The 288,358-nt window shown below is 39.1% G+C and overlaps 1 protein-coding gene and 2 non-coding genes across 7 annotated transcripts; all 3 read right to left on the bottom strand.

Annotated features, from left to right (window-relative positions):
• Positions 1-23,666: 23,666 nt before the first annotated feature.
• LOC138999962 (U6 spliceosomal RNA) lies at positions 23,667-23,768 on the bottom strand. Its single transcript, XR_011469486.1, has one exon. It is a non-coding gene; the product is annotated as a U6 spliceosomal RNA (small nuclear RNA).
• A 96,560-nt stretch (positions 23,769-120,328) lies between these two features.
• LOC139001497 (U2 spliceosomal RNA) lies at positions 120,329-120,510 on the bottom strand. Its single transcript, XR_011470061.1, has one exon. It is a non-coding gene; the product is annotated as a U2 spliceosomal RNA (small nuclear RNA).
• Positions 120,511-140,977: 20,467 nt separating this feature from the next.
• On the bottom strand, positions 140,978-252,230 carry SNCA (synuclein alpha). 5 transcript variants are annotated; one of them, XM_070392729.1, is made up of 6 exons: positions 252,137-252,230; positions 250,314-250,459; positions 240,322-240,363; positions 235,891-236,033; positions 150,378-150,458; positions 140,978-141,268 (listed from the first exon to the last, which is right to left on the bottom strand). In XM_070392729.1, the coding sequence occupies exons 2-6, from the start codon at positions 250,432-250,434 to the stop codon at positions 141,236-141,238; spliced, it is 420 nt and encodes a 139-aa protein (XP_070248830.1). In that variant the 5' UTR covers positions 250,435-250,459; positions 252,137-252,230; the 3' UTR covers positions 140,978-141,235. The 5 variants fall into 5 exon arrangements, with proteins under 5 accessions (XP_070248830.1, XP_070248819.1, XP_070248839.1 ...); XM_070392718.1 differs by lacking the exon at positions 252,137-252,230 and adding an exon at positions 251,868-251,959; XM_070392738.1 differs by lacking the exon at positions 252,137-252,230 and adding an exon at positions 251,868-251,959 and having other exon boundaries at positions 235,900-236,033.
• Positions 252,231-288,358: the final 36,128 nt, after the last annotated feature.

Raw genomic sequence — 288,358 nt, 5'->3', positions numbered from 1 at the left:
CCTGGTCGGGCTCAGAGCAGGGCCGATTGGGGAGTTGGGGCGCCGCCCCCTGTCATGCACAGAGCAGGGCGGATGGGGAGGTTGCGATGCCACCCCTAGTCACGCTCAGGGTAGGGCCGATTGGGGGGTTGGGGCACCGCCCCGTCACACTCAAGGCAGGGTCGATGGGGAGGTTGCGGCGCCATCCCCTGTCACGCACAGAGCAGGGCCGATCAGGGGGTTGGGGAGCTCCCCCCTGTCACTCACAGAGCAGGGCCCATCAGGGGTTTGGGGAGCTCCCCCCTGTCATGCACAGAGCAGGGCCCATCAGGGGGTTGAGGAGCTCCCCCCTGTCATGCACAGAGCAGGGCCGATCAGGGGGTTGAGGAGCTCCCCCCTGTCACGCACAGAGCAGGGCCCATCAGGGGGTTGAGGAGCTCCCCCCTGTCACGCACAGAGCAGGGCCAATAGGGGAGTTGGGGCACCGCCCCCTGTCACACACAGAGCAGGGCCGATCAGGGGGTTGGGGCTCCGCCACTGTCACACTCAGGGCAGGGCCGATGGGGAGGTATGGCTCTACCCCGTCTCACATAGAGCAGGGCCCGTGAGGGGGGGTTGGGGCGCCGCCCCTGTCACACACAGAGCCGCAGGGCAATCAGGGGGTTTGGGCGCTGCCCCCTGTCACGCTGATCCCGGTGCCGGGAGGCCCCGAGGCTCCTCTGATCCCACCCGGCCGGGTCACAGATCCGGGTCCCAGACCGCAGACAGCCTTGCCTGCTGCCGCCTGCCTTCAGTATGCAAATTAGCCGCCATCTTGTTGCTTCAGGGTGGGGGTCCCCACTGGGGTGCCTGGCCAGTCTGGATGAGGGGCTGAGGGCCGTTTTCAGGCTGGCGGGCGACTGGAGCTCCAAACCTCTCCTTTTTTTCTTTTTTTTATTCTGGCATTTATTTACCTTCTATGGCTGTCACTGGAGCTGAGAGCCGGCTTTCTCTCTGAGGCTCGGCTGAAAGCAGGTTTCTGGCCTTTGTTTTCTGTATTCGAAACAATGTTGCGACTCCAGCTCTGAGATCCCGGCTGACTGACAGGAGGTTTCTGGAGTTTTGTTTATCTTTTATAAATGTTACTATGTTTCCAACTGAAGCTCAGAGGCAGGCGGGGAACGTTGGAGTTCTCTGTCACTGAAGGAAGCAAGCCTCCCTGTTCGCATCAGCTGCCTGGCTGCCGGCCGCCATCTTGGCTGACAGTTACTTTGTATATATTCACTGATCAGCCAATGGGAAGGGTAGCGGTCGTACGCCAATTACCATGTTTCTCTTTTATTAGTGTAGATACTAGTACTAACCATTGATTTGGTGTTGAGTAATACAGCTGAGTATGATACTATTATAAGTATTTTAAATGTCTTATCTTAATCCAATCCACATGGTAGGTGTGTTGTTATCACTTCTCCAGGGGAGGAGAGTGTGACATAGAGTGATAACCACCTTGCCCCCCCCCCCGCCCCCCCCAACCTGGTAAGTGTCAGAGGCTGGCTCCCAAGGGGCACCTTGACCACTGTGTGCTAATACTGCTTCCCAGTATCTCCCAGGCACTATTCTAAGCAAATGCCAACTATATTTTAAGACCCTTGGTTTAATTATGACATGACTTATTGATTTTATTAAGGTACACCTTTAGTCATTTTGGGTCTCATATTTAGAAACATTGCTTATTTTTATCATTAAATAATGGAGATTTCAAGCATGATTGTGAAGGAATAAAAGTTACTTCTGACGTGATGTCTGAACTTATCAGCATAACTCAGTAAATAACGAAGTGTAGATTTACACTGCTCTTGATGCAAATTTTCCATTTCTGTTCCTTGGTGATATCTTGGGAGAAATCCCAAAGCTTTCTTGTCACTCTCAGTCTGGGTCGGCCTCTATCCAATTAATGAGGCTTTTGGCTCACAGGGGCTGGAGTTGGGAAGTGAAAAGGTCTGATTCAGAGACCCTTTCCCACCCTCCCCTTTCTGAAGCTCCCTTTCTTCTGGGGTACTGAGGGCAGAGACGTGAGGTGGGAGAAGAGGGTCATTCAAATGACTTTTGTTTAATTGGGGTTGGTCTTTTCCTCTCTGACCGTGACAGTTTCCTTGGTGATGACCTCTGAGTGAAGGACAGCTAAATACTGATTCTTTGTTTATTTATTTATTATTTTTTTTATTAAATCTTTATTGTTCAGATTATTACATCGGTTCCTCTTTTTTCCCACCATAACTCCCCTCCACCCAGTTCCCACCCCACCTTCCGCCCTGACTCCCCACCCACTGTCCTCATCCATAGGTGCATGATTATTGTCCAATCTCTTCCCGCACCCCCCCCCTCCCCCCCCCAAGAATAGTCCATTCCCTTTCTATGTCCCTGTAAATACTGATTCTTTCTTGGGGTGCATTCTCTAGGAGACCCTGCAGGGAGCTCCCTGTTATACTGTTTTCTGCCATAGGAGATCTTCCCTGCCTGTACACTTCTATGCAGTGGATCCTAATTTCAACAATAGGGCAGTTGAACAAGGTGTTTTAGGTTGGAGTTTGGGAGATGTTTTACCACTTGGATAGCAGTGTCTAATCTATGCATGCATTTCTGGATCCATGACTGCTTAAGAGAATTATATGTGTGCTGTCTTTGTCTTCACTATTTCAAAGAATGTGGTGGCAGAGGCAGGCATAGCATTTGAAAAGTGAAAGAATTAACATGGCTGTAACAAAGATAGGAAAACTGACAATATTTGGAAGGCAAAATCTTAGGGACTAAATCCCCTTAGCATTTCTGATTGCATCTGCTTTGACAGTGTGAATACTCCTTGTAGAGAAGGAAGATTTTCCTCTTGGGGTCATAGGGATGTCATCAGATTTGTGCTACCAAGAAGATGGCACTCACATTTGACCCCTGGGTTGCCAGAAATGCCCTGGCCTTTTTACATTCCAGTCATGTAACTGTGCAAGGTTATGGCGGACCCTCACAGAAAATCATGACCGCCCCTAAAATTGTGGGCCAATACTGCTTTTCAGAAAGCTGCTAGAGAATGTATAATTATGCCACAATCTAGAGCTCAAAGCCTTCCACTTGCTTGTTTGATTCCTAAGAAGGAATTAAAGTTCAGGTTTCTTTTGTAGAGTAGGAATTCATATTTAATTTTATTTTTTAAAAAGAGCCAATACACCTTATCCAGAAAAAGAGCTACATCCATGCTGGCAAGGGCAAGACCAAGACCAAATAGTCTTCCTCTCATTAGCTACTACTAAAAACAATTTTTGTATACTTAACTGTCTGCGACACTATCATGACATGCAAACACTCTAAGCCATTTTTATAATCTTCAATATGAACAACTTCTTGGACAATAATTTGTCAAGTGTAGTTAGAAGTTGAGATCTCCCTCTGGGTCAGTAAAACTGTTAAATTTAGGGTCAGCCAGCTCTTCACCTACTAATCACATTTTCACTTGGAGGATGAAACTCATGTTGTACAACAGTCTTGCTTCATTCATGCCAGGAAGCTTTCCCTTCCTTTCTCTTTCTGCTTCCTGTTTCAACTGGCAAAGTTCCCTATGTTCCTACTTCAGTGGAATACCCTTTGCCCTCCGTATTATTTATTTCCATCAGTCATTCACTTCCAGTTTCTTTCCTGAGATTCATGAAATATTTTTCCAGCTGTTTTTAATAACAGCCTTCAAACTGGATGTAAGATGCTATCCATGTGCACCTGCTCCTGGCTAGGGAGTGATCCAGGGCTCATTGTGCAAACTGCGCCCGGCAGCCTCCTTCCCGTTGCACAAACATGCCATTCGCTCCCAAGTGCTCTGTGCTTCTTTCTGTCTCTTTCATCCACATTTGGTGAGTATTAGATATTTATTTAGTAAAGCCATACACTCAAAATCTGATTTTCCACTTTTTGCCTGCATTTTAAAAATGTAAAAATAGGGCTGTATACAAACCACAAAGCCTATAAAAGGTGGAAAAACATTATTTTAGCTAAAGTTTCAAAACAAAAAGTGATTCTATATAAGCTCTGAAATCAGCGTACATACTCCAAATAATAAAGACAAATATCCGGTTGGTTTTTTCTTTTTTGAAATTATCTGGAAGCTTACACTGATTCCGAAAGGGGTCATTATTTAAATCTTAATACGTGCTTTTCAAAGTACTTAACAGTTCTGATCAGGAAACGATTCTTTAGGAATATTATATAATTTTTAAATATAAGAATGTAGAACACAATTTTTCTAAATTAAATAATCTGGCATCTTAAAAAGTGAAAGCAGTCTTTATCAAATTTATTAGAGGTATATTGAACATACGTTTTAGCTGGAAGTTGAGTAGTCAGATATTAAAATCAGCAGTTGGCCAAGATGGATATCATAATATAGAAAGACCATGGCAAATGCACAAATAAATCTGAAATGTTATTACATATTTTAATTATTGGATTTTTGTTGTAATTTTAGTAATTGCATCTCATCTTGTGTAACTAAAACTTATGTACACCTGGTCAGCAACTGCCCATTTCTCCCTCCTCCCAGCCCCTGGCAATTATTCTACTTTCTGCTTTGATGAGTTTGACTGCTTAAATACCTCCTATAGGTGGAATAATGCAGTATTTGTCCTTCTGTCACTGCTTATGTCACCTCGGATCACATCCATATTGTAGTAGGACAGAATTGCCTTATTTTTATTGCTGAATAATATGGCATTATATATATATACCACATATTGTTTACCCATTCATTTACAGATGTACATTGAGGTTGCTTCCACATCTTGACTATTGTGAACAATGCTGCATGGACCTGGAATGCAGTTGTAAATTCTTTTCTCTTTCTTCTATTCTTCTGGGTAAATACCCAGAAATGAGATTGCTGGGTCAAAGACTAATACTATTTTTTTTTTTTTTTTTTTGGAAGAGCCTCCAGACTGTTTTAAATGGCAGCTGTACCATTTTATATTCCTACTAACAGGGCACAAAGTTCCAATTTCTCCACAAGGGATGATTTCTTACAACAATTTTGTTGTGTTGACTTTAAAGTGGCTCAGTGAACCCAGATATCGATTGGGTAGCATTATTGCTAGGAGCCCGGACATCTATCCTAATGTGTGGATGCACTAAAAATCTCCAAGTAAAAGAGCATAATGGCTTTTTTGTTTGTTTGTTTGTTTGTACCAGAGTATTTTGGAGACCCTTGGAGCTGTAATCTATAGTCCAGGAATCACTGATATATAGTTCAGAAATGTTGTTGTGATTTGTTTATAGAATTTGTTCTGTATTATGGAACAGAAAAAAGAGGAAGTATGACTTTAGATGTGATATCTTAAAGTGAAAAGACTTATTTGTCAGACAACTCTGTCAATATTGTTACTAATAGCAGAAAAAGGACATATTTTTCCTGATGAGGCTGTCAAGTGGGGCTTCCATCAAAATTAAGAAGATGTCTTGAGCACAAAAGCAGCCCTACGGCATCACTGAAATCACTCTGGAGTGGTGTGACAAGAAGCCAGTGGATTCTGAAAGAGCATTCACATGTTATTTCCTCCCTTTGTGAGTGAGTCACCTCCTAACAGAACAGTCCAATTAAATGAGCTCATGTTCTGGGTGTTACTTACAACTGGGAATCACATTTGGGAAATAAGAACAGGGTCATTGCTAATGAACATCACCTACTGTACCTTATGCCATGTAAGATCTTTCTATCAGTGGTATTGACATTTCATACCCGGGATATCACAGGGCTGGTGACAATTTGGAAACAGGATGCTAAAACTCAAGAGACTAAGTCAGCTGACGCGCACTGATAATTGCCACCTTAAATGTAGTCCTGGCCTGTGGATAAAAAAGATCACCCGAGGCAAAGTGGAATTACCTTGGACCTTCTGCCATCCTTGGAAGGAAGACATGAATACCTGGGTATAGCATCTCTTTCATTGTGCAGGTTATTCTCAGCCTGAAATTGGCAACAAGGAAGAGCTACTTGAAATGAAGTTAATTATGAAGCATGAGGGTGAGAATGTCTATCCGTGGCCATAATATGGGACTGTAGACAAGGATGATAAGAAGGAACAAGCAGGAGCTGAGGGCGGCTGCTTAGATTGAAGGCTCAGAATGAAGCCAGTTTTCAGTGGGGGTAAACCCGAAGGACCAAGAATGACCAAGAAATGTCAGATGAAGGGAAAATGAAAGGAAAATCACATCAGGAAATGTTTTTTAAAGCCTTAGCACAGTCTGTTAAAAGCACAGTTACCCATTACACATCTGAACAGTGATTATAGACTTCAAGTTTAAGATAACTCAGAGATGAGGGAGAAAGTATAGAAATTCTGTAATGAGACCTGCTGATGTTGCTCATCTCAGTGCTGGCCTGATAAATGCTGGGTTCATGTATAGAGTCATTTTTCTTGTACTGTTGGGAAAATATAATTAAAAATAAGGTCTCCCAACCCAGAAAGCCTCTCCACAAAGAGTAGCATTGGGTAGCATTATTGCTAGGGGCCCGGACATCCACCCTAACATGTGTCTGTGCTAAAATCTCCAGGTAAAAGAACACAATGGCTTTTTTGTTTGTTTGCACCAGAGTATTTTGGAGACCCATGGAGCTGTAATTGCTCCTCCAAAAATCACTAATATAAAGGTAGTAAAGAAAACAATTTTACTATTGAATAGCATAAGAATATAGAGCACATCACAGGTCATTTGCTAAGAGATCGAAAAGATAGAAAGAAATCTTACCCTTATATAGAGTTAAACAGATAGAGCTTCTTACATATATGTTCTGAAGAAAACAATAGCCAATCCTCAAGTAAAAGGACTTGATGGCACCATTTATCACACATAGGTCCTCCCAGATTTACCTAGTAATTGGGGTGACCATCTGCTGTTAACTAAAAGGCTTTATCCAAGAAAAATAATTTCCTCCTATCTTTATGACAGGAGGTAGTTTTACAACTTGGATCAAGGCCACCCTCCCACAGGAACTGGGAGGTAGGGGTGCTATCTCCTTTGTTTATATTATTTAGTTTCCATCCTTAAGCTCTTTATTTTGTACTAGAGGCCTGGTGCACGAAATTTGTTCATGGGGGAGGGGGGTTCCCTCAGCCCAGCCTGCACCCTCTCCAATCCGGGACCCCTTGGGGGATGTCCTACTGCCGGTTTAGGCCCGATCAGATGTCCGACTCACAATCCAGGACTGCTGGCTCCTAACTGCTCACCTGCCTGCCAGCCTGATCACCCCTAACTGCCGCCCCAGCCAGCCTGATCATCCCTAACCGCCTCAGCCTGCCAGCCTGGTCGCCCCCAATGCCCCCCCCCCCCCCCACCGGCCTGGTTGCCCCCAACTGCCCCTCTGCCAGCCTGGTCACCCCCAACTGTACCCCCTACTGGCCTGGTTGCCCTTGCCAGCCTGGTTGCCCCCCCCCCAACCCCCCCCCCGCTGGCCTGATCGCCCCACGCAGCCTGCTGTTCAGTCGTTTGGTTGTCCTTCACTAGCCCCCCTGCCAGCCTGGTTGCCCCATGCAGCCTGCTGTTTGGTTGTTACTGTTACTGTGATGGTGTCCTAGATAATTTGCATATTCCTCTATTAGTATAGATTCTTCCTCTTCTTCTTATTATTATTAATCCTCACCAGAGGATATGTTGTTATTGATTTTTAGAGAGCCAAGCTTGACCTCTCTTTTCTCATATTCTATATCCGATACACCAGCAATCTTGTCTGCTAAACTTTTACAATGTATTCTACACCCTCCACTTCACACCACCTCCATCACAATCACACAAGTCCCAGGCAGCACCACCTCTCATGTGGGCTATCCCAACGGGCCTCCTGAGACTTCTTTTTGTTTCCACTCTTGTCCTTTATTGTCTGTTCTCTGCACAGTAGCCATTTAAGAAGTGTTAAGCCATATAATTTCCCTAGCCTCAACTCTTCATTCCCATAAGTTTTCAAATAAAATCTGAAGTTTCAGTAATTGTCTTGCTCTTACATGATCTGGCTCATCTCAGTCTGTGGCCTCAGCTCCTACCACTCTAGGCCTTGCTCTCTGGCCTCTAGTTACTCTTACATCCTTGATACTCCTCAAAGATGCCAAGCAAGTTTCTTCCCAGGCTTTGCATTTGCAGTTTCTTCTGCTTGGGGTGATTCATTCATCACTCTCTTTCATACTTCAATTTACATCTCAAGGAGACTTTCCAGAACCGCACCTTCTTTAAAGTAGGCTTGTATCATACTATATGCTCTTATCCTATTTATTTTTCTTTATAGAATTTATTACCTGTATAGATACATATAAAACTTGTGTATGTGCCTGTGTATGTGTGTGTATGTCTTTTTGCTTGTTGATTGTTTCATTCACTAGAATACTTGCTACATAACATTTACCATGTACTTACTGTTCTATTCCCAGTGTCCTTGGCATATCAGGATTCAATAAATGTTGTTGAATAAATTAATTAAACCAGATCAAATGGTACTTGGGTTATCAGACAGTAGATGTTCCTTTAATTCTGTGCTACTCAGAAGCTATTATTAGTGGAAAAAGAACATAACAACAGGATTTCTGTAATATTTGACAGTGTCAGCTAACTTCTATCAAACCATAGCCATAGTAAAATTTATTTTCTGTTCACTTCATAGTCTAATGAGGGTCTTCAGGGAAAACAGTAATTTAGCTGCCAAATTTGATGATGAATACCCTATGTTCTTCAAAGTCTTGAAGTCATCTCTCCAGCAGGCGGGAAGGTTGTGGATATTTTAGGAGGCTCCACTGTAAGTGGCATACATTATTTCCACCAACATCCCATTGCCCAGAATTTAACCCTATGGCCCTACCTCACTGTAGGGGAGGCTGGAAAATAGAGTTTATCTGTGTTTCCAGGAGGAAATATAACTCTATAACTCTGTCACAATAGACATATGGATGATCTTCTTTAATCCTTAAAAATCCCTGAGAGATAAGTACTTTATCCCCATTTTGAGATTTAAAAAATCTGACCCTCAGATAGGTTGAGCTACCCAACCAAGATCATAGAGCTAATGATTATGTTGCAAGGTCAGGGCTTCCCTCCAGATGTCCTATGAGTTTTCCATATCATTTTGGGGACTGGGAATTCCAGACAGAGCACCCGTCATTTTCATGAGGCTGATTTGGATCATGATTTTACCTGTGCTTACACAATTAAGAGTGCATATAGGTCTTGGACTTGAATACTTTTTAATACATTTGTTAACATACTGTGATTTTTTAAAAACAATTTAGTCCTACTCTAAGTGTCTTCTTTGATCTTACCAATCACAGTATTTTAGTACTTTTAAATAATAAAAATAATATATAACAGGACATTTTAATCTACTTTTCTATCAACTTGAATAAGATATGTAGAGTCTTAGCTGATGGCCTGGAATACATAGCCTTATTGATTAATGTTTCTGATTTGTTTCATTTTTGGATCACTCCCACTTTAATAGAGATATGAATTGTATTTGATTGTCTCCAGTTGCCAAACATTGAGTCTTTGGGAAGAATTACATACCTATGAATTGAGGATAATTAAAGTATCAATAAAATAATAGATTCAACTTAAATCAGTGAAAGTGTAAGATGTAGTTCAAAGCCACGCAAGAGAATTCATAGAAAACACCAGTAGGGTGGCCTTCTTTATAGGGAATCTTGATCACAATATAGTTATGGGTCCTCATATTGTAGGTCCAGAAACTCTATGTATAGGCCTCTCAAAATCTCACGCACTAAATAACTTAATGAGACATTGATTATTTAAAACATCCTAATTCTTTATCATAAAATATGTGTAATGTTCAGTGATGAGGGCACTTATTTCCCTTATCTAGGGCATACCTTCCTGCCTTTTAGGCATTGAAGTAATACAATTATACCTAATGATTTTATGGCAAATAAAAAATTTTCAAATGTTATTAGGTAGTTTCAAAGGAATATTTTGTCCAGGAACTGTTAAGACCTGGCAATATACTTCTACATCACAAAATTAAAACCGCCCTAACTGGTTTGGCTCAGTGGATAGAGCATTGGCCCATGGATTTAAGGGTCCTGGGTTTGATTTTGGTCAAGGGCATGTACCTTGGTTGTGGGCTTGATTCTCAGTAGGGGCGTGCAGGAGGCAGCTGATTGATGGTGCTACCATTCCTCAATAGGAAACACAGAAAGAAAGGTAGATTTCAGAAGGAAGGTAATGATTTTTTCTTTAGACACTAGAGGCCTGGTGCATGAAATTTGTGCATGGGGGTGGGGGGCTTTCCCCAGTCTGCCTGCACCCTCTCCAATTCAGGACCCCTCGGGGGTTTAGGCCTGAAACCGGCAGTCAGAATCCCTCTCGCAATCTGGGACCATTGGCTCCTAACCACTCACCTGCCTGCCTGATCCTAACCACCTCTGCCTGCTGGCCTGATGCCTCTAACTGCTAACCTTCTGGTCTGATTGCCTCTAATTGCCTCTGCCTGCTGACCTAATCGCCCCTAACCTCCTCTGTGTGCCAGCCTGATCGCTCCCTAACTGCTCCCCTGCTGCCTGATTGCTCCCTAACTGCTCTCCTGCTGGCCCGATCACCCCCTAACTGCCCTCACTTGCTGGCCTGATCGCCTCCTAACTGCTCCCCACTGCCGGCCTGATCGCCCCTAACTGCCTCTGCCTCGGCCCCTTCCACTGTGGCTTTGTCTGGAAGATGTCCAGTCTAATTAGCATATTACCCTTTTATTAGTATAGATATTGAATTTGAAGTGCTTCTGGTACATGCAAGTGGAAAAGCAGTGGGAATTATATGTGTAAGTATATTCACTATTTGTCGATATGCACATGCACACACATAAACTTCTAGAGTTTCTGAGAGGGCACCAGGTAAGAGAGAGAAAGTCAGAATGAAGATTAGTTATAGCCCTTGGTGTGTATATGGATGCTTAGGGTAATTTCATGTGCTAGAAGGAAAGAGAGTGAAAGTTAGAGGTCTGGAGAATACTGACATTTTAAGGTTGAGCAGAGAAAGAGAAATGAAGAAAGATGGACTGATTGAGGGAAATTGGAGAAGAATCAATATTCACTTGTTTGTGTATTCAATGAATATATATTGCACTGTTTGCTCACCTGGGTTGACCCCAATTCAGAGTCTGAGGTGAAAGTATGCATTCAGTAATCCATTTAGAAGTGACGTAGGAGCAGAAATGAGGAATTAGTGGAGTAAAATAAGTGCATTATCAAGGTGACCATCCTTGTCGGTAACTGATGCTTAATCCCGTAGGACTATTTGAGGAACCTTATGAATATTCCTGGAGAATTGAGTACTCCAGGTATGAAAGAGATGTTCACCTATGGAACTCCACCTTCTATTGACCAAGGATAACCCACAGGTGTTAAACAGCTCACACTTTGCAGTAGATTCACCAGAGAAACAATTCATACTGGAGCATTAGTAAGCTCTAGGACAGGAATTGAGAAATGTGTAGCACTAGCCAAGGTGACTACTGGCAAATTAAACCTGCATGGATTTGGTTTATTGAATGAATCGGTGGAATGAGAAATAGAACTTCAAAGAAGTGGTACACAAAGGTGTTGGATTATAGTCCATTCCTTGCAGCACTCAAATCCTACCACTTGGGAGGGTTCGTCAAATTCATCCAAGAGTTTTCTTCATGTGGGGATCCAGCTGCATCTTGGTGCTTTAGTCCTGGGTCAGGAAAGTGTGTGGTACTGGCAAACATGAGGCATTGATAGATTATATATGGGGGAAGCTGGCCAAATCCCCTACCTGGAATGAAGGACATGAAATGATACAGAGTTTTCTGATAAAAGCACCTACTATCTATGCTTAGTTCCATGGAATTCATGATAAGATCGCCTATACACTTGCCCCACCTGGTGTGGCTCAGTGGTTGAGCATTGACTTATGAACCAGGAGGTCACGGTTTGATTCCTGGTCAGGGCACATGCCTGGGTTGCGGGCTGGATTCCCAGTGTGGGGTGTGTAGGAGGCAGCCGATCAATGATTCTCTCTCATCATTGATGTTTCTATGTCTCCCTCTCCTATCCTCTCTGAAATCAATAAAAATATATTTTAAAAAAGAATGCCTATACACTCATGAGTGAGAGAGACAAAAAATAAAATAAAAATAAAACAAATGCAGTAAGTGCTGCAATAAATGCATTTAAAATGTATTGAAATTGTTTTGAGGAAAGGAGGAAGCTAGCCAAATGAAGAAAGATAGAAAAGCATTTCATATTGAACAAGCAATGTGACTATTCAGTCTTGGAATAGAGAACTATTTTTTTTACATGGCACCTCCTTCCCCTTCTTTGTGCTTTCCTCTCCGACACTTCTGGCAGCAGGCGAGCTTTTGTCACTCCCTTTGAATCAGCATTCCTATCATGAGTCTGGCAGAGGGCTCTCAAAAAGATTTGCTTGGAACTGGAAGCTGTAAAGCTGTTAAATAGTGTGAATAGCTGAGAACAGTTTGGCTTTCCTCCAAAATACTCTTCTACTAACAGAGAAGAAAGAAAAACAAAGCAAGTAAGAAAACAAAAGGAAGTGTTCATCTTCATGATCACTGACATTTTCCTTTCATTCATATTCCCAATGCTGCAGTGTGTTAGAACTTATACACGTAACAAAAATATATTGATATTAAATATAAATATAAAGGACATTATACATTATGTACATTATAACATATGTAATATAAGTCTATATAAATTATACATATATACAAAATTTTGCACTGCTCTTTTTTTAAGAAGGTTTAAAAATCAGCATGTTACACACTTAGCTATGTTTATCCCACCTTATGTATTTAGGATTCTGGGCTAGAAAATCACTATAGACAATATTTTAGCTAAAGTTGTTACATTACAATTTTGTTTTTAATCATTTAAAGGACAGCAGTAACAGAAAGAATCTGGATTTGTCTCACTTAGTGACCTTCACTAGCAAGCACATTTAATTATAACCCTCTGATTGTGATTATAGTGCTGTGCTAATTTGAAGTTCCACCTTGTGAATTAATGTAGCTTGTGGGATCTGTAGAAAATTATAAACCCGTAGTTACAATTTTAATTATAGCATCCATTTTATAGATGTCAGCCATCTATCTCCAAGGACATTCTCTTCTGTGAAAAGTATCATGAAATTGGTCTTTTCCCTTTGACTTAATATTGCCTTCTTGAAATATAATGAATACCTATTGGTGACAGCATCCCTTTCCCAGTCTGCATTGGTGAGAATCATGAATTGTACTAAGAGGTATTTTGCTAAACACAGGCACTGGAGCAAATGTGCCATTTATAAAATGTCATGACATGTGTCATTTTTTGAAACATTGAAAGACCTTAGTGTCCAACAAGCTACAGGCATAGGGGCTTTAAAAAAATATTAGACGAAAAGTGGATAAAAAAGTACAATATGCATAAATATATGCAGGTATTTCCAAGATTGTCACAAGTTTAAAATTTGAAGGGATATTACCACTGCCTATGGACCATCAACCCAAAATAATGACAGAGATTGCAGAAAGGATAAGAGTAAGGAGATCTAAGATTCTTCAGATTGGTGTTCCCATGGTTTTATGGTATTATGATTTGATAAGAAATAATATAACTTATAGAATCTTTTTTGAATTTTGATCTTAGAGAATGAGGAAGCAGGGGGAGAGAAATAGAGAGAAATATCAATGTGAGAGAGATACATAGATTGTCTGCCTCCTGGCTGGTGATTGAACCAGCAACCCAGGTATGTGCACTGACCGGGAATTGAACCCGGGCCCTTCTGGTACAATGGATGGCATTCCAATCAACTGAGCCACTCTGGCCAGGGCTAACTTACAGTGTTTTATAAATAAAAGCATGTGAATTATTTATTTCCAAATTTTATTTCCTACTTATTTCTAAAAGATCCCTAATATGTCTCAGTTCTGACTATTTACAAAAATGTAACATATTCAGTCTATAAAAGCATAATATGCTAATTAGACAAGACAGCCGAATAACCTTCCAGACGTCCTTCTGGATGTCCTTCCCAGGTGACATTCTGGACAAAGCCGGGGCTGCAAGGGCCAGGGCAGCCACTGTGGCTGCGGGGCCAGAGCCCCTTGCACAAATTTTGAGCATCGGGCCTCTAGTATTCTCATAAGAAAGAAGTCTTCATTTCAGGGATTACAGAGGTATGAGGCAATTAATTTATAAACTTATGACAAAAGATTGAAAGCTAGTATCTCCGTGGTCAAGCTAGGAGATAAAAATGTTGTCCATTGTAACAGATCCTGTATGACCCCATCACTACAGATTTGTTTACCAATTAAAGTGCTCTGTCATAATGTTCTCAAGGTCATATCCATCTTTCATTTGATGGCACAAAGTAACACATTAGCCAAGAGTTTCATAATGACATATTTAACATTTCAGGCCCTAAAGCCAGACTATTTCTCTTTAAATCCCAGCTCTGCCACATATTAGCTATATGACCTTGGCAATTTATCCAATTTCTTTGTGTCTCAGCTTTCTCATCCCTAAAAATAAGTGTAATAATGATACCTACCTCAAAGGTTTGCAGTGAATATTTAAAAAGAACACATACTAAGCACTTAGAATGGTGTAAGTTCTCAAATATTATCTATTATCAATATTACTAGAGCCCAGTGCACAACATTCATGCACTGGGGTGAAGGGGATTCCAAAGCCTGGCCTGCGCCCTTTAGCTGTCTGGGAGCCCTCAAGGAATGTCCAACTGATGGCCTTAGGCCCGCTCCCCTGTGGGAGTGCACTGACCACCAGGGGGCAGCTCCTGCATTGAGCATCTGCCCCCTGGTGGTCAGTGCATGTCATAGTGACCGGTCATTCTGCTGTTCGGCCAATTTGCATATTACCCTTTCATTATATAGGATTTTATTGTTATTATCACTAGGGTATTACTTGCAACAACTAGGTCTTTATCATAAGTACTTTAACTGATTTCTATTCTGCATCAGTGTTAGTATATACTGTTTGCACCACAGAGAAAAAAAATGGGTAAGAAGGGAAAACGTGGCTGAGAACTGTCAGCATGATTAAATGCTTATGCTGCACACAGCAGTCATCCACTGAGTGTGTTTTCCTATGTCTCTATGTTAATTCAACTATTGACTGATGTGTCATCTATGTATTGATTTCATTATGTGAGTAATGAAATCAGCCTTATCAATGAGGCAGAAAACTGAGATTCCTTGGACATGTTCACCACTGTGTTCACTGAGCCTAGACAAGCACATCAGTGGCTCTTAATAAGCCCTTACACATGACTGGGGAGGTATTTTTTTTAAAAAGCCCACATCCTTTCCCCCGAAATCTCCCTCTTCCTCAGCCTGCTTGAAATCATAAATACGGCATAATTATTCTCACACCTCACTTAACTCTCCCATTGCTCCACCTTAACGAGTAGGAGTTTAAGGCCTCAAGGAAGAAAAAGAATATATTACCTAGTAAGGAAGCTGGAATTGGCACAGAAAACAAAATAATCAAAACTATAAATCACAAAAGGATATGCTTAGCACTGTAATGCCTAAAACTTATTTATTTAGTCAGCAGAAGCAGCAGGTTTTTATGGATGAATCATGAACTTATTTTGGAAATGTTGATTTATGGGATCTGGGGGACTTAAAGTTCCCCTACCTTCTTATGCACTTGACATACACACACACCCTGAAAAATACCATGCCTATTTCTTCTACCTGATATTCTTGTGTTTGTCTAGGAAGTTTCTAGATCACTCCTCAGAACAGTGCTAAGACTGGATCTCCTCTTGAATTCTCTTATCAGTCTTGGCAAATTGAGTTTCCTTTACTCTGTGCTCTCTCTACACTGATTGTTGAGGTAATACAGTGTTTATTTCATTGTTCTGTAGTTTTCTTCCCCAGAAACTGTGTTTTGACAGTAGGGGCTGTTTTTGATCATCTCTGTATCCCCAGTGCCTGGCAACAGAACATAGACACGCAATAAGTGTTTGAGGAATGAATCTATAGATGTAGAGAATTTTATTTATTATCCTATATAATAAAAGGGTAATATGCAAATTGATCCTAACAGCAGAATGACTGGTCACTATAACATGCACTGACCACTACGGGGCAGACGCCTAATGCAGGAGCTGCCCCTTGGTGGTCAGTGTGCTCCCACAGGGGGAGCTCTGCTAGGCCACAAGCTGGGCTGACGGCTGTGAGCACAGTGGTGGTGGCAGGAGCCTCTCCCGCCAACTTAGCAGTGCTAAGGATGTCTGACACAGCCTAGTTTACTCATAATAATTAAGGAGTTGGCAATTAATGTCTTATCAACCAGACCCCCAAACTTAGAGTTATCTTTATTTCTTCTTTATCCCTTATATCTAATAAATCAATACTTAAGATATTTTTCAATTTCCTTTCTAGTACCAGAGCTTTGTTCAGATACCAATTGTCACATTTGCAGTATATAAACAATCACTTAACTGGTGTTGTAAACTCTGGTCTTTCCCTATCTACTCAATCTATGCATTTCTGACAGTTTAATTTTTCTAAAATACCTATGACTCTATTGATAGAAGCCTGTAATTTCAAATCTATTTTTTCATAGGTGATACATAAGTGCTAAGTAAATTCAAATTCTAACATAAATCTCTCAGACCCCATCCTTCCTTTCATAGGAATCCACAGTTATCTGTTTCTTTGGTATCTTTTCGGAAACTCTCTGTATACATCTGTATGCTTATGTGACTACAGATGTGTGTAGGAAGCCCCCATAATTTTTCCTTAAAAATGTAGACTAGTCTATATACACAATTTTTGCTTTTAAAACTTAATATGTCTGGGAGATTATTCCTTGTCAGTATTTCTTAATCTGAATCATTTTTTTATGAAGAGTCTTTGCCCCCTTTTCAATTTTTTACTAAGTGTGTATGTATATATGTAATAAATTTATCATTTTAACCAATTTTAAATGTACAATTCAGTGGCAGTAAGTACATTCACAATGCTGACTATCACTACTGTCCATTTCCAGAACTTTTTCATTATCACGAACATGAACTCTGACCCATTAAAAATAACTCCCAGTTTCCTCCTCCCTCAGTCCCTGATAACATCTGTTCTACTTTCTGTCTCTATGAATTTGCCTATTCTAGGACTCATGCAATATTTGTCCTTTTTCTGGCTTATTTCACCTAGCATGTTTTCAAGGTTAATTGCTATATGTTATAGCATATATCAGAACTTCGTTCCTTTCTATGACTGAATAATATTTCATTGTATGTATATACCACATTTTTTTTATTCATTCATCTGTTGATGCTCACTTGGGTTGTTTCTACCTTTGGCTATTGTAAATAATGCTGCTGTGAGCATTAGTATACACATATTTTTATATACCTAAATGGGAATTGCTGGATTATATGGTAATTATATGTTTGACTTTTTGAGGAACTGAAAAATTATTTTCCATACTGGCCACAAAATTTTACATTTCTTCCTTCAATGCACAAAAGTTCTAATTTCTCCACATCATCACCAACACTCATTTTCTTCCATTCTTTTCACTTTTTTTGTTACCCATTCAAATGCATGTGAATTAGAATTCTATTGTGGTTTTGGTTTGCATTTCCTTAATGATTAATAACATTGAACATCTTTTCATGTGCTTATTGGTTATTTGTATATACTTTATTACTTCAAAATTATAAAATATTTTATGTATTTAAAAGTTTGTTTTTGATGAGTAAAGCTTACTAATAGAACAAATCCCAGAGAGCCCAACACCCAACCTAAGAAATAGAGCATTCACCATATGGTTCCAGGTCCCTGTCTTTATTTCCTATATCACAACTCCTGTGAACTCCCAGCCCCAGAAGAAGCTTCTTATCTTAAATTTGTTTCTTATTTTTCTTTTTTTTCTAGTTTTGCTGCCTATATGTATCTCTTAAAACAATATAATGCTTTATTTTTCTTGTTTATGAAATTTACTATACTATATGTATTTTTCTGATATTTCTTATTCACTCAACATGTTTCTGAGATTCATACATTTGGATGGCTGTCATGAGTTATTTATTTTATTTCTATACAGTATCTCATTAAGTAACTGTATATATAAAAGCCTAAGTGACTGTTCAACTGGTAGCTATGATGCTTACTGACCACCAGGGGGCAGATGCTCAACACACAGGCATGGAAACATGGAGCAGACTGATGAATCTCAGAGTGACGGGGGAAGAGGGGAGGGTGGGAAGAGATTAACCAAAGATCTTATATGCATACTAGAGACCCAGTGCACAGACTTGTGCACTGGTGGGGTCCCTCAGCCTGGCCTGCAAGGATCGGGCCAAAACTGGCAGTCTGACATCCCCTGAGGGGTCCCAGATTGTGAGAGGGTGCAGGCCATGCCAAGGGACCCTAGTACTACATAATCTGTCTACTCTTTTGTCAGTTGACATTTGGGTAATTTCTAGTTTTCTTGATATTACAAATCATGCAACCATGAATATTTCTATGTGAGTCTTCTGGCACACAATCTATCAAATATAAAATATATCTAGGAGTGGAATTGTTGGGTCAAGAAGCATGTTTATCTTCAAAATTAGCAGATAATGCCAAATTATTTTCAAAGTATTTATACAAGATTATACTTCCAGCACTATCTCATAAGAGTTATGTAATATATAAGACACAAATTATAAGAAATGTCACTTATTTTATATTAGCTATATTATTTGAAAAAATTTTAAGCCTTTTCTGTTGTTGTTGTTTTCATATCTGTTTGGTTTCTGTACATGCTCCAAAAATAAGTTTGGAGATAATGTGGGACTCCATAATTGTTGTGTAGAGGGTTCCATATATGTCCATACACACAAAGAGTGAGGGAATCTACAGTGTACCAATATGACAACAGTTGGTTGATTTTTAAATGTTTGAAGCTAGATTATTAAGTGCATGATGATTTTAAATGGTTATTTTTGTCTGACAAACTGAAATTTCTATTACAATGACTCTCAAGCTCTGGCATCACTTTCAATCTTAAAGTCTATTTTCTCTTTGTCAGTTTTTAAATAATAATTTTGATGGTGAGTTTTATGTGTCAACTTGACTGGGCTAAGGGAGTCCAGATCACTGGTAAAGCATTATTTTTGGCTGTGTCTGTGAGTGTGTTTCTGGAAGAGATTAACATTTGATTCAGTAGACTGCCTGACAAGATCCACCCTCATCAAGGGAGGTGGGCATCATCTGATCCACTGGGGGCTAAAGGGAACAAAAGGTCAGAGGCAGGGCCAATTCTTGCTCTTTCTTCTTGAGCCAGGATGTCCATCTCCTGTTCCTCAGAGCTCCTGAATTACATCACTATTTTTCCTGGTTCTCCAGCTCACAGATGGCAGGTTGTGGATTTCATGGCCTTCTATCCTACATCTTTTATATCTATCTTTCCATATATTGTTAGTTTTGCTTCTATGAAGAACTCTGACTAATCCTATATAATAAAAGCCCAGCAACTGAACGGTGGAACGACCAGAATGACTTGTCGACCAGTCGCTATGATGTGCACTGACCACCAGGGGGCAGATGCTCAATGCAGGAGCTGCCCCTTGGTGGTCAGTGCGCTACCACAGTGGGAGCGCTGTTCGGCTGATCAGGATGAGCGGCTGCTCCCACTGTGAACCCTGGGCCTACGGGCAGGAACTCTGGCTGCAGATCATAGCCTCCTCACCCCAGGCTCGTCCTCCTTCTCCTCGCTCCCTGCTGCCTCCTCCGGATGCCCACAGGCCTGCAGTGCTGCCACAGAGCTCTCAGAACTGACCCTGGAGGCTGGGAGGCAGGTTTGTGGCTGCCACCTGCCTGAGGCCTACTCCGCCGCTTCTCAGTGCTATTGTCCCTGAGCCCAGCCCCAACCGGGTCCCCTGGAGAGGCGAGTGCTCTGGCTCCATGGAAGATGCCGGACCAGGGAGCAGCCACTCAGAGGGTGAGTCCACAGCCACAGGATGAGCGGCTCTCCCACAGCAGGTGATCCCTGCATGCCATGCCCCACCACCAGTGCACGAATCCCATTCACTGGGCCTCTAGTATAGTAATATAGTTATATCAACTTTATTGGGTTGATATATCTGTATAAAAAAATCCTTGTGTTCTTATGTTGTAGGTGTTTCTCATAAATAAGACAGAGCTGCATTGATTTATTTGTGTTTGCTTACTTTTTTAATTTATATCCGGTCTTGAGTCACTGCACTTATGTTTATTATAACTACTGGTACATGGATTTATTTTCTGCTGCTGTTGGAGAATCAGTTTTAACCTAATTGCTATTTCCCAGTAGCTAATGTAATTTTTGTTCTCTGAATTGTTTTAAGATTTTATCTTTACTTTTGGCATTTTGCGTGGTTTTAATGTATCTAGATATAAGTTTTTAAAAAATTTATCCTGCTTAGGATTTTATGCTTCCTCAATCTGATGATTTTTGTTTTATAACAATTCTGGAGATTTTTAAGCATTATTTCTTCCAGCAATGCTGCTTTTACATTGTGTCAAATATTTTCTTCTGAAACTCCAGTTAGAAGTTGATTGGACCTTCTACTACAATTCCTGTTTCGTAATTTCTCATTATTTTCCAACTCTGTTTCTCTGTGATTTTATTAGCTGCTATTCTTAGTTCTGAGCCTTTTGTGTTTTCTACAGTATAGGTAGAAATATTTCTAAGCTTTCTACAAATAATGTCAAAACACCTAGGTTAAGATGTATCAAATTATATTTCTTCCAATGGTTTCAGCTTTCTTCTTTATTTCTTCTCACATAGTTAACACACTTAATTGTATTCACGATCAACACAGCAATATCAGATATCCTTGTGGTTTTAGGTTAGTAGTATGTGTTTGTTTCTGACTCATAAACATGGTGGCTTATTTCCTTATGTGTTCTGTGATTTTCTTTTTAAAATTGTGACCTCCTATTTGTTGCAACCCTATCTGTGTGGATTTTCTGGCATTGAGGAAGGGTTCTAAAGAGCAGTGGTTTCCCTTTCTACCAGTTGCCTAAGAGCTCTATCAAATAGGGTCTAATCCAATTGTGTCCTCACCTGTCAAAATTGATGGAATTATTGGAACATCATTTTAAATCAGTGGTTCTCAACCTTCCTAATGCCGCAACCCTTTAATACAGTTCCTCATGTTGTGGTGACCCCCAACCATAAACTTATTTTCGTTGCTACTTCATAACTGTAATTTTGCTACTGTTATGAATCCTAATGTAAATATCTGATATGCAGGGTGTATTTTCATTGTTACAAATTGAACATAATTAAAGCATAGTGATTAATCACAAAAACAATATGTAATTATATACGTGTTTTCCGATGGTCTTAGGCGACCCCTGTGAAAGGGTCGTTCGACCCCCAAAGGGGTCACAACCCACAGGTTGAGAACCGCTGCTTTAAATAAAATTCAGCCAAATACTTAATTGTTTTTTTCTACATGATAAAAATTCTCTTTTAGCTAAATTACTGCAATGCTTTGGCAGGATAGATATGATTTAAGTTTTACATAGCTAGTCTTAGATGAGATATGGTATCTTCTGAAAAATTTTAAAGAATGTTTTCATAAGTGCCGATACACGAGTACTATTTTTTACCATTCTTTATTTTTAGAAAAAATGTAATAAGTTTTTCCCCTCATAAATTTTTTTGTGATAAAACAACATAATTTTTAGATACCTTGAAGGCTACCCCTTAATTACTTTGCTATATATCTGCTTACCCAGTAATTTGTGATGTGCAAACTCAAAGTTTGGATATCTTTCTGGTACAGGTACCAGTCCTTCATATAAGAAGACTTATTTTATTATTTTGTTGGCTTGAAGAAAGCTGCAGTCTAGTAGGTTGTAAAATGACTTCAGGTTATTAAGAAGAAAGACTTCAAGGGAAACTCTAGGGGACCTCCCTGCTAGCACAAAAGAAACAAATGAAAGGGCACACGTGATAGCATCTCATAAAGAAAATGGGTTATCATGTCTCTAGTTTCTCTTATATAATGGGTGTGAGTAGTTAGGGGTAGATGAACTAGTAAATTGTTCATCACCGAACCATAGTTACATGGAGGATTTGTCCATGGGTTTCAAAATCCAGGAACGTGACCACAGGTAAGCCTCAGGGGAAAAGCTTAAAGCATGGATGAGACCTGATCAGTGACTGCCGCTAAGAGAAGTGACCCAAGAAGAGACACAGCTTCTTTAGCCGCCGTGCAGTGAGAGCTATCCACAGATTGGGTTTTCTGCAACAATGTTAATTGGCGCCCCTCTGCACCCAGCTTGATTATTCATCTTATCTCTGCTAGGACCTTCGGCTGGTGGGAGGTACTGCTGGGTGATTGGAGGCAGGGAGGAAGCAACCAGACTATTTTTTTTTCCTTCCTCTCTGCTTTGAAGAGCTTCTCTGTCTGTAGCTGTGTCACCTCATTGTTTCTAGCTCCCGCTGGGCAGGCCTGCCCTGATTCCCACTACTGTCATTTGACCTTAACTTTTGAGATCCTAGAATACCACTTTTTTCTTTGTTTCTCCAATCTAGGAAAGGTTGTGGCTTTCTAATGCTAATTTCTATTTTTTTTTCAAAAGTCTGAATTTCCTTTGTTAACCAGCTAAAATTATGCTGATCTTTTTCTCTGGGAATAGTGCCCATACATGCTAAGTATCATTTTCTTGTAGCAAAGCGTTTGAATTCACAGCCCCTCCACCCATTACTCTGTTCTTCGAAAAATATATGGAGATTGGTTTGATTTTTTTAATGCACAGGGGATTCAGCACAGGAAAATACCTCATAGAGTCCTAAAAGAAGAATACCATCCCATTCAGGCATACCAAAGGAATCAGTAGGAGTAGCTAGATAGCAACTACTGGTTGCTCTGACAAGAATCAGCAGTGAGTGTTAGGATACTATGGAGCCAGGAGCTGATTCTATGAAAAAATTATTTAAGTTAATGAGTTAGTAATCAAATATAAGGGAATATCTTGAATGATTGCTTACAATAGATTTTTGTTTATTGTGGCCTATTTTCACTGTAAGCTGATATATTGGTAAGAGCCCAGCTTAAATACCTCTTCACTCTTCTGTTGAGAACCTAGCCTGGTTCCCACGGGATACTAGAGATGGTGAGTTTTAGGGCAGGTCTTGGGTGTAGAATGCCACAGGGACACATCTGAATCCCAGGTTAGTTGGAGATTATAATCCCGATTTGAGCATCTGCATCCCAGAAACTGCTCTGTATTATGAACAGAACACAAATTTTTGGTGCATAGCCAGTGTCTTTACCATGTACTGTCTGTCATGTAAACTAAGGTAGCACTGCTAAAGAATCAAACAAGGATCATTTCTTTTGGAAAATTAAGTGGTTTTATGTGTGTGTGTGTGTGTTAATAAACAAACAGTGTGAGGATGCCTACTGGGACATTGCACAAAATATGGAACACGCCAGGACAGTTCAGTGGTTAAGCACTGACCCATGAACCAAGAGGTCACCAGTTCAATTCCTGGTCAGAGCACATGCCCAGGTTTTGGGCTTGATCCCCAGTAGGAGTCGTGCAGGAGGCAGCCCATTGATGTAGCTCTCTCATTGATGTTTCTATCTCTATCTCTTTCCCTTCCTCTTTCTCTAAAATCAATTAAAAATATATTAAAAGCAAAGAAAATATGGAACGTGTCACAAATTTGCATGTCATCCTTGCACAGGGGCCATGCTAATCTTCTCTGTACTGTTTCCATTTTAGTATGTGCTACCGAAGTGACCATGAAAATAAAGCTTTAATGACAAATAATTACAATACTTGTATCCTTGTGAACCGTGCAACCCAGTCTCAAGATGGTATTGAGATAAAAAGAAAGTTAATAGTCTCATTTTCTTCTCTACTGGTCATAGCAGGAATTCTGACTACTACATAACCAAATTCTTAAAGGTTATTATGTGTGGTACAAGTGCAAGGAAGCATGTCTTAGGTGCAGGATGAAGTTTTCTAATGTATTGATATGACAGAGATAACAATCAAGTCCCAGTGGTGGAGACCAGAAGTCACAACAGAAAGTCACAATAGAAGTACAATTGTGGGCTGTGAAGAGAGCTTAGTGGGTTTAACAGAAAGACTGTGGTTTAGTAAAAATGAGGCACACTACAAACCCTGGGTAGTTTAAAGTGGCTTAAGGATAACAAAAATTAACCAAGATCCCACTCACCAATGGAACTAAGTCTTCTAAGTATGGCCCATCTATTGGCTGAAGAACATAGAGCAGCACCTGGGAAATTAAGGTGTGAGAAAGGGGGTAATTAAGACTCTAGAAATTGCCTAATATAATGCCAAGTAACTTTATTATAATTGAGATCTTTAGCTTTCATGATTTTATATACTACTAGTTTATAATTATGCAAATAAACAAAATAAAAAGTGTCAAATTCCAACAACTGCTTGAGTGCAACGGAAGCTTCCTGTTTGAATTGTTGACTACTTCAACAATTCCTAAAATAGCTGGATGTGGATAGACAAAGCCTGAGAGAGTTATGCTAATTTCCCCATAAAACTGTGTTGTTTTTCCCCCATAATTGTGATCTTTGATTCTATGGAGAAAAGATTAGCTCACTTTTGAATTATTTTCTTCCCCTTCCCAAATGAATAAGCTAATTAATCATATGTAAGCATTATTGGAAAAGCCCCTCATAAGTATAAGTAAACCCATTTATTATCATCTGAATGTATGGACTGGTAATTGATAATTGCATTTATCTTTATATCATGTCTAAGTTATTACTACAATTGAGTAAGTCACATTCTATTTGATATACTATATACATGTCTTCTATTGTTTCTTACTTTTATTCTGCATGATCTTTGCTTAGTTTCTTGCTAACCACAAACTAAAATGAATGTCTCTTCCATCATTTTATATTCCTATTCATATTATCTTTTGCTATTTGATAAAATATATGTGGATGTATCACCAAATAACACAAATGTTTTCATCAAATTACTGAGAAATTAGAAATTCTAAATGTAAAAGTTTGAGTAAGATACATTTTTATGTCTTCAAGTTGTTCAATGATCAGTGATTTTGAGTATTAAAAATGTTTATGCTTAATTTATTCATTTGTCCACTTACCCTGTCCCCCAAAAGTTAAAGTGACCACATAGCTATATAAATGACTTAGTGCAGGGGTCCTCAAACTACGGCCCGCGGGCCACATGCAAATACAAATATTCTATTTGTTCCCGTTTTGTTTTTTTACTTCAAAATAAGATATGTGCAGTGTGCATAGGAATTTGTTCATAGTTTTTTTAAAACTATAGTCCGGCCCCCCAATGGTCTGAGGGACAGTGAACTGGCCCCCTGTTTAAAAAGTTTGAGGACCCCTGACAGTGCTTTATGCCTTTTTGAGAGGTTTATCTGCATATTTCAAACATTCAGCATTTGGGTGGGGGGGGGATGCTGGATTTTGGCCAGATGAAATTATTGATTCCTTACTCATTGTGGATTTGTTAATACTCTATGTGGTTAACATTCAAGCTACCAGTTTATAAGTGGTGCACAGATGTGTGTACAGGTGTATGTTAATAAGACAGACCTAACTCCTGTTACAAAGGGGGGAGGGCAACAATTCAAACATGAAGATTTGGGTGTGTTTTTTTCATTTATAATGAAAAGAAGTGAATTATTATGCCACAACTTTATGTATGAGTTTAGAGCATACATTTTAAAATGTCCTGTATCTTTATCATTAGTTAGTGAAGATAATGAGATACATAAAACCACTTAAAAATAAATGCATACATGAATTAAGTATGTTAACCTAGAGTAAAATGTTACCCAGAGTGACAGAGGTTTGAGTTTACTGTATGTGGCAAGACTGCAGTAAATTGGAAACCTCTGTTCAATGTATTTTTAGGAATTTCTAGTCATTCATAAGTATCTCTAAAGAATTTTGATGGAAAATATTAATTATTGTTGTCACTAATGTTTATGACAATATCTTTAAAATCTGTGTTTTAAGCTTAATTGTCTGTCATAGACATATTTTCATTTTGAGAAAAAGGATCTAAATGATAGTTATTTTTTTAAATTAACTTTTTAATTTTACAGTTTACAAAACTTGTAAAGTTTAGATGTACAAAAATTTGCAAACATAGTATAGAGTTCCCATATCCCCATTCTCATTTTCCTCTATTAATGACATCTTACATTAGTCTGGGTCAATTGTCATAACTAAATTACTATTATTGATACATTATTTTAAACTAAAGTCCATACTTTATTTTGATTTTTTTTAGCTTTTACCTAGTGCCTTTTTTGTCTATTCCAGTATCCCAGCTAAGATACTATAGTGCATTTCATTATCATGTCTTCTTAGGCTCCTCCAGGCTATGATTGTTCCAGTGATTTCCTTGTTTTTGATGACCTTGACAGCTGTCAGGAGTGCTGAGGGTCTGCTATTTTGTAAAATGTTCTTCTGTTGGAATTGGTCCATTTTTCTTACTATTAGACTGTAATTAAGACTTTTTGAGCAGGAAACAACAGAGATTAAGTGGAAGTCTCATCATATCTTATTATGGTGCCCATATCCACATGAATTGTCACAATTAATGTTGACTTGGTCACCTGACTGAGGTAGTGTGTATTAGATTTCTCCACTGTAAAGTTACTTCTTTTTCCCTCTTTTCAGACTGCAGTCTTTGGAAGGAAGACACAATGAGTCACACATGCAAGGAGTAGAGAATTAATACTCCCCCTTCTCAAGAATGAAGTATCAGGTAAAGTACCTATATAAATTATTTTTAATTTTCTGCAAGGGTGATTTGTCAATCTTTCTTATTTATATATTCAATTACTTGTTTATATCTATATGAATTTATGGATATTTATTTTATACTTTGGGTTATAATCCAACACAGTCTTACTTTGTTGCTCAAAGGCTCATTTTGTGTATTTCCTGCCCCAGTCCTAGAATTAGTCATTTCTCTAAGGAACCCTACTTTTTTTATTGGAGAATGGTTCTAAGAACCAAGATCTGGGTACTAGGTATACTTGTTGCTTCTGGGGTGTCATTTCCTTTAGGTCCTCTCAGCTGACAGAGCAAAATATATGTGTGTATGCTAACCTGTGTAAATACACATATCCATAAATATTGTTTTATGTAACCATTTGTCATAAGCTAAACATGAATTTATACTGTTGTCTAGACCTCTAAGTCATTACCACATGAATTATTGCTTGTCTGTAACTACCCACTCCAACCATGAGAAACCTGGTTCCTACCATTGCCATTTATGTACTTGATTGTTCAGTTCCACTATCCATTAATTGTGGCTTCAGAATTATTAACGTGTACCCCCATGGGCAACCCCCCCTCAATTTAAGTACAGTGCTTATGTACAATTCCTTTGTCTTTAGTCTTGTGAGTGATGGATATTTAGCAGAGGAGATTTGTAAGCAAAGTGTTGAATGTGTGGCCTGATTTCTCTTCACTGCTTATAGTAAAATGGGAAAGGAGAGAGATACACTGAAAGAATTGTTTAGCAAAAAAGGAACCATAAGTTGAAGATTTGGGAAATTCTCAGCCTACTCATTCTGACAAAAAACCCTCCCACAAAACATGTTCTGGAGAAAATACCAAGGGGGTATCTGAACAATCACTCCATAAAGAAATTACCCATGATTCTATTCTATCAACAATCTCAGCAGAATCCCAGAATAGAGATGGGTTTAGGGACACTGCTAGTTTGAACTGAAGGAAACAGAAATAGCATGAAATAAAAAAAGGCTTTAAGGCTTCTAGGATTCTACAGATGGGACAACTGAGTTATCCAGCAGGGAGTAGGACATATCATATAAGAAAGGGGAAGAATGACCATAAAGGCAATTCAAAGATTATCAGGGCTACCACTAGCACCCCAGGCCCAGAGTAAGGCTGTTTCCTCCTTAGTTTCAGAGGGTCAGCCCACTTTCTTGTTTTTTGTTTTTGCAAAGGGCTGAAAGGGTTATGGCCACAGCCTCAGGATATTGGGAGTGAGGCTACTGCCCCAGTGGGCCTGAGAGCAAATTATTGAGCCTCGAAGATTGTTCTCTAACCTTAGGGTCTATTGGAATTTGCTCTAGCTTTGGGACTCCTTGGGACCCATCCCCGCATGCCCTCCACTTTCTTCTTTCCTATTTCTCCCATTTGAAGTGGGAGTGCCTAGCGGCCCTAGCCTATGTCTGTCCCACCATTGTATTTTTGGAAGTGCATGACTCATCTACTTTCGCAAATTTACAGCTGGAGAGGAATTGTGTCTCAGGATGAATTATGTCTAAAGTCTCTCCCATGTCTGATTTACATGATATTTTGGACTTCAAATTAATGCTGGAATGTTTATATTAAAATGTTTTGGGGATGTTGTTTTGAGATGAATGATTTTTTTCATGTGAGAAGGACATGAATTTGGGGGGGGGGTAGCAAGAGGGAAGAATGTTATTGTATGAATTGTGTCCTTCTACAATTTATATGCTAAAGCACTAACTTCCTATCTGACTGTGTCTGGAAATAGGGCCTTTAGGAAGGTAGTTATTGTGAAATGAGGTCATAGGGTTGGGGCCCCAATCTGATAGGACTGATGTCTTCATAAGAGAAGAGGAGACACCTGAGGGCACTTTTTTCTTTCCACATGGACACAGAAGCAGGATCCTGTGAGAACACTACAAGAAGGGGACTGTTTTCAAGCCAGAAAGAGAACCCTACTCAGAAACTGAATTCTGATACATATTTTTTGTGACTTCTGTCTTTTTGTTTAACTCTGTCCATGTATTATTTTCCTGACTTCAGTGAGTTGCGTATGTTCTCTGGAAGCTCACTAAATTTCTTTAAAGAGATCATTTTAAATTTTTTGTCAGACAATTCATAGATCTGCATTTTAGGGGGTTGGTTACTAAAAATGTATTGTGTTCCTTCCATGGTATCATATATTCCTGATATTTTTCTGTGTCTTGTAACCTTGCATTGGCGCCTCTCATTAGAAGAAATAATCATGTTCTCCAGACTCTACACACTGGCTTCAGTAGGGTAAGACTTTCACCTGTGGGTAGATGTGAGGGTGCTGAATGGTTGGTATATGTGATGGTACTGAGCCCAGGGCACACAGGTTCTGTGGGTGCTGGATTCAGGAGAATGTAAGAATACAAGTTCTGGGGGAAGCATACTAGTAGCAGTATCTGGTCCAGGGGCACATGTGGGCACCAGGTCAGGTGCACATGGTGGTTTCAGGTCTGGTGAATGTGTGGTGGCACTGGGTCCTAAGGATGCACAGAGATATTGCCTGGGATTAGTGCACAGTGGGGTGATTGGATATGGAGTACAATAGCTCTGACTCCAGGAAGATGTGACAATTTGGGCTCCTGGGGGGCTCCAGAAGCAGGGGTTCTCATTGGTGAAAACTGTGGGAATCTCGAGCTCTCTAGGAACTATTTCTTCCTAGAAATTAAGTCATTGTATTGGTGGAGGGGATCAAGGATCTCCTAGTTGCCCATCTTGCTGATGTTATTCTATCTGTTGTTTCTATAGCAGGAAATCCTCTGACAAGACACATTGCTGTACTTCCTTCACCATAAAATTATTCCCTTAGAGGTTATGTTATGTGAGAGACTTTAATAATGAACAAGGAATTCCATAAATTTAGTGTAGCCAAACATTTGAGCAAGAAAAATGAATAGATGTACATATCTATTTCTACCAGAGAAATGGCTGCTCCCTCCCTGATTGAAAGATTTCCTTCTCAGCCTTTGGCCACTCTGGGGATGGTTCTACATCAGGGGTTCAAATTTAACCTTTGCTTGGCAGTTGGGTCCCTCTCTCTGGTTCATGGCTACTTTGTATACCATTGAGCAGGAACCAGGGACCAAGGACCAGGGTCTTTGAGCTCTGAAGGAATTGGAATCTCATGCAGTTCCTGTAAGTGGTGAGTGATTGTGAGGGGAGGCTGAGAATTGGCCTCCCTCATGACGATTAATTGACAGAGAATTATTTAAAGTTGGTAAGTCTTTTGTAGAACATTAGGAAAATACCAGAGAGCATACGGAGGGAGAAAAAATTAAGAGTGGTTTGATAAGAGCAAAGCATTTATTGTTGGGTAGGCTTTTAAAAATCATGAAAAGAAACCCTAGATTTTGAAAATAATTATTTCTCAATGCTACTATTTTAACCTATATTTTACATCTATGGCCTTGACTGCTAAAGAGATAGTTCACATAATTATATCTATAAATGTAGGCCTGGGCATCTGCTGAGCATGACTTAGAAATTGATAATTAGCACTATATCAAAGGATTTGGACAGCCTACTGTTAACATCATCATTAAAATGAACAGAAAGATCACATTGATCAAATAAGGTAAGAATACTTAAAACATTGAATCTATGGGCTTTCTTGCAAGTTATTACCTCAGAAGGCGATGGAATCATCTCTGCTTTTCAACTAATTGCCAGCCCTCAAATATTTTATTGGGCTTAAAGGTTAAAATAGCAGCTTGTTTAAAAAGAACTATGCTTTTTCTCTATTCAGTTTTTCTCATTTTGATCTTAGACTTTAAGACTTTGAAGTATCTTAGAGCTCCTTAGACACATACTCCTCAGAAAGAACTTTGACAACACAGCTTTGGAAACAGTGTATTTCAAATGGCCTTTCATACTGGCCTTTAAAACCCAAGTGTCTCGTCTTTCCATCATCGTTGTTATTTAACATTGTTCTTTTAGGTCTGGCCAAGGCAATAAGCTATAAAGTAGAAATAAAACATAATTAATAGAAGAAAGAGATAAAAGGTCACTCTTTCACTATAATATTATGATTTCACAAGTTGGGAAATTGAGCACAAAGGGATCAGTTGGTTAGGATAAGATGTAATAGATCATCAGTGAAAAAGCTGGGGTAGTAGGGCTAAGGTTCAAAAAAATGGTAGGGATAGGTTTTTTGTGTGTGTGTGGTTTATAATACGTAGGGGTGATGTATAGAAGAAATCATGTTAAGGTTTAATCTTCAGCACTTGTTCATTTCTTTTTTCATTCAGTAGATTTTCTTTTGGGTGCCTACTCTGTAGGAAGACACTGTGCCGGACTCTAGGGAGGGGGCGAGGGCCCAGGCAGGTGCTCTCCATCCCGCTCTTAATTTGCCTACATTCTAGCAGGGTTGCAGATGTGTCAGGTGTTTAACTATAATTAATTGCTATTATGATAAATACGACTCAGCAGTAAGACAGAGTGCTTGCTAAAAGCATACAAGAGAGAGGGACCTGACTTTCTTTGGTGAATCAGAGTAAAAAAACAAAGCACAATCTCATAAGCATTTGGGAACCCAGGTTTTGGGTTTTGCTTTTTTTGTTACCATAGTCTTTAAAAGAGAGGAAATGGCACAATGTTACATTTAGGAAAATTGGTAGTAATGGAGAAAAGTTGTACAATAAGTTTTTAACTATCATTGGAAAAAAGCGTGATATAAGAAAAGTGTAATTACAAGTAGATTCCAGCCATAACCAGTTTGGCTCAGTGGATAGAGCACCGGCCTGAAGACTGAAGGGTCCCAGGTTTGATTCCGATCAAGGGCATATACCTTGGTTGTGGGCACATCCCCAGTAGGGGGTGTGCAGGAGGCAGCTGATCGATGTTTCTCTCTCATTGATGTTTCTAACTCTCTATCCCTCTCCCTTCCTCTCCGTAAAAAAAATAAATAAAAATTTTTTTTTAAAAAAGTAGACTCCAGACTTATGAGGTTTGGGAGAAAAAAAAAATTAAAAAAATTTGCTTTTCTCATTATTAGCTGTGTCAGATTCAATGTCCAAAGCCACATGTCTTACATGGCATGCAGGCTGCAGGCCTCATGTCATATACTGAATCCTGGCATTTCTGTATAAACCATCATTGACAGTACATTGACCTCAGAGAGTACGTCACAGGACACAACACACCCTCCCATTCCATTTCCATTGACAATGGTCTGAGAAATCGTGTAAGATTGGTGGCAGTTTGTTCTGGTTCTAACTGCTTGATCCCTGTCACTGAGGGTCAAGTATTTGGATACTTGAGCAAAGATATACTGGCAATGTTAAATCCAGAATAATTCCATCTTTGAGGGCACCAAAGCATCCCTTCATCTCCTGATGCAGAAAAAGAAATGCTGCTAATGTAGATATCAAGATTTAGGTCTCTGCTGGGAATAGTTAAAATACTTTGCAAAATTAATAAGGAATGCTATAATCCTGCAAGGCAGCTACGCAACAAGGTACTAGTGGCATGTTCTTTTTTAAAAGAACTTTCAATAGCACCTTTCTGATTAAAAAGCTTTATGTAAATGGGAGGCAAATGTAACTTTCAGAGAATTGAATATTTATGCTGTGGATTTATTTAAACATCTGAACAGCTGTTTTATGGAGTTAGCCGACTGGTTTATGTAAGTCACTAGATGGCAGTACCAACTGGTTAGTATTTCAGTTTGAATTAAGGTACTTTTTAAATATCATCATCATCATCATCATCATCATAATAATAATAATAAAAAGGAAGGTAGGAGACTAGATTTATTTGGTGGTGACTCTGGGTGAGTATATATCTCAGCATGCGGAGACAGGCTTCCAAAGGTAGTACTGAAATAATGGTATGCTGGTCAATATTGAAAGATCTCAGAGTTGTAGAAGTGCTAGAAATTTCCAAATTTCTAAGTCTCAGCAGATAGAATAATAATTTTTATTTGTTTGATATATTATAGCTTTCAAAGGATTTTTAGGAACATTTTAATCATTTACTTCTCATATCAGCCATGGGATGCAGTTAAAGTTGGTATTATTATCCTCAGTGGGCCAGAAGGCTACAGAGACTCTTTAGGCCAATAGTTCCAAAACACTAAGTTCCTGATAACATAGAGTTTAGGTACACTGTCTCTGTACCGTTTCATCTCTTCCTTTCTTATTAAATCTTGTTATGTGATTTGAATTCCCCTGTAGAAGAAATAGTTTGAATATTTTTGTGACCTAGAAAAAGAATTTATTGCTAGCTTTCTAAAATGCAGCCCCTTTTAATTGAGGGCTATCTAGCAAAAGAAGCTGGCTGCATTTATTTTCTTCTGAGCCTGCTCAAGTGAACTCAACCGTTATTGAGTGCCTGCTAGAAGCCAGGTAGCATTTTAGGTACTGGTGGTGATAAGGAGAATGGGAGGCCTTTGAGCAGCTCATTATCCTGCCAAGAGAAGAGGCAGGAAAAGTCTGACAGTAACACAATGTGATAAATGCAATATTAACAGTTTGAGCAAAATGCCTGAACAATTAATTCTGCCTAGGGGGGAAGTTTCACAGAACTCCCAACATAACAGAGATGGGGGAAAAAATTAGTGCTCTGATTTTAAACTTTTTATTCTGCCTTCGAGAAATATATAGGGGAACACAATGTTCAGAAAATAAATACTCTAAGATTAAAAAAAAAAAGACATATTATGATTTATGAGTGAGAATTACCTAGTTTTGGAAGTTGCCCCAAGGTAATTAAATATACATTGAAAACTATATGAACTATAAATGGAAACTTGTGGACTTGAAATTCTTAGTGGTATCTCCAGGAGTCATTATATTGGACTGAAACATAATGCTACCTGCACACCTGAGTGCAGATCCACAAACCTAGATTAATGGTATGCTGGTCAATATTGAATAATTGGCCCCCATAAAAACAAAATCTTTGATTTTTAGTATTTGCCGACTTTTGTGGTGACTCATCATGGTCAATTTAAAATGACCAATATGATGTCACCAAATGCAGAGGTGGGAAGTGTTGTGCACAGTTGGCTCTCATGAACCCGAACAAGCCTGTGTGAGTAGGTGGGAGGTCTGGAACCAAGTGCCTAGACTTATACACATGGTGTGACTGAAGCACTCAGTCAGCAATTCTAACTCTGGTGTTGTCACTGGAAAAGTAAAGGGACCAAATCGTAATTCAAACCTTTGGTATGTAAATAAAATCTCTCCAGGACCTAGATAGTCCCTTGTGTCTCTGCTTTTCCAAACTAAGGATGTCTCCAAGTTCCTGGGCCTCATTCCTCCTTTACTTAGGGAGATAGTCTTCAGTCATCCTGGCACCCTGGAGCTTAATTTAGGGACTTCCTCTAGGCTGTGTCAGAACAATTACCCAGACAGAGGGCTACAGATCTCATTCTCATGGCCTATTAAGTTCTCAGGAAGTTAGTTTTCCTTTCAGGAATACTGAGAAATTGAGGAGTTTTATCTCACTGCAGAGCTGCTGTTGAATACTGGTTTCCGATGGCTCTCTCAAAGGTTGTTACTATGCTTCCTTAATGATAACTACACATTCAAATCTTCCTCAGTGTATCTAAGAAAGGGTGAATAATTGTTTCCTGGTCATGTTAAAATTACTGTTCAGAATTTTATAGCATAAACATAGAACACTGTCTTCTCTAGAACTCTGAACAGTAATCACAGTACAAATACTCCCAGAATGTGATCTGTTGATTGCAATCCTGCCTTCCATATTCTACTATCAGTGGAGAGCATAAGCAAAGTGCTTGTGGACTGAGCAAGAAGAATTGACCTATTCACTCACGACAAGTTTGCTGGTTGTTTGTTTTCTTTCTGGTATAGCTTAAAGCTTACTGGGGAGAGCACAATGTCACCACATCAACTGTCGGCAAGAGAGAACATCCATCATATTGGTTGGCATTATGAAACAGTGATCTGGAAAGCCTTCAGAGGAGATGGGTGCGTCCACACCCAGAGGACTGCCTGACATGTGGCTTGAAGCCAGAACAGAGGATGGGTAACTGCCCTCTGTGACAGGAGCAGGGGGTCGAGGGTTAAGGACACTTGCTGCTGCTACCATCGTCCTTGGGTGCTATAAAACCAGAGAGGAAATCTGTAGTCAGTAACAGTTGAAAAATGGAAGAGTGAGAGCAAACCTTTGGTTGGGCCTATACATATGGCTCAAGCCCAAAGGTCACAATGGACTTTTTTTTAGTAGCTCAGAACCCTGAACTTGTCCAATGTGTGCTATGAGTGAGAATCACTTAATATGGGCACATTAGCACCATTCTGACAGCCCAATATTGTGGGGTACCATGAAAACAATCCCATGCTGGCTAGTGAGAGTGGTCTTCTCACCAGGATGACTGCATAGTTAGCTTCTTGCATTGTGGTGGTGGTAGAGTTGGACAACATCCTGATGGGGAGAAATGGGGACCAGTGACCAACAAGGGTCCTGATCAGAATCAGGAACCCCACTCTGATGGTACTACTGGTCCTGGCTCACCCAGGCAATGGAGAGGGACTTTATCATGTTGAGGAAGTTTCCTTTAATTTCTAGTCTGTTGATTGTTTTTATCATGTTGGGTTATTGAATTTTGTCATATGCTTTTTCTGTGCCTATTGAGATGACTATATGAATTTTGTCCTTTATTCTATTGGCATGGTACATTACATCAGTTGATTATTGGATATTAAACCAAACTTGGGTAAATCCCACTGCCTTATGACACATAACCCTTTTTATATGTTGCTGGATTTAGTTTGCTTGTATTTTATGTCTATATTCATAAGAGGTATTGGTCTGTAATATTCTTTTCTTGTGATACTCTTAGTACTGGTAGTGGTATTGTATCCAGGCAATACTGATATCATAGAATGAGTTGGAAAATATTCCCTCTTCTATCATTTGGGAAAATTTGCAAAATAATTCTTTAAATATTTTGTAGACTTTATCAGTGAGGTCATCTGAGTCTGAGCTTCTTTTTGTAAATAGTTTTATTATTAATTCACTCTTTTTACTCATTATAAATCTTATTATAATTTTAAATATTCCTTTTGAGTCATTTTAGGTAGTTGGGGCCATTCTATAAATTTAGATTAAAGGTAGTATTTTTCTTTTTTTTTGTTTTGTTTTTTTTTAGGTTACCTTTTGATGCTTTAAATTTGATGCACTATTTTTAGTGAAGTCTCTCTCTCTCAACATTCAACCTCTCATATCACTCCTTGGAATATGGAATTTTGAAGATGCTCACAATAACCATGGGCTCTTTCTGTCTCTTTCCCCAATATCTCTGATAAGCTGTTTGTCTCTGTTGATATCACACCCAGCTGTTAGCCTCCACTAATTTCAAGCTACTTGCTCTACTGTTTTTGTCAATACACTAGGCATAAATTACTTCACACTCTGATCCAATTAATCTCAGTTCCCCTTGCAGGGGTAGTCTTTGAGGCCATCTTTGTGGTTTGTTCCATCTCTGGGGAAGCAGGGAGCACTCTCCTTAGCTGTCTCTTTTTCTGGTCATCTCTGGGTAAACTCTTATTGGTGTACAGTTCATCTTATTGCTCTCATGGAACTACCAGGCTCATCTTAATTGCTAATCACCAAAATCTTCATCATTGTTCATGATGCACTTAGGCTTGATCTTCCTCACGCTCTGTTCCAAATAAAGTCAATTCCCCTGGGGAGAGCTTCATTACTCTCTGTATCTACAGCTTGGCTCTGCCCAAAGACCTATATATCACTGTTCTGAAGCTGGATGCAGGGTCAGTAACCATACCTCTCAGAGTGGCATGCCTGCTTTATGAGCAGGGTACATACACAGTGGGGTTCTTCTTGAAGTGAAACCTCCACCCTACATGTTTGCTAGGGCAAGGACAATTGGGGCCCGGGTATTCTCAACCTGCTGCATCTGGGATAGAGCCTCTGGCCTACAGGAGGAAACTGTGTAGCAGAAAGGGTTCCTTGATCTCTTGTCTGTACTCACCTGGATTTAGCTTCTGAAACACAGAGCTGAAGGGGATAAGAAATGCTGTCAGCCTGACACTCTCTAGGAGACACTGTAGCCCTGGACTAGGATTTGGGGGAGAGGAATCCCCATTATCCTTGCCATGGCCATGCAAAGTAGAGCTTCTAGTCCATGTTGGTTGGGGGAGGGGGAATGGAGTCATGGCTCAAATGTCACATACTGTAGCTGTACTTACCAAGATTTAATAGATTTTATTAAATGAATGTTTATTCATTTGCTATATGCCCTTAGGAAATTTTAGAGGGACTTGAAATAATATTTTATAAATAATTTCCACCAGTTATGGTTGTTTTTGCAGTAAAGAAGGGTATGTAGAGCTCCTCACATCACTATTCTGATGTTGATTTTGCACATGATATTTAATCAGTAATAGAGTAGAGGTCAAAATTTATTGAATAGTTAGTAAGTATTGTCAGAAAGCAGTCTAGGAATTTTATGTTTTAACTCATTGGATTTTCACTTCAATTTTATGAAAGTTACTATTATTTCTCCATTTTATAGATAAATAAATAAGGGACACAGAGTTTAAGTAACTTACACAAGCTGATAAGACCATGATTTGAATCCAAGCAGCCTGGTTCCTAAGCTCAAGCTTATCATTATGCTATTTATTACCATTGCTCAAATAATTAAAAGCCTCAAATTGGCTGACTCTCTACACATAATTAGACCAGACCCCCTCATATTATAATCAATTTCTCCCACAGAATGAAATTCCTTCAAATGACTTTTACTGCTCCTGATCTACTCAGAAATTAGAGTTTTTAAATATGTACAAATAGTCTTGCTTCCTTTATTTCATCTTATCCTTCTCAGACCACGCAAAGGTGAGGTTTGGTTCCTTCCTTAGCACCTATAGCTGGTCCACCTTCTAGTTGAGTTGGTAGAGCTTCTTCTAATGGTGGATAAGTTCGATTCTCAATCTTCCATGTATCTTATATCTAACATTCTGTATGGCCAGAACCAGATGTTTCTCAGTAGCTTACTTGATAATTACCATTCCTTTAGAATACAGCTTTTTAAAGTTGAAGCAATGTTCTCAAAGTCTAAGAACATTTTAATAAAAACTCATATTAAATGCTATGAGTTGAATTGTGATACCCTCTGCCCCCATTCACATGTGGAGCCATATCCCCCATTGTGATTCTATTTGGAAATAGGGCCTTTAGGGAATCAATTAAAGTTAAGTGAGTCTGTAAGAGTGGGACCATAATCCAGTAAAACTTGATGTCCTCATAAGAAAAGAGACACCAGAGGTTTCTGTCTCCCTCAATGCACAAGCAGATAAGAAATTATGTGAGGGTCCAGTAAGAAGGTTGCTATCTACAAGTTAGGAATGGAGGCCTCACCAGAAACTAACTCTGACAGAAACTGATCTTGGACTTATAGCCTCCAGAACTGTGAGAAAATAAATTTTTATTCTTTAAGCCCCCAAGTCTGTGGTATTTGTTATGACAGTCCTAGTAGACAAATCCATTAAACCTGCCCATATTTATTTGAAGAAAACTGGTAAACAGAAGAGAACTAGAAAAAAAGAGAGAAAACTCTTTTGTTTTAGTTTTATTAGATTATTATTCAAATCTTTCCATTTGTTTGCAGACTGCACCTATGAACTTAAACCTTATTTTGACAAACCTCTCATTAAGTGATATACCTATGTAGGGGAGGGTTTTGAAAGCCCACTCTCGTACAGATAGCCTCCTCTGTAAAGCAGCATCCAAACACCAATACCTTATTGGAAAATTTAGGTGTCTATGGTGGTATTTACTGCAATCTCTGTTTTCCTGAAGTTAAATTCTCTCTTTAGGGCGTGCTTGTAAAGGCTTTACTTAGGGCACAGCCTGTACACTGGTGGGAACAAGTGAAAAAGCCAAGAGTTTGACCTTTCTCTTACCTTGAAATTTCCAATTTCCTGTTCTTCTTCTGTTATTTATCTAACTCCAGATGAATCTCAGGGCTTTTAATCTTTGTGTGTGTTGACCTTTCCCAAGCCTGAACCTTCAGATGTCATAGGAAGTACAATGACTTATGCCATTGGCTCTTCCTCAAACCTTGCTTTTCCCAGTTTTGTAGTCTCCCAGGTCCTAATACTTTCTCTTATCATCACATCAGCTCACACCTCCTTGTGACTTCCTATTTTCTGCCATGACATGGTCAAAGTGATCCTCTGAATTTAACTCTCAGTTTTGGATAAAAATAAAATACGAAGGGAAAGCACCTGGATGTGCATCAAGTAAACTCTTCCACCCTCCAACGACTATCAATATCACCAGCTTGAAACTGCCTATGACCTTAGTGAGAACTCCCTTTCCGCATCCAAACTAGATCCAGCTCACTCCATGGAGTTTGCAGCCCATCAAGACCATGGACACACTAGTGTTTTGCAGTGCAAAACTCTGACTGTCCAATTCTATCTCTGCCAAGACTAGTGAGAGATGATAATTTTTGACATAGTCATTTACACTTTTCTTTCTATATTTCCTTATTCCCATTTTTTGCCTTCAAATATCTGGCAGACCCTATGTTCCCTTGGCTGAGCAGAGGCTTGTGGTATAGTTGAAAGGAGAATTTACTTGCAAGAATGCAGGACGGATCATATCTCAGCTCTTATTTTGTTTGCATCTGAGCCTTCAGAGGAGATTGTGGTAGGTCTTCTGAAGGCCGAGGAGAGAGGGACAACTTGGGAAACTTGATGGAAGGAGAATCTCCTTCAGGAAAAGAGTGATTCTTGAGAACAGGAGATGGTAAAATGTCTGGGCTTCTTGAATGGCAGCCATGCATGTCTTCTCCTTTGCAGCACCCCCAACATAGGCGGTAAAACCTGACAGAGAAGTGGCTGTAGGGTTTCCCAAAGACTCATTTGCTTTACCAGGGATGAGAGCAGCAGACCTGCAGAAGTTGAAAGACAATGGTACAATGAGAGTTTCCATGGTAATTAGCAGGAATGCTTTACGATTGCAACAGATTTGAAATCAGGTTGACTTATTGAAAATAAGCATCATACCCTTTGTCATTGAAATTATAAGCTGAGATTTCTGTGCACTCTATGGAACTTGACCCATACATGCTTCCGCCCCTACAGTTTGACATTCCTTAATGATCCAGGTTGAGACTTAGAAAGGAATCTCACTCAGACCTCATCAATAGGAGACCCTGACTTCACAAGAAACTGTCAAGATCCCTTCCAGTTGCAAGTGTCATCACTAGAGGCTGCTCCAGAGAAGAAGTTTCACCCTTGGGAGGACGTTTCTCCTAAGACCCTGATCACTGCACATATACTCGCTTTGGCCACATGTGGTAGAATAGTGGTGTTGATTGATATTTGTGAAGAGTAAAAGAGAAAGTAAAAATGGAGAGGGAGGGTGTGAGGGAATGTGAATAAGAACCTACTAGTACATGTAAACTTTGACTTTTAAACCCAGCACATCACAGACTGTTCTAACCCCATGGCATGCAGGCCCTTAGTGTATTTGCTTTTATTATGGGTGCATCTTTGGTAAGAGTTAGAGGAATTCTGAACTCCCTCCCTGGTAGTAAAGACAAAAGGATTTCATTCTGTTCTTTAGTAGTCAATAAGCAAATACAACGTAAAGTCAGGCATGGTGTTTTATTCATATTCACAGTAACTAACATATTTCTAGACATGTAGCAAACACCAAAAATATTTGTTGAGTGAATGAGTGAGTCATATCTTCAAGCTCCAGGTAGTCACAATGATGGGACAAGACTAAGAAGATGAGTAATTTAAATAGGTAGGAAGAAATAACTTACTATAGGTTTTAAGACCCCAGGGAAACTACTTCAATTATCTGCTTTTTTTTTTTTTTTTTTTTTACTTTTTCTCTCACTTTGATTGAGAGTGTGGATCTCCTGGGTTCAAGCCTTTGTTTTGACACAAGTTTTGTTATTCTGTGCTCTTTAGACCTGATATTCTTCTGAGATAAACTACTACTAATGTAAAAAACAGGTAAAATAGTGCCTGTGGAAATACATTGTAAACTAAAAAGAAGTTATATAGTGCTTAGGTGACATTATCACAAATGCTTCCTTCTCTACTGTTGAAAGACCTGATAAAACAAATTTCTTTTTTGAAGGTCTAAATAGCTATTTGTACTGTACTTACACATCACATATTCACAGCTCTAAAAACATTAAATTTCTTTCTATATGGGTCACAAGATCTGGTGATTAATAGTTAAATAAAATTAACAAGCCTTCCATATTTATTAGTCACATACTCATCCATTGAAAACAAAAGCTTTTTCTAAAAGATCTCTGTTTTCTAATTCTAAAATTCAAAGTTCCCTGGATAACCTGGCTTTGAACTGTGCTCCCTTGTAAATAAAGGGGAAGTATTTAGCTTACTCTAAAGGAGTTGACCTTTCCCTATGCATCTCATTGCAAATTCCCTTCTGTCTCTGCTGTGCTTGTTGTAAGTCAGAAGACTGTCTACTTTGATTTTTCCTTCTTTCTTTGTATATTATACCGTGTGTGTGTGTGTGTGTGTGTGTGTGTGTGTGTGTGTGTGTGACAGGCTTGTTTCCGTAGTGTATGCTAATGACTTCCTTAGCCATGGGCATTGTAGTAGGGTCATGTTCAACTTGAGAAATAATTTATACTCCATTATGCCCTGGCAAAATCTATTGTGACTAATATGGAAATAGTGTAGAACTGAACATTTTCTTGTGACATATTACTTAATAAATCATAAACATTATTCTGTCAGATCTAACAATGGTACATAAATGACAACATAAATGACCATTTGCAATATCAGATGGTTTATGGTTCAGCATGACTATTTATCGTAATTTAACATGAATGTTTAATATCCAGTATAAAAGGTTGTATATGTTATTACCAGTAAAATTAAAGGTGCTTTGGTGATTTTAACATTTAAAAGTCATAGAGTTTAATAGCCTTACTAGGATCTTCATATTCTAAGTGATTGATTTTAAAGCACCAGAGATTTCAAGACTCATTTCGATATTATTAAACTACAAAGAAAATTAATTTTTAGACACCATCTGGTTAGTTATCAAACCAGATAAATAAGAACATTTTCATGATTACTGTTTCACATGAAATGAATGCAAAGTAAAAATTCTTTCTCTGAATACAGTAAATTGAAATATATGCTGATTATTTTTCTTAGTGTTAAAATTCTTTCTTCTCCATTTAACCACGTTATTTTATAATTATTAGCATTTAATAAACTATCTTAAAATTCTCTTTTACCCCATATTCCAGATGAGGAAAGACTGGCCTGAGAGAAAAAAAGCAACTTATCCATTGTTAGGTGAAATTGAGCTTTCTGGGTTTTTTTCATATGCCAAACTGCACTTTTATTGTATTGAAAGAAAAATTTAATTGGGCAATGTTAGAAGTCTCTTAAATCTGGGAATCTGACCAATTTTTAAAAAGAATTTTTCACATTCAACATATTCTTAAATTCTTATAGCCATATTCTCATTTTTCCTGGTAAGGAAATTTAAGCTCAGAGCAGTTTTATAAATTTCAGTCAGGTAGAAAGTAAATCAGTGCTGTGACTCAATGATAGGACCACTGGTTACACAGATCTTACTCTTTCTACAGCACCATTCTTTCCTTGTAATCCAGAGCCATTAAGTTTAGTGTTTATAATGACCTTGGCGACTAAAGGTTTCTGGTAGTTACATTGAAAAGAGTCCCTGTGTACGTGTAAAACCAATGGGGAAGTTATCTGGGCCTCTTGTGTTATGTTCTGGATTCTTCAGTCAGACCAGCTGATCAGGAGTTGTAGGGAGTGACAGTGTTACGGATGTATGAGAGTTTATCCTGGGCTGGGGAGAGTGCGTACCTTCACTTAAAATTGCGGAAAAGGGCTGAAGAGATTGTGAGGAGGTGATGTTCTGTGAGGATCCAAATTTGCTTCCTTAAACTGTAAAGACTTTGAATACAGTAGTTAAAAGAGTTGTATCAACTACAAGTCACAACTGGACCTTTTAGCAATAACACTCTTAGGCAGAGACAGGCTCAGAGAGAGAGGGTGAGTGTTAAGATTTCTCTCTCGTGGCAGGGATGGAGGTGGAAAAGCAAATGCTCAGAACTTTGAAGTGAAAACAATGTCTGCATCTACATTATTGTCTCCTGAAGTTTGAATGGCCCAAATTTTGAGTTGAGTCATGAGCCAAAGAGGAGAGATGGCTTGAATAGGGTATTTGTCATCTATTGCTAATTATCACAACATTTAGAAACTTAAAATACCATTTATTATTTCACAGTTTCTGTGCATCAGGAATTATGGTGAAGCTTCGCTGTGTGGTTCTGCCTCAGGGTCTCTGGTGAGGTTGGAGTCAAAATGTTCGCTGGGGCTGCGATCATCTCATGCTTGACTGGGGAAGGAGGAGTTTCAAGATGGCGCACTCAGAGCTGTTGGGTGGAGGCCTCAGTTCCTTGTCATAGGGGCCTCTCCACAGAGCTGCTCGAGTGTTTTCATAACATGTGAGTTGGCTTCCCCCAGAATGAGTGATCTGAGAGAGAAGGCCAGGCGAAAGCTGCAATGCCTTTTCCCTAATCTGGGAGGTCAACACTGTCACCCCCACCACATTCTATTTGTCAGAGGTCAGTCACTAAGTCTGGTCCATACTCATGGGGAGGGGAAATAGGTTCTGGATTTTGAGAGAGAGGAGGACTAGAAAAGGATTTGTGTAGATATTTGAAAATCATTCCAGTTAGGTTAGACAGTGTGTGTGTGTGTGTGTGTGTGTGTGTGTGTGATTTAATGTTTAGAATTAAATTAGAAAGGCCTTGAAATAGCATCATCTTCCAAACCTTCATTTGACATAAAATAAAATTTATATTGAGTTTCAAAGATTTCACCAAAACTCATAACTGTTAGTAAAAGAAATGTGACAAGAGTCCTATTTGTCTGGATCCCAGACCCCTGCTTTTTCCATTTCAAACTACATGAGTTTTAAAAAAATACATTTTATTGCCCTGGCTGGTGTGGCTCAGTTGGGAGGAGTGTCATCCCATGTACCAGAAGGTCACAGGTTCAATTTCCGGTCAGGGCACGTATGGGAGGTAACCTATCAATGTATCTTTCTCACACTAATGTTTCTCTCTCTTTTCCTTCCTCCCTCTCTACAGTCAATCACACACACACACACACACACACACACACACACACAACCATTTGGAATAGAGTGAAAGTTTGCTAAATTAGTTTCAAGAAGGCCTAGAAAAATTTATGGCAAGTCTCCATGGTCAGACAGCAAGGCAAATGCACCCAGAAAGAGGAGCCAGAGGCATCCAGCAAGGCAGATCACACAAGGTCCTAAGATAAAAACAAAATATCTCCTCTGTCGAAGCATTTCTTAACTTCACTGCCCCAACAAATACCATTGGTGGCTCTTCCTCTGTGTTCTCACTGTACATCCTTCTTTTTCAGGACCTTTAGCATGTCATATCCTCTCTTTTGACATGTCTGCTTCCTCCACCTTCCAGTACCTGACTGTCTTGCTCATTATATGTTCTCAGTACTTAGCACAGTGTCTAGTTCAGGATAGGCACGATTGACACAACATGTAATGACAATGATAACATTGTTTTATTTAATTACTGAGTGCATTTGTCCTTTCCAAAAAGAAAAATAGTTGACATTAATCTAGCACTTAAAAAGGAGGAAAGTTGTTTTTTTTTAATTTTTATTATTATACGACTATCTGCTGTGTGATTACAGGTTCCACAAACTTCCCAGTCAGACTGTATTTTGTAAATTTATTGATTGACTGTTAAAATGGAGACGTACTTGACGTCTAACACTGTGTAAGTTTAAGGTGTACAGTCTATTGATTTGATACATTTATGTTGCAATATGATTGCCATTTTAGTGTTATCTAACACTCTGTCTTAGCATATGATTAACATTTTTTTCTAGTGGTGGGAACCGTTAAGATGTAGTCTCTTACTAAGTTTCTGTTAATAATACAGTTTTGTTCTCTTTGGGACAAATTCTCACATAAAAATCAAACAATCATTTTTATTTTTAATTGTTATTTGGCTTCTTTGTCTGTGGCACTTCTTGCCCAGTTGAAAGAGACATAAATAACAGTAAACTTGACAATCTCTAAGTGAAAAAGATGGTACTTCTCTTGATCACCACCAGGTGTCCTCTGTCAGTTATTCTAATCTATTTCAAAAAATGTTTGCTTGACTTCTATCCTCTGGTTGATTTCTGTAAGACTTCACAAGCAGATATATTTTAATTACTTTTATAATCACTTTTAGAACAGGTTGATAAAGGCAGAATTCAAAATTGTGAGCTAGTCTGAATTAACTGAAAAGGTATATGGAGGCCATAAAACATGGTCGAACTTTGAAAAGAAGTTTTTTGAATTATTAAACTTTTTTAGTGATATAGTTTTCCCAGAATAATTAATAATTGCTTTTTGTTTCTCCCCCTTATAACTAGTATCTTTACCCCACGTATTTATATATTTCTTCATCTATAGATTCTATAGAGAAGGAAGGGGGAAAAAAAAGATCATATAAACTAAATTGTGTCTATTTCATGTTTCTGGCTTTGAAAATTGTCTTTCATGCTATGTGCTCTTCCAGAAATAGAAATAATTGGATACTTTTGTAAGTTAAATAAAAGTATGTCTGAGTATTTCAGAAGAGCAAAGGATAAATTGTAGTAATAATTCGCTGTGCATGGGCAAGAAGTGCTCAGTAAGTACCTCAAAGTTACAAGTTTTTCACATTTTGCTGAAGCCAATTTTAATTTAGGGATTTAGGATAGGATAGGAGACTTTTTAAAAGAGTTTCACCTAGGCACATTTAGTTAAACCTTGTAACTCATGGACTATTTTTGGCATAAATTATTTTATAATTCCCTTTCTTTATTCAAATTTCAGCCCTAGAATCTAATATAAAAATTAATGTTTATTAAATTCAGAACTCCCTCAACTTTTCTTTTTCTGTTTCTTCACACTTTATAACTTTAGGATATAGTCTCCTAGAATATGATTTTTCCACCTGATGAGAAACCTTTGTATCAAGTTCTCTTCTTACTTCTAATTTTCTAGTTTTCTTAAATCTGAAATATATTATATTAAATCACAAACAGCTTATAGAGAAAGGTAAAGCATAACATTGTATTTCTCATTACCCTTAAATGTTAATGAATTTAATGGGACATTTTAAATAATACGTGGATTATATAGAAATCAGGGAATTAAAAGCATGAATATGCTGGGATACATAAGTTGATACAGAATGGCTCTAAGCATGTGTTTCATGTATATAACTGGTCAAATAGAGCCACCATCGTGAAAATGTTCTGTATTGAATTCTGCTATTCTTTATACCTTATATCTGTCCTAACTGTTCTCTTATCTCCCATTTCCACTTAAGTCTTTTTATCCATATATAATCCCCTTCTTAGGTTTTCTCTCCCCTAGACTAAGCACTCTCAAATCTTGCATCTGTTGCCTGTAGAGTTTCATTCATAGACTCTTCCCCATTTATGGATGCTTCAGGTTCACTTAGTTAAATACAATGTCCATGTCAAGATAATGTGTGTATTTTTTTTTTTAATGAGACTGCTGCTGAGTTGATAGACAGCATTAAAGAGTGAAATGATGTTATTTATTATGACAAAAATTGGTCAAGAAGTTTAAAGTGACAATTAGACTGTAAATGATCATGTGAAATCACAGCAAGTGTAGGTAGCAAGCCACATTATAGATTAAAAAAAGCCAGAGTTAAGAAGTTGGCAGTTCAATCTGACAGATCCGCAGCTAGAACCAGGGATTCAAGAACACCAGAGAGGGCTAGGGAAATAAACAAGGACTGTTGTCCAGGCAACCAGAGTGAGGAGAGTGGGTGAAGCAGGACAAAGTGCACAGGTCACCAGTAAACTGCTTTATAGTCATCATTTTTTTAATGGTGTGGGAGCATTCGATTTATACAGAATAGATATGGAAAAATTATTCTAATAATCCCTGACATTTCTTATTCACAAGGTAAATGTTTCATAGTATATAAATTATAGATACTCATTTAGAAAGCTCAAAATTCAGAAAACTATATAAAATAGGAAAAATTGCCCTGACTGGTTTGGCTCAGTGGATAGAGCGACGGCCTGCGGACTGAAAGGTCCCAGGTTTGATTCTGGTCAAGGGCATGTACCTTGGTTGCGGGCACATCCCAGTAGGAGGTGTGCAGGAGGCAGCTGATTGATGTTTCTCTCTCATCGATGTTTCTAACTCTCTATCCCTCTCCCTTCCTCTCTGTAAAAAATCAATAAAATATATTTTTTAAAAAATAGGAAAAATTACCTGAACACCACACTTACCATTTGGTATTTTCTTCAGTGGATCTCCCTTATGCATAAACACAGAAACATGTTTATGTTATACATTTGGGTCAAAACAAATATACTATTTTTTAATGAACACTTTAACTTTTCATACTGTTTTTCTAAACTCTCTTTCTTTCCTCTTCATTCCTGTCCTTTGCTCCACCTCTAGGTGATCCTTGTTGTAAGCCTCAGGGGTACCTTTCCATATATATATATGAAGTTTTAATTTAGTCATTGCATGTTCTGCGAAAGTAGGATTATATTATATACATGTTTCTACAAGTTGATGTTGTCCTTGAAACTCCTCCAGTTCATTTGATGGGCTCTAGTGCATTCTTTCTTATGGCTGTATGATATCCTGTGGTAGGAATGTATCACAATCTTTTAAACTGTTCTTGTGCTGAGTACTTTTCTCTTTGTTTCAGCCTTTTGTCATGATAAATGTGGAATAATCATCCTGACATAATAGCCTCGCTCACTGATGTTTTATTTCTATGGGGTAATTTCCCAGGAGTGGGGTGGCTGGGCTTACAGATATGTACATTTTAAATATTTAATAGATACTGCCAGATGGTTTTCCAAAAAGCCTGCAACAATTCACATTTTCACCTTTTTTCTACATGCCTGCCAATAGTGGGTGTTATTGCTGTTTTATTTCTAGCAGTCTGATGGTGAGCTGTGATAACTGTTTTGCTATAATCTGCATTTTTAACTACTAGGAACTGCCTACTCATATCTGTGGTTCTTTCTTTTTAATATATGTGGAAGTATTAGGATTAAAAAAATAATTTAATATATATTTTCTTGCATCATCAGGAATAAATGTAATATGCGAAGGAAGATAAAACTGTTAAATATACTCTTTGTAATAATAAACATTCCATCAACCTCTTTGATATTACTTAACCCTGAGGCAATTAGTGAGTATATTACAAAGCCAGTCTACCAACATCCCGGGAGCACAGATGGGCAGCCTTAGGGGAATTCATTCACGGAGGGAAACCTGAAGCTCAAAAAACATCTGTTCTATGGGATATACATAATTTTAAAAATAATAAATGGTTGGGGTAGATGGCTTAAAGATAGAAGGAAGCAATTACATGGGTGGTAGGTGAATGTAGTTACACTCAATACAAAATGCCAAATCCTGAGAGGGAGATCCATTGAACATTTGAGACCTCGTTGGCATGAAAGTCCATAACACAGAAGCTAAGGTGAGAATATGAACATTCTGATTTAGAGAGTGCATATTTGTGCAGAGGCTCCTTTTGAAGGCCTTATTCCCAGTCTTCTCTAATTCTGCTCCAGAGCCAACATTTCTCAGTATGGTTCCTGTTAGCATGAGACCTGGGATGGCCATTTGATTTCTTATCTTTAAGGTCAGTAGTTTCTTCTATTACCTTGAAGATGGCTTTTTGCAAAATAATTAAAATTTGTTTTAGGCCAAATGTTAGATGGAATTATTATTTATTCTGAATCCCTTATCAGTTCAAATGTCCACATTAAAGTCTCAAAGGTTAACACACTCATGTTTTTTGAGTCAATCCAAAGTTAATTTTTCAAAATCAGTTTGGCCATCTGGATTCCTCAACAGTGATAACATGCCTTTCACACTGCTGATGAGAGCGCCAAGGGTTCCTTCAGCTATGGTAATTCAAATACGTCTAAAGTATTGCTTTCATACTCAGCATGATAGAATTTTAAGTAGGGAGATAAACTGAATAGAAATTGAATGGATTATTTTTTTTTAAAAAAACTAGCTCCCCTTAAATTATAGGTTTTGAGTGAAGATTGAAAGCAAACCTTCACACATGGATCCCCGTACCAAAGGGTAGAAAACACAGGAGCAAGGCATTTCAGGAAATTTTCTGATTACTAGTTGACCACTAAGTTACACTGCTACAAGCTTAAAAATAAAAACACTATATATCAGACATGCCAAGAAATTATAAAATGGATTCTCCCAGCATTAGCTGATTCAAGAGTGAAAATGGACCAGTTGAGAGAGAAAATGATTTCAACATGAATAAGGAAAGGGAGTGGAAAGATATTTTTCTTTATCTTAAGCCAAGTAAGGACTCTTCCCAAAAGGCTGCCTGGAGGAAGAAAGTAATACAGCACCTCCGGGCCCGAAAAAGAGTCAGAATCAGTGAGCCAGAGGATGCAATCACACAACCTGCTGAGAGTCCCAATGCCGGATGGTAATGTGTAAAGCATACTCTAGTCCTATCTTCCTCTGGGACAACTACTGAGTTGGAAATGGCAGCTAAAAAAGTGATGCCAGAGCTGGCAGGATACAGAAAGAAGCTCTTTTTTCTAGGACCAGGCCCTATCTTCTACTTCCAGCTTTGAGTCCTGAAGGAATGCTAAGTTGGGGGAACAGATAATGGAATAAAAGTTTGGTATCACTAGCAGTGAAGCCAAACTGGAGGTTAAGGTTAAGGACACAGTTCTCTGGATGGCCAAGTCTATTCAAGACTTCTGACAGCAACTGTAAAGAGTGTACTGAACTGCAGCGTCAGAAGGAATAGTCCCCACAAGACTGCCTTCACTTTAGATGCCAGCTGCAAGTTCTTCAGAGTCACCCTCACTTCTGACTAGCTGCCCCGAGATTATCAAACTGCCAGGTTCAATAATTCATTAGAACAACTCATAAAATTCAGGAAAAGACCATACATAAGACTACAGGGATTTGTTGTTGTTTGTTTGTTTTTAATCCTTACTTGAGGATATTTTTTTCATTGATTTTTAGAGAGAGTGAGAAGGAGGGAGGGAAGGAGGGAGGAGGAAGAGAGAGAAAGAGAAAAAAAGAGAAAGAGAAACATGGCCCAGAGAGAGATACATTAATTGGTTGCCTCTCATACACAGGGGCAGGGATCAAACCTGCAGCCAAGATATGTTCCCTTGACCAGGAATTGAACCCATGACCCTGGTATCCAAAGGCTGACACTCTAACCACTGAGAAAAACTGGCCAGGGCAAGACTACAGTTTTATTATAACAAAGGGAGACACATTAGAACCAGCTGAAGGAAGAGACATAAGGGGGACTCTGGAACTGGGAGTTCCAAACTCAAGACTCCCATGTCCTTAGGGACATGGTTACTCTCTTGACATTGGTAGTGTGTGACAATAAGCACATAAATTATCGCCAACCCAGAGAGCTTGCCTGACTTTGATGTCCGAAGAGTTTATTGAAGCTTCATTATGTAGGCAGCACTAATTGAATTATGGCCCAAGTAGTTGAACTGGGTCTCCAGCCCCTCCCAGTTGGAGGTCAGCCTGATATATCACCTGGCTCAAAGTTCCAACCTTCTAATTAATGACATGGTTGTCTTTCTTTTTCTTTTTTAAGTATATTTTATTGATTTTTTACAGAGAGGAAGGGAGAGGGATAGAGAGTTAGAAACATCGATGGGAGAGAAACATCAATCAGCTGCCTCCTGCACACCCCCTACTGGGGATGTGCCTGCAACCAAGGTACATGCACTTGACCAGAATCGAACCTGGGACCCCTCAGTCCACAGGCCGACGCTCTATCCACTGAGCCAAACTGGTTTCGGCATGGTTGTCTTTCTGACATGGCCAGTCCCCATCCTAAGACTATAGAGGTGGCCCTGCGCACCCTAAGCCATAACATTAGCATAAACTATTAGGTGTGGTTCAGGGGCTCATCATGAATAACAAAGACACTTATTACCTGCATATTTCTGTTCAGGAGTTGAGACTTTCAGGACACTTCCTTTCTATGCTCATCTATACTAATAAAAGAGTAATATGCTAATTAGATCAGGAGACCTTCCGGAGACCTTCCAGATGTCCTTCCAGACAAAGCTGGGGGTTTGGCCGGCCTGCAAACCACCCCCAAATGGCCCTCAGCCCCTCTCCCAGGCTGGCCACACCCTCAGTGGGGACCCTCACCCCATGGGGGTGTGGCCAGCCTGCAAACGGCCTTCACCCCTCGCTCAGGCTGGCACCACCCCCAGTGGGGACCCCCACACTGATGAGGGTGTGGCCAGCCTGCAAACGGCCTTCAGCCCCTCGCCCAGGCTGGCCCCACCACCAAGAAGACTCCCACCCTGATCTGGGACCACCTTCAGGGCAGATCAGCTGGCCCTCAACTGTGCACCAGGCCTCTATCTATACTAATAAAAGGGTAATATGCTAATTAGACCAGACATCCTTCCAGACAAAGCCATGGTGGCAGGGCTAAGGCAGAGGCAGTTAGGGGTGATCAGGACAGAAGGGGAGAGCAGTTAGGGGGTTCAGGCTGGCGGGGTAGAGTAGTTAGGGGGATCAGATCGATAGGGGAGAATAGTTAGGAGGTCAGGCAGGCAGAGGAGAGCAGTTAGGGAGATTAGACCAACAGGGGAGAGCAGTTAGGGAGATCAGGCTGGCAGGGGAGGGTAGTTAAGGGGATCAGGCTGGCAGACAGGTGAGCAGTTACGAGCCAGCAGTCCCAGATTGTGAGAGGGATGTCCCGTATTAGATAGGGTGCAGGCTGGGCTGAGGGACACCCCCCACTCCCGTGCACAAATTTTATGCACCGGGCCTCTAGTTTCTACATAAGCTAGTTGCCTCTTCTCAGAGCATAGGCTCATCTGAATTAAAATATTTATTCATTCCAGGTGAAATTTTAAGAAGGACTTATTCTATGAAAATGATGGATCTAATCTAAATGCTGGATGCTTCAGGTGCAGAAGCAGAATTCTTAGAACAGAATCACTTTCCCTAGTTGGAACCAACTTGATTTCCTATCCTTCAGTAGCTTTATGAGACAGATGATGCAGAGTTTAAAAGGTCGGATACTGCCTGGGTTTATAGCTCCATCACTTACTAGCTATGTGATCTAATGAAAGTTAGTTAAGCTGGTTATGCTTAATAAAGTTATCTACCTCATAGATTTGTGGTAAGGATGAAATGAGATAATGTATGTAAAGTGTTCCTCCTGGTGTCTCCCATATGCTAAATGCTCACAAAATGTTAGCTATTATTATTCCTGTTTCTGTATCATTCTGAAGCACTTGGGAATACTAATGAATAGAATTCATTTTTACTTTCAAAGTTCAAGAAATATATTGGGTTCAATATATAGCAAAGGTTAAATAATTACTAGATTGGTGCCACCTAAAGAAGCATGTGTTTTCTGGGTATCCAGGGGTTTGGCTGCAGGTGTTTTAATTTAATTTTTTATTTTTATTAGATGCTGCAAATAGTGCTCTACATAATAGGATGGGGCTGACTAGTGATTTGGATACTTGGTGCATGCTTGCTAATGGAAGGGAGTAATACTGTTTTGTACACGATAAAATAAAAAATTAGTTTTTGTATTGGTGTTTGCATTATTAAGAACATTATTATGGCCCAAGTAGTTGTACTAGGCCATAATAATGTTCCCCTGCCTCTTATCCCTGGTGCATGTTAAATGGGTGGTTAAATAACTGTGTTTTTATTCCCAGTGCAATTTTTGATGTCTACTCTTTGCCCAGTTCAAATTGATGTTAGAATCACATATTTACCTTAAAATGTAAATCATGATTAATTATTTGAAGGGAAATGTATGTACTGTGATGACATAAGTACAAGATGTGATGACATAAGTACAATAAGTGAAAATATCATGAATTATTTTCATGTTGGATATTCACTCTATTCCTGATCCCATGGAGGTGAAATGGCTAAGTCCCAGCCTTATTGCTTCCCTTTGTAGAGTCAATACATAGTATTCCTGGAAATGCACAAAGTAAATGTTTTCCCATTTAATTTTCCTGCCAATTTAATAATGGCTGCCTTTAAAAAGTGCTTTAGAAATGTATACAGGAAGAGAAAGCCTTTCAGAAAATTTCATGCAAGAACTTTATTATTAAAACTAGAGGCCCGGTGCACAAAAATTTGTGCACTCGGGGAGGGGAGGGGGGGATCCCTCAGCCCGGCCTGTGCCCTCTCGCAGTCTGGGACCCCTCGGGAGATAACGACCTGCTGGCTTAGGCCTGCTCCCAGGTGGCAGAAGGCACGCCCAATCCCTAGGTGCAGCCCCTGGTTGGGCTCAGAGCACGGCGGATTGGGAGGTTGCGATGCCACCCTCAGTCACGCTCAGGGCAGGGCCGATTGGGGGGTTGGGGCACCACCCCCTGTCACACTCAAGGCAGGGTCGATGGGGAGGTTGCTGCGCCACCCCCTGTCATGCACAGAGCAGGGCCAATTAGGGGGTTGGGGCGCTGCCCCCTGTCACTCACGGAGCAGGGCCCATCAGGGGGGTTGGGGCTCTGTACCCTGTCACGCACAGAGCAGGGTCAATCAGGGGGTTGGGGAGCTCCCCCCTGTCACTCACAGAGTAGGACCAATAAGGGAGTTGGGGCACCGCCCCCTGTCACACACAGAGCAGGGCGGATCAGGGGGTTGGGGCGCTGCACCCTGTCACACTCAGGTAGGGCCGATGGGGAGGTTATGGCTCTACCCTGTCACACACAGAGCAGGGCCCGGGGGGGGGGGGGATTGGGGTGCCACACCCTGTCACACACAGAGCCGCAGGGTGATCGGGGTTGGGGAGCTCCCCCCTATCAGGCACAGAGCAGGGCTAATCAGGGGGTTGGGGCGCCTTCCCCTGTCACCAACAGAGCAGGGCGGATAGGGAGGTTGTGGCCCCACCCCCTGTCACACACAGAGCTGCAGGGCGATCAGGGGGTTTGGGCGCTGCCCCCTGTCACACTGATCCCAGTGCCGGGAGGCCTCCCTGCTCCACTGATACCAGTGCTGGGAGGCATATTACCCTTTTACTATATAGGATAGAGGCCTGGTGCATGGGTGGGGGGCGCCTGGTTTGCCCTGAAGGGTGTCCTGGATCAGGGTGGGGGTCCCCACTGGAGTGCCTGGCCAGCCTGGATGAGGAGATGATGGCTGTTTGCAGCTGGTCACACTCCCTTCAGGGTGGGGGTCCCCACTGGGGTGCCTGGCCAGTCTGGGTGAGGGGCTGAGGGCTGTTTTCAGGCTGGCAGGTAACTGAAGCTCCCAACCGCTCCTTTTTTTCTTTTTTCTTTTTTATTCTGGGCCAGCTTTAGCTCTGAGCCTTGGCTCCAGCTCTGAGGCCTCGGCTGCTGAAAGCAGGTATCTGGTTTGTTTGGGTTCTATAATCAAAACACTGTTTCAACTCCAGCTCTGAGATCCTGGCTGGCTGAAAGCAGGTTTCTGGGGTTTTGTTTAGCTTCTATATTTGTAACAATGTTTCAAACTGCAAGCTCAGAGGCCGGCAGCAGCAGGCGGGGAACGTTGGAGTCCTCCGTCACTGAAGCAAGCCAACCTCATGTTCGCTTCAAGCTGCTTGGCTGCCGGCCGCCATCTTGGCTGGCAGTTAATTTGCATATCACCCCGATTAGCCAATGGGAAGGATAGTGGAGTGACACCAATTTGCATGTTTCTCTTTTATTAGTGTAGATGAGTAGAAATGAGGAATTTTGCAGCTAAGTATTAGATTCTTGAGCCATTTTGTAGCCCTGTTACCTAACATGGTGAAACAGGAAATTTGGTCTGGAAACCTGCAGTGTTCCCCTGGGCAGGATGGTTTCCGGGCTCTTGTCTGGTGGAGTCGAAGAATGAAACCACAAATGAAAGGTGGTGTAGCAAAGGTGGAAATTTATTGAGAAACAAGCACAGACTCCGATGTGGGGAGGGGAAAGAGTCCCACTGAGTCCCTTTTCCCTATGGTTTATAAAGGCTGCAGATCTTTGTGCCTTGATATCCTCTCTGATTGGTCACTATCCCCTTCTGATTTGGTCACTGTAGCAACTCCTGAGCTTAAAGGTCAAACCTCATGTGAGGTATGTGAGGCTCCCTCCTTCTTTTCCCTTATTGTTTCCCTATTCTCTCTGAGCTTTTCTTCCTCTTTCTTTGAATGAGGGGTTTCCTTCCCATTATTCTTTAAATGTGTACCTTTTGCTACTCTCAGTTCCCTTGTCTTATGGAAATGTAACTTCTGCTGCTCCCAGATCCCTTGTCAGCTCTGTAGCTCTGTGCTTTTTCCATGGACCCCTTAATTTCTAAAATTTTCCTAAACCTGCCTATTTCACCCCTAAAAACTCCTATTTTACCCCTAAAACTCCTTTCAGTGGTATCCTGTTCATAGTGAGCTCAGTAAAAATATCTGTTAATTATGATGTGTTACCATTTAAAAGCTATTTTCAGGTTGGTTGACTGATATTGCTCTGACACTAATGAAATTCCTTAGCAATGGAGCCTAGGCATGCTTTGACTTTCTCTTAGAAGCTGTGGTTAGAACAGCAGCTCTCTTCAGATCAGTTGCTAAATATTTCATCTACTTTTTTTAGGAAATCAGACTAAAACCCACTTCACTGCTCTTCAAGTTGTGGCTCTTGCCAGGCCTTCAGGGATGTCAGACTGTGACTACTACCGAGACCACAGCATTCTAAAGGGATATTTAAATGTCATATATTAGCTTATTATATGGCAGGGGTGGGGATACTTCTCTTATTTCTACCTTAAATAAGAAGAATATAAACAGAGGAGAAAATGTAAATTCATAAAAGTAAAACTTTCTGATAGACTATTGCTAATAATATTCAGAAATGCCCCATGTATAATGAAACCTCTCAGATACAGACAACAGGTGGTTACCAAAGGGAAAGGGAGTAGGGGGAGGATAGAGTAAAAGGGGGTCAAAGGTATGGTGTTGAGGGAAGGAGACTAGACTTCCAAGTGATGAGCATCCAATGTATACAAGATGTCATATTATAAAGTTGTACCCCTGAAACTTATATAACGCTATTAACCAATGTTATCCCAATATATTTATTTAAAAATTTAAAAAAAGAATTAGGAAGTAAAATGAAGGTATCTGGCTTCCTTTTCAGGAATAGAAAGGATTAAAATAGCACTATTGATTTTTGTTTGAAGAACTATGCAGGTTAATTTTGGTTGTAAGAAGAAATAGGCAAAGATACAACAAAACTGAAGATACAACAAAATTACCTCTATACATCTGTCTATATTTTGATTTTAGTAGGAATTTCTTTAAATTGTCCTTACCAAGTTCAGTCCTGCAGAGCATTTCTACTGCCTACCTAATTTTCCATTTATTCTAATGCAGGGGTGGGTCAAAAGTAGGTTTACAGTTGTGAGTACACAAAACACAGTTTGTTCTTATATTATTTATTAGTTATTGTATTTTCATATGAACAACTGTAAATCTAGAGTTCTTATATTTTTGCTGAATCAAAACAGTTCTTTCAGGCTGAGCAATTTTTTATAAATACATTATTCAATACCATTTTCTTCTAACTTAGTTATGTAATATTTCTTATGAACAAAAGTGCTACCCTGAAAAGGTAACAATTATATGAGGATCCTCAAGCTGGAGCAAGACTTCTCCCCACAGGTACTCTCTTTTGCTCTCTTCAGAGACTTCTGCCTGGGCTCTTGCTAAACGATTGGCTTTTGTTACTTAAAGGGTCAGAGTCACTTCTCATCACATCCAGGAAAGCTTCTATTCTGTGCTTGCAGCTTTCATTTCTTTGAAGCCTCTGTGCACTGTTTCCACTTGACCAACACCACAGGGAGTTCAATTATCAAGCAATCACTCCCTTCGGAGAATTCTTAAAGAAAAACACTCCCATTCTGAGATCAGATAGCAGATGCAATAAGTTTCCCATTTGCTCTGTAGGATACTAAACAATGTCAACTTGAATTCTCCTTAGTGCATGGTTGAAAGTGCGTTACAGAATGGGCAGGGTACATCCAGATAATGTCAATGGAGGCGAATTTGCTAATCTCTCCTTGTGTTATTTCTAGTTGTTTCTGGGCTTATTTCTCTCTCTGCCCAGGGCAATCCTGAGCCATTCCTTGTGACTCAACATCAGTGTACTCCAATGCTTCCTGTCAACAGGGCTAATGTCTTATTAAAACACACACACACACACACACTTAACTGTGGGGTGGGGACATCTTGTGATGTACCATGCTACATTTATTGACATCAACATTTATTGAAACAAATGTGCTATGAAATGGTGATTACTAATATTGAGATTTATATTCCAACAGATTTTTGAAAACAAAGGGGAAGAGACACTATTATTTGTTCAGGGTCCATTATACGTCAAGTGTTCGTTTTGTTGTCACATTTAATCATCACCACACGTCCTGTAAGATACATGTTTGTGATTCACACTTTACAGAGGAGAAAAGGGCTCCAGTGCACTGAAACCTTGCCTGATGTCACACACAGGAGTCAGTGCATGAACCTCATTCTGTGCTCATTTTAGTGCCTCTTCATGTAACAACATCATTTTAAGTGGTAGAAAGATAAGTCTATCTCATAATAGTTAGAGATTATAAAATCAGATTTTTGGTTATTGTCTGAAAATCTGAAAATATAGAACATAAAATTCATAGATAAGAGTACTATGTTCATTCTTATGTGAAGAATAGAATTAAAATTGAGGATACCGACCAAAAAGTAGAGTTGCTTTTGTTTCCAGGCTATTTCAATGGAAACAGAGCTAAATATTGAATGAGAATCAGCTCTTTAGTATTTTCTTAGGAAATAGATCATATGATTAATGTTCTAATGTAGTGAGTAGAGTGAAAGTGTATACTCATGCACACACACACACACACACACACTTTAGAGGTACACATCACATAAGTGTCGAATTCCAAACACCCACTCACATAGAGTTGTAATGATGAATGTGAAATCTAAAATTCGACTATCCGGATCATGCCCTGGTACCACCATTTAATAGATGAACAACTTTGGAAAAATCATGTAGGCATTTAGCATGGATTTTCCTCTTATATAAAGTGGAGATAATAAAATCTGATATATGTGTATCAGATAAGATGCATATATTTTAAAGCAACAGAAATGCCAACTCAAAAAAAAGGAAATTTTATCTGCATGGAATTGAATACTCCTAAAGCAGTTCTGGCTTGACATGTGACTTCATCCAGGACTCAAACACAGTCATCAGAACCCATCTCTAGGATCTGGTTCCCTTTTATGTTGCCTTCAAACTCAGACATAGAGTGGGTTTCTGCTAAATATCGACTATACGAATTTCAGGCCCCAAATCCTTATGCCCAGTGGAGAACATGCAAATTTATGCACTAAAAGTCTCAGAACAGGTGCTAAGGCTCATCTTATTGAACTAGCTTACCTTACATGTTTATCCCTATATCAATTACTGTGGCCAGTTGATAATATACTCTGAGTGGCTTCAGGCATTAAATTCTTAAGAGAAGACTGGACTAAAGATAGGCATTTTGTACCTATCAGTATATGGAGGGTATTCAACTCATGGGATTAGGTACAGTCATCGAGGGAATGTAGATAGAGAACAGGGGTTGGAGCATTATACACTTGAAGATATTGAGAGAGGAAGAACCAAAAAAGGATGCATGAAGGAAAAGTCAAATGAGGTAGGATAAAAATCTAGAGATTTCTGAAAGCCAAGTTAATATTTTTTTCTAGAAGTAGAGAATGGTAATTGAGTCAGATATCACTGATAGATTATACAAGAGCAAGACCAATACAGAGCAAACAGGAGGTCATTGATAACAATTTTAGTTGCATGGTCTGAGCAAAAAACTGATTGGAGTGGGTTTAGAAAAAGGAGGAGAGAAATTGGAAAAAGAAAGATTAGACAACTTTTTCAAGGGGACAAAAGGATCAGAGTAGTGGTTGGCAAAGAAAGTGGAGACATAAACAGATTTTTCTAAGATGGGAGAAATAACACTATATTAAAATGAGAATAATGATGATCGATTAAGAATTTAAAAAGTTAATGATAGAGAGGTAGGAGACTTGCTGATGTAATGTTTTAAAGGAGGTGAGAAGATGCAAGATCTAGTAGAAGCTGCTGTGGGGTAGGAGCATGAAAAATTCACCTGTAGTGAGTGGATGGAAGAAAGGGTGGTGGTAGGTTCTGAGACTGCTAGGTGGTTAGAGTGGTAGAAATCTGTGAACTTCTCCCTCTGACTTTTTCAGTTTCTTGGTGAAGCAAGACAAAAGATCATAAGCTGAAAATGAGAACAAGGGAGGAGGTATTGAGAGTTTGAAGAGAAGGGAAAAAAGTAAAATTGCATGCTTTTTTAGGACAGCTGGAGGATAAATGGACATCGAGGATAAAGAATAGGATGCCTGCTCGGCCAATGTGGCTTAGTGGTTGGGTGTCAACCTATGAACCAGGAGGTCAAGGTTCAATTTCCAGCCAGGGCACATGCCTAAGTTGCAAGCTCAATCCCTAGTTAAGGGCATGCAGAAGGCAGCCAATCAATGATTCTCTCTCATCATTCATGGTTTCTATCTCTCTCTCACTCCCCCTTCCTCTCTGTAATCAATATATAGATAAAAGATGCCTGAACAGCATTTTAAGGGCTCGGTGGCAGCTATTTCATTTAAAAGATACCAGTAAGCTTAGTTGTATGCTTATCCTCAGTTACATTTAACTTCTTAGGTATAGGCACAGAGTTGACAAAGAGTTACATTTAGCCGGGACTGTGGTATTAGCACTATGGATTAGTGGAAAAGAGGCAAGGGAATCAAGGGATTGAGGGATTTGATGCTACTTTCTTGGCTTGAACAACTATTTTCTGTTACTAAAATTGTTGAAACATTCTCCTAAATGACACCCTTGCCTTCATTTTGCTTCTCTCAACTTCTTCTCCCCACTATTAGGCAGAGTGGTTTTTCTGAAGAAAAAATTTGATATCATTCGCATTTAAAAGTCTTTAATGGATATCCATTGTCCTAAGAATAAAGTCCAACGTTAAAGTCAACCAGAATTAATGGGTTTCAATTCTATGCTCTTTCTAACCTCTGGAACAATCACTCTCATTTTCAGCTCACACTCTTCCCTGGGTTATTCCCCTTCATTCTTCAGGACTCAGCTAAAACATTGATTATCCAGCTGGTCTTTTCTACAGTCCTAAAGTTGTTTGTGCCCATAAGATGTTTTTGCTCAGAAGATTCCTTTTGAAGAGTGTTTCTGACCTATTTAAAAATTTTTTAAATGTCTTAGAGTACTAATTTAGATTTTAGGTTAATCCCAATTTTTATAAAATAAGAGTGCATAGTTCTTTCTATACCCACATCTCTGACATGCAGGACCTCAATACGTGCCCTCAAATAACTTTTAATCTCAGGGGACACAGATACCAACAGATAATTATTAAATCATGGGGGAGGTGCAATATATATATATATATATAGTGTTTCCAGATTATAATTCTAGTTTATTGCCTATTGTTTTCATGTACATTGATTTTATTAGTCAAACTGAAATGTAAACTCTGCACACAAAGTACTTATTTCCTTGGTGTCGTCCCTCATTTCTGCTTACAGGGTCTGTCTACCAAGACTTTAATAAAACCTACTGATAGGGTGGGGCTAATCTACTGATTTCTATTTCCTGTAAAACAATGAATGTATGGCTATTCCAAGCAAGAAATGTAAAGCACTTCTGAATAGAATACTTTTAACCCTATTAGAAATTATAAAAACTAATTTGAAAGGAAATCTTAGACTTGAAGTGAGATGATATTAATAATACCTAACACTGATCCATGTGCCCCTAAAGTACTTAATTTATACTATCTAATTTAATGGTCACAGCAATCCATTTCTGTTATTATTTTTACAATGCTAAAGTACAGAGACTTTACAGAACCTTTCAATATTCCACATCCAAAAAATGATGGAGTTGGGATATGAACCCAGGTAGTCTAACTTAGATGCATGTTTAAACAAATTACTATAATCTTCCTACTGATCTCCTTCAGGTCCAAGTCAGTAGACAAAAACAACTTTTAAGGCTCTGCTTTTTATTTGTCTTATATTTTTCAAAAATTTATTTTAGGCAAGAGAATTGTTTCTGGATAGGAACAGAGATATTTCCTTATATTTTACTAGAGGCCTGGTGCACGAAATTTGTGCACTCAGGGAAGGGTTTGGGGGAAGGTCCCTTAATCCAGCCTGTGCCCTCTAGCAGTCTGGGAGCCCTCGGAGGATGTCCGACTGATGGCTTAGGCCCACTTCCCATGGCAGTCGGATATCCTTAGCGCTGCTGCGGAGGTGGGAGAGGCTCCCACCACCACCACTGCGCTTGCCAGCAGTGAGCCCAGCTTCTGGCTGAGCGGCGCTCCCCCTGTGAGAGTGCACTGACCACCGGGGGGCAGCTCCTGCGTTGGGTGGGATCAGGCTAAAACTGGCTCTCTAACATCCCCGAGGGGTTCCAGATTGTGAGAGCATGAGGGCCAGGCAAGAGATCCCATCGGTGCATGATCAGGGCTGGGGAGGGACACGGGAGGTTGGCCAGCCAGGGAGGGACCACGGGAGGGCTCCAGGGCATGTCTGGCCCATCTCACTCAGTCCCCAACAGCCAGACCCCAGCAGCAAGCTAACCTACCAGTTGGAGTGTCTACCCCCTGGTGGTCAGTGCACGTCATAGCAAGCAGTTGAGTGGCCTTAGTATATCATTAGCATATTATGTTTTAATTGGTTGAATGGACAACTGGATGACCGGACACTTAGCATATTAGGCTTTTATTATATAGGATACTAGTGCCCTGGTGCACAGATTCATGCACATTGAAAGGAAATTAATTAGAAGGTGGCTGGCGGGGCAGGGCTGGGTGATACGGGCTGGACACACCCTGGAGTGAAACTCCTGCGGTCCCTCCCTGGCCGGCTGCACCTGGGGCAATGCCACAGCTTGAAAGGCATCTGTGGAGTAAGCGGGGTCCCTCTGGCAGGTGGGGTCCCTTGGCCTGACCTGCAGGGATTGGGCCAAAACCGGCTCTCTGATATCCCCTGAGGGGTCCCATTTTGCGAGAGGGCGGTTCTTAGGTGATGCTTCAGGCTCCCTTTTCTCTGGTTCTGGGGTGCGTCATCTGAGAACCACCTCTGCCAAGTCACCACAGCTCAGCAGCTCCTGTGTTGAGCGTCTGCCCCCTGGTGGTCATTGTGCATCATAGCCTTTTATATAGATAGATAGCACTCATATTTTTACCATCTTCTGACATTAAAATAATGGTAATGTACATGATCATTCACATTATCTCAAACTTCTAAGAAAATTAGAAGATCCAAATACCAGATTTTTCAGAAAAAATTGAAAAGAATAATTTAATTGGAAAATAAAAAACTTAATCTGGATGAAATTTAATTTTGCATTTCTCTTAATGTAAAATTATTTTCTGCATCATAAGGTCAATCTGTTATGCAGTGATTAATGTCTAGGGCAATTTGTTTTCCATTACACAGAAGCTAATATTAGGTAACCTCTCCTCCTAAGCAGACATGCTACGTTAAGCTTCTCTTTCAGAACTGGGCCAGGTCTCCAGAGAACCCAGTCTTCCTTATTTGGAGATGGATCTATAAATTGACTGATACTCACACATACCAAAAAGGCTTTTGGGAAAGTCTTTGAGAAGGTCAGTCTTCCCACCTGCCACTCACTAAAAGATAAATGAAAGAAAACAGCTTTTACAAAATATTTACTTTTATTGGGTGACAGTGTAAGTTCATAATCGCATATAAGATTTTGCTATAATTTTAGTATACATTACTCATGAATTTAGACTTAGGATTCATGGTTTTGATATTAGGAAAGCCCTACACTATATATTTTCCTTGTAATATTTATACTACCTTACAAATGTTTCAGAATATAGTTTCACACATATTCAAGGAGACAGCCAGCTTGGCCTTTCAGTCAGCTAAAGGGCAAATGGAAAGCACTATTGCTTGTGAAAAGGACGAAGACTAAGAATGTGAGGATGATAAAGATTTTTAAAGAACAAATGGCAACTTAACGAGACAAGCAATGGTCAGTTGCAAAAGAATATCAGTAAAAAGCTATTGCCTTTGGAAACATCGGAGAAGTTTCTGTCTTAATCTTGTTAAGATAAGAATTCATCAATGAGCTCAGCGGTAAAATTGGATTATACTTTGACCCACGGTTGGATGAGTTGCAGGATGTCTTTCAGGACAAGAAATTAAATAAGAATAAATTAAGTTCTTCCTTGATGCAGGACATAAATATTCCCAGCTGCCATCTTCCCCTCGCCCCCCCCCCCCCCGCGCCCCCACCCCTCCCCCGCCTCCTACCAAAAAAAATGATGAAATGCTATGTAAGGAGCTCTAGTGAATGAGTAAAGTTACTATCCAGGAATTCTTTTCTTACCTCTAATTAATTATTACTTTAAATCTTGCCATTACTGCTGGTGTTTTCTTTTCTCAAGTATAGTCCCTTGCATTTTCATAATTTTCTAGATTTCTCAGTCACTTTCACAGACATTGGTGATTGCTACTTAAGAGCTACTAATGGAACTCCCCTTCCCCCGACAGTTGTCAGTGTCTCTGCTTGAGGGAATGCCCAGGGCAGAAATCTTGATAAGCCAATTGTATGTAGTGAATAATTATGGATTGATTAAGCCCATTTTGATAATTTCATTGCCTATTGACAATGATTGATTATGGAGTACCATGTAACCTATTTCAGGTCAATGAGGATATGTGAGGAGAAAATGGCTGGGGATTCTGAAAAAGGTTTTCTAGATCTTAAAGGGCACATAATAATTTGTGGTTATTTTTCCCTTTTTGTTTTGCTACTGGACATTGCTACTTAGACAGGTACCGTGGGCACTGCTACACCCATCCTGAGGCTACACGAGGAGCTGGCTGGCAAAATGAGAAGAGCAAAATGGAAAGTAGGCCTTTCAGTACTGATTTGTTTTTCAATCACAATACTTTATAACAATTATTTGAAATGAAAGTATGGAGAAATAAAACCAACATCTATTGACACACAAAAAAAGGAATTCCAAGTTATTTTAAGAATGAAAAGAAAACCCTTTCCTTCTCACCAGCAACATGGTAGAGAAGTTGTAACAGAAATATAGCTACAGTTCTGAGCAAAGAGAAGAACGCCATTTTGCAGGTTAACCGGGAAACTATTGATACAGCAAGCGATTTGCAGAGCAGATGAGTTAGGAGAAAGTAAGAAAGAGAAGCAAAGTCTCTGTAGAAATCATTTGGTTGAGTCTTAATTCTTGAAACAAGCTGAACAATGGTATTAGCAGGGACTCAACAAGCCTTCTAACATGGTAAAATGACACTCCATCACAGACAGCATGCATTTGGACCTAGGCATATGCTAGGAGTCAGAACCCAGAGGATAAGGATCCTCACAATTTTCCTATGATGATTTCATTCTCATAAAATTCTTGCTTTGGTCACAAAATCCTGTCAAGTATTTTGAGCTATAAGTACTTTCACTGAGTAACTTGTTCCTACTGTTTTTAATAAGTGCTCTACATTAGCAAAATAAAGCAAGTAGAACTTCTTATTGGTCAGGAAACAAAAAACATACTGAAATTGGATTTATTTGAGGAGTGTTTAATAAGGGACCACTTACAAAAGTATCAACAAGTTGGTAACAGGATGTTGTTACTATCCCTCGGTTTAAAGGAACAAAAGAAACAGAGGAGTCATTGGGTGGCCACTCAGCGGCCCTGCAGGAAAAAAGCTGAGGAAATACAAACCTTGACCTCGCTCTCTTCCTTCATTCTGATTATTTTGCTGGTGCTTCCCATTGACTAGATCCAACCAGAAGCCAGAAGGCAAAGAAGTTTGTTGACCCAGTTTAGGGAGGTTAAGCTTCTGGGATACAGAGCAAGATGGAGTAGCGGGTGGAGTATAGATACCCACCACAACCGCTTTTGGATGCCTCCTTTGCAAGCCTTAATGATTTCGTAAGTTTGTGTGCACTTGTAGTACATTTGAATATAGTGTGTATTCTGCCTGTAATGTCCCTTTAATCTTCATTCTTTTAAGTCACAGACTCAAATCAAGTACTACCTCCCCAGGTAATACTGTCTATTTCTGATAATCAGCTGAATCAGAATTAGAATCTGTTGACTAAAGCAGAAAACTCAATAAAAGAGTCGCTTAAACACAATAGAAGTTTCTTACTCATGTAAATTGAATCTATTTAGGAAAACCCACACATTTCTAGAAACTGTTTTGTAGAAAAATGAATGAACTTCCTCTGGGTACTAGGAGCCTGAGTCCAAACAGAGGTGGACCACAAGGCTTATAACTGTCAGCTCACAATTTTAAGAAAGAGAGACACTAGTTTCTACAATCTTATAGTAATGTCCAAATAATCATTAGAAAACACTGAACCACAGTTCACCATTTTATATTCTAAAAAGAATAGGAACAACAATGGGAGAAAAAGACTTCAGACACACTTCAAACATATTTTCTTGCAAGAAATGTAGTAAAGGAGGAATCTAGTCATGTGAGCTCTTTGAAAATAGCTCTCCCAAATGATTCCCCTCCAGTAAAAGTAACCCTTGCCCAATTACAGTCACGCTTGGCCTAAAATGACACAGAAACATTCTGAGAAATGCGCCCTTAGGTGGTTTCACTGTTGTGTGAACATTACAGAGTGCACTTACACAAGCTAGCTGATAAAGCCTACTACACACCAAGGCTCTATGGTATATAGCCTATTGCTCCTAGGCTATAAGCCTGTATAGCATGTTGTTGTACAAAACAACCTGAGATTAAATCAAGCACAAGAGAAAATGATGCAATGAAGAGACATGGTAAACACAAGTATGAGGCTGCTGTTCCCATAACAACATATTCTTTTACAGTGAGCTTTAAAAAAAAATTAGAAAGAGTACACAGCAAAATAACAATAAAAGGTGTATTATACTAAACACATAAGCCAGGAACATAGTCATTTATTTTCATTATCAAATATTATGCACTGTATATAACTGTACATGCTATGGTTTTATACAAATATCAGCACACTAGGCCTGTTTATGCCAACATCACCACAAACACATGAGTAATGCACTGCATACAACTTTACTATGGCTATGATGTCACTAAGCAATGGAAAAATTTCAGCTTCATTATTATCTTATGGGATGATATATTGTATATGCAGTTTGTCGTTGACTAAAACATTGTTATGCAGGGTATGACTGTATATGGTTCTCCGACTGCAAGTACTTTGGAGCTTTGGAGGAACTGACACACTGAATTTTAAAGTTCTGCAAATGATGATCAGTGTTTTCAAATTACATAAAACCTGGGGTAATATGTAAGTGGAGACCTCTTTACTTAGTTCCCCTGGGTAATTGTCCTAACTGCCAAGTACATAAGTACATGGGGAAGCTGTATATATCTCATACAGTGCAAGCAGAAAACTCAGATCTTATTCTTTGTTCCAGTAACATCAAACTTTATGATATATATATATATATATATATATATATGACATTCAGAGGGACATTCCTGCCATCTACTGTCACTGCCCTGGATTTTATCTGATTTATATTGGTTACTGAATTCCAGCATTAATTTCAAGAAAGTAATATTCAAAAGATTGAGAAAAGAGAGAGGGATAGAGTTATATAACATGATTTTTCCTCTCAATTCTTGAAAAGATGATTTTGGGGCAAAGTAAAACTTTTTAAAAATTCAGATTATAGAAAAGTATTTTAGAGAGACCAGCTTTTCTCATTAATTTTTTTTGCACTGACTGTCAAGGTGATGGGGGCCACATTGTGATTATGCTCTGGGATTTGGTTGGGATTTTGTCAGTGATCTGTCTCATTGGACCTTTCAGGGTCTCTCTCAGTTTCTCTCTCAATCAACTTTTGTTTTTGCTCCTATTTTCTTTCTCTTTATCCCTATTTCTCCCATCCCACACATGTCTCTTAAACCTCTCATTAAGCATTTTTTGATAACTTTGTTTTATGGAAAAGCAATCTAAATATAGCTTCTGAAAGAATAATTCAAACTATAGGAAGAGAAAAGGGGATTAACTATTTAGAGATGTTCACACTCGAACACTAACTTTACTAGCTCATAAGAATCCAAAAGCAAAAGAAGGAAGGGAAGAAGGAAGGAAGGAAGGAAGGAAAGAAGGAAGGAAGGAAGGAAGGAAGGAAGGAAGGAAGGAAGGAAGGAAGGAAAGGTGGGAAGGGGGAGGGAGGAGGAAGAGAAGGAAGAAGAGAATAAGGGAGAAGGGGGTGGAGAGGGAAGGAAGGAAGAATAGCCTTTCAAATCACAGATGTATTTGTGAAAGACTAACTGACTCAACTGATTCTTATGAGTTCAAGTGGCATTTTAGATTCTATGACACAAAACATTATAAAAATTGGTAAAGCAATAATTTAAAGAGAAAATTAACATTGCCTCACTACACATAGACATTTATGTGGTAAAATTCTGAGAAATTTTATTCGATTGGCAGAGACTCAGCACATTAAACTATCCATTAAGTCTCAGGAGAAGAGAGAAGAATAAAATTCTAACTGCATTTTTTTACTGCTTTTGGTGCCATGATAGAAAAATACATCTCTCTACTCTGATTCATGGACTGTTTTCTGGCTTTACAGAACCGAATTTAAATTAGGCTTCACTCTGCAGCACTTTGCTACAGGTGTTCTGGAAAAGAAGTATCTCTCTGGTTTAAATGTTAACTCCTAAGTACAAAAGCCCCAGGTTTGCTTTCATATGTCATGGTAAAAATCAGCTAGAAACAGTTCTATTTGTCCTTAAAAAATGTTTTAAAATTGGCTGTAAAGTTTTATCTTCCAGATGGGCAGCCTTAAGTGGTCCCTGCTGAGATGGCATATTAAAGGCCTAAATATGCCTTCAGTCTACACATGAATTCCCCAGGTTGACAGTAAATATTTAAAGAGTTGCTGGTGTGTCACAAAAACAAAACTGCACCTTGTGTTTATGTAGGATGGTTTATAAATAAATCTGTTTGCCGAATTTCTTTGTCTAGTCATTTTTATTTAAAGGAGCTGAACCAGCTGCATTTTCAAGGGCTCACCAGTATGGCTGAGGCTACAAATAGTTGCCACTTGGAACTATGCATATGTTCTATGGATGCTACCAATACACACATTCATGTGTCCAGTCGGAAACATGGTGTCCCTCAGAGACCTAGAGGACACCACTTGAGTAGCAGGAAGACTATAATTACATACATTCATTCACATGCAGGTATCGCTCTAGAATTGCTAAGTACCGGGACTACAAAAGTGATAATAGCAATCATGATAATAATATTTATATCAACAACTAGGCAGCTACTGTCATTCACTGAACAACCACAATGTGGCAGGCATAACATTTTGCATCATTTAATCCTCTTCAAAATTCTTCGAAGTGGATATAATCCCATTTATATATATATATTTAAAGTCTTAAGCCCAAAGGCAATGTTTATATTATCATAGCTAAACCACAGAACTAAGATACAGTCTCCAAACTGGGGTTTGATGTATTTTTCTATTCACTTTAAACAAGTTGCTTAGGTTGACTAGAAAGAAGGCCACCTGCATCTAAGATGAATTGATACCATATTGGATGGCGACAAACTGACCCAAAGAGGTCCTGTCTTATAGGGGAATGACAATTGCTAGATGTAAGAAATAGGAGGAGGCAGAGGAGAGAGAGCAAGGGTGCTGCAGCTCTAAGTATGTAATGAAAGGTACAGAGTAATATGGTCCCAGTTCTCCACTGGACATTGTGTGAGTTCCAGAATTACCAAAGACTTCCTTTTCCAAAGATGTTTAGCACAACAATGAGATTTGCTGAGCTTTATTGAGTGCATACTTGAGTTGATTCAGTCTGTTGCTTGAGGTGAATAGAACTGCTCCTCTGGTTCACTGAGGTGTGGTGAGGTATAGTGGCTTCCTGAAGGTCACATGGTTCATAAATTAAAAACCAGGATTTGAATCCAGTCAATGATCTTCACCACTACTCCCACTGCCTCTAAGCTACATATGTAATACAGGAAAAGAGGTAATTGGCATGAAAATGTATTCTACCATTTTAGGTATAATTTATATATATTAGTTTCAGTGGTATAGCATGATGATTTGATGTTTGTATATATTACAAAATGATCACCACAATAAGTCTAGTTGACATCTGTCCCCGTATGTTACAAATATTTTTTCTTGAGATGAGAACTTTTAAGATTTACTCTCTTAGCAACTTTCATATATGCTTTTTTTACATTCCACATATAAGTGATTTTATAGAGTGTGTGTCTTTGACTTATTCCACTTAGCATAGTGCTCAAGATCTATCCATATTGCTCAAATGTCAATATTTCCTCCTTTAGGGCTGAATAAAATTTCTCACATTTTCCTTACTGTACATTCATCAGTGGGCACTTAGGTTGCTTCCATACCTTGGCTATTGTAAAAAATGCTGCAATGACATTGGGGGTTCATAAATTTTTGAGTTAGTGTTTTAGTTTTCTTTAGATAAGTACCCAGAGATGGAACTGCTACATCATATGGTAGTTCTATTTTTAAATTTTTGAGGAAACTTCATGCTGTTTTTCGTAGTTTCTACATTTACATTCCCATGAACAATGCACCTGCATTCACTCTTCTCCATATCCTTGCCAACATTTGTCTTTTATTCTCTTTTTTATAATAGCCATTCTAACAGATGTGGGCATTACTGAACGAAAGTCTATGTGCCTGGTGCTTTGAAAGGCCAAAACTCAAAATGTCGAGTCTGGAGTCAGGAAAGGTTTATTGATAGAGAATGTGCCAACAGAGAGATGGGAGACCTAATGGTGCTTCCAGTCCATATTATTTGCAGTACTAGGTTAAGGGATTTTCAGGGGCTAGAGGGAACATGTATGTGGAAGTGTGGTGGGACAAGTTTTAACTGTAGGACCTTGGATCCTGGCCATTTATAGTAAAGGGGCACCAACTCTGGATCTTCCTGGACAATGGATCTTCCTTGGCTTCTGAAAGGGTTCCAGTGTTCAAGTTCCAGTCATGTCCTGATCCTTTGGTGTGTGTGTGTGTGTGTGTGTGTGTGTGTATGTGTGTGTGTTTGGGGGATGGTGGTGAGACTTTGGTTTTGGGTGCAGCTGGTGGTCAAAATTCTCTTCTCTGCACATGGTTCGGCTGCATGACTTGCAGTTTTGGTCTTGTTGTCTCTGAAAAGCAACTCAGTATCTTGTTAAACAGGATAGGGCCATTTTGAGCTGGTCCTGCAGTGGTATCTCATGTAGTTTATGATTTACATTTTCTTGATAATTAGTGATGTGATGTTGAGCACATTTTCATGTACTTGTGGGCATATGTATGCCTTCTTTGGAAAATGTCTATTCAGACCCTCTGCCCCTTTTTAAAATTAGACATTTATTATTTTGCTGTTGGTTTATATGAGGTCTTTTTGTTTTTAATTTTGATATTTTAATGTTTAATATTTTTCACTGGTTTGCCAATAGTCAAAATCCTTATGTTTTGCCCTAGAAGGCCTTTACGATCTATAGCACTCCTTGCCTTTCTCTACCATTTGTCCTCCTGCTCACTGTCACCCTGGCGGGCCTCCTTGCTGCTCTTGAATACACCACCACGTGCTTTCCTGTGAGACTTTGTACTTGCTCTTTTATCTACTGAACTAGAACATCCATCCTCCAGTATCAACATGGCTAGCTCTTTATTTCTCTCAGATTTCTGCTCCAAGTTTTACCTTATCAGAGAGACCTTTCCTGACCACACCCCACATTGTTACTCTCTCTATCTCTTACCTTACCTTATCTTAGTGAACTTATTACTTATTCACACAATTCCTACTTGTTGGCCCTACTAGAATGTAGGCTCCATGAACAAGAGCAGGGACTGGAATATTTAGTTCGCTGCTACAACCCTAGTGCTGAGAACAACTCCTGGCCTGTAGTAGGTGCTCCTTGAGTTTTGCTGAATGGATGAATAAATGAATTAAAATAGTAATAGTAGCAATAATAATAAACTTGCTTTTTAATTAAACAGTAGTTCATAAGATTAGTTCAATATCAATAAATATAAAACTACATAATCAGGATTTTTTTTGGCTTTGTGCAGAGTATTCTGTTGTACCATAGAACATTTAACCCAACCCAATTTTTGGATCTTTGTTTTCTTTCCCCCAATTTTTCAGATTATAGATAATATTGTAGTAAAACTATTGTACATAAATATTGTCACACACATGTATTTAGCATATCTTCCTAGAAGTGAAATTATTAATTCAATGAGTATGCTAATTCAGAATAATACATACTATCAAAATGTTGACTGGAAAGATGGTACCAATTTACATTTCTTCCAACAGAATATGAACATATTAGTTTTCTTACATCCTTGCTAAGACCTAATATTCCCAGGCTTTTAAAACTTCTCTAAACTGAGAACTAAAATACAGTGTTTTGCTTTAAAATTTTCACTTCTTTAATTACTTTAACTATATAACATTTTCATGAATTTTAACCTATATATTTTATGAATTAGCATTTTGTATATTTGCTTACTGTTATCTTTTATTAAGTTATTTGTCATATGTATTACAAAACATACTTCAAATTGTCATTTACATTTATATTTTATTAGAGGCCCTGTGTGCAAAATTCATGCACTGGGGAGTGAGGGGGTCCCTCAGCCCAACCTGTGCCCTCTCTCAATCCAGGACACTGCATGCACCAGTGACCATACTTTTCATACAGGTGAAAGGCATCGGCTGTTGTATGGGCAGCTACATTTTTTTTTGCCCTGATTATAAAAAGGAGTACCTAACATGATCCTTCTGAGGTAGTAGTGCCATTTTCCCCATCTTATGGGTGAAAAAACTGAAGCAGAGAGAAGTTAAGTAATTGGCTTTGTCACACAGGTATAAGTGTCAGAATCAGGGCTGACCACAAAATCTGCAAGTCAGAGTCCATGCATGTCATCGCTGCATCATCCTGTTTTTTCAGTGTTAGAGTAGCTTTGCCAGGTTTTAATTTTTAAATCTAAGAAACTGTTCCAAATATATAGGGTAGAGTCCCTAGGCCTGGCTGGCGATCAGGGCTGATCTGTGGGGTGACCGGCAGGTGGGGCAATCGGTGCGTCCCCACTGGCACCTGCCTTGGCTGGCAGTCTGGTGCTGCCCGCTGGGACCAGCCCCACCTCCCACTGCTGCCACTGGCCGCCTCCCTCTGGGGGCGGTGGGGGGAGGGTAGGCAGACACTCAATGCAGGAGCTAGCATCTGCATCCTGGTGGTCAGTGTGCATCATAGAGGTCATTCTGCCATTCGGTTGATTTATATATTAGGGTTTTATTATATAAGATGGTAATTTTATTTCTATTTAAATGATTTTAATTTGTGTAATAAAATTTATATTTCTAATCAATAAAAAGTTCATCTTAAACTGCTTAAACTTAAACTCATAAGTGGGATCACATGTGATCTAATTTGCTTGGGACTCAAGTTCAAGACTCTTCAAAACATTTTCTCTTAGTAGATTTTTCTGCTATAACCACCTAAAGCATTAAAAGATCTTTGCTAGCATTTCTTAATACTTTCCATTCTTAGTCATTAAGAATAGCAAAACAGCCAAACCGGTTTGGCTCAGTGGATAGAGCGTTGGCCTGCGGATTGAAGGGTCCCAGATTCGATTCCGGTCAAGGGCATGTACCTTGGTTGCAGGCGCATCCCCAGTGGGGGGCATGCAGAAGGCAGCTGATAGATCTTTCTCTCTCATCAATGTTTCTGGCTCTCTATCCCTCTCCCTTTCTCTCTGTAAAAAAAACCAATAAAATATATATATAAATGAATAGCAAAACAATTTAAAATGTCAAGTTGAAACTTAAGGGGTAAATAAAATAAGATTGAGCTAGTTATAACTAAACCATCATATAATATTAACTGTGTGCTTACTTGACTAGAGGCCTGGTTAGTCAGCCCACTCCTTTATACTTCTAATCTTTAGATTTCCCTTTTGCTAGTTAGAATCATATTATCACTTTTAAAGACTTTAGCAATCACTTATATCCTTTTCTCAAATGATGTTAACAACTTACGTAAATTGAGTGTCTTAAGACCAAAAAATAGGCCTTTAATTTTTATCCTACGTTATGCTTCTCCTCTCTGGATCATCATAGAGATATTTGCTGATTTTAACTTAACTCAATTCTTTGATTTCTGAAAAAAAACAACAACAAAACAAAACAAAACAAAACAGGAGTAAAATTGTATATGTGATTGAGACATTCCAGTATAATTCTAAAAGGAACCTGTTCTTTTCTTTACCAGAATCCAGAATAGGATGTTTTATCTTCATCCCCGGAATCCTGATTTAATTAACTGCATGGGAGAGAAGTAGAAATGGAATTCTCATTTTCAGGAAATTCTTCATAAAACTTAGGAATATTATAAGATAATCCAAATTTCTAAAACCCTGTGAAAAGCACTAGGACTCAGTATTATAATCCAGGTGATTCAAGATTTTCCAGAGAAAGGGGACCAAAATGTAGCTGATAAGGGTGAAAGAAAGTATGAATCCATTGCAAAAGAAGGGGTTAGGGGGCAGATCATACTTGTTAGAAATTGGCAATGGAGTCAAAGACCAGAAAGTCAAGCTAGATGGGAATTTCATCAGAAAGCACTTTGATCATTGGACTGGGCCCTGGCCCTCACTATGTTTGCCTCAACAAGGTCAGAGGCTGAGTGCCTTGGGAGATGTTTGGTTCCTGGCAGCCCACTTGTTTCACTTGGGATCAACATTATTCTCAGTCTAGTTACTCAGGTACCAATGAGCTGATTCTGCCCTCATTTCATGGCTATTACATGAGCTTGGAGGTAAAAAAACAACTCTCAGAGTCAAACCTCATGCTCACCGTTATTAACTTATTAACTATAGGTAATTTGGTTAAATCCTTTGAACCTATATCTACACTAATAAAAGAGAAACATGGTAATTAGCGTATGACCGCTACCCTTTTCATTGGCTAATCAGTGAGTATATGCAAATTAACTGTCAGCCAAGATGGCGGCTGGTAGCCAGGCAGCAGGAAACGAACATGAGGCTTGCTTGCTGCAGTGAAGGAGGACTCCAACGTTCCCGCCTCACTTGCCGGCCTCTGAGGTGCAACTCTAAGCAACTATATACTATGTTGCAAATAAGAAGCTAAACAAAACCCCAGAAACCAGCTGTCATTCAGCCAGGTTCAGCCAGCCTGACTGCAACATTGTATCGATGTTTTCAGCAGCGAGGCCTCAGAGCTAAAGCTGGCCCAGAATAAAAAAAAAGAAAGAAAAAAAGGAGCGGTTGGGAGCTTCAGTCACCCGCTTCCGGAAAACAGCCCTCAGCCCCTCACCCACACTGGCCAGGCACCCCAGTGGGGACCCCCACCCTGATCCAGGACACCCTTCAGGGCAAACCAGCCGGCCTCCTACCCATGCACCAGGCCTCTATCCTATATAGTAAAAGGGTAATATGCCTCCCGGCACCGGGATCAGCGAAGCAGCAAGGCTCCCGGCACCGGGATCAGCGTGACAGGGGGCAGCACCCAAACCCCCTGATCAGCCCTGCTCTGTGCCTGATAGGGGGGAGCTCCCCAATCCCCTGATTGCCCTGCGGCTCTGTGTTTGACAGGGTGCGGCCCATCTGTGTGTGACAGGGTAGAGCCATAACTTCCCCATTGGCCCTGCCCTGAGTGTGACAGGGTGCAGCGCCCCAACCCCCTGATCCGCCCTGCTCTGTGTGTGACAGGGGGCGGTGCCCCAGTTCCCCTATCGGCCCTACTCTGTGAGTGACAGGGGGGAGCTCCTCAACACCCTGATCGGCCCTGCTCTGTGCGTGACAGGGTACAGAGCCCCAACCCCCCTGATGAGCCCTGCTCTGTGAGTGACAGGGGCAGCGCCCCAACCCCCTGATTGGCCCTTTTCTGTGCATGATGGGGTGGTGCTGCAACCTCCCCATTGACCCTGCCTTGAGTGTGACAGGGGGCGGTGCCCCAACCCCCCAATCGGCCCTACCCTGAGCATGACTAGGGGTGGCATCGCAACCTCCCGATCCGCTCTGCTCTGTGCATGACAGGGGGCAGTGCCCCAACTCCCCAATCGGCCCTGCTCTGAGCCCGACCAGGGGCTGCACCTAGGGATTGGGCCTGCCCTCTGCCACCCGGGAGCAGGCCTAAGCCAGCAGGTCATTATCTCCTGAGGGGTCCCAGACTGCGAGAGGGCTCAGGCCAGGCTGAGTTCACAAATTTTTGTGCACCAGGCTTCTAGTACATATATAAAATCTAGTATATATGGCTTAGCTTCATAAATGGCACATAGTGCCCCAAAAGGGATATATAGGGAGACTATGACTATTTCTATCTTAACTCTAATTTTCTGAACTTTTGGGTTGTTTAAAATCTGTTAGTTCATACTCAGTGGCTAATTTTACTTATAAGATGTAAGTTTTAAAAAAGTGACATAATGGTAATGAGAAGATAAATTCAGTTTTTGCCTTAAAGTGTCTTTCTCAGTGTTTACTTTGGTGCATCGAATGAAAACAAATAAGACACTAGTTCTAATTAGAACGTGAAGCTGTAATCTGGAAAAAAAACACCAGCTCATGATTTTCTAACAAATTAGAAGTCTCAAGTGAAAGAAATAAATGACAATGCTGTACTACAGTCATGCTCGTAACCCTCTTTTTATTTCTGGTTATAATTTCTCTAATTTGTACAGATGACCAGCACTTCCCTGGGGTTTGAAACATACAGGAGACTAATGACAAGATATTTGCATTCTTGTATTTTGTAATAAATTTCCATTGCAAATACACATAGTTGTCTGTGCCTATGAGTTCTTTTTTTTTTTTTTCTTAATCCCTCCACTTCTGGGAATATATCTGAAGAAATCCCAAATACTAATTCAAAATAATATATGCATTCCTGTGTTCACTGAAGCATCCTATCTAATAAAAGACAAAAAAAGTAATTAACTGTACCTCTGCTACACTTCCCATTGGCTAATCAGGGCAATATGCAAATTAACTGCCAACAAAGATGGCGGCCGGCAGCCACGCAGCTGAAGCGAGCAGGAGGCTTGCTTGCTCCAGTGATGGAGGAAGCCAAGGTTCCCCACCTGCCGCGGCTGGCTCTGAGCCCAAAAGCAACAATGTTTCAATTTTAGAAGCTAAACAAACCCCAGATACCTGCTTTCAGCCAGCCGTGGCCTCAGAGCTGGGAGCGCCAGTGATGGCAACAAAGTTTCAATTATAGAAGGTAAATAAATCCCAGAATAAAAAAAAAGAAAAAAAGGAGAGGCTGGGAGCTTCAGTCACTGACCAGCCTGAAAACGGCCCTCAGCCCCTCACCCAGACTGGCCAGGCACCCCAGTCAGGACCCCCACCCTGAAGGGTGTGTGACCAGCTGCAAACAGCCATCAGCCCCTCACCCAGGCTGGCCAGGCACCCCAGCAGGACCCCCACCCTGATCCGGGACACCCTTCAGGGCAAACCAGCTGGCCCCCACCCATGCACCAGGCCTCTATCCTATATAGTAAAAGGGCAATATCCAAACTGACCCTAACAGCAGAAAGACTGGGAATGACTGGTCACTATGACACACACTGACCACCAGGGGGCAGATGCTCAATACAGGAGCTGCCCTCTGGTGGTCAGTGTGCTCCCACATGGGGGAGCTCTGCTCAGCCACAAGCCAGGCTGATGGTTGCCAATACAGCGCTGGTGGTGGGAGCCTCTCCTGCCTCTGTAGCGCTAAGGATGTCTGACTGCAGCTTAGGCCTGCTCCCTGCTGGCAAGTGGACATCTCCCAAGGGCTCCCGAGCTGCCAGAGGGATGTCTGATTGCCAGCTTAGGCCCAATCCCCCGGGAAGCGGGCCTAAACCAGCAGGTGGTCATCCTCCGAGGGGTCCCAGACTGCGAGAGGGCACAGGCTGGCCTGAGGGATCCCCCACCCCCGAGTGCACAAATTTTTGTGCACCGAGCCTCTAGTTATTTATAATAGCCAAGATTTGGAAGCAGCCCAAGTGTCCATCAGTACATGAGTAGATAAAAAGAGTCGTGGTACAATTACACAATGGAATACTACTCATTTGCAAAAAAGAAGGAAATGTTACCCTTTGTAACTGCATGGATGGATCTGGAGAGTATTATGCTAAGTGAAATATGCCAGTCAGAGAAAGACAAGTACCATATTATTTCCCTTATATGTGGAATCTAATGAGCAAAATAAACTAACAAACAAAATAGAAAAGACTCATACATACAGAAACAGGCTGATAGCTGTCAGAGGAGGGAGGTGTTGGAGGGCTGAAGTGTATATTCTTGTTCCTTGTTTATATCACTGATTTTATTTGCTTATATATGCTGTTAACCTGTTCAATCACATTGATTACATACATGTTGATTATACCAGAAATAATGTTGCAGTAGGCATTTGGACTTTCATTAGGTAAGTCCAAATATGAATCCCAATATTAGGTTTTGGCCAAATGCAGAAGCCAAAACCAAACTATGGCACATCCCTAAATTACATCCATCTTTTGACAACAGTCCCTCAAATCACCATGGGAACTGAAGGATACTGCTCCAAGACAGAATTAACTGAAATTACTTAGACCAGTACATTCCTTGACACAGCACTAGGGGCTTAAACAATATTTACCTGATTGACTTGAAATATATATCCTGAGGCCAGTGTATATTACTTGAATGTTTTATCTATTTTAGTTTACTTACTATGTATTATTCTTTTGCATTCATTTTAAAATTTTTAAAAGTTTTAAAGTAGCCCTAGCCGGCTTGGCTCAGTGGATAGAGCGTCAACCTGTGGACTGAAGGGTCCCGGGGTTCGATTCTGGCCAAAGGCACATGCCTGGGTTGCAGGCTCGATCCCCAGTGGGGGGTGTGCAGGAGGCAGCCGATCAGTGATTCTCTCTCAACATTGATGTTTCTGTCTCTCTCTCCTTCTCCCTTCCTCTCTGAAATCAATAAAGAAATATATTTTTAAAAAAAGTTTTAAAGTAAACTATAAAGCTATAGAATTAACTTTATTAAAGAGTTTCTATGATGAGAGATTGTAACTTTATTTTAAGGGGACAACTTGGGATGGTGAACACACAGTACAATATACAGATGATGGATTATAGAATTGTACACCTGAAACCTATATAATTGCATTAACCAATGTCACCCCGATAAATTAAATAAAAAATTAAAGACTTAATGTACAACTATTAAAAAGAAGGAACTTTATCATATTAACCTATGCAACATCAATTTACACTGAGTGGTCAGTTTATTATGACCACCTGATGTTTGTAGGCAAATTAGCTATAATTTCGTGCTGAAGTTGCTAGAGGGCCAGACCATTATAAATAGGGCAGCAGGTTGTTTACCATGATAGTAGAAGTGATTTTTTTTCTGAAGATATGGGTAAACAACACGATTTAACAGCCTTTGAACTTGTATATATTATATACATAATACATAATAATAATAATATATATATTATTATTACCCTGAAAAGGTACAAATAATTCTTATTAGTTCTGAAGTAATACTGATAAAAGCATTACTGTTGCCCTAACCAGTTTGGCTCAGCGGACAAAGCGTCAGCCTGCGGACTGAAGGGTCCCAGGTTCGATTCCGGTCAAGGGCATGTACCTGGGTTGCGGGCACATCCCCAGTAGGAGGTGTGCAGGAGGCCGCTGATGGATGTTTCTCTCTCATCAATGTTTCTAACTCTCTATCCCTCTCCCTTCCTCTCTGTAAAAAAATCAATAAAATATATTTTCAAGAAAAGCTTTACTGTCACTTCTCTTCGAACCACTACTTGGAAAATTTATAAAATTCACTGACAGCCATTTCTAAAGCACAGTTCTAAGCGATTACTAATTGACACTTGCTTTTTGTAGTCGCTTGACCAGGGAATATTTTTAAAAGGTTACATTCACCCTGATCATTGACCTGAATTGGTTTAAATGCTAGCTTGACAAGGCTCAGTATTGTAGCAATGTTTGGAAGTCATTGCCCCAAGGGCATAATAGACTACTTTTAGAAGGCTCAATACAGAGTGGGAATGGAATCACCCCATTCTGTTGCATGTGGCTTTCCGTACATCTAGTGCAAACTCATTATAACTGCATTCATGCTCCAGATCTTGCCATGTGACCTTTTTTAACTCTGGGAATGTGGCTTCTGCTGTAATAGGATGAGAACGTATTTAAAAAATTTTTTTAAAGTTTTAATATTAGTTTACTTTCAGTATTATTTTTCATTGGTTTCAGATATACAGCATAGTTATTAGACAATCATATACTTTTAAAAGTATTTCCCCTGATATTTCCATACATAGGATCATACATAGTTATTGCAATATTATTGACTATATTCCCTATGCTGTACTTTTTTTTCGATAAACATTTTTAATAAACATTAAGTTCTGAGATAAAAATACTTGAATAAATAATCTAAATATAATTTAGTTTTAGCTTATACTTTGGGTTTATGTTTATTAGGTCAAGGCTAGGCTTTTTTCCGTTGTTCATAGAACTTACAGCTTCTCTTGAGGTATTGCTTAGGTGCTGCAATAAAGTGCAAGGAGTTAGTATGCCTTTCATTAGTTTGCAAGGAAGAAAAGCAATTGATACCTTTCAGGTCCTTGCCTATCCCAACACAACCATAAAGACATTCAGAAGGAACAGGAATAATAAGACAATAGGGGAAAGATCTAAAAGTAAATGAAAAAAACAAACATAAAAACAAAAAAAATAAGGAATATCCAGAAAATAATTGTTACATTGTATTAGAGAGACATTCATTATGACCAAATTATTTTAGAACCAAACCTTCTGCACACTCCACAAATAAAATAAAATAAAATAAAATAAAATAAAATAAAATACAACAGCTTATATAGTTCAGGTATTGTTGATAGCTTTGAACTTATGATCAATATTTCAACATAAATATCTAAATGTTTAACTATTTTACATAAAATTATATTTTACAACTCATGAAATTTTCTCTAAACAAAACTTAAACTACAAAAGCCAGATATTATAGAACATTTTTCTCTTAAACTTAATCATTACTTATTTTTAGAAGAGAAGAAACTATTTATTTTTTTCTTTTTCCCCTAATCACAATCTATCAATAAAATGAAAATTTTTGGTTGCAGAATTATTGTTTTTTTTTTATATTCTTCTGTAGTGATGAAATTTTTAAAATCATCTATTTTTAGAAAAAAATCAAATCAATTTAGAGAAATTGATAATTTAGCAGCATTAAAAAGATCAAAAAAATGAATATTAGGAAGAAATTCTGTAATTTGTAATAAAATGTTGATTATTTTTAAGACATATTATTATATATTTAAGGGAACACTTGGTCCTCTTTTTTTCTTTGGATGGCAGTTTTGACACAAGAATATTTCAAAATACAATGATATTCAACTAAGAAGTTAAATATTCTTACAGAAATATAACTAGTTGATATTTGGACTTTCCATTTATTTTGTTTTAAAAAAACACACCAAACAGTTGGATGGTTTTCTGGTAAGATTGTGGTCATGTAGGATAATAAAGCTAATAAGAATTCAACTTCAGCACTGGAACCCATTAATGCTACCTTCTAACTAAATGGGCTAACAGATAAGCTCAGGGAAAGCACACAAATTTGGAAACTGGGCAATTGACTTATTTTTTGGAGCACTGGGCAAACTGTGCTCCTGAGGCATAATGGTATAGTGAACAGGCCACAGGATCTACAAAGAGCTATAAATGTGTAGATTTTAGCTCTTCCAAGCACTAAGTGTATAACCTTGAACAATTTATTTTTCTTAACTTATATTTAAAATAGACATGACAATTCAGAAGTTGAGGACAATATATCATGTATCAGAAACATAGAGTAATCCATAGTAGATGATTTACAAAAAATAATTCCCATATTATTACATTTCTAAAACCTGAGGAGGGGACTCCAGAGCTAATATGACCACTATTGAAGTTCATTGCACTATATGTTAGTAATAATGATAATAGCAATAACAATAAAATGAAAAAGAAGCAGGAAGGGGGGACAGGAGGAGGAGTAAGAGAACAAGTAGAAGTAGCCAGATTAAGTGTTAGTCACTTTTTGAATAATGTTGAATTTCTCCAAATGGTTTTTATTTAATACTTTACCTTTTATGTTATTTATGCATAATTACAATAACATGGGATTTTTTGGGGGGCGGGGGTATTTTTTTTATGGCAGTCTGATCATAGTGCCATAACAAAATACCACAGATGATTTAAACATTTATTTTCTTATGATTTTGAAAATTGGAAGCCCAAGATTGAGATGTCTGCGGGTTTGATTTCTGGTGAGAACTCTCACTTTGGCTTGTAGATCATGGCTTTCTCACATGGCCTGTGCTCTGGCACATGTAGAGAAAGAGGTCGAGCTCTGGTGTCTCTTCTTAAAAGGAAACGAGTTTTATAGAATTGGGAACGTATGACATGACCTTCTTTAACCTTAATTACGTTCTTAACAACCCAATATTCAAATATAGTCACATTGGAGTTAGTGGTTAAATATATAAACTTGGGGGGCATGCACTCAGTTAATAGCAAGGGTGAAGAGCAAAAAGTCGTGGTTGGTGGGTGGCTCATAGTAAGAACTTAGTTGCTGCGAAATCAAGGCAACTATTTAGAAACCAAATAAATATAATTCTCTAACTCACAGCCTCAATTGCCAACATCCCGATCCCCCAAAGAAATATTATTTAAAGGCTTATCACATATTATTTTGTTTCATTTGCATCATTTTAAAATAATAGACCCTTAACCACTTTATTTTTAATTTCACTTGATGAAGAAAAATTATACTGTCATCAAATAAGGATTTCTCATTGGCTTTCCATGGCTGAGACAAACATTTATACATATTACTTGAGAAAAGCCCTTTTTCTCTCCCCTCTTACCATTATAATTTCCATTAGTGTTTATGATGATTACATTTATCTCTGGAAGCTGTAGTGCTACCTCGCACTGTCAGCCAAAGCTCTCCTCACCATATAGAAAATGATTTTACTGGAAAACCTGGACAGTCATTATGCTGATTGCTTAGCTTGAGTAGTGACAGCACCAGCTTTCATACCACTCGAGTTAATGCTGTTCTGGACCAACTTTTAATTTCAAGTTGCCTGTGGGGGCTCTTTAGCCTGGGTAGCAAATACCTGATTGTGAATTTTGCAGCTCAGCCAAATGAGTCCCACTGTGACACTAGGCAGTGTTGACTGCTCAGCCTCAATCTCTGCTACTCACATGTTCTCCCCTGGATGGAAAAATCGAGTCTGATTGTTCTGACCCTCATTTGCTAACCCATCAGGCATTTAATACATTTTTTCCCTTAGCATTTGATGGAAATGTAGTTATTACATTTGTTCTTTAAATATTTCTCTTCTTATGTATTAATATTTACCTCATATTTTAGTCCACTTTAACAATACAGCAAGCTAAGCTTTATCATCATCATCTTCATAAGACCAGAATAATGAGACGATATTTTTCTTCAAATATCAATCTATGTCATTAGTGATTAAGTGATCAGAATTATCAAGGTTTAACTACAAAAGCAGCTGATTTTAATATCTTATTTACCATGCACATTTATGACTTTTAACCCTGATGATCATGAACTAAGGGAAAATATTTTTAAATTTTTCTCTTAAATTCATGCATAACTTTGCTTTCTAAAATAATTTTGAAAATAAAATTAGGAAGTTGAGTTTTAAAACATCGACCTTAAAAGTGACATTGGGTCTGAAAGAGTCTCTAATCTGAGATTTATTTGACTGATTGCTAATCAGCCTTTCAGTTATGACTCTAGATAGCTGCAGCTGATTATATCTGGGGATTGTAATGTGGGATTTATTGCCTAGAAAAGATATTATTATTTTTTAATTCTTTATTGTTTAAAGTATTGCATGTAGTATTACATATGTCTCCTTTCCCCCCCCATTGACCTCTCCCCGGCCACCCCCAACCCCCAGCACATGCCCTCAACCCCCTAGTGTCTGTGTCCATTGGTTATGCTAACATGCATGCATACAAGTCCTTTGGTTGATCTCTTATCCCCCCCTCACCCTCCCCTGCTTTCCCTCTGAAGTTTGATGGTCTGTTCCATGCTTCTGTGTCTCTAGATCTATTTTTGTTCATCAGTTTATGTTGCTCATTATATTCCACAAGTAAGTGAGATCATGTGATATTTATCTTTCTCCAACTGGCTTATTTTGCTTAACATAATGCTCTCCAGGTCCATCCATGCTGTTGGGAATGGTAAGAGTTCTTTCTTTTTTATAGCAGCGTAGTATTCCATTGTGAGGATGTACTACTGTTTTTTAATCCATTCATCTGCTGATGGGCACTTAGGCTGTTTCCAAATCTTAAGCTATTGTAGATTGTGCTGCTATGAACATAGGGGTTCATATATCCTTTCTGATTGGTGTTTCTGATTTCTTGTGATATATTCCTAGAAGTGGGATTACTGGGTCACATGGGAGTTCCATTTTAAATTTTTTGAGGAAACTCCATACTGTTTTCCACAGTGGCTGCACCAGTCTGAATTCCCACCAGCAGTGCACAAGGGTTCCTTTTTCTCCACATCCTTGCCAGCACATGTTGTTTAGAAAAGATATTATTGATTAATCTAAATCAGCGGTTCTCAACCTGTGGGTCGCAACCCCCCTTTGGGGGGTCGAATAACCCTTTCACAGGGGTCGCCTAAGACCATTGGAAAACACATATATAATTACATATTGTTTTTGTGATTAATCACTATCCTTTAATTATGTTCAATTTGTAACAAATTGGGGGTCACCACAACATGAGGGACTGTATTAAAGGGTCGCGGCATTAGGAAGGTTGAGAACCACTGATCTAAATATTAAGGTCTCCTATAATCTTAGGGTTGAGTGAACAATGGAAGTGCTTTTAGGTGTGCAGACCCTGGAAGGTAATTATCAAGGTGTGGGATTTGAGTCTGCTGGCTGAAATGAAATCCGAGATATGATGGGCCTATCCTTTTTTATAATTGTTCCACTTAATTTTTATTGAATTTATTGGGGTGACATAAGTTGATAAAATTATAGATTTCAGGGATACAATTCTATAATACATCATCTATATGTTGTATTGTGTTCACCACCCCAAGTGAATTCTCCTTCCATCAATATTTATCCCCCTTTTACCCTCCTCTACCTCTCCCACCCCTTTCCCTCTGTTAACCACCAGACTGATGTCTGTCTATAAGGTTGTGGGGGTTTTGTGTGTTTTTTTTTGTGTGTTTTTTTTTTAATTAATCCCTTCACCTTTTCCACCCAATCCCCCTCCTCCTCCCTTCTGATAGCTATCAGTCTGTTTTTATTTTGTTCTTTAGTTTATTTTGTTTATTAGATTTCACATATAAGTGAACTTATATGGTATTTGTCTTTCTCTGACTGGATAAGCCTATCTTTAGATAGCTATTTAATGGCATTATTTTTATAGGAATGTTACCATTGTATTCTAAAGCTCTAATACATTAACCTATAAACTAAGCTTTTATTTGGGATATATCATTGCCATCTAACTTAGCTGTTTTCTCATGCTACCTGCTTCCTCCTGCTCACTCACTACTGAGCCTCAAGCTGACAAAGATACCAAGCAGCCCCAAGCCCAGCGCCAGCCTTCTAGAAGGGAAGTCATTAAGGATGGATGTAATAACATACATATCATTTATCTGGTCACCTTATTCCAGAAGCTAAAGCATTTCTTCTTATCCTATATAATAAAAGCATAATATGCAAATCAACCTAATGGCAGAACAACCGGTCGCTATGCCGTGCACTGACCACCAGGGGTCAGACACTCAATGCAGGAGCTGCCCCCTGGTGGTCAGTGCGCTCCCACAGGGGAAGCGCTACTCAGCGAGAAGCCAGGCTCATGGTCGAAGCTGGGCTCAGGGCTAACAAGTGCAGCAGTGGTGGCAGGAGACTCTCCCACCTCCGCTGCAGGCGGGTAGTAAGGAGAGAGGGGTCCTGGACTGTGAGAGCCCTGGACTGGGAGAGCCCTGGACTGTGAGAGGGATGTCTGACTGCAAGAGGGTGCAGGCTGGGCTGAGGGACCCCTCTCCCTCGCAGTGCACAAATCTCGTGCACCAGGCCTCTAGTGTTACAATAATACTAAAGATTACTCAGTACCTTTAATTTATTACATTTCAATAGAGGGTTTCCACTGAAGAAAATAATTTAAAAAGAATTAGAGAAAGCTAATTGTGCTATTAAAAAAATTCTTGTTTATCCACTCAAATATAGCTAGTTCCAAGTCCTCATGGCCTCGGTCACTCATAAGGATGGTATCATCATTGAACTGAAACAGCTAAGTGTTTTGGGTCAAAGTTCTACTTCTAGTTCTTCAATTAGGGTGAAAGCAGGGAATCAAATTAGGTGCAATGTGAAATCCCAACAAACTTTCATTTTACTCCACTCCGTCTTAATGACAAAAGTTCAACCAGTAGATGGCACTATTTATTTCAGTGAGAATAGCACTTTCAGAGTCATAAATATAGGCAATTGCTAAATTGAAAATAAGTGGAATCTTTCACATTTTATTGGGAGTGTCCTGCAATTTATTTGTATTCAAATACCTCAAAAGATATAAAATCAACACATATTTTCTCATTTGCGAATGGACAAATGCTTCTGGGACTTAGTATGTTTTTCAAATAATGATGTACGAAAATAAATAAAATTTAAAATATTAAATTGAGAACTTTATTATAAGCCTCGAAAATATAAAATATATATAGACATAAACATTTATATATATTTAAATATATTTCAGTGATACAATTTGAAAATTGTTTTCCCAGTACTTCAACCCACACAAACACAAGCAAGTATACCTTCTGAGGATCTCTTCCTCTCCTAATACATAAATAGTAATAGCTTTAACATGAAAAGTGATAATTATGAATACTTAGCTATTTTCAGACGCAAGACAAGGATCTTTGAGGAAATGGAAGTGAAACACAGTGACAAGTGAGGTAGAACCTACAGGCCTGCTAGGCTTCAGGTCAGAAGCACCCGATGCTGCCAGGAACTTTTTATCCTTTAGTTAATAGAATCTAAATGAGCCTCTTGGGGGATAGAGGACAGAACCCACTCACTGTCCTCTCTTAACCTTTCACAGGTTAAAAGACAAAGAAATACGCAGTAGGTATTCCAGAATGCTAATAGTTGTCCAATGTGGTTGGTAGGTACATAGGTATTTCTTATATTATTCTCTGTACTTTTCTGAATGACTGAAATATTGCAAAATGTAAAATTATACCAAGGGGAAATGTTTCAAAAAATATATCATTTCATTGTAAATTCATTAATCCTTCTCTTTCTGCAGCCCTGCTACTGAAGTTTAAGAGATATAAAGCATTTTCCTAGAGCTAATATAATTGAGATCCTTGAAAAAGTTTTCTTAAAAAAAAAATCAAACAAAATGGAATAGAAATGAAAGACAAAAGCTGTATAATCTCTTTTGTATATTGTTTTCACTTTTGAAATCTAGTCTCCTTTACATTTTACATTTGTTTCAACTGATTCTTGCTAATTCAGCAGACAATCATTGGGCACTCTGTTCCACACATACTTTAGATTATCTGCCTGCATGCAAACTGAAAATCTTTCTCTACTACTAAATTTGCCTTAGGAAATAATACTGGGGGCATTATAATTATGTGTTTTTTTTCATTTGTTTGTTTGTTTTTTCATTTCTATGAACCAGAAAATCTAATTGGACTACTTATGGCATTTGAAAAAAAACACACCTAAATTGGCAGTTTACTAATGAAAACAAGTTAGCCTTCTCCCACATTTTAAGGGCTTACATTGGTACACAATAGCATTCTGGAGCATAAATAAATTTAAATTTATTGTTAGGTAGGAGAGATGAACCAAATATTATATACCCTCTATTTCTGATATAAATGAGATTTTTAAAATTTCAGTTTGCATAAAACCAATCAATAATTCTCCCATGCCAAGAAAAATAATGTTTATGTTGAGAGGTAAATACAAATGCTTGGGTTCTAGACTTACAGTGAATACTTTAATACCAGTGTGGTTCAAAAGGCCTAATGGAAATAATACAAACTTGAGTAAATAAAAACCATCAGTAGCCTGACTCAAAATGACAGACTGAGAGCAGATATTCGTTCCCCATCCTGTCAGCAATTCTATTGATGTAACAGAAAGGTAACATATTTGTGAAGCATAAACCTGCAAAACAAGAGTGGGTTTTGATAATAGACCAGATATTGTGGAAAAAAAAAATCTAGAAGTGAGAAAGTAGATAGAATCAGATGGTAGACAAACAAGGAGAGAGAAAATCACAGCCAACACATGCAGAGATATGGTATTGGATGGGAAGGGAAGGTTTATTTCACAAAGCTCAAGGAAATTCTATATTCAGAACAAACAAAAACCCTAATCTAGTATGATGTTTGGTTTGGGCTTTTCTTTTCCAACTCATGTAACTTTTCTTTTTCAGACTCACTTCCTCAAGTGCCTGCAGTTCCCATGCTGTCAATCCTACATACCTGTCATCGCAATTACTTGTCCCTTGTCCACACCCTTATTAATCCTATGGGGGGGGGGGGGGGAAGAAATCCTTACAGGTGTTGGGTGATGATAGAAGTCAATGAATTATGCCTAGAAGGGCTATTTGCATTTTAATTAAAGATACATGAAACGTGAAGATCTTTATGATTTGCAAATAAATCTTTAAAAGTGAAATTTTAGGTACTCAGACAGGCTATGGCAAAGAGATTTATAAAGTTGAAAATAACTCTTCTTATGCATTTTTTAAAAATCTACAAAAACTCAGAGAAATGGGCTAGAATTTCTTTCCAGGCCCTGTGGGAACTAACACTATTTTTATTAGCATTATGTAGCACTGGGCAGATGCATTTGCTCCTAATGTTCTAATTCTGATACAAAAGATTATTACAAAGCAGCATATTCCATATATGATAACGCTAGCTCTAGCTACGGCCATCAGTTACATAATGTGAACAACTACTTTTACCACCCTCTACCTTTAGGTCAAGGTAAGCCATATGATCCCCTATTATAGAATTTTCAGGAGAGACATGAGAACATAATTCAACAGATTGAACTTTTTTTTTTTTATAGGGGGGTGGGGGGAGAGGAGAAAGGCCAAAAAGCTGATAGCTGTGACAACTCACCCAGTAAATTAAAATAGCTATCTGTTTAAAAAAAACTAAAAATCTTATTTTCAGGAGATTAGACAGAAATATAACAATCAGGATTGCTATTTTTAGTAATTGTCATTCTTATTGGGATAATTCCTCTCAGTCACTCTTCAAAGCACAGTATATTCCAGTCTTTTTTCCATAAACATATATCCTTATTGGACATTTTATAAAACATTACACCTTTTTATTCAACTGCCTTTCTTTTTTATTCTCAAACAAATCTTTGATGACTTTACCTTTGCTAACAATTTAAAACTAATTCCCTGATTGACATTCCTATTAAATTAAAAATGGTAATTTCCCAATGACAGATGATATCAAGCCTGATATTAATTGAAAAAATGATTCTTCTAACAAAAATTAAGCCAGATCAACTAGTTATTGAGCTTCTACCAACTATTCACATTTGGATGACAAAATATAAAATGAAAGAAACTCAATTTTTGAGTATATTTATAGTTTTAACATTTAAGCATAAATAACCTCGCTTGAAGTTTAGAGAAGCTAAGCAAGCTTCCCAAAGTTATATAGATCTATAGTAATAGATTCAGGGATTAACTTTAAATCAATCTGTATAATTTGAAGATTGAGATAAGACTCCCAAAACACGTTGCCTCCAGGTATAGAAATAACTCACACTGCAGAAAGCCAAGGGTAAGACTAAAGAGCAGAGAGAATGCCTTGGCAATCCAAATCACTTCAGATGAATGGGTAAAAGAAAGGATATCCAATTGCCAATAATTCTGTGACAGGAAACGTGGTAGAGCTTGCTCTTCTGGAAGCAGGAAGTAGAGGAAGGGATTTTCTACGAATCCAGGACTGAAGATATGGAAAAGTTTGTAGTTGGAAGAATGATTTCAGTGTTGGGGCATGAGGTGCTTTTGATATTGGAGACCAGCTAGGAGAGAGCAATACTGTCACTGAATCTCTGGGAAGGCCCTTGCCTCCCCCTCTTCCAATGATGACCACCTTAGGCTTATGGTCATGTCTAATTTCCAGCATCACAAAGTAGAAAGATTGAGTCGTTGGACATTAGACGAGCAGGACCCCCTCGATGAGGCAGTAGGAAAGGGATGTTTTTGAGCACACAGCATGTGGATGTCATAGGTCATCCAACTTGCCCATCACCATCCATTTGCATGGAGAAAATGGATGTGTGTGTAGAAAAGAAGAATTAAAAATGCTGTACCTGTGAAATTCTCTAACAGGGGACTCAGGCGTGAGTGGCATGGATGACCATAAGTTAATGTAACTCTAGGGAGGAGAGGCATTTCCACCCTCTGCCTGCACACTGAGGAACTACTGCCAGACCAGCAGTGGTAGTTTACACCTCACTCTCCTACTGTGGCTCATTTGTCAATTCCTGTTTTCCCACAGAAACAGCCTTGAAACTCAGAAATAAGCTAGAAATCCCCTCCGGGCAAAGGGCTGATCACATTACCTGCTGTCCTGTGAGTGGGATGATGCTGATACGGAGGTTTGGACTGGAACCCGGATTCTTTGCCGGAGTTGAAGAATGAATCCAGGGACAGAGGGTAGTATAGCAAAGGTGGGGATTTATTGAAGAACAAGTACAGACTCCCACCTGGAGAGAGGGAAAGAGTCCTACAGAATGGACTCCCATATGGGGAGGGGGAAAGGGTCCCACTGAGTTCCTTTTCCCTATGGCTTATAAAAGCTGCAGATCCTGGTGCCTTGATATCCCCTCTGATTGGTTACTATTCCTTAGCCTGGTTACTATAGTGACCCCTGAGGCCCTCCTTCCTCATTGTCCTATTCCTTCTGGGCTTTCTTCCTCCTTCTTTATTTTGTACATATAGACCTTTCTTGGCTACTTCCAGTTCCCTTGTCTTATGGAGATGTAACTGCACCTGGCTTCCTTGTGTTATGGAAATGTACCTTCTCCTATTGTAGCCCCACGCTTTTCCATGGATCCCAATTCTAAAAATTCCCTAAGCCTGCCTATGTTCCCCTAAAGTTCCTGTTTCAATGCTAACAAGGACAAATATCTTTGGCAAAGACAGCACTGGATTCTTTTAGTTATCAGGAAATTGTAGACAAGATGGATGGGACATAATGAATCTTGGTTGTCAGTTCAGAGTCATTTAGTTTATATATATTACAAACAACAATTTGTATCCAAAACTGTTAGAAGAAACAAATCAGTTATAGTAGCTACCTTTCTTCAGCATCAATCTTTCTATTCAAATATTATACAAACCTGACTAGAATAGTAGCTTTCAAGTACTGAACTTAAGTAAGAAATACATCATGTATTTTGAAGCAGGAAACAATACATACATATAAAATGGAAGCTTTACAAAACAATACTTTCCTAGATCACATTCACTTTAATATTTTCTTTTGTTGTTGTTTTTTAATATATGTTAAATAGATTGAAACTTAGTCCATTAAAGAGAAACTAAAACTGACTGAGAATGCATTGAATGAAAGAATGAACATGTACAGGTGCCATGGAATCAGCCCATTTTCAAAGTGCTTTTAAGCACTTTTATAATAATGGTTTAGGATTTGTTTGGGACAAGTTTAATTACACTTAAGATAAAAATATTTTCTTCCTTTAAACATCCAATGTCAAGCTCATCTCTACCCTTTTATGTATTTTATATTTACATATTTCTTCAAATTTTACTTACTCTGATTTTGTAATAGTGTATCAGGCTTCATTAATGCCCTATTTTATCTATGTATCTAGACTTGATCTCAAAGAAGTTAGGCATTCATTTGAAATTTCCTTTTTTTTCAATAGACATATTTTTTAGAGAAGTTTCAGAGCAAAATTGGGAAGAAGGTACAGATGTTCCTTGCCCTCACACTTGAGATGTATGAGGTTCCTGCTGGTATAACACAGCATAATAATTGATTTAATTTTTAATAGATATAGGCCTATTCAGATATTCTGGTGTGTGTGTGTGTGTGTGTGTGTGTGTGTGTGTGTGTATTTGCAAATGTGTCTTTTAAGGGAACAGCCTATTTCATCTAGGTTATCAAATTTGTTGGCATAGAATTATTCATATTATTCCTTTAATATTCTTTTTATTTTTATAGAATCACTTCTGATATTAGTATTTTGTGTCATTTCTCTTTTTTCTTAGCCCATCTAGAAGCTTATCCATTTTATTTATCTTTTCAAAGAACCAGCTTTTGGTCCCATTGATTTTCTCTATTAATTTATTCAATTTCATTGATTCCTGCTATAAATTTTATTATTTCTTTTCTTCTGTCTACTTTGAATTTGTTTATCTTTTATTAGTTTTCTAAGGTGGAAGCTTAGATGATTGATTTCATATCTTCTTTTCTAATACATGCATTAAATGCTGTAAATTTTCTAATCACTGATTTTGCTGTTAGATTTTTGATTGGGAATGCATTGAATCTATAGATCAAGTTGGGAAGAATTGATATCTTGACAATAGAGTCATCCTGTCCATGAACAAAAAATATCTCTCTATTTAGTTCTAGGTTGGTGTATATTTTTCTCTCAACACTAAATGTTTTACTTTACACTCTTCTTACTTGCATAGTTCCTGAGAAGTGTAATATATTCCTATCTTTGCTCCCTTACATGTAAGATGCTTTTTTTAAAAATTTCTTCTGGTTCTTTTGGGATTTTTTATGTTTGATCTTCTGAAGTTTCAAAATGATATGTCTAAGTGTAGCTCTGTGGTTTTATTTGGCATTAATCCTGTGTGGTATTTTCTAAGCTTCCTACTTCTGTGGTTTGATACCTGATATTAACTTGGGAAATTCTCAGTTATTATTGTTTATATAATTCTTCTGTTCCTGTCTTTATTCTCCTTCTGGTATTCCCATTACACATGAGTTACTGCCTTTTTAATTGTCCCAGATCTATTGGATATTCTGTTCTTTTATAAGTATTTTTTTTCTCATTGTTTTTCAGTTTTGGAGGTTTCTTTTGAGATATCCTTAAGCTCAGAGATTCTTTCCTTAGCCATGTTTAGTCTATTAATCTATAATAATAAAAGTGTAATATGCTAATTAGACCAGACAGCCGAACAACCTTCTGGACGTCCTTCCAGATGAAACCAAGGCAGGGGCTGAGGCAGAGGTAGTTAGGGGTGATCAGGCCAGCAGGCCAGTAGTTAGGGGTGATCAGGCAGGTAGACAGAGTGGTTAGGGGTGATCAGGTAGGCAGGCAAGCGGTTAGGGGTGATCAGGCAGGCAGGCAGGCCAGTGGTTAGGAACCAGCAATCCCAGATTGCAAGAGCGATGTCCAACTGGCAGTCGGACATCCCCCAAGGGGTCCCAGATTGCAAGAGGATGCAGGCTGGGATGAGGGACCCTTCCCCTCCCTCTTCCCCCCGCCCCTGTGCACATTTTTTTGTGCACCAGGCCTCTAGTAATTCCATAAAAGACATTCTTCATTTGTGTTATGGTGCTTCTGATCTCTAATATTCCTTATTGGTTATTTTTTATAAGTTCCATCTCTCTGCTGTTATTGCCTATCTTTTCTTGTATGTTGTCTACTTCACCCATTAAAGCCCTTACAGTGGTTCTCAACCTTCCTAATACCGTGACCCTTTAATACAGTTCCTCATGTTGTGGTGACCCCCAACCATAAAATTATTTTCGTTGCTACTTCATAACTGTAATTTTGCTACTGTTATGAATCATAATGTAAATATTTGATATGCAGGATGTATTTTCATTGTTCTCAACCCACAGGTTGAGAACCACTGCTAGTATATTAATCATATTTGTTGTAAATTTTCAGCCTGGTAATTTCAACCAACCTGCCATATCTGAGTCTGGTTCTGCTACTTTCTATTTCTCTTTCACCTGTGTTTTTGCCTCTTAGTATTCCTTGTAATTTTTTATTGATAGATGGCCATGATATATGGGTAAAAGGAACTGCTTTTGAAAGGTTTTTGCCAGTGTAGTTGTGAGGTGTAGGGAGACGGGAAGAATTTTAAGTCAGTAGTCTGCAACCCAGAAGAGTCATCACCAAAAGCCAATCATGGGCATCCTGATCTCAGACTTCCTGCCTCCTGAATAAGACAGATTGGTTTTATGTTTACTAACTGACATTTAAGATTCTAAGTTTTATTCTCAGATTCAATTTCTTATTTTAAACTATATTGACTCAAAAGGCAAAAGTCTAATTTAGCATATTATAAAATTAAAAATGCATATGTGAGATGATATTATGGTCTTATGAAAAAAGTTTTTCCACTTTACACATTAATATAAAAGTAGTCTTGCCTGGCCAGTGTTGCTCAGTGGTTGAACATCTACCTACGAACCAGGAGGTCACGGTTTGATTCCCGATCAGGGTACATGTCTGGGTTGCAGGCTCAATCCCCAGTATGGGCCATGCAGGAGGCAGCCAATCACTAATTCTCTCATCATGGATGTTTTTATATCTCTCTCCCTCTTTCTTCCTCTATAAAATAAATAAAAATATACTAAAAAAAATAAAGTGGTCTTAAGTGTCTAAGATTAACCTAAGCTGAAGTGTCTAAGATTAACCTAAATCAGATCCCTTCAAAAAACCTCAAGAAAGCCCCACCCACTGGCTTCCATTTATGTACCTGTCAGAAAGAGCCAGGAGAGCTTGAGGTTAAGGTGATTCAACTAAGTGAATCTATAATTGTGCTTTTAAAAAAAGACATTTGTTTTATAACATTTAGCTTTGCAAATTTTCTCCAATTTTGGATTTTTTTCAACCATGTTTCTAAGAAAGTAAATGTGCTGTACAGAATGGTAAGTCACAAAGCCAAAGATAAGTCTATTTCTGAAAATTAGGTTTGCTTTGAATAAAAGGCTATAAGAGTGAATGAGCTGGCCTCTAAGTTCATATTGGTTTATTCAACTCTGAGCCCAATTTTAAAAGCTGAGACAGCCCAGCCGGCATGGCTCAGTGGTTGAGTGTCAACTTATGAACCAGGAAGTCATGGTTCAATTCCCTGTCAAGGGCACATGCCCGGATTGCTGGCTCTATCCCCAGTGTGGGGCATGCAGGGGGTGGTCAATCAATGATTCTCTCATCATTGATGTTTTTATCTTTCTCTCCCTCTCCCTTCCTCTCTGAAATCAATAAAAAATAAGACAGTAAAGACAAAGATTCTGTGTCTTCTTTATTAAGGTTAAGGCTTTTTTTTTTTTCTTGGTAAGTGTTGATCAGCATAATGGGTAGTAAAAACTAAGAGAATTTGTAGAAAATTTACAGAATAAATCATTTTTACACTAAAAATAGAAAATACTAGGTAGAGAGAGGGGATATGGGCAGACTTGAAACAATGGATAAATTAGTGGGCTGCATTTGTGGTGGCTAAGTTTGTATAGCTGATTAAAAGATTATTTAAAAGTTATATTATTTTAAGTATAATTTACTGTCTATATGAAAGTAATGACTTCCCTTCCCCTTTTGAAATTTTTTAAAGACACTAATTTCACATTTCAATTCAATTGCTGTCAGTTGGATATACTTTTTGATCACAGATAGACTACAGGGTGCCCACATTTGGGGTAAGGGCATTATACACACATATTTGCATGTATGTATATCTGTATTGTATTTTATTTTTTTGTAGTTTAAGAATAAAATTTGCTATGTTATATTACAAAATGAGTTTTCACCTTGGGAGAGAAAGTCAATTGTCTTTTAAGCCAAGAGTGGTCAGGTGACAGTGTCCAATGATACATAAATGGAAGCTAGTGGGTGGGGCTTTCTTGAGGTTTTTTGAAGGGATCTGATTTAGCTGGTTTGTTCAAATGGGATTATAATCAGAGAAATAATTTTACCATCATAAATTATTTAAGGCTCTCCTTAAAGAAAAAAAAAGCATTTAGAATGAAAATCTAATGATAAATAGGTAAGAAACAGAAGAGCCTGGGGGTGGGTGGGTGGGTGAATGCCAAGTGGTAGATCTGTGGGGTTTACAAGGGCAGAGGCAACACCATTAGACTTGAGGATGTACGGGCAAAAGTTTTTCCACACAGAAATTCTTTCAAATGAAGACTGTTAATTCTATTTTTCAAATCTTATTTCAATATTTATTTTTGTGTGCTTTATATATACTGGCTCTTCTTGCTGAGGTTTGGTTTCTCACAGCCCATTTATTCTCAGAATGTATCAGGAGAGTTTTTCCTAACCTCCCAAAGCTGTAGCCACAGAAACAATTATATTCTAGTTAGATGCCTACTCAGTATTGCCAAAACAGCTGAGTCTTAGCTCTAGTGTTTGATTTATGAATTCTTTCTCCAGTTTGTGTGGCAAATTGTTTCTAAGAACTTTAGCCTCCTTGTTCACAAAAGAGGTGAGTCAATCAAGCGAAAGTTAAAAATAAAAGCAATACATTAGTGTAATGATGATTAAATGTGCAGTTTTTCTACTGGCGTCTTGAGCAGTTTAGCTCTGACAGGAACTCTGCTCCAAGGGGATGGGCTCCCTATACTCAGTGCCCTGGTGTCAGCCACCTGCATCTAGTATTGTGTTCTAGTGAGGAGATTCAGGGGGAACTAACAAGTCAGTTCTTTTATCTAATCTATTGAAACTAAAAAAAGAACTGCTGTGTTTACAGTTAAAACCCAAGCTGTAATTCAAGATGAAATTAGTACTTCTGTTTTTAATTTGCCAGCAAGAAAGATGCTACCTAACAATTGCCTCATAACAATTAATCTCAAAATATAGTGGCCTAAAACAAGTATATATTTAGCTCACATGTCTACAAATTGGCAACGTGGACTGGGCTCAGCTACGTGGTTTTCTGGGGTAACCACTTGTGAATGGTCTGCTGCTGGCTTGGTTGGGGCTGGTTGGTTCAGGATTGCCTCAGCAGAGACTGTTCTTCTCTTCACGTGGCCTTCACTCGTCTCCCACAGCTAGCCTGGCCTTGTACACATGATGACAGCAGAGTTCTGAAAGACAGTTACATGCAAGGCCTCTTGAGATCTAAGCTTGGAATTGGCACAGTGTCACTCCTTCCACATTTTCTTCATCAGGCCAGCCCAGATATAGGCATACCTCAGAGATATTGCAGGTTCAGCTCTAGACCACAATAAAACAAGTATTGCAATTCAGATAGTCATAATCTTTTTGTAGGCAGAGGATCTTGCCTTCAATTTATAAAAAAAAGGCAACATCTATGAAGCGCAATAAAGTGAAACTCAATAAAACCAGGTATGCATGTACAGACATGAGGAAATAGACTTCATCTTTCGATGGGAGGAGTTGAAAACCACATTGAAAAGGTCATGCATACAGAAAATAGCAAGGATTGTGGTCACTTTTGCTAACTACCGCCCTTACTGTTGGACAGGAAGATTGGAAGTCAATACTGGAAAAGCTGACCTTGGTTGAGGGGAGCAACTTAGCTAGTATGGCATTCAGGTAAGAGATGATTTATGTGGTGTGGGGTGATTATGAGGCAGAGAAGTGCTTACTTATTGATTTCTGCTTTGTCATCATACTTAACTTTTAGATCACATATTGTTTCATTGTTATTCTTTTATTGAGGAAAAATAAGAAGTATTTCTGAAATGTAGAGCATGCAACTTTAGGCTTCAGTCAGCATTTAATAAACTTTTTCTTTAAAAGAGAGAAAAAGATGAGAGAGACATACAGGCATTCAAGAGTGTTCTGCTAGATTAGCTTTATGTTGAAGATCTGTCAAGTCTATGATTTATTCAGATAGCACTTGTTTTGGGTATAATAATGAAATCATTGCTTTAGTCTACTGCATTCTCTCTATACTGCATTCTCCTCTATTATTATTTTGTTCAAGCAGGATACTATGCTGAAGTGAACCATGCAATAAATTGTATTGAACAACATCCGCAACAAAAATGTTCTGAAGTGTCATTTTCATTTCTGTTTGTACTATTCATTTACAGTTATTACTTTGATAATATAATGTTTTTATGAGATAAAATTATAGATGACAACACAGATGAGTCAAATTAGCATGGTTTAATACAGTCAAGCAATCAACAGCATCAGTAAAAGCACTGGATACTACATAGATCTCCCAGTTCCATTCTTTTACATTGCAGTATTTAACTATTCTCAACACATTGCTATGATGCCCAAGGGTAATTCTTTAGTCTAAAAACATGACATTTGAGCATGACCTGAAGCAGGTATAGGAGTAAGCCAAGCTGATAGCAGGGGAAAGATAAAATCAAGCAGGTTATTGGTATCATTTGGAATAGTAGCAAGCTGATCACTGTGGCTGGAGAAAATTGAATTAGGGGGGGGAAAAAGAAGAGATTAGATCAAAGAGGGAAGGGGGGCAGATCATGTAGATGTTTTAGGCTGCTATAATGAGTCTGACTTTAATCTGAGATGTGGGAAGACAATGATAGAATTTTTAGCAAAAGATTGAAATGATTTGTTTTATTTATTAAAGGATCATTTTGCCTGCTCTGTTGGACTAGAACATGTATGTGTTGGAGAGTGGTAGTGAATAGACAGCTATATAATGGAAGCTGGGAGTCAAAATTGGAAACATGTTCTTTTCCCCCAAATTTATTTCCTCTCCTTTCTCTAATCATATATATATATATATATATTTTTTTTTTTCTAATCCTTGCAAAGTATATTCCCCAGGATCCGTTGCTAGCATGTGTCAAGCTGAATTTGGTTAAGGAGAAACACTGTTTTGAAGGTAAAGGCAGGAAAAAGGGAGAATGAGGATATTTCTCCCTTCTCTCATTTGCTTTTGGTGGTATTGTTAGTGGCTGCTACACATGCTCCATGCTGCACATTCTGGGCAGATCACTCTGGTTGCCATTTTGATTGAGTGATCTTGGCTCTTAGGTTCCAGTAATACTACCTCTAGGGGTAGGGTAGCAGCTCCCTGTAGTAAATAATGTCGGGATGATCTTAGCTCTTCTGTTTGTTTTAGATGAATGTTTTTATAATTAATCAGCTTCTATTAATTCTCCACAGTAAGTTCTGTTATTCCACTGGATCTTACCTAATAGAGTGGGCTATTACAGTAGTCTAGACTAAAAATGATAGTGTCTTGGAACTGGTTGGTAGCAATGGAAGTGATGAGAAATCATTAGATTCAATAAATATTTTGTAGGTAGAATCAACAAGATTTCTACAAGTTTGATGAGTGTTGTGAGAGAAATAAGGAGCCAGAAATGACTCTAGCATTTTTTTATGTAAAATTAAAAATAGCATAACTTTCATTAACTATGATGAGATGTAGGTGAATAAGAGGACAGAGAAGAAAATATGATCTTCAGTTTTGTATATGATATGTTTGAGATGTTTATTATTCACCTCATTGGAGATGTCAAATCCTGTTTTATACACACACACACACACACACACACACACACATATACTAGTACATCTAGTATTCGGAAGAGAGATCCAAACTGGGAGACAAACATTTGGAAATCAACAGTTTTTATAATTATCTATTTAAAGTTATTAGGCTAGAGAAGCAAGATGGCGGCGATATAGGCAGACGCGTCCCAGGTCTTGTCCCGGAGCAAACGGAGTAAGCAGCTGAAACTAATAACACCCACCCCGAATTGGCAAATTTACTCAGCTGGTGAGACGGTTTGCAGCCGGGAAGGGCAGACCTCCCCTGGAAAGGTTAAAAACCAGGGATCTGGGCAGGAAAGTTTGCCAGACCTGAGCCCAGAGGGTCGGAGGGAGACCGCATGGCAGACAGCCGCGTCTCTTGGGACAGACACAGACCCTGACCAGGGTAAGGAGTTCCGCGGGTTTGCTGGCGCCAGGAGATTTGAGATTTGGATTTTGTGATTGCGGAGAACTGAGACTAAAGGGGGCATCCTGAGGAACTGATCAGACCATGCAGTGCCCATAAGAGAGGAGCGTTTCCCAGACCATGCAGTGCTGGTAAGAGAGGAGCGTTTCGCAGACCGGTAAGAGAGGAGCGTTTCCGCGGCCGGCCGGCGTTTGTCTGTTTCTTTGTTTTCACTGAACCCTGCTCATAGGACAGTTCGGATACAGACACTCACCTGTGCTGAAGAGAGGGTGAAGGTGCAGACGAGGGGAATCTGGGGAGAGGCTGAGGAAAGAGGGGGAGCCGGAGGAGGTGGCAGCGAATTGAGTGCTGAGACCCCCCTGGGCCCAGGACTGGGGCAGCCATTCCTCCAGAGGGTGGAATTCCTCCCCCCAGCCCCCCAGGCAAGGAGCACAGCCACACCCAGATTCCACCCTGTATGAGATAAAGGATTAAAACAAGCTGATTAGTCCCTGGGAGTTACCAGGGTCTGGCCTATAGAGGGATTTTCAGTCCCACCAACAACACAGAGCAGGGTAAGGATTAAAAAAGGATAGAGAAGCTGTATAGCCTCAGAGGCCAACCCAAAAACACTGCCACCCAGAGGCTGAGCCACAAACTGACTCTTAGGGGAATACAAATTAAGGCAGACTGGATCACAAATACGGCCTGCTTTAAAATCAGGACTGTGATTTACAACACGGAGGAACAGTGTAATGCAGGCAAATTCAACACTCTCCTAAATACCTGGCAGGACTAAGGCGAACCAGGCTGAAGAGTAGAAGAACCGAAAGACCATCACTACTGCAAATTTTTTCTTTTTCTTTTTCTTTTTAATTTTTTCACCTTTTTACTAAGAAACCAATTTTTTTTTCTCTTTTTCTTCTTTTTCCATCACCTGATTTTACCCTTTCAATTACCACATTTTTATTTTTAACCAGTATTATTACTGCTACCATTTTACCATTTTTTAAAGTGCCATTTTATTTTCTCTTTATTTTCTTTTGGGATTAGTGTTCTCCATTCTATTTTCATCGTTCCTTTAGCATTAATTTTCCCTATCTCAATTTCATCTCTTTGCTAAAACCCTCTTCCTTACTTTTCCCCTTTTGGTGTCCTGTTTCTCTTACCCTATTCCTGCTCCAGACTTTCCCAATTCCCTCTTTTTACCCCCTGTCTAATTCCACCCTACTTATATATCCTATTTCCAATCTACTGCTCTAAATCCTTATACACCTATTCTTTATCCTTCTTCACTTTCCAAACATTTTTTTCTCTCTTATCTTTCTATTGTTTTCTTGATTGTTGAATATATTGGGCTTTTTTTTTTTTGTTTTGTTTTGTTTTGTTTTGTGTTTTTTCTTCTTTTTTAGGACTGGTTGTGAGGTTGTTTTTCTTTTTCTTTTTTTTTTTTTCTGCTGGTTTTTCCCTTCCCTCCCCCACCCCACCCCGGTTATTTTTGTGCTTCTGTTTTCCCTTACCCCTCTGGATATTATTGGTGGTTTGTAGTTTGCATTCATCTCCAGGGATCTGTTGCTGGAATTTGTTGAGATTAGTGGCAGTTCTATTGGAGTTTGCTCCTCATACCAATAGTCTCTTCCCCGCTTCTACTTCATTCTCTTTTTTCGCTCTTTTTTCCCCCCTCTTTTTTCCCAATTCTATTTTTGCACTCCTTTTTTGTTTGTTTTTTTTTCTTATTTTTCTTTTCTGTTCTCTCTTTTATCTTCTTCTCTTCTTTCTCCCTTATCCCCTAATTCTCTTAATTCGGGTGGTCACCTTTATTTGGGGTTATTAATATTGTGAATATACTTGTGTTCAGTGCCTCGTACGTTGTGCCTTGCTCTGTTGTATTTTGTGCCTTTAAATCAACGCAGCAGATCCAAGCAACAGCAGCCCCCTGATCACCGCAGCCTCCTGATCACCACAGCCTCCTGATCACCACACCCTCTGTCTGTGGAACAGCAGCTGTACGTGAAGCCTCCCCCCACCAGCCAGAAGAGCCAACACAGCTGTGAACAACACCCACCAGAGGAGCTGCTGCCAACTGGAAAGCAGCTGCTACCGCAACCGTCTGAGCAGCAACCACAACCCAAGGAGCCCCTGCCACCCAGGGAGCAGCCACTGAACATCTCAACATCTACATATGTCAGCGAGATCAAACATGGGTAGGCAAAGAAACCCCCAAAGGAAAGAAAAGGAGGACTCGCCAGAAAAGCAGCTAAGTGAGACAGAGATATGCAACATGACGGAAAAAGAATTCAGAATAAGGTTCCTAGAGTACATGCACCAGATGTTCAAGAAGCAAGAAGAAACAGATGAAAAACTCAACTACTTATGCAAGAAGCTAGAAGAAACAGATGAAAAAATCAACAACTTAAGTAAGTCCCAAGAAGAAATGAAGAGTGACATAGCTTCAATAAAAAACTCCATTGAAAGTATCAACAGTAGACTGGGAGAAGCGGAGGACCGAATTAGTGAATTAGAAGACAAGGAAGCAAAACACACTCAAACTGTACGGCAAATGGAGAAAAAAATTAAAAGACAGGAGGAGAGCCTAAGGGAGCTTTGGGACAATATGAAACGAAACAACATACGAATAATAGGGGTGCCAGAACAACAGAAAGATGAACATGGATTAGAAAACCTATTCGAAGAAATAATATCAGAAAACTTCCCTGAGGTGGGGAAGAAAAAAGTCACACAAGCCCAGAGAGTCCCAAACAAGGTGAACCCGAAAAGACCCACACCAAGACACATCATAATTACCATGGCAAATGTTCAGGATAAAGAGAGAATCTTACAGGCTGCAAGAGAGAGACGGAAAGTAACATACAAGGGATCTCCCATTAGATTATCAAATGATTTCTCAACAGAAACACATCAGGCCAGAAAAGAATGGACGGAAATCTACAAAGTGATGCAAAGCAAAGGACTGAATCCAAGAATACTCTATCCAGCAAGGCTATCATTCAAAATTGAAGGGGAAATAAGAAGCTTCACAGACAAAAAAGGGCTAAGGGAGTTTATCACCACCAAGCCAGCCATGCAAGAAATGCTAAAGGGACTGGTGTAAAAAGAAGAAATATCAAGCTCAGAAAGAAAACAGCCACACACACACACAAAAAAAGAAATGGCTACAAACAAGTACCTTTCAATAATAACTTTAAATGTAAATGGACTAAATGCTCCAACCAAAAGACATCGAGTGGCTGAATGGATAAAAAAACATGACCCATACATCTGCTGTCTACAAGAGACCCACCTCATTAGAAGGGACTCACACAGACTGAAAGTGAAGGGATGGAAAAATATCTTTCACGCAAATGGAAAGGAAAAGAAAGCTGGGGTAGCAATACTTATATCTGACAAAATACATCTCAAAGTGAAGGCCATAACCAGAGATAAGGAAGGCCACTTCATAATACTAAAGGGATCAATACAACAAGAAGATATAACCCTGGTAAACATATATGCACCCAATGCAGGAGCACCCACATACATAAGAAAACTTCTGGAAGATATCAGGGGAGAGATCGACAACAATACAATCATAGTAGGGGACTTTAATACACCACTGACATCACTGGATAAATCCGCTAGACAAACAATCAGCAAAGAAACAGCAATCCTAAATGACTCACTAGATCAGATGGACTTAATTGACATCTTCAGAACACTTCACCCCACAGCTGCGGAATATACATTCCTCTCAGGTGCTCATGGGACATATTCAAAAATAGACCACATATTGGGTCACAAGCAAAGTCTCCACAAATTCAAGAAGATTGAAATCATAAAAAGCTTCTTTGCAGACCACGATGGCATAATATTAGAAATAAACTACAATAAAAACAACCCAAAATACTCAAACACTTGGAAGCTGAATAGCATGTTATTAAATATTGATTGGGTTACCGATGACATCAAATAAGAAATTAAAAACATCCTGGACACTAATGACAATGAAAACACAACAATCCAAAACCTCTGGGACACAATGAAAGCAGTCCTGAGAGGGAAGTTTATAGCTCTACAGGCCTATCTCAAAAAACAAAAAAAAATGGTAGTCAATCATCTAACTCTACAACTCAAAGAATTAGAAAGAGAGCAACAAGAAAACCCCAGAGTGAGCAGAAGGAAGGAGATAATAAAGATTAGAGCAGAAATCAATGAAATAGAGACCAAAAAAACAATACAGAAAATCAATGAAACCAAGAGCTGGTTCTTTGAAAGGATAAACAAGAGTGACAAACCCCTAGCCAGGCTCACCAAGAAGCAAAGAGAGAGGTCCCAAATAAACCAAATCAGAAATGATAGAGGCGAAATAACAACAGACCCCACAGAAATACAAATGATTGTTAAACAATACTACGGGCAACTCTACTCCAACAAACTAGACAACCTGGAGGAAATGGACAAATTCCTAGAAAAATACAACATTCCAAAACTCAATCAGGAAGAATCTAAAAACCTCAATAGGCCAATAACTATGGAAGAAATTGAAGCAGTCATCAGAAAGCTTCCAGCAAACAAAAGCCCAGGGCCAGACGGCTTCACAGGGGAGTTCTACCAAACATTCAAGGAAGAACTAAAACCTACCCTCCTCAGACTACTACAAAAAATTCAAGAGGAAGGAACGCTTCCAAGCTCATTCTATGAAGCCAGCATCACCCTAATACCAAAACCAGGTAAAGACATCACAATGAAAGAGAATTACAGGCCAATATCCCTCATGAACATAGATGCCAAAATCCTCAACAAAATCTTAGCAAATCGGATCCAGCAGTACATCAGAAGGATCATACACCATGACCAAGTAGGATTTATCCCAGAGATGCAAGGATGGTACAACATCCGTAAATCAATAAATGTGATACATCACATAAACAAATTGAAAGAAAAAAACCACATGGTCATATCAATTGATGCAGAAAAAGCATTCGACAAAATCCAACACCCATTTTTGATAAAAACTCTCAGCAAGGTGGGAATAGAAGGATCATACCTCAACATAATAAAAGCCATATATGACAGGCCCACAGCTAACATCATACTCAATGGACAAAAACTAACACCATTTCCCCTAAGAACAGGAACAAGACAGGGATGCCCACTCTCACCACTCCTGTTCAACATAGTACTGGAAGTATTAGCCATTGCAATTAGGCAAGAAGAAGAAATAAAAGGCATCCAAATTGGAAAAGAGGAAGTAAAACTGTCCTTATTTGCAGATGACATGATATTATACATACAAAACCCTAGAGACTCCATCAAAAAGCTACTAGACTTAATACATGAATTTGGCAATGTAGCAGGATACAAAATTAACCCCAAGAAATCTGAGGCATTTCTATACACCAATAGTGAACTTTCAGAAAGGGAGATCAGAAAAACAATCCCATTTACCATCGCACCAAAAAAATTAAGATACCTAGGAATAAACTTAACTAAAGAGGTTAAAGACCTCTACTCAGAAAACTACAGGACGTTGAAAAAAGAGATAGAGGAAGACATAAACAGATGGAAGAACATACCATGTTCTTGGATTAGTAGAATCAACATCATTAAAATGTCCATACTACCCAAAGCAATCTATACATTCAACGCACTTCCCATTAAAATACCAATGGCCTTCTTCAAAGATCTAGAACGAACTCTCCAAAAATTCATCTGGAATAAAAAAAGACCCCGAATAGCTGCAACGATCCTGAGAAAGAACAAAGTAGGTGGGATCTCAATGCCAGATATCAAGCTGTATTACAAAGCCACTGTTCTCAAAACTGCCTGGTACTGGCACAAGAACAGACATATAGATCAGTGGAACAGAATAGAGAGTCCCGAAATTAGCCCGAACCAATATGCTCAATTAATTTTTGACAAAGGAGGCATGAACATACAATGGAGCCAAGATAGTCTCTTCAATAAATGGTGTTGGGAAAATTGGACAGACATATGCAAGAAAATGAAACTAGACCACCAACTTACACCATACACAAGAATAAACTCAAAATGGATAAAGGACTTAAATGTACGACAGGAAACCATAAAAATTCTAGAAGAATACAAAGGCAACAAAATCTCAGACATATGCCAAAACAATTTCTTCACTGATACAGCTCCTAGGGCAGTTGAAACTAAAGAGAAAATGAACAAATGGGACTACATCAAAATAAAAAGCTTCTGCACAGCAAAAGAAACCATCAACAAAACAACAAGAAAACCCACCTCGTGGGAAAACATATTTGCCAACGTCATATCTGATAAGGGCTTAATCTCCAAAATTTATAGGGAACTCATACAACTTAACAAAAAGAAGATAAACAATCCAATCAAAAAATGGGCAAAGGATCTAAATAGACACCTTTCAAAAGAGGACATTCAGAAAGCCAAGAGACATATGAAAACATGCTCAAAGTCACTAATCATCCGAGAGATGCAAATCAAAACAAAAATGAGGTACCATCTCACACCTGTCAGAATGGCCATCATCAACAAATCAACAAACGACAAGTGCTGGAGAGGATGTGGAGAAAAAGGAACACTTGTGCACTGCTGGTGGGAATGCAGACTGGTGCAGCCACTATGGAAGGCAGTATGGAGGTTCCTCAAAAAATTGGAAATGGAACTCCCATTTGACCCTGTGATCCCACTTCTAGGAATATATCCCAAGAAACCAGAAACACCAATCAGAAAGGATATATGCACCCAGATGTTCATAGCAGCACAATTCACCATAGCTAAGATCTGGAAACAGCCTAAGTGCCCATCAGTAGATGAATGGATTAGAAAATGGTGGTACATCTACACGATGGAATACTATGCTGCTGTTAAAAAGAAGGAACTCCTACCATTTGCAACATCATGGATGGAACTGGAGAGCATTATGCTAAGTGAAACAAGCCAGTCAATGAAGGAAAAATACCACATGATCTCACTCATTCATGGATAATAAAGACCATTACAAACTTTTGAACAATAATAGATACAGAGGCAGAGCTGCCTCAAACTGATTGTCAAACTGCAGAGGGAAGGCCAGAGAGAGTTGGGGGGCAGGGGGGAGGGGAGTAAGAGATCAACCGAAGGACTTGTATGCATGCATATAAGCATAACTAATGGACATAAGACACTGGGGGGTAAGGGAGGGTAGGGGTTTGTCAAGGGCGAGGGGGAAAAAAGGACACTTATGTAATACCCTTTGTAATACTTTAAGCGAAAAAAAAAAAATTAAAAAAAAAAAAAGTTATTAGGCTAGAGAAGATCATCCAGTAAATAAGCATATATGAAAAAGAGAAGAATACAAAAAGTAAATGAGAGTTCCATTTACCACACCTTGAATTATTTAAAATCTTAAAAATCAGTGCTGTCCAATACAACTTCCTGAAATGATCTGCACTATCTGGTATAGTAGCTGTATTAGTTTTATATTTCTACTATAACAAGTTGTCTCAACCTTGGTGACTTAAATAATACAAATTTAATATCTTGCAGTTCTATAGGTCAGAAGTTCAGCATGTCTCACTAGGCTAAAATCAAGATGTCAGCAGAGTTATATTTTTTTCTGGAAGTTCTAAAGGAGAATCTACCTGTTCTAGCTTCCAAAGATTGTCTACACTCCTTGGCTTGGCTACCTTTCTTCAACTCAAAGCCAGTAAGGCTTGTTGAATTATTTTCACATTTTTACTCTGATCATTTCATTACTTCTTTAACTTATAACAACCCTTGTGATTACACTGGGCTCACCTGAGTGATGTACTATCCCTATCTCAATGTCCTTAACCTTAATCACATTTGCAAAGCTTCTTTTGGTTTTTAAGGTAACACATTCTCAGGTTCTAGGGATTAACTAGGGTGTGGCCATAACTTTGTGGGCCATTATTCATCCTAGCAGTATGGCCACTATCACCATATGGCAACTGAGCACTTGAAACATGGCTAGTGCAGCTGAGAAAAATATTTTTTCTTTATTTTGTTTTAGTTAATTTAAATTTAAACTTAAATATCCCATGTGGACATTTAGATAGTGGCTGCCTTCTTGGAGTAAACAAATCTAGAAGAATAGGGGAGTGAATAGAATAGGGAAATGGTATAATCACAGACCAGCATTAAAAGCTGGTATGATTCAGAGTCATAAATTTAGGTAAGAGTAGCATAGTTGTATTTCTATAGTCCTTGTTTATCTAGTAATAGCAGCCATATACTTGTTTTGAAGATATATTATCAGAAAAAGATAACCACAAACCAAGGAAGATGGAAATTTGGGATTCAAGTAACAGTGATGAACAGAGGGGCCAGAAAAATAATTATTGAGGCTGCCACTACAAAATTTAATATAATTCTTCATGGGGAATCCATGATGTAATAAACAATTACAATAACACTCAAAATTGAAATTATAAATTACATTAAAAAACATAAATAAAGTAAATGCAACATAAGATGGCAGCAAGTTTAAATACTGATTAGGTAAATTCTCCTGTTTAACTTAAGAAAAAAGACAAAGAACATAATTAGCTATTTTTAAGAACTACACTTAAGTGACACACAAAAGTAAAAATTGAACAAAGAAATTAGAAGCCAGACAATACACAGAAAGAGAGTTCAGTGGAAGTGGGAGCCAGTCTTCTCAGTAGAGTTTTGGATTCACAATAGCTGTGAGGCTCAAAAAGCCCTTATCAAAACTAGCCAGAGAACATATATGCATAACTCATAGACACAGACAACAGTGTGGTGATGGCTAGAGGTTTGGGGGCGGGGGGGGGGGGGGGTGAGCAGGGAACATGGTGGAGGTGGGCAAAGGTTGAGAGAAGGATGGGGACATCTGTAAGAATCAACAAGAAAAACAAAGAAAAAAATTAATTACTAAAAATAGAGAAAGTGGTCCCCAGTTAATAGTTTCCCAAGATGTCTGGCAGAAGCAAATACAAATCTATTATTTGTGTGTGTGTGTGTGTGTGTGGGTTGAGGGGCAATTTGTCTGTTACTGCCCATGGGTCTTCTAAAATAAAACCTGCAAATTCACATGTCTTTCTCATGCACCCAGAGAATTCATTTTTTCCCTTTCTAGGAGAAAAGCTTAGAGGAAGATATATATATATATAGAATCCAGTACTAGCAGCATTAATCAAATTAATTGTCTGTTTATAATGCAGACCATGACCACAAAACATTTGCAAAAACTCAATAGCACAAAAGAGAAACACAACAAGATTATAAATTTTAGCAACAGGTCTCTATCTCTAAAAGCCTAGACAATTTTGAGGATATATTGCAGAAAAATATATAATTTGCTAACAACAACAATAAAAAAGATTTAAAATGTCAGGAAAAAAACAAAATATGTACAATGAATGATCTTAATATTGAGCAGAGTAAAATGTGGCTCGATTTTGAGTTGTCAAAACAATTTAAAAATAGAGAATTCATTGCACTGGATATTTTCAGAGTCACAAAGACATGGTATGAGAAGGAAAGGTAAATTCCAGTATAGTATTTGGTTGAGGAGTGAACAAAGATATAATAATAAAATTACAGTTTGATGTTTTAGAACATTTTGATGAAACTTTTGACTAAGCACAGATGAATTAAATGTAATGTTACTATCCTTTTGACATCATAATAATGAAGGCATCTACAAAGAAGTTTGAGATGAGAAGAAAGTGAAATGGTAGGGTCAATCATATTTTTCCGTTGCATAGTGTGTGGTTTACATCCTATCTAAAGTTATCATTATAAGAAAGAATGGCTTAAGAATTTTACTTAAAATTACTATGTAACTACAGAGGAGTTAAAAATAAAATATCAAGTGTAAAAAATGACAAAGGCAAGAAGAGAGAGCAATGTGAGCAAATCCTGATCTTTCAGAGGGGGGAGACAATAAATAATGTAAAAAATTATTTAGATTAAAAAAAGATAATTATTTTATTCAGAGTTAAGGAGATATCTGCCAGAACAGCACAAAATAGAACTGAAAAAAGTTATTGCCTCTGGGAAGTGTAATTACAGATGTTATAATATTTTATACTGTCAAAATCTGCTTTTAAGAAAGAGGAGATATAAAGAGAACAATATTTTATTTGTAATTTGTATTCACAGAGAATGTCAAGAAAACAATGTATCCAAAGAATAACTATTATTTGAAAAGATAGCTTTCTTGAAAGTCAAAAATGTCATATCCTTCTAAAATTTTTTCAGTTTTTTATTTTATCTTTTAATTTCTGAATTATTTAGAAGAGTGCTTATTTAGAATTGGGTAGGTTTGTTTGTTTGTTTGTTTGTTTATTTATTTATTTATTTAATTACTTTTTTTGTCATTTCCCTGTAAAACTAGAATTTTACTGTGCCCAAAGAATGTAATGAATTGAAATCCTACTTTTGTGAACTTTTAGAAATTTTCTTTGTAGTTGTAGAGATTTCTGTAACACCCATGAGATTGTAAAAAAGAATGAAAGTTATATTTTTATCAGGTATAAAGATTTCTGAAACCTATTTTTATTATAATGCTATCTATATAATAGTGTAATACTGTCATTTTAGACTATGTCTACTTATTAATCTAAGCTATGTATAATTATTTTTGAGAGTGATATGTTAAAGCCTTTACCCTGTGGCTTTGTCTGTTTCTCCCTCAACGTCATTATATTTCAAAGACAGGCATGTTGCTTACAACACAAAGACAATAACTATTTCATATTTAACAAATATAAAATATTTTTCCAGCCATTAATCTATTTTTTTTTATATTTAAAGATTATTTTTGAGCCGTTTTAGGTTCACAGCACAACTGACAAGTACAGAGGGTTTCCACATACCTCAGCCTCTACACATACAGAGCTTTCCCCGTTATCAACATCCCCCCCACTGTGGTCCACGGGTTACAGTGGAAGAACCTATGCTGAAACTTCATAATCACCCTAAGTCCATTGTTTACATTCAGGTTCACTCTTGGTGTTGTACTTTCTATGGATTTGGGAAAATGTAAAAAAGTATGTATTCATCATTACAGTGTCATGTAGAGTACTTTCCCTTCCCTAAAAATCCTCTATACCCTGCCTATAAGTCCTTCCTGCTCCCTAATTTCTAGCAACCACTGAGCTTTTTACTGTCTCCATAGTATTTCCTTTTTCTAGAATGTCATATGGTTTGAATCATACAGTATATGGCCCTTTCAGATTGGTCTTTTACTTAGTAATACGCCTTTAATGTTCTTCCATGTCTTTTCATGGCTTTACATCTCATTTCTTTTTAGCACTTAATAACATTCCATTGTCTCAATATGCCACATTTTATTTATCTATTCACCTGTTGAAGGCATCTTGGTTGTTTCTAGGTTTGGGCAGTTATGAATAAATCTGCTATAAACAACTGTGTACTGGTTTTTGAGTGGACGCAAGTTTTCAGCTTCTTTGAGTAAATGCCAAGGAGCATGATTGCTGGATCTTATGGTGACAGTATATTCAGTTTTGTGATAAACTGCCAAATTGTGCTCCAAAGTGGCTGTATCATTTTGCATTCCCACTAAAACAAATGAGAATTTTTGTTGTATACATCGTTTTCAGCATTTTGTGTTGTCAGTGTTCAAGATTTGGTAATTTTAATAGGTGTGTAGTGATATCTTGTTTTAATTTCTCTGATGACAAGGTGTGAAGCATTTTTTTTGATGCTTCTTTGCTATCTGCATATCTTCTTTGGTTAGTTCTTTGTCTCATTTTTAAATCAGATTATCTTCTTATTGTTATGTTTTAAGAATTTGTATATTTTGGATAGCAGTCATTTATCAAATATGTGTTTTGAAAATATTTTATGCCAGTCTGTCTTTCATTCTCTTGACATCATCTTTCATAGAGCAGAATTTTTAAATTTTAATTAAGTCCCGTTTATCAATTATTTTTTTCATAGATCACGTCTTTGGTGTTTTATCTGAATACCATCACCCTACCTAAGGTCATCTAGATTTTCTCCTATGTTATCTTGCAGTTTTATAGTTTTGTGTTATACATTTAGGTCCATGGTATACTTTAAGTCAGTTTTATGAAGGGTATAAGGTCTGTGTCTAGGTTCTTTTTGTAACATGTCTTAAAGGACCCCAGAAATCCCTGCCTCAAAAGGCTTCACTTCTTTGACTGGATTTTCATTTTTTACCTTTGCCATTGTTTTTATTTCTGTTGTTTATATCTAGAAATAGACATCTCAGAAAATAGACATCTAACAAAAATGGTTCTTTGTTACCACCAATGTTTTACATTGCTTCTCAACAACAACAACAAAACAAAACAAGCTGAAACCAAACTCCTGAGGTTATAGAGACATGGAATACTTAAATTTTGTTGGAAGAAACAGTAAGTCATGATAAGGAAAGGCTGGTCTTCATGGTCCATTGTGATGGCAACCTTAATGCACTAGCATACCTGGTTTAAAAGTTGGGGAGGGAGAAGCAATAAATCAACATGGGTAGAGAAATATTGAAGAGGTTTAAGAGAAGAACATCTTAGAAATACATCCTATTATTTTACTGTTTTATTCAATGTAAGTTTTTATAATCAATAAAATGATATTAAAAATACAGAGATAGTATTTTTCTATATATTATTCTAAGGGAATTAATTGAGAAAACATAAAAATGGTCAAGTGTATTATAAAATAAAAGTCTTTACAAATGTTAGTTGTGATAATGTTACAATGAAATCTCTTATTCACTAGCCGACTTAAGGCTCCATTTAGAGTCAGTCACATATGGATACTCCTCACTTCTACAAGAACAATTATTCAAATTTCTTCTCCATCCTCTTGGTTGTATACTAGAATAGCTCTGCATGAGTGGGTATGTCACCATGAGCAATCAAGGTGCGACTCAAGCCCTGACTGATATTTCAAATTAAGTATTAAAAGTAGCACATCTGATATATTTTATTTGCAATTATTGAATTTTCCCCATTCATCATATTCTAACAAATGAGGGGATGGATATGTTCCTGGCAAGAGCATTATTCTTGTCCTATAGACAGTAAGACTCCATGCATACAACCTCTCAGAGGCATTTCTGCCATTGAATAGAAACAGAAAATTGCCTGGAGAGATACTGTGAAATTCTGTACTAGTACTAAGAATCACAAGGATTGTTCAGAAAAAATAGTCCTCTCTATAAAAGGCTGTCAATGCAAATACAGCAACCCCAGGGTGAGAACAGTAAACAATTAATATCCAGGAGGTTTAGTATCAAGGAGTCCTTTTCAATAATATACGTAGTTTTGTGTAATAAAACCATTCTGGGACTAGGACACTGAGCATTTTCTGTTGGCTCTATCAACAACGAGCCATGTGTTGCCTAAGTCGCTTAACGAAATTGCGCTTCCTTTTATGTCATCTGTGAAATGATGGAAAACGAATACTTGAATTTTTAATGTTTCCCCCAGTTGTACCTCTGTATGAGTTGACGTTCTCTTCCCTCTCCCTATAGACTTTTTAGAATTAAACTTTTTTTGTTTTGAGATAATTGTGGGTTCACATGCAGTTGTAAAAAGTGACACAGAGCCCTAACTGGTTTGGCTCAGTGGATAGAGCGTTGGCCTGCGGACTGAAAGGTCCCAGGTTCGATTCTGGTCAAGGGCATGTACCTTGGTTGTGGGCACATCCCCAGTAGGAGGTGTGCAGGAGGCAGTTGATCGATATTTCTCTCTCATTGATGTTTCTAACTATCCCTCTCCCTTCCTCTCTGTAAAAAATCAATAAAATATATACTTTTTTAAAAAGTGACACAGAGAGATCCCATGTACTCTTTACCTAGTTTCTTCCAAAGGTAACATCTTGTAAAAATACAGTACAATATTCCAGCAGAATATTTATAGTGATTCAATTAAATTATAGAACAGCTCGCTATATATTTGATTGATATTAGGTAAGGGGATTAAACATTTTTGATTGCATGGCATGTTTTATATGCTTTAGTTCATTTCATTCTAATTACAGGCTGTTTTGGAAATGAGTCCTAGCTAAAAGTGGGAGTCAGGTTCAAGATCTGTCTAACCTCAAGGCCTCATTCTTTTTCCTACAGTATGGCACCCCTGACAAAAGTCTGAAATATTTTTGTCATTGCTTTATGGGGCATTAAGTTGCACCATACACATAACTGGGGACATACTGTATATGCTTCAACATTCAGGAAAATGTGGCCTCTGCTGCCTTATAGAGCCTCAGACCGAGGAAGATTTAAAACATACCCAAGCCTAGGTGACCTAGCCCGTCAGCCAGGATTTTCAGTGTCTGTCTTCTGGACTCCCTTCTATCTTTTTCACTTTTTTTTTTTTAAGCCATAGCCTTATTCTCTGACTGATAAATGATGGCAGAGCACAGCAGAGAAAGAAACAAGGACACTTTGAAAGAAGTCATTTGTATGTTTCAATGAAAGAAAAGTAATTTTACAATAAAATTTGCTCAGATAAGTTACTTACTCATCTTAAAAAAAACATTTACTAGTATTATGAAAATATAAATGCAAAACTTAAAATCATGCTACTCAGTCTTCTACCAACACCCTTCCAGTCTTCTAGCATAGCAAACATCAAAGTTTTTCAAAGCCTCTAGGGACTCTCAGACTATTGATGCCTGAGCACTTTAAAGTATACTATTATTGTATCAATTAATCTACATACTATATATTAAATTTCTATGAAGTTTCAGATTTAGAACACCAGGGACATATGGTGGACCAGAAACAGGTCCTGTCCCCTTTTTTTGGGGGGGATGGCGGGAGGAAACAGAATTTTAATGAATAATTATTCAAAGAGATATATACTTATATTTCATATGCATTATGGAGGGAATTCACAAGACATATGACAATGTATAAAATTGTATGAACCCACAAAAGACCCCAAATAGCCAAAGCAATCCTGAGAAAAAAGAATGAAGCTGAAAGTATCATACTCCTGATTTCAAATTACATTACAAAAGAACAATAATCAAAACAGCATAGTATTGGTAGAAAAACAGATACAAAGACCAATGGAACAGAATTGAGGGCCCCAATAATTTTCAACAAAGAAGCCAAAACCATACAATGGAGAAAAGAAAGCCTCTTCAATGAAAGGTGTTGGGAAAATTGTAAAGTAACATGCAAAAGAATGAAGCTAGGCTATTTTTTGTACCCATTTACAAAAATTAACACAAAATGGATCAATGACCTAAATATAAGAACCTGAAACAATAAATTACATAAAAGAAAACTAGCTACTGAACTTATGGACCTTTGTCTTAAGAGAGGATTTTATGAATTTGACCCTAAGGCAAGGGAAGGCAAGGGAAGTAAAGGCAAAAATAAATGAATGGGATTATATCAAGCTATATAAAAAGTTTTGCACAGCAAAACAACAACAACAACACAAAAACTGCCATCAAAACAAAAAGCAACCAACTGAATTGGAGAAGATATTCATAAACAACAGGTGTTAATTTCCAAAATATATAAAGAACTAATAAATTTCAACACCAAACAAACAATCCAATCTGAACCATTAGCAGAGGACCTGAACAGACACTCCTCCCAAGAAGACATACAAATGGCCAACAGATATCTCAACAACCTGATACCCCAGGGCAGGAGAATATAGATGTCCCAGCTCAAGAAGAGGGAGTAAGAATTTGCCCTTCCTTTGCCTTTTTATTCAATTCAGGACCTTAAGGATTAAATCATATTTGCCCACTTTGGTGAGGGTGAATTTCTTTACTCAGCCTATTCAAATGCTAATCTCTTCCAGAAACAACTTCACAGATATATTCAGCAAGAATGTTTTACCAGATTTCTGGGCATCTCTTAGCCCAGTCAAGTTGACACATAAAATTAATCAACACATTGACCCAAATGCCTGTTATTCACCATTATGCACTTATTTTGGGGACTCAAGGTCCACCTGCCTCATACCTTATTTTTTTTCAACCATTCCTCAAATGTAGACTCTTGGACTGAATGCTGTTGTGTTTTATTCTCACTTTATGCTTCTGTTTTCTGACCCATCCTCTCTTTCTTCTATTCTTCTGAAACTCCTGTCCTAAGTCTATCATTCCATTATTAATGGACTCCAGAGGTCTCAAAACTCTTTACAAAATACTTTCTACACCTAGGATTTAAATGAAATTGCCGGGGTGTTATCCTGCATCTAGAAGGGTTCGGGAATCTGGAGAAGGGGCTGTGAGTAAATTAAATAAACTAGATATAAAATATAAATTTGGAGGGCATTTTGGGGTGAGCCAGGTGGAGCTTAGGTTTAGTGACTAAGTTCCCAGGGCTTTTTATTCACACATTTTGCCCCATAGCAAAGCAGATATACATATCAAACAAAGGTAAGGCTTTGGGAAACAGTAAGATTATCGGTTGGGGGAGCTGTCCTCAGTTGTCTGGCAGCAGGCAAGAATATATGCAGATCTTCAGGTTTGGGGAAATGCTTTCAGCTATTCCAGCAGCAGGAAATATGATTCAGCCCTGCTGAAGCCTCAAGTTCATCAACCTTTTGATGAACTTCTTGCCTTTATGACCTGTTGGAATTAGCCTCCAGCAGAAATCTTGTTTTCTCTTGAAGACCTTGATCAACCTTTTCTTTTTGTAAGCAAAGCTGCATTTTCTCCTTTTTCATATCACTCAGGGTAGAGAGGCAGCATTTGAACACTCTTTGCTCTCCCCTGTCACTTTCAGACTCTTACTGGTCTTCTGCCTTCTTGTAAAATGTATTTCATGCTCCTTCATGGCTCTTGTCAACTCAGAATTTGGAACAATTCAGAATTTGGTTTTTAAATGGTGTTTCACCCTCTACTGTAGATGACATGGTCTTGCTCCAGAACCCTTGGGATTTAATCTGTGAAATTCCTACTGGGAATTGCCAGAAATCCCACATAACAGGTTTTTCTCCACCATGAGTGCTGGGTCACATTTTAAAGTTTAAAACTTTGAAGGATCTGAGATGTGACTTTACTTGTAAGTAAACAAATTATTTGGCCTTGCCTCTATCTATCTATCTATCTATCTATCTATCTATCTATCTATCTATCTATCTATCATCTATCCATCTACCTATCTATCTATCATCATCATCATCTATGTATCTATCTACCTACCATCTATTCATTTTCTAAGGGAAACTGCAGATCTCTGGATGAGAGAACAATTTATTCACAGAGCATTTTAGCAGTGCCCTAACTTCCCATGAGGCAACAGAATGAGGGTCAAATATCACTTGTGTATGCAGTTGTTACACTATAAAAGAAAAACCCTGAAGTTATAACAGCTACAGCTTATAGGGCAGCGGACACATCTGCTCTCTCCTCTCCAGAGAGAAACTTTGGCTCTGGAATATAAACAAATTTTCTCCAGGGAGGAGAAAAAATCTCTAGCCTTCACTCTCCCCCCTCCCCTGCAAATGTTTTGGAATATAAACAAATGGCTCTAGGGGAAACCTATCCTCGGTGGCTATTCAATAATTCTTTACTCAGAAAGCCTGGATCTTGCAGAAATGTAAAGATAGTAGTAGTTTCATAAGACCATGTCCCTAGTGGTAGAACTGGTTTTATAGCAGCCTGGACCTGCTGCAGAACATTTCCTCTCCTGCAGGGGTGGGGAACATCTGGCCCATGGATCATATATAGCCTGTGAAATCATTTGGTCTGGCACTGACAAGGTATTAGGAGTGAGTTAATTAAATGTTTGACCAAATATAGCAGGCTAAGGTTTAAGTTGATAATTTTGTATGGCCCGTGAATGATGCTATACAAATGGCCCTTGGCAGAAAAAAGGTTCCCCACCCCTCCTACTCAAATATGGCAGCCTTTTGAAATGAGGAAATTTGGACTGGAATGCATGGTGTTCCCCTGGGCAGGATGGTTCCCCAGGCTCTTTGTCTGGTGGAGTCGAAGAATGAAACCATGAATGGAAGATGGTATAGCAAAGGTGGAAATTTATTGAGAAACAAACATAGACTCCCACATGGGGAGGGGGAAAGAGTGCCACCAAGTCCCTTTCCCCTATGGTTTATTAAAGGCTACAGTTTTTTGTGCCTCAATATCCCCTCTGATTGGTCATTATTCCCCTTTGATTTGGTCACTATAGCAACTCCTGATCTCAAGTCTCAGGTGAAGTAGTGAGGTTTGCTCCTTCTTCTCCCTTACTGTTCTCTTATTCCCTCTGGGCTTTTCTTCCTCCCTCTTATTTTGTAAATGTGTACCTTTTGCTATTCCCAGCTCCCTTATCTTATGGAAATGTAACTTCTGCCACTCCCAGCTCCCTTGTCTTATGGAAATGTATCCTTTTTCAACTCTGTAGCCCTGTGTTTTTTCCATGGACCCCTTAATTCCTAAACTATCCTAAACCTGCCTATTTCACCCCTAAAAATTCCTTTCACTTTCATGACATACACTATTTCCACCAACAGAATATTCTGCCACAAAGGGTTTCAAAGGGATCTGAGACTTCAATATTTTCTACCCACATGGTCCCATCCCACGTCTCAGAGTCCCACTGCTATTCACCCAGAGCCTTGCCGATGTAGTTGAAATATCAACTTTCTTTGGAGATCTGCTACTGGCCCAGATCCTCTGATCTTTTTGTCCTACACTGAAAAATAAGAGTGACTTTATATGCAGCCTAGGAGGAACTCTGTCTTACATTTTGCTTTTGATTTGTAAAATTACCCTCAGCCTTTCAGAGTCTTTCTCCAATGCATCTATTATGCTTAGCAAGAGCCATTTGATTCCATTGTCTTTATAATTAGTGCTTCCACTGAACCTTCCAAAAGCCTAATGTGTTGTACCAGTCTGTGCAGTTCCCTTTTCTGGTATTTCATCCATTCCAACTAGAAACTGTTGAATAATGATCACTTGAATCAAAGTGCATTCTATCTTCCACCAAGCAAAATTCAAAATGAGTTGCAAGCTCCTACTTTAGTGTCTGGCATAGCATAGTTAGTAGACTTATTAAATATGTAAATATTAGATGTTTTTAGGGCCTATGTGATGATTTTCACTAAGTCCAATTGAAGTATGGTATCAATCATCTCAGGTGGAAACTGTAGTTTAACTCTAACCCTACTGTTTGGCTTAACAATAGAAAAGTTACTTTGATTTTCTGAATTGTATAAATCATCCCATTCGATTGAATGCCTTATTGATTGTAATGTGAATATCCCATTGATTGTGATCTTACTGGTTTTAGAAAGCAAATTCCTCCTCTGTACCTGGGAACCAGGACAGCACAATTATCTCAAGACCCTAGTGTGCTAGGGGCATGGACCGGGGCATAGAAAAATGACTGATTGTCTTAAGAAACAAAGTGTTATGATATGTTCCAGCCAGGTGTGACCCCGTTTTCCTCCTGAACTTTTACCCTGCCAGTTAACGCTTTGTAGTTTTTGCAAATAAAAGCTTTGCTGCACACTCGGTTGGGACTGCAGTTATAAGGCTCCCTATGAGGAGGTACGTGCTGCAGTCGCTGGCCAGCTTAATAAAGGCTCCTAAATTTAAATTCTGAGTCGGTGGTCTATCTCGCTGATTGAACCCATAACACAATAATTTATTTCTTTTTAATATAGAACAAATAGAACAAGGCTAATTTTAGTTATTTATATATTGGAATTGGGTTCTGTCTACTGTAAAGTGTCTGATTCACAATAAGAAATAGATTGCAACTAGGCCAGTGGTTACTATTGGTCTGAAACTGGCCTGGTCAGGCCAATCTAATATGTTGTGGTTTGATCTAGATGGCTCCAGACCACAGCTTCTTCTCAAGCTTCTTGGAGGGAGACCCTAGGATTCTTGATGGAGTCTTCTCTGCATATAATGAAATAAGCTACAGTCATACATAGTTCTAGATTAATTTTAGAATCTACTGTGTCAATGTTAGTTGCATCAATCATATTACTTACATGGAGAAGTTATCAACACATACACGCACACACAGATACACACACACACACACACACACACTTCCTATTAAAATTGAATTGCTATGAATCATAATAAATACTAGCAAAATTCTGGTAATGCTGCCTGAATCCGTGGAACATAATGGAATCAGTTTTCACAGCTTCCTTTATCTATACTGACAGAAACTTCTGCCTTTCATTCTCAGTGCAATTTCTTTCAAGGCCACATAGCATGCTATCATAGAAGGAATGGCATTCTAGCTAGTTTGAGTCCTTGAGGGTGAAGGTCAAAGGCTGCAAGTTTAATTGATTTCCTTCCTCTAAAGAAAGAAAGAAAGAAAGAAGATGGAGCCTTGTGGAAAATCCCTGGTGGTTGCACGCATGTCATTTGCCAGTGTGCAAATCAGCAAGGCTTTCATCTTCTCACAGGCATCCATGCTTGTTTCCTGTCTCCCATGCACTGCTGGTATCTGGCCCTGAATCTAACACACTGCTGAATGTACAAAGGAATCCGTTGTACTTTGTCATTTCTCTTCTCGCTTGAGCCCCACTGATGTTGCTGTAGCTCAGCAGTCAGCTGCCAGACAATAACAGCCTGTCTCTGCATCTTGCAATTTCCTGCTTCCATTCCCCACTCCCATGATCCAACAAAAGGAATTCATTAGAAGAGTTAAGTGCTTGGTTATTATCAGAAGGAGAAAAACAAATTTAGCTATTTTTGACCACAGACCTCTTTCACAATGGTCACTGAAGTCAGTTCTTCCCTCACCATGATCATAAAGAACTACCTACAGTTTTATTATTCAGCTCATTATGCCACCATAGAATAGGCAGAAGAGTAACTATGATTTGTGTTCTTTAATATCAAGGGAGGTTATGTAATTATTTGAAGAACTCAGTATTTTCTTTTGATCTTTGCTTACTTATGTGCCACTTTTTTAGTCAGTGAATTCCTTAGTAAGTTCTGAATGTTAAAGCAAGTAAGGCTGATTATTAACTTTCCTAGAGGGCAAGTTAAAAAAAAACACTTTGCTAACTTCATGAAATATTGTCCGTCAGTAACAGAGTAAAATCCTTTGATCTAGGAGTAGTCAGAGCTGTAATGTCTTGAATGCACAAAAGGAAAACCTAGTTTACGTCTAAAAAGGCATCAGACCCTTATATTCTTGATACACGCATTAGTATATAGAAAAGCTACTTTATTCTTTTATCATACCATTAAGTTTTCAGCTTTCTATAAAATTTAACAGTTGAATAATTACATTTTGCATCCAAGACTGCAAAAGCACAAAGGGAGAAAAAAGAAACATTAAAGCCTATTAGAGTTTGCCCCCCTCCCCTGTGTTTACTTATATAAATAAAATTAAATGCATTTTGCAATACTTCTTTCTGTGTACTACAAAGGAAGACTGAGCACATATTTTAGTTGTATTGCTTCCCCCCCGCCCCCAAAAAAGAAATCCATTTAATATATTGTCCTCGGATAGAGGATGTATCAGATATTAAACTGGTAAGAACAGATACTACACTCGATTTTAGCCAAAAGGCTGAGAAGCGATAACAACAACAGATATCCTTAAAGTTAGAATAATAGACTTTGATAATCATTAAAATTTAATTTAGGAAACTATCAGGCTTCATTTTGGCTGTAGACAATGAAATAGCTCTTGGTTAGTGACAACCATTCTCTCTCTCTGGAAATTGCCTCTGATTCAGATGAGGGGTGGTGGGGGGTGGTCCCCATCAGTCATGGCTCTGCTTTATGCCCCCCTTGGTCTATTGCGGTTGATGGGGTCAGAGGTGAACACTTCATTTAAGCAGTAGCCATCACACAATCCCAGGATTTCAGGAAGTTGAACTGAGAGACACAGAGGCTGGGAGCTTCTGGTAGTTGAGTTTTATTAATGGCAGCACCCTGAGGCCTTTGAATTTCCCTGCCTGCTATGATACTTGCTTCACCTCTGGAGAGCCAGTTGCTTAGTTCTGGCTAAGCTTCTCTGAGATGTGCCAGTATCTTCCTAAAAGTATGCTTTTTGTTTAATCTAGCACCAGTTGGTGGCTGTTATTGCAACCAAATGAAACTCAGCTAATATATTAAAGTCTATTTCTATCATGCATATACATTTTTCCATTGTAAACATTAGTCCTTTTGTTACTGAAGAGCAAAGAAAAACCAAGCATGATTCCTAGAGAAAGGGAGGAACCCATTTATTAACACTAGTGACTAGTGGACTCCGGGAAATAATTTCCAAATCAGAGTGAAGTAACATACAGGGGCTTCGCTTTTTATAATCTTCTGGGGTCTTTGTCTTGCAGATATGGTTCTGCCCCCTTGTGGGCTTACAGGAAGGCCCCCAGGTGTTGGGGTTCCCAGGTCATATCAGATGATCTGTCCTGGGGCCAGTGATAATGACCCCTCCAGGGCAGTCCATTGTTCAGTTTTTATGTCCTGACAGGCCTTGCAAGACCAGTTTCCTCCTCACTTTTACATATCTCCTGCCTACTAACAAATGTATGAGGAATAATTTTCTCTGAAAATGTGTACTCCAATTAGAATGTTTGCATTAACCACAATGAAACAAAGTGTCAAGGATATCCATACTAGAAAATCCACATTTAATATTGGAGTTTACTGAAATAACACCATTGACAGAGTATGCCCTTAATCTAACTATACAGAAGCTATTCAGTCAAAAATCTAATTAACTTAAATAAATTCCATTTTATATTTTTGGAACAACTACATTCTTAGCTCATTTCTTTTGTATAGTATACTACATTAATTTTTGATAATTCAATATTTTAACGACAGCTGTGTAAAAAATAGTTGTTAAAGGAGACAGTGCGGTAAAAATCAGCTCAGCGTTTAAAATATTGTTACATGTCTAACACAGAGCTTTTGAACAACAGAGATTCACTAAGAATATTCATAATTCTTTTAAAAATGTACAACCTCTTGCCATTTTACGAATGAGGAGTAATAGCTTCTAAAGCAATCTTTAGGTACTATCAAAATAGCATTTCACAAACTAGGAATCAAGAGTTTCCCTATCTCATTTACTACCCTCGCAAAAAGCCACTTATCAAAAAATTAATCTTATTGTTGGTTGATAAAGTAGCAGCTATTTTTGTCCTTTGCTCCCTTGAGAGATTGTTGGCTTCTTCCAATCTTGAAACAGATCTTCCCAAATACATATATTCAGTCTCATGCTATCTTGGGTACTTCATAAATATTGTTGGATGAGAACTTACCTCTCTGGGAGGCTAATGAAAAAACAGATGCAGGCAAAAACAAGCCAGTGCAGCTAATGGAAGAGTAAGGAAGCTAAAAAACAGTGTGAGCAGAGGGAATACAAGAGAAATAATCAGTTGTCAGCTTAAATATAGTCCTTGGATATAATTGAACAGCTGATAAAGTAGGTAGGAAGGAAAAGATGACCTCAATCTTATTTTCTCTCTGTAGGTTATAGCTATGGTTCTTGTAGAAATAAAGTATGCTTCTGATTCATTCATAAAGAACATCAATCCTATAGGCCTTTATGATATTAGAAGCAGTCACATAAACTTTGAGTCTTAGGAAGTATGACAGTGGAGATCCACAGCCATTCAAGTTTAATTAGAAAAGTATTTGATTCTTTCTTTTGGTTTTGTTTGTTTTGACATAGATTTAGAATGGATTAAACTGAAAATCCTGGTAATCCTACATGTAAAATATAGCTCTTGGCTGTACTTACCACATTTTGCACAGTTTCACCAGTGACTATGTTCTGGAGCTTGTAGGTAAAACATTCTCTGTCTTTTTATTTTTTTCTTCCCTGTCCTTTACTGTTCTTATCTCTATTTTTTTCTGTGTACCTGCTAACTAGTTAGGGGTATCTGGGACAACAGAGCCAAGCTATATATATCTATATATATCTATGCCTATATATATCTATATATCTATAGATATATATCCCCCCCCCCCCCCCCCCCGCAAAGGTAATTTGCCCAGATGATTAAAAAATATGTGGAAAATTATTCATCCAATTGGGACCCACCAGTCAACTTATATGGTTATTGCTCTTTGGAAAATAACATGGTGTCAAAGGCACAGTCATTATGTTACTCACTAAAAAGTAATTGACTTGAATTGAATTATAAAATTCTCCTTTGTTATCTATCACTGAATGTCTGGCCAGGAAATTCAATCTTACATTATTTCTCCAAGTGTTTTCCTTAAAATATTGGAGCTGGAGCTGGATAAAGAAGTCTCCCTGGGTAGGCTAGTTTTTGAAGCTCTGCTTTTTGCAGCACACTCTTGGAGATGAACAATGCTCATTAAGATGTTAATGGCTCTGAAAAATATTACAGTATATACGTTTAATTTATCCATTAAATAATTTTATAATTATGTAACTCCCTATGAACTAGTGCTTTATAGAATAGATTTTGTGAAAATAAAGTTTTAATTAGTAATTCTGAGATACCTCTGGAAATTACATGTTATTCTTTCAGTTTTCTAACTTCTTCTGAGTCACATCCATTTTAAAAGTGGATGAAGGCTGTAAGTGTTATTAGCCAGGTAAAATTATGTAGACATATGGATATTAAATTTTACATTTCAAAAAATGCATATGATTTGAGAGTGATACTTAAAATCCACCACTGGCACCATGTTGAGGACACCTGGACCATTTGGTTCACTCACAAATCAAACTTCCTTTCTGGTGCTGCTACCATGGAAACCATTCATCTGTTCATCACTTTTGCAGAGTTTTACTATTGTGGCTTATATAGTGTAATCTGTGACTTTTGCCTCAGTTGTGACTCTTTAAATCACCTGCAAGTAGAAAGATAATGGATGTTATCCAAGAACCAAGAACAAGAAAGCCATGGTGGATATCCCCTCTTTTATGTCTTCTAAAATACAGAATTTAGAATACAAACTTTTAAATGCATTTCTTTAATGGATAAAGTTCAAAAACATATTGGAATTTTCTTACTCTGTTTATATTATTGATATTTGGAAACATAACATTGAGTTCGTTCAACAGTCTGTAAACACATTTCTGTGCTGTGCTGTAGCCAAAAGCGCGCTCGCGCGCACACACACACACACACACACACACACACACAAACACACACTGTGTTTGGTTGAAGCGCAGTCTACATCAAATATATGTCTAAGGCTGGTGTGCACATAGTTTTTCTTTCTTCTCCATGTAGTTAGGATGGTATAAGTACACAAACAGATCTTGCTTTGCAATTTTAATTAAATCACTCTGTGTACTTCTTACTGAATCAAAAGACATTTTGGGAAATTATCAAATTCTCTCCAACATAATGTACAGAAAGGTATTTCTGAATTGGTAATACGATTGGAATCTTGATTTAAAACATTTATGCCCTAACCGGTTTGGCTCAGTGGATAGAGCATCAGCCTGCGGACTGAAGGGTCCCAGGTTTGATTCCAGTCAAGGGCATGTATCTTGGTTGCGAACACATCCCCAGTAGGGGGTGTGCAGGAGGCAGCTGATCAATGTTTTTCTCTCATTGATGTTTCTAACTTTCTATCCCTCTCCCTTCCTCTCTGTAAAAAATCAATAAAATATATTTAAAAATTTTGTTTTCCTTTTTTTTTCTCTATGTTCATTTCCCCTTTTCTTTTCTAATATTCACCATAGTAAAAGAAGGAATTACTACAGTTTTAGCCCAAACAGATATATTTATTTGGACAGCATATTTATTTGAAAAACATCTATATCACTTAATTTTATTACACCTTATTCTTAGATTTTTGGAAACTGTGAAGATGAGAAAATGTTGAGTAATTTAATTATAGTAGAGTTCATTTAATCTTTACAACAAAGTGTATAAATACCACTATTTCAAATTTACATCTAATATTTAAAGACTAAGTTATTTCCTATGGTCACATGACTGGGATGCAGTATAGGTAAGATTTGAATCCAGGGATTCTGATTTTATAAATACTCAATATGTGTTTGTGTGGGTTTGTTTTACAATTCCAAAACAACTGGCAGGATGAGTGTTTAGAATGTGATTGTCAAAATAAATAAGAGTTTGCCTATAGAGAAGCATATTGCTGAGGTTAATAGCATAGGAACCTTTGAGTTAGTCTGCAAAGTGATGGAGAACTATTTCCTCTTTGTACTGTGGTGTCTGACTCTTACCTCCTTTTCCCCATGTTTATTGTTTCTGTCCTACAATCTAGGACTTAGATTCATTGTATGCCATACATAAAAACACTCATATTTTTAATGCAACACACACACACACACACATACACACACTTACACACACACACACACACACACACTTTTATATCTTTTCTAAAGTATTTCCATCCCCTAACCTCAGTTGTGAGAGGCCTAAGTGGCTGGCCTAGTCTGGAATCTTGTCCCTTGTATATTTGCTGAATTCACACTTGCTGCTTCTCCATCTGCTAAAATTTTAGATTAGTAAAACCTTCTTGAAATATATGGAAAATGTCAACCATACTCCCAAAAAAGTGCTGTCTTCTTTCAAACTCTTGGTGTCCTGAGATGACTGAGGTTTTTGCTTTTACCTAAAGATTAGCACTCATCTTTTTTTTCCCCAATGACCTAGTATTTCTTTATTTAAAGGATCAAGATAATTTGGTCATGGCTTACAGAACAGAGAAATAGCATTTCAAAAGTAAATGTCATTCTACTTGATCGTAGGCTATCTATGCTATATTTATAAGATATTAATTGTACACCAGAATGACATAGGTTTTAGTCATGTTTCCATATTTAGTCAGTGTACAAATGGGTTTCTTTTCATCTCAATCTTAATATACCTGGTAGAAGATATTTTATGTTTAGGAATAATATCTAATAGCTTGACTTAATCATTGAGATATATATTCTGAGCAAGATTCTACCTGGAACTGTACTATGAGGGCCCAAAATACGTTCAGTAAGGAACTTGCTAAAATTATATGTGTGTGAGTATATGGGTCATCCTTAACTTAAATATTCTTACTTTTTTGGTGCTTAAAATTTAGACATGGAGTTTATGTCTCTTTTCTTGTACTCTTACATATAAATTTATTGTACTTCTCTTAGCTTACTTAAAATTAAAATTGTTTTTTTTCCTTACAAGCAATAAGAAAGGTGTGGGAATAAGAGTATATATAGTGGCTCAAAGGCACAAGCATTACTGAGTCCTGAGTCTGGTGTATAGAATTGTCAACATTTCTAGCATTATATGCTTTCAGTGTATGTTGGATTTGAGTTTTAATATTTTTTATTCCTTCTAGAGAAATTACTGGAATATTGTCATGTGATAGGGTGGAATTCACTTGTAATAATTTTTGCAGCAATAAAATTTTATTGTTTGAAAGTTTGTTTTAATTCTATCCAAAATGTCAAGACCATGCATTCTTGGGTGTTTGCTTGTTTCTAAACTGAAGGCATTGGACAGTTACAAAGATAGGTGACTTTCTGATCCTCAGCCAGTCTTGGCTTTGTGATCACACTGGGGCGGGGCTGCTTTACTTGTGGGAGGGCTGATGGGAAGGGAAGGTGAGGCCAATCTTCTGGGAGAGCTGTCAGCACTAATTGCTAGACTCTGAGGTAGGGAACTGCTGAGATGGATTTTTCCTCCTAGATCTACGTTAGATCTAAATCTTGACCTGGTCTCATGACTGAATATTTTGTACCGTTTAACAATTTAGACTCTTTTGAACTGTTTGTTCTCTCTGTGCTGTCACTTGGGGAATATCACTGTAGCAATCCCCCTCGCAACTTCTGTCTGAACTTAATAGGATGAAGCATCCACCAAAAACAAAGCTAACTAGATAACCACAGGCAACATAAACTTAGTTAAGATTCTGCCTAGGAATTTGAACTTTTCAAATGTGCACTTGAGGATTTTCAGAAAGCACAGTGCCAATCAATCTGCTTCCTAGAACTCATATGTAAGGTTTTTGTTGTTGTTTTTATCTTTCCTTGAAAGAAAACAAAGCAAAGAATGAACTAAAGTGTGCATTGTATCTCAGAGATCATGAGGCCCAAACAGCATTTTTCATATTTTTGCTTCACCTTGGCCTAATGGTGATACCATTTTGTTTGGAACAAAATTCTCAACACAATCCTTCTTAAAAACTTTGAATTGCTCAACGTATCAAGAGTATGGTAAGAACTTTGCTTTCTTTTTCTGCCAAATGCCTCTGACTCAACACTGACATTTTGGGCTACCTAGTTGAAATGGTAATAAGGAATTTTAAATAGAGATTATTGTTGATCTCTTCAGAACTCTGGTCTTTTGGTCTGTGGTCTGACCTTGACCTTGCCAATTCACCAAAGGCTCCACAATCTTGCGACTGACCCCTGGGTTGGGGTGGGGCCATGCTGCTGCCTGCTATCTGACTTCCCCGATGCTGCCTCATTAAATAGTTCTTATTCCTATATTCTTAGAGCTGAATTTTACTCATATGCTTCTAGCTACTTCTTGATGGACTTTTAGTTCACTCTCATTTATTGGATGGTTTTCTCTCTTGTGCCTATAGTATATTTAGACTTCTTCCCAGTATTTCCTTATTTTCATAATAAGGAAATTTCAAAATGTTTTTTTCCTTTAATATATGTATGCTGTATTACAAATATTGAGCCTTCTGTACCTGCACATTATGAGATGCTTTCCCTATTTGTACAGATTACTCCAGGCGGCTTTTTCCTTAAGGAAAAGTAATGCTTTTAATCCTGGGTAGGCAGCACTTGGGGCTTTGACTCACTGTTTCTGGAAACCTAGGAAAGATGACAAACTACAACAGCTACCTCTGTCTATACTGGTCATAATGTGGGCCTGCATTAAAGGGGAAGACAGTGTAGTTTGTCTAGCCTTCCATTCTTAGAATGGCCTGGGACTTTCACTATTTCTCAGCAAAGAGCTTAGCTATGAGTATGTCTTTGATTATAGGAAGTTATGATTTGTAAGGCTGTGTTATGTTTTTAAAAGAGCTGTTTGAGCCTTGGCCAGTGTGGCTCAGTTGTTTGAGCATTGTCCCATGCACGGAGATCACAGTTTCAATTCATGGTCAGGGCACATGCCTGTGTTGTGGCTCAGTCCCCAGTAGTGGATTGATATTTCTCTCATAGATGTTTCCTCTCTCTCCCTCGCCTTTTCTCTCTCTCTCAAAAAAATTAATAATAATAAAAAATAACATAAAAGAGCTGTTTGATTAGTTTGTACCAGACACAAAAATAGCAAAATTAGAATGGCTCTTCTGCTCCTCTGAAAAGTAATAATAAAAATAATCAAAACAAGAATAATAAGAAAATGTCTTTTTTCTGTAGACAGTGAAAAGTATATAATATTTATGTTTCCCATTCAGATATAGCTACCAAGAAATCTAGATCTAAATTAGGGTTTAAATGTATTATTCTGTATAAGTACCGCGCGCTAACCGATTGCGCCACTGGAGCTCCTAAATGTATTATTCTACACAGATTCTCAGTAGACTTATTTTTTCAGTCTCTATAAATGATTTCTCACTTTAAAAAAATGTCAGCTTTGCCCTAACTGGTTTAGCTCAGTGGATAGAGCGTCAGCCTGTGGACTAAAGGGTCCCAGGTTCGATTCCAGTCAAGGGCATGTACCTTGGTTGCAGGCACATCCCCAGTAGGATGTGTGCAGGAGGCAGCTGATCAATGTTTCTCTCTCATTGATGTTTCTAACTCTCTATCCCTCTCCCTTCCTCTCTGTAAAAAAATAAATAAAAAATATTTTTAAAAAATTAATAAAAAATGTCAGCTTTATTGTACAGTCCAGTGTGATTTTTGGTTTATTTGTTTGGTAGTTTGCTTTTTTGTTGTAAATCAGGTCTGAATTTTGGGGGTGTAAGTTGGATATAAATAAAAAATGCATTTAGAATTCAGAAACATTATAGAGATATTAAGTGCTAAATATTACAATATCAGCATCCTCATATTTAAGGCATTCCACAGTTAAACATTCAAGGTTACAAGACTGGTCTGATAGCATTTGATGAGTTTGTGGGAAAGTAGGAATGGAGAGGTTTGTCAGTAAAGAAACTGCTTCAGGAAGTCAAGTGAGTTACAAACTGTCAATACGAGTTATCATCTATAAAGAGGTTCCTGTTATGTGGAAATCATTGTTATTCTAGAAAGAATTGCTTTTAGCCTACTTTCTAGTACATCCAGGAATTGTTGGCAGGAATACTATAACTAAAAGCTATGTCTAATGGCCTGGAATTAGGTCTGAGAGTGAAACACTGACAGACTGTAGTATTTGAATGTCTGTTCTCAGCATGGGCAGTGACAAAACAGCCAGATCAAAACTCCTTAATATTAATTTGAATAGCTGCTCCCAGACATGACTTCGAGTTGTGCAGGACTCCTTTTCAGGATGGCACCAAGAATCTACCAATATTCCATCTCCAAACATGGCCCTGATAATCAAAGCTCAGCATCAGTTATTAACGATATAATTTACAATTACTTTAAACCAGGTGTTGTCTTTCAGTTTAGACAAGGTTAAGAAAATTGTGGAAAAGGTCTTTATCTTAGCCTCACCCTTTTGCTCATCTTTCTCAAGCAAATGGCCTACCTAAAAGCTTGGTACAAGCCACTAAGGATGTCCATGGCTGAGGTCCAGGGAAGTTTGCCAGGAAGATTTGCCAGATTTGTCATCATTCAACGTGGCGTTCCATCTTGGACAGCAGGAGTCAGTCCTACTGAACTACAAATGATTGGCAGCCTCGCAAGATGTGACCTGACCATTTCTATAAAGATTTGGGCAAGGCTTTATGTGACAAATAACATGGTCTAGAATTTGTCTGGATTTAGTTTTTGGTTATTTATACCACAGAGTTCATCTTTGTTAGGAAAGAATATGGAATAATGATTCTATGCTACTCTAGGCCGTTTCTTACAGTCCAGAAGATGAAGGACGAGTGTGTATTGTCCTACTGCTTAACTTTCAATGCCCACTGTGCAGGATGATCGAACAGAACCAAACCATGGCAATTGTCTTATCAGCTCACTCACTTATTTTTTGGCATTGATTTCCAGGGATTCACCTAACGCTAGAGGGAAAAGAAATAGTACATTATCTAGAGTAATTGTAACTGCTGATATTTCTGTTGTTTCTAGTGTAATGCAGAAGTTGTCAATGTAAAATATTTCCTTCTTTTAGATTAAAATGAGATTTACCAAATGGCCAAATGGCAGGAGTATGAGGGGAGGCAGTGAGAAAAAATGACATTTGGGAAGTTAATGGAGATTCAAGTGGCTGTTTTTTTCCCTTATGGTTGATAATCTGTTTTAGACCATGAGTTTTGCTTCTATATATGCATGTCCTTTATTTTTCTAGTGATCAGAACCAAATTCAGTGGATATATTGTATAAATAGAAATATCAAAGATGTCCCACTTAGATGCAAAGATACCTGACTTGATGAGTATAGTTCAGTCTAAGGAAAGATAGTATTTATAGATTTGGTGCATATTCACCTCTTAGTAAATTATGCTTTTATATTTTTTTGCTGTTATGTGATATTATACTAATATCCATATTGGTTATTAAACCTTTAAAATGCTCACATAGATATTAGTAAATAGCTTTTGCTTAAATCTATCATAATCCTGATACAGTGTATCCTGCATATACCACTGTATATATTATTTTTTGAGATATAATTGATATATAACATTATATTAGTTTTAGGTATACAGCATAATGATTTGATATTTCTATATATTAGGAAATAATCACCACAATAAATCTGGTTAACATCCATTACCATACATAGTTAAAATTTTAGCAACTTTCAAATATATAATACAATATTATTAACTACTAGAGGCCTGGTGCACGAATACATGCACAGGTAGGGTCCCTTGGCCTGGCCAGTGATCAGGGCCCATCGGGGCTGGGCCGGCCTGGGGGAGGAGCCGCGGGAGGTTGGCTGTGGGAGTGCACTGACCACCAGGGGGAAGCTCCTGTGTTGAGCGTCTGTCCCCTGATGGTCAGTGTGCGTCATAGCGACTGGTCGACCAGTCTTTCCGGTTGTCCCAGTCATTTGGTCATACCAGTCGCTTAGGCTTTTATATATATAGATAGTCATCATGCTGTACATTACATCCCCAGGACTTATTTTATAACTGTAGATTTGTACCTTTTGATCCCCTTTACCCATTTTGACCCCTCTACCCCCACTTCCCACCTCTGGCAACCACTTATCTATTCTATGTATCTATGAGTTCCATTGTTTTTTTAGATTTCACAAAGTGACATACAGTATTTGTCTTTCTCTGATTTCTTTCATTTAGTATAATGCTCTCAAGGTCCATTCATGTTGTAGAAAATAGCAAGATTCCTTCTTTTTTTATGACTGAATAATATTCCATTGTTATGTATGTGTGTGTGTATATATGCATGTATGTATGACATTTTCTTATCAATTCATCCATTGATGGATACTTAGGTTTTTTCCAATGTATTGGTTATTGTAAATAATGCTACAACAAATATGGGAGTGCTTATAACTTTTTTAAGTTAGTATTTTTGTTTCCTTTTGATAAATACCCAGAAGTGGAAGTTATTTATTTTATGGTAGTTACTTTTAATTTTTTGAAGGATCTGCATATTGTTTTCCATAGTGCTATAAGAATTTACATTCCCAGTTTATATATCAATGGTTTCCTTTTCTCTGCATCCATGCCAACAGTTATTTCTTGGCTTTTTGATAATAACCATTCTAACAGGTATGAGGTGATGTCTCATTGTGGTTTTGATTTGCATTTCCCTGAGGATCACTGATGTTGAGCACTTTTTTGTCTGTTGACCATGTGCATGTCCTCTTCGGATGTATCTAATTCATATCTCTGTCTATTTTTAATCAAGTTTTTGTTGTTGAATTGTGTGAACTTTTTTATATATTTTGGATATTAACCCTTTATCAGATAAAGAATTTGCAAATATTTTCTCCCATTCAGTAGGTTGCTTTTCTAATTTGTTGATGGTTTCCTTTGCTCTAAAGCACATTTTTACTTTTTTATTTTTTACTTTATAAGTCTTATTTTTTCTTTTTATTTGTGCCTTTGCTTTTGGTGACAGAGCCAAAAAATTATTACCAAGACTATTGTCAAGAAGCTTAATGCCTGTTTTCTTCAAGAAGTTTTATGGTTTCAGGTCTTACATTCAAGTCTTTAATCTATTTTAAGCCAATTTTTTTGTGTATGGTATAAGATATTGGTCCAGTTTTCTTCTTTTGCATGTGGCTGTCTATTTTTTCCAAAACCATTTATTAAAAAGACTGTTTTTCCTCTATTTTCTGTTCTTGGCATCTTTGTCATAAATTTATTTCTGGGCTGTCTACTGTTTCATGTATCTATGTGTCTGTTTTTATGCCTATACCATACTCTTTTGATTACTATAGCTTTATAATACAGCTTGAGATCAGGAAGTATGATGCCTCCAGCTTTATTTTTTTCTTTTTTATATTAAGAGAAGATATAAATGAATATTTCTAAACATTTTAATGTTTGTTATTTCTTATTTATTTTTATAAATACAGTGTGATCTATGACTACTACTACCATTACTGGTATTACTACTACAAATAGCATCTTTGATTCCTTACTATGGGCAAGGTATAGTCCTAAATATCTATATATATAAAAGGCTAAGTGACCGTCTGACCTCCCAACTGGTAGCTATGACATGCAATGACCACCAGGGGACAGATGCTCAATGCAGGAGATGCCAAGCTGCTGTGACTTGGCAACGGCGGTTCTCAGGTGATGCATGCTGGAACCAGAGAGGAGGGAGCCTGCTTACACTGCAGATGCTCTTCGAGCCACGGCACAGGCCCAAGTGTGGCCAGTCGGGAAGGGACTGGGAAGTTGGCTTAGGGCGTGCCTATCCCCTCTAGCCCAGTCCCGCCCCACCAGCCACCTTCTAATTAATTTCCTTTCAGTGTGCACAAATCCATGTACTGGGGCACTAGTTCTCCTATATTACCTCATTTAATCTATATAAAAAAGCAGTGAGATATTATTATCATCTGCATTTTTATAGATAAGAAAACAGAGGCACTGTGAGATTAATTAATTTGATCAAAGTAAAAATAGTAGTAAGTGACATAATTGGGAATCAAACTTACATAGTCTAGTTTTAGAATTCAGGATCCTCACTCCTGCTGCCAGGCTACTTAAGCAAGCCAAGCATCCCTGACTATTCTAGATAAAGAGTATTGTATTCCCTTCTAAGATAAACATAAAGACTTGCTACTGTACTTGTTTAGATTGACTTTACTAGAGCTCAGCTTAGCTTTGACCTTTGCAGACCTGGGTTAGCTTTTACCTTACTGCAAGTTATAAGACAACCTGGCATTTAGTTTACCTGCAAAAGGCAGTTAGGAAGCCCTAGAGCAGTGGTTCTCAACCTGTGGGTCGTGACCCCTTTGGCGGTCGAGCGACCCTTTCACAGGGGTCACCTAAGACCATCCTGTATATCAGATATTTACATTACGATTCATAACAGTAGCAACATTACAGTTATGAAGTAGCAACGAAAATAATTTTATGGTTGGGTCACAACATGAGGAACTGTATTTAAAGGGCCAGAAGGTTGAGAACCACTGCACTAGAGGAACCTAATTAAAATGCAGCACATTTCCAAGGCACCATATCTTGCTGTGTTGCCATAGAAACAGTGGGGATTTCTGGTCACTGACCTTTAAGGGAATCTGAGGATACATTTTCATAAGGTTCACAAGAGAAGCTATCCCAGTGCAATAACCTATAGTTGCAGGATGAACTTTGAAAATCTATGCAATCCTACCTGACTTTAGGAGAATATCAGCAAAATTACTAAAGGCCCAAACTTGGGCTTTTAGAAGGAAATTTTTTTAGCTGCTTCTAAAATACCATCTGTGTTATTGGATTTTAAAAAATCAAAGATACTAGTGTAGCAGCAAAAAAACATTAAAGGAAATCTTAGATAATTCTATAGTAGATATGAGAACTAAAATCATATTTTGAAGTAGTTTGTGTTATATCTATTGTATTGTATTTGAATTCTTCAAATCCATGCTTGTGCAAAGAATAAAATATAACATTACTATATCCAAAAATATAACAAGAAAATTAAAGGTTATTATAAAAGGTTAAGGTGTTAATAGTATTTAAAAATATAAATTCTTAATTCATTTATGCCTTTTCTGGTTTAATGTCTAAATTCAGTAATTACATTAATACATTAAGTAAAAATCTTGTTAAACTTTATTTTATATATATATCCATATCCATATCCCATTTGACAGAAACCGAGTGCCCATAATTCTACATAAAAAATAACAAAATCTGCCTTATTTTGGACTGCTGTTATTATATTAACATTTTTATCTTCTGAAAATAAATTTGTTCTATGGTCAGGATATGCATAGTTTAGCTATAAGAAAATATCAATCAGTGGAATCAGGGGCTGGCTAATTTTTCCTAGAATTAGAAATATATCTCCACATATATGAAGATCGCTTTTTCCAAAAAAGTCATCTGAAGAAAAATAGCACTATACCAGGGGTGGGCAAACTTTTTGACTCGAGGGCCACAATGGGTTCTTAAACTGGACCGGAGGGCTGGAACAAAAGCATGGATGGAGTGTTTGTGTGAACTAATATAAATTCAAAGTAAACATCATTACATAAAAGGGTACGGTCTTTTTTTTTTTTTTTTTTTAGTTTTATTCATTTCAAACGGGCCGGATCTGGCCCGCGGGCCGTAGTTTGCCCACGGCTGCACTATACAAATAATTATATGTAGAAAAGTAAGGCTACTACTCATTTCCTAGGCTTTTGGAAGATTCTCTTACATAGGTATGTGCCCTCACTCTGAGAGACAGTCACCTGAGAGCACTGACTCTGTCCCTATATTGATTGGAACTCCTGGCTCTGCCATTTACTAGCTGTGTGGCTATGAGAAAGCTAGTTAGCCTGTGGGTACCTCGGTTTGCTCATGTATAAAATGACTGTACAGCATAGGGAATAGAGTCAATAATCCTATATGATAAAAGGGTAATATGCAAATTGACCCTAACAGTGGAACAACCAGAATGAGCGTTCGACCAGTCACTATGAGGTGTACTGACCACCTCTTGGTCCCTTTCCCCGGCTGGCAGGTTCCCATTGCCCGATGGCGAACAGGGAATCGGGGGTGGGGGTGGGGCCAGCTGCAGGTGGCCGGGGAAGATGGCCTAGGGACCATACCTGTGCACAAATTTCATGCGCCAGGCCTCTACTATTGTAATAACTATGTACAGTGCCAGGTGGGTACTAGAAATATCAGGGGACCACTTTGCAAAGTATATGATTGTCTAAATCCTATGCTGTACATAAGCCTGAAATTCACCCAAAATAATATTGTAAACTGTAATTGAAAAATAAAATTTAAAAAAGTCAATGTTTAAACTTACACTGCAATTTATATCTTTATAACTATTTGACTTTGGAAAACTTGAAGTTAGCAATCTAACAATGTGTGTGTGAGGCAGAGGAAGGTAGAGGGAGGCGTATATTGCTAAAACTGTTTTGAAGGTACTTGAGCAAAAATTTTTAGCAACAACCACTGTGGGATTTGGTAACTCAAGTGGCAGAGTCGAACCTCACTTCCCCTCAAACTGCACTATGCAGTTCAGTGGCCACAGGTCACATGTGGCTCCTGAGCACTTGAAATATGGTTAGTTAGTCCAAATATGATGTAAGTCCTATAAGTGTAAATACTGGGGTTCAAACCTTAGTACTAAAGAAAAAGTAAAATATGTCATCAGTAATTTTTGTATTGATTACATGTAGAAATAACATTTTGGATATATTGAGTTATAATAAAATATGTTATTAAAATTAAGTAAAATGAGGATAATAATAGCATTTTTAGGGTTATTTTGAGAATAAATGAGCTAATATTGATAAATCACATCAATATCTGACAGTCATTTTTATTATTTTTTTGCTAAAAAATGGTCTTCTATATATAGCCATTGCATTTTAATTTTTAAAAATCTTTATTGTTGAAAGTATTACATATTGGCACATAGTCATTTTTAAAAACTACCTCCAATTCCAGGGACAGAGCAAACAGGGAAGTGTCACCCCTGTTACATTCCTGCCAAGATAGAACACATTGGGGTGAACTCATCCCAGAACAAAACAGGCTGCTGTAAGCGTGGGGACAGAGATGTCTATCAAGCTTGCAGTTAGAAAGTGCTTTTTTCTTCCTCAGTATAGATGTAAACAATGCCATCTCAGAATTAATGGTTACCTTGAGGGGTGTGTGTGTGTGTGTGTGTGTGTGTGTGTGTGTGTGTCTGTGTGTTTAATCCAGCAGTAGTTACCTACTGGATGAGCCAGAAAGATGAGGAAACAACTTGCATCTCACACTGGTGGGGAGATTTTTAAAAAGATCCAAGTTGAGCCCTAGTCGGTTTGGCTCAGTGGATAGAGTGGTGGCTTGTGGACTGAGGGGTCCCGGGTTCGATTCTGGTCAGGGGCACAGGCCCAGGTTGCAGGCTTGATCCCTGGTGGGGGCATGCAGGAGGCAGCCGATCAGTGATTCTCTCTCATCACTGATGTTTCTTTTTCTCTCTCCCTCTCCCTTCCTCTCTGAAATCAATAAGAATATATTTTAAAAAATCAAGTTGAATTGCCAAACCACACAATAGGTTCTTGTGCTGCCAATTGTTTGCCAAGCCCACCCTGGACTGTTCTGCTAAAGCCTTCCTGGCGTCAGATAAAGCTGAATAACTTGGATTTGAGGGAATGATGTCTGCAAAATAAACCTAAGACTAGACTGACCCTCAGGGTATTGCCAGGTTGATATCTCAGCAGTGGACATGAGATAATCTTCCGGAAAAGTCTTGTGTGTCTTCCACAACTCTGTGCTTAAGTGACTGGCACAAAAATAACCAATACTGGTGTATATCTTCCCATGGTATTTTCTATGCACACGTTGGTACTAGAATGCTTTTTGTACAAAGATATTTTAACTTTCCATGTTGTTTTCCTAATTAGTAACACTCATTAATGTATGTAAATGAAATAAGAGACTTTCCAGGTCTCTCCAGTTTGAGAAGACACAGGCAGCATAACACTGGTCTCTTTCCAATTAGGCAAGAAGAGGACTTTCTATGTAGAACATTCTTACTTATAGTCATTGTATGCATTCCTCCTTCCTTAACAGTGCCTAATCTACATCTAATTCCTCACAACTACATATCATCTGCCTAGATCTTTTGGAAAATTCTTTCATGAAATTATACTTTCTACTAGTGACTTTTTATTCTCAATCTCCCACTCCCTTCCTTTGGCAACCATCAGCTTGTTCTCTATATATATGAGTCTGTTTCTGTTTTGTTTATCATTAATTTTGTGGGGGTTTTTTTAGATTGCACATATAAGTGAGAACATATCTACACTAATAAAAGACAAAGATGCTAATTGACCATACCTTCACTATGCCCAAGCCATGCCCACCAGCCAATCAGAGTGACTATATGAAAATTAACCCAACCAAGATGGCAACCGGCAGCCATGGAGCTGGAGCAAGCAGGAGGCTTGGTTGCCTGGCAATGGAAGAAGCCAAGCTTCCCGCCTGCCCTGGCCAGCTGTGGCCTCCACAAAAGGCAACAAGGTTTCAATTATAGAAGCTAAATAAATCCCAGATACATGCTTCCAGCCAGCCTCCACTGGGAGCTTGGGTGGCTGGGGGCTGTGGCCAGCCTGCAAACAGCCATCAGCCCCTCACCCAGGCAGGCCACACCCTCATGGGGTGAGGGTCCTTGCTGCGGGGCTTGGCCAGTCTGAAAACAGCCCTCAGCACATCACCCAGGCTGGCCAGGCACCCCAGTGGGACCCCCACCCTGATCCGGGACACCCTTCATGGCAAACCAGCTGGCCCCCATCCATGCACCAGGCCTCTATCCTATATAATAAAAGGATAATATGCAAATTGATCCTAACAGCAGAGTGACTAGGAATCACTGGTCACTATGACACACACTGACCACCAGGGGGCAGATGCTCAATACAGGAGCTGCCCCCTAGTGGTCAGTGCACTCCCACAGGGGGAGCTCTGCTCAGCCACAAGCCAGGCTGACGGCTGCCAGCACAGAAGTGGTGGTGGGAGCCTCTCCCGTCTCCTCAGCAGCACTAAGGATGTCCGACTGCAGCTAGGCCTGCTCCCCGCTGGCAAGTGGACATTCCCCCGAGGGCTCCCGGGCTGCCAGAGGGATGCCTGACTGCCAGCTTAGGCCCAATCCCCCGGGGTGCGGGCCTAAGCCAGCAGGTGGTCATTCCCCAAGGGGTCCCAGACTGCGAGAGGGCACAGGCTGGGCTGAGGGACCCTCCCGAGTGCACAAATTTTTGTGCACCGGGCCTCTAGTGTTATTTATATTTCTCCATCTGACTTTTTTCACTTAGATTAGTGGTTCCCAAACTTATTTGGCCTACCGCCCCCTTTCCAGAAAAAATATTACTCAGCCCCTGGAAATTAATTTTTTTAAAATTTTAATAGCAGTTACTCATCGCCCCCAAATGCACCTGTGGCCATCACCGCCCCCCTGGATCGCTGCAGCGCCTACCAGGGGGCGGTAGTGCCCACTTTGGGAATCACTGACTTAGATGGACCTAGAGCAGGGTGGAGGGGAAGGCCATACAAAAAATTATCAACTTAAAGATTAGCCTGCTCTATTTGGTCAAACTTTTAATTAACTCACCCCTAAGGCCTGGGCAGGGCCAGACCAAATGATTTTGAGGGCCAGACATTTCCCATCTCTGACCTAGAGGGTATTATGCTATGTTGTCACAAATGACAATTTTCATCCTTTTTCATGTCTGAATAATATTTCATTGTTTTTATATACCACATCTTTATCCACTTGCATATCCATGGACACTTAGGTTGCTTCCATATCTTGGCTATTACTAGTAATTCTGCAATGAACATGGGATGCATATATATTTTTGAGTTAGTGGGTTTGTTTTCTTCAGATAAATACCCAAAAGTGTGATTATTGGGTAATCACATATCTATTTTTAATTTTTTGAGCAATCTTCATACTGTTTTCCATAGTAGATGAACTAATTTACAATCTCACCAATATTTACGAGGGTTCCCTTTTCTCCACATTCTCACCAGCCTTGTTGTTTGTTGATTTATTCATTCTGACCGGTATGAGGTGATACCTCATTGCAATTTTGATTTGCATTTTTCTGATAATCAGTGATGTTGAGCATCTTTTCATATATCTGTTAGTCATCTGTATGTCCTCTTGGGAGAAAAGTCTATTCAGGTCCTCTGCCCATTTTGTAATTGGAGTGCTTGTTTTTGATATTAAGTTGTATGAGATCTTTATATATTTTGCATATTAACTTTTATCAGATGTATCATTTGAAAATATCTTCTCCCAATCAGTCGGTTGTCTTTTTGTTTTGTTGATGGTTTTCTTTGCTGTGCAAAATCTTTTTAGTTTGAGGTAGTCCCATTTGTTTTTTTTTTTTCTTGTTTCCTTTGTTCAAGGATATGCACCCAAGAAGATATTGCTAAGAGCAATGTCAATTTCCTGCCTCTGTTTTCTTCTATGAGTTTTATGGTTTCTGGTCTGACATGTAAGTTTTTAATCCCTTTTGAGTTTATTTTTGTATATGGTATAAGAAAGTGGTCCAGTTTTATTTTTTTTGCATGTACCTGTCTAGTTTTGCCAACACCACTCATTGAAGAAACTGACTTTACCCCACTGGATATATTTGCCTCCTTTGTCATAGATTAATTGAACATATAAATAAGGATTTATCTCTGGGCTCTATTCTATTGCATTGATCTAACTACCTTTAAAAGTGGATATGATGCCCTAACCGGTTTGGCTCAGTGGATAGAGCGTCGGCCTGCGGACTGAAGGGTCCCACATTTGATTCCGGTCAAGGGTATGTACCTTGGTTGCCGGCACATCCCCAGTCGGGGGGAGAGGGGGCGGGTTGCAGGAGGCAGCTGATCGATATTTCTTTCTCATTGATGTTTCTAACTCTCTATCCCTTTCCCTTCCTCTCTGTAAAAAATCATAAAATATATTTTAAAAATAAAAGTGAAAATGACATTTTTCTCCTGAAAAATTAAAATGAACAACCAAATAAGTTAATTTATATATGGTTTTCACTGTCAAGTTTACTATCAGTACGCATGAGGAGTTAATGGATCATTCCTACATAGAAAACCTTTTCCTAAAGAAGTATTCTGGAATTGATAAATTTAGTAGAATTGAAAGCGGTCTATGAGATTTTTATAAATCTGGAGAATGAACATTTCTTAAGGGAGTTCCTAGAGATCTTTTTTTTTTTTTAAGAAAGAAAATTCTGGGTTAAACAAAATTAGGTTGCTTCCCTCAGAACCTTTCATGTGTCTTATGAATATCTAAAGGTGGTGCAGTAAAAGTCCAATTTTACACTCATCCTTTCTTGGAACCACTTTTTCAGACTAGCCTCTGAAGGCACCAGTGCACATCAGAACAGACTTTGGGCAGTGATGGTTCAGGTAATTTCAAGAGTAAAGGGTTAGTGCTCCATCTCATCTGTTTAACTCCTTGAAAATTTCTCCTCTTTCAAACAGCTCTCAATAACTATATATTTAAATTAATTGTGCCAGTTTATAAGCATGACTTTATTAGAGTGAGATCGGATAAAAAAAATAAGATTTTTGTAATGAGATAACATTTTATTTTAATTTTCACCATTTATATACAAACACAAAACACACCACAAAACAGTAAAATTTCATGGTTAATATGTATAGGTGCATAGTTTCATGCTCACATATTTTTAAGTATTACATATATTAGCAAGTTTCACAATACATCATTATTCTTAGACAGAATCATTAAAAGACACCTAAAAATCTTAAAATATATGATAGTAAGTCACAACTTCTCAACAAGAGCAACAACAACAAAAATAGTGAAGATTTAGGAATAAGTGGTAGTCACTTAGGTGTTTTTAATTTGTTTTAACATTTTTTTATTTGAAGCCACAATATCCACACAGCACACAGGGACCTGCTACCATATATTCACCGAAGCACCGAAATGCTGAGTGGGGGGCAGGTACAGATACTTCAATCACTGCTGATGGAAGAATCCAAAATACGCTGTAAAAACTTTGGGAAAATGACTGGGCATGTTGGAGCTGAGCACTTGTACAGGGTGGAACATCTGTCAGCAGATCTTGAGAAACTGGGAGCAAAGAGATTTCTTAGGCTTCAGGTTCATAGTCTTGATAACCTCCCTAATATTAGGAGAATCAGAAAAACAACATGCAGAGTTAGTGTAAGTGATCAGTAATCAAGGATTTAGGGTGAATAAGATAGGATATGGCTTGCCACTTTGAATAAAGGTCATACTCATAACAGTTCTGGAACTATTCTGCTACACACAATATTGTTGATAGTTTTGTCTTTATGTCAAATATAAAAGTGAATCATGCTGGTGGTCAGGGTAGCTGAGCTCTACTTGTACATATGGCCACCTGCAGGACAAATTGGTTGCTCTATCTGGCTCTCAGTTTCCCAAACTGTAAAAATCAAATCAAGTGGCCTATAATGCTTTTTTCAGTGCTAAGATGCTCTAATTCTTAGAAGGAAACTAAGATGTTTAAAGGCAAATTATGTTTTCTCTCCTTTTACTCTCCCATTTGAAATTTCATCTTCATTTATGGCTTCAATTATTTTTTAAATACTTTATTGATTTTTTACAGAGAGGAAGGGAGAGGGAGAGAGACAGAGAGTTAGAAACATCGATGAGAGAGAAACATCGATCAGCTGCCTCCTGCACCCCCCACCCCCACTGGGGATGTGCCCACAACCAAGGTACATGCCCTTGACCAGAATCGAACCCGGGATCCTTCAGTCCACAGATCGACACTCTATCCACTGAGCCAAACCGGTCAGGGCTATGGCTTCAATTATTACTCCTGTTCCCCCAACCCAGCCCAGCCATACAGTATATGGATACATCCACAATAAAAATATTAATGGCCTTAACTAAAGTGATCAGATTAGTCCTTCTAAAGAACAATTTGATATCAGGATTCTGCTCAAAATCAAACAAACATACCTTTAATATCTTAAGCTGCTTTCTGAATAAAGCACAAATGTAAATCAAAAGGTTGTTCTGAAAGGACAGAACAGGGTTGATAACCGTGTTCCTAACTCCTCTTCAAGCAAAAGCCATAGAATGTATCAGTTGCTCAGCCAGCCCTTATCTCAGCCAATAGGAATGCAAGGAAACTAGCCCAAGGCCAAAAGTATGCTAGCCACCTCCTGTCTTTGTGTAACCAGACCCTAGCTGCACCCTACCCTTGCGTCATTAGCCCCCAGCCCTCACTCAGCCAACCGGAATCGGCCAAATCAGTGGTCCGAGTGAGCCCCCACCCCCTGACCCAAGCCCTATAAATTCTTTGTTCTTCCAAGACTCCGGGCTCTCTTGCTTCCTGTCACTCCACTGTGTCAGTGGGGGAGGCAGAGGGACCAAACTAGTTAGTTTGAATAAATGACTCTTTGCTTTTGCATCGGACTCGGCTCCCTGGTGGTCTGTCTTTGGGGATTTTGAAATCTGGGCATAACATTTGGGGGCCCGTCCGGGATTCCCAAGACCCACTAGGGACCCCACTCCGGAGGGTCTGCTAACCGCGGTAAGTGTCTGTGTGTCGTATGTTCTGTTCTGTGCGAGCTCGCTTCTGTAATCTGTGCCTGATAAGATCTAAGTGGACGCACTGGCGGATCTCAGGCAGGAGGAGTCAGGGGACGCCTTGGCCCTCCGTCTGGAGGGGTGTAAAAACCCCTCACGAGGGGAGTGGACTCCCCTCAAACCTCTGAACCTCTGGGACGTGGCGGGTCGCTCCCGCTGATTGGCAAACGGCCATCGTCCAGTTTTCTTCCGTGGGGGCGGAAGGCTGTTCTTAAGTGTCTTTGTCTGTCTGGTGTCTGTGTTCTTTTGTCTAATTTTGTGGACTCACTGGACGGACGTTATGGGACAGACTCAAACTACTCCTTTAAGCATTATGGTCATTTTAAAGTCAAGGGCTGGGCCAAACCTGCTTGCCAGCCTCAGGTGTGGTTTCCCAGAACTGCTGGGAACTTGGGACCTTGAAGCTTACTGAATTCAAATGATAAAAAACTTATGTCTTGCATTTTTGAGGTTTATTCTTAAAAATGTTACTGCTTAAGAAATGCTGAATATTTGACTTGCCAGCTAAAAGTTTAAGGTTCAAACTGAATTGGGAAAAATTGTATGTTGTGGTAGCTGAATGCCTTTGCTGAATGGATATCTGGTGAAAGAGTATAAATGTGGAGGAGGGAGCCTGCCCTCTCCGCTCCTTTGTGTGGCTTCACAACTTTGGTCAGGCAGGCATCTGAGTGAGGATCTGTGAAAATGGGTCACCCCCACCCTTGTCTGTCTCTCGTCACCGATCATCATGAGGTCGGGACAAAGTAAACCTGCTGTTCTTAATTACATGTTAAAAAATTTTTGAAGAGGTACAATAGAGATTGTAGAATTGGAATGAATGCTGAAACATTGAGGAAGCATGAGTGGACAGCTGTTTGTTTGTGTGGGACTAGCCAATTTGCTGCCGAGAGAAGGCACTGGACGCAGTCTTAACTCCTCCGGTAGGTTCTCACCAAAACGTTGGTCGAGAATTCTGTTCTGGGACATGGGTGCCAGGAGTGCCCCCATGCCCGTCTGGGGAGTTGGGCATTGTTTTGTTTATCTGCTCAGCTCCAGTCTGGGCTAGTCTACTAAGAGAGTGTGAATACAAATGTTTTGTCTATTGGCTGCTCATTACTAGTCTGTGTAAAGTGAAAGTTACTTTGATTTATTTTGCATTTCTGTTAATTCATCTGGCTGAAGGTTTAGGCTGGACCCCGAAATAGTCTGCAAAATCTCTTAGCAGCTGCGAGAATCATTTTTGTTCTCAGAGTCTTTTGCTCACTATTAAAGGGGAATCCGCCCACTTAGTTAATATAAATTTCTATCAGTTGCTCTCTCCTGGGTTGTAAATTTGCTGTATTAAATTGAAATTTTGAAGTTCTAGGATAGAGTTAAAAGCTGGCTAAATTCCAAGATTGCTTGTAAGAAAAGCAAGAGAGAAGTCTTTTCAAGTTAACTGTTTGCTTAGCAAATTAACAAAGTAGCAAATTTCAAAGAACTTGTTATTCATGGTTTTCTTTTCTCTTTAGTGGACAGCTCCACAGGTCTCGGAGAGATTTACTGCCTGTGACTGTATTTTGTTTAACTTGCTGTTTTCAATTGGTCTTTCCCTTCCTCCCTCATCCTGATTCTGAAAGCATCTGTAACTGAATGTTACAGATGCACCCGTTATATTTCCAGGCCGACTCTGTGAGGAAAAGCAATCGGGCCTGGGCTGAGAGAAAGGGGGTGGGGGTGTTGGCAGTTAAGTTACTGGCTGCAGACCTAACAGGTCTTATCAATGAACTTCAAGGTCACAAGAAGTAACTGTAAACAATGTAGTCTTTCTCTGCCCTAGGTTATTCTTTTTAACCCTTCCAATGCTAAATTAGACCAATACCTGTTCTTAGTTTGATCACAAAAGGTCTAGATATATCTTAAGAGTAAAAATACATTTAAAATGTATTAAAACCCGCAGCCGCCCTGGTGATTTAGAACTGTTTGCCAGGCAGACTCAGCCCCTGAGAGCCAGGTCAAAGAAGGCGGGGTTGAGTGCCTGAGCTGCCCGCAAGGCCCTGAAGCCCCTGGTGGAGAAGAAGCGGCGCGTGCGTGGATCAAGGAGAGCCTACAGGAGCTGCAGCAGCTGCTGGCGGACACCGAGGTGCAGGCTAAGCTGGAGAATGCCGAGGTGCTGGAGCTGACGGTGCCCAGCGTGCTGCGGGGCAGGGTTCGTGGGCAAGAGCAGCTGCAGGCAGAAGCCAGCAAGCGCTTTGCTGCAGGCTACATCCAGTGAACCCCCTGCTTGAGTCCATACCACTGTGAAAGGGCAGTGGCTTCCGAAATTTGCTGGAGGACGCTCTGGCCGGGCCCCGGGAGACCCTAGGTGGAGCAGCTGGCTCACAGGAGGGGCTGATATTCCCTTCAAGTGCACTCCCTTGAAAAAGGCCTGGTTGCTGCTCTGCCACAAAGGGAACTGGTAGAAAGGCAAGAAAGCAGGGCCCTAAAAGTTAACAAAAGGGCACTCTCCCTGGACCCGGGAGCCATCAGGACTTTGAAATTCTCCAAGAGAGGAGGAGTCTGACTCAGAGACTGGCCGAAACCTCGTTGGGTTAGAAGAACCAGAGGCTGCATATTGAACTTATAGATTGCAGTTTGCTGGGCAAAGGTCCAAGCCCAGTTATATAGGGGTTAAACTACCTGTGTACAATAAAACAACTTTCTCCTGTGCCAGAATATATTTTAAGAAAATTGAATGCATAATAGACCAGTGAGCTGGGACAAATGGAATAGGAAAACTGAGCAGAAATCCTATCTTCCCTAAACCAATAACACTTGGGAGTAAATGCTTTGCATTTGCCTCCCTAAACAAAGGTTAAATCGTTTATATCAATCTGATTAGTGTCATTTTTTGTCCACACCCAGGGACAAATGAAGTTAGCAACATGAATGATAAAATATATATTAAGGAATTTTAAAATTGCTCACACCTCGCTGCCTTGGGTCCAGTTCTGCATGTGTAAAAAGAAACAGAGTAAAGTTTAATAGCAGGAGTAAAGAGGCAGGCAGGGCAGAAGCAGGCCAGAAGAAGCCGGCAAGGCCATCCAAACCACCCAGCCGCTATTGGCCAGAGCCGCCTGAGGCAGACCTCCTCGGACTGGCAGCAGCTGATACCAACTAGGACAGACTGGGCTTTTTCCAACTGGGCCCCCATGAGCCGATGGTCAAAATGAAGATCGGGGCCAGACTGTGAACTTTATGGTTGATACAGCGGCAGAGCACTCGGTAGTTACTCAGAAGGTAGCTCCCCTCTCAGGGCAGGAAGTCACCATTATTGGAGCTACCGGTACCACAGCTGCAGACTATTCTGCCACCCCTGCCAATGTCAGTTAGGCGGCCATCAGGTGGTTCATGAATCCCTGTATTTACCAGTTGACCTGGTCCCTCTAATGGAAGCAGAAACCACTTTTGCCCCAGATGGCTCAGCACAGCCTTGCCTAGGTGAAGAGACCTCTCCAATGATCCTGTCCTTAGCAGTGCCGAGACAGGAAGAATGGAGACTTTATACCCCCCAGCCAAAGGCCTCCACATCTGTTCTTGTCAGGCCCCCATCAGGGGACTGGGGCAGTGTTCCTGTTATCTGCCAAAATTCCCAAGACTGTAAAAGTACTTGTTCACTGAAAAGGTATAAATGTGAATGTTTATTTAATGTTTATATATCTACTTAGATATAAATATTTATAAATAAATAAAACCCCCGGTTAGTTTCCTGGTGTATTCTGGAGCAGCCTATTCAGTCTTGAGCCAATGGGACCAGTAACATCTAAGAAAACACCGGTTCTAAGAGCCACCGGACAAACTGCCTTTTTTCCTTGGACATCAGAGAGGACTATAAACCTCAGAAAGAACACGGTAATTCATTCGTTTATGTGATCTCTTGCAGAAATTGCAAGCCACCCATGGGCTTGTTCGGGATGCCCTGCCGGTGCCGCCTCGGACTCTGTGCATTCTTTCCAGCCTGGGGACTCAATGTGGATGAAAAAGTTCACGACCCCAGGACTCACCCCAACTTCAAAAGGACTATACCTGCAGAAAATTGTATAATAGACTCAGATGATGCCTGCATCTTCATAGACATGGCTTCAGAAAGACAAGGACGGTTTTACCTTATATAGAAATGTCAAAGAGTGGACTTTAGTCACCTCCCCAAAATGTTTGTATAGCCCTGCCATACCTCATGTTTAATAGCGGAGGATTTGGCTGCCTAAAGCGGCCATGATGCCAATATTATGTTTCATTGTATTGATATGTTATATTAACCTTTGATTCTCTTGCAGGTTTGAATGTATGTTGGCTATCCTGGAAGGGGACCGTGTGGGGTGAACCCCAAGAGTAGAGGGTGTCTAGCTGCCAAGAGGGCAGGTGCCCAACTGGGCAAAGAAGAATACCCATCAGGTTTTGGTCTCTACTAAGAGACAGCTAACAGTTGGCAGCCTATACTGTCAGGGGTGGTACAAATCTCAGCTGTAGAGAGCTGGGAAAAGCCTATTTGGAATAGAAGGTCTGAGGCATGGTTGTGCATTTTTAAAGGACATAAAAAGAAGGTTTAAAGGCTAATCTGAAAGTATAAAATTTAAAAAGGTTGTATATATAATAAAAAGGAGAAGAAAAACGTTGAAAGGACTAACAAGAAAAATCAGAAGATCTTAGAGCAGATCAGTATGTTTTTCTCCTTATATAATTCCTCTGAAATCTGGCAATGCTTAATAAGTCATGGCAATACATTTCTTTGCATGAAATCAATAAGACCGGTTTTTAATAGTAATTTTATTAACCGGAAACTTTGACTGGAATATCATGTTTTAAAGAAACCTGTCTGAGCTCTGAAGATTTGAAGCCAATAAGAGTGCCACAGGAAAAGCCTGGTATCCTGCTTGGGAACCCTGAAGATGGCTGGCGCTGGAGCGTCAGGCCCATGCCCTACCATCACTGGCCGTTGGTAAGAGTAGAAGGGGAGCAATAAGGATGCCTCTGCATCCCTGAGGAACCCCCACTCACTCTGGGCCGCAACGAGTAGGAGAGCTACTGAGATGGGCTTAAATCCTAGAGCGTGGGCTCAGGTGGAGTTGCTACAGGTGAGGGATTCACCTAACGCAGCGGATACTTCAGGCAGGCCTGATGGCAGCTGAATGGCTTGGCTTCCTGGCCCTACGGGGCACCTTAAGATTCAATCATGAAATTCCAGCAAAGGTAATCAGTTACCATTCTTGTTGTGTTTATGCAAACATCAGGCCAAATTGAATACAGTAAATAAATTAATATTGATTTGGCTTTTTGATAGCCATAGAGGAACTTTAAGAAGAAAAATCCTATTTCAATAAAGGTTGTTAAAACTAAAATGGTTTCTTTCCCTTCCACTGGGCCATTTGTTATAGTTTGTCTCTGCCAGGTCACAAGCCCAGCTCCTTCTGTGCCCAGGACAGCAGGGAGCCTGACTGGAAGGTGACCTCTGACCAGACACACCTGCTGCAGATCACCCTCAAGAAGACAGCAGACCTTGGCGGACCCCTTATAATCCTCCTGATGCTGTTGACTTTCAGCCCTTGCATTATTAACAGACTAGTCCAATTTGTCAAGAAATGTATAAAAATAATTCAGTTGATAGTTCAATCCGTCTCATGATTGAGCCGGAAGTTCCAAGACAAAGGGGGAATGAAAGGACAGAACAGGGCTGATAACCGTGTTCCTAACTCCTCTTCAAGCAAAAGCCATAGAATGTATCAGTTGCTCAGCCAGCCCTTATCTCAGCCAATAGGAACGCAAGGAAACTAGCCCAAGGCCAAAAGTATGCTAGCCACCTCCTGTCTTTGTGTAACCAGACCCTAGCTGCACCCTACCCTTGCGTCATTAGCCCCCGGCCCTCACTCAGCCAACCGGAATCGGCCAAATCAGTGGTCCGAGTGAGCCCCCACCCCCTGACCCAAGCCCTATAAATTCTTTGTTCTTCCAAGACTCCGGGCTCTCTTGCTTCCTGTCACTCCACTGTGTCAGTGGGGGAGGCAGAGGGACCAAACTAGCTAGTTTGAATAAATGACTCTTTGCTTTTGCATTGGACTCGGCTCCCTGGTGGTCTGTCTTTGGGGATTTTGAAATCTGGGCATAACAGTTCTAGTGCTCTACAATTTGTCTTTGACCCATTGCTGAAGCTGTTATCTGTCACTATTCTCTCTGCTCCCTAAGCTTGACTCATGTTTAATTACTCACTGTTCCTCTGACACATCTTCATGCATTCTCAGATATGCATGCCTTCACTTCTGATATCCCCTTGTGTTAGAATGTCCTTTCTTCATTTTGGCCTATCATATCTCCCACCCAGATCCACATCATCGCCTCTATAAAACCTCTCCCAATTGACCTAAACAGACCCGTTAAACTATTAGACATTTTTGCTCCTGTGATACCTGGTGCATAGAAGACAGTCAATAATGTTTGTTAAAATAATCATGACAAGTAAATGAAGGAATGCATTTGTATTTGTTTTTAGCAAACCTACAGGAGTGCATACTTCTGGATCCTGGTGCTTTCAATTACTCTTATTTGTATTTTCTGTAGTGTTCAGCATTGTGCCATGCATAAAAGTCCCCACAATATTGGTGAAATCTAATTAGGGAAGGAAGCAATTGAATCTCAATTTCTATAAATGGGATTACTATCAATATGCCTTCTAATGATGCCATGAAGAATAATGTGTAATATAACTACAATTCCCTTGAACTCAATGTTTAGTAAAACAATAACACATTTTCTTTTTTCCATGACACCTGGTTTTGGAATCAGTGTAACACTGTCCTCATAGAATTAGTTGGAACATAAAATGGAAGAGGATTTAATTAGTATTGATTGTAATTAATTGGTGCTGCTGTAATTATTCCTTAAATGTTCAGCAGAATTCACCAGCGAAGGCATCTGGTCCTGGGATTTTCTTTGTGGGCAGGTTTTTTAACAATAATTCAGCCTCTTTACCTTGTTATACATCTTTTCAGATTTTCTGTGTTCTTTTGAGCAGTTTCATTCATCTACAAGTATTTTTAAAATTTCCCTTGTGATGCACTTTCTATTAAAGAAACTTTTATTTTCAAATTAAAATAAAATTACTAAGTTATGCTATTTAATATGCTATACTAAATTATAACAGTTGTTGCAAATCATTCATTTATCATCTTTCTACTGTATTACTTTTTGGTAAACTCTTTTACTAAGCCAACACCCCACTGGGACTGTATGACAAACAATAATTGCTTTCTTTTGGCCTTTAGTTGATTTCTCTAGCTTCCCATTTTGAATTTTTATTTTAGGATGTAAGGTTTCTAATAAAATAATTCTCTAATGCAAGTTGGCAAACTTTTTCTGTAAAGGGCCAGCTAGTAGATATTTTAGTGTGTGAGCCACATATGGCTTCCGTTGCTGCTGCTACTTTTATATTTTAACTACCCTTCACAAATGTGAAAACCATTTTTAGCTTGCAAGTTGTCCTCATAAAACATATCCTGGATTTGGCCGACTTGTTCATCTAGACTAGAGAGTAAGTTGTTCTCACCAAGGAGAAATGTAAGGGAAATCTGAGAGTGACAGATTTTGATAGTGCTTATTATACAGACCTAACTAAAACTCCTAAGTGATACTTTTGGAGTTTTATGTATATAAACTTTTACCTCAGAAGGCATTTCATAAGTCTCGTCAGGCTCCCCGGGCACATCCTCCAGAATTCCTTCCTGTGGAGCTCCTTCTTCACTCTAATATTTAAATGGAAGCACAAAAAGAAAAAAATGAGGTACCATTTTCTGGTTTTTAAAGTCACAAACATTTTGAAAACATCCTATGTACAATACTGGCAGGGATGTCACAAAAATGGCACCACTCAATATTACTGCTGGCATCTTCATCTATACAATGCTGTTGGAAACACATTGTGGCAACATGTATTACTTACCCTAAACATAAACAACTTTTTTGCCTAAGTAATTCACTGTCCAGGAAATAGCCCCAAAAATATTTTTCACAGAATTAGTGACAACAGTAAAACATTGTTAATCTAAATGTTCAATGGATGAAGAAGAACTAAGAAAATTATTATTCAACTACTCAGTAGATAATTATGAAGACATATATTAATGTGACATGAGAATTATATAACAAAATAAAAATGTACTTATAATAAAATGTTTGACAGGATATCAAGTATTATATACATTGTGAACACAATTGTGTAGAATTCAGATACATTGTGGACACAATTTAGTAGAATTCAGATGCAAAGGTAAAAATCAATTGAAAGAAAAGAGTATTTTTTTAAAAAATACGTTTTAAGTTCTAACCACTATGTAAAAGCATACATATTTTGTAATTTATTTTTAAATTATGGCGAATAATATTTTTCTGAAATTTCACAATTTACACTATATACATTTGGAGGGGAAAAAATCAAATACATAGACAATTTTCCAGGTCTCTCCCTTAGAAATAGGATACTATAAAACTCAACCTGAAATGGTCATGGTTTTATCAGTGTTCTTCATTAAACACCATTATTTATTTATTTTTTTTGCTTTGCATTTATTCCAGCAAAAGTAGTTATGAAAAGATAAAGTTCATTGCAAATTACAAAGCAGAGAAGCAAAGTGAGCCTAAATGGACTTACTCGAAGAGTTCAAGTAGCCTCTCAACCAATGTAGCGTATGTTTAAAATATGCCTGATGTAAATAATATCTCCTCATGTCTTCCTGGTGGAAGTGACAGGAAGAAGAAGATAATGGCTGTCACTGACCATCAGATAAGGTCAAACTAAAGCTAATACCTACATTAGCTGGGCAGAGAAGTTTAAAGGTTACCTTCCCCTGTCCACCTTTTTCATTAAAAACCAAAAAGAGCTAGATTAGTACTTTGTGTAACAAAATTGCTTTTGTTCAATTGCATGACTTTTATTATATATTTAATATAACTCACAATGGAGATACAATGGCTTCCCCAAACCACCTTTTTATTCAAAACCTACAATTATTTGTGTTTCTTGTTAAAGATGTATCCTAGGGTCCAGTGAATGTGTGATATGTTCCTTGGAAATCACTACCCAGTATTACCATATGTTTGTGAACTGTGGCATCATTTGGTACAGAATATAGCAATGTACTTGCTGTCAGTATGAATAGATCAGAAACAAATTTTTAAAAGCCTCCCATTTTGAAGTCTGTAAAAGACTGCTGGCAACTGGTCAGGGTTTTCTAAGACACATTCCATGGTGATATTAATAATAACAGGGCTTCACTCACTACAGGGCATCTATGCCTTAAACATTCACAGCAGTAGAAGCACTCTTCCCCACTGCTTTCTCATTGAGAGAGATTTTGTGTGGAACCATTATTTTGCTGCATTGTGGGACAATGATAATCAACCCCTAATAACTCAACAGTTCAAACAATGGGGATGGAGGAGAGAGGAAGTAACGCTAAAAATAAATTAAGAAACTACTCAAAGAACTCTAACTTAAGAGGGGAAAAAAGGCACCACTAATCACTCATCTTAAGGAATCCAGCATTTTTGACATGAAATCAAGCACAGAACTCCTATTCAAGTGAAAATAACATAGATTTCTAAAAAATGTGCAAAACCCCTTTTAAAATTGAGATTATATGATAGGTATTTCACTAAGATCAGTACCATTTATTTTATTGAAAAACTAAAAAGTGAAGTAGGTGGGTATGAGAATCTTGTTTAAAAGTAAGCTTAAGATATATTCAAATTTGGGGAGTTGGGGGGGGTCAAAGGGCATCTGATTCAAAATCAGATTAATTTCAATTTTTCTTAAAACAGCTAAGTGATTTTATAAAGAAAATAAAAATTTTAGAAAACCTGGGACAAGTACTAAATCTTTAAAACCAAAACAATATAGGTAGTTTAGAATTACCACCATACTTTAAGTCTTAATGTTATTATAGATAAAAATGCTAATGTAACAATCACATTTACTGTTAAAAGATTTAAGGAGTTTTCCAATGCATTCTAGTAATTAAATGCTATGACATAAGAAGCCATGAAAATTGGCACATTCTGATATAACCAATACCCAAGGAATAATAATAATGCTAAGGAGGCATTCGATAAACCCCCATCTCTTTTCCCAGTTATGTATGGTTTAATTACAGTTTAATTTTTATTATTGAGTGAAATACAGTTATGGTTTAGACCTAGGGCAGAATTAAAGTGATGAATGGAATTGGTCCATTCACTGCTCTATTCCTTTAGGAATGCATCAAATATGGCAGAACCAGCATTAGTGTATAGGGGCCTTGTGGTTGGAGTCCATTGAAGGACATTGGGCTAATCTGTTTCTTTGGAGGCAATTATGTAGACAAGGGGCAAAGAATTGCAACATCTACTTGTGTAGTGAGATAGATGTAAGTAGAAGGGCAAGGCATCAGTAGGAATTAAAGAGTGATAATAGTGGTACAGTCATAGAGACAAGTCTATAATTATGGTATTTTGAATGTTTTTGCACTGCTATTTAAATTTAGCAATATTTAAGATTCTATTAACTTTCAACAAGATAAAACATTTCAAGTTTTGGCAATGTAGTGCCCCGTTGTGTTTTAGAAGTCCTATTCATAATTTTCTACCAACATTTACTACTCCCTTGTATAATACATCCTCATGCCCTGACTGGTTTGGCTCAGTGGATAGAGCGTCGGCCTGCGGACTCAAGGGTCCCGGGTTCGATTCCAGTCAAGGGCATGTACCTTGGTTGCAGGCACATCCCCAGTAGGGGGTGTGAAGGAGGCAGCTGATCAATGCTTCTCTCTCATTGATGTTTCTAACTCTCTTTCCCTCTCCCTTCCTCTCTGTAAAAAAATCAATAAAATATATTTTTTAAAAAAAGACATACTCATGAGGGAAAACACACACTCTACACTAGACTACTGATTATCTCTGGGGCTACCTCCTAAGACTATCTTGACTCTCCTAATTAAAATGAAATGTTAACTATAGCATATGATTTTCATCATAAATTGCATATGCCCCAATAAGCAAAACCTAGCAACAAGGCTGAATAAAGATATAGTTCCTGGTCATCTGCTAGGCTTTCTGATTGGTAAATCGACCTACTCCCCTTATTAGCTGTATAATATATCTGTTCAGATTATGTCTCAGCAAGTTTACAAATGACTATGTCATCAACAATCTGAATCACTTGAGAAGAGTCAGATTGAACACCATTAAGTCATATAGTGACTATACACAGTTCATACATACAAAGAAACATTCTCAGAGTAAAAATGCAAATCTATTTTAATTCAGTGCTTTTAGAGAAACCAGTCTTACATAGCTATTCATGCTCTGCTTAGGATAATCTATTACCATATTAGTTACTTTTTTGTCTATCTCTATTTCTTTGGTCTTGATAATTGAGGGAGGGAGGGACAGACGGAGGGAGGGAGGGAAGGAGGGGGGGGGGAGAGGGAGAGAGAGAGAGAGAGAGAGAGAGAGAGAGAGAGAGAACTGCTGCTCAGTGGTTAGAGCATTAGCCCACATACCAAAGGGTGTTGGGTCTGATTCCTGGTCAAGGGCATGTACCTGGGTTGCAACACTTGGGTTCCAGGTTTGACCCACAGCCCGAGTTGGGGTGTGTGCAGGAGGCAACCCATGATGTGTCTCTCTCACATCAATGTTTCTCTCTATCTCTCCTCCCCTCCTTCCCTCCTCTTTCTCTAAAAATATCAATGGGAAAAATATCCTGGGGTGAGGATTAACAACAACAAAAAGTAAAAAAGAGAGAGATAGAAGGAAAGAGAGAGAAGAAGGGGGCAGAAAGAAAGATAAAATGAACACTTGTTTGTTTGACTGTTTTTGGAAAGTTTGAGAATGGAGGAGAGAGCAAAACTAATAGATTTATTCTATTTGGGGGTTATTTTTGTATGCTATTTATCAGTATTATATATGAACCCAGTTTTAAATACATTCAACCATAAATTACAAAATAATTGGCCTATAAGTCAGGAGTCAGTGTGACATCATTTTTTTTAGAAGACATTTTCATTATAAACAAAACTAGCAGCTCAGTGGCTGCAACATTCGTGACAGTGCCATGCAATTAGATGACTCACCTAATGAGAGTTCACAGCATAGGAACATTGCCAACTATCCCCCCCTTACTTGGATGCAGACCTAGTTGCAAATGCTAATTCACAGTGGAAATTCTGGAAATAAACTATTTTCAGTTTCACGTCTAAAGATTAATGCCCCTCCGCCAATAAAAATACTATATATGTTCACTATTATATATGCCTATTATTTTAAGTTTGTAAAGATAGGATTTTTGAAAAAATCTTTATTGTTGAAAGTTTTACATAAGTCTCCCCTCTCTCTCCCATTGACCTCTTCCCACCCCAGCCCCCCAGCCCATTGTCTTCTTGGATATCAGCCCCTTGGATAGTGATTGACTAAGACATCAAAGTGAAAGTGGGTCAACCTGAGAAAGATCTACTCTTGTAGAGTTCCGAAGCAGACAGTCATTTCATTTTTGCAAATGAATTGATATATAGAGGCAAGTCTTAAAACTAGAATCAGTGGGGAATGTAGGGGATGCTAAAAGGCTCCTGGAAGGAGGAAATCTGCTGTCAAGGTCTTACTAGTAGTGAGTCAGGGTCTAGGCGTTTGCTTTCAAAAATAGTTGGGAAATTGGTCTTAATATCTAACTGGAAGAAAATACTTCAGGCAAAACAAAGTACTCAAAGGGTGAATAGGACTCATAGGGCTGTGGAGCAGAGAGTGAAGACAATAGATTCAAGATCAATGGCTATAAAACCCAAGTGAAAAATCTTAAAGAGCAAGATAGAGGTGTCTTCCTCATCTCAGAGCAAAGACTAGGAAGGGCCATGAGAAAGCCAGAGCAGGAGCCCAGTGCAGTAAGAGGCACATGATAACCGGAGGCTGCAAGAGTCTTCTTAGTACTGGGAAGAGATGCCAATCAAGTGTGAAGAAGGGCTTTTAAGATCTGGATCTCAGTCCTTCAAGTTGGAATATCTTTGCTTAGCATCCATGACAGACAGGAGGCGAGAAAGGAATGATGCCCCTCAGACCACTGTAGTCAATTTCAATAGTTGTTGCAATTATTCTACCCTGTAAATTCATTCATCTGTAAGCTTTGTCACAAAGTTGTGGTTATTACTTTCTTTGGATTACTTAGAAAAAGTTCCCGGGGAAATCTCTATCCATGTCTCAATAGATCTGAGATAAAAGTGAATCTATTTACAAGATTATCAAGAAAGATAATGGGCTGGGTGTATCCTTGAAAGGTCATTCAAATGAAATATTAAGATGCTTAATTTTTCATCTTATTCTGACATGAAATAACAATAATAGCTAAGGTTTGTTTAGTGCTTACTCTGTACTGGGTACTAGCCCAAGAGTTTCACATGCATTACTGACCTTAAAAAAAAAGAGAGAACTCTTACCATTTGCAATAGCATGGATGGATCTAGAGAGCATTATGCTAAGCGAAATAAGCCAGCCAGAGAAAGATAAGTATCACATGATCTCACTCATATGAACAACATAAACTAATGAACAACATAAACTGATGAACAAAAATAGACCCAGAGACATAGAAACATCAAACAAACTGTCAAACCTCAGAGGGAAGGCAGGGGAGGGTGGAGGGGGAAAACAGTTTAACCAATGAGCTCATATGTACATATGCATAACCCACAGACACAGACAAGAGGGTGGTGAAGTCTTTGGGGTGAGGGGGTGGGTGGGAAAGGGCAATGGGGGGAAAAGGGGACATATGTAATACTTTCAACAATAAATGTTTATTTTAAAAAAATCCCTATCTGAAGAAGTTACTTATCTCTATTTTATCAAAGAATGAACAGAGGTAACCAGCCTGGCAAAGAGCCAGCACTCTTAGCTATTGTGCAATTATTATTGGTCAAGCTTCTGAAAAAAAACTTACTAAAAACAGTAAGTTGAGCTATTTACACAAGTTAAAATTAAGTTTTAAAAAATTAACCTGAAAACACAAGGTAAAACATTTTATGATTAAATATCTAGCTATCTCTACCATGTAGTAATTTGTCATTTCTATCAGAAAAAATAAGAGGCTAAAAGATATATACATGTATATACATACATATATGCACACACATACATGAGTGATATATTTATAAGGGTAGAAACCAGACAGAATATATTTTTTTATCACATGGATATTAAATCTGCAAACATTAAACTGATTAACTTTTTGTTACAGGGAAAAATAGCTTATTATGAATTCAATGCATAGCATTTTTCTGGTTTATACCTTTTTCATTAGACTGTGTTCAAACAGGATAGAGATGATGAAATTGTCAGAAATAAATTGTTCACTTCCCCCCTCTAAATATGTGGCACGGAAACTACAATTTTAAGAGTGGTTTAAAATATATCGCTTGGGTTTCTTCATTCCTTTTGATGAACCAATAAAGTTTTGGCCTGAGTCACAGACCTTATCTTCACGCTGGAAATGCTATGCTCCTCTCTCCCAAGCCCCTGCACCAAGTTCATTTGTATTGCCACAATAAAACATATTGGCCCATTAAGTCCATGGGGTGATGTTATCCTTAGTCATGATGTTGGTTTATTTACCTTGTCTTATTCCACAGAAGGGAGATAAAAGATTATATCCTCATCACAACAAATGAATACCCTTTGCTTTGTCTAATTTTTGTTTCTTTATTTAATCAAGCACTGAATGATCATTAAATTACTTTTAAATCATACATTATTTCTGGATTACATCATTAAACTTTCAGTAAATCAAAATGGAGCACTCTATTTAGTTTTTTCAACCATTCTTTCTCCCTTGACTCATGTGTATCTCCCTTTGGTTTTGAGTGGGAACTCCTGACCTATGTATCAGAGGCACAAAAACTAAGAACACTCAGACTATCCTGTCTGTAAGATGTGCAACTGTCTCTATGGTTGCAAAAGAAGCTGGGATGCGTGCATGTGTGTGTGTGTGTGTGTGTGTGTTGGAAAACTATATATTGAGGATCATTCCTAATTCTGTCACTGGTGAGGAACTAAAACTGTGGTTATGCAATCACTCTAAATATTTTGATCATAGTCCCTACCCAAATTTATAGACTACTAGATGCCCGGTGCACAAAAATGTGTGCACTCGGGGGCGTCCCTCAGCCCGGCTTGTGCCCTCTTGCAGTCTGGGACCCCTCGGGGGATGTCCACCTGCTGGCTTAGGCCCGCTCCCTGGGGGATTGGGCCTAAACTGGCAGTCAGACATCCCTCTGGCAGCTTGGGAGCCCTCGGGGGATGTCCACTTACCAGCGGGGAGCAGGCCTAAGCTGCTGTCGGACATCCTTAGTGCTGCTGAGGAGGCGGGAGAGGCTCCCACCACCACCACTGTGCTGGCAGCCGTCAGTCTGGCTTGTGGCTGAGCAGAGCTCCCCCTGTGGGAGTGCACTGACCACTAGGGGGCAGCTCCTGTATTGAGCATCCTCCTCCTGGTGGTCAGTGTGTGTCATAGTGACCAGTCATTCCCAGTTGTTCTGCTGTTAGGGTCAATTTGCATATTACCCTTTTATTATATAGGATTTGTTGTTTGAAAGTCCAGGAGAAAATATGCTTTTAAGAGCATGGGATTTGGTTGCCAACTGACCTAGTAGAAGATAGTTTCTGTGAGATTTTGAGCAATTTAGATATCTGAATTAAAAAACAGTAATAATAAACCTTCCTTATATTAAACTAGAGGCCTGGTGCATGAAATTTGTGAATTGGGGGGGGGGGGGTGGTCTCTCAGCCCTGCCTGCAACCTCTCCAATCTGGGACCCCTTGGGGAATGTCCAACTGCCGGTTTAGGCCCAATTAAATTGGCAGTCGGACATCCCTCTCACAATCCGGGACCGCTGGCTCCTAATTGCTCACTTGCCTGCCTGAGCACCCCTAACCCCTCTGCCTGCCTACCTGATTTCCCCTAACTGCCTCTGCCTACTAGTCTGATCACCCCTAACTTGCTCCCCTGCCAGCCTGATCACCCCTAACCGCCTCTGCCTCGGCCCCTGGCCTAAGCTGCAGTCTGGCATCCCTCTGCGGGAGGTGACCTGGTGGATCAGGGGAAGGCACCGCCCCCATTATCCCACTGCTGCTGCCACTGCTGGCCTGAGCCTCGGCCCTTCACAGCCACCTGTGGCTGCCTGAGCCTTGGCCCTTGCAGCCGCTGAGGCTTTGTCCAGAAGGACATCCGGAAGGTCGTCTGGAAGACATCCATCCTAACTAGAATATTATCCTTTTATTAGTATAGATGAGATGATATATATAAAATAGCATATAATGACTAGCATACAGTTATAATAAAACCATATATGTACTGAGCATGCACTAAGTTCTAGGTTGTCTTAGCATTTTACTTTTGTCATCTAAGTATCCCAATAAATGTATATCATGTATAGTACCCATTGTTATATTTTCATCTTATTAATAATTTTATTTTTATAAAACTTTTCTTGAAAAAGCCTGGAACCAAAAATATTTTAAGAATAGAAGCATTTACCTTATTTCATTGGCAAGCTACGTTTGACACTCCAATGAACCTTAGTAGTTTGCTTTTTTCAAACTGGTACTTAGGTCCTCCTCTTTGTTCCCTTTCTCTCGGCTGTCTAGAAATCCAGCTGAGAGCTTTTAGTACTAAATGATAGATGGACCTTGCTAGATACTGAGTACATCCTAGTGACATAGATAAGAGACAAATGCTGCGGAGCTATCAGTGCAAATGCTACGAAGACATTGTCTGTTTTAAATTGAAGACTTATAAGCAGAAGTGCTGTTATATTTAGACCACAGCACAGTACTTGAGGCTGAATGTACTTTCCTTGGTGTTTCTCATGCTGGTAAAGAAGCACATCCTATCCTTGAAGTAACTAAATTCTTAAAATTGAAGCAAAACAAGATATATATTAAAATCCATGACTTCTCTTTTGTATACTCTTGGGGTCAACCTGAACAATGGGTCAGTACTGAGCTCATGAAACTCTAGGTTGCTATATCAATCAGTTATAGTCTTTACATAGGTAACACACCAATGAGGAAAATATAGAGAACTAAGATCTTAGAAATAAATATAAACAGTGTCACATTAGTATATATGACAATATATCACAATAACTGGTGTCAACTTGGCTTGCTACCAAAAATGTGTAATACATTTGTGTTTAAGGGGCTATAAGATTTTGGGAGGTGATAATAAATTTAACATTGTTTTATACTAAGAATTGACCAAAGAATGATTATTTTTCTGATATTATATATTAATTAGCACCTCCAAATTATAGTAAAATACTATGAAACAGAAAATGTTATTTCTCTTCATTCTCAGATAGAGGTTCCATATATTTTGTGTTATATAGTTTCTAAATATGCAATCTTATTGCTAATATCAATCTATTCAATTAAAAAAAAAGAAACTAAATAGCAGTATAACTTTAGCAGTATACTTATTATGTATAATCTATTATACCAGCAATTGTAGAGTATACAATGTTGTACAAGGCACGGTCCCTTCACCTCAAGCACCTTCAAATATAGATGCATATTAAATAAGAGATACATAAAAGCTGGTATAACACAAGGGAATAAATGTGATACAGGGCATAAGGAAGGAAAAGTAAAATGTTCAGAATGGGGTTGGATGACTTCTGGTTTGAGGAAATATCATTAGAACTGGGTCGGAATGTTTTCATGGTGACTGGGAACTTCAGGGAGAGGACACATTATGGACAAAAACACAGGCCAGAAGTGATTTTATCTGGCTGGAGACTAGGGTGTGGAGATAGAGAAGAACCCTTCCAAGTGAGGTTTGAACACTTAAGAGTTGTTCTGTGTTATCACATGAGACAGTTATATGGTACACATTTTGTTGTAGGAAGAATGTTCTGGCAATGATGTGCAGACAGTTTGGGAGGAAAGAAATCAGAGATGAATGGGTCGTGCAGGCAATCAATTCCAGACAGAAGTGATGAGGTAACCAGAGGAATGGGAGTGTAAATGGAGCAAAGAGATTCATGTTGTAAGATATTGTAGAAGATGAATGGACAGAATACAGCAACTGTTGTTTAAGAACTGTGATAAGTCAGAGATTTTCTACTTCTTGCAAACTAGAAAGTTAGCCTGCCAGTTTCATGGATGTAGGCCAAAGACACAAGAGTCTTGGGGCAGAGACAAATGACTTTATTACTTACTAGAGGCCCAATGCACGAAATTCATGCAAGAGTAGGCCTTCCTTCCCCCAGCTGCCGGCACCGGCTTCCCTCTGGCACCCGGGACCCAGGCTTCCCTCGCAGCCCCGGCTTCATCCAGAAGGACATCTGGTTTAATTAGCATATTATGCTTTTATTATTATAGATAACAACAGTAGCCAGAGTATCTTCATTTTTCTTGAGCTGATTCACCAAGCTCCAATTCCCATAGGGAAGTTTAGGTGAGACCTAGACATCTCATGAGTTGCTGTATAGAAGAGGAATCCAGGGCATAGGAAATCTGAATCTTTTGTAATAGGTTGCAACCGTATCTCTCCTTTGCTCCAGAAACTTTATCTCTAACCAAGGCTATAAGCACACCTGCCCTTTACTTTAAAGGAAGAAACTATTTCTGTCTTCCAAGGCTGTTCACTATACAAAAATCCTTGAAATACAGTTTCAAACGAAAGGTAGTTAGTGCCTTGCTTAAAAAATGTGCAGAAATGTGAGAGCCCTGGTCTCTCATCACTGCTTGAACATGGGTAGATAACACAGGACTAGGGGTAAAAACAATTAGGTTTTTAGTTTGACTGATTAGGAAGATGGAGGCTATTCATATTAGCAATAGAGAAAAATAGGACAAAGTAGATTTTAGGGGCAAAGTCGCTTTTATGTTGTCTGAGGTACCCCATAAATATATGTTGAAAATATGAGATGAGAATTGAGACTTCAGAATTATAGATATGTTTTGGATATTTACGGCATAGAGATATTTGAAGAAGTCATCAGAGTTTGCAAAACTAAGACAAAATGAGGCAAATGAAGGAAAACAATGTGGCATCACATAAACACCCTTTCAGTTAGGACACAAGGCAGGCACAGGAGGGAAAAGCAAAGGCACAGTAAGCGATGGAAGATAAAAAGGAATTAGGAATCCATAATCTTTCAGAAGCTTGATGAAAGCGGCCTTTCACTAGCGATTGGTATACTACCGGCAGTTCCCAACACTGAAAAAAGAAAATGAGGAAGGGAGTCACACCGTTGGCTTTTAGTACTAAGCATTTTACGTATGGGGGATACATATGTGTTTGATAAATGTTCACGTTTGTTGAATCGTCCAGAAAAAGATGGAAGAAGATGTCAGATTTCAGGGGATAAACGAATAAAAGCAAGACTATTGAAGGCTGTGATGGTGACAACATTTTGAGAGGTTGTGAGTAGAGAAAGGTTTTGTCGGGAGCATTAATTTTGAGGGTGGCAATTTGTGAGGAGTAGGCTTTTTGTTTTGGAATTTGTTTTTTGCTTTCTTTTTAAAGAAATGGAGAGACTTGATAATGATATCAGTACACGTAGAGTTTCATGATACAAGGCAGAGAAGGGCTGGCTAATCGAGGAAGGTCTCAAATGAGGGGGTAAGGGATGGAATCCAGAAGGCAGGTGATGTTTACCTAAGGAGAGGTGGGAAGTGTCCACATGCACATACATCTGGAGACCAGGGAACAGAAAGGAGTCTGCAGCAGTCGCTAATTTCTAAGTGACATAGGTAACGCGATTAAAAAGAGGAAGGATTTAGGAGTGGGAAAGGTAGGGGAGGAAATATTTATTTATTGAATAATATTGTAGGTAGCTAATCACCCCATTATATTGATAAGAAACATGAATGTCAGAGATTGCATTTTTGCCTAAAGTAAAAAAAAAAAAGTGATTAATAGTCAAACCGGGTTCAAAATAGTATCAATGTATGCTAAAGATAAGTTTTTAATCGCTCCAGTAGGGTTGTGGTCTTAAGGGAAGTGGAAAGGTTTTATAACTCTGAAAAATAAGATAAAATATCAATTAGAAAGAAATAAAACCATTACTGAGAAGCAATGAGTGCCAGGTGAAATGTGGGTACCATCGATTTTTTTTTTTTTTTTTAGCAGACAAAGGATTTAGCCTAAGTTTTGGTTCTTTCACATGGAGTGAGTTCACTGTGAACTGTTTTACAGCAACAATGTAATAATGTTCAATAGATAACGATTGAAAAAATACAACACCACCTCTGCCTCAGGGAGCTCTACTGTCAGTTTTTCCTCTTGGGTGACTCTCCAGGCCTCATGGCTAGTTCATAAATAAGGAATTTTAGGTGGTCTACTTGTGTTACATTGAAAGATAACTCTAAAGCATATTTGTGCAGAAAACTACCTTCTATTCAATCAAATTCTTAAGGCAGAGGAACCTAAAATGAAGATAAGCAAAACAGTAAACATTTGTGTAGAAGGAGGGTGCAAAATAAACATATTTAGTCAAAATAATTAAATTGATTTATATAAAATTGTTTTTAATATCAAATACCAAATTTTAATTTTTTATCTCATTTAAAAATGCATTATGCACAGTCTCCTTTATCCATGTCAATTTTATGTCAAAGTGACTTTTTTCTTGTTTCCAAATACTTACAATTTTAGTCTGGGAACTATTCAGTCTTCTCTAGCCCTAACTTTTCCACTGCTGGCATTCTGTTTTCTGAGCTGTGGCTTCCTATCCTACTTTTCACATCTCAAACCATAATTTGGTGTGGGGGTACCCATGCATCCTTTCTCTATGGAAACCAAGACGTAGGCAGCACAAAGATGGTTTTATTAGAAAGTCCACTAGAGCAGAAGAACTAGTGCACACAATTTATTTTCCTAGCAGTCTCAGCAAATTTAACCTGGAGAATGATGTCTGGTTGTTGAATTTTTCTAGGCATATGGAATATCTGAAAACCACTGTATGTTCCAAAGCCAGGTGGTAGAATCGTGTTGGTGTTCTCATGGGTTATGCCCAGAAAATAATAGGTTGGAGTTTCTCTATGACTGTTATTACAGCATGGCAATTCTTGCCCAGATTTGATGATCCAATCATTTTAAACATAGGTATCATCATTAACATTGCATGATTGTAAAGTACAAAATAACTATCGCTTCTTAGGAAATGAAAAAGAAATATTTGTGTAAGCAGATAGAAGTGGTTCCTGCCCATCCTTCCCTTGCTCCCTGGGGTAGGAGACTTAGGCATGTCAAAGGAATTCAGAATCTTTGGAGCAAGTGTGAAGACCATAATGATCAACTAAATAAATGTTTCCATCAAAAGAAAAATTTAAACATGTTAATTCAGGAAAATGGCAGCATGCTATAATAGAGTATCACTAGTTATGAAACTTGAAGCCACTTTCAATATACTGATAAATTATTATAATTTCTTAGATTACCTACAGTTCTCTTCATACCTTCAAAATACATATTCCCATCAAATACCCACAGGTGTTGTAAACCAAGTATTTGGGGAGTACCTCGATGCAAAAGCTTAGACCTTTAGTTTTATTTTCTTCACATCCTCGCACAACATGTACTGAATGAGTTAATAAATGAATAAACGAGTTTGACGTGAGCTAGTTTTGATCATACTCGTAACAGAAATCATTTCCATAAACGACTTACAGAGAAACCTGCATATCCATTTACCCTAAATCTCTCTCTCACTGATGTCCCAATTTTACTATTAGCTATTCAGCCTTGGGTGTTAAGCTCTGCTCTCTCCCCTGGTCCTCTCTTAAATGTCAAAGCTATTTCTGGAGGTAAGACAACTGTTGTGGTAAGTGTGAGCACACACCACCATGGGGCACAAGGCACCGAGAGAAAAGGCTGCCAAAATAGGGAAATAACTCAGAAAAAAAGGACAGGGAGTTGAAAATATAGAAAACATAGCATCTATGCATTTGTCTATTTATGATCTTATTTATATGTCAGTCATTTTAAAAAAATATATGGTGTTTAGAAAATACAGTGTTGCCTTCGGCTGTAGTTAACACTGTGGCCATTAATACAAAACGGTGTCCTTGCTTGTATCACAAAAGACAATTTAGAGCTCAATCTCTAAGGACTAAGGATGGCTTATATACTGTATCTTGAGGGGCTCCAAGGAAATAGAGTTTATTCTTTTCAGAAAACACTGCCATTTTTCAAGTAAGAGAGAGAGCTGATGTAAGATTTTTAAAAATTTGGAAAGATCATGAGGGCAAGCAGGCTTTTAACAGAAACAAAGATTTTTTTAATGCAGTTTTATACAGTTTCTGACTGAATAAATTTATAAAGTCCAGAAACTTATCTGAAGACTTAAGCTTATTTTTTTATTGCAATGGGAAAAAATGATTATTTGTATTATCAATTATGAAATTAAGCAAATGGGAAGTTTTGCTAATGGCAGTTTTAATAATTCATGAATATGATGGCTCAGCATTTTCTCCAGTATTTTCTACAGCAAGACCACTAATTAATGATCTTTTTACAAATGGAACATATCCTTGTCTGATACTATTATTTTCTTTGCCAAGAGTTAATACGCCTTATTTTAAATAGGTTTTTCTTTTCCACTTTATATTTCTATATTTCTACCCACAAATTTCTTGATTTTTTTTTTCCATTCAGTCCTCTCATTTTCATTATGGGATTTCTAAAAGCCTGGGTTAGTATATTGAAATCTTTCAACTGTGACTCAGTAATGTTTTCATTTCTACAGATCTGTCTGGCATTAGGCTGACTTTGTGAAGCAAAGAAGAGGTTTAAATCAATTTGCCCAAATCAAAATGAGAGGTCAAATTTTGCAGAGTGTTTTGTTTCTTGAAAATCTTCCTGTGTAATTATCTGAAGTCCTTGGCTAGATAATTATTAAAGGACTCTTGCAATTGTTCCTTTTTTCTACATAGATCACCACATTAATTAAGAGAGAATCACTGGAGATGGGTTGCTGCTCTGCATCTTAAAGTAGTTTTAGTTCTTCTTTGTCAAAGGAGCAAAAAGTACATGAAGAATAAGGGTGGCCCAGCTGGCATTGCTCAGTGGTTGAGTGTCAAACTATGAACCAGGAGATCATAGTTTGATTCCCAGTCAGGGCACATGTCCAGGTTGTGGCTAGATCCCCAGTGGGGGGCATGCAGGAGGCAGCCGATCAATGATTCTCTCTCATCATTGATATCTCTATTTCTCTCTCCCTCTCCCTTACTCTCTGAAATCAATATATCCTATATAATAAAAGCCTAATATGCAAATTGAGCAAATGGCAGAATGACCGGTCGCTGTGATGCGCACTGACCACCAGGGGGCAGATGCTCAACACAGGAGCTGCCCCCAGCCCGCAGGCCCCAGACCTGCCAACATGAGTGCCAGCAGGGGCCCCCCAATCGCCCCACTGGTCGCTCCACAGATCGGCCCTGATCGCCGGCCAGGCCTAGGAACCCTACCCTTGCAAGAAATTTGTGCACTGAGCCTCTAGTATCTACACTAATAAAAGAGAAACATGGTAATTGGCGTACAACCGCTACCCTTTTCATTGGCTAATCAGTGAGTATATGCAAATTAACTGTCAGCCAAGATGGCGGCCGGCAGCCAGGCAGCTGGAAGCGAACATGAGGCTTGCTTGCTGCGGACTCCAACGTTCCCCGCCTCACTTGCTGGCTTCTGAGCTACAACTCTAAGCAACTATGTACTATGTTGCAAATAAGAAGATAAACAAAACTCCAGAAACCAGCGGACTGAAACCCAGCCGGACCGAAACATTGTATCCATGTTTTCAGCAGCGAGGCCTCAGAGCTAAAGCTGGCCCAGAATAAAAAAAAAAAAAAAAGAAAACAAGGAGCGGTTGGGAGCTTTTAGTCACCTGCCAGCCGGGAAAACAGCCCTCAGCCCCTCACCCAGACTGGCCAGGCACCCCAGTGGGGACCCCCACCCTGATCCAGGACACCCTTCAGGGCAAACCAGTCGGCCCCCACCCGTGCACCAGGCTGCTATCCTATATAGTAAAAGGGTAATATGCCTCCCAGCACCGGGATCAGCGGAGCAGCGAGGCTCCCGGCACCAGGATCAGTGTGACAGGGGGCAGCGCCCAAACCCCCTGATCACCCTGCGGCTCTGTGTGTGACAGGGGGCGGGGCCACAACCTCCCTATCCGCCCTGCTCTGTTCGTGACAGGGAAAGGCGCCCCAACCCCCTGATCAGCCCTGCTCTGTGCCTAATAGGGGGGAGCTCCCCAATTCCCCGATTGCCCTGGGGCTCTGTGCTTGACAGGGTGCGGCGCCCCAACCCACCCCCCCACGGGCCCTGCTCTGTGCCTGATAGGGGGGAGCTCCCCAATCTCCTGATCGGCCCTGCTCTGTGTGTGACAGGGTGCGGCGCCCCAACCCCCTCCCCCCACCCCCATAGGCCCTGCTCTGTGTGTGACAGGGTAGAGCCATAACCTCCCCATCGGCCCTGCCCTGAATCTGACAGGGTGCAGCGCCCCAACCCCCTGATCCGCCCTGCTCTGTGGGTAATAGAGGGTGCTGCCCCAACCTCCCTCCACGGGCCTTGCTCTGTGTGTGACAGGGTAGAGCCATAACCACCCCATTGGCCCTGCCCTGAGTGTGACAGGGTACAGCGCCCCAACCCCCTGATCCACCCTGCTCTGTGTGTGACAGGGGGCGGTGCCCCAACTCCCCTATCGGCCCTACTCTGTGAGTGACAGGGGGGAGCTCCTCAAGCCCTGATGGGCCCTGCTCTGTGAGTGACAGGGGGCAGCGCCCCAACCCCCTGATTGGCCCTGCTCTGTGAGTGACAGGGGCAGCGCCCCAACCCCCTGATTGGCCCTGCTCTGTGCATCACAGGGGGTGGCACCGCAACCTCCCCATTGACCCTGCCTTGAGTGTGATAGGGGGCGGTGCCCCAACCCCCCAATCAGCCCTACCCTGAGCATGACTGAGGGTGGCATCGCAACCTCCCAATCCGCCCTGCTCTGTGCATGACGGGGCGGCGCCCCAACTCCCCAATCGGCCCTGCTCTGAGCCCGACCAGGGGCTGCACCTAGGGATTGGGCCTGCCCTCTGCCACCCAGGAGCAGACCTAAGCCAGCAGGTCGTTATCTCCCGAGGGGTCCCAGACTGCGAGAGGGCACAGGCTGGACTGAGGGACCCCCCCAACCCCCCGAGTGCACAAATTTTTGTGCACTGAGCCTCTAGTATCTATATATAAAAGCCTAAGTGACCATTACGACAGAATGACTGGTCACTATGATGCGCACTGACCACCAGGGGGCAGATGCTTAACGCAGGAGCTGCCCCCAGCCCTCAGGCCCCAATCGCCGATGGGGCCTGCTGGCCAACCTCCCCCTGGCTAGCAGGCCCCAATCGCCCTATCGGGCCAGGCCCATGGGCTGGGACAGGGAACCTGGAATGGGTGGTGGATGTGGGTGGCGAGGGAAGGAGGGGGGGAAGGTGAAGAGGTGGGGAGGTGGGGAACCGCGAGGTGGTGGTGTGTGGGTGGCAAGGGAAGGAGGAGGTGAGAGAAGGAGGAGGAAGGGAGGTGGGGAGGCAGGGAGCCTGATTGGCCCTAATCGCAGGCCAGGCCTAGGGACCCCATCCATGCATGAATATCATGCACCCGGCCTGTAGTATATATAATAAGGTTGCCTCTTAGCCAATTTTCTGATATACAGGTATTCTCAAATAGGTCTCTGAAATATGCCTTGAACTTATTTTTGTACATTTTTAAAACGAAGGCCATTAAGGATTTGGTACATATTTCATAACCTGTAAGGTACTTACCTGATTTCAATTGAGCTAGTAAAGAAATATGGAATCGGGTATTTGCAATGAAGATGCTAAAGTTATATTTACACTATATCACTCTCAAAGGTGTGAAAACAGGAGACAAGAAGCAAACAGTAACTGATTAGCCTGAGAGCGGTATACATCTACCTACAGGTGCCTCATCGTTGATGTTGGGAGAACCAGGCTCCTGGCTACAGAAATGCCAGCCAACATATATCCACTCCTAGACTCTGGAGGGTGTCTTATTACATCGTGCTGTGTTAAAATAAAATAAGCAAAAGGAAGCAAACTGAGTGATAAGAACTGCTTCAGTTTTTTCACCAATTTCCTTGACTACCATTTTCTAAGGCCAGCTCACATATCCACTAGAAGAGAAGGGATTTGAGAGGATCCTAAAAAGTCAAAGTCACATGATGACTGACCTAAGGTCTTCCTCCTCACTCAATCCTCAGATCCTAGAACAATGCACACACCTAGTCAGTGCTTTGTAAGTACTCATCAAATGACTGCAACTTGTGTATGAGTTCTCCATGATAGACTCCATCAGAGCCAATCTCTCTCCTATTTGCTCCCCTAAACTCACCCCCTGAATCTAGTTCAGCATAAATGGCCATTTTTTTTTTAGCTCACTAATGTAAATATAACTCTTTTTTCAAAAACTCTTTTTTCAAATTTATTAAAAACTTGACTCAATTGAATTGTTATTAAATAGGAATCCCTCGGTGATTTATAGCAGAAATTAGGATTCAGAACCAAGTAGGAAGAAATACTGTTACCCATAAAGATATCAAAACTTGATATATAATAGGTAAAAATGTTTGATATTGAAGTTCTGTTTATTTATCTGCCTCTTCTGTATAACTATCTACAGAGCATTAAGAACAATATGCATGGGCATCATCCAAGCTACTCGTTGTAAATGCAGATCCCCAGGCTCTGTCCCTTAACTGCTTATTCAGAATATTTGGGGTTGAACCAACAGGAATTTGAATTTTTAAAATTTTCATTGGGTGATTTGTAGAGATTAAATGTGATTATTATTTTTTCTATCTGCTATTGTGAAATTTACGTAAGCATTAACTGGTAAGTCTCCTTTTTTTTGATAAAAACAAAACAAAACAAAAACTCTTCTCTGGGGAATACAAAAAGGTAATCAACTTTTGTGAGAGCACACATTCTGGAAAAACCCTGATCACTGTGACGCCATCATCAAAGACTGTGACAGTGACCGCCACCGTTGTCCTTATTTCCTTTCAAAAGAAGATCCTAAGTCCCATGCCATTAGGCCCAGGTCCTATTCCCCGAGTTGTCTATGGGACTCTCCCGGCAACTTAGAAATCTGGATAAAGAAGGAATGCACTGAACTTAAGTAATTAAATAGATCAATCTTTCAGAACTACAAAAATATAAATGAGTATAAACAATAATTAAATTGAAAGTGTCTTGACTATAAAGTGAAGCCATAGATTAGATAACAATGGTAGTTCATATTTTTTGAAGATTTACTACTTTTTAAAAATATGTTTTTATTGAATTTTAGAGAGAGAGGAAAGGAGAGGGATATATATAGAGAAACATCGAGAGAGCATCAATAGGCTGCCTTCTGCACATTCCCCACTGGAGATCGAGCCTGAAACCCAGGCATGTGCCCTGACTGGGAATTGAACCAGTGATCTTCTGTTTCTTGGGTCAATCCTCAACACTAAGCCACACCGATAAGGCAAATATTTACTACTTTTTAGATACTCTTTGGGGGCTTACTATAACCTTGGGAGGCAGGTACTAGGATGAGATCAAATCTACAGACATGACTAATTTACTCAAATTCTCTCAGCTTGCAGGAATGGAACCAGGAAACTTGGCCCTAAGAAGCTATGCTTTGAACTGCCAGCCACATGGTCTCTTAAAGCTTCTCTGGATGTGTGGACACCTGGGCACCAGTGCAGGCACATATGCACACCCCATGGTGCTATTAATGTTGAAAATGTCAGCCAGTGCTCACTTCAGTTATTGGAATTCCAGGTAAATGAGAAAATATTTCTGCATTCTAAAAACATTAAAATTTTAGTGGGATTCAGTAATAGTCTGTATCCCTGTGTATTTTAGTAGTACATTCGAACTGTAACAGTTATGTGGAACTTTTATAACTGCATGATTAAAACACAAGTACAAGAAATTTTGAAGAAACCTTTTTCCTTTTAACATCTATTCATAAGTCTCTGGTTCCATCTGAATTTGGCTTTAAACCTTGCCACATTTCCCAGAAACTAGTATCTTCTAACTGACATCTATAAAGGATTTAAAAAAAGAATGAATACAATGCAAGCAATTGTTATAATACTGTTTCTTCTTCCATTCTCTCTCTCTCTCTCTCACAACACTTCTCTAAAAGCAGTTCATAGCAGTCTCTCAGTATGTTTTATTTGGTTAATATATATTACATATAAACATATATATATATATATATACACATGCACACACACATAGATAATAGACTAGAGTGCTTTCTTGGAGGTGATTTTGGGGGCCTATATGATGTCTCCATTGTCATCAATTAAAAATTTTATAACACCCTCTCTCACTCATGACAAAAATTATTAAAAACTTGGTAATAAAGATTACTACATATTACTTTTAATAGGCTCACCCAATGCTTATTAAATTATCTAGGAGAAAAATATTTTTAAGTTGATTGATTGATGGATTGATTTTAGAGAGAGAAGGGAGAGAGGAAGAAAGGAGACAGAGGGGCGAGAGAGAGAGGGCGACATTGATTTGTTGTTTCACTTATTTATGCATCCATAGTTGATTCTTGTATGTGCCCTGACCAGGAATCAAACCTGCAACCTTGGCTTATCAGGAGGATGCACTAGCCAACAGAGCTACCCGGCCAGGGCTGAGTTAGGTATTTTTTTGATTGGCGCCCAAACACCTTGAAGTAATACGTTGAATTGTAGACTTTTGTCCAGTATTAAAGGTAATTCCAAAGGCTACTGGCTAGCCGAAACCGGTTTGGCTCAGTGGATAGAGCGTCGGCCTGCGGACTGAGAGGTCCCGGGTTCGATTCCGGTCAAGGGCATGTACCTGGGTTGCGGGCACATCCCCGGTGGGGAATGTGCAAGGGGCAGCTGATCGATGTTTCTCTCTCATCGATGTTTCTAACTCTCTCTATCTCTCTCCCTTCCTCTCTGTGAAAAATCAATAAAATATATTTAAAAAAAAAAAAAACAAAAAAACAAAAAAAAAAAACACAAAGGCTACTGGCTAGTAAAATGTCAGTATTGTATCTATTAGCCTATTAATTTCAGAATTCCTTGGATTCACTGCTTCTATAAATCTTTATTCCTCAACTTTTCCTTTGAACCAGTCTTATGAACTTACTGATTTTCATATTAATTAGGTGAATAAAATATTTGACATATGCTCATTTTATTTTTGTGTGAAAGTCATAAGTGTTTATGTTTTTAAAACTATACTTTAACACACTGTAGAAAGACCAATTGCTAGGTTCAACCGAAGCATTGTTGAATTATATTTCCTCTTTTAGTTTTAACATTCCATACAATTTCAGATTATTCAAAAACACAGAAATTATTTTAGGCTCATGTGTTTAGTCTTCCTAAGTAGTATAACCTGTTACATAAATTAGGGAGGTAAATCTTAAAGGTAAACACATTAAAAAGAACTGTTTTCCAGCCCTCTAAGCCACACTCTATATAATGACTCCTAAAGAGCACATTCAACAAGATTAGGTGAATTTTTTTAAACACACGTCCCATGGGGTGTTGCTGTTAATTATTTTTATAAATTGTCTCTTCATTTCCCTTTTTATTTGGAGTGCATTCCGTTCTCTGGCGGTTTCAGAGAAGGCATGTATCTGAACAAGCATCTTTTCTGGAGAGTACAGGACAGTGTGCCAAGACATGAACAAACAACCGCTCCCCGTCCAAGAGGTGGCCTTGGAAGGACAAAGCCAGGGGATCTGAAGCAATAAGGGGGTCTGACCACCGAGGAAGCCCTGGAGAAGTGGCTGCTTCATTTCCTCTCCAAAAGGTTTTCATGTAGAACATCTGTCCACTCTCCATAGAGACGAGGTTAACTCCCCAGACAACTACTCACTCTCTCCCTCCCCTTCCCCAGTCTACATACAAACCCACAGAGATTAATTAACAATGGTTCCAGGAAGAAACACAGACAATAGCATCCGATGTGAGACTAGTCCTCTGTGAATAAATATAAAACTGATGGGAGGGGAGGCAGATACTCTTGAGGGAGGAAAAAAGCATTGGATTTGACTGCTTAAAGCGAAAGGAGATTGGTATATGAGGTAACATTCTGAATAAACACTTTAAAAAAGTATGAACAAAACTATGAAATTTTGTACTCAGTGTCTACTGTATTTGTGGAAATTATGTTACCGGAAGAGGCTTACACAAAATAAAAATTGAACCTAAAACATCTACTATTGTAGTATGCTCTGGGAATCTGAGGACAGATGGGTGGTTGTGATGCTATAGGCAGACACATAAAAGGCACAAATAGAGTGAATTTTTTTACATGTAGTATGAATCATTTTATATAACAGTTAATATATACTTTTTTTCAAAACAAAATACAGTCAGATTTAAAATCTCTCTACTCTGGGATGGACACGACTATTTAAATTAAAAATATCTTCTTGTTTTTTGTAGAAATTTATGAAAGCAAATATTTTTCAGAACTTGGCTGAATCTAAGCCCATATTAGTAAGTAAATAAATGACACATTAACTTTTGAGAGACAATTTTGGAAGCTGTCAAGACCTACCAGTTACAATCTTTGTATTAATAGAGTTACTTCCTTCAAAGAAACTCAAAATGTTTCATGGACATTTTCTGGCAATTTCTTCTCATAGCATTGCAGGAAGATTAAAAATATGCATGCATTATCTCAAAAGGCATTGCGATGTTTCCCAATAGTGCATTGCATTCATGCAATGAACACTGTGTTTAGCAATATTCCCTAATAAACTTTGATATTCATAAACTCATGCATACTCACATTTGTAATACAATTTAAAATGATGGTTTTACATTGTGAAAATGGATATAGACACATTTTGTGAAACAAATCATCACCACGGTTCTATTGTTGCTCTTTCTTGGGGAGGGGAAGAGGAATTGTTTCTTATATATTTTTGGTTACTAACCATAAAAAAACATAAATAGGAAAATGTAAATAATCCTCATCATATAAAACTTCAATGCTTTCCTACAAGCTTACACATAAAATCCAAACTTCTTCCTATAATTCATAATCTGGAATAGTTCGTCAGCATCTACAGCCTTCGTCTCTCCCTTGCCCTCTCTCTCTCACTCCCTATATTCTAGCTACTCTGGCCACTTCCATGCCATCAAAAACACCAGATTCTCCCAGCCTCCGGGCCTTCACAGGTGATCTTGTTCTGCTTTGGATGCTTCTGCTCTGCATTCACCTCATTCCCCAAATGCCCTCTCTCCTGACAAGGTTGGCCCCTTCTCACCCTTCTAATCTCAATTTGACCTTCCTGTATTAATTTCCATATATTGGACAGCCTGACTGAATCTAAATGTCTAGTGGATTTTTCTTCTCATTACATACTCTCTATGCATCTATTTTATGTTGCATTGCTTAGAAACAAAATGAGAGGGAGGTTGTCTCAGGAGAATAAAGTTCTAGTATAGAGGTGAGAGGGAAAATAGTGTCTGTTCTCCATTTTGGTTCTAGGATCTTAAGGGAGGGAGCGGAAAAGAGGGAAAGAGAGAACTGCAGCTTATGCTGAAGGCACTGTTTTGATTGAGGTGAGTGAAGTACTTAGGGTACAAGAAAGTCACTGGCAAGGGTGGCGGTGGCACGATGCCTCCCTTAGTAATTTGAGGGCAGAAGATTTCAAAAAAGAAGCAGATGAAAATGAGCAGACTTGTTTTTGAGCACATGTGCGGTACCCGTGGAGATGGCAGTACATCACTGGGAGACCGAGGGATCCTTAGGCCCCGCAGTCGGAGCTCTGCAATGGAAGGGAATCATGTTTATTCTCGGGCTGGCAGGTGTGAAGATACTCAGGTTAAGTAATGACCCCTGGGATTCTCACCAGTTACAGACCTGTCTCTATGTTAAACCAGATAACAGCATCTAGGAATGATCAAAAGCCACGAATCCATCCCAGTCTCTTGTCACGCACCCAGGTAGTGCTTTTCCCTTTCCTGGTATCTACTTAATGGATATTGGCAAGCTGTCAAATAGACAAACAAAGAAGGGAGGGCAAATGTTGGTCCCCAAATTTAAGGTGAGTCATCAGTCAGACTTGGTATCATCAGGGAACTAAATCTGTTTTCCAACTAGCTTCATTTTAGCACAGCCATTAAATCTAGCTATAATTAGTCCCTAATGCCGATGACGCAATGCATTTAAGCATTTCATTTGACTCTCAACCGTGAGAAATTGCAACTGAATTGACACTAGGAATATGCTCTCTCGCATGCATATGACGCTGCTAGTCCAGCATGTGCTTTCATGTCAGTTTTTTCCTTGTGATGTTGATGGCCTGTCACAGGCCATCTTATCTCTCTCCTAGTCCTCTATGGATCTTAGGATGCATTTGAAAGGAAAGTGAAAATGGAAAAGTTTGTGGCTAGTGATTAAAATTTTTTCCAACATGACACAAATCAGCCATATTGAACAAAGCATGGGAACAATGTTTGCTTGCTTTTTAATGGATCTACCTACTTGAAACACCTCAGTCAATGAAGAAACTGTATGTTCTTAACTGAAATTATAGATTATTTTTAACTGAGATATAAAAGACAGATTACTATTTTAATCACTAGGCTCACCATTTAAAACATGTTGGCAAATATTTACTTTTTAATATGAAAATAAAGCAAATGATATTTTATATCAATGTTTATAAAAAATAGTAAATATTTTTAAACTTTAAAAATGTATTTGATATTTGTGGGTATTCCTGCACACAATCAAGATTTTCATTTCTCCAAGGGTTTTTTTTTCCCACAGAATCAAAATATCAAGACTTTGTAAGTTTTCTTAAAGTGCTAATTTAATATCTAAGGTCCTATTAACTAACTTGTAAAGGTGATACTAATGAGACTCAAAGGAAGAAGCATCATCTGGGGACAGCTCCATTTCCATATTCCAAGAAAACTATGAAAGCATTTACAGCACTGAATCAGACCACTATGTGAACTCGCTGTTGTGTCCATATTGCATAGCAGTGGGGGATTTGACTAGTAAGGTTCACTCATCCATTTCATCATGCTAAAAATTACTCAGTGGAACTAAAAAGTCACCTTTTTATTTTCAAAATAAAAAGACACAGATACACACATGAAAGAGAAATTAATGTAGAAGATCCTGAACACAATTATATTGTGTTTAATATAATTACCATGAGATGTAAATAGAAAATAATCTTAGCATATATTTGTCAACATATTTTCATTTAATCAGTGCTACTAAGTAAGGCAAATATATGAATGAACCTCCACAAAATACATTCCATATGACCACAGGGTAAATTTTAAATTTTTTGAATGATTGTTAGCATGGGAAACGTGTAAACACACTTTTAATAAATTTAAATTATTAAATATATTAATAGAAAAGAAAATATTACTTTACCAATAGTTTGAAATTATAAATATAAATATGACCTCAAAGCATAAAATGTAAATTTTTCCTGAAAATAACAGCCTTAAAAGAATTTAAACTTAACTATTCTGCTAAATGCTCTGTGAGACTTAAGCAAAGATACATTTTTCCAAACTCCTGACACAATGCTATAGAAAAGAAGCAAACATATCTCTAGAGTTCAGGAAAAATTTAAATATATCCTTTGACACATATCCCTTATATTTAAATAATTAAATGGAATATATATAGATTTCTAGGGAGCCAGAAAAATTGCTAAAATAAATATTTGGACATAAATGTGGAAGGCAGAGTTTGACCCTACTTTTAACTGAATATTTTCAAAGGCAAATTAAAACCAACTAAATTTTTAAACTACTCAACTCTAAATGCATATTATAAGAATAATACATTTCATCGTAAGAGCCCTAGATGATATACAATTTAAAAATAAATAAATTTACAAATGATGCATTTTGTTTGTTTTAAGTGTAGTTGTTTGGAATTTTGAATACCCTCCTCCTTTTGGACTGTTTTACCTTGACCTTCAGCAAATGGGTAAGCAAACACATAAGAGAAATAATTGGAAAGAATCATTAAATAAATTAGTATCTGATAACCTAAACAGCAGTAATGTGAAATAGAAAATTTATGCATTATGTGAACTTATAAAATGTCGAATGTTCTAATAATTAACATAATACTTTATTCAAATAATTGTGGTTGTCATCCTTAGAGGCTATTAGCAATTCAAAGTAGTGGATTACACCCAAATAAAGAGTGATTTTGTATGGACCAGCGATTTTTTTTCAACCGGTGTACTATAAGATTTTGTAAAACATGCAATATCTGACTATTTAGTCAGAGGCACTGACCTGTTTTCCCTTAGATTGTCAAATAAAAAAATGATAACAGCCAACACAACAATAGCCATCCAGTGTGAATGAATCAAAATTATACCTATTTTTTGTTAGATGGCAAAATAATATTTTTTCATGTGCTGCAGAATTTTAGTAATTAGCTTATATGTGCCATGAGATGAAAAAGGTTGAAAATAACTGGTATAGACATTTGTTCTTTTTGCTATTCATGTATTTTACAAATACCTTTTAGGCACCATTTATAATGATGACCAAAAATATAAATTCTGTGTATACAATAGAACCAGGTAGTCATTCAATAAATTCGGGTGTATAATACCAGAAACATACTTTTATCTTGAGGCTAAGGCACTCTGGATTGGAAAAATATATAGTCGGCCATCTGTATCCGTAGGTCCACATCCATGGAATCAACCAATAGCAAAAATATTCAGAAAGATTACAACTCTAAATCTTTGTGTTGACAGTGTGTTGGTTATCGTTTTAAAAATGTACATATGTGAAATATCTCATTCCTTAGTAATGTCAAATAAATCATCCTAACTTCTATTACTTGTGTATCAGTTGTTCAAGATGTGACCAAGGCCAAGATTCAGTGAAACAGTATTTCTTAAACCTTGTAAAGCTATTTGACAATGTATAGGTAGATCTATGCTAAGACCAGCTGAACCTCTAATTAGGAAAATAAAATTAAACATGTGGGGGAATTTTTGTAGATAATTCATTGCTGCACTTATGTTAAAAAATGCAAAGAATCCAAATAATGAAAGAAAAAGTTATGTTGTTGCTGATGTGTACTATGTAGTTATGGCCTATGATGGTTATGTTTGCATTGAACATGTACAGAATTCTTTCTTTTTGTCACTATTCCCTAAATAATAAACTATAACAACTATTTACATAGCATTTGCATGGTATTAGATATTACAAGTCATCTAGAGATGATTTGAAGTATACAGGAGGATGTGCACAGGTTATATTTGCAAATACTATGCCGTTTTATATAAGTGACCTGAGCATCTGTGGATTTTGGTACCTGCTGGGGTCCTGGAACCAATTCCTCACAGATACCGAGGGGCAATTGTATTTCTTGTTGAAACCATTTCAGTCTATAATCCCTAAATTATCTCACACACATTGACACTGATGGCTTGGTTTATTACTTCTCTTCACCCCTAGTCTCTTGAACACAAATATACACACATGCAGCAATATCTCTACACAGGACATTTTTTATGGAATGAGAAAGATTAAAAGATTAAAATATAGATGTTTATTTCAAAGATGGATGCAGAAATGGTTGGTAAAAATTATATGATTATAAAGGATACATGCATAATGCAATATATCAGGAAAGAACAATGTTATCTTTAAGTGAAAACATGTATGTTTTGAGAGTTTGGAGCTTACTGTTCCAACCTCTTCTTTTGTTTTTTAAATCCTTACCCGAGGATATTCTTACCCATTGATATTTTTTTTTTTTTTTTTTTTTTTTTTGAGAGAGAGAATGGAGGGGAGGAAGAAGGAGGGGGAGAGACAGGGAGAAACATGATGTAGAGAGACACATTGATTGGTTGCCTCCCATTTCCACCCCAGGCCAGGGATCCAGCCTGTAACTGAGGTATATGCCCTTGACTGGGAATCAAACCCGTGACCCTACTGTCCTCAGGCTGAAGCTCTAACCACTGAGAAAAACCGGCCAGGACTGTTCAGTACCACTTTTCAAGGTAAGCTTAACTCACAACAGACAGTTGGCTTGAAATAGCCTTAAACAATGTTTTAATGTAATGAATCGTGACATGGAATTTGTTGGAGATGACCATAGTACTTAAAGTAAAACATGTTTATGAGAGAAAAGGAAGATTTGAAATTTAGGTATTAGAATACCTATTATAGCAAACCCCTAAAGAGTTGAGTTCAAATGGAATTTCCCAATTCTTTAATCAAATATCATGAAACATGAAGTAAAAATAAATTAGATGATTTAAAAGTTACAATAAAACTTGTTTCATAAAACTGCTAATTTTCTAATATATGCACTGTTTGTAGTGTCTTTGAAACTGTAAACTCTGCCAATGTGACTAGCAGATGATGAGCAGGTGGCCTGTGTGATATTATCAATTTCACATCAGAAATCAAAATCTTTTTTTCTACTTTATAAACTGTTTAGGAAAAAGGTGTGTGTGTGTGTGTGTGTGTGTGTAACGAGGAGCTAGAAGAGATTAACTTGTAAGCCATTATCTGATGCAAAAACATACATTTACTAAGTCATCTATGAAGAGATGGTTTGATAATAGCTAAGCATGCTTATAAATCTTCAGGGACCTGGATTCTCTCAAGCGTGACAGAACATTCATCTTCTCTGCCAGCACTCCCATTTAAAAAGATCTCCTTTGGCAAATGGCTGTGGTGTCTTGAGTTCTATGCAGTGGCAGGTTTGTTTCCAATCCGATTAACATTATCTGAGAACAATTAAAGCTGCTTTTAAATTTTGTCTATGTGAATCCCACCATGGAGGATGGTCTTTGGCTGTTCTTTAAGAACAAAATCTGGAAAACATTCCGAGAGGGTGATGAAAGAGATGTTTGGGAAGCCATGGAAACTGGCCACTGTTCAATGCTGTCCTGTGCACTACTAGGACCACTGTATGAGAGGACAAAATATTACCCCAGGGAAAGCATCTTCTCTAACCACCAGAATCCAAGTGGGTTCAGAAATAAGGGGCCAATGCATGAAACAGATGTGTGGTGAAAAACAGGATGCTCCAGTGCACTAATCTGTTTGACACCAGGTGTGAACATCCCTGTTACAGAATTTTTAGACATATGTTACCCATCTCTCTAACTGTGCTTGTGTACCCACAAACCAGTGGGCAAAGACTTCACCAGGCTACATCAGCATTTCTGCCCATAAGTCAACATTGTGAATTTGGAGGAATTTACACTGGGAATGGCTCCCTCATTTATTTCCTCCTGGAAATAAAGAATGCTGACCTCATCAGGACTCTATATATTCTCCTATGGTAAGAAAATCTCATCAATAATTCTTCTTTTGAGGAATCCATTCAGAAATATTTATAGAAGGAAATCAGGTCACTTACTTCAGCATTCTTTTTATGAGAAGAAAAATACAAAGGTTTTATCCACACAGAGGGAACAATCTAAATTACACTCACATTTATTCATGTTTCCAAACCGCTAACCAAAATCATTTTTTTAAAATATGCTTTTATTTATGACATAGACACTCTCTTCTATTAATGGGATATTTCTATAGATGTATATTTACAGTTCCACACATTTCCCATTTAATTTACCATTTTAATCCTATTTATTTGCTAATATTCTGGGATAATTATATTTACTGTGTTAAATAAAACATGTAAATATTAATCTAAGTGCATTAGGCAGAAAACATTTAAGAGACTTTATGCAAAGAAAGATAGTGGTTTGTCAAGAACCACCAGCTCTTTAAACTGGACTTTGATCTGTGCCAGTTTTAGGAGAGAGTTTGGAAGAGGGGGCAAATGAATGGGTCAGTAGGTTGTCTTAGGGGTTATTCTTCCCCATGGCACTTTATGCCTTTCCTCATAAAGCCATAATAATTGACAGATGCCCTGAACATGAGTAGGCACAGCCAGTTACTATCCTCAGGTCCAGTTGGTATGACTTATATGAATAGAGGACTAGAAGTGCTGTCTGAAACAGTATGGTCACAGTGGCTAAGAAAGAGAGTGGAAAGTAGATTAGATGTGTGTCTAGATATCGTTTGCAGCAAAGGACAAGTTTTGGAGGCACTCCTAAAATGACATTCACTATTTAGGAACTAGGTCAAGAAAGCTTATAATTATATATCTACTATGTTTACAATGCACTCATTCATCAGAGAGCTTTTCTAAGAAAACAGATGACACTGGATAAAACATAAGTTCCATTCCTTTCTCAACTCGAAAATATGTAAAACTTGGCATGAGATATTTTCGGGCTAAAAAGCAGTTATATTGTCTCAAACATGCATTTTTTTTTTTGCTACAATAAAGTGACAAAGCCAATCGTATTTTTTGAATATTTGTTACTTTTTTCCCCCCAGTTAAATAAATAGGCCTTTATACCCCAGGTACTATGGGAAATCCCAAAGCTCAGATAGTCACTAGTGAGAATAGAAGGAATCAACCATCATGAAATCTGAAGCATGCAGCTACGATGCAATGTTGCTCGGCGATCATGGAACAGTGTCATCAGTGCAGCTACCTGCTGTTCAATGACCTTTATTGGATCTTGAGTTTCACATCCTATTTCTGAAATATCTATTCTTAATAAAGATGGTAACTTCATGTTTTGCATTAAAAAAGTCCTCAAATGTCATTTTTTAAAATCCTCACCCTAGGATATTTTTTCCATTGATCCTTAGAGAGAGCTAAAGGGAGAGAGGGGGGACAGAGGGAGAGGGAGAAAAACTTTGATGTGAGAGAGACACATTGGTTGGTTGCTTCCCACATGAAACTGGACCAGGGCTGAGGATCAAACCTGCTGCTCAAGTACATGCCCTTGACTGGGAATCAAACCCATGACCCTTCAGTGCACAAGCCAACACTAACCACTGAACACACTGGCCAGGACTCAAATGTCATTTTTTAAAAATGAATTAACCCTCAGTCTTTCTTCAGACCTTTTCTTTTTCTTCTTAGTATCTATATATATAAAAGCCTAACAGACTGTCTGACCGTGCGACTGGTAGCTATGACGCGCAATGACCACCAGTGGGCAGATGCTCCAACTGGTAGCTATGGCGCACAATGACCACCAGGGAGCAGACACTCAATGCAGGAGCTGCTGAGCTGTGGTGACTTGGCAGCTATGGTTCTCAGGTGACACACCCAGAACCAGATAGTTAATCTCTAAGTTAGCTGAATTATGGGGGGTTAATGCATTGCTATATTTTCACTACTAAATTTCTTATTATTCATTGAGGAAAGGTGAGAGTTATACATGTATTATCTATAGCTTCTAATTTAACTACAAAACATGAGCTACCATACCCTAACTTTTAAAATAGGTTGTACAATATTTAAAACTATAATACTTTTGATTAGTCTTTTAAGAAACTTCAGAACAATGCAGTGGGGGCAAAAGTAGGTTTATAGGTGTATGTGGAAGAGTTTATTTTTTGTATCATATATCAATTATTATAATATTTTCCAAATGAGCAACTATAAACCTACTTCTGCCCCACCCAGTATTTATTTTCCATAGGAAAAGCTTACAAATGTACAAAATAACAAAATTTAACACAATATAAATCATATGTACTACTCTCACAAGAAACCTGTTACAAATATAAAAGTCAGCAGACCCAAACAAATAAATACATCTTTCAATAAAGCTTATAGGTACCAAAAGACATTCAACCCTAAACCCCCCACTATGTAAAGTTGAATGGAAAATGATAAAAGGACCAAAGCTATGGATACCAGTAGCTGCCTAACTACAAACTAATTTATTTTAAAAGCTATGCTGGAACCAATATATTATTTTTTTAACCTTTTCTAAAGGTTATTTATACACACCTTACTATACAGAGCTATCTTAAATAAGATCTTAACCTTAAGGAAAAATGAAATATGAAAATTCTCACTTATTTTTAATCCCAACAGACATTCCATTGATATTCAATTTCTGTATACATTCATATAGAATATGGACATTTCTCATGGCTTAGTTTTACTGACAATCAAATTGCACAGATCTTTTTCAGACTATGTAGTATTTAGAGACATTGTACTGTTAATTGGCATCATTAAGTAACATTTTGAAATGATGAGTTTAAATGTACTAGCTGAAGATTTGATTGGACACTGATAAATCATGTACTTGATCTCTAAAGAGATGGGATTCATCTTTTAATAGGGTTTATTCTTATGTTAGTGGTCACAAGATTGGAACACATTTTTTTAAATTTTCAAACTATTTTTCATATTGGAAACTTAAGGTAGAAATTTAATAGTTAAAAGATTATTTGAAATGTGTTGCTACCCATGACTGCCTATTTTCTTGTAGGTTTCTTATAGATTCTTTTTTAGAGATAAGAATTATGTGGAAACCAGATGCTACAATTGCCCTAATTTTTATGCCCCAAATTTCTCATTTCCATTTTGGGAAAAGAGGCCAAAAAAACAAACAAACAAAACACCACATGAGTAGCTATTTGATCGATCTTTCCCCTATGCCAGTTCCTGCAGTCTTCTTTTATTCTTCCATTATTATCTTTAATCATCCTTTGGCCAAGGCTTCCTGATCATTCTATCAGCCTCTATTTTATAGGTATACTAGAGGCCTGGTGCACAAAAATTTGTGCACTGGCAGGGGAGGGGAGGTTGGGAGGGTGTCCCTCAGCCTCACTTGTGCCCTCTCACAGTCTGGGACCCCTCGGGAGATAACCACCTGCTGGCTTAGGCCCGCTCCCTAGGTGGCAGATGGCAGGCCCGATCCCTCGGTGCCTGCCCTGCCTCCCCGGGTCGCGCACATGGCAGGGCCGATCTGGGGGTTGGGGCACTGCCCCGGGTCGGGCCGCACATGGGACACCCGGGCGGGCCAGCTGATCGCTGCTGCCCTGCCCGGCCACCCTGGGTCGGGTCACACACGGGATGCCCAGATGGAGGATGGGCGGGCTGGCCGATCGCTTCTGCACCGCCTGGCCGCCCCGGGTTGGGTCGCATATGGACGCCCACCGCCCCGGGTCACAGATAGCAGGCCTGGATGGCTGCAGGGCACGTGGGATGGCGCTGTCCCACCCTGCCTGCAGTATGCAAATTAGCCGCCATTTTTGTTGGCAGTTAATTTGCATATCATGCTGATTAGCCAATGGGAGGCATAGCAAAGGTATAGTCAATTACCATGTTTGTCTATTATTAGATAGGATATCCATATACCTGAATACATTAAACATGGTTATAAAGTTAGTAATCTTCCATTTATAATAAATAACCACCACTGAATTTGTAATTGTTATGCTAGACAGTTATTTAACCCTTATCAAGTATATTATACTAAACACTTTATGTAAATCTTATAAAGTAGGGGTAACTTTTATTCATATCTCACACCAGAAGAAACTGAAGCATATGTTGCCTGAGGTCTCACAGTGGGCAAATGGTTTTTCTGACAGCAGGTCAGGCATTCAAATACTATACTATAAGGTTTCCTGTATTATCTCTATGAGTCTTTCATTCATTGCATAGTCTTTACATTTGGAATCTTCAGCCTAAAATTTACTTATCATGCACTCATGGCCTTAGGTGTCCATTTTCATTGAAAGTCGATTTATAGAAAATTAGTCTACAGAAGAAAATAAAGCTAGGCCATAGAGTACCTGTATGTGCTAATAAGAGGTTTGGACTTTATTTTACACAGGGGCCCAGTGCACAAATTCATACACCTTGAAAAGAACTGTAGGCAGAGAAGCTGCAGTAGGCACAGGGGCCAGTCTCTGCCCTTCCCACCACGGCCCCCAACCGCCTGTCTGCCGGCAGCCCTGCTCCTGCTGCCACCACTCCCACGCACTGATGGTGCCAGTCCTGCTCAAACCTGCTGATGGTGCAGAGTGATTGGGGCTGGTGCCAGCAATGGGTGCAAGGGGGGCTGGCACCATCAGCTGGTGCAGGGGGTGGCTGCTGCCACAATCACCCCACAGGAGCGGGGGGAGGTGGAGAAGCCCTCAGGGGCGATCAGGGCCAGCAGCCGCAGATCACACCCACTGATGGCGCCCAGTGATTGGGACTGGCACTGGGCACTGGCAGCGGGTGCAAGTGGTGGCTCCAGCGCCAGCAGTGGGTGAGAGCCGGGCCGGCGCTGGCAGCAGGTGCGAGTGCTGGGTGAGACCGAGTTGCACAGGAGCAAATAATTTTCAGTAACCACCAGAGCTTCACCCCATGACAGCGACCGACGCCCTGCCTTGCTCTGGCGCCCCCCTCCCCCCGCCCCCTCCCGCCTCATCTCCACCTTCCCGCCATGGCCAACACCAGCCATGTTCCTCACACGCCACCTGGTGGTCAGCGCACTTCATAGCGACAGACTGTTCAGTTGTTCTAGTTGTTCCGCCATTCAGTCTATTTACTAGCCTTTTATTTTATAGGATTGGGTGGGTAATCACTGAAGAGTTGTAGCTGGGAATATGAAGGATTGAAGAGCTCTAACTGAAGTCCCTGGGAGAGAAAAGGAGGCCCTGAACTACATTAATGTTAACACTGGGAGGAGGAACAGAATCAGAAAATATTTAGAAAGTGAAATCTGTAGATAAACCCTAGTGATTGAATAGAGGGAGGGATGGGTTGAGGGGCTGCTGACTGCTGATCTCCAACACGTAGGACGATCACGGTGACTGCCCTGGAAAGGTGGTTTGCTCTGGCCCTGCTCTCAGTCCCTCTCAGCCTGAACTAAGCCCTCTCTGTGGCTGCTTCCCAAGCAATAGAACTCCCATTTCCCAGTCACGCCACATATGTGGTTCAGAGAAATAGGAGAGAAAATGATGAAGCCTGAGGCTACTGGGCTGTGACGGAACAGGTGGCTACGTGCTGCCTGGTATTGGTGCATATCTTAGGCACAAACTTGTTTCACATAATGTTCTTTACAACAAAAACATGGTAAAAAAAAAAAGGGGGGGGGAATTTAAATAGTTTCTTGTATCTCTAAGTAAAACTCCTCTTTGAACTGAAGCAGCATTCAGAGAACCATAGAAGCTGATCCAATTTAGATGACAAATTATTGTGGCTATTTTTCTATAACCTAAGGAGGTCCATAACCCAGTCTCTCTCCCTCCCTCTCTCTCTCTCTCTCTCTCTCTCTCTCTCTCTCTCTCTCACACACACACACACACACAATATACCATATAATTGAAATCATGTGATATGCAAGACACGTACTTGCAAAAATAAAATAGGTGTGATAACTCTTTACCTCTACTACTTCAACAGGAAAGCTAATGTTAAAATGTATCTTCCTTAGATCTGCTTATGAAATCCTGGGCAAGCCATGCTTCATAGCATACAGGTTAGCCCAGGTTAGGAGGACTCTGGAGTCACATAATGCTCACCCAAGCTAATGCTCAAGTAGGTCAGACAACACAAGGGACCAGGCAAGAAGCACACTGACCTAAACCAGAGTACAAAACAACATACCAATAGAAGAAAAAAACCAAAATTGTGTACATATATATCATTGTTTATGTGCAAATATAGAAAAAATTCTAGAATGGTACATTCAAAATTTTTAACAGTAGTTTGTTAGGAATAAAACTTTATTTTGAATAAAAATATCATTTGTTTAAAAACTGGTTTTGATGGAAAGATTTTCATATTTTTACCTCATCTGTTTATGGTTTGAGGAGTGTGAGGAGCGGAAGAAGACAATATAAGGAAAGGCAGATCAAGCAGGGACTAGCACAGAGGGTGGCACATGGCAGGTGCTTCATGAATAGCCGGTAAATGAAGACCGAGAGCCAGGGGAGAAGCAGTTAGGGCTTTTATGCAAGTGACACACAGTTGACTTGGCAAGATGCTGACCCAAGATGTGGCTTTGACTCTGGTTCCTGGCTTCGAATATTTTATTCCCAGGAAGTGCAGGTGTATGCCATAAAAACCCACTATACACAGAATTCCCTGACTTAAAAAATATATGTGCAAGTTATAAGAATTTTGACTGTTTAGAGGAGACAATTGCTTTCACTTGGCTAGACGCCTGGGTGGGTCAGACTCCCCCTCTTCCCCATCAAAGCTTCTTTCTCTCAAGATAGAGGCACAAAGCCTGGCAGCCCCAGGTGGGAACTCAAATATGCTTTCTCATTTGAAGCTGGAATTGAACCATCTTGTCCTAAAAGCACATGCTAAGACTCCAAAACACTCTCTTCACCAGACCTGCAATTTCTTCATTTCTGTCACTTAGATGGATTTTGGGGCCATACCTTATATCATTCCACTCTCCATTTCCAGAGAGGCAATCCAACCCAACACTCACTGAGTGCTATGGGGCAGTTTTCTACACACATTACAGCTTGTTTATTTGAGGTGGGCATTCCTACTGTCCTCCATTTGAGAGATTTGGGAGAGAGGCAAGATGACTTGCCCCAGACGGTACAGGTGGCCAATGGGAAGCCGACTAATGCTGGCAACCCAACCCGGAGACTGGTGTTTTAATATGTTTACTGTATGTCTCCTAAGAAACCCAAGCTAATTAAAAATGCACTATGTCCTATTAACCAGAAACAGGCAAAATCAATCTCAGGGAAAATATCGAAAATTTGCGAACAGTATTTTAAGTAATTATAGCACACAGTTTGTTAAAGAAGTCTTCTTATGAAATTTGCATGAGGAATTTTCAGTGTCTTGTGGTTTTCATTTTCCCGAGTCTGTGACTGAATGGCCTTTGTTCACTGGAATATTTCACATGCTTTCTCTCTCTGTTGTAGGTGTGCTTATTACTATTCAGACACCACAGGCCTATGGTATCTGCATATTAAGTTTGAGTTTTTGTTATGTTCCACCACTGTGAAGAAGCACAGGAAGTAGATAATATCTGTAACCATGCCCTTGCATATCTATAAATAAGTCCTTGTCATAGCATGTGAAAAATGACATGCTCATTAATCTATGAACTAAGATAAAACTGCCATTTGTAGATACAGTTTAGTAAGTGGATACATTGGTGTGACTAAGTTTATGACTTGCCTTTAAACGATTGCATATTTGAGTTCCCTCCTGGGGCTGCCAGGTTTGTGCCTCTATCTTGAGAGAAAGAAGCTTTGATGGGGATTAGAAATAAATTTGGGAGCTAACATAGGGGGTATAGTGGTTAAAAGCATGAGCTTTGGAGCCTAGAATATCTGTGCATTCTAATTACTAGGTCTTTGATCAAAGGCAAGTTATTTAACTTCTGAAAATACCGATATCCTAGCTTATGGTGAAGATTAAATGAGATAATGAATGTAAAGACCTTAACTCAGTGCCTGGAATATATTAAATACTCAATATATGTCAGTGATTGTAATCATTAGCTATCAAGTTATAGTAAACTCAGTAGTTTAAAGTGCTATAGTATTTTTGTAATTTTTTTTTTATTCAATGACCCACAATTTTCCATATTTTTTTGTTTTTGATATTGGGGTAATTTAAAAAATTAATATATATTCTATTATCCTCTCTGTCTCTTCAAGCTCTTCAAAAAATATTATTAAATCCATAGTACATTTTATTATTAGGTGTTAGACTCAAGAACCTATGGAAATAGTATTATGCTGTATGTTTGGTCCAATGGCAGAAATTTAAGTGCAAGTAAGCAAGAGATGAAGAGATATTATTGGTTGCTCTGAAGATTTACCCTCCAAAGCTACTCTTTACCTTGTTGCATCCCCCTTTCCAATGCTAAATCTGTCCCTTGTACATATTTGTATTCAACTCTTCAGCAAATACCTCCCTGTGACCAGACAGTGGGAAGTGGTGGAGAATCTAGAAGAATAAGATGCTACCGCTGACCTAAACCAGGATCTCAAATTCGAGTAGGGGTAACACACACATGAAGACATCCTTACAGCATAGTTGTCTGTAGCAACAGATGGGGTTCCAAGGGATGAAAATAATATGGAGGAGGGATTCGCTTGAGGAAATTTTGTTGCATGGTTGAGTGTAAAGTGCCTAGCCACTGGCAGGAGACAAATTTATGATTTTACAAGTCATGTGACCCTCTTGGTCTTGAAGATATTGATGGCCTTTCTCACTCTAACGTGGTAATGTGTTAATTCTTTACAGGAAAGGGGTGCTGCTCCCAATTGCAAATCCCCCGCCTCCTATAATCTCCATGAGCCACAGATGAGTATATGGACAAAAGATCTGCTGATCCCAGGATATCCCCAGTGTCAGAGAAGCAGATGACCAAGCAGTGGTTGTACTCAGGAGCCCTGTTACCCCTTCTGCTGGCCAGCACAGAGCCAACGTGCAAAAATTTTACTTGGATAACTTAGGTTATTGCCCATGTGGGTAAGAATCATAACATTTGAAATGCTTACAGAACTAAATTTCTTGCTAGATAGTCCTCTATTTTGAAAGTGATGAGAATTAATTGTAATTCTTTGTAGATATCTCTTTTGAGTTATCACTACTTCTCTATGCGTTACCATTAGGTATATAAATTAGGTTTGTTCAAGATGCTTACAATTGATTAAACCAGAGCAAATTTGAAAGTACAGATGAAAAGAATTATTTTAAGCACAAAAGTAGATTCTTTTCCTCAATGGAAAACTGGCATTTCATTTTATCATAGTCTGACACATGCATTTTTGTCATTACCAGTAAGTCCACAGGGTAAGATTGATGTCACAAACATTTTAATATTTGCTGAAAGATTTAAACCAAAATATTAGGTAGTGGGATTTGGAAAGAAATAAGGTAGACAAATAGCTGGTTACAAAAATGACCTTATAAAGTGTCTCAATCTATTGAAAATATACCTGATATTTGCATGAAGAAGCAATTGTTTTACAAAGTTATCTATCTAAAAGAATAAAAATGTTTAGCAATAAGCACATATCTGTTAACTGGTAAATATCAAGAGGTTCGCTATCCTTAACCCTTCTATTCTACTTTTCATTTATATATGTATGGTTGTGTATTTTCAAATTTGCTCTTCCTTAATCAATTGTAAGCCCTAAATCTAAGCTCAGAGGCATAAAAACTCATCTTCAAGATTAAAGATTTGTTTTTATCTGGGTGGAGTTCCAGAGTTTCCTTGGTAATAGCTACTGTCACCAGATTGAGTGTTAATGACAGAAAATTTTTAAAGCAGACGCCAAAGTATAGCAGTACAGGGAAATAATGTTTTCAGTTCCTTTTTCCCCCCACATCTATTTTACAAGATCTATAGTATGTTAAGAATTTTTTAAAGTGAATGTATATATCTTCTTATTGAGTAATCATAAAATGTGAAGAAAACCAGAATGGTAAATGACTATAAAAGCAAAGAGCCCTTATTCTGAAAAATAAGATTGTCACATAATTTGATGCTGCCTCTCTCTTCCTATTATTTGTGACTAGAATTCTGCAGCCAGAACCTGAAGATTTGTGGTGTTTGCTTTGGAATCATTTTGCAGGAAAGCCTGGTGTGTTGATACTAAGCACAAACAATTTGGCATTTGGTTCTAAAAATATGTTTGGAATTAGTTACTTCTTCCCTCAGCAATAGGCTCCCAGCCAAATAATCTTTAACCAAATCTCAGAGACCAATTTTTCTTCAGCTACTGAAATTCTATTTTATGTTGCTATCAAGATAGGGTAGAGTACCCAGCTGGCGTGGCTCAGTGGTTGAGCACCGACCTATGAACCATGAGGTCAGGGTTCGATTCCTGGTCAGGGCACATGCCCGGGTTGTGGGCTTGATCCCCAGTGTAGGGCGTGCAGAAGGCAGACGATCAATGATTCTCTCTCATCATTGATATTTCTATCTCTCTCCCCCTCTTCCTTCCTCTCGGAGACCAATAAAAAACATATAAAAAAAAGATAGGGGAGAGTAAAATACTGACACTTGTGAGATTCCAAGACAAACTAAATCCATACAATTTCTGTTTCTGCATTAAAAATAAAATGACATCATTAAAAATAAAATGACATATAGGGAAGAAAGTGTGATGTTTTCTATCCGCTTAATTGGTTTATTTCCTCTTAAAGTTCAGGTGAATAAAGTTTGTGTGTGTTTTTTAAACCTACACTTGGTGGAGGGCAGAGCACAAACTTTTTTTGTTGTGTTAATCCTCACCTGAGGATATTTTCCCATTGATTTTTAGAGAGAGTGGAAGTGAGGGAGAGAGACAGAGAGAGAAACATTGATGTGAGAGACACATCTATTGGTTGCCTTCTGCACGCATCTGACCAGGGCAAGGGATTGAGCTTGTAACCCAGGTACATGCCCTTGACGGGAATGGAACCCAGGACCCTTCTGTCTGCAGGCCAATGCTCTATTTACTGAGCCAAACTGGCTAGAGTGAGCACAAACATTTTAAGCAAAATATTAAACTACTAGAATAGCGAATCACTTAAAATTGAAACTTTAGATTTCCTTAGACTGAGTCTTTATGTTTTACACAAGTAAGAGAAAGTTGAATTTTATTTCTAAAAGATACAGGACAAATGAATAAAAGCACTTTGCCTCTTTCATACACTTAATGCTGATATTCAATTATTTTAACACTATGTAAAACTTTTTCCAAATGACAAATAAATCATTTTCCTTTAGTGCATAATTAGTAAAGTTTAATTAAGAGTTATGGAGTGTCTTCCATCTCATGGTATAACTATGTAGCCAAATTAGGTAGTGAGAATCCTATCTAATAAAAGAGAAACATGGTAATTAGCCGTACGGCTGCTACCCTTCCCATTGGCTAATCACTGAGATATGCAAATTAACTGCCAACCAAGATGGCAGCCGGCAGCCATGCACTGAAGCGAACAGGGAGGCTTGCTTGCTCCAGTGACGCCGGACTCCAACGTTCCCCGCCTGACTTGCTGGCCTCTCAGCTGCAACTCTAAGCAACTATGTTGCCAATATAGAAGCTAAACAAAACCCCAGAAACCGGCTTTCAGTCAGCCGGGCTTCAGCCAGCCGGACCGCAACATTGTATCAAATACAAAAGGTAAACAAAGGCCAGAAACCTGCTTTCAGCAGCGAGGCCTCAGAGCTAAAGATGGTCCAGAATAAAAAAAGAAAAAAAAGGAGCGGTTGGGAGCTTCAGTCACCCACCAGCCTGAAAACGGCCCTCAGCCCCTCACCCAGGCTGGCAGGCACCCCAGTGGGGACCCCTACCCTGATCCAGGACACCCTTCAGGGCAAACCAGCTGGCCCCCACCCGTGCACCAGGCTTCTATCCTATATAGTAAAAGGGTAATATGCCTCCCGGCACCGGGATCAGCGTGACAGGGGGCAGTGCCCAAACCCCCTGATCGCCCTGCGGCTCTGTGTGTGACAGGGGGCGGGGCCACAACCTCCCTATCTGCCTTGCTCTGTTCGTGACAGGGGAAGGTGCCCCAACCCCCTGATTGGCCCTGCTCTGTGGGTGATAGAGGGAGGCGCCCCAACCCCCACCCCGCCCATGGGGTGACGGGGTAGAGCCATAACCTCCCCATTGGCCCTGCCCTGAGTGTGACGGGGTAGAGCCATAACCTCCCCATTGGCCCTGCCCTGAGTGTGACAGTGGTGGCGCCCCAACCCCCTGATCGGCCCTTCTCTGTAGGTGATAGAGGGCGGCGCCCCAACCCCCTCATCCACCCTGCTCTGTGCATGACAGGGGGGAGCTCCTCAACCCCCTGATGGGCCCTGCTCTCTGCGTGACAGGGGGGAGCTCCCCAACCCCCTGATCGACCCTGCTCTGTGTGTGACAGGGTACGGAGCCCCAACCCCCCGATGGGCCTTGCTCTGTGACAGGGGGCAGCGTCCCAACCCCCTGATCCGCCCTGCTCTGTGCATGACAGGGGGTAACGCCGCAACTTCCCTATTGACCCTGCCTTGAGTGTGACAGGGGGCGGTGTCCCAACCCCCCAATCGGCTGTACCCTCAGCATGACTAGGGGTGGCATCGCAACCTCCCAATCCGCCCTGCTCTGTGCATGACAGGGGGCAGCGCCCCAACTCCCCAATTGGCCCTGCTCTGAGCCTGACCAGGGGCTGCACCTAGGGATTGGGCCTGCCTTCTGCCACCCGGGAGCAGGCCTAAGCCAGCAGGTCATTATCTCCTGAGGGGTCCCAGACTGCGAGAGGACACAGGATGGGCTGAGCGGGGGGGAGTGGGGGGGGGCTCTCCCTCCCCCCCGAGTGCAAAAATTTTTGTGCACCGCATCTCTAGTTAGATATAAGGAAAAAAAACCTTTGTTTTTTCTTTATACATGAAACAGCTGTTCCACATCTAAGCTATGTTTTCAATTAGAAGTTAGAATCCATCTTTACTTAAAATTTCAATAATAAATATGACCTAATGTTCAAAAGATGTAGTGTATATTGGCCTATAACAGTTGTATTGCATTTTCATTGAATAAAACATATATTTCCCTTAAAAGTTTTGTCTTATGTTCATATCTCATAACCTACCTCTGAAACCATGAACACCTATACAAGTAGATAATTACAAAGATCCTTTAGACAGACTTTCTCTGTGTTATGTTGTTCCTGTTTCTTTTTTAAAATAGCATTACTTACATTTTAAATTATTAGAATTCCTTCTGTTTACACAAGTCAACACATAATACTTATATTTCTATGGGATAAAAAGGTAGTTGAACCCTAACCAGTTTGGCTCAGTGGATAGAGCATTGGCCTGCGGACTCAAGGGTCCCGGGTTCAATTCCAGTCAAGGGCATGCACCTTGGTTGCGGGCACATCCCCAGTGGGGAGTGTGTAGGAGGCAGCTGATCGATGTTTCTCTCTCATCGATGTTTCTAACTCTCTATCCCTCTCCCTTCCTCTCTGTAAAAAATCAATAAAATATATTATATATTTTTTAAAAAGGTAGTTGAAAGGACAATGTTTTAACAGAAACAAATTTTAATTCTTAGTTTGACAACAAAATTCTTATAATCTTTTCTAATTTCTCTTAGCATTATGCCTACTTAATTTTCTTTTATGATTTTTAACTTAATTATATTAGTTACCTGTTGTTGCTAAAACAATTCCCAAAAATGTAGTGGCTAAAACAATGGGAAGGTATTATCTTATCATTCCAGAGGTCAAAAGTTTGAAATGGGTCTCACAGGGCTAATATGGTGTTGGCAGGGCTGCATCTCTTTCTGGAGATTCTACAGGAGAAATGATTTCCGTGTCTGTTCCAGCTTCCTCAGTCAGCCCACATTCCTTTGCATAAGACCCTTTCCATCTTGGAAAGCCAGTGATGACTGGCTGAGTCTTACTCAAGCAGCATTACTCTAACGCTGACTCTCCTGTCTCCCTCTCTCACTTATAAGGACCCTTATGACTACATTGGCCCCACCTGCATAATCCTGGGTACTCTCCCCACCTCTAGGCCAGCTAATTAGCAACCTTCGTTCCATCTGCACCTTATCTCCCACTTCCATAACATAACCTAGTCATGGGTTCCAGGGATTAGGATGTGGGCATCTTTAAGCAGTGGGAGAGGAAGAGTAGGAATAGGGGGACATTATTCTGCTCACCACATTAATATATCATTCTAAAAGAAAAGCAAAATCTGGCCCTGGCCGAGTGGCTCAGTTGTTTGGAACATTGTCCCATGCACCAAAGAGTTGTGGGTTTGATTCCCAGTCAGGGCACATACCTAGGTTTCGGGTTTCATCCCTGGTCTGAGCCTGTGCAAGAGGGAACCAATCAATGTTTCTATCTCTGTCCCTCTCTCTTACTCTTTCTAAAAATCAATAAAAAACATATCCTAGTTTGAGGATTTAAAAAAAAAACAACCCATGGAACAAAATATGATTTTTAAATAATAGTTTTTTAATTTTATGTCTTCCATCTCACTTATTAAAATGATCAAAATATTAATTTAGTATAACGTGTACCAGTACTAGCAGTAAAATATCCAAACTAATCCTAAGATTTCAATAATATTAAATAATGGTGACCTTTGTATTACATCCAACACTGATTTATTATCGGTTTTACAAATCAGTAGCAGATAGACAGCTGACCATCTTTTCTTCATTCCAGGTCTCTCCCACAGTCATAGAAGAGTCCACTATGACGTAAACAAAACAGTCACCTCACCATTTCTCTCTATCCCATTCTCTTCAACAGGCTCTGTGTTTTGACTATTATACTGCACTAAGGATCACTGAGCCACCCTCTTTTGGGATTATTTTAGGCATTTCTTTCTTTTTTTGAATTAGTGCATAGTGTAAATTTATGTTTATATGACATCTCCAAGTGACCAATATTCTACAGGGATTTCTTTGTCTCCGAAAGTATAAAAAAGTTCCATGATTTCACCAAAATCTAATTTTTGGTGATAAAACTCTGCCTGTTTTTCTCTTTCCTGAATTCTGCTATGACAAACACACGCATGCACCAGGTTCTGTTAATTATTGTTTATTTGGTTCCAAATCCTCCCATTCCAAACCACCTGTGTTCACACCAATCTTCTCATCCATATATATAAAAGCCTAAGCGACTGGTCGACCTGCAGACCGGCCCACTGGCCAGTAGCTATGATGTGCAATGACCACCAGAGGGCAGACACTCAATGCACAGGCATGGAAACATGGAACATGATGAATCTCAGAGGGAAGGGGGATGGGGAGAGGGTGGGAAGAGATTAACCAAAGATCTTATATGCATACTAGAGGCCTGGTGCATGGATTCATGCACCAGTGAGGTCCCTTGGCCTGGCCTGCAGGGAACAGGCTGAAACCAGCTCTCCTACCATCCCCCCAGGGGTCCCAGATTGCAAGAGGGGTCCCTTGTCAAATCATCTTCATCAATAAGTATCTCCATTTATGGTGCCCTACTTTGCTGGTACATAGTAAAAGGTGAGGTGTTGAGCTAAAGAGAGAAAGAGGGCATTACTCCTATCTGCCTATAGGAACCAACCAGCAATTTGTCCCTAATGGAAGGGAAGTTGGCTTTACCCCAATATTTTCAGATATTTCAAAATTGTAACAGATTCTTTTCAGTTATTTTACTTTTATCTATGGCAGAAAAGGCCAACTTTTAGATTCAGGCAATAGAAACTGAGAACATTTTTATTGGAATGGCCTGTGTGCTTGAGAACTGGGTGCTGCTTTAGCTGTACGGTATAGCTCGTTTTATTGGGCTTCACTTTTATGGCGCTTTATAATTCAGATACAAAGGAAATGTCATTGTGCTCCAAAGCATGAAGCTACTTACAATGTATAATCAAGAGGATTTAACAGATTGGGGATGAAAGGAGAGGGAGGAAGAGAAAGTCCTTTGTTTTTGTTTGTTGTTCCTTTTTTCTACTCATGCCCTGCTTCTAGGGTGAATGAACTCCGGCTTTTCATGCCCAGTGGGATAAAGTTCACTCTCTCTAGTGTGAGGTCTAGCCCCATTTCTTACCTCAACCCCTTCTTCTCTCTCACTCTTAGGGCCAGAAAAGGCATAACACACCTTGCCTCCTCATGAATTGAACTTATGCTAATTGCTGCCACCATTTTGCACATGTTATCCCATTTGTCCAGCATGCCCTCGCTAACCTGCACACAGGAAGGACTACAGGGCAGATTAAAAGGAACATCAGAAGTGTCACTGCTCCCTTGCCAATTCCTCAGGTTCCAGCCTGTACCAGATGCACAGTTCCGTAGGGGCTTTGATTCATTTTCTACCAGCATCTTGCTTTTAAAATGCTGTGTCTTTTATGAGCTCGGCGTGTCAGCATTTTGAAAAACCCTAACTTAACTCTGGTGCCATGTCACATATAGAAATTTTTTGATCTTTGCAACCATAGTAAAACAAAGACTTACATTTTTGATATTTATTTTATATATTTAAATGCCATTTAACAAAGAAAAATCAACCAAAAAAATGAGTTCGCGTGTCACCTCTGACACGTGTGTCATAGGTTCGCCATCACTGGCCTAGGGGTTTCTCCAGTGCCAAAGATAAGATGGGACCCTTGCAGAATTTCAGGGAGTTAATGTCCTCTGGCAGCTCTCCATGAATGGGAGACAGGAACTGATGGATAAGCGTTTCTTCCTCTTGTCCTTCAGGCAGCTAATTCAGGGAAGCTGTCTGTATGCTTCTTCAGAGGTTGCCTTCAATAATATACCTTTATATTGGCTCCTTCTCCTTCCATGTTGTCATCGCTCCTGTTCTTTGGGATTGCCGCCCAAATACACTGCCTGTCTTCTCCACTCTGTGCCGGACTCTGCTTTCAGGGGGAACCCATCAAGGCTAAGACAGGGCCCGGGTCTTGTTCAACCTCACCCTGCTTCTGTGCACCGGGTCCTGGAATCAACTTCCATTACAGATGGCCAGTAAATGTTCGATGATTAAATAAGTGGACTCATAATTTTCACTTATGGAATTTTTGTTAAACTGTGAGCTTTAGGAAATGGACCCAGTGACGGCTCAACAATACTGTGGAATAAAAGAAAATGGAAAAAGCTAACTCACCGAAAGAACAGACATTAAGTAACATTTCCCCATTGTAACTTCTGATAGGTTGTGAGAGAGAAAGAGAAATAAGATGGACACCTTTTCTCAGGTGTCAGACCTGGTGCTATTAGCGAGGGAGGGGAACAAGTGTGGCCTGAAGGAAAAAGGGGCTAAAAGCAAGTGTCCCTTGCTTTCCCCACTCTCAGCCAGCCAGCATTGCAAGTGGTCCCAAAGCAGCCTGCCTGGACAAGGTGCCAGTACTCTGACCATTTCCTTGTTTATTCCTCAAGATCTGGAGGTGTAAATGTCTAGTGCTTCCCAAGTTTTCTTCTTTGTCTTTTAAAGTTTCAGGAAAATGTTACAGGGGAGCACAGATGTCCCTCTGACCTTCTGATGACTGTAGTAGCCAGCCTCAATTGTTGTTATTCAAAGTCTCCCTATACGCTATTCACTAAGTCACCAATAAAAGGTTTGAAATTTGTCATAAGCAACACAGAGTCTTCTGTCATTTCTTTTATCACTGATTTATAGGTTTGAAAATGAATTTTATATTTGTGTCATTGTGCATGAAATATAATTAAAATTTTTACTCGAAGGTAAAACTTATGCATAATCTTACAACTGTGTTAGCAATAATCTCAAATAATAGTATCTATTCCGATGTAAATGTAGATTGTAGTATGCTGGCTAAGGGTGCACAGAGGTATGCCTGACCAAGGTTTGGAGAAAAGATCAGTAGTAGTGATATAAAAATGTGAAATTATATGAAGAGCATCAACAGAAATAGCTAGCAGACAAAGTTGAAGTATTTTTGTAATTCTGTCAGTTTTAAAGTGATCTGAAATATTTTACATACTTTTAAAAAATATATTTAACTAGACCACCAACTTATACCATACACAAGAATAAATTCAAAATGGATAAAAGACTTAAATGTAAGATGTGAAACCATAAAAGTCCTAGAAGAAACCATAGGCACCAAAATCTGACATTTCTAGTAGCAATATGTTTACTGATATATCTGCTAGGACAATGGAAATTAAGAAGAAGATAAACAAATGGACCACGTGGAAATAAAAAGCTTCTGCACTGCAAAAGAAACCATCATCAAAATAACAAGAGAGCCCACTACATGGGAGAACATATTTGCCAATGATACATCTGATAAGGGGTTAATCTCCAAAATAAATAGGGAACTCATACAATAACAAAAGGAAGACAAACAATCCAATTAAAAAATGGGCAAAGGATCTACATAGACATTTCTCCAAAATGGACATAGAGAAAGTCAAGAGACATATGAAAAAATGCTCAAAGTCACTGTGAAAAACAGTATGGAATTTCCTCAAAAATTTAAAAATAGAACTCCCATTTGACCCAGTCATTCCAATTCTAGGAATATATCCTAAGAAATCTGAAACACTCATCAGAAAGAATATATGGACCCCTATGTTCAGAACAGCACAATTTACAACAGCTAAGACTTGGAAACAGCCTAAGCACCCATCAGCTGATAAGTGGACAAAAAAACTATGGCACATTTACACAATGCAATAGTATGTGGCAATAAAAAAGAACTCTTACCATTTGCAACAGCATGGATGGACCTGGAGACTATTAGGCCGAATCAAATAAGTCAGTCAGAGAAAGACAAGTATCACATGATCTCACTCATATGTGGAATCTAATGAACCAAATAAACTGATGATCAAAAATGAACCCAGAGTCATAGAAGCATAAACTGTTGAACCTCAGAAGAAAGGCAGGGGAGGGTGGATGGAAAGAGATCAACCAATAAACTTGTATGCATATATGCATAACCCATAGACACAGACAATGGGGTGCTGAAGGCCTGGGGCGGGTGGGTGGGGCAGAAGGATGGGAATGGGCTGGAAGAGGTTAATGAGGGAAAAGGAGGACCTATGTAATACTTTCAACAATAAATATTTTTTAAAAAATAATAAAATATATTTAATTAGATGATTCTAAAAATACTTATTATAAGATTTCTTTTTTTTTTCCAATGGGGAAATACTTTTACCCAGTTGCAAATTTTTCAGATTAGGAAAATAGTTTGTTTACTTAAAATATTTATGAAGATCAATGGCTAGAGGAAAACCTTAACCTTATTAAAACATGGGTAAAAGTTCTATCCAAGCAGACAGAAGTAGAGAAAAAGGGCAATAAACTTTTCACATAGGATTCTGGAGTTAAGTAGAAGTCAGTTGTTTTGTTGGCCTAGGATTGCTTGGAGTTTGGAGGCAACGGGGTTAGCTGGACTCCTTAGTCAAATAAGGTATATATGAAAGAGGCTGTGAAGTGAAGATTTATATTTTTTCAGTCCATAGCTGAACTGAAAAGTTACAAGCATTTGACTTTGTTCAAAATATTAGGCCTGATAAGCTCACATACTCAAATGTTTAGTCACTCCTTAAAAACAGTTCCACACTTAGTCATTCTTCACACCTCTCTTGCTCACCCCACTCACACCTACATTATTAACCTCTTTCCATTCTCACATTCCCAGTCTGGTTCAGACCTTCAGTGATCTCTCACCTATACTTGTGCTTAAATTTATGAATTGGAATTTAAGTTTCTAATTTCCTCTCATAATTCTAAATACACCATTCAAATTTTCCTTTATAAAATCTGATGAAAAACTGTCAATGTATCCATATTGCTACTGGCTAGAGTTCAAATTCATGTGGCACAAAGAGCCACTCACCCTGTGGCCCAGCACAGTGTTGAGAATATGATGGTGAGTACAGCGGCCATTGCTCTCAATGACCTAGCTGAGGAGATAGACAAGTGCAATTACAGATGTGCACAGGTGCCATGGGAGCAGAGGAAGGATATAGAATAAACTAGGCTGGCAGGAAGAGAGGGTTAAGGGAGACTTCCTGGAGGACGCAATGCCAGCAGAAAGTCCTGAAGTGTAGGAAAGAGTTGGCTGAGAGAAAGAAGGCAAAGGAGAGAGCAGCCCAAGGCACCATGGCAAGAAAGGCCTGGTTAGAAGCTGCTGATATTCCAATGACACTTCTGTGATGCCTTCTCCAGTCTTCCTGTCCAGAGTTCAAGTCTTCATTCTCAGTGTTCCCATATCACTTTGCACCTAATTCCATCACTGTACCTATCACACTGTATTATAATTATTTGATGGAGATGTCACAACCTCTGTTTGTCTTTGTATCTTCAACCCATAGTGTGACTGCACAAATGTTCTGTAAATATATGGGTTGTACAAGATTAGAGGGTTAAGTGGATCTGAAAATTGTATGACTTTCTGTTGTGGAATCACAAAGAAACTAGGAGACAAAAAGTCACAGATGTTAAGAAGCATGTGTTCTGTAACAATCTTTGAAAACAATATTATATGTAAAAAAAACTGTTTAAAAATTAGAGGCAAAAAGGCCAAAATAAAAAAATATTATTAACAATTTAATATTTGGGGCTTCAAACTACTATGAGATTTTATAATCAAAAACAAAATAACCAACACCATTTCTCCAAAATTGTTGTAATTGCTGGATCACTAACTTCCCACAAGGCTCAGCCACCTCTCAGATTCCAGAACCAGCCTAAATTATGGCTCTAGACACTTAACAGCTTAAAATGCCTCTCTGAGATCTCACTGTCTCCTTCCTATTTCTCTGTCTATTATCTAGAAGTAAAATATCATTTACTTCTCTCTGGTAGTCAAGACCTGACACCCAATAGACAACAAGTCACCTTCCTATTAGGTTCATTGTGGAAGTGCCTGAGAACTGATCACTGGGGGCCAGGCGTCTACCTTTTTCTCTAAATCCCCCTTAATATTTACCTGTTGACACCAACCTGGCTCATAGAATCATCTCCTTGCCACCTGTGTCCCACAGCACACATACAAAACCCTGGAAGACATACCTGCCCTGAGCGTGGTGTTGGTAAGCCTATATGCCAGAGATGTAATTCCCTTGCCCCAGGTGCCTGACTGTGTAAAACTAGGCTCCTGCTTAGAATCCTACTTCTCCATGTCAAGTACCTGCGCTCACCTAGGTTGGGTCCATGCCATTTTCCTGTGAAAAGTGAAATCTGCTCCTTGATGGCCTCATGGGATGCCTTTCTGTACTACCATGGTTCTCCCTTTCTGCCTCACAGATGCCCACTACGGTTGGGGTGGTGGTGGTGGTGGTGTGTGTGTGTATGTGTGTTGTCTTCACTGGATTCCTGAGCAAGACCTTCCATGGATCTCAATCCACATTCTTTGCCACATTTAGGCAAACCCTCAGTGTAGACATCTGGTGCCACTGGGTTCTCTGACTTATGCTATATACCTTGGCCACTGGTTCTTTTCTATGCTTGTTCTGAGCTGTCCATCCCTAGTCCAAACCCAAATATAAAGATAGCAAATGCTAAGGATGATAAAAATCCTTAACATTGAGTGCAAAGGATATTTTGGTCAATGAAAGAACCAATAACAAATGTTTCACATACTATTTGTAATGATGGCCTTAAGAAACACTACACTAGCCTACCATTTTGTAAAAGTCCATTAATCAGTAATAATGCAAATAAATCATTTTTCAAAATTCTTTCTAAATCTGTTGCATAAAGTAGGAAAATGTTATTTTAAAATTACCATGCATAGGGCATTGTTAGCACTAGGGAAAGAATATTTATCCTACTGCCTGTCCTACCACCTTCCAGCTTTGTGACGTTGGGATAGTCAGTTAATGACTCTAGGTCTAAAGATAAATTCACAGTCGAGGGGACAACATGGTTCTTTCCAATGCCAAGTCTGGAGGTTCTACAGCCACAGTTATATCTCGTAACTTCCCTAACGATTCTGAAGCTTTTCAAGAGTTTCAGGAACTCAATATGCATTAATAAAATATCTATGGTGGTACTTTAAAAATATATATATACATATATATATATATATATATATATATATATATTATTGATTTTTACAGAGAGGAAGGGAGAGGGATAGTTAGAAACATTGATGAGAGAAAAACATTGATCAGCTGCCTCCTGCACACCCCCCACTGGAACCGAGCCCGCATCCAAGGCACATACCCTTGACCGGAATTGAATCCGGGACCCTTCAGTCCACAGGCCAATGCTCTATCCACTGAGCAAAACTGGTTAGGGTTGGTAGTACTTTTTAAACATAACACTGATGTGTGTGTGAAAAGGTGTCTTCATTAAAACTTCTCTTGTTTCCCTTCCCAGATAATGGGAGCTGAACACATCTTAGAAACTCATTTAGAACTGGTGATCATTCTACATGACCATTAAAGTTAGAACCCAACCATTTTCCTTTTGAAATAACAACATTTTATTTGAAATATCTGAAGAGTTCATCATTTTAATCTATATGCATAAATTCACCTTTAACTATTTTTAAAGAAATATTGAATGGGACTATCAACCAATATTTATCAAGCAATGTTTACTCTTCTGAGATAGTGTGGGAAGAGGATGTGAAAGTCTAGCAACTTAAAAGAGATTGATCCACAAATCATACAGGTTTAGAGCCTGGGGTGGGAGAATTTAATTGCAAGTAAAGAAACAAGCTGTTCTTCAGAAGCAAGAACACTGAATTCTCTGGTTTTCTCTTTCTAGTCCCACCAGGCCTCTAGTATCATATAATTACTGCCAATCAATTGCATCCAGAAGGTGAGATAAAATGCCAAATTATTCTTTTGGCAGGATGTCAGAGATTCTCTGATGATTTTTCCCTTTTTCTTCTTTAAACTTACCACACAAGCTAGGTTTATTTTGAAATGTCCATGAAAAACAACTCAGATTTTTCTTGAAATTAAATGTTTTTGGAGATGTTTCATGTAAGTCCATTTGTTCATTGCATTGCTTTTAATCTTGTTCATAAATCTGTCCTCTAAAGAACTTTAAAATTTCACTATGTTCTAACATTACTGTAGAAATATATCCAATATGTTCATAGAAAAACAGTGATTAATATATTTCTTAAAAGAAATGTCTTATTCATTAATCTGAAGAAATGGTAGAGAGAAACCAATATAACCTAAAATTGAAATTAAAGGTCATTCAATAAAGTTGACCATTTTATTTATCAAAAGTTAATGACAGTAATAAAAATAGGCAGTTCACAACGGGTTGCCTCCTGATAAATCCATTATAAGTTGAAAATATCATAAGTTGAAAATTAATTTAATAAATTTAACCTACCAAATATTATAGCTTAGCCTCACCTATCTTAGGCTCAGAACATTTACACTAGCTTACAATTGGGCAAAATCATTTAACACAAAGCTTATTTTATAATAAAGTGTTGAATTTCTCATGTAATCTATTATGCATATTGCTTTTGAACCAACATCACATTGGAAAATTTTAAATCCAACTATTATAAGTCAGGTACCATCTGTATAGAGTTTTACCACTTGCAAAGCATTTTCACATGTGTTTCTATTTGATTCTTACAGTAACCCTAGTAGATAGATAATATTATCTTCTCTTTACACATAAGATTCAGGGAGGGTAAATGGCATGAATAAAGTCACAGACCTCTTAAATTATGTGATATTAATTATAACTCTTAAATTATCTCTATAGCATCAGCTACTACCATTGACTTCAAAAGACATATTCAGTTATAAGACTGTAAAAGTCTGCTCTATTTTGTGACCTTATATGTGTTTGTTCAGGAAACTATTGCAAAAGCAAAAAACATGAATACATTAAAAATGAAAAAATATTTATGAGATATAATACATTTGTTGTACATTGGAAGCTTTCAATAATTTTAGCAGCATATATACATATCTTCAATGCAATCCCTATCAAAATTCCAATGAAAATTTTCAAAGAAATAAAAAAATAATCCTAAAATTCTTATGGAACCACAAAAGACCCTAAATAGCCAAAGTAATCTTGTGGGGAGGGGGGTAAAACAAAGCTGGAAGCATCACACTTACTGGTTTCAAACTATATTACAAAGCTATGGTAATCAAACAGTGTGGTACTGGAATAAAAAAAAGGAAATAGAACAATACAAAGAGTAGAGAAATAAGCCCACACATATATGATCAAATAATCTTTGACAAAGGCTTCAACAACACACAGTGGGGAAAGAATAGTCTCTGCCGAAATGGTGCTGTGGAAACCGGAGTCCCCTATGCCAAAGGAAGAAACTGGACCCCTATCTTATAACACACCAAAAAGTTTACTTGAGATGAATTAAAGGCTAAATGTAATACTTGAAACTAAAACTCCTAGAAGAAAATATAGGGGGAAATCCTGACACTGGTCTTGGCAACTATTTTTGTTTTAGGATATGACACCAAAAGCACAAGAAACAAACAAGTGTGTCTACATCAAACTGAAAAGCTTCTGTAAATAATCAACAATCTGAAAGGCAGCCTATGGATTGGGAGAAAATACTTGCAAACCATATATCCAAATTCAGGGGTTAATATCCAAAATATATTAGAGACTCATAGAACTCAATAGCAAAAAAACCCACAACAACAACAACAAACACACAAAAACAAAACACACACACAAAATTACCCAATTAAAACTTGGCCAAGGATCCAAATAGATATTTTTTTTCCAAAGAAGACATTCACATGGCCAACAGTTTCATGAAAAAGCAGACATAAATATGTTTAAACATGTAAAATAAAACTAAAAACGTTAAGACTCTTTTAAACTATAATTATTAATCCCAAACCCAAAACATCTCCTTCCTCTCCCTGACATAAGAACATTCAAATATGACTTTTAACCATCCCACAGAAATTTATTGCTAAAATTATGCTCATGAATATTCATTTTACTTAAGTGACACAGGCCTTCTGTAGGTATGATAATATTACAGATATTCATCCTTTCTGAGCTCACTGACAGAAGTGACTAGGTCTGCTTATAAAATTTCCATATCCCCATCACTTAGCTCAGTTCCAACCAAAGAAAAGGTGTTCACATATGTTTGCTGAAGAAAAGAGAATCTTCTAGTTAGTATCTAACCACAAGTAATGCTTAATAATAGGTTGTACCAGTTTGCCAGCTATTCACCAAAATCTGTTTTCACTTCCTTAACAGGGCATGTAGCTAAGTACTACATTTTCCCATCTACCTTGCATTAACTATAGCCATATCCAAGGGGGGGAGAGAGAAATAATGGATGTACTTCAAACAGGTTTGATATGTCTTCCTAGAGTATGACGAGGCTGCGTACTGGAAGGAGTCTGGGTCCCTCAATAACCCTATGGAGGGAACTCACCTACCCGCCCAATACAACTACCATGGACTTACATAAATAAGAAATAAATTTATTGAGTTTAAATATTTTTATATAAATTTATTCTATGGTATTTCATAGACAAATGTCACTGAATGAATAAATTTATTATTTTTGTCATTCGTTTAAAAAAACAATTTTAAAAAAGCAATTATTTGTTCATTGTGTCAAATGTTATAAGTGTTCTGGCTGCCTCTTTTACCGTCTCTGCACCCCTTTTTTTCTCCTCCCACTTCCTTAGCTGCTGAGACACTGCAGATGCCTTGAGGCTTGTTCAGACATCAAGCACCCATGTTTGCATGACTCTATGCCACCAGGTGAGGGAGATGAAAAATGAGAAGGCAAATGGAGAGAGCAAGGGAAGATGGATGAATTAATTCATTTTTCAAATAATGCTACATGAAAGGAAATGCCAGGAAGTAATATTTTTGAGTAGTGAAAACATCCCCCAGAGAACCCCACCCAATGTGGATATTTATATTTCACTTAAAATTCTGTCTGAATTGAAAAGAAGAGTTGAGAGGGTGAGAAATCAGAGGTGGCTGCCTAGATTTATAAGCTTTGGATGACCGGCATCTTGAACAGCATGCAAGGCTGAATTCTTTACTCAGCTTGAATCTAAATCTCCTCTCATCCCTTGGGTTGTAGAATATCTTCCTAGGCTCTTGACAGTCTAAAGGCCGTCTGAACACTTAAGATCCATTTCAATTGTCCAGTAGCATAACTCAGATTATCAAACAAGGCCTTATTTATGTATACTTAATGCTTTTATCTTTTTATTTATCATAAACTAAAAAACTGATAACTTCTAAAATACGTGTCAGCCAACAAGATTTCTTTTTGTGAAAGCAAAGCTTTTCTCTGAAGTATAGCTATAGAAGAAAATGGATTTATAGGAAGTATATAGTACATATACAAAAACATTTTATCTCATAGATGTTTCAGTAAATGCTTCATTTCTATGTAGGAGGTATAACATTCCTGCTAAAAATATATTCCTTTTCTCGATTATTCACAATAGATGCCAAAAATCCTCACAAATGAAAAAAAAAAGAGACAGAGCTGATTAGCAATATCTTATTTAATAATATTTTATATTCTTAACATCTATTCATTATGTTAAATAACCTTGTAAAAATCTTGATTAATGTACTCTTATAAATTAACGGAAAAGTAAAAGTTTTCTCCAATATATGCAATACTATTACTAAACTGGGCTAAAAAACAAACAAACAAAAAACCCAATACGTGTGAGGATATATACAAAAACAAATTATGACTTACAATTATTACAGGAAATAAATTGTTACCTGCGGCACTGTCTCCTCGAATATAAATGCGTTTCCTCGAAAAATGTGTTTGTAAGTCTTTTGCTAAAACACAGACCTTATTTCACCACACAAATTACATTAAGGATGATTTTTGTTCCCCAGGCAAGTCCAGAACAGGCTCTCTTATCCATTCATGTCCTGAAACTATAACACGATATTACCAGTACTACATATCTGACCAAGAGATACTAAAAGCCCACTCTCAAGACCCAGGTTTCTCTACTAGTTCTAACTGTACTGGTTATTCTAGTTCTCAGCAGTAAGTTTTTCTAGTTCTCAATAGTAAGAAGAGAGGATCCTGGGTAAAGTAGTGGTTGCTGCAGAAAGGGACTGAGCAACCTTGGGCTGTACCCCTGGTCCAGTTCTTGGAAGACAGTGAATGCTGCCTAAATCTGTGTCCTAGGTCTCCAGCTGTGATTGGTGGAGGAGGTGGGGCGGGGGGGGGGGGGGGGAACCACATCTTTGGTGACAAGTGATGTCGTAGGAAGAGGTATAAGCAATAGGTAAGGGCAATGGAAGAGTAAAGGACAATTCCAGCAGCACTCTATGTGAGTAACAGAATCCCAACCTCGGGGAAAAGGAAATCACCTCTTCTGTGTATATATGTGTACACACACACACACACACACACACACACAAACACACACATCTATCGGGTATTAATACACTAAAGGGAGCATTGCAAGCTAGTTTAAAATAATAATTACTACACAATAGCCTCAAGCAGTATTTTACAGCATGCTCTCTGACATGAGAATTATGTGTACTTATGCATATTTAAGGAATGTTTTGCTATATAGCTGCTATTAAAGATTTTGTGCTTTGTAGTAGCTGTAATCTCATCTCACCAGCCTCAGGGGACACCCTGACATAATTGAGACAACTCAGCATGTCATATGGAAAAATCTCTTGAAAGGTAAAGGTCAAAGATTAAGTAGGAGAGTCATTGAATTAATTTGTTTTTCTTAAGAGGAGTTACTCCACAGGTCAAAGCCAAAGTCAGTGATAGATATATTTCTCACCCTGCTTTGCAGGTGTGAGGAGAACATGTCATTGATTTCCTTTGGTGGCTTTTGCTCACCTCAGAAGAATACATTAATAAATTCAGCACAGCTGCCACTTAGGAGTGTGACAAAAATGAAGAATGTGTTTCTGTCCGCAGAGATAACACAATAGAAATGCCCTCCCTTTACATCCCTCTCCCATCATCACCACTAGCCTGTTGAAGTGTTTTTAACCCCAACCGCTTTCAAAGCTAATGACCTACTGTTACCTTGAAATCATGCTGGTTAAAAATGTCCAGCTCCTTGTAAATATACCTACTACTGAACTGATTGCTTCTATGTGTTATATGGCAATGGTTCCTACAGGTAAAAATGTCTGGCAAACAAGTCATTTTGACCTGGCTACCCTCAAACATGGATACTGACCCTTCCAAATGGCTTTCATTGGAAAAAAATGAAAAAAAAAAAGTTCAAAAATGGAAAGTGCTTTCCAAACTTCAGGAAATCAGATCTTTCCAACGTGTATTAATGTCATCATGGCATTTTTCTCTTCTCTGGATGACTGGTATTGTGGACACTTTTGAAGATAAATAGACATACAAATCTAAACATTACCTGTGTTTATTTCTAGAACGCTTATTTTTTAGATTTTGTTCTTAAAACGAGTATTCCTGACATCCCAAATATTTAGAATACAAAAGTAAATTTCTACTTTGAAGACAATAGAAATTTATACTAATTTACAGCTGGAAAACACTTCAGAGATCCTGAAACACACATCCTCATATTTACAAATGGAAACAGGGTACAGGACTCTGAGTGACTTGCCTAAGCCTAAGCTAATGGGAGAACAGGGGTAGTAAGCCCATCCTGTTCAATTTCTCTTGGTGAAAACTAGTGATGCAATGGGCACCAAATTCCTTCATAACAGCCCAATGTGGGCCATCTGTGCACACTCCCCCATAGTAATACAATCTCTTTGGTTTACTTCTGGTATGGTCCTTTACTCCATAGTTCATTCCCTGGTCGTGACTATGACTAGTATAGAAAGTGTGTCAACCTCATCTCTTATGTTTCTATCATTTCTTTATTCTTATATATACAGTACTCAGAGTTTAAACTAGCCTTTAGCTTGCATTTTACTTTTAAAAGCCTACTGTGGATCTCTTATTTCATTCCTTTTAAAATTTGATTTAACCCAATAAAATCTTCAGTTTTTCCACATTTGATAGCTGTTATCTACCCATGTATACTCTATAATAACCTCTACTTCAGCAGGAAACCATATATCTGTTACATGTATGCCACTTATTTCAGTCCCTAAATTTTGATAATGATGATAACATTATAGCATACATTACTTTATGTCAAACATTGTCCTTAGTGTTTTAAATCCGTTATCGTTAGCATTTACAATTTCTTAGATATTATGTCACATTTATACTTTATTACTTTATGAATATTTTTGATATGGTATTATTCTATTCCTGCTATAATGAGTAACCACAAATTTTATGGCTTAAAAACTCACAAATTTATTAGTTTCGAGTTCTGCTGGTTAGAAGTCCAACAGGAGCTTCAAGTTGTTGGAAAGACTGTTCATTTCTGGAGGCTCTAGAGGAGGATCTGTTTTCTTGCCTTTTCTAGCTTCTCAAGGCCACTCATAGCTCTTACCATGAGCCAGAAAACTATATATTATACATTTTATGTTTACTGTTTGCCTAACCTCTGTGAGAATGTCAATTCCTAAGGGCAGGAATTTTTACTTGTTCTGTTCATAGCTGTATCCTAGTGTCTCAAACAATACATAATACATAATAGGCACTCAGTCAACTTGGATTAATGAATAAATGAACCAATTTTTTTGCTCTGTCACACAGTAACTATGTTACCTGTGGAAAGCCTCAGTTTTCACATATGTAAACTAGGGGTATTAATATCAAAATATTATTTTGAAAATTAATTGAGGTTATATTTGTGAATTCCCAATAGCATAGTGCCTGACACATAGTATGAAAAATGATGCTATTATTGTTATTATTATTAATTAAAAAGTATTCTGTTTTATATTCCTTATATCACCTACAGCTATCCTAATTACTTTGTTTTATTTCTTTACTCAATTCTTACTTAATCAACAAAAGCAAAATCTTTGTTTCACTCCGTATCTCTATTCTCTAGAACAGTGATTGGTACATAGTAGGAGTTGGAGAAACGTTTGTTGAACTAAGTTGCAATTAGAAAAGAACGTTAGGGGACTTTTATTCTACCACGTAAGGCTGTGCCCACTATTTGATGGCTGCCATGTTCTTAAAGATTTCGTCTCAGAATTCAATATGGGTTGTAGAACGGTGATTGAGTTGGTGATAGGGATGGAAGAAGCTTTGAACACTCCCCACTGTAAAAGTTCTTAATGTCCTATGTTTTATTTAACCCTATCAGAACCCAATGAAAGCCATGAATACTTTCCCCTAAATTACATATCCCTACCTAGTCACAGCATTTTGCTTAAATGTCCAAATCTGAAGACTGTCCATTTGTTTAACAGATATTCACAAGTCTCAGATTTATACCCTTAGGACAGTCTCTTTCCTAGAGGTTGCAGTGTGTGACTTCTAATACAATAGAGTGTGTTGTGTAACAGGAATATGCTCTAGTGACAGAAAGCAGTTAGAAAGGTATTACAGGCCAGGTGAGCTATTTTGAAGTGAGGGAGTGAGAGAGAACACTTAAGCAAGGCCGAGTCAGTAGTGTGGGTGCATTAAAGAGTGAGGGAGAATAAATCATCCTTGACTTCAATACCCGTATCCTCTGTAGATCTAGATTTTGTGTGTGTGTGTGTGTGTGTGTGTGTGTGTGTGTATTATTTAAAATGAAGAGTAGAAAAGTAATGACTATGAGAAGAATTTGTGAAGAAAGGAATAGAAGTTCCAGAACACTTTAATGTACTTTTCCTACATTTATTTCCCACATAATAAACACAGAGCTATTTTAGTTCTCATCACTATAATCTCATTTCCCCACGATTATTACTTGGGGATTCCTTGACCTATAAAGTGTGTACTTAACAACTGTTAAAAAGTCCATAATATGTGTTCCCATGGAACTGCTTCAATTACCCCTGCAATTCAGTATTATAATTAGAAATACCACCAAGTCATACAATGGACATAATATTCTTTCTTTTATTGTTGGGGTGCTAGAAGGAACCCTGAGCTAATTGACCTTCAGATGGAGATAAAATGCAGCTATTTACTTCACATGAAGTAGCCACTACTACTTACAGGTCACAGCAAGTGTCATTCTGTTTGGATGGAGGATTGACACCTAAAATTGGTTCAAATATATAGGGAGGGATAGACTGATTTTAAATTAAGTCATCTTCGGTAATTTTCCAAGAGGAGAAGAAGAAAAAAAAACTACCCTAGAAAAAAAAGAAAAAGCAAAGTCCAATTTGGAAGGCTGTGTGTAATAGTCCAATGAAACTCATTTACAGTAGAATAGGAAACTCTAGAATGAGATTTGCCCCATTGAAGATGTAGAGAATTCAAATAGCTTCCGGGCCTTATTTGTCATAACATCACTTCATGGAAGGATACTGAAAGTCTTAATTTTTTCTATTATTTTGCACCTTATGAAAAAATATATAGGGAGATTATAGAGAGAAAATTTTTAAGAAGTATCTCCAATTTTTCTAACACCCTTGTCAAACTCAGTGTTATCTTACATAATAAAAAGGTTATAACTTACTTTTTATTAAAAACCACATAAAGCAAAAGAGAAGTAACTCACTAAATAACAATTGATTTATTCCATTTGGGGCTCTACTATGTTCAAAGAGTTTATAAAGTGCTGAGAATTTTTTTTAAATGAGAAAGACAATCCTTACTTTCAAGAAGTTCCTTGTCAAACTTTGGAGATAAGTTAGTAAACAAAGGTACTATGTATCAAAAGCCATATAATTCATGAAAAAATATTCATGAAAAGATATGCTAGGGCTGCACCAGCCAACCCGAGGGCAAAACATAGACCAATAGATGCGAGAGATGAGGTGGGAGAGAGCCTGAGCTGGCACACGGAGAGGCTTGTGTCATGAAATTGACACAATGACAGCTGCCCATGGATGCTGGGAGCAACTCTGACAATTATGAGACCTGGACTTGAATGGCAGCGGGGAGAGGAAAAAAGAAACCAGTTGGATATAACTGCAATTGCCCACCTGAGAGATTCTGACGTCCAGAGATGAATTACAGGCTTATGGGATGTAGAAAGTGAAACTGCAGAACTTGGTGACTGACTACAAGTGAGTGAGGTGGGTGAGGCAGAGGAAGAGTTGAAGGTGACTGAAAAAACATCACGGGAGGAGGAGCAAGCTTAGGTGGAAGAACTGATTCATCATATGACCCTGCATAACCTACACAACTTTATTCCACATGTTCTGAAAGTTAAATATGTCATCTAGCGAAGCAATCCTTCGCATTTTATTTCTCCAGGCCCCTTAATAGATCTTTAATATTTTATTCACCTGGACCAATAGTGTAGCCCCTTCATAGATCCAAAATTTTATACTAGGATAACTTAGGACAAGGCCCATTTCCCCTCCTTTGCTAAATGTCACAGGTTTCATCTTTTACAAGGTACCTTCTGCTTTGCTGATCACAAGACAATTAAGTTTTAGAGGGGAGGTGGCCTTACGCTTGTTCTCATACATCAATGAGATGTAATTTTAAAAAGTCAACCATGCAAAAGTATAATTTGCCTTCAAAAATGTGCCCTTATTGTTAATGTATATTTCTAGAATTTGGATGCATTTATAAATCCATATCGTCACCACTCTAATCATGAAATCATATATTTTTATTATCTCCCCAAAATTTCCTCTGTGCCTTTTTCTTGTTAAGCCCCTCCGCAACCTCGGCCCTGACCCTGGATGGTAGCCATGAAGTTACACAGCTTGGATCTCTATTCCAAAGCCAATTAGCTGCAATAATTGCTGTCAGTTACATGCTGAAGCAGCTATAGGATCCGCTGGGTTTCTGAACCAAGGCCAGCCTTCTGCCAGTGACTGAGAACGGCAATATAACTAGGGCTTGGACATTTCTGCTTGGTTCATTTCTCCTTAACAAGCAATCTCTGTACCAGAATTCCCTGTTGGAGGCCAAGACTTCCTCAGTGCTGCACCGCAGCCTGAGACACTTCCTACCTTATCTTATACTACTTATCAGTTCAGACTAGCTACATTTCAAGAACTTAATAGTAACATGAATCTTGTGCCTATAGCATGGGGCAATGCAAGTGTAGAGATCAACAGGAAACATTTAGTTAATACCTATTATATGGAAGAAATTACAGTCCAATGCTAAAGTAATTACAATGAAGATATAAATAAAGATTTTGTACTGAAAAGATAATTAACATGTGTGGCCATCTCTGACAGGTTCAACAGGCGCAGTACAGGCAACAGGTGCTATAAGAATTATAGTAAGGATCTTGGTGATCTTGGACAAAAGTGAGTATCTTAGATATTTGAGATTTGAGGGTGTGTTTTAGGCATAGATCATATACACATACACAAAGGTAGGAAAAGCCCAATTTGATCTGATAATAATGGTATTCAAAGGTTAGCCAACTAAAAGATGTACAAATAAACAAATGACAAAAGATATAATGTAGACACTAAGAAAAAATGTAGACAGTTTGATGACATAAACGTTGGCTTCTAATAAATGAGGAGCCAGTTAAATATGTTTGAATGGAAAGTAAGGTATGAAGCGGTACATACGGTAGTTGAAAGTTTACTGGGAGGAAAAGGTAAGCCACAGGTAGATGCGCTGTGAGCCTATTGTATGTACTAAAGTAGGCAGGAGTTGATGAGAGTCCTCTCCAAACATCATGGAAGAGGTCGGAGAGAGATGGGAAAATGAAAAAAAAATAAGGATCCTAGAATAATTTCATGGCTAAATGTGAGAAAGAGGGGGATTGTAATACACTAAAGATCAATATTGTGGGTCATAGGGAAATTTCAGTTGTCCGTGGTGATAACTGATATGGAAGGGCTCCTTGCCTGAGGGAAAGATTAAGTTCAAGTTTAGACCGCTTGAAATCAAAGTGTGATGTATAAGTAAAAATGTGCAGGGTATGATGAGAAATATGAGAGTGTATATTAGGTAACAGATCCCACCAGTAATGAATAAAGGGATAAGTAGTCATGAGAACATATGATGTTATTCAGGAAAAAGAGAAAAAGTCAGAGAATGAGGCAGGAATCCATATAGCAGATTAAAGGCTTACATTGTACAAATGTGAGAAACAGCCCCACCAGTGTGTCCCATGGTTGAGCCTCAACCCATGCACCAAAAGGTCACTGGTTCAATTCCCGGCCAGGGCACATGCCAGGGTTGTGGCCCCATCCCTGGCAGGGGCCATGCAGGAGGCAGCTGATGAATGTCGATATTTCTCATTGATGTTTCCATCTCTCTTTCCCTCTCTCTTCCTCTCTCTCTCTAAAGATCAATAAAAACATTTTTTTTTAAATTGTGAGAGACAGTTTTTGTCAAGAATGCTCTTGTGAATAAAATAGAAATGAATAAAAGAATTAAATATTGACTTTATAGAAAGGCATTGTATATTGGTGTGGGAAGACATATAAAGCTGCACAAATGTTACGTTTACTGCCTTATGTAGCTATATTACTATGTACACTACAGCCGTTCACAGTATATAAATGAAAGTGACGGAGGATTGCCGGTGTAATCATGAAATCCTTTGTTTTTATTATATTCTTGTCCATGTTTTGTGTAACATGACTGGCTGTCAACTGAGTATAGTTTGTGCCCTTTATTAATAAATCTTTATACAAATCACACAAGGATTTCTCTAAAAACAAACCTGGCATGCTAAATATTATGCACCCCTACTTGAATTTTCATAAAGTCCATAAAACTCTACCAGACATATTTTTGAGACTTCTGTATTTCCCACAGCGATTTCTTTTCACGTCTGCTATTGCATGGCTTATTTGTAGAGTGTGCTATTTCTTTATTTTTCCCCATAAGAAGTTCTCTCCACCCCTTCTCTTGCTCTACACCCTGAAAAGATGCCTTGTATGGATATCAGAATTTCTCAACCTTGGCACGAGTGACATTTTGAACCAATATTCCTTTATCATGGGAGGATATTTAGCAGAATCCCTGGCCTCCCTCCTCTGGATGCCAGTAGCATTCCCCCTCCCTCCCCACCAGAGTTGTGACAGCCAAAAATGTTCCCGGGGATCAAAATCACCCCTGTTTGAGAACCACTGGGCTGCATCAGTGTACTCCTTTGCCTTTCAGTTACCGTGTGTGCTGGCCAATGGGAGCACCAGGAAGATAAAATGGGGAGGTCACTGTTCCCCCAACTATTTACTCCCTGCCAAGTCAGTGCAGGCGGGCTGTTACACCAAAGACCACAGCTCCTGCCAGGCTGCCCGCTTCACACAGCCCTTGCCTTTTCATCTATTGGCTCATTTTCTCTCGCCCACCTCCCCACCACACCCTGCCCTGAGAATCTTCCCCTGCTCCTTTAGGCCTAGTGGTTGCAGCGGTGCCCTGTTACTATTGAGGTACTACACTATTTCTCCTGTGTTTCCTAACTCTATCCAAACCTTCATATTAGTCACTTTATAAAAGTCTCTGCAAACTACCTAATTTGTGTGTACCATCTGCTTCCTGCAGAAATTGTAATTGATACAGGGTAAGTACATATAAAAATATTTACAGAAAAGTAAAATACCAAATAATCATTGAGGTGTTTTCTCCATATCAGCCCCAATCATTGTAACGTTTTAGAATACAGCCTTATAATAATTACTGATTAATACCTATATTGCTTTTTATACTTTGATATGAGCGACGAAAACTAGCTATGGGTAAAAAGATCATTAAAAACACGTCTTTGTTCTTGTTACTCTCATGTAGAATGAAGATATAAATTGACAAGAAAGGGTGGCAATCCAGCAGAACTATAAAACAGTACTATCCCAGGGAAGAGGTATTAGGATCACGAAGAAATGAGAGTTTCACTATTTGATAGTTACACCTTATCAATGATCAAGGGAAGGATAGATAGATGATTGTTCATTAAGTTAGTCATGCAGCCTTCATGCAGTCAACAAATTCTTGGAGCCTGTTGTTTTTGAACACATTGTGCTAGATTCCATGGAAAGGGTGATTAAGATGTAGACTTTACCCTTAGAAGGATTTATACTCTCCTGAGGTGAAGAAAAACCACGGAGACTGTAGGGGAAAATGACATTTGTATGTTGAATCACCATGATGACAAAGACAGTATCCTCAGTGCTAGCGAGGGCCACATCATAGGCTTACAAAAAGTATGAATTGAATGTGTGATTAAATGGAATTTGAAGGAAAAAGGAAAAGAAAAAAAAACAACACCATGATACCTCACAGTGCTGTGTGGGGGCTATCATTATAGCACACTTCCCCCAGGTTCTAATTGCATTCCTGGAATATCTGACATACATCAATCTTCTTTGATTAAATGAGCATTAACTGCTCCATTCTGGCTTACGTCAGCAGTAGCACATTAATTAAGGATTATTTTGAAATTCAAATAATTCCCCCATAAATCTGGGCTTTACAATATTTTAAATGACCTTTATTTTTTTAAGAGCCATCTTAGATTTACAGAAAATTATTATTAACATCTTAAGAGGGTGGTACATTTGTTAAAATCGATGAACCACTATTGATCTGCTCTAGTTTACTTTAGAGTTCCCTGTTTGTGTTGTCCAGTTCTATGAGTTCCAACAAATGTATAATGTCATGTAGCCACCATTCTAGTATCATAATGAACAGCCTCATTGATCTCAACATGCTCTGGGCTTCTCGTATTAATCCCTCTGTCCTTTCCCCGAACTCCTGGTAACCACTGGACTTGTTACTGTCTCCATCGATTTGTTTTTTCAGAATGTCATAAAGTTGAAATCTTATAGTATGTAGCCCCTTCAGACTAGCTAATTTCACTTAGAAATATGCATTAAAAGTACCTCCATGTGTTTTGCAGCTTGTTAGCTCATTTATTTTTATTACCAAATAATTTTCTATTGTCTGGAATCACCACAGTTTATTTATCCATTTACCTATTTAAGAGCATCCTGGTTTCTCCCAAGTTTGGGCAATTATGTATAAAGCTTCTATAAACATCTGTGTGCATGTAACTTTCAGGTCCTTTGGGTAAATACCAAGCAATGAGACTGCTGGATTGTGTTGTAAAAAGTTTGTTTCGTTTCATAAGGGACTGCCAAACTGCCTTCCAAAGTGCCTATAACAGTTTGTGTTCCACCAGCAATGAATGAGAGTTCCTACTGCTTCACATCCTCGCCAACATTAGGTGCTGTTAGTGTTTTGAATTCTAATAGTGTGTTGTGGGTTTACAATTTGATAGATATTTTGTGGAACAGGCAAATGACCAAGGAAAGGTCAGAGGACCAGAGAGTCTGCTTTTATGTTGAAGTTGTGAGGAAATGGGTTGAAATTATAAAAAGGCTGTATGCTAAATGTAAAGAATTTTCTAGCAGTTAAGATGTTTAACTAATGAATAGTTGAAAAAAGTTGATTTGTGATATACATAAGATATAAATATTAAGTTGTCCATTCTTGCATGGACATCAATATTTCATTTGGCAAACATTTAAGTACCAATGACTGTCAGTACCTGTTAACTGTTAGCAATGTTGAGTAACAGGATACTTTCTTCTGATATGTACATGTATATAGATGAGAACTATGTAGGAGTCTCCAGGATACTAAGCAGGGCAAGCACTGAGCTTAGAAACAGTGGACTTCAGTTTGTTTAATCTGAGCCACTCCTTATACATGTGACCTAAGTTCATTTGATTTCTTTGAGCATTGAAAATGTGTTTGTAAAGTGGAAAGTATATATATAACCCATGAACACAGACAATAGGGTGGTGACGGCCTGAGGAGGGAGTGGGGGTGGGCTAGAAGGAGTCAATGGGGGGGGGGGGGGAATATGTAATACTTTCAACAATAAATATTTTTTTAAAATAAAGATTTGGAATACTTAACATTTAAAAAAATAAAAAATAAATAAAATGGAAAGTATATTCTTTTTTCTGCCCATCTTACGGGGAAGCTGTTGTAACAAGAATGACAATAACGAGCACCTAAAAACTATGCTGTGTATTTGGCACTATGCCCACAATTTGAAAACCATAAAGCACTATGTAAAATATGGGGTGTATCAGCAAGGACCTTATCCCAAGTTATCCCACAATTTGGCAGGGAAGCACACACTAACCAGAGTACAATTGGATTAGTGTTGTAGATGGGATACGACTAGTGTCCTTTGGAACACTGAGGAAAACTAGGATGGGCTACAAGTATTAAGCTCTTTGCGCCAGGCTCTGAGCCCGCATTTATCACGTGTAAACTCCACCACACCTCTGAGATATGAATTTTATTTTTCTCTCTATATACAGATGATGTAACTGAATAATGAAGCAATTTATTCATGATCACACAACTAGTAAACTTAGTGCAGTTCCATTTTTCATGGAAAGTTGGAGAGGGCTACATTATATATCCTTATATAACTGCAGGGGCCATTTCCAGAACTCAGATTTCTGTAACTCAAACTATGCCACATATAATAGATTACTCCACCGTTCACAGACAATGGGAAAACATGGAATCTCTTTAAATACATGGAGATCCTTAAGAAGAAGATTCCTATTTACTTAAGAATCAGTGTTAGTCTTTGGCCTAGTGCTCATGTTGCTGGTTTTAGTAATTCTTTTCTTATATCAATGGGAAAAAAAACAGGGGTGGGGGGGCAGAAACAAGACACACAAAACCTCATTCTATTCGTGACCTTCAGTACCAAACAAGACTGAAACGAATGTCACATTTGTGGCAGATTCAGTATCCTCTCTGTCTTATTTTCATGGCTGCCCAGAATTTAAAAAGCTTGGAATGATTCCAGCCTGATAAGGAGAGAAAGACAGTGAACTAAGTGTCTAGAGTCTAAAATAGCTCTGGGAAAATGATTCCTTTAGCATTACTGAGATTTGTAGGAGTAACTCTTACACAGATATGCTGTGTTCCATTTGAAAAATGATTCAAGAACATTTCTTATTCATTCTTGTGTCCTAGAATTCTCATAGCATATGATACTGCATAGAAATTGGTTAAATATTAGTTGAGGGTTAGATGTGAAGGGAGGTAGTGATGTAAACAGGACCTCATATAATTTTTGTGGGCTCACTTCTGTTCTGTATTTACCTATAAGGTTTTTAAATAGCATTGCTGTTAGAAATTATTACTGATTGCTCTCTAGTGGATCACCTTCAACCTTCATTCAAAATACAAAGTTTAAAAAAATGACAACTTAAAATGTAAATGTGTATCTAACTTAAGTCACATAAAGAATCTGAACTGGACAGATAAAAGATGACGTTTTAATGCTTGTGCAATAATAGTACTGAAATAAGTATCTAAAAGAATCAGCTTGTGTGAAATGCACCTGAATGAAACAAAACAATGGCATTCTCAGAAACAATGCATCTTATAAAAGTTAATATCAATCAAGTACATTATAACAGTGTCACACCAACTTCTTCCCAGTGAGGTATACAGAAAACAGTGCATCTCTAACAGGAAAACTCCAATGCTGTGTTAACTGGTGATTGCATGTATTTTAAAATGCATTCCCTTAAGTAACACATATAATTCTAACAAATGAATAAATATTCTTCAAGACTGTGAAAAGGAATGTATAGAAAACAAATTAAGACAGGAATATTTAGAATCGAGAGAGGAGTTCATAAGAACTAACATTAAAAGCAGGTTCAAAATCAATTTGAAAAATGAAGACTATAGACATAATTAAAGGAAAAGAGAGAATATAATACTTTAAACAATAAAGAATTTAAATTAAAAAAAGAAAAGGGAGATAAGTTTTTGAAAATCATGAATAAAAAGTGTCCTTCCATAGAGGAGTAGTTAAAGAAGATATGGTACATATATACACACTATGGAATACTACTCAGCATAAGAAAAGATGAAATACTGTCCTTTGCAACACCATGGGTGGACCTTGAGAATACTATGCTAAGTGAATAAGTCAGTCAGAAAAAGCTAAGAACCATATGACTTCACTCACATGTGGGATGTAAAACCGAAACTCATAGATACAGACAACAGCATGGTGGTAATCAGAGGGAAGAGAGGTGGGAGGGATAGTGAAGGGTAAAGAGGCCAACTATATGGTGATGGAAGATGATTTGACTTTGGGTGGTGGGCACACAATACACTTTACAGATGGTGTAGCATAGAAATGTACACTTGAAACCTATGTAATCTTATCAATCAATGTCATCTCAATAAATTTAATTTTAAAAAAGGAGAGAAAAATTTCAAAAGCATATTTACCAGCATTTAAAATATTTATTTTTAAAGAAGGATTAATTTGCATGATAGTAAAAGCCATGTGTGTTTAGCTGGTTTGGGTTCAGTTAAAAGTTTGGGTAGAGAACAACTGGAATGAAAATTTCGGGCTGAAATAATTCCACACAAAATACAATGAATAAATAAATAATTAAATAGATAAATAATCTGGCATGCTGATTTACATAAACAATTTTCTAATGTTTTTTAATGTGGTGGAAAGCATTATTTCCAAGCAAATATTCATACTGAGCATGAAATAGTGAGACTGACCACCATCACTGTGGTTGCTATTACGTCTTCCTTTGTGAGGCAGAATGAATGGGGCTGCGATGGGCTGCTTGAGGGCTCTACCAATTTTACTCTATCAATTAGAAGAGGTCTGAGAATAGGAAGTGAAGAGAGCTGTGGCCCTCAAGCCATCTTGCTCACACAATGTTCACTGCCATCTTGATTTGAGAGAGATATTTTGGATTAAGAAAGAGCAAATATATGCACGATTTTCATTGACTGTCAAGCTAGTAGCCCTTCATACATAATTTGCTGTAAGTTGTCTATTGATTCCCTTTACAAAGGAGGAACTGTTAGACGAAAAGGGTTTCAACCAGACCAACATCACAGTAGGCAGAATTTATCTGTTGTTTTGAATGGACATTCACTTGTTGTTAACAAGATCTGTCACACCTCAAACGCGCTTCTGAGATTGGAATGTTTTAGATACCTCAGTAGAGCCTCTGGATAAGAGAATTATAAACCTTTCCTCTTGAATCTCGATCAAGGTTTAGAGATGACTGCTCTGCCTCACAAAAGCTAACTAGTTTTTGTGTTTCTCTCTGCTTCCAATGAAACCTTGATTGCTGAAGTATTCCAAAAGAAAGCAGTAAAGGAGGCTGGTCTCCCAGAGGCCCTCGCAGCTGACGAGCCCTGGCAGTGACAGATGCCACACTACTCCTCAGTTTGCAGCCTTTCTCTCCCTCTGACCTTGCAACTGAACAGTATCTCATTCCTTGCTGAGAAAACATACATTTCATAGCTGTCATCCATGCATAAAAAGCAGAGAAATGGGGAATTCCTTTTTCAATCTGCCTAAACATTTCATTGTTATTAATATATAACTTAATAAGAAATCACTGAGCATGTGTTTGGATATAAAACATGAGAAGTTGTAGGGCATTACTTTCAAAGGGAAACACAGACTGGAGAGTCCGGAGCAAAGGATCATCATTTTAAAGAGCAATCGGAAGCTTTCTATCTTGATATTCCTAATCTTCTTTCTGGCATTTTATGCCTCACCAACTGCCTAGTATTGGATGCATGTGGTTCTGCCCATCTGTCCAACAGTCAATGTAGTTTATGTGGTTTACTGAGAAAATATTTAATGGAATAGGAATAATGTGTAGTGATAATGTTGTTTTAAGATAATACAGCATTTATATCATGAGTGAAATGTTTGCTTTGTTCTTAATTTCATGTATCCATATATAATCAACTCAATTGTTATAAAAGTGTGGAAAAGCAAGAACTATTATAAATATGAAAGATACAAGTAATTTCATTAGAATAGGTTCATATTCTACAAAATACTAAGTTACTATATGCACCAAAAGCATGAAATGGTGGTATTTTAATGTGGTTTGATAATTAGGACCAAAAGGAATAAATGAAAGAAATATAACCACATTTTATGTGAGAAATTATAAGAGACTATGAGTGCTATGAGATACCTCACTCAGAGATAGCCTTCCTTGAAACTTGGAAAAGAAGGAGGTTGGGGAAGAAATCTTTAAGCAAGGTATATAATATTAACAGACTAACCCAGCTGTGGGCAAACTACGGCCCGCGGGCCGGATCTGGCCCGTTTGAAATGAATAAAACTAAAAAAAAAAGACCGTACCCTTTTATGTAATGATGTTTACTTTGAATTTATATTAGTTCACACAAACACTCCATCCATGCTTTTGTTCCGGCCCTCCGGTCCAGTTTAAGAACCCACTGTGGCCCTCGAGTCAAAAAGTTTGCCCACCCCTGGCACTAACCCATTCCTACACTGATCATGATTTAACTACCAGATATCAATGCCTAGAATGCAAGAAATTGGTCTTACATATAAATATATTTCTATTTTTATGTAAGGGTTCCTAGCATAGTATTTTACACATAGTGAAGTTTAACAAATGTGGGTCGCATGAATGAATTGAAAAATGGATAACTATACCTGTACTTTTATTTTCATTATTATATTATCTATTGATGAGAGAGAGAGAGAGAGAGAGAGAGAGAGAGAGGGAGAGAGAGAGAGAGGGAGAGAGAGAGAGAGAGAGAGAGAGAGAAACATTTGATGTTCCACTTATTTATTCCTTCATTGGTTGACTTTTTTCTATGTGCCCTGACCGGGAATCAAACCTGCAACCTTAGTGTATCAAGACAATACTCTAATCAACTGAGCTGCCCAGCCAGGGCCATTATACCTGTACTTTTTGTTTTTTAAATATATATTTTATTGATTTTTTATAGAGAGGAAGGGAGAGGGATAGAAAGTTAGAAACATCGATGAGAGAGAAACATCGATCAGCTGCCTCCTACACATCTCCCACTGGGGATGTGCCCGCAACCCAGGTACATGCCCTTGACCAGAATCGAACCTGGGACCTTTCAGTCTGCAGGCCGACGCTCTATCCACTGAGCCAAACCGGTTTCGGCTATACATGTACTTTTAAGTACCTGTGAAACTGAGATAATTTTCTGAATCAGTTGAATAAATGTGAGTGGGAACTAAGATGCTAAAAAGGAAAATTAGCATCTTCGAGTTCTAATTATGGTTAAAACAGTAGAATGCTTAGTCACATAAATTTTGAATAGGGTGAAATATTATAAATGCTTATTAGGCTTTTGTTATAAATGCATGCTTATTAAAGAAAATTTTATAAAATATAAGTAAGCAAAAGGAGACGATAAAATGTGATCCATGACTCAGAAATAGTCACTTAGTTGCAGTATTTCTTCAAGGACAATGTGGGAGGGCTTTTTGTGGTTGTTACAAAGCCTGGGAGGCACTACTGGCCCTTAACAAGTAAGGCCTGGGGCTGGGAATCAAACCATAGTGAATGACACAACTCCCCAAAGCAAAGAATTAGTCAGTGGGAAATGCAAACAGAGCTTAATTGAGAAAAACCCAAGAGCCTGGTGCACTTACTTCAGATCTTTATACATACACTAGAGGCCTGATGCACAAAAATTTGTGCACTCGGAGGGGAGGGGGGTCCCCCAGCCTGGCCTGTGCCCTCTCGCAGTCTGGGACCCCTCGGGAGATAACAACCTGCTGGCTTAGGCCTGCTCCCGGGTGGCAGAGGGCACGCCCAATCCCTAGGTGCAGCCCCTGGTCAGGCTCAGAGCAGGGCCGATTGGGGAGTTGGGGCGCCGCCCCCTGTCATGCACAGAGCAGGGTGGATTGGGAGGTTGTGATGCCACCCTCAGTCATGCTCAGGGTAGGGCCGATTGGGGGGTTGGGGCACCGCCCCCTGTCACACTCAAGGCAGGGTCGATGGGGAGGTTGAGGCACCACCCCCTGTCACGCACAGAGCAGGGCCGATCAGGGGATTGGGGCGCTGCCCCCTGTCACTCACAGAGCAGGGCCCATCAGGGTGGTTGGGGCTCCATACCCTGTCACACACAGAGCAGGGCAGATCAGGGGGTTGGGGCGCTGCACCCTGTCACACTCAGGGCAGGGCCAATGGGGAGGTTATGGCTCTACCCTGTCACACACAGAGCAGGGCCCGTGGGGGGAGGGGGTGGTTGGGGCACCGCACCCTGTCAAACACAGAGCCGCAGGGTGATCAAGGGATTGGGGAGCTCCCCCCTATCAGGCACAGAGCAGGGCTGATCAGGGGGTTGGGGTGCCTTCCCCTGTCACAAACAGAGCAGGGTGGATAGGGAGGCTGTGGCCCCGCCCCCTGTCACTCACAGAGCCGCAGGGCGATCAGTGGGTTTGGGCGCTGCTCCCTGTCATGCTGATCCTGGTGGCAGGAGCCTCGCTGCTCCGCTGATCCCGGTGTTGGGAGGCATATTACCCTTTTACTATTTAGAATAGAGGCCTGGTGCACGGGCGGGGGCCAGCTGGTTTGCCCTGAAGGGTGTCCTGGATCAGGGTGGGGTCCCCACTGGGGTGCCTGGCCAGCCTGGCTGAGGGGCTGAGGGCTGTTTTCAGGTGACTGAAGCTCCCAACCACTCCTTTTTTTCTTTTTTTTTTTTTTTATTCTGGGCCAGCTTTAGCTCTGAGGCCTCGGCTGCTGAAAGCCGGTTTCTGGCCTTTGTTTTTCCTTCTGTATTTGATACAATGTTGCAGTCAGGCTGGCCAGGCACCCCAGTGGCTGTAATTTATTTTGTTCATTAAATTCCACATATAAGTGAGATCCATGATACTTAGCTTTCTCTGTTTGGCTTATTTCACTTAGCATAATACTCTTCAGGTCCTTCCATGCTGTCTCAAAGAGTAAGAGATCTTTCTTTTTAGAGCTGCATAGTATTTCATGGTGTAGATCAGGGGTCCTCAAACTTTTTAAACAGGGGGCCAGTTCACTGTCCCTCAGACCGTTGGAGGGCCGGACTATAGTTTAAAAGAAAACTATGAACAAATTCCTATGCACACTGCACATATCTTATTTTGAAGTAAAAAAACAAAACGGGGACAAATACAATATTTGTATTTGCATGTGGCCCATGGGCCGTAGTTTGAGGAACCCTGGTATAGATGTACCGCAGATTTTTTTTTATCTATTCATCTACTGACGGGCACTTGGGCTGTTTCCAGATCTTAGCTATTATAAATTGCACTGCTATGAACATGGGGGTGCATATATTATTTCTGATTATATACTTCCCATAGTGGTTGTACCAGTCTTCATTCCTGCCAACAGTGTTCTAGGGTTCCTTTTTCTCCACATCCTCTCCAGCATTTGTTGTTTGTTGATTTATTAATGATTGCATTCTGGCAGGTGGCATTTTACTTTGCATCTCTTTAATGATTAGTAACTTTGAGCATTTTTTCATATGTCTCCTTGCCATCTGTATGTCCTCTTTGGAGATATCAATTCAAGTCTTCTGCCCAGTTTTTAATTGGATTATTTGTCTTCCTTTTTGGAAATTAACCCTTTATCAGATGTATCATTGGCAAATATGTCCTGTGTTTCACTGAACACCCAGAACTATTCTCCCTGGATTTGGCATTAAAAAAAAAAGCATTAGGAAAGACCTATAACCCTAACATATTAGGGCTCTGAAATTTTTTTCAGTTTAAAAGAGAAAAAATTTAGCTTTGTTTATTCCAGTGTTTCCCCCAAATCATTTCTTTCTAATCACAACAGGAGCATAATATTCAATGAGGTCACATTACTTGGTGAAACTCTAAGGACAAATAGTAGTGTGACTTCATTTTATTCAGTTAAAGTGGAATGCTTAGGGAATAGCTTTTCCCTCTTTGTGTTATATAATCTGCTTACTAAAAGTCATCAAACTGTCAACAAATATGAAAAAGACCTTCTACCATCATTTATCTAACACAACTTTTAGAGAAAAGGCAGACTCTTCTTAGCAGAATGTTTTAACTGTATGATGCATTACAGTTGATTGTTTATCTTTTGTCTGCATTGTTTCATTTAATTCACACTCTGACTCTGTGCTGTGAATGGCCAGTAATAGATGAGTGGCTTTGGTTTGGAAAGGTTAAATGAGTTGCCAGAGGTCTGGCAATGTGTAATTGAACAAATGAACCTAAAATTCAAGCCATTAAACACAGACTTGAAACATTGTGAACTCATTTAATCCAACACTTTCATTTCACAGATGAGAAAATCTGTGCTCAGAGAGGTGTGATGACAAAATCTAGCACAGGGAGAGAGACAATAGCACCTTCATGTTCCCTCACTTGAAACTCACATGCCCTCTACACTAAGCCATCTTTCCCTGTAGATGATCGAATCAAATGGTGCAGGTAAACCAGAAGCCCCATAGGCAGATAAAGGCCAGCTGGCTCTCACGGTGGATCAAAACAGATACAGAGCAGCTTTAGTCAGAACACTTATGAACTGGTGTGGTTTCAAAAATGTTAATTCCCCTTTGCAGGAATTTGGTGGAGACTATTTTTAATTTTTTAAAATTTATGTTTATTTAGTTATTTTTGTTTCTAAATTATTTATTTTTTTAATTAAATTTATTGGGATGACATTGGTCAACATGAACATATAGGTTTCAGGGGTGGGTTTCTGTGTTACAAGATCTGTATATTGCACCATGTGCTCACTACCCAAAAGAGATTATTTTTTAAAGGAGCCTACTCAACATAAATCATAGTATTAGAAATTAAAGATAAAACACTTTTAACTGATATCATTTGCTTTGTATGGCAATTATGTGAATCCTAAAACTCAGTGACATAATAGGAAGTGCATATCTTCTCCAATTCTCCTAGAGACAGCAAAAAATACACAATCCATGAGCAAAAATTAGATAAAGCTATATGGACATACTCAGAAAATCTGTGTGGCATTAATGTACAATGAAAGATTTTTATTTTATTTTGGGGGGATTTCCAATAACCAAATAGGAATATATATGATTGGAGGTGATTTGCTACTATGGATTATCAGACTTATATCATTTCCTTGTAAGCATAGATAGTTAAAATCTATATGATTTTCTTAAATTAAAAGTTCACATTATTCTTCACAATCCATAAAGTTGCAATTGAATTTATTCTTATAAACTGAATTCCAAATAGATCCATCATACTGTGTTAGTATGAAGGACCCAAAAGAAAGGTGAGACAGTGTCTACCTCTAATCAGAAAGATAAAATACATAGTCCTTCTTTTTATCTTTTTCACGTTCATTTAATCATTTATTCAGCCAACATAATTTATGGTGCAGTGTTCTTTGCATTAATATATATATACTATAGCCTTGATAAGATGTAAATACTACTTTGGGGATGTTCATAAATATCTGTTAGTGGCTCCAGAATCACCTGTTAGAGAGGTACTTAAATTGTAACTTAAATATTCAAATATTTGGTGAGGATTTAATAAAGTTCCTTACAAAAGAATTACTTTATATTTTAGTTGACAAACTGCTTATTTTTCCCTCACAGAAGAACAATTAGGTTGATGAGATGGGCCATCCAACTCTAGTCCCATATTTATGTATTTGCATGCAAAACATAATTGGTATCTCATTTACCTTATTTATATATTTTTAATTCAAGTGAACATATTCTGTCCTAGATTTTTGTATATTTTGAATATTTGAGAACCATAGAACCTCTTTTCATTAAAGCAAACACACCATCAACTGTCTCCCTGAAAACTAAAAAATCAACTAAAAGAATTTTTGAAGCAGAAAAAAATCAAGTTATTTCTTTCTTTTTAGGGACAGACAAGTTGATTTTCATTGAAGTTTGTGATATGACTATTGTATGTCATAATATGCAAGCATGCCTGTCACCTAAATAAAAATAGCTCAGATGATAACAGAGATTAAAAGAAGAACCACCTAAATTTGATATCACCCTTCATATAATAGCATCTGATTAACAAAACATTATAAAAATATCATGTTATCTTTGTATGTGAAGGGACATTATCAATAGATGTTAGCACATACAGAATGAAGATGGGTTCAGCCCTAGCTGGTTTTGTTCAGTGGATAGAGCATTGGCCTGTGAACCAAAGGGTCCTGAGTTCAATTTCCAGTCAAGGGCACATACTTCTGTTGCAGGCTCCTCCCCAGCCCAGAGCTTGTGCAGGAAGCAACCGATATATGTGTTTCTCTCATATTGATGTTTCTGTCAGTATGATCATTGCTCTCAAGTGACATTCAGAATTTTAATCTACATTAAGCATATATGAGTAATAAACCAACTGCACAAATATGACTTAAAGCTGTTGATGGTATGCCTTGAAGCAGTTTTATCATACTCTTGCTAAAATACATTCCTCTACCAAACAAAACTATCACCATGATCAGTTCTTTGAAGACTGAAATTGGATTTTCACTCATGTACCAGGTGTACCGGTTAATATGCAGATTTTGTAATAAAAAAAACTACACACAATAATTTCAACAGAAACATTAACAGTGCTTTATTGCTAGCTACACATTGCTAGCTACACATTTCACCCATCTTTCAGGTAATTTGTGGATATAGTCCCAATAGAACTTTTCTTGTTTTGAGGCAAACTATTCAGAGAGACAATTTTCCACTTCTTCGTATGTTTTGAAGTGCTGCTCAGAAAGTACGTGTGCCATCGATCAGAACAAGTGGTCATCTGAAGGAGCAAGGTCGGTGAATGCAGCGGGTGGGTTAATAATTCCCAGGCAACATCTTTTAACGTGTCTTTAACTGGCTTTGAAGTGTGTGATGGTTTGTCATCACAAAGCAAAATTACTTTGCCATGTCTTCTGGCACATTCTGGTCATTTCACAATCAAAGTGTGGTTCAAACTGATTATTTGTTGTTGGTAGCAATCAGTATTAATGGTTTCACCTGGTTTTAGAAGCTCATAATACACCACACCTTCCTGATCCCACCAAACACAGAGTATTGTCTTCTTTCTGAAGCGATTTGGCCTTGCAGTCGATGTTGTTGGTTGACCTAAATCAACCCATGATTTTGTGCATTTGGGATTCTCAAAATAAATCCACTTTTCATCTCCAGTCACAATTCAATGCAAAAAAAGACTTTCTTTCGTGCCGTTGAAGCAACATTTTACTGATGACTTTTCGGTATTCCATTTGTTCAGTTGATGTGGTACCCATTTTCCTTCCTTTAAAATCTTTCCCATTGCTTGCAAATGATCAGAAATTTGTTTGCCGAGCAATGTTTAATCTTTCTGCAAGTTGTTTTTGAGTTTGGCACGCATCTTCATCCAATAATGCTTGTAATTGTTGGTCTTCAAACTTTTTCGGTTGACCTGGATGTTCTTTGCCTTTCACATCGAAATCATCACTTTTAATGTGTTTAAACCAGCGTTCACAAGTATCTTGAGATGGAGCATGTTCACCATAAGCTTCCCAAAGTATTCAGCAGCACTTTTCTTCAAAATAAAGTAATGAATTAAAACTTCCTGTAAATGCTCTTTTTTTAGCATAAAATTTGACATTTTTAAGCATAAAAATATCTATGATGTTAACACCTTCAGAAAATTTGACATATGAAGTTTTGAAGCTTGCTATCAATACAATAAAATAGCATACATATCAAATCACGTACATATCAACATATGTGTAACTCCATCTATTGAAAAAAAATCTGCATTATTAACCGGTACACCTGGTATATACTGCATGGATGTAATGCTAACAGATTATTAACCACTGGTCTTAGGACTCGATGGAAGTGCTTTTATTTTTTTGTCTAAACAGCTAAAATAATATGGCTCTTATCTCTACATATATGAAGTAATTTTATAGTATACTGACAAAAATTTTAAAGTATAATATGTATTGGAAAATAGATCTCTCTCATTTCTAACAAAAACCATTTCTTTCTCTATGATGGATGTACACTTGTTACAAATACATACATGTTCTCAAAGACTAGAGATGGTCTTTTGCCCCAGGGGCAAATATGTCAGCTGTCATCCCCGGACTGTATATTTCTTGAAGGCAGGAGCCATCCACAAGCTATGAACTTCTGCATTCCCCACAGTGCCCAGCTGAGTGTCCAGCACATATAAAGTACCCATTAATAGACTGAATGCTACTGAATTTTAATAAAAAACATAACCATAAGCCTATCTTCCTTACCTCTTTGTATATAATTAAAATGTACTTTCCTATTTACTACCTTGCAGGATTAAGGGTCATTAGGAACCATGATTCATCCATCCCTGACCCAGTGAAATATTTGAAATATTATTAGGTACAACAAAAGCCCATCATAATGGATGTGTTTCTAAGTGGAGATAGTGTATCTACATTAGTTGACTCTCACATGAGTATAAACTATTGATTTTACATACCACATGTCAAAATTTTACAGATTATATATATATATATATATATATATATATATATATATATATAAATTGATTTGGTCAATTAGGTTTTTTCTTTAATTACCACATTGTGCTTTAATCTAAGAATACAATGCTATCAATATGATACGCCACTCCCACCAGGAATACAAATCAGTCATGGTGCCACAGATCTTTTAGTGTAGGTGTAAATATGACTAATAGTCATGTTGATCATCTTCTGAGATCAAGCACAAAGACAACACTCGACCTTTTAATTATTTAAGACAGTATATCAATCTTGATTAGTCATTTAAGGAGAAAGTTTACTGTAAAACATTTCACTAATCTTGACATCTCTAATTACCTTCTCGTGAACGATGCGAAGGTAACATCTATGATCTGTGTCTGCTTCTTCAAAGAAACCTGAAAGGTTGTCTGTGACCTTTGGCTTACTTGTGAAGCCAAACTAAAATGACTTAGCTGATGGCAACATCCATCATCTGATTAATCACTTAATAAAAATGTCCATAACACTCAAGTGTTTAAAAATAAAATTGCATCAAGCTTCCATGATAGCTCTAGTAAGTCAAAGGAATTAAGCAGAAGGATGCTTAAATGTTATAGATCGTAATGTCAAACCTGACATGCTTCTGGCCTGCTTTGTTTTAGTCACTGAGCACACACTTGGTTAGCTATTCTCTTATGAATTATGGCAGGATTACAGAGAATGCGGACATCTATCCATTTGAAATCAACATTTTTCTGTGCTGAGGATAGAAAAAGTGTTTTATAATCCGATCTAATTTTTCCACATTGGCACTGTTTAGAAAACTTCACTCTGATTCTGAAGAAAAAAATAGAGAAAACAGATGAACTGGAATATCTGAGGCTATAAATATTTTCAAACTTTTTTCTTGCACAAAAAGAATCTTTGTAGATTGGTCAGTGCCTAACTGGAATGTGATAATGAAACTGACTGCTGTACTATTTGTCAGGTAGTGGCTTTGTAGTCTATTCAAGACTTTTACTCTCTGTGAACCCAGATAATTACAAAACTATAAACTTCAGGGATCCTGAGGATCCAACTCTTCCAGGGCGTTCCAGATAGCATGAAAGAAACTCATTTGTTCAGCAAGGATTTGAGCAGAAGGACATGCAAAGCACTTTTGAGGTTGAGATGGAGCAAATGTTCTATTGACGAGCTGTATACTTTAAACGGTGGCACTACAGAACAAATCTTATGCAAGCTACTTTCTATACATAGTATCATTGGAACTAGCAGATCACTTGTTCTCGATAGACGTGGGCAACAAATTTTCTCTGTATAACATCACTGTTTGTTTGAACTTAACTTGAATAATCTGCCAATGCATTCGTGGTCTGTTCTATCATGCCAATCAAATGACTGAGCTTCAAAAAAATGAATTGTATGGCTGATAACCACTTGTGTGCTCAGGTAAAAATACAGATCAGAAGGTGTATTATTCGGAGGTATTAATCAAAGAAGCTAATAATATTTGATAAAGCAAATTCTTAAAATTCAAGACATCTTATTTGTCCTTTAATCTGATATCTGATCATTAGTCATGATTACTAAGAGTGGCTTCATTTATATGATAATCAAATTCACAAAAACACTTAGGTATCTGTTGTCATATCTCCCTGTTAACATCAAAAGGAGACAGAATACACCAAATCTAGCATGTTACAAAGAGATAAACTTGAGAGAGAGAGAGAGAGATAAAATTACTAGAGCTCTTGTTTTAAACACAAACAAACCAGGAAAGCACAAAATGGAGGGAAAGAAGGAAGAAAGGAAGGAAGGAAGGAAAGAAGGAAGGAAGGAAGGAAGGAAGGAAGGAAGGAAGGAAGGAAGGAAGGAAGGTAGGAAGGAAGGAAGGAAGGAAGCTTTGTTTCCTCAGTCAGGGAGTAATGGGCCAAATATCCTTAAAAGGCATGAAAGCTGAACACTAACACAGCTACTCCTCTTGCTGTGTTCCTGATCTTCAAGAAAGGCACCAACCACCAAGAGAATAGTACCAACATGATTCCACTCTACAATCTAGCATCTAGTAGCCCTACTTGTTACATCCCTGTTACCCCGAATCTCATGAAATACACCACCAAATCTTGTTGCTATTAACTTCTACATAGTCTTCGAATTGATCCATGTTTTTCCTCTTCCCCCACCAGCACTGTATTTGATTGGTATATGCAGTCATCTCCTCTTTCCACCACAACCCACTAATTGGTACTGGGCTACCACTCTGACCTCTTTAAGCTGATTCCTCACATTAAGGTGGAGATATCTTTTCAACATGCAAACCTGTAACCGGGCGTCCTTGCTTAACAAGCTTTGATAGGTTCCTTTATTCTTAGAATAAAGACCAGCATTCTTAATATGGCCAGCCAGGATGTGGCCCCAGCATACTCTCTAGCCTCTTCCTCCAGCTTCTTAGGGCTCCAGCCACAGCCCTCTTTGATTGGCCACTGAACCCCCACACCACATGAGATTCCCTCATGTTTTTGCTTTTGCCTGAAATGCTACTCCTTCAACTCCTGATTGTTTATTGATTTCCAGTCTTTTTTGTTTGTTTGTTAGAACATTTCTCATTATTTTAGCCTCAACATCTAACAAAGTTTCTGGGAATGAGCTTTGTTGGTTTTTTTAAAAAAAATGAGAATAAGTTCTCAATGAATCAGTAACAAATGGTTAAACAACAATAAATTGCTTATTTCCATTCACCAGAATCACTTTGATAAGAATTTGAATGATAAAATTAAAGTATTTCAAATTTTATAATGAGCAAATTCAACCATTTTATTTAAACGCCCCAGGTCTTTTGGCATCTCATAGAAGTGGAAGTGACCACAATGAAAGAAGTTTATTGGTGTCTTCCTTAAGTTATAGAAATACAAAATTTTATTGCTAAATGGGGCTTTAACCCAATTTTCTATTATAGTTTCCTCATTAGGTGAGAAAGAGTCTTAGGAGATCTGCAAACGGTCATCCAGCCAGTTAGTGACAGAGCAGGGATGAAAACCAGCCATTTCAACTCCCAGTTCAATGTTGTTTTCCCTAAAACTATGCTGCAACTTCTAGGTTTTATGACTTTATTTCATATTAGAAATTTGTGAGAACCTGTAAGTACCCATAAGAGAATATCTCCAAATAGTTAATTTTGTCACATCATTTAAAATTTCTGCTTTAAAATATTAAAGTAAATAAAATATTTTAGAAGAGCAAAACACAAGTCCTATTTTGTAAGAAATAGAGCACTTTCATGCCTTATTTGCAATTTATATTGTATGTTTTAAATGGGGTGGGGGTACATGTTTCCATGGTTTCTTAATATTCTAAAGCTGAGAATTTCTCCAGTTAAATCTGCTTGTCATAAATCAGTTTACAAAAACCCAAAGGATGCTAGGTTATGAGGAAGGGATGTAATGGATGGAAAAGCACTACTGGTATCCAGTCTGTTACAGTTGGCTATGTGATGTTGGACTAACTTCCTCCTGTAGATTTCACTTTCCCCACCTGTGTAATTAGGGATGGTCTAAATCATGGGCTCTGTCAGTCTAGGGCCGTGGTCGGCAAACTGCGGCTCTCGAGCCACATGTGACTCTTTGGACCCTTGAGTGTGGCTCTTCCACAAAATACCACGTGCGGGCGCGCGTACAGTGCAATTGAAACTTTGTGGCCCATGCTCAGAAGTCGGTTTTCAGCCTGGGCGAGTCTATTTTGAAGAAGTACTATTGATATTTGGCTCTGTTGACTAATGAGTTGCTGATCACTGGTCTAGGGCTTCCATGATCCCGCTAAGCCTTTTTGTGTATGTATGTGAGTGTACATTTTTGGAAGGAAGAGGGCCCAAAGCTTCTATTAGATTGGCAAAAGTATCTGGGGCACAAAACAGGTTAATTATCTCTGTACTGATATCTAAAGTCTCCCTTGTTTTGAAATGTAATAAAGGAATAAATGTAATTATGATTCTAGACACAAAATAGGGATTATTGTAGCTGTTAGCTCAAGGGATAAGATTATTTGAAAACCATATTCTGCACAAAGAAGTCTCATCAGCAACCATACATTCAATGTTAGCTGAAGAACATCACTGAAAGCCCAGTCCAGATTTTCCATAATTAGCATCAATTGCCCCAGACAATGAAACTCCATGCGAAAAAATCTAAATATGTCAGAGTGTTTAGTCCTGTCCTTTTTAATCAATGTTTTCATGATCCATCAAGGTAAGCTGGCACATAGGATCACATGGAGTGGAGGAACTCAGGGTAGTTTGCCAGAAAATAGAGGTGCTTTCTGGACATGTGTGAAATATCAGCGAACAACATATATTCTACCCTTATGGTGCTTGTATTTTAGAAGGTGAGAAATAAACAACATACATAAAAAATAACAACTTATTTACTATGTTAGAGGTGATAATGCTTTGGCAAAAAAGAAAAGAATAATAAAGAGTAGGGGAATTAGGCCCACCAGAGGTGCGGAGAATGTTGCCAATTTTCAACAGGTCCAGGCAGGCCCCACTGAGAAGGTGTCATTTAACAAAGACTTGAGTAGATGAGGGAGTTCGCCAAGTAATAAGCTCTAGGCCTCACAGTGGCCGGCAAACTCATTAGTCAACAGAGCCAAATATCAATAATACAACGATGGAAATTTCTTTTGAGAGCTAAATTTTTTAAACTTAAACTATATAGGTAGGTACATTGTTATTAACTTAATTAGGGTACTCCTAAGGCTTAGGAAGAGCCACACTCAAGGGGCCAAAGAGCCACATGTGGCTCGCGAGCTGCAGTTTGCCGACCACTGGCCTAGGGGAAGAGCTCTTCAGCCAGAGGGAGAGCCCAGGGCAAGGGTATGCTTGCTTTGTTCAAGGAAGAGCAAGGGGAAAAGCAAAAATCATTCTGCTGCCGTGGTCATGAAATTTATAAAATTTCATCTTCCAGTTGACACCTTGTTTTCTATTACTTACCTGGTTAAAATGAAAGTCATAGTATCTTTTATATAATCATGCTAGAGTCACAGTTGCATCAAAGATGCAAAGTCAAAATTCTTCTGAGAATTTTTAAATCACCCCAGAACCATGATGTCGGTTTGTTATGCACTTTAAGTAGCTCAGTTCCCACAAACATATTTTTGGCAATAAACTGTTACATGATATTTCAACATGTCATTTAAACGGAGGCGATGTCATTGGAAAGAAATCAAGTAAAAGATCTTCATTTTGAAAATTAAGAAATGGGGCACAAAGTGATTTGTTCTGTTCCGACAAAGAGGAATTCCAAGATTCATAGCCAACATGAAAGCACCCATTCTCTCTGAAATGTCACTCTTCCTTTGACATTTATTACATTGTTGATTTCATGAACTTTCTTCCACAAAATGAAACAATCATGATCATTATGCAGTCTTCCTGGCATTTATCTGGGTTAATACCTCAAAAAAGAGGACCCATATAAAGGCTGTACTTTTGAATGAAGAGGGCCAGTTATCCGTCCCCCAGTAAGCATCTTATTCCTGTCGAGAGCCTTGCATGGAAAAGCACCATGACCTCATAAGCTTAAAAGTGTAACGTGAAACGTCTGTAACCATCCATACCTTGCCCACCTGGTCCTTTCTGCCAAAGCCAGTAGCGGCCGCGATGTTCCCTGCTCCCTCCACTGTCCTCTGTGCGACTGCGGTCACCCCTGTCACCACCGCCTCTCCAACATTCGTCACTTGCTCTTTGGTCTTCTCAGCCACTGGGGTACATCAAGAGCAACAACAGATTAAGAGGTGGATAGAACAACAGCAACTTAAACTAATTTTATTTCCACTAGCTATCCAGTTCTCAGGACCTCTATGTACACATACCACAGATAGCTGAAGAGACGAAGAAATGAAAGCTGTAAAGATTTCAAAGTGAGCACAGGACCAAATATTGAATTTTGGCTAAGATACTTTGTTTTAATCACTAAAAGGTGCTTGAAGTTTATGACTGCAAATTTAAAGCCATGAGCAATCTGAGTTTGGTTTATATTTTATTAAAGAAAGTTTGCAGAAAGCTATGATTACAGGTGCAGTTACAGCTGTATCAGACTCAGCATGAAATTTATTTCTTTATTCCAATTTCAGTGCCATTTTTTTGGTTAATCCTCACCTGAGGATATTTTTCCATTGATCTTTAGAAAGAATAGAAGAGAGGAAGGAAAAAGGGGATGGAGAGAGAGAGAGACATCAATGCAAGAGAGACACATGGATTGGTTGCCTTCTGCATGTGCCCGATCAAACCTACAACCCAGTTATGTGCCCTTGACAGGGAATCGAACCCACGACCCTTTGGTGTGTGGGGCAATGCTCTAACCACTGAGTGATGCCAGCCAGGGCTCAGTGCCAATTCTTTTATCTCACTCGAGAGGTTAATTTTCGCCATACCTTCTGAGTCACATAACACATCCATGCTCACACATGTTACTATCAGAAATAAACTGGAGTAAGGGATGGTTACGAGGAACCTTTGGCCCTTTCATAAAACTTCAGGTAGTTGAAACAGAAAGGTTTTTAATATGATTAATTTTCAATATTTTAATGGGAACAAGAGAGTCAGACATTAAGTAAAATATGAAAATGATGAAGTTTGCTGAACACACTGAAAATTCCTTTTCACAAAGCAAAATAGAATATGGTCCTTCAGTAGATTTTTAAAAATAAGTTAAATATTTAGAAAACAGTATCAATAGTTTAAGATTATATTTAGATGCAGCTATTTAATCTAATATCAAAAATTCTCTAAGACACTATCTGATATAATTGCTGAACTATTCATATTGCTGAACTTTACATATTCTTTCCATGCATTTTACCAATTAAAAAAAGCACAAATAAAAATGTTTGTTTTTATTAAATAAAGAGTTCTATGAAAGAGTGGCAAAAGACAAGATAGTCTGCTCTTTTAATAATTTCAAAGACAATGGAGAAACAAAACAACCCCTCATCATCTAAACCTTATAAGGTTTATGCCCATAAAACGTAGGCCTGGCATCTCTTATCTCTATCTATGCAATGTTTGCTTTCTTTTTGCCCACAAGTTCATTTTTTGTCTGCCTTTATCCCACACTTCAGGAATTTGGGGTTTGAGGTGATATTTTTTCTCAGGCTATATCCTAAGCACATGGAGACACAGTTTTTGTTATGCTTTGTGCCTCTACAGATCCTCTCCAGATAAGTCCCAGTCTAGGAACCCAAGGAAGTTACACCACGTCACTGCTCAGTGTTATGTGCTCGTCGTATGATTATTGCGCAGATTTCACGTCACCAGCTGGGAGAAGCAATGATTAAACAGGGTGGACAAAGCAACTGGGTTTCTGTAGGTCATGGGAGCTCGGGTGGTCTGAAAGGACAAAGGCTTTCTCGTGGTCCTGGGCAATGGAGGGTGGGGGCGGGGGAGACAAGTGACCCTGGAGTCTAAACCCAGGAAGAGCGCACAGCAGGTGTTGCTTGATATTTGCCTTTTGCCACTTCTGGGACATGACTAATGCCTCCTAAGGAGTAATGGCTGTTCGCAATGCAAAGTTCAAATTTAAATGGCAGTGAAAAGCTGTACTGCAAATTTCATGTTTTTAAACATTTCTAGAATGTTGATCTTTTAAAAATAGTGAGTTATGTGCTTTGGGTTCTCATCACCGCCCGCCCCCCACCCCCACCCCCGCCCCACCCGGACGCCAGCCCAAGAACCTGAATAGAAAATTTTGCTTGATAATGAACATTTTCATGTTATAACTTATCTACTAGTTTGAGGTGATAGTGCTTTGGCAAAAAAAGAAAAAATAATTAAGAGTGGGTCGGGGGAGAGGGGTGGTGGGTAGGCCTACCAGAGGTGAAGGGAATGGTGCCAATTTTAAACAGGTCCAGGTAGGCCTCATTGAGAAAGTGTCATTTAACAGACTGGAGGAGATGAGGGAGCTTGCCAAGTATATGATCTTGGGGAAGAGCTTTTCAGACAGAGGGAGAGCCCAGGGCAAGGGTATGCTTGCTTTGTTCAATGAAGAGCAAAGACAAAAGTAAATTGTGATCTTTTTACAGATTCATAATTTTTTTTTTTTTTGCCAATCATGAAATTTTATTTTTACAACACCTAGGTAATTATTTATATACTAGAGGCCTGGTGCACAAAATTCGTGCATGGGGGGGGGGGGTGTCCCTCAGCCAGGCCTGCATCCTCTCCAATCCGGGACCCCTCGGGGGATATCCAACTGCTGGTTTAGGTATTGGGCCTAAAATGGCAGTTGGACATCCCTCTCACAATCCGGGACCTCCTAACCACTCACCTAACTTCCTGCCCTAACCACTCTGCATACCTATCTGATCCCCCTAACTGCTCTCCACTGCCAGCCTTAACACCCTAACTGCTCTCCCCTGCCAGCCTGATCACCCACAACTTCTCTCCCCTGCTGGCCTGGTTGTCCCTAACTGCCTCTGCCTCAGCCCCAGCCACCGTGGCTTTGTCCGGTCTAATTAGTATATTACCCTTTTATTAGAATAGATGTATAAACCTTAACCTATTTTAATACATATAAACTGCATAGTAAAATGCATTTTGTGCTTTATTACATTTTCATTAGGTTTTATCATTGTCAGAATAAGTAAATTAGTTATATTATAAAATGACAGAGTATACATGTAACAATAATAGATACATTTAAAAAGATTTCTGTAGGACTTGATTTATCTAGTGGGTTTATCCATTAACCTTGACCTTTATTTTTCCCCTAGTAAGGTCTTTCAGACAAAGGATAAAAAGACAAAAGAAAAAGAAACATTTAATTAAGTACATTTTACATCTAATAAATGTGTTTTTTAAATATATTTTTATTGATTTTTAGAGAGAGAGGAAGGGAGAAGGATAGAGAGATAGAAACATTGATGAGAGAGGAACATCATCAATCAGCTGCCCCCTGCACACCCCCTACTGGGGACTGAGCCCACAACCCGGGCATGTGCCCTTGACCGGAATCAAACCTGGGACCCTTCAGTCTGCAGGTTGACACTCTATCCACTGAGCCAAACCAGCTAGGACTAATAAATGTTTTGTAATACGGGAAAAGATATTATAACCAGGATCAAAAAGGATACCTTCCTCCCAACCAATTATAGTCTAATATTCTAAGTTGCTTATGTTTTCCTCCAAATGTACCAGTCTTTCCCATTTGGGTTCATATGGCTTCATCTGACTGGAAGCCTTCATCCCTAAACCAAGTAGCCCTGTCTACTCAGCAAATTCAGTATTTCAGATATATTTATTTTATATATATACATATATTTGATTTGTTTCCCAGTGTGTCTATCTACCTCCACTAGTGTATTTTGAGTTCATTAAAATCAGAGATACTGTTGTATTTTTCTTTATATTATTTCACAATAGGTACTCAACAAATAATTTAAAGGTCGAGTTTTCTAGGTTTTTATCTTGGGATTAGCTAACTGGGAGAATTTCTTTTAAAAAAAAATATATATTTTATTGATTTTTTTACAGAGAGGAAGGGAGAGAGATAGAGAGTTAGAAACATTGATGAGAAAGAAACATCCATCAGCTGCCTCCTGCACACCTCCTACTGGGGATGTGCCCGCAACCAAGGTACATGCCCTTGACTAGAACCGAACCTGGGACCTTTCAGTCCGCAGGCCAACGCTCTATCCACTCAGCCAAACCAGTTAGGGCTGGGAGAATTTCTTTTCCTTGGATATTGTAGGTAGAAAACTCCTGGCCTAAGTCAAAATATTCATATTCTATACTACTTTGTAAATTAAACATAGTTGGTCAATTCAGATTCACCATTCTTGACAGTTAAATATATTGTTTTATTTATTTATAATAAATATTTACCTATCTAAAATATTTAATAAAGAACTAAGATTAAACAGAGCTGATGTTTCCTTAGACTGCTCCTCCGCAGGCACGGTGGTTGTTGACATTCTGCATGATTAGTGCCGGGGCTACAAGCTCGCAAGGCATTTTGCACATCGTCCCTGGATACAGCCCATGGAGCTTACCTGTTGTCACACCATGGACCACTCCTTCCTTGGTTCTGGAGCCTATGAAATCAAACAAATTCATAAACATAAGTCTCAAACTGGACTTACATTGCTAATGGCTCATTTTTAATACAACTAATCCAAACAAAATTTCAATCTGTAGAAGCCCATACACAAAGATATCCTCGAGGCCAAAAGACCCAAACCAAGGAAATTCAGCAATTGCTACAAGTAGAAGGAAGGAAAGCTAACAGGAGGCTCTCTCCAATTAAGTTTTTAGCGCACATGACGACTTTATCCCACTGTGTCCCACTTCACACATATCAACTTACAGAGGTGGGGGAGAGATAACGCTGGGTGAGTGGAAAGATGATTTTAGATTCAGAACTGTGGCAGCTTTACTAAAGTCCAGCACAACCAAGATTAGTTCACCCATGAAACACAAGTAGAAGGGGGAGGGAAAGAAAGAGTCATAATCGGTGTTGAACACCTATTATGTAAAAGTCATTTTATATCTCATCTTATTTGATATTTGTAACATTTCTCATAGGTATATTATGCTTCTTTTATATATGAAGAAATTACAAGTAAACGTTAAATGATTTTTCTGAAGTTGCATAGGTAATAACTGGCTACAAGCACTTTCAAATCAAGGTCTCAATGACTCTCATGTTCTTTCCACTAAGCCAGGTAAATCTTTAGAAGGAATTGAGTATTTTATCATTCAAGTATTACTAACACTAGTTTCAAGATGGCAAAAGAGAGGAACTTCCTCCAAATTTTGACCACCTTTTATACAAATAATGTATTAATATTTTTATTAAAACTAAGTTTGTTAATAATTTTATTCATAAGTTCTCTAATATTAGCATTTTCAGTGTAATTCATACCAGTTTTCTAATAAAATATTTTTGGAGAAAAATAATGGATTGGAGATTCACTATACCAGTGGTTGGCAAACTCATTAGTCAACAGAGCCAAATATCAACAGTACAACAATTGAAATTTCTTTTGACAGCCAAATTTGTTAAACTCAAACTATATAGGTAGGTACACTGTTATTAACTTAATTAAGGTACTCCTAAGGCTTAGGAAGAGCCACACTCAAGGGGCCAAAGAGCCACATGTGGCTCGCAACCACGGCATATAATAAGTCGAATAAGGTAATTCTATCAGACATAGAAGAATATAAAGAAATGAAGAAAAAATATGTGAATATTTAAACTTATCTTTGGATATTAAGCTGCTTACCAATCTTTAGTTTTAAAATGCACTGTTTTGCAAACCCTTACTAAGTATGCTAGGAATACCTGTAAACACATTTCAAATCAAAGGAAAAAAGTGTAAGGGAGCCTCAGTTTCCTTATCAATAAAATTCATACGTAATATTAATTAAATAATCTCTGAGAAGCTGGTTCTTAAACTGGAGAGAGTACAGCAGAATTAACTGGGTGGAAGATAGATAAAAATGCTGACGACTGAGTCAGAGCCTCAAATACTCAGTAAATATCATGTACAGATATTTGCATTTTTAACAACCCTCATGATCTAAAGCAGGTAATTCATAGATCAAATCTAGGAAACACTGGTTTGATGCAATTTCTAGTTCCAAATTTATGTAAAACTTTAGAAGTACACATTCATGATTTCAATAATATGATGATCGATAAGTTGATCTAAATAAATATGCAGAAAAATATTGAAAATGTTCATTAAATATATTTATGAAAATATATTGATATGATATTAAGTAAAATTTGCATGCAGCACATTTAAATTCCCATTATACAAAACATTCAAGGAAAGTTTTTAATAACTTAATAAAATTATGTATATATATTTAAGAACTTCCAATTTTTGAATATTTAAGATCTCCAATAAAAATAAAACATAAAGGAGCATTTGAGATCTTGCTCCCCAGCATATGTCATCAATTTTGGCTCAAATAGACTCATAAACATTCTCAAAAAAAAATAAACTATAGTTTTGTACTTAAGACATAAGCTCTGGATTCAGATTTTCTGGATCACAAATTCATATAAATGAAATTGTGCAGATGTTAAATATGTTACAGAATATAGGATAGTATTTTATATATATACAAATACATACATATACACACATGCATACATACAGGGTGTCCCAAAAAATGTATACACATTTAACAGCTGATAGCTTAATTGTGAAAATGAAATGTATTTTAATAAACACTGCCTTTATAATTATTCAAAGTGTGTGTATACATTTTCTTGGGACACACACACACATATATATATGATGTTGTGTGTCTGTATGTGTATGTGTGTGTGTGTGTGTGTGTGTTTCAGGCAATGCTCACTTTGAATAGTATTATGAGATCATAAAATGACTATGCACAAGCTGAATTAAAGTTGTGGAATGTGATCTTAAAAATCAATGATAAAAATTACAATTAATCAATTAATCAGTGGTAAAAATTAGCATTGTTCCATGACCTTTACCATTTTTTGTTAAAACATTAAAAGCTCTTAGTCATTTATAAATGCAGAGGAATAAAATTAGTAAAAGTAATATTTACTTAGTATATTGTAATTCAATATATTGAGAATAAATGTTTTATTTATTTGTAAAAAATTTAACAAGTAGTTTAAACACTGCATGTATTCTTATTCTCATTGTATAACTTCCTATATGGAGCAACATCTTTCCTAAACCTTAGTTGTAAATTAGAAAATTTGGATCAGTTTCTACTTTGTACTTTTAATGTCATCATATGTCTCTGTCCTTTTAAAGTGAGGTGTTCTGGGGGACCACGTCCTCTGGGGCACCTTCACCATATTCATCACAACCGCTTCTATGTGCATGTCGATCCTTTCAGCTTCAATAAGTTCCTCTGGCTTCACATCTAGAGTCTCTTGAACCATAGTGATGTCAATATTCCCACAGTCAGCTACTTCATCCATAAATAAATTTATGTTTGAATCAAATTTAACTTCCAGCATTTTTCACTTTCTTTGCTACACTTGCATCATTTAGGGCCTATTTCCTAATTCAATTATGCATTTTTATAACATATCACATGGATGTAAAATAACGGTGAGCTTTGCTGTCTATATGAACTGACTAGCAGGTGTGACCAATCACCAACAGGCATTGAAAGAAGCAATGTGATTTGGGCATGTATCTCAGTGGGTTTCTGTTATTTATGTAGTGACCTGTGGACTGAAGAGCTAAGAGCAGGGTTTGTATTTTATGCAGTCACTCACAGTTCATGTGTCATGGTAACAGAAATTTGAACTGTGTTGTTAGGGACTCATGTTATTTAAGTAACTGTAGTTACTGAATCCATGTATCCTGGAACTATATTAGGTGAAAACAGCCTGTATTTGAGAGAATATTTCTAATCACTAACCACCTGTCCCTCTTTGCAACCCATATGTTTAAAAATGACTAGTACATTGGGGCCTTGACTTACGAGTGTCCCGACTAACGAGTTTTTTGAGATACCAGCTGTCTCTCCGCCGATTTTTTGCATTGAGTTGATAGAGTAATTTGAGTTAACGAGCTCCTTAACGAGCTCGGTCTCGAACGTAAGTCAGGGCTCCACTGTAAAAAGAAATGTTTAACAGGGGTCTGTAGTCCTTCCTCTCTTCCTCAGTAGTACCTGAGAATTTGACCTTTGGCTAAGTCATGGAATGCATCCTGAGTTAAAGATAAATGAGAATCTTGATAATATTGCTTCTTATCAAACAAATGACCTATTGTTTACTGTCAATAATTTATTAGTATCTAATTAATAATTAAGCTTTAATTGTTGAGTAACCAGTAATTTTAAAAATATTGCTACAAAATAGTTGCCAAGTGGCTATGTGACTAGAAAAATATGAAAGCTGAAGGGACATAAGTACTAGTAATTTTCCTGAGCTGAGGTGGCCTATATGCAGCCCACCCTCTCCCTCAGTTCACAAAACTGCAGAGTGAAAAAGGTTGGAAGTAATGACCAGTTTGCCAGAACTCAACTATGCTGTTCATGTTATGTTGACTTTATCAACTTGGTGCAGGTGAGACATATTGTGAGAATTTTATAGCAATCCATACTCACAACCACTACTGCTTAGTAAGCAAAGTGGTGTTAGAACATTTTTAAAGATTATTTTCTTCCTTTACTGTTATAATACTTATCATTATATAAAGAGAACCATCTGCTTTCAAATTTGACTCTCAATTTATAATTTCTCAGCCATTTGACTGAGAATATCTTTGTCTATTAAATTGAAATATATTGATTGAAAACTTGTATCACTCAAAAAGAAAAATCATAAAAATAACATTGATTCTTATGATAGTTCTTTAATTAATCAAAAGATAGTTCCTGCCCTAGCTGGTTTGGCTCAGTGGATAGAGCATTGGCCTGTGGACTGAAGGGTCCTGGGCACATGCCTGGGTTGTGGGCTAGGTCCCCAGTAGGGGACCAATGATTGATCAATGATTCTCACTCATCATTGATGTTTCTCTCTCTCTCCCTCGCTCCCTTCCTCTCTGAAATCAATAAAAATATTTTTTAAAAAGGTAGTTGCCAAAAGTATCCTATATAATAAAAGGCTAATATGCAAATCAACCGAATGGTGGAACGACTGGTCGCTATGACATGCACTGACCACCAGGGGGCAGATACTCAATGCAGAGCGCTCCCCCCCCCCCCCCCGGGTGCTCAGTGCACTCCCACAGGGGGAGCGCCGCTCAGCCAGAAGCCGGACTCAGGGCTGGCAAGTGCAGCGGTGGTGGTGGGAGCCTCTCCCACCTCCGCAGCAGCACTAAGTTGTCAGGCAGACATCCCCCGAGGGGTCCTGGATTGGGAGAGGGCACAGGTCGGGCTGAGGGATGCCCCCCTCCCCGCCCCCAGTGCACGAATGTCGTGAACCAGACCTCTAGTAATACTATAAAGGAAAAAAATTACTTTCTCATGAGGTTTATGAAAAGTGTACAAAACTTTTTAGCCACAGTGAAATTAGAATTTTTTCTTTAGTCACTTCCAATTTTCCAAACTAGTAATTGATAATAGGTTTTGTAAGGATAAAAATATATATGTTGACTAAGTAATTATTCTGTTGGAGAACTTATTTGATAATAACCATGGCTCCTTCATATAAAAGTATGTTTTACAAAAATCCTCAACAAAATATTAGTGAATCAAATACAACAATGTATAAAAGAATTAAACACCAGAACCTAATGGAATTAATTCCAGGTATGCAAGGCTGGTTCAACATTTGAAAATTAAAGTAATTCATCATATCCACAGGTTTAAAAGACAAATCACATAATGATATCAATAGATGCAAAAATGTATTTGACAAAATGCAAAATTCATGAAAAAATATAAAATTCATGACAAAAACATCCAGTAAACTAGAAATAGAGGGTAACTTCCTCAACTTGATACAGAATATTTATAAGAAACCTACAACTAACATTATATTTCATGCTGAGAGACAAAGAGCTTTCCTACTAAGACCAGGAATAAGGCAAAGATATCCCACTCTCATCAACCCTTTTTAACATCATGCTGGAAGTCCAAGCTAATGCAATAAGACAAAAAAACTAAAAAAGTATACAGAATGTGAAAGAAGAGAAAAACTGTCCTTATTCACAGATAACATGATAGTCTATGTAGAAATCCAAAAGAATAATTTTAAAAAATAACTCCTAAAACTAATAATTAATTTTAGCAAGGTTGCACATGAGGTTAACAAATAAATGTCAATTACTTTCTTATATACTAGCAATGAGCAAGAGTAATTTGAAATTAAAAACACAATTCCTTTTACATTAGCACCATAAAGATAAAATTCTTGGGTATAAATTTAACAGAATATATATAAGATCTGTATAAGTTTTGGTTAACAAAATCAACTAAATTAATATAGAGATACTACTGGCCCCGTGCATGGATTCATGCACATTGAAAGGAAATTAATTAGAAGGTGGCCTGTAGGGCGGGATTGGGAGAGACAGGCCGGACATGCCCTGGAGCCAACCTCCCTTAGTCCCTCCCTGGCTGGCTGCACCTGGGGCAGCGCCACAGCTAGAAGGCCATCTGTGGAGTGAGTGGGGTCCCTCCAGCAGGTGGGGGTCCCTCGGCCAGGCCTGCAGGGATCAGGCCGAAACCGGCTCTCTGACATCCCCCGAGGGATCTGGAGTGCAAGAGGGCACTCTGCAAAGTTGCTGTCGCTCAGCAGCTTCTGCGTTGAGAGTCTGCCCCCGGTGGTCAGTGCACATCATACCTACCAGCTGGTTGGATGGCTGGTTGGTTGCTTAGCATTTTATATATATATATATATATATATATATACACACACACACACACATACACAGATTCTTTGGTCATCAGTAGGAAGATTCAATATTGTCAATATGTTAGATGTTCCTGACTTGATCTATAGTTCAGTTCAGTCTCAATCAAAATCCCAAGAAGTTATTATGTGGATATTAACAAAAAGATTCTAGTTTATGTGGAGAGACAAAAGATCCAGAACAGCCAATACAATATTGAAGGAGAAGAACGAAGTTAGAGGACTGACACTATCTGACTTTAAGACTTACTATAATGCTAGAGAGTGGTATTGGCAAAAGAATAGACAGATCAATGAAACAGAGCCCCAAAATAGAACTGCATAAATATAGTTAACTGATTTTTGACAAAGGCACGAAGGCAATACAATGAGTACAAATAATCCTTTCAACAAATGATCCTGGGACAACTGGAAATCTACACGTAAAAACAAAAACGAATCTAGACAGAGACTTTACACCTTTCACAAAACAACAATAATAAAAACCCTCAAAAGGTATTATAGCTCTAAATGTAAAATGCAAAACTATAAAACTCCAAGAATGTAGCATAGGAGAAAACCTCCATGACCTTGAGTATGGCAATGACTTTTTAAATACAACACTGAAGAGACAATCCATGAAAGAAAGAATCAATTAATTAGGCTTCATTAAAATTTCTGCCCTGGGATAAATAGAGCACAGAGGATTTGTAGGGCATTGAATTACTCTGTATAATACTATAATGATAGATACATGTCATTATATATTTGCCCAAACCTACATAATGTACAACACCAAGAATGAACTAAAAAGTAAACTATGGACTCTGGGTTATAATGCTCTGTCAATTAATTCATTAATTGTAACAAATGTACCACTCTGGTGAGGGATGTTGATAATGTGGGAAGCTATGTATGGGTAGGGTTAGGGAGTACATAGGAAACCTTGTACCTTTTTTTCAATTTTTCTATGAAACTATAACTGCTCTAAATAATACAGTGTTTAAATTTTTTAAAGTATGCTTTGTTATTCATATGGTTGTTTTATCATGACATTCTCACAAAAACTCTGCAAGGTAGGTGCATTTGTCTAAATTGTATTTTTACAAATGAGAGAAGTGGTACTGAGAAATGTAAATAACTTCCCTAGTACCCTAGAGGTAATAAGTGGTGTAGTCTGTACTAGAATTTAATTTTGTCTAATATAAAGTTTATGTTCTACTTTACCAGGAGTCAGAAAACTATAGCCTATGAGCTATATTAACTCACCACCAGTTTTGGTAATAATAAAGTTTTATTGGAACACAGTCACACTAAGTATTGTCTATGGCTTCATTCACATGACAACAGCAGAGCTGAGCAGTTGAGACAGAGATATTATGGCCTAAAAATGTATTATCTAGACCTTTACATAAAAAGTTTACCAACAGTTGTGCAATACCATTATGTCTTCTCATAGTCACTTCTCATCCTAAGTTCTGTGTTTGAGTTCAACTTTTAATTAGATGACAACTAATAAATAATTTATAGAACATATTCTATGTTAAATACCATAATAGGCATTGAAGATGATTTTTTAAAAAAATATGACATGTAAACAAATTACAATTTTATATAATAATCTTAGAATGAATAACAGAGTCTCTGAAAATAAAACTTTATTTATCCAAACTCATAAATAACAATGAAAAGTAAAAAGTTTTCCAGATAAGAAAAACCTGTTCATTACCTAGAAAAGAACAAATGTATTAATTTAATATTCAATAGTATCTGGATTCACTAAAAACTTGTGGCGGACTGGCATGGCCATGGCATACTCAGCCCCACATTGGGCGCCTTATGTGCCACGCCAGCTCAGCCAGGTTTGGTGACCCTGAGAGGGGGCGGTGAAGGATGGAGAAAAGACAGACAAGAGAATGAAAGCTGGGTCTGGGTGGGACGCTGTCCTCTCTGATGGAGAGAGACAGCGCCACGGACCACAAGCCATGCCTTTATTTTATAGCCAGATTCCACGAGGCAAAGTAAGGGCGTGGTCAAGATGTTTACAACATTCTCTTGGGTTTCGATCCTACTCAATTACATGCACCTGAACTCTATCAAGCCCACATCACTCAGACACGTGGGGCCACGTGTTCCGACCATAGGTTCAAGCTTACAACTATAGCTGTTGGCTATAATTGTGCTGGGAGGGCTCTGCCCTCCAAGCTGGGACTTGCATGTGGCAATGAGAGGACTGTGCCCTCTCATTAGTCCGAGGCTTGAACCTGTCCAAACACTGTAGCTGCTCTCCACAAAAACTAATCAAGTGAATGTTATTATTATAAAGAAACTTTAAAGTTACTAAGTTATAAAGTAACTCAAATCAAAGACTATTCGTAAGCATGTAGTTGCACGACTTGGAAAACTGAGGACAACTATAAAGATATTGATTACCTGCATGCCACTATTCAGTATTACAAATTCCATCTAAAAAGACATAATTTACACTTCACAAGAAAAAACTTGAAGTTAACTTATCAATGTTGTTCTCTTGTAACACTTTAATTCAATGAGTTCCTGAAAATATGTTCTAAGATCATGTAAGTAATTAAACTGAAGATTTGTGTTAAGATCAACCAACATAAGAGTCTATAAACCATGAGAAAAAAATAATATGAGAAACATCCATAAAAATCACTCTAAGAATAACTTTTCTCCAGCCCATCCATATTGGAGACAGGGTAGCATTCTTTCACCCCACAGATATGGGCATAGAACCCTACACCACTCACTAGGCTCATCCCCCACCTTCCTGCTCATCCTGTGGCTACTGCTGCTACAGGGCCCAACAGAGCCTGTGGAGGAGCTCAGAGGAGAAAGAGGAGAGGTGGAATGGGCAGTGTGTGCATGTATGCATTTGTGTCCCTGTGGACAAGTGTGTATATATGTGTGTCTGTTCCTTTCCCAAAGGATCTGAAGTTTGTAAAATAATACTCAATCTAACATAGTTTAAGATAAGAAAAAGAGAGTCAAGGTCTTCATGAATGCTCCAAGGTGGGGATTTAGGGGAAGGTACAGATGATAAGCATCAATCTCATTGCTTATTTTGTGTATCATTTGAGAAATGAACTATATAAATGTCGCTGAGATGTTAATAGCAGCCCTCAAGTACTTTCTTGAGCTCTTGGTCTCCAGCTTGCCAAGTGATCTCGGGGTATCACTCCACCTAAGACATTTCTGTCCTTTCCTTTTCAGGTCTCTTGTTAGGTACCCCAGGACCATATCAAAGTCTTTTTTTTTTTTAAAGAATACTCTAAAATTAGCAAATATTCTTCATAACGACAAAAGAACCCAAAAACCCCGGAATGATTTTGATTCTTAAAAATATTCTAGATCATATATTAAAGTACTGATTTAAAAAAACCCTCCAAAATAGTCATTTATGCACATAAACATTTTTTAAAAGAAACAAAAAAAGTCCTTGGCATTATTGCAAAATTCAGTAATCTGGAAAAAAAACACACAAAAGATTACTCTCACTTCTTACTATTAGCTCAAATATACACATTTATCTACCCACACATAACTGACTCCATCCATCCTTTTGACAAGTGATGACGTAAACATGAATCAAGGGAGAAATATCAGCATTTAGAGCATCAATCATCCTCACTCATCAGTCATAAATAAATATCAAAATGACACTCGGGGCTTACCTACCTACATAGAGAACACCCTCTCTTGTCTTTCCTGCTGCTTCTGCCACACCCTGTTTGGTTTTCTCAGCAGCAGCCACGACTCCCTCCTTGGCCTTTGACAGCCCTTTCATGAATGCATCCATGGCTAATGAATTCCTTTACACCACGCTGCAAAACACAAAATACATTTTGAATGAGAACTTTGGGGTAAAACAAAACTAGAAACACCCTGAAAGATCAGTAGAACTCCCAAAAGTGTGAGGCTCTTTTAAGTGCACCCTTATTTCCACCATTGGACAAAGAAGCCTTTTTTTAGCTTTTGCATTAAAAATTGAGCATACCCCATCCATCTTGGCTAGTCCAAATCTAGCTGCCTAGACATGGATTGGAATGAATCGTCTCAGCTGTTCTCACTGCATTTCCCAAGTGGAGTTGCAGGAAAAGATGGACCCCTCTCTCAACTTCCCAGGGTCCAAACGGTGACAGTGTGAGAAGTACGTTCAGAAGACAGATCACAGGGAAAGAAAGGGAGCTGGAGGCATGGGGTCAGGGACTCTCTGAAAATGAACCCCAGAGGAGGACTAATTGGCAGACCGGGAACGGGGAGGGAAGAGACCTGCACACCCTGGGTGTGGCTGAACCTCAGGCCAACTGGGAACCCACCCGCACTGGCTCTAATCCACCCCACCAGCCACCCCAGCCCCAGCTATCTACCCAGAACAGGCACCCGGCCCTCCCCGCCCGCCTCCAGGAGACGCGCGCCCGCCACCGCAGGGGGCGTTCTCTGAGCTCGCGTCCGCCGCTCCCGCACCTGTTAACCCCTTAACCTGTTGACTTGCCCTGCTTGCACTTCCATTTAACTAGTTGCCCAACACAGCTCGTTTTCGGAGAGAACCGAGAAGGAGGAGCAGAGGGGGCGGGGGGGGGGGGGGGGAGTTAAGGCGAGAGAGAAAGTTGGATGCTCTCGCTCCCTCCACCACCCTCGCTTTTCCCGAAGGAAAAGCTGCTCTCGGAGAAGCCTGACCTCTCAGCCTGGGAGAGGAAGGCAATGTCGGCATCGGGAGGAAAGCCTGGTCAACTTACTTTCTGCAGGCTCAGCGCAGGGAAATGGACCCGGCTCGGAGAGAGACTCCCCGGGGGTCCTCCGGCCGCTCAGCCCCCGCCAGGTGTCGCGGAGACGCCTCTCCCCCCCGGGCAGGATGCGCCAGGACGCACCAAGCTTACCTCGGTCCCTCTGCTGCCCAGGCGTCCGACACCCCCTTCCCTCCTCAGAACACTAAACAACCCCAAATAGGATTTCCACGGGAAGAGGGGGGACTCGGAGCGCACCAGGAGGGCAGAGGCGGCACCCGGAGGGGGTGGTCCCCAGAGCGGGCTGCAGGCGGCACAGCCCAGCGTGGAGAGGCTGGGGTCGCGGGGGGCGAGCCCACGAACCTGTCGTCGAATTGCCACTCCCTGTCCCCAGCACGAGAGGGTCCCGGAGAAACAGACGGGGGTCTGGAGGGAAGGCGGGGAGAGAGCGAAGGATGCTAAAGGCCAGGCTCGGTCCCGGGTCTGCTCTAAAGCCAGCACCCACCTCACCCCGCGTCGCTGCTCCCGGTCGCTCGCTCCCTTTCTTGGGTCCCCTTCTCTCGTCGGGATCTTCCTCCTCCTCCTCCTCCGCCTCCTCCTCCTCCTCCTCTCCTCCTCGTTTCCCTCCTCCCTCCCCTCCACTCTCCACCCCCGCGGCTGATTTGTCAGCGCCTCTCCCCGCCCCTCGCCCCGCGCCAGCTGCCTTCCGCGCCGGGTGCGCTTCACTCCGCTCCTCGGATGGGGGTGGGGGTGTGGCTGGGGGGAAGGCTGTACCTCAGCTCCAGGCAGGAAGGTGGGGGCGTTCTGCGCTTCGCCTCAAGTTCAGGGTCACGGGAACTCTCGTGGCGATCCGAGCGGTTAGGATTGGGCTGACATCTTCCCCTCTCTCCCACCCCCCTCCTCCCCTCTCCGCCTCTCCTTCTGGCTCCTCACGGGGACCCCTACGTCAGAGCCACCCTGGGGGCGCGGGGTCTGGGGATCCACCACCAAAGGTAGAGCCGATCTCTGGCGAGCTGCTGAGGAGGCGGGAGGCTCAGAAAGGCGCTCCCAGCCGCACCACCTGGAGCACGTTTCCCTCGAGTCGCTCAGATCTGATGAATGGTCGTAGGACACAAGGTTAAGGCTGCTTTTGCTCAAATATATTCCAGGTTTCTGTTTGCCCTTCACCTGGCCTGAGCCTGAAAGGGTCCCGCGGGTGGAGAGGAGACCAGGAAGGATGAGTTACAGGTGCAGGAGGCAGGAGGAGGCTGGTCAAATCCTCTTTCCACCCCACTATCACCCTTTTCTTTTCCACCAATCAGGGGCTGCCAGGCACAGGTTTTCCCATCAGCTGAACCAGGAATAAATATTCCCCAGCCGTCGAAACCAAGCGGTCGTTAGGGTTTTCGTTCTCGAAATGGGATTTACTTTCCACGCTCAAGTGCCTGCGTGGAGGAGAAAGATCCAGCGTGGGTGTGTCCTCCTGAACCGCCACAGCCGGTTTACCCTTCGCCCCTTCTGAAACCGAGACGCTGCACACCTTCCTGACTTCGGATCCCGCTTGCCTGGGAGCTGACACCCACCCCTTCGCTCACACGGACCCACAGACACGCACGCGCAGGTTTCAGGACGATCATTGCATCGCTTAACGCGTTTTCACCTCTTTGGGAGCTGGAGGGAACGCAGCTGTTCCCCATCACACCAGCACGGAGAACCAAGCTCCGCCCTCTCACCGAATGCCTTTGCTTGCTTTGCCTGGGAGGATGATTTCAGCACCGGAAGAAAGAAAGCCAACTTTTGGCCCTGTTCTTATTTTGGTTTTGTGTTTATTTGGGGGTGGAGGGATGCTTTCTCTGACCCTGGCAGTCACTTGGTCTGAAATTCGAATCATATGCAATTTAAATCTAAAAAAACAACCTGTTTGAAAGCAACAGGGACAGGAAATAAGAATATGTATGCTTAAACAATTCCTCCTATTATGGACCTGCCCTTTCTAAAACTAGTCTTTCCAAAAATCTCATGTTTTGTTTCATTGGGGTCAGAGGAAGAAGGTTAAACTTGAACGTGGGTTTGTTGTCTGGCTTTGAGACCTCGAACAAGTTCTGTCCTCCTCCTGTTCAGTTTTCTCTTATAATGCGATGAACCCAGACGATGCCTCTCTTTTCAACTTTTTATTATGGAAAATGTTCAAAAATATACAAAAGTGGAGAGAATGGAGACCCCCTGTGTATGTCTCCCAACTTCCAGCATTTTTAAACATATGGCTAGTCATGTTTCATCTTTATACGCACCCACTCCCCAATTTTTATCACTACCCCCTCTACATTTTTTACTAAATTCCAAGAATTACATCTTTTGCATTTGTATATATTTCAGCAGGCACCCACAAAATATAAGAATTAATAAAAAATAACCATAATAATTTTAGATGGTCTTTTTAAAAAAGCTAAGTAAATTTTATTGACCATGAAATGCTCAGATCTTAAGTAGTTCCTTTACATCAGTTTTCAAAAATACAGACATTAGTGTAATCCACATCATTTTGAAAACATAGGAGATTTTCATCACTGGAGAATGTTCCCTCATGCCCTCCTTAGTTTATGTATTTTAGACTTTCAAAAATGGAATCATACAGTATGAACTTCTTTTGTATCTGTCGGTGTCTTTCACTCAGCATAATATTTGTGAAGTTCATTCATGTTGCTGCATGTATCAGTAGTTTGTTTCCTTCTATTGCTCTTGTTTCTTTTTATTATTGCCAATAATAAGTGGTTCCCACTGTGGCCCACCATGACTAGGTACCTTGACAGACTGCTATGACAATTATTTAATATACTAGAGGACCGGTACACGCAATTCATGCACTGGAGTGGGGTCCCTCAGCCTGGCCTGCGCCCTCTTGTAGTTCAGGAGCCCACAGGGGATGTCTGCCTGCTGGCTTAGGTCGGGTCTAAGTAGGCAGTCAGACTTCCCTCTCACAGTCTGGGACTCCTTGCTCCTAGCTGCTTGGCTCCTGTTCCTTAGCACTGCCATGGATGCAGGAGAAGCTCCTGCCACTGCTGCTGCACTTGCCAGCCGTGAGCCTGGCTTCTGGCTGAGCTGTGCTCCCTCTGTGGGAGCGCACTGACCACCAGGGGGCAACTCCTGCATTGAGCATCTGCCCCCTGGTGGTCAGTGCGCATCATAGCAACTGGTCATTCTGGTCACTTAGGCTTTTACTATATAGATTATTTCATATGGCATATTTATAGTAACAGGGACCTCCTTGAGACCCAGGGCTTTAAAACAAAGAGGGGAATACAATAGATATTTTAGGCCCCACTCACTGAAGACCAATGAAAATATTATTTTGAGCAGTTACTTTTTTTTGTTTGTTTTGTTTTTTATTTTCTTTATTGACTAAGGTATTACATATGTGTCCTTATCCCCCCATTGCCTCCCCTCAACCCCCCCACTCATGCCCTCACCTCCATGGTGTCTGTGTCCATTGGTTATGCTTATATGTATGCACACAAGTCCTTAGGTTGATCTTTCCCCCTTACCCTCACTCTCCCCTGACTTCCCTCTGAGGTTTGATGGTCTGATCAATGCTTCTTTGTCTCTGGATCTGTTTTTGTTCATCAGTTTATGTTGTTCATTATATTCTATAAATGGGTGAGATCATGTGATATTTATCTTTCTCCAACTGACTTATTTCGCTTAGCATAATGCTCTCCAGGTCCATCCATGCTGTTGCAAATGGTAAGAGTTCCTTCCTTTTTACAGCAGTGTAGTATTCCATTGTGTAGATGTACCACCATTTTGTAATCCACTCATCTGCTGATGGGCACTTAGGCGTTTCCAAATCTTAGCTATGGTAAATTGTGCTGCTATGAACATAGGGGTGCATGTATCCTTTCTGATTGGTGTTTCTAGTTTCTTGGGATATATTCCTAGAAGTGAGATCATTGGGTCAAATGGAAGTTCCATTTTTAGTTTTTTGAGGAAACTCCATACTGTTCTCTACAGTGGCTGCACCAGTCTGCATTCCCACCAGCAGTGCATGAGGGTTCCCTTTTCTCCACATCCTCGCCAGCACTTGTCGTTTGTTGATTTGTTGATGATAGCCATTCTGACAGGTGTGAGATGGTACCTCATTGTCCTTTTGATTTGCATCTCTTGGATGATTAGTGACTTTGAACATGTTTTCATATGTCTTTTGGCCTTCTGTATGTCCTCTTTCGAAAAGTATCTATTTAGGTCTGTTGCCCATTTTTTGATTGGGTTTTTTATCTTCCTTTTGTTAAGTTGTATGAGTTCCCTATAAATGTTGGAGATTAAACCCTTATTGGATGTAACATTGGCAAATATGTTTTCCCATGCAGTGGGCTTTCTTGTTGTTTTGTTGATGGTTTCTTTTGCTGTGCAGAAGTTTTTTCATTTTGATATAGTCCCATTTGTTTATTTTCCTTTAGTTCCCATTGCCCTAGGAGCTGTATCGGTAAAGATATTGCTAGGACATATGTCTGAGATTTTGTTGCCTTTGGATTCCTCTAGTATTTTTATGGTTTCCTGTCTTCCTTCATTTTTTTGCATGTACCTGTCCAATTTTCCCAACACCACTTGTTGAAGAGACTGTCTTGACTCCATTGAGCAATTACTTTTTTGTGCTTATTATAGGATAGCATGATTCCACACCTTTAAATAGTACTTCATGTTTGGCAAAGGAATAGTGTACTGTATCATTTAATCATAGCAAATAGGTAAGTTTAAGTTTAATCATGTACCTTTTATACACAGGGAATCTGAGGCACAAAGAATTTCAGTAACAGGACTAGACTCTCTTGCTCTAAAGTGGCAGAGCTGAGATAATCTAGCAGGAACTGGTTCAGAAGGCATATTTATCTCTGGAATTGGCTGTTACTCTCTGAAACTTTACAGAATGGGTGTAATATCGGATAGGAGAAAAATGTGAGATCTTACTATGTTAAAATTGGCTTTTGAATTTGGATATGGCAATGCAAATCAAGAATTTATTTTATTATAAAACAGTATATTCATATTTGAAATTTTGCCTTTCAATGTTGTTAATTTAAGTAGGGGGAGATGATTTTTCTCACCACGCACAACAAAAGGGAAAAAAGAATTGTAAAACAATTTTTGTTATTTTAAATTATAATTCTATGTTTTATTCTCCTTTTCACCCCTTAAAGTTCATTGCAGACAGTAAGCATTCAATAAACTTTTAATTACTGATAATGACACTGCTTTTGTTCTAACTGTAGACTGTTAGCTCTGTATTCTTAAGGAGGCAGAACTACTCAAGAATAAAGAAGGGAACTGGAAATGAATAAAGATTTTTTTCATTGATTAAAATCATGTCCTTGAGTAAACTTTTAACTCTCTAAATATAACTTTAAACTTCAATCTCATTGAATAGTCTGTACCTCATAAGGAATATGGAAGAACAACCTATTGGGAAGTATTACTAATGTGCACATTTTGTTAATGCCATTGCTGCCAGAGGAGTACATGAGTGGGAATCCTCCACTGTTCGTGGGAGTGAGGTTCTTAGGGCACTGCTGCAATAGGCACTTTCAGAAGTCCCCACAGGAGAATGAGAGGTGATTTTATTGGCATGGAGTTACATTCTTCAGGTTGCAATGTCCCATTTCCCTTAAGCCAGTCCTCAAAGTGGGGCAGCTGGGTGTTCAGCAAAGCCAGGCACAAGGCCAGTGTCCAGAGCTTCCATTCCATGTTGCAGCTGGTGTGGTTCAGCATCCAAACTAATTAAAGTCCATTAGTCCATGTGTGGAGCCCCAATGGCCATGAGCTACCTGCGCGCAGGGAAGCAAAGCCCACTGCAACAGGAGTCACAGGAGCCCAGGGCCCTGGAGCCCAGAGAAAGTGAAGAGCAGGAACTCCCTTTGTTTGGAAGTTTTAAATATTCAGGTTTAGCTGGCTTGCAGTAGCCATGCCCATCATGGCCACTAATTGGTTCCCAGGTGTGACTGGCAAACAGGCAGGCATCTTCCCACATCATTTAGACCCGAATGGGCACGTCTGTAAACTGCCTTTGTCTGGTCCCTTCCGCCATCCATCAGCAGGGAACAGACTTGGAGAATGTTTGGCAAAGCTGGATAAATCGCATGCCTGTGTCCAGTCTTCCCTTTTCTCCTTTGCTGTTAAATAATAACTAGGTTATTACAACAGCATCATCACAATCATACATGTTTGGTTTCCTCTTTGATAAATAAATTCTGAATATTTTATTATTCTTTCATAGTATTGTTTTATTTGGGTTTAATGCAGCCAGTTAGCTAACAGAGCAACATTCTATGAAATGCATGGATAAACCAAAACTCTCTCTGTCTTCCCCATAAAACAACTGATTTTTAGATGTGCCATGAGGTAAGCTTGTGTTGTAGAGTAAAATGGCATAAAAAATAAGGAAGCTGTGAAAAAAGGTGGCAGAGTAAGTGGAAGCTACATTGACACTCTCCCAGGATAAAACTGGAATTACCACTAAAATATAGAAAAAAAACATCCTGAATAATGAACTGAAGACTGGAGAGAACCCTTATAACCAAGGACAGAGAGTGGAGATCACATAGGAAGTGCAGAGGCAAGAGAGGGGGCTTCCCAGGATCCCAAAGACAGCAGCTAAAGTTCAGGAGGCATATCTCAGCTGTGGGAGTTCCCACTGAGAGCTCTGGGGTCTAAACCCCAAGCTGGTATTCCCAGCTCAGAGCACCAGAACTGAGAAAGATGCCCACATGACATCTGGTTGTGAAAACCAGTGGGGTTGCTGTCTGCCAGGGAGAGACAGCTGAAAATGCAGGGCCTCTTAAAGGGCCAACACATAAAATTTTGTGTGCAACCACTCACCTTGAGCTCTGGCAGAAGGAGGACAGAGTAGACTGGAGCTGTGGGAGATTTCAGGTTGGGGGCTCTGGGGTCAGAGCTCCGGAGGCAGTCACCCCAGTTTCCTGTATTGAAACACTGCCCCATACTGCAGAGAACATCTTTCTCAGACAGACCTTTACCATCCAAGTAGCTTTTGCCTGGGGGGCGGGGGGAGCAATTGCCTTGACTTCACTGGATAGATATCCCAGACAAAACAATCAACAAGGAAACAGTGACTCTAAATGACACACTAGATCACATGGATTTAATTGACATTTACAGAACATTTCACCCCAAAGCTGCAGAATATACATTCTTCTCAAATATACATGGGTTATTATCAACGATAGACCATATGTTAGGACAAAAAAAAATGTCTCCACAAGTTCAAGAAGGTTGAAATCATATCAAGTATCTTCTCAGATCACAATGGCATAAAATTAGAAATCAACTATAGTAAAGACACTCAAAACCATTCAAATACATGGAGACTAAATAGCATGTTAGTGAGTGGGTTACCAATAAGACCAAGAAATAAATAAAAAACTTCCTGGAAACAAATGAAAGTGAACACACAGCAACTCCAAATCTATGAGACACAGCAAAAGCAGTTCTGAGAGGGAAATTAATAGCATTACAGGCCTACCTAAAAAAAACAAGAAAAATTATTAATAAACTATTTTAACCCTACAACTTAAAGAATTAGAAAGAGAACAACAATATCAGCTGAGAGTAAGTAGAAAGAAGGAAATAATAAATATCAAAGTGGAAATAAATGACATAGAAACTAAAAAAACTAAAAAAATACAAAAGTTTAATGAAAAGTTTAATTAGTTCAAGAGCTAATTCTTTGAAAAGATAAACAAGATTGATAAACCTTTGCCAGGCTTATCAAGAAGCAAAGAGAGGGGACCCAAATAAACAAAATCAGATATGAAAGTGGAGGAGTAACCACTGAGACCACAGAAATACAAAGGATTGTAAGAAAATACTATGAACAACTGTATGCCAACAAGCTGGACAATGTGTATAAAATGGACAAATTCCTAGAAAAATGCAATCTCCCAAAATGGAATCAAGAGGAATCAGAAAACCTGGATAGACTAATAACAACTGATGAAATAAAAGTAATAATAATAAAAAAAAAACTCCCAGCAAACAAAAGCCCAGGTCCAGATGGAGTTTTACCAAATATTCAAAGAAGAACTAACACCTATACGCCTCAAAGTATTTCAGAAAATCCAAGAGGAAGGAACACTTCTAAACTCTTTTTATGAGGCCAGCATTATCCTAATTCCAAAACCAGATAAAGACACTACAAAGAAAGAGAATTATAGGCTAATATCCCTGATGAACATAGATGCTAAAATCCTCAACAAAATATTAGCAAATTGGATCCAGCAATAAATGATCATACACCATGACCAAATGGGATTTATTCCAGAGATGCAAAGCTGGTACAATATTCACAAATCAATAAATGTGATACATCACATAAACAAACTGAAAGACAAAAATCACATACTCATATCAATAGATACAGAAAAAAGCATTCAATAAAATTCAACACCCATGTTTGATAAAAACTCTCAGCAAAGTGGGAATAGAGGGATCATACCTCAATATGATAAAGGCCATATATGAAAAGCCTACAGCCAGCATCATACTCAATGGGCAAAAACTAAAACCATTTCCCTTAAGAACAGGAACAAGAAAGGGATGTCTGCTTTCACCACTTAGATACTTAGGAATAAACTTAACGAAGGAGGTAAAAAACTGTACTTGGAAAACTACAGGACATTGAATAAAGAGGTAGAGGAAGATATAAAGAAATGGTAGAATACATTGTATTCATGAATTGGTAGAATTAACATCATTAAAATGTTCATACTACCCACTAAATCTATAAATTCAATGCAATCTCTATTAAAATACCAATGGCATATTTCACAGATCTAGAACAAATACTCCAAAAATCTATGGGGAACCAAAAAAGACCCTGAATAGTCACAGCAATCTTAAGAAAGAAGAACAAAGTTGGAGGGATCACAATACCAGATATCAAGTTACACTACAAAGCCACTGTAATCAAAACAGCCTGATATTGGCACAAGAACAGGCATTGGAACATCAATGAAACAGAACAGAGATCCCAGAAATTGACCCAGGTGATTATACTCAATTAATATTTGACAAAGGAGCCAAGAGCATACAATGGAGTAAAGATAGTCTCTTTAATAAACGGTATTGGGAAAATTGGACAGATACATGCAAAAAAAAAAAGAGAAAGTGAGAGAAAGAGAGATACTAAACCAACTTACACTGTACACAAAAAAAAACTCAAAATGGATAAAAAACTTTAATGTAAGTCATGAAATCATAAAATCTTAGAAGGCAGCAAAATCTCAAGACATCTCTCATCTATATATATAAAAGCCTAATCGATCAGCTGACTTGCCAGTAGCTATGACATGCACTTGCCTCCAGGGAGCACACATTCAACACAGGAGCTGCCAAGCTGCGGTGACTTGGCAGCAGCAGTTCTCAGGTGACACACCAGGAACCAGAGAGGAGGAATCCCGATTCTGGGGTGTGTCACCTGAGAACCACCCTCTCACAATCTGGGACCCCTCGGGGGATGTTGGAGAGCTGGTTTCAGCCCAATCCTCACAGGCCAAGTGAGGGACCCCATCGGTGCATGAATCCATGCACTGGGCCTCTAGTAGCTATGTGTTTTCCTAGGGGAAGGGAAACAAAGGAGAAAATAAAGAAATGGAATTACATAAAAATAAAAAGCTTCTGCACAGCAAAAGAAAACATCAATAACATGAAAAAGGGAGTCTACTCTATTGGAGAACATATTTGCCAATGATACATCTAATAAGGGGTTAATTTCCAAAATATATAAGAAACTCATACAACTTAATAAAAGGGAGACAAACAATCCAATTAACAAATAGGAAAAGGTCCTAAATAGATACTTTTCCAAAGTAGACATACAGTTCGCCAAGAGACACATGAAAAAATGCTCAGTCACTAACAGTCACTGTTATGCCCAGATTTCAAGATCCCCAAGAAACCACATCAGGGAGCCAGCCAATCCAATGCAAAAGCATAAGAATCTGTATTTCAAGCTAGCTTGAGCTCCCCATCCACCAGACTCACCAACACAACGGCAAGCCAAGTGGCTGAGAGTCAGAACCCCGCCTAGAGATGGGTTTAAAAGGGGGGGTTGGAGTAAGGGGAGGAGAAAGGACTGTGCTCTGCCGATTGGCCAGGCACAAGTTGATGTCTTGTTCCTGGGTGTGGCTAGCAGAGTTTTAGACTTCCGGGAAGAAGCTTCTTGCCAAGCACATGGCCAAGGTAAGATGGAGGACGTAGCCCTTACCCTGGGGCAAGATGGAGGGCCTAGCCCTCGCCCTTTCAGTCACAGAGGTACAAATTAAAACGATAATGAAGTATCACTTCACACCTGTCAGAATGGCTACCATTAACAAATCAACAAATGAAAAGAGCTGGCAAGGATGTGGAGAAAAGGGAATCCTGGTATACTGCTAGGATGCAGACTGGTGCAGCCACTACGGAGAACAGTATAGAGTTTCCTCAAAAAGCTTAAATATGAAACTGCCATTTGACCAAGTGATACCACTTCCAGGAATATATCCTAAGAAACCTGAAACACCAATCAAAAAGAATGTATGCACCCCTATGCTTATAACAGCACAATTTGCAACAGCAAAGATCTGGAAACAGCCCAAGTGCCCATAAACAGATGAGTGGCTGTGTGTATGTTCCCCCACGTCCCGCGTGGTTCAAGGTTCAGGATCTGGAAGAGGGGCCACACACAAATGAAAGAGATGAGACAGGAAATAATTTGGAAATTGGGGGGGGCCAGGCCAGAGCCCATCCCAAGAGGATGGACTCTGCTTTTGCTCAGGCCTTGCCATCCTTTTATTTAGTTTGGGATACACCTATAGCCCTTAGGCAGGCAAGTTCCAGTAACAGACAGACTATCTTATCAGTAAGGATTTACATGATCATCTGGTGGGGAAGATGCTTCAGCTACCATTGTCTGGACTAAACAGTGGGTGCATAGCCCTGACCTTTGCCAGGGCTCAAAGGTCACCAGCCTTCCGGGTTCCTTGTCCGCACCTCTCTGCTAATGAAGACAATGGGCGGCTTCCCGCATGGCTGAAGAAGCTATGCTACATTTATACCATGGAATAGCATGCAGCAGTAAAAAAAAAAAAAAAAAAAGGATCTCTTACCCTTTGAGACAGCAAGAAGAGACGTGGAGACTATCATGCAAAGGAACTAAGCCAGTCAGAGAAACACAAGTATCACATGATCTCACTCATATGTGGAATCTAATGAACAAAATAAACTGATGAACAAAATAGATCCAGAGACATAGAAACCTGGAACAGACTGATGAATTTCAGAGGGAAAGCTGGGGTAGGTGGGAAGAGATTAACTAAAGAACTTATATGCATAACTCATGGATATAGATAATAGAGTGGTGAAGGTCTGGTGTGGGGAGTGGGAATGAAAGGGCGAGGGCTAGGCCCTCCATCTTGCCCCAGGGTAAGGGCTACACCCTCCATCTTACCTTGGCCATGTGCTGGCAAGGCTTCTTCCTGGAAGCCCAAGCCTCTGCTAGCCACACCCAGGACTTCTTTAAACTAACCAATGACAATCAAGGGAAGTCGCCATAGATATGACCACATCCTGTGTAACAAGACACCGACTTGTGCCTGGCCAATCGGCAGGGCCCACAGTCCTTTCTCCTCCCCTTACTCCAACCCCCCTATAAAACCTCTCTCTACACAGAGTTCTCTCTCTCTGCTTCCTGCTGCTGTGTTGGCAAGGTGGGGGAGCCGAGCTAGCTTGAATAAAGACTCTTATGCTTTTGCATCGGACCTGGCTGGCTCCCTGGTGTGGTTTCTTGGGGATCCTGAAATCTGGGCATAACAGGAGCAGGCTAGAAAGTATCAATGGGGAAAAAAGGGGGCATCTGTAATACTTTCAACACTAAAGATAAATTTAAAAAAGAAAAGAAAAATAAGGAAGCTGCATATGACCAAGTGATTAAAGAGGCTTTAATCTGTTTCTTATCCTCTATTTGCATCTTCCTCTCATCTGCAAACGTATGAAAAACATGTGGTAGTGAGATCTCAGCAGGCTTCTTCTCCTATAATTTCATAGTGGGCACAGAGGGAAAGCCTAATGCATACAGATGAGATGACATTTTGTACCGTCTTGGAAAGAGGCTGAACTTCAAACAGTACAATGGGATTACTCAAAAGAAATACGAAGAGCAATGATAAGGGAGTATAGTGTCCAAAAAAGGTTCTCTGGTTTGATCCCATGGACAATTTCATGTTCCCACAATATCATTCATTGGCAGCACAGAGTAAATGGACATTTGTTACAGTACAATGTAATTTAGCAAATAGTACTTTAGTATATCCTCAACAATGTAGAAATTGTGACAAGAATGTGCCATGCAAAATATGTAAAATTAAATTGCATATCATTTAATATATATTTTTAGTTTTCAATTATAGTTAACATTAAATATTATATTAGTTTCAGGTATGTAACATAGTGGTTAGACATTTATATAACTTACTAGAGGTCAGGTACACGAAAATTCGTGCACTTGGGGGGGTCTCTCAGCCTGGCCTGCGCCCTCTTGCATTCCAGGAGCTCTCAGGGGATATCTGACTGATTGCTTAGGCCCTCTCCCACAGTCTGGCCTCCCTCTGCAGGAGGCGACCAATGGGCCAATCAGGGGATGCCTGGTGATCAGGGGACGGCGCTGTACAGCGAGCAACTGGCCCCATCCCCCATCACCCTGTGCCGCTGCCAGTGGCCTTTCTCTGTGGGAGGTGACTGGGCAGGCTGATCAGGGGATAGCACCAACCAGTGAGTGGCCAGCCCCACCCCCCAATTGCCTCTCTGCTGCCGCTGGTCACCACTCCCCCACCCCCCATTGCCATTGCCATCCCCTCCATCTACCTGCTGACACATGCCTTGGCTGACCTGGCACCTCCTGCTCACTGGCCCCATCTCCTGCAGACTGCCGTTTGGTCAATTTGCATATTACACTTTTATTATACAGTGGGGCCTTGACTTACGAGTTTATTTTTTTATTTTATTTTATTTTTTTAATATATTTTATTGATTTTTTACAGAGAGGAAGGGAGAGGGATAGAGAATTAGAAACATTGATGAGAGAGAAACATCGATCAGCTGCCTCCTGCACGTCCCCCACTGGGGATGTGCCTGCAACCAAGGTACATGCCCTTGACCGGAATCAAACCCAGGACACTTGAGTCCGCAGGCCGATGCTCTATCCACTGAGCCAAACTGGTTCTGGCAGACTTATGAGTTTAATTCGTTCCATGACGGAGCTCGTAGCTCAAATTACTCGTATGTCAAATCAAAAGTGAATGAGTGAGACACATGATGCTGGGCTGATGTTGTGGCGTTCACTGTGACGTTCACTGCGCCAACTAGCGGTGGGGTATCTGAAGCTGGCTCATAACCGGAATTTTAGCTCGCAACTCAAAGCAAAAAATCGGCCGAGAGACCGCTCGTATCTTGAAAAACTCGTTAGTCAGGACACTCGTAAGCCAAGGCCCCACTGTATAGGATAAAATGATTCCCCTGATAAGTCTAGTACCCACCTGGCACCACACATAGTTACTACAATATTATTGACTATATTCTCTATGCTGTACTTTACATTCTTGTGACTGTTTTATAACTACCATATTGTACTTAATTCCCTTCACCTTTTCATCCAGTCTTCCAATCCCCCTCCTGTCTGGCAACTATCAGTTTATTCTCTGTATCTATAAGTCTGTTTCTGTTTTGTTTGTTCATTTATTTATTTATTTTTAGATTCCACAAATAAGTGAAATCATATGGTCTTTCTCTGTTTGACTTAGTTCACTTAGCAAAATACCCTCTAGATCATTGGTTCTCAACCTTCCTCATGTTGTGGTGACCCCCAACCATAAAATTATTTTTGTTGCTACTTCATAACTGTAATTTTGCTACTGTTATGAATCATAATGTAAATATCTGATATGCAGGATGTATTTAGGCGACCCCTGTGAAAGGGTCGTTTGACCCCCAAAGGGGTCGCGACCCACAGGTTGAGAACCGCTGCTCTAGACCCATCCATATTGTTGCAAATGGTAAGATTTCACACCTTTCTATGCTTGAGTAATATTTCATTGTATATATGTACCACCTCTTCTTTATCCAACCATCTATTGATAGACACTTAGGTTGCTTCCACATTTTGGTTGTTGTAAATAATAACACAATGAACACAGGGATGCATATACCTTTTAAAATTAGTGTTTTGGATTTCTTTAGATAAATACACAGAAGTGGAATAGCCGGGTCACAAGGTAGTTATATTTTTAATTTTTTGAGAAACCTTCATACTGTTTTCCATAGTGGCTGCACCAACTTGCAATCCCATCAGCTGTGCATGAGGGTTCCCTTTGCTCCACACCCTCACCAACACTTGTTTGTTGACTTATTGATGACAGCCATCCTGATTGGTGTGAGGTGATATCTTATTGTGCCTTTAATTGGCATTTCTCTGTTGATTAATGACATTGAGCATCTTTTTTTGTATGTATTTCTTTTTTTAATATAAATCTTTATGGTTAAAAGTATTACATACGTCCCTCTTTTCCTCCCATTGACCTCTTCTAGCCAGTCTCCTGCCCCGCCTCTCCTTCACACCCCGCCCCAGGCCTTCACCACCCTATTGTCTGTCCATGGGTTATGCATATATGCATAGAAGTTCTTTGGTTGATCTCTTCCCATCCATCCACCTCCCACCCACCCACCCCGCCTGAGATTCATCAGTCTGTTCCATGTTGAGAATCTTTTTATATGTCTATTGGCCAAACTGTATATAATTTTAAATATCCCTGTGACTTTTGTGGTACTAAAAATATGAAGACATATAAGATTCCAAGATTAAAGACTTTAAAGTCAGATAGAAAATATATTTAAATATTTAAGATCTAAACAGTTCAAATGACTTTAATATTAGAAGGAAACACATATTTATGAGCTCAAGAAATTCACTAAACTCTGGGGAGCATGGTAGACTTCTGAGTGGAGGGACTTGGTACAAGTTAAACTTGGTAGCAGTGACTCAGAGTGAGTAGCTAACCTCTCTAATCTCTAATTTTCTCAGTTATAAAATGGGGATAATATTTTACTTGTGTGTGATTGTTGTCAGAAATATGTAATATGGTTTTAGGGAATAAATATAATGTTAGCAAAGAAGAAGCACAGTGGAATCTCTCAGTACAAGTAGTCATAACCTAGCCCCCATGTTTCAAGGTGCCCTAGAAAATACTTTCCTCATTGAAGTAGTTTTCAACCTTATTCCCAGCCCTTCTCAACCTCCCATCCCACCCCAAACATACCTCAGGTATCTGATGCCTCTCCTTCCATAGCTTTGGCTTCCTATGGTAGGTAAAATATTTCCAACCAGGGATGGAAGTTGTGAAGAGATAGAGTGGGGAGATTCAAGGAGCATTGGTAGGAGTTATTAATGTAAAATCTGCCAAGTATTCTTTTTTCTCCCTAATGTATGGATTTCAATAACATCACTCACAGCAGCTTGCATCAGTAGCCTCAAGAAATATAGAGACAGTGATAGAATTAGCATTCTTTATATTATTAACTGTTTTACATTCTTGGAACCTAGTTTCTTTAAAGGGGCAGCAGCCGAGCTCCGTGTGAATTCTGCTTATTTGTCAAGGTAGAAAAATCAAGGATGTAACAAATGGTGTTCCAAATTTGCCAGACTTGTCGTGACAGTGGCTCTGAAAGGCTTCAGAAGGAATATCCAATTCAGAGATAAACCAGCCTCTAATGTTCCAGGCGCGTGGAGAATTGAAAGACTGATAAGAGAGTGACAGATCTAATTCTTCTTTTAATTGAAACTGTGTTCAGAAAGGCAGAAAAAGAAATTGATAAAAAATAATTTCAAAGGAATTTATAATGTTTTCTGTAGTATTTTGAACTAAAATTATAATGCCTTTGTAAATAGGGAAATCATGGCAATTTAATAATATGAGCATGTTTTATATAACATCAAAATTACCCAGGCATCTAATGTATTTCCTTCTTTAGATTTGAGAGCATGAAGTAGCATTTAAGAAATTATCTTCAACACTATTTTAAAAGCATATCATGCCTAACTGATTTGACTTGGTGGATAGAGCATCGGCCTGCGGACTGAAGGTTCCTAGGTTCAATTGTGGTCAAGGGCATGTACCTTGGTTTCGGGCACGTCCCCAGTGGGGAGTGTGCAGGAGGCAGCTGATCGATGTTTCTCTCTCATTGATGTTTCTGACTCTCTATCCCTCTCCCTTCCTCTCTGTAAAAAATCAATAAAAAAATATACATATTTTAAAAAAGCTTATCAGTAATGTTTTAAAACCTTGTTATGCCACCTTATTATTAAGAGATTAAGAAAAGGAAATTATTCAGAGAATAAATTACTTCTTAATGGTTACTTGATAAATACTTTAATATTAAAACATATCTACACTAACAAATACAGATTTGTGGTGTCATTTTACTATAAAACATTACATTGTATGATGTAGACAATTAATCAGTTATCTATTTTTAATCTATTTTTCAATTTTATGAAAATTCCTTAAGATATGTTAAAAATTGAATTGGATTTCCCTGACAGGACTGACTGAAATAACATTCAATAAATATGACTTTCCTTTATTTTTTGTTACACAAGTAGTACATGCTCATTTTTTTAAGTACATAAATGTATATAGGAAAAAGGAAAAAAACAAATATAGGCACAACTCAGACATATTGAAGATTTAATTCCAGAAACTGAAATAAGCAAGCACAGGCATACCTCAGAGATACTGCAGGTTTAATTCCAAACCACAGCAATAAAGCAAGCATTGTTATAAAGTGAGTCATGATCTATATGCTTTTGGAGGGTATTGCCTATATTTTTGAGAAACACACCTGTGAAGAGCAATAAATTAGAGCACAATAAAATGAGGTATAGCCTGGCTGGTGTGTCTCAGTGGTTGAGCATCTACCCATGAATCAGGAGATGGAGGTTCAATTCCTGGTCAGGTCACATGCCTGGGTTATGGGCTTGATCCCCAATCAGGGGGTGCCGGAGGCAGCCAATCAATGATTCTCTCTCAGCATTGATATTTCTATTTCTCTTTTTCTCTCTTTTCCTCTCTCTGAAATCAATAAAAACATACTTAAAAACAACTAAAAAAGCCACTAGATATGCTGTAGAATATCAGTATGTCCAGCAACATGTGATAACCTGTTGACTTTCTTATTAAAAATTAATTTAAAAATATGTATCAAAATAAGTCACTATGCCCATACCTTTTGACTAAGCAATTCCACTTCTGGAAATATACTAAGAAAACGTTATATACTCAACGATGTATTTTATGTATTTTAAAAATGCAGTTTTAAGAATGCTCCTGCATTTTCTATAAAATGTTTTTATTAAAAAAACAAATAAATAAATAAAATAAAATGTTTTTATTAATGCAGTGCAAAAGTTACTGATTAAGTACTTATCTATGGCCACTTATTCCTTATGTGATATGTGACACAACTGGTAAATGATGAGGTACATTTTCCCCATACTCTTTCTTCTAAACAGCACACAATACAGCTGCAAATACTTGCAGTTGACCTTTTCCCCACTTTCTCTCTGCTCTTTAAGAGATAGAGGTTAGCTAAATCTACCTCATAAATTTGTGAAAATGGATGGAACTACTGCATGTAAATAACTATTATGATGATATGTGAAAGAACTGATTCTACTTATAAAACATATTTTAGGGGGGAAACAAGAAGAATAATTATTTTACTGCCCTTTTCCTATAACAAATGCTTCATATGACAAAATAATGTTTGCAGAAGTAAAGGATTGATTTAGTTCTGTACACAGAAAAGCTACTATTGGATAAAAAGAGAGTGAGGTTATAAAAACTTTCATTTAGGTAGAAAAACACAAAAACAAAGGTCATACATCAAGAACATTCTACCTTAAAGAAAAGAAGAATTGGCCCAAGTGTATCTCGTATTTATTACTTATTTCTCAAAATAATCTGTTTAAAAACATTCAATTTTATTGTCTTTAAAATTACAACTCCTGAAGAAATGATTGGCATCAGAATGTGAGGCTGAAAGAGGGAGAATTCAATCATATGTAGCATACACCATCATATGTTCAACTAGAAATCTAAGCAAGTGTGAATATTTGAAACAAATTAGAAGAGCCAAAGTTAAATCAGAGATGACAATATTTGAAAGCATTAACATCTCTTCTGTCTAAAATAATTATCTTCCCTTCTCTTTCAGAAAAGGCAGCTCTACTAGAATAGCTTCAAAAAAACCCTATCAGATTGCATCAGAATTGCCAGGTACATCTTGGCTGTCAACATTTGAAATAGTTGATGAGCTTACAACTTTGTTTTAAAGTGTACAATATTTAATTAACAACCATATATATGTAATTAAAAGAGTTGCATATAAACTATAGTGTTTTACTTAAGGACGTTTTGAATCTTGACTGAGAATATTGCAAGTAGGGAGGTTCCCCTATTTTTACTATAAAGCTGCAGGAATTATCTTGCAGTGGTACAGAGCGACTTATCTGAAGAGTAAAGGCTCTCGGGCATCTTGCACTGAATAGCATGGCCTGAAACTGACCTAGCAGAGTGGCAGAGAAGGAGAGAAGTGGTGACACAGGGCATGTGTTTCTCTCCATTGTGGAAAGGGTCAGCATCTCAGAAATTGATCTCCAAGGAAAAATATCTGTATGGAGTCACTGGTCCCTATCAGGAAGAGGAGCATGCTCTTTACTTCCTACCCAAACAAGACAACATTTCAGAACAGGTATTCTATTGATTTCCGCTTATAATAATTAGCTAGCAACATCAGTGGAATTATTTTATACATAATATTTTTGTCTATTAAGGCATTGGTTATGGCCTGGATGACATATACTAGTACTCTCATGATCACTATAGTCCTACTTCTCAAGATTTCTTCCACATTTTTCTTTTTCCTCAAGAGGGAAAAATGAATTTAACACTTCCCAAATAAGGCTTAATTGCATAGAAAAAATGTTATACTTTTTAGAGTGCTAATTAGAGCCAGTAATAATATGACAAGTCTCATCTGAAATCCTTTCAAATATTCTGTCAATGTTGAAATGGTGTTGAGCTTTTGCACCCTTGCCAAATATGCAAATTAATTTGTTTCTATGGATTTAGAGAGGGCGATTATGAGACAATTTCCCACATATGAACTGCATTTTCTGATTGACATATTGAGACACCTAATGAAGGTGAAGAGCGATACAGAAGTCTCCATGAATACACAGAAGACAGAAATTAGAAGGTGCACATAACTAAAGAGGCTCTCATTTAACCAGGATTTTTCCTTCCCTCTTTCATCTTATTCTTTAAGTATTTTCCTTTTATTTCTCATGGCTTTTTTCTTTCTAAAATACATGTACTGGTCTTGATTTAAGTGGTAGAAATTTATTTACCAAGACATGGATAACCAGTGGGTGTAACATCCCAAGCGTATGAACTGAACTGTGTCCCTCTCACGTTCATATGTTGAAGCCTTAATCTCTAGAACCTCAGAATGTGACTCTGTGTGAAGATAGCATCTTTAAAGGGGTAATTGAGTTTAAATGAGGTCATGGGGGTGAGCTTAATCCAATACTACTAGTGTCCATATAAAAAAAAAATCAGAGCACAGGCACACACGGAAGACAATGTGAAGCCACTGGAAGAATATGACCATCCACAAGCCAACAAGAACAGACGTGACAATGAACCAACCATGCTGACACTTTGATCATGGACTTCTAGTGCCAGGATAATGAGAAATACATTTCTGTTGTTTAAGCCACCCGCTCTGTGATGCTTAGTTATGGTAGCCCTAGCAAACTAATACTTCAAGGTGTGGCTACACGATGAGTCTTGTCCAGGAAAGTTTGTAGAAGCTATATGACTGGCCCAAGATTAACCACCCACTATCAGACCCATAGATGATGTGGAGGCCATATTTTTTACCATATATACTAGTCCCTTTGTCCACTCTCTCATAATCAAATATTTCAGGAAATAAAAGACATAGAATTAGCACCATCCCATCCTCTCCTTTGAAAATGCTTGTTTTGCACTCTGCAGACTTCAGGGGTTAGAGAGCAAAACCTGGGGGTACAGAGCAAAAGCTGGCACTGTGAATACTTTCAGATAAATATGCACAACTAGCTATAAAGTTTCAAAGCTTAAATTTAAGGCTCCAAACCCAGACACACCAGTACCACATGACTGTTATCATTTCAGCTCTCATTCTTTGAAAAAAGTAATGGTGTGGAAGTTAACCTAAAAAATCATTAGTATAATAAGGCTTAAGAATTTAAAGAACTGAATTATAATACGTTTATAAAGAATGTGTTTTCTAATTCTACCATCCTTTTTATAACTAGCTGGAAGATCATAAGCATCCATTATTAATTTCTGAACTTCATACCTTATAGGCCTTTCCATTCTAAACTGCCCAGGCAATTAAGTAGAAAGTATGCATGTTACAGCCACTGGGGAAAATAGTATGGAGTTTCTTCAAAATTATAAATGGAACTCCTATTTGACCTAGTAATCCCACTTCTAGGAATATATCCCAAGAAATCAGAAACACTTATCAGAAAGGACAGATGCACACCTATGTTCATAGCAGCACAATTTACCATAGCTAAGATTTGGAAACAGCCTAAGTGCCCATCAGCAGATGAGTGGATTAAAAACTGGTGGTACATCTACATAATGGAATACTATGCAGCTGTAAAAAAAGAAAGAACTCTTTCCATTTGAAAAAGCATGGATAGACATGGAGAGCATTGTGCTAAGCGAAATAAGCCAGTCAGAGAAAAATAAATATCACTCATTTGTGGAATATAATGAACAACATAAACTGATGAACAAAAACAGATCCAGAGACAGAGAAGCATCAAACAGACTGTCAAACTTCAGAGGGAAGGCAGGGGAGTGGGTAAGAGATCAACCAAAGGACTTGTATGCATGCATACTAGTATAAGCATAACCAATGGACACAGACACTAGGGGGGCGAGGGAATGTACTGGGGGTGAGGGTGGCTGGGGAGAGGTGCACACTGACCATCAGGGGGCAGACGCTGAATTCAGGAGCTGCCCACAGGCCCCAGGCCAGCCAAGGCAGTGTCAGTGCCCGCCCCCACCCCCATCACCCCACTGGTCACCCCACAGATTGAGCATGATTACCAGACAGACCTAGGGACCCTACCCATTCACCTTAATTCTTTTCCTTTTCTTACACACGTTTCACCTTTACTAAATTTATTATTCTTACTCTCCTATTAATGAAACCAATTTATCCAGACAGTAGAATTATTGATTTTTGTAAGGTGAAGAAAATTACTAGAATAAGAAAGAACAAGTTGGAGAAACTCACTCATCTTTCTCCATTTTTATTACCTGGATATTAGATGGTTTATTTCCTAGACTCAGTTCTGGAGCTATCAATCATAACAAAAACACTTTTTAAAGACAGAACTACTGGGGCCCTGCAAAGAAAATGAAAACTTGAGAGCTGCCATCCAGTAGATTCATGAATCCTTTGGGAAAAATTAGACTTCTCTAGGTACCATGTTAGTTTGATACTATTTTCCTCAAATTTCTTGTCTTTACAACTACAGTAGAATGTGCTTTGTGGCATGTTGGGTATACTCAGTGACAAAATGGTGATTCAATGAAACTTTAAAATTGCAGCCTCATAAGTGCTAAAAAGGAGCACCAGATATAGAGATGATTACAGACCTTCATGGCAACATGAAGGCCTAGTCTCCTTATATACTAAAAACAATATTTATAATAAAATTACTGTCACATTTTCCACCATTCGATATATAGTAAATAAGGGATCTTGATTTCAACATTGGGAAGATTCAAAATACAGGATATTGCTGTATGAATAAACACCACAGAAGAGGATACCCGCAGTAGATAAGAATTTATTAATAATAATAATTTATAATAATAGTAAACTATTTTATAGAGTCCTAAAATAAAAGATATAATTTATTAATGAATATTTAAAGTTTTGATATCCTATTAATAAAAGCCTGATATACAAATTCACCAAACAACCAGCAGAACTACCGGTCACTATGATGTGCACCTGCATGTAAAACAAGAAAACGTACAAAGATTAAGAATCTACCACCTCCCATAGGATTGAACCTGAAATCTAAGTTTGTGCCTTAACTGGGAATTGAACTCAAAACCTTTTGGTGTATGGGATGATGCTCCAACTGACTGAGCCACCTAGCCAGGGCTGCATATTTGTTTTTTAAATTCATGTAGTACATAGCATTTATTATAAACTAGAGGCCTGTTGCACAAAACTCATACATGGGGGCAGGGGTTGTCCCTCAGCCCGGCCTACACCCTCTCCAATCTGAGACCCCTGGTGGTCAATGCACATCATAGAGACTGGTTGTTCAATTGTTTAGGTGCTCCGCTATTTGGTCTATTTATGGGCTGTCCAACTGCCGGTTTAGGCCCAATACTGTGGAAGCGATGGGTGGCCTACTGCGTGCAATATCATGCAATGGGCCACTAGTCTATCTACACTAATAAAAGAAAAACATGCAAATTGGTGTCACTCTGCTACACCCAGCAGCCAATCAGAGCGACTATGCAAATTAACCCAACAATGATGGTGGTTAATTTGCATACACAAACTTGGAGTGAAGACTGAAGCCTGAAGACTGAAGCCTGAAGACTGAAGACTGAAGAGGCTTGGCTGTGGCTGCAGCAGAGAAGCCAAGCCTCACTGCGGCCAGACCAAAGGCCTGGGTCCTGGGTGCTGGAGGAAAACTGGTACCAGCAGCCAGGGGAAGGAAGGCCTATTGTGCAAATCTTCCTGCAACGGGCTTCTAGTATATATATAAAGAGGTAATATGCAAATTGTCCATTACGGTGTCACAGTAATGACTGTGGGTGGGCGGGGCTGGCGGATCACCCCTAACTGCCCTCCCCTGCCAGCCTGATCACTCCCAACTGCCCTCCCCTGCCAGCCTGATCACTCCCAACCGCCCTCCCCTGCCGGCCCAATCGCCCACAATTGCCCTCCCCTCCCAGCCATCTTGTGGCATCATCTTGTGACAGCCACCTTGTGGTGACCATCTTGTGATAACGTGAGGGCAGCCATCTTGTGGTGGCCATCTTGTGATGACATCATGTGTGATGCCACCTAGGCTTTTATTATATAGGATATGCATATGTGTGTGCATATGTACCCACATATATATAGAGAGATGTATAGATACATGTGTACATATATTTATGGTCAACTAAGTGACCAGTAGGAACTTATAACAATAGCCATTTTCATCATTCATATTAGTTTTTAAAATGGCCAGTCTCACAGTAAAACCATTTTGCTTATTAACTGGCATACAGTCTGAATTAAAGTACATGATTTTAATTAATAATACCAATTTAAATTCTTATTTGTGTCTGAACTAACATTTTTAGTATAAATTGCTGAGAAAAGTTTTAATTCATACCCTTTTCATAAACATAAGGATATTAATATGTAGTCCTTATGTTTCTTTGAACTCATTTTAATAATTTAATAGAGTCATCGCTTGAATGCTTTAGATACCTCACACATTCTTTGTTGTTTTTTTTTAATAACAAATTACTGTTTATTACTTATTGACAAAACACTTAAACTTTTAAAATTCTTAAACTATGTCTTCAATCCTTTGACATTGAAATTTTTAAAAACTTGCAGTGTTTTCACCTGATTTAACATTTAACTTTTAGAGCCAGCAGGTGTTTTAAACCTCAATAAGGCAAAAGGAGATTTGACATGCACTAATACTCAGTGTTTACTTAAAATATGGGGAATTTCCACCGGACAAAGTGCCAGGTGGTTTCTATTCAGGGAGAATGCTGAGTTCAGAGGAACTAGCAGTAAAAGTTTTAAATTCATAATGCTAGACTTAAAGCTAGATTTTAAGTGACTGAAATGATAAATGGCCAGTTCCAGGAAGTTTCTCAGTAAACATGAAATGTTCACAAGAAAGAAAAATAACATTTCAAGTGCTTAAGGTAGGATTTTGTTTGCTCCTAAAGTAATAACTTCCTGTAAGACTACTGACTCAACACCCTCATGATGGTGTCATCACCCAGGATCATCAGGAAGTATCTTTTCTCCATCTCCTGACACCTTCTTCCCCAGCCCTATATCTAACTGGCACTGACCGTCCAGTATGTTATGCCTAGCCCTAGCCTTTTTGGCTCAATGGATAGAGCATCGGCCTTCAGACTGAAGGTTCCCAGGTTTGATTCCAGTAAAGGGCACATACCTGGGTTGCAGGCTCGATCCCCAGCACTGGTTGGGCTTGTGTGGGAGGCAACCATTTGATGAGGTCTCTCTCAAATTGATGTTTCTCTCTCTGTGTCCCCCTCCACTTTCTCTAAAAATCAATGGAAAAATATCCTCGGATGAGTGTTAACAAACAAACAAATAAACAAAAGATTCAAAGCAGCTCAGAACAATTTATCAACCAACTTGAAATATTTACATATATTGGAAAGTTTTATGACCCTTTAAGTAACATAAGCACACATGTTTATTTAGAATAGTGAAATACTTGCTACCACAATTAAACTCAATATTGTCACCGAATCTAGCTGTCGGAAAATTCTTACAGTATCCCAAATGATACTATTTACAAATTTATGTTTTATTGCAGGAAAGTGATTCAAGATAGAAACAACATTAAAATAAGTAAATGCATCAAAGCCATAGACTGTATCTTTAAGTGTCCATAGTGGTCAGATGTAGGCTCCTATTATCCTCCCTTTTTAGGGTCTGTCTACTTTCTCACTTGCATTAGGAACAATCTACATGCGCACAGAATTCCTCAGAACCAGGAGGCATAAAACGGAAAGTAGGTTGAGTTTCTTATACTCTGCTAGTCACATAGATATATTTTTTTCTGTAATGACCCCCAGTGGTATAGCTTTCCAGAGTTCTCACTGAGATTAGGTGGAAATAATCGATCTCACAGTTATTAACAAAAAATGCTGACAATCTAATAAAAATTCCTCTGAAACTTACCTCAGACTCATGGTTATATGAGCAACACTATTAATCAGTATGTTTCATGCTTGACCAGGTGTCAGAGACATGCAAGTAGACAGACCTCTTACTCTACACAGGTAAGGCCAATTTCAGGATCACTGGAACTAGCCATTGTTGGGCAAAGTGTTTATTTTTTTAAAAATTGTGAGTCGTAGTGAGTCTCATGCTCCCTGATGTTTTCATTCCCTGGGTCAGGGGGATGGCAGTAGGCATTCACAGCTGACCTATGTGGACCCATTTGGGGGAGATGATCTTTGGCTCTGGTGCTTTACGTACTTTAATGTTGTTGCCATGTTGTAGCATTTTATGACCATAATACCTACATTTGTAAATATGATCATTTTGGGGCCCATCTTTGGCAATTAAACCCTGTTACCTGCCACCATTAGAGCATGCTCTCACATTATTCTCTGTAGATAGTTACTTATTCTGCCTATTAATAGAGCCAGTCCTCACTATCCTACCTAATAAAAGACAAAAAAGGTAATTGAGCGTACCTTCGCCACGCTTCCCATTGGCTAATCAGCGCCATATGCAAATTAGCCGCCATCTTTGTTCTGTCTAATTTGCATACTGCAGGCAGGGCTGGCCAGCGCCAGACGCCATCCGGGCCCCATGTGTGCTGCCTAAGCCCTATGCTGCCTAAGCCCCGCCCCAGCTGGGACCCCCGTGTGCCGCCTAACCCGGCTGCCAGCTGGGACCCCATGGCGATCCCAGAGCAGGCAAGTATGGAGGGTGGCCCGCCCCCAGGTGGGCCTGCTCCTGGGATTGCCATGCCGATCCCAGAGCAGAAAAGTTCCCCACAGGCAGCACCCAGCAGGGCCTGCCCCTGGTCTCTGCAGTGATCCGGTGATCCATGAGCAGGAAAGTGCAGCCTGCAGGCAGCACCCCACCCTGGCCACAGCTCAAGGGAGAGAAAAACACGCAGTGGAGGCCAGGAACCTGAGAAATCAACACAGAGGGGTGCCTGCTCCAAGCCTCCACACTGTGGCTGGGGGCAGGCCCCCAGCAGACACACACACTCACTCACACACTCACACACACACACACACACACACACACACACAACGCCTGCTCCTAGCCTCTGCTGCCAGACTGTGGCCGTCAGTAGGACATCCACTGAGGGCTCCCGGACTGTGAGAGGGGCAGGCTGGGCTGAGGGAACCCCACCCCCCAGTGCACGAATTTCGTGCACCAGGCCTCTAGTAAGTAAATAAGTCTTCATAAATAAAATCAAGCATGATTTCAAAATGAGAAACAGTATTTTAGAGCATAACTTTGTGCCTTTTCCCACATCTACTGCCATTCCATTATCCTTGCAATTTATGTTCCAACAATTGAAAAAAAAAACAAACAACAATTTGGAGTTCCCAGAACAACATAGAATGAATTTCCTTAAACCTGTACATAAGCCCAAATCCTTCATTTTTCTGAAGTTTCTTTTCTCCATGTCTGAAAGTGGCCTTGCCATTTCCTTTCCATTTACACCCCATGGAAGAGACTTTTCTCTGTCCACAGTCTCCCCCATGAACGGCTCTGTGCCCTTTCCAGTTACACCCTAGCCTTATGTAATTAGATCAGCAGTGGATTCAGGACATATGTTCAGCTACTCAGCATCTCTCTTCAGAGAATTGTAAAGACAGAACAACATCTGGCTAGTCTCCTGGACTAAATTTAATAACTGAAGTTTTTCAGAAATTTATAATTTTTACCCAGATTCTGTTAAGAGGTGGGAAAGAGAAAGTGCATGCAGTATGTCCAAAGGCAATAAAAAAAAATTAAAAGCTTCCCATTTATGTTTAGTCAAGGTGAGACTGCTCAATAATTTGGCTACCTTGGCTTACATCTTTGCCTGGCCCTTCTGGAGCCATGAGTCCTTGGGGCAGACTTGGTCCTATTCATATCAATAGTCACAGTCCCTAGCTCAGAACCTGAAACATAGAAGAACCTCAATAAATTTAGGATGTAACCAAATAAACTTTTACACAGTTTTCCATGGTTTTGTCAAAGGCATTATTGAACTCAGAGGCCTGTAAATGAATATATTTCTTATTCTTTTTGGCCCTTACAATACTAGACTGGTCTGTAGCCCCTGTAATGATTGATGATCCTCTATAGTTTGAAATCTTCCAATACTAAATTTTTACAACCATTTCTTTTTTTTAAAAAAAATATATTTTATTGATTTTTTACAGAGAGGAAGGGAGAGGGATAGAGAGTTAGAAACATTGATGAGAGAGAAACACCGATCAGCTGCCTCCTGCACAACAGCCCACTGGGGATGTGCCCGAAACCAAGGTACATGCCCTTGACCGGAACCGAACCTGGGACCCTTAGGTCTGCAGGCTGACGCTCCATCCATTGACCAAATCAGTCAGGGCAACAACCATTTCTTCATAGTCTTCTTTATAGGCTATCTTTCTGTAGTCTCTACTCCTTTAAAACTCTATTCTCATCTTGATGTCCTTATTGTGGTGAATGGCAGCATCAACACCAAACTCCCCAAAACAAAATACCTAGAATTTATCCTATGGTTATCTTTTTCTTCACCATTCATATCCAGTTAGTTAGGAAGTACTTCAAATCTACCTTCTTAATATTTGCCCATCAATAATCACCTCCCATTGTCCATAGCAGAGTCTAAATTCACATTCTTTTTTCACTTTTCTGGATCTCTGAAAGAATCTTTCTGGTGCAAGGACAATACCCCCCTCCTCCAATATGTCCACCCCAGGCTGGTCCTTCTGAATTTCTATACTACGCATGCCCTTTCCTCATCTAACACTCATCAGAGAATCATTTATAGGAATGGACCAATAATTCTCTCTGGGTTTTGAGCTCTATGTCCTTGTCTAGCTTCATCCATGGCTTCTCTTTTGTCCTACTCCAGTTCTACTGAACAGCTACATCTTCCTGAATGTGCATGGTAATTTCATATCTTCATGCCCAGGCCTGGCATAGCCTCTTCCAACTTGCCTGTCAGAGAAACAACTGCTCATATTCAAACAGAGCAAGTAATTTCTTTCATAAAGCCATTCTTTTCTCTCCATCCCCTCACACTCAATTACTTCCTCCTTTGTGCCCTCACAGTACCTTAAATCTAATTTCAGCATCTTCTTATAACACATATGTCCTTATTAGGTTAAATGTCTCTTTTTTTAAAGTTTCTCTGGCTTCAAGCATTGCCTGAGCATTGCTCAATTTGTACATATTAGGTGGCCAATAGAAGTTTGTGGAAGGAGTAAATTAACATGTTAAAAAGAATGTAAAAAAATATAGCTATACCCAATAATATAAAGATGATACACATAGAATACATTAATAACAAAAACTTTAATTTTAAATGAAACTATTCTGAATTCAATAATCTTCAAGTGTCTATTCAATGCTAGATGTGGTGTTGAATGTTAGAAGTACAAATATGTTTAAGACACAATCCATGATTTTTTAAAAAGTTTTTATTATTATTTTTAAATATATTTTTATTGATTTCAGAGAGGAAGAGAGAGGAAGAGAGAGATAGAAACATCAATGATGACAGAGAATCATTGATTGGCTGCCTCCTACACACCCCCTACTGGGGACCGAGTCTACAACCCAGGTATGTGCCCTTGACCGGAATCAAACCCAGAACCCTTCAGTCCACAGGCTGATGCTCTATTCACTGAGCCAAACCAGCTAGGGCACAAGCCATGATTTTGATGCACTCTGATTTTATAGCAGAGAAATCAGGGTGTGAAATCAATCTTGCTTCTCTTAATAGAAGGACTCAGATTATATATAAAGGCTTTGTATGTAAAATTATAGAATTCAAACTAAATGATGAAGGCAATGAAAAGGGTAATTATATAATTTATTATTCAAACCAGACACTTGTAAGACAAAAGGGAGCACTACAAATAATCACTCTAGGAAAGCAGATGTAAAATTGAGCTGTCTACCTTTGGACAAACTAGGGTGGATAGTTATTCTAGTGACAGGGATAAGATAAAGGGTTTAAACAAAATAGAAATGTGATCTGATTCATCGTGCTTACAGAGTATATTCTGATTTATCCTGTAGATGTTTTTAGGGGGGGAGGGATAAAAACTACATTCAGAGAAACCAATTAGGAAGTTTTATAACTGTCTAGAAAGAAACAAAAAGGCGCTGGTAATGGGAATGTGCATGGAGAGAATGGATTTGAGAAATATAGGAATGCAATGGATCTGATTTAAGATAGATTAGATGTGAAAACTCAAAGAGAAATCAGAATGGCTTTCTGATTTTTCTGTTGGAAGTATGTGAGGATATTAAAGGACTCCAACAAAAAGATGGCTGGAAGACATATTTGGTAATGCTTTTAACTTAAGCTTTTTGTTTAAAAGAAAGAATAAATGAGATAAATCTATTTTGCTATTGAACATATGAAAATGTTGTTTGAACTAATTTGAGTAAAGCATGCTATTTATAATACTTATAGAACATATGAATATTTACTGCCTTTTGGAAACAAATTTAGTAGTTTTAAATAGATTCAAATTTTATCATCACCAATTAAAAACCTTTACTGAGCTGTGAATTTGGCCTTAGAATTCACAAGCCACTGTGTATACTTTTCTGTTACTAAACCTGACTGTTTTGCTTCACACTCTCTCCCTTTGCAGATAATAAAACATAATCACAAAGGGCATAGTTTGAGGAAAAGGACCTGGGCTGGAAACATATCCTATTATTTTTTTACTTAGGGCTTTGTCAAATGCCTAGATAGTAGTACTGTGTATACACTATTTTTGCAGAAAAGGGTATTTCAAAGTGTTAAGTTGAATGCTGGTGTTCACTCTGTGTCTGTTACATGCCATGTACTGGTTTGGAGCAAATACTTGTTTACAATCTAGAGTCAGAGGCAGTCAAAATACTATCAATCTATATAAAAGGCTAATATGCTAAGTGTCAGACCTTCTGACTGGTCGCTATGATGCGCACTGACCACCAGGGGGAAGACACTCAACACAGGAGCTGCCGAGCTGCAGTGACTTGGCAGCAGTGGTTCTTGGGTGACGGACCCCGAAACCAGAGAAGAGGGAGCCCAATTCCTCGTGGGGCCACACAATTCCACCTTTGGCCGTGGGTTATGTTGTTGCTGGGGCACTGTTGACCCTGAATCGGTTTACTGCACACTTGCATTTGCATTCCACACCCTGTACGACAACGACTTTGCAGGGTGCCCTCTTGCACTCTGGGACCCCTGGGGGATATTGGAGAGCCGGTTTCAGCCCAATCCCTGCAGGCTGGGCCTAGGGACCCCACCTGTGGGAGGGACCCCCACTCACTTCACAGATGCCTTTCGAGCCATAGCGCCACCCCAGGTGCAGGGAGGGACCGAGGGAGGTTGGCTTCAGGGAATCTCTGGCCTGTCTTGCCCAGTCCTGCCCCACTAGCCACCTTCTAATTAATTTCCTTTCAATGTGCCCGAATCCACGCACTGGATTACTAGTATAATATAGGACAGAGATAATTAATTTAAAAATAAATAGAGGAATGGATTGGAGAGTTCCTGGAGGCAGGATAGTGGCTATTTTTGATGAGCTGGTCAGAGAAGTCTTCTGAGAAAGTGCTATCTAAAGAGTGACTCTACTGAAGAGATGGAGTGAAGATGTTGTAGGCAGAAGGAGCAGCATGAACACAGAGCCACCACTGCTAAGATGATTTCCATTCATTACAGAAACTTGTCTTTACAGGTACTCAGAGCTTCTCTGGGTTCCCTAGCAGCAATGAAGATTCCAACTTTTTGAATGGGGAAAGAAAAGAGGACTGTTTTGGTGAGCATAATTGGATGGAAGGTGAAGCAGGGCAGGACGACTCCAGGGAAAAGAGTTCTGTGAGTGTAGGGAAGAAGTGTGTGTGTGTGGGGGGGTGTGGAGGGTCCAGGAGAAAAAGGGTGTGAAGAAAGATATATGGGTAGAAAACAGGCTGATCCTGGGTGTAATTAGGGTCCAAGGATGAGTGCTTTCATAAAAGTAGAATACAGTACAGGAAATGCATTATGGAAAAATTTATAACTTTATAACAATAGAGTTAGATCTGATTTCTAGAAGAAGAAACTTTATAGGTGAGGTATTTATTGATATCTTTTTTTTCTCCCAAATGATGATAAATAAAGTGTTTTGGTTGATTTTCCTCTAAATACACTAAATCAGTGGTTCTTTTTTATTTTTAATCTTTTTTTTGTTAATACTCACCCAAGGATATTTTTCCATTGATTCTTAGAGAGAGTAGAAGGGAGGGGGAGAGACAGAGAGAGAGAAAGAGACATTGATGTAAGAGAGATACATTGATTGGTTGTCCCTACTGGACTGGGGATTGAGCCGGCAACCGAGATTCATGCTCTTGACTAGAATCAAACCCAGGACCCTTCTGTCCACTGGCCGATGGTCTATCCATTGAGCCAAATTGGCTAGGGCAAATCAGTGGTTCTTAGTGGGCCAAGGCTGGGGCCCAAGAATGTGCCTTTATAAATCATTTCCCAGGCAATGCTACTTCTGCTGGACTGAGAACCACCCTGGAGAATCACTGCATTAAACTGACTGAAATGTCCAAGTGGCTGACATCAAATAAACATAAGGTAAATGACAATTTTACTACTTTAATCTCAGTATCTTTTAGCACCTTAGACTATTTTATAAAAATTTGTTTTTTCATATATTAATCCTATGAATATGTAAGCTATAATTACTAACATTACAGTACCCAAATGAAAGTAACAGTCGCTAACACCAGTAATAAGTGTTTATTTGTATCTTATTACTAGTGGCCCAGTGTATGGATTTGTGCACATTGAAAGGAAATTAATTAGAAGATATATTTTAACATCACTATTCACCCTTTCTCTATAATAGAAGTGTCAATCAAATTCACGATTGACAATGACAGATCGAAACACACTCATGCGATTGGCGCCAGCGAGAGCTTTATATGCATCGTGCATGAGTGAGTCAACTTAGCCTTTTATGTATATAGAATAAACTTGCTTAATTAGACCTGCTTTCTGATGTAGCTAAACTTTTTCCAGCTCAGTGAAGCACCCCAACTTTTCTTTCAGGTAATTGTCAGCAACACAGCAGTAAATATCAACACAAAGCAGATTATTATTGTAGATCACACAGGGAGAACAATGGGTAAAATATTTAACTGCAGCAGTGTTTGACTATAATCTGCGCAGTGAGAAAACCTGAAGTCATTTTCAAGGTCCACCATTTATCACTTCTTTTCAGTCAGGTCAAGTTTCTAAGCTTTCTAAATATCCATTTTCTGGCTAATGAAAAGAAAATAGGATTCCACCGAGTCTCCTATCTCCTACTCCAGGACTTCTGTGAGGATCAAATGAGATGAGGCGTGTGAAAACGCTTCACAGACTTTTGGTTACAGTGTGAAATGTTTCCACCTGGCTATGAAGCAAGTCATGTTCCTGGGCTGAAGAAACTGCAAAAGGCTAGTCGTCACGAGGAAGAGGATGCCAGGTATTGCTATGTGACGTCATTACCTGGTGCCCACAGCCACCATTTCCAGGCGGGGCTGGGCTGTGAGCTGCATTTTGCCCTATGGGGTCTTGGCAGCATCGGCTGTGATTTGGTGGGCTGTCACTCTGGGGTGGTGTCAGGGCCTGTGTCCCACTTGGGGGAAGCTGAGTGTTGCTTTGTGGGCATGGGGTCTGCAGAGCCAGTGTGTGTCAGGCAGCTCATGCATTAAGTGTCTTCCCTCTGGTGGTCAGTGCACGTCATAGCGACCTGTCAGACAGTTGGACACTTAGCATATTGGCCTTTTATATATATAGATAGACTAGAGGCCTGGTGCACAAAATTCGTGCATGGGGGGGGGGTCCCTCAGACCAGCCTGCACCCTCTCCAATAGGGAACCCCTTGGGGGATGTCCAACTGCCGGTTTAGGCCCAATCCCTGAGCCTAAACAGGCAGTTGGACATCACTCTCACAGTCTGGGACTGTTGACTCCTAACCACTCACCTGCCTGCCTGCCTGATTGCTCCTAACCACTCTGCCTGTCTGATTGCCCCTAACCCCTCTGCCTGCCTGCCTGATCATCCCTAACCTCTCTGCCTGCCTGCCTGATTGCCCCCAAATGCCCTCCCCTGACAGCCTGGTCGCCCCCAACTGCCCTCATCTGCCAACCTGGTTGCCCCAACTGCCCTCCCTGCCAGCCTAGTTGTCCCAACTGCCCTCCCCTGCCAGCCTGGTCACCCCCAACTGCCCTTCCCTGCAGGCCTGATCTCGCCCCAAACTGCCCTCCCCTGCCAACCTGATCTTGTACCCAACTTTCCTCCCCTGGCAACCTGATCACCCCTAACTGTCTCTGCCTTTGCCCCCACAACCATGGCTTTGTCTGGAAGGAAGTTGGATGTCCAGAAGATGGCCAGTCTACCTGTTCTAATTAGCATATTACCCTTTTATTAGTATAGAAAGATTATATAGGACAGGATTGCTTAAATGGGAGGGAAAAGCCTTTTTTAGCAGGAGGAGATGCTCTTGGCAGATAAAAATACATAATCTGGACTGATAGTCTGCCATACGCACTATACTGCCAAAGCGGTCATTAAAAAATTGAACCGCTTTCTTACACCTTACACCAAACAGTTGTTTCCCTTAAAACCCCTCCTCAGCCCCCACCTTAGGTTCTGCCTTTGCAGTTCACCCAGATTAGGTTCTGATTGGTCGGTTTCTATGCCAGTCAGTGTCTCTGGGCCTATCTCTGGGCCTGATCTGAAGCTGCAGCAGCAGCAGCAAGGTCGTTAGACCTCTGGCCTGGCCCTGGGTCGGAGGCTAATGACCTCGCCATGCCTGCCTCACCCTGCCCCCCGCAACTACCATGCCCACCCGCCAGCCACCAGCCTTGCTGTGATAGGAGCCTGTGGGTTGTGGGGGATGGACTGAGAGGTGCTCCATGCACTTCCTGGTGACCGGTTGTCCATCTGATCATTTAGGTTGTGACGGCCCCTGCCTTTTATAATGTAGACGGCTCAGGCTGTGACCTAAGTGCTTCAGATTAATTTACTTCATTCAATCCTCTGAATTGTGCCAGGTGTTAATAATGACATTTGCTTTGCAGAGAAGGAAACATAATCACAAAGGGTATAGTTTGAGGGGAAGGACCTGGGCTTGGCTGATCCAGGATCCTGTTGTTTTCCACATGCTCTTTTGTTCTGCTTTAGATAAAGAAGCAGAAAACATATTCTCAAAAGGATCATAGATATAACCTAGAGTTACTGCCCCTTTCTCCAGCATTACTGTTCCCTGCTTTGAAATATCAGGTCCTTTTGCCAATATCACAGTTGTAACAGCATGTTGTTAATCCAATGAAAAGCACATTGAGCTGCTATGCATATTTATGCATTTAAATGGCATTGGGTATTTTATATTCTACAATTTGTTCCCTAGGCAGTAAGAGCCTGTGTGACCCCTTGTTTATGGGTTCTGTGGCACAGCCCCAAACGGGGAGAGGGGAGTTATATCTCAGGAATGTATGACAACATTCAAAATTTCAGTTTGAAGGCTACCCTCCTCTCACAAGTCAGGGGTGTTTTGTGACTGGAATCAGTCATAAAGCAGAGACCTCAAAGCAGGGAAAAAAGTAGGATTTAGCCTTTTCCAGGTGGTTATTAATTAGGCTCCTTTTCTTATGCTTCACACTCTCTGTTGACATAGAAGGTGGACATGCACAACTGAGGTATTTGTGCCTTCAGATGGGTAGTGGGGAAGCTAAAAATTATAATTTATGTAAACCAGATTTTTCAGTATTATTTATAAGGTGAGCAAAAGAGAACAAGTATCATAAACATATTGCTTTGAGAGTCACTTTGGATAACAGGGACCAAGGTGTTAGCAGGTAACAGTAGAAGTGTATACATTTTCTCAAGTTCATTTTGGTGATGAAGAAAAAGGTTGCTATCTCTACTGTTAGGGACAAACAGTTTCCCCACATTTCTTGAGATTCCATAAGGATGAATTTTCACTAAATTGTCTTGAATTCTTTCCCTAACCCTCGCTCAGCCCCAGAGTAGATGCGGCAATTTAAACAATGGTCAAAGCTGGGAGGAATACATTATGACGGGCTCAGCTTTTTCCTGTTACCCCTGTTTGGGGGTGGGGGTTATTCTATTTATTCATGAAAGAGTGTATATCTCTGACCCTTCCATTCTTTGAATTGCCTTCCTCAAAATTCTCTAAATCCTCCTCTGTCTAGGCCTGAGATCTGCCAAGTCAGCAGAGCTTTCCAGAAAAGGATTCCCGTAATCCAGTCCCCAATCCCTACTCTACAAAATCTACTCCCTTCCTTGTGAAGATGTTCCACGTGGAGTCCACCAGATGCTTCTATGAACATGGTTGATCAAATCTATAAATTTGTTCTGGGACCTGTGGTCAGGACATGTCCAGGAGGGCAGCCTGGCCAGTGGATCCCTCCTGCTGGCCAGTGAATCTTTCTTTAATGATGCTGCACACAACTTGGCAATCAGAATCTTGTTGACACATCTATTAGGTGGTCCTGTTGGACACAGGACCAGTTCAAGGCTCTAGACTAGCCATCAACTGTTGCAGGCCCTAGGGCCGCCATGGCCGGCAAACCATGGCTCGCGAGCTACATGCTGCTCTTTGGCCCCTTGAGTGTGGCTCTTCCTAAGCCTTAGGAGTACCCTGATTAAGTTAATAACAATGTACCTACCTATATAATTTAAGTTTAAAAAATTTGGCTCTCAAAAGAAATTTCAATTGTTGTACTGTTGATATTTGGCTCTGTTGACTAATCAGTTTGCCAACCACTGCCCTAAGGGCTTGAGCTGTAGGTCTGGACTTTTGCATGTCTCTTGCCGGTCCATGTTCCTTCAGGGTGTCACCTCTGCCAACAGCACTGCAAGAGGCAGAAGTGCTGGAAGGCATCCTTTACCCTGTGTGCCCACAGTCACTGTGCCGCTCACTCTGCAGGCTCCATGCCACCAACCAGAAGAAGCTTCAGGGGTACCTGCAGCTTTCCTCTGAGGGCTTTCAGGACAGTTGCTCTCCATCACCTGTGGGGCTTTCTGACCCATGTCTTCTCTTGCTTCTCTCCAATGTGTTCAAGTCACATTCTCACAAATTGGTCTTAAACTGGTCCAGGGGTGGGAATGGACATTTCTGTACAAATGTCTCTCAACACATTGCCTGCTTATAATCTATCATTAAGGTTAGTAGGTAGGTTATGATACATTCAATAAACAAGAACCATCATATGGCTGTATGAGGTATACAAAGGAAGTATATAAAAATTAAAGGATGGTTATGCTTCCTCAAGAAGCTCACAAACTGGTAGAAGATAAAAAGCATATTGGAGGATGACATTAATACCAACTAGGACCTCTATTGTGAATTATCCATAGATCTTTATGGATAATTAAAAACAAAATAATGGGGAAAGAGCAGGCATTTTAAGTGATGGAAAAAAAGGCGTGTAGAGCAGATCTAGAGAACTCACAGTCCATTTTTGTTAAAATAGACAAAGTTTGGACAATAGGAAAGAATATAATGTTAGATGGTCCATTCCCCTACTGTTTTCACAAGTGCAGAAATTTAATCCTACTCTTTTGTGTGAATAAATGTGTTTAGTTCATAGCTTGGAGTAAAATATGTTTTTGATTTCTTGAACTGAGTACAACTGAATACTGGCATTTAGTATTAAGTCTTAAAATCTCTGAGTATGCTTGTGTATATGTTTGGGGGGATGCATCAGAGAAAACCCAGAGATATTGATCTGCACTAGAAAGAGTTAATGGTACTTCATGGAATGAATTGTGCAAATAACAATGAAAGATAGAGACTATGTAGGAATAGA

The sequence above is a fragment of the Myotis yumanensis genome, unplaced genomic scaffold, assembly GCF_028538775.1.
Source record: "Myotis yumanensis isolate MYYU_CA2020_CCGP unplaced genomic scaffold, mMyoYum1.0.hap1 SCAF_1, whole genome shotgun sequence".
NCBI lineage: Eukaryota > Metazoa > Chordata > Mammalia > Chiroptera > Vespertilionidae > Myotis > Myotis yumanensis.
This window is presented reverse-complemented; position numbering and strand designations above follow the sequence as displayed.

Bases quoted from the DNA above. Each gene is read 5' to 3' on its own strand.
- SNCA (XM_070392729.1), bottom strand. From the start codon at position 250,434: ATGGATGCATTCATGAAAGGGCTGTCAAAGGCCAAGGAGGGAGTCGTG. The intron at 236,034-240,321 runs GTAAGCTCCATG...GATGTACCCCAG, and splicing joins GGTCCATGGTGTGACAACAG to TGGCTGAGAAGACCAAAGAG. The intron at 141,269-150,377 runs GTAAAAGTTTAT...TCCTAATATTAG, and splicing joins CTTATGAAATGCCTTCTGAG to GGAGGTTATCAAGACTATGA.